This window comes from Mustela erminea, chromosome 16, assembly GCF_009829155.1.
Source record: "Mustela erminea isolate mMusErm1 chromosome 16, mMusErm1.Pri, whole genome shotgun sequence".
Lineage (NCBI taxonomy): Eukaryota > Metazoa > Chordata > Mammalia > Carnivora > Mustelidae > Mustela > Mustela erminea.
The window spans coordinates 50,325,275-50,613,632 of record NC_045629.1 but is presented as its reverse complement, the minus strand read 5'-3'; the positions used below and the strand labels follow the sequence as shown (position 1 = coordinate 50,613,632).

Sequence of the window (288,358 nt, the reverse complement as noted above, 5' to 3'; positions counted from 1 at the left end):
AGAAAGCCTAACACAGTGCTTGAATCCAGGACCCTGAGACCGTGACCTGAGCTGAAAGCAGAGGCTTAACCCACTGAGCCACCCAGGCGCCCCTAGAAACTCTTATTGATGAAGAAGGCAGCGTAAATCTGCACAGCAACCTTATCCTTGCTCTTTGTGCTTTTCCTGGGAAGCGCCCATAACGGACTCCCTGCCCCAACATCTTCCTTTGTGTTTAGCTTGAGATGGTACTTAAGGTCATGGATTCAGTCATTTTGGAGAGTTCCTTCATTTTCCTGGGTCTCTCGCATGTATACGGGAGGTATACATGCTACTAAACTTTTGTTTATTTTCCTCCTGTTTATCCGGTTTATCGCAATTTAATTATTAGGTCAGCCGAAGAGTGTAGTAAGAAAGAAGCGAAAACATTGCAGCCACTACAGTGTCCTGTTTTCCTCAGATGCTAGGATGCTCCTTTCTCCAGCTGTAGGGAGGGCACCTCTCACAGGAGGGTTTTAGGACCGCTCTGGAGAAGGGTAGGGGAAGGTCAAAGTGAACATCCAGCTTCTGCTGTTTTCTCATACACTTCCAGCTTAAAATATCCAATATGCTGTTTTAAAAAGTTTATCTTAAGAATAAAAATACCAGGGCGCCTGGGTGGCTCAGTGGGTTAAAGCCTCTGCCTTCGGTACAAGTTATTTACTAGCAAAAATGAGTTTAGTTGGAAAAAGCAGAGGTCCACAATCCAGGACAAGCAAGCTAAGGCAAAACCATCGAAAACTCCAGAGAACAAAGTTGAGGAATGCTCTTTTATGGAGGAAAGGAGGAACTGGAAAGGCTGATGTAAACAAAAAGTCCGTTTGAGTAAACTGGAAGTTTGAAGTGCAATGGCTTTTTGTTGGGACAGTGTCTCGTTGCCTGGGTTGTTACTGGGGATGAGGAAAGGCTTTCTTCCTCTTGCTGGGAGGGCAAAGGGGTATCCCGGTGCCAGGCCATGGCTTTCTGTTAGGTCTGTGATTGACGGTGTGGAGTGGTAGGGTGTGAGGGCTCCCCCTGCTGGCCTGCTGACTCCATTCTATGACATTTCCTTTTATTAGGTTTCATCCCAACCACCCCCCACAAAAAAATTCAACTGAATTGAATCTGAAGAGCTAATTGACTTTATTCTATGATTTGCAAACTGGGCAGCATCCCACCAAGCAAATAGGAAAGAACTCCAAGAAGCTGTACTAGACAGAAGGTTTTCTTATTTTTGTTTAATTGTTATTATTTTTTATTATGTTATGTTAGTCACCATACAGTACGTCATTGGTTTTTTTTTTTAAGATTTTATTTATTTGACAGAGAGAAATCACAAGTAGACGAAGAGGCAGGCAGAGAGAGAGAGGGAAGCAGGCTCCCTGCTGAGCAGAGAGCCCAATGCGGGACTCGATCCTACGACCCTGAGATCATGACCTGAGCTGAAGGCAGCAGCTTAACCCACTGAGCCACCCAGGCGCCCCGTCATTGGTTTTTGATGTAGTGTTCCAAGATCCATTGTTTGCATATAACACCCGGTGTTCCATGCAATCTGTACCCTCCTTAATACCCATCACTGGGCTAACCCATCCCCCACCCCCTCCCCTCTAAAATCCTTGGTTTGTTTCTCAGAACTCATAGTCTCTCATGGTTCACCTCCCCCTCCGATTTCCCCCCCTTCATTTCTCCCTTCCTTCTCCTGATGTCCTCCATGCTATTCCTTATGTTCCACAAGTGAAACCATGTGATAATTGACTTTCTCTGACTGACTTATTTCACTCAGCATAATCTCCTCCAGTTCCGTCCATGTTGATACAAAATTTGGGTATTCATCCTTTCTGATGGTTGAGTAATATTCCAGACAGAAGGGTTTTTTGTTTTGTTTTGTTTTGTTTTTGTTTGTTTGTTTTTAAAGCAGAGGGGAGGTGGGATAAAGAAGTCGCAAAGGACAGCAAAAGGATTATTTTGGGCGATCCACCTTCCTTTAGCAGAGCAGTACTTGGTGATGGGGGAGGGGAGGTTCTTATCAGGTGGATTGGCTTCAGGTGCTGACCAGGAAATTCCAGACTGACTGGTTAAGATTACATTCCTGGGAAAGGTCGAAACAGCAATTATGTTAGTCATTGAGCTGTGGTTTGGTGGTATGGCCCTCGCACCAGTGACTCCATTTTGAACCTGTGGTTTTCTTCTTAACACTGCCAAGGTGCCATATTTGGGGGTAGCATGTTCTGAACCCCATCACTTCCCACACTAGTTGAGGTGAGATGCATGTCTTCCTTCCCTTCCAGTGATGTGGGTTAGAGGGTGCCCAGCTCAGCACACTGACCTACATCTCTCTTTATGGAAAGTCTCACCACCACCTGCTTCCATGACCAGTGAACCCCCAGCCTTCTTGGAGATGCTTGGGGATGGCAGGGAGGGAGCGCAAGTTATGAGTACAGACAGTGTCACAGTCTCTTAGAAAGTCTTACCTGGGTGTTTGTATTTGTTATCCATTTCTGTGTACCAGATTACCACAAATTTTAGCACTTAAAACAATAGACATTTATTATCTCACAGTTTCTATGTGTTAAGGATTGAGCTGTGTCCCTCCAAAATTCATACATTGAAAGCCTAACCCCCTCCAGTACTTTGGAATGTGACTGGGTTTGGAGATAGTGCTTCTAAAGATGTAGGTAAGATTAAACAAGGTCCTAAGATGGGCTATGATCCAACATGACTGGGATCCTCTTAAGACGTGGGATAGGTAGCTGGGGTTGTTGGCTGAGGAGAGACCATGTGAGGACACAGAGGGAAGGTGGCCATCAACAAGCCCAGGACAGAAGCCTCAGAAGAAACCAAACCTTAGCTGACACTGTGATCTTAGACTTCCAACCTCCAGAACGGTGAGAAAGTAAACATATGCTGTTTAAGCCCCCCAGTCTGTGGAACTTTGTGATGACAGCCCGGGCAAGCTGGTACACTGTGACTCAGCAAAACACAGCTTAGCTGGGTGCTTTCGGCCTAGGCGCTCTCCCAAGGCTGCAATCAAGACGTCTTTCAGGCTGCGGTCCTTTCAAGGCTTGACTGAGGAGGATCCCCTTCCAAGCTCACTTTCCCCGCTGTTGGCAGGCCTTGGGTCCTCGCTGACTGTTGGCCAGACAAGTCAGTTCTTGGCTACGTGGACCTCTTCATAAAGCCACTCACAGCACGGCAGCTGGATTTACTCAGAATGAGCAAGGGAGCCCGACAGAAGCTGCAGGCTTTTAATAACCTAATCTCATAGTGACATCTGTCACTTGTACAGTATTCTATTTATTAGGAGTGAATCACGAGGCCTCACCCACACTCACGAGGAGGCAACTGGAGAAAGGCAGGCATACCAGGGGGGTCATGAGGAGCCATCTTAGAGACTGCCTTCTGCTGTACACTGGTCTCCACTCTAGTAGGACTGAGGAGTACTTAGCGTCTACGGCATTATTTTTTGTCTTTGTCTTCAGTGGAAATGTGGACAACCAGGGAAGGACCCTGTTATATCCCGTTACAGTAGTGACAAGAGAGAAGGCAGAGAATGTGGATTCATATCCCAGTGGATTTGGTGGTAGGAAGATAAGGAAGATCAGAATTGTTCCATTTTCCAGAGAAGTAGGAAGTGTGGTCATTAGCCAGAACTGGGACTGTGGAAGGTGTGACCAGTCTTGGCTACTCGTACGGAAAAGACTCACGCTCCCTCACATTCCCCTTCCAGATTATAGTGTTGCCCAGTTGGGAACTACATATCCCAGACTCCCCTACATCTAGAGAGGACCACATGACTAGTTGCCTGTCTACAATAAGTAGAAGCAGTCTGTGGCATTTCCTGGCTAAGGAAGTTTTGCATTTCTCCATTTTCATTCATACACACACACACACAAGCTGTTGGGTGGGTCTGGAGAACTTTAAGGCTCTAGGAAAGAGGGGCCACAAGATAAAAGGTCCCTGGTTCCTGAGAGCCATCTGCCAACCAGAGAATTCCTGTCCTGGACTTTTCTGTGAGCAAGAGATAAACTCATTTTCCAAGCTACTGAAAATTTGGAATTTGATTGTTGCATTACTCTAGGGAGCATTACTCCAACTAATCCTGGTGTGGTAGGTTTGAGACTCAGGAAGCAGTATGAAATACTGGTGTTGGTGAGTGGGCAGAGAGGGAACAGATGCTCTCGGTGGGACCCACCACATGGCGGACACTGGACCAGTGGTACCCACTCAGACGTCTCCGTAGTCAGAGATGACCTGAGGAGGGGCCGAGCTGCACAACAGAGGCTGTGGACCAAAAGACTTCTCAACCACCTATGCCCCAGACCCTAGTACAACCTAAGAGGAGGGTGCCCTCAAAATGACTGAAATGGACTTCCCACCAGCCACATGAAAAAGGAGTATGAAAGTATAATGACTCGTACTTCATAAATATGGGTCTGCCAGGAACATCACACATTTTTACTTTGAATTAAATTTAGTTTCCAAGCCTCCACCCTGCCAAACTGGGTGGAAGGTCAATTCTAGGCATTATTGGTGCTCCAACCCTGTCCCTAATGCTGCGCGGTAGGTAGGAGGCCAACGTGGTGTTCCAACAAGGCAAGGCCTATCGTCTTTGATTCAGGATGATCAGTGGTGACATTCTTAAAGGGAGCACCCAAGGTCTTCTGCAGCCCTGCTCTATTCTGTGGGAAGTTATAAGAATAGGACCAGTTCTATGAATACTTAGAAAGCCCCCAATCCTGGGAATCTCCCCGTATCTCTTCCTACTCCCCAATATGGTCTTTCCCCCTGCCACCTTTCCCCTGGAGCAACTCTGTTACACGTCTTTGTCCTCTGCCTTCCACGGTCCTTGATCTTGTCATCACAAAAAACAAGCTGAGTGACAGTTTCAGGCAAGCCCCAGAAAAAAAATGTAAATTCTTCCTGTTAGTTACTGTTCTCACTAAATAAGAGATGCCGCCACTCGGTGAATGAGGTCGTTTCCGTTGTCCAAGCATAGACATTAGGCTTAGTTCGCAAACATTTGTGGACAAGACCAAGGAGGCCAGCGGTGGCCACGAGAATGCATCACTCATACCCTCCTGCAGGGAGAGCAACTGACCAGCATCCTCTGAGGCCCAGTTCTGAAACCTTTCACGTGTTCACACCAAGACCACGCCTCCGAAGGTGCTTCCAGCCAGTGAGGGAGCAGGCCCATTGCTAGGGGGCGTGGTCTCCCCTAGGAGGAGCCTGGTTTGGTCTCTCCATCACTTACTGCCTGACCCACATTATGGTCTGAAGCCGGGCTTCCCCACCCTCTTCCAGCTGCCTACCGGTTTTCTCTCACAGATGTTTCTCCTAATAAATTTCTTGCACCTTTTATCATCTCACTTCTGCTTCGGGGAGGACCCAGCTTAACCTGTGCTCTCCACTCGGTACATTCATTGTGCGTTTTGCAAGTAAACCATGTATTTAGATAGCAAATATTAACTCAATGTACTTCCTGTATTTCAACTGTGAAATGCTACATACAAGGATAAACGTTTTAAGTGTAACTGTGAAGACTTCTCCCTGCCTTAAAGAGTTAACTCTCGTTTCAACTGCACTTTAACATTGATTTTTGCTAAATTTGGCAACTGCTACTATTCAGTCTGAGCTTTAAAACCTCAAGTGGCTGTTGGGTTCCCTCATGGCCCTTAACTCTCCCTAGAAGCTCTGAACTACTTAAAAACAAAACAAAACAAAAAAAGTCCATGGCATTAGAAATACATAAAAGCAATGTAATGTCATTCAGAGTAGTGGAGAAGGGGATTTCCCACAATGCCATCATCCTAACACAAGAGCTGCTGTTTTCTGGGTCCATGTCTCCCCCACTAGCTCCCCTTCTCTCTCCAGAGTCTCCTCTCTCTAGAGGCTTGTTCACAGAACTGCCTGTATTCAGCGGGAGCCTCAGGTTCTCAGACGTGGAGGCGCATCAGAATCATTTCTGGAGCTTTTAAAAATGACCATGCCCTGGAGAGCCTGGGTGGCTCAGTTGGTTAAGCTGCTCACTCTTGGTTTTGGCTCAGGTCAGGATTTCATGGGTCGTGGGACTGAGCCAAGTAGTGGGCTCTGGTTCCTCGTAGAGTCTGCTTGGGACTCTCTCTTCCTCTCCCTCTGCCCCTCCCACTGGGGCTTGCGCATGCTCTCTCTCTCTCTCTCCCTCTCTAAAACATGGGAGAGGAAAATAAAATGGAAAATAAAATGACCAAGCCCCAGGCCTAAGCCAGATCTCATTAACCTCAATCTTCTCTTCTCCTGTTTTGGAGCCCAGGTACAGAAGGGAATTGGTCAGACACAGTCACGTGTACCATTTTACCAGCACTGGTTAATTCACAGAGCCTCGCTTTTTATTTCCTTTGACTTCTTGGTCCCTGATCCCTACCCTTACCCTCCCCCCATGGTACCCCAGGGGCTTTATATATGTTCTTAAGTGTGCATATATGCTTATAAATGTGTAATGTTCTTTGGGTCTTTGTGTTCTTAATGTAGAGTCATAAATTTCATTGTTTCTTACCTTTTCCCCTCAATATTATGTTTTAAGGTTCTGTCTTTATTGACCTATGAGTATCTATTCATAGCTTCTCATTTCTGCACACTATCCCTCACACTTTGCTTTCCATCTCCTAGAGATGGACACCTGTGTTGTCTGTAGCTGTCCTCCGGCCCTGGTGGTTCCACAGCAAGCATGCTCATGCCTGTCCCCACCTTGAGCCTGGGTGAGGAACCACCCAACACCCCCCCCCCCAACCCCGCAACCGGGAGGTGTGCTCTAAGTGACCAGATGGGTGTTAGAGCACATACCATCAACATGATTTATCACTTTTGTTATGACCTTGATCACCTGGCTGTGGTTGTGTCTGTCAGATTTCTCCACTACAAAGTTGTTTTCCCCCCACTTTCTATACTGTACTCTTTGGAAAGAAGTCACTATGGTCAGCCCACACCTAAGGAATAGGGAGCTATGCTCCACTCCTTGAGGGTGGAGTCTTCATAAATTATTTGGAATTCTTTTGCATGAGAGATTTGTCTCCTCCCCTCGTTTAATTATTTAATCATTTATATCCATATAGATGCATGGATCTTTCCTTTATACTTTGGGTTTAATCCAATACCACTTTATTTATTTTCATTTTTCATATTGTTCCAGTTTCGACCATTGGAATCTCTTTCATTTGGTTTCCATGTCCCTTTGAAATACCCCCATCAATGTGGTTTTTGGTTTTTTTTGTTTTTATGAGTACTACCTTACACTCTTTTTTTTTTTTTTTAAGATTTTATTTATTTATTTGAGAGAGAGGGAGAGAGCACGGGGACAGGGGCACACAGAGGGACAAGCAGACTCCCACAGAGCTCAGAGCCAGCATGGAGCTGGCGATCATGATCTGAGCCAAAGTCAGACGCCCAACCAACTGAGCCACCCAGGTGCCCGAGTACTTCCTTTGGCGCTACAAGATTCTTCAGGTTCCTCTTGTGTATCCCTGGCCCTTATCCTAGAATCCTACTTCTCCAAGGAGTCTTGGTTTCTTTATTAGAGAATGGTATTAGCAACCAAGGTCAGAGCATAAGATCTGCTCATTGCTAGTTGGGTGTTGCTGCTTCTAGGTCCTCCCAGCTGATAAAGCAAAGAAATACATGTCTGCCATACACACCAGGTTATAGATACATATTTTTTATAGATATGTATGAATCAATAGATATTCATATAGATATCTGTATGAACAGGAGTTCATTTCTATGTCTGCAACTCTAGTCCACAACCTACTCTCTTCTCCTTGCTTATCGGTAAATGACCACTCCGACAGTGAGAAGCCTCACTCCCACCATCCACCAATATTTACACAACTGTTCATTTCCAGCATACGGGTTTATCAGAATTGTTAACCCCATCCCCTCATGGGAAACAACTTCATCAACACGAATATGGTTTTCTGTGAAATTCTTTCTGCTTTTAGTTTTATAATTCCACTCCTTTCTAAAGCTAGTTAGGTCACCACCTTTCCCCCTACCTACTTCAGTAAGATGTTTTAATACATTTATAATAAAGATTACTTTGTGACAGTCTACATTCTAGCCTGGTATCCCTTGACCTCTTACATGATTTTTTTTTAAATTTGTGTATACTGGTTTACCCTTTATGCTTTAAAGTTCTATAGGTTTTGATAAGTGTATAGTGTCCTGTACTTATATTCACAGTATGATACAAAATAATCTCACCACCCTAAAAAGTACCTCTTCATCTATCCAAGCCTCTACCCCCTCCTACCAACCCCCTGGCAATCACTCTTCTTATTGTCTCTCTAGTTGGGCTTTACCAGATCTCATATCACTGGAATCATACCGTATGTCACCTTTTCAAATTGGCTTTTTCATACAGCAATTTGTATTTAAGTTTTATTGTCTTTTTGTAACTTGATACTTTTTTTTTTTTTTAAGTAGGCTCCACACCCAGCCTGGAGCCCAACGTAGGGCTTGAACTCATGACCCTGAGATCAAGACCCAACCTGAGATCAAGAGTTGGATGCTTAACAGGCTGAGCCACCCAGGTATCCCTGTGACTTAAAACTTTTTAAAAAATATATGTATCTATCATAGAATTATATCCTATCCTGCTGCAGTTTTTTTTTTATCCATTTGATATCTGATCGAAGGACATCTTAGCTGCTTCTAGTATGGGGAGATTGTAAATAAAGCTGCTATGAGCATTCTTTTTTGCCCATTTTTGAGTTGCTTGTCTTTTGCTTTTTAAACTCTCTATTAAGGATACATACTTTGTCAAGTTTCAGCTATTTTTTCCCTAGCCTATTATTTTTCTATTGACTTGATGATTTTTGTCTCAATATTTAAAAATGTAATTGAATATATTTGTAGTTTTTGTTATGGCTAATGGATACCCTGTCTTTTTCTTCTTTTCTTGCGGTATTATCTAATTACAATTACATTTTTAAAAAAATAGAAGAACAGTTGACATACATATTAGTCTCAGGTTACAACATAGTGATTTGAGATTTTTATACATCATGAAGTGTACACCATAAGTGTAATCACCATCTGTCACCTTACAAAGTTATTACAATACTACAGACCATATCCCCTATGGGGTACTTTCCATCCCCATGACGTACTTATTTTATAACTGGAAGACTGTAGCTCTCAATCCCCTTCACACATTTTGCCCACTCTTCCCACCCCCACTTCTGGCAACTACTAGTTTGTTCTCTGTATTTATGAGTCTGTTTCTGTCCTGTTTTGTTTGTTCACTTGTTTCTTAGAGTCTTCGTTATAAGCGGAATCATATGGGGTTTGTCTTTGTTTTCCTCTGACTGATTTCACTTAGCAGAATACTCTCCAGGTCCATCCATGCCGTTGCAAATAGCAGGATTTCATTCCTTTTTTGGCTGAACAATATTCCACTGTATATATATATGCCACCTCTCCTTTATCCATTCATCTACCGATGGACGCTTAGGTTGTTCCCATATCTCAGCTATGGTAGGTAATGCTGCAATAAACATAGGGGTGCACATATCTTTTTGAATTAGTGTTTTCATTTTCTTTGTGTAAATACCCAGAAGTGGAATTTCTGGGTCATATTATATTTCAGTTTTTCTTTTCTTTTCTTTTCTTTTTCTTTTCTTTTTAGGTTTATTTATTTGTTTTTAGGAATCTCTACACACAAAGTGGGGCTCAAACCCATGCTCGTTAAGATCAAGAGTGGACACTCCTCCCACTGAGCCAGCTGGCACCCCTGTATTTCAGTTTAATATTTTGAGGACCCTCCATACTGTTTCTCATAGTGGCTGCACCCATTGCATTCCCACCAACAGTGCACAAGGTTTCCCATTTTCTTCATATCCTTGCCAATACCTATTTCTCATCTTTTTGACACTAGCCATCCCAATGGGTGTGAGGTGACAGCTCATTGTGGTTTTAATTTGCATTTCCTTGATGATTAGCAACGGTGAGCATCTTTTCATTGTCTTTTGGGTATCTATATGTTGTCTTTGCAAAAATGTTTATTCAGGTCCTCTGCCCAGTTTTTAATCAGATTTCTCATTTTTTTTTGTTTTGAGTTGTATAAGTTCTTTATATTGGATATTAATTCCTTAGTGGCTATATCATTTGTAAGTATCTTCTCTTGTTCAGTAGGTTGCCTTGTTGATTTGTTGATGGTTTCCTTCTCTGTGCACTGGGAACCCTATCTTGCTCTGTTTGTTTTCCACAATCCCGACGTTAAAAAACATCCTCCTGAATTTCTTTTCTGTTACATACTAAGGAAGAGTGAGTAAGTTTAAGCAAAAGGAGTAGAAATGCTGAAGAATAACAGAGGACTTGGGGGATAGTGACTCTGCAGCCGAGAAGCATTTTGCCTGTGAATTCTGAGTGGTTCATCATATGGGCTTTCTAGGATCTCTAAGTCAAGAGTTTTCATGGGGTGTCTTCAGACACTGTAATTCTAGGAGCAAGGAGCTATGTGGTCAACTTTGGAGAATCAAGATCAGACCCCAGTGTTGTTTCCCTGAGCTCATCCATCTCATTCCTGTATCCCTTTATTTGTATGCTCCATATTTGTCTCCCTCCTAGACTATCAGCTCCATAAAATGAAGAGCCAGGTCTGCCTTGTTGATCCCTCTTTCCTCAAGGCCGGGCATGATGTCCTGTGGGTAAGCAGGTAAGGAGGAAAGAAAAAAGAACAGGGTGTTGGTCATTTTCCATTCATCTTAAAGTTTCCTATTACGGTCTTCTCTGTTTTGTTGTAAGCCCCGGGTGGCTAACCTCATTGGACCACATCCCCAGGCTCCCTCGCCTTCCAGTCTCCCACTGTGGTTGGCCAATGGGAAGAGCTCTCAGGCAACTGGAAATCGGGAGGACAGAGAGGTGAGTTTCTATTTCTCTCACGTCCCACCTGCTGGACAGTCCTTTTGGCAGCAGCTGTGGTCCCCTATCCAGGGCTCCAGATGTCACTGGACATCAATGATCTCTTTCCTTCCCTGCCTCTCAGGTCAGGTTGAGGGCAGCCTCCCTCTGCTGGTAATTACTGTAGGCATCAACATCCCTCATTACTTAGGTCTTGAAAAAAATCCCAGCTGAGGTTCAACTCGGTTTCCTGCCTGGATTCTGACAGTTCCCTGAAGGGCAGGAAATAGGGAAAACAGCAAAAGGAGCTTGGAAGGATAAGGGGCTCCTCAGAAAAATTCACACAAACCCAGTAGGAACAATTCTTAGTCCTCTCATTCATCCAGTGAGGGAAAAAGGACTTCGAAAGGGTTGTGTGAGACCTGCCACTCAGTGGCCCACTTGAGTCACCCCAGCTATCCTACAGCTGGTGGCTCTGTCCTCTGTGTGCCCCTCAGTGGGCTTGGTTCTGTCTCCATAGGAATCCCTGATAAGGTGTAATTATAACTTACCACTGGAATGAAAACTCCTCAAAGATGAAGATTTGGGTGTGGACCATTTCTGCATCCTGGCTTGCTTCTCTTAGGCTGCTGGGCACAGAGCGTGTCCTTGTGTGGGTTCACACAAAGATGGAATGATGGACCCCATGGACCTACTCTTCCAGAACCTACCCTTTCCAAGGAGATGGATCCGCCTTGGAAGCCCCTGGCCAGGCCCTGAAGGCTGAAAATATTTGATCCTGAAAATACCGGAAGGTGACTAAGCTGCTGTCTCAGGAAAACCAACTTCCTCTTCCAAAACAGTTGCTTAATCTGTCATCAAGTTGTTTTGCCCAGACACATGCTGGTCTCAGGCATTCCTACCGCCTTTGAAAGCTTCTTCAAGGGGTGCCAGTTTGGCTCAAATACTTTTTTTTTTTGCTGTTGTGCCCTTTCACTCTGTTGCTGTTACCTGAACGATCTGTCCCAGCCCTTTCACACCTCAGTCAGGAGACTCTGACCACACACAGGCCAGATGCATGGCCCACACCCCTCCTTCCCCAAACCAGGACACAGTCATTTGGAATCTGGGCTGTCCTGGAAAATCTGGAATATATACTCATTGTATTTATAGAAGCAGCACTAAGCCTTGATCCATTTTCGATTCCAATGGTTTTAGTAACCACAAACATATGGGGAAGAAATAGCAAACAAAACTTATTTGTGTTTGACTGTAGTTGTTTTCACAGGCATGGTGACCATATTCCTAGAATTTTCTAATGCAGTATTAATTTCAAATGTTCCATGAGTGGAAATATTTTTAATGCTACATATTATGCTTTAATATTGTTGTATTGCTTTCGATAAGAGCAGTTGTATAATAATGACATTTTCTACACCACTGTAAGATTTTTTTCATCTAAAATCACCAGATGACCAGATGACCAACCCTGGAGTCATCCCAGCTCAGGTACCAGATAGTGAGTGAAGCAGCCTCCAGAAGATTCCAGCCATGACCTGTCTGAGTTTCTAACTTATGAATTCATGAGTGTAAAAACTAGACAAACCAGGGTACCACTCTTTTCAGACCATTTTCCTTGGTTTGTGCAAGTACAGTTATCACTGAAGTTTGAGTTGAAGAGAAGGGCTATCTTTCCCCAGAACCTTCCAGACTGGTAATTCCAGGAACTCCAATGCTTAGTGGTCCCCATTCTACCCAGAGCAGAAGTTATTCCAACCAGGCCAGGTTATGTTCATGCCTCTGGGGGAGCTCTGTATTGTGCAAAAAGAGAAAGACAACCTGGAAGAGGTTCTAACTGCTGGGCCAGTTGCCTCAGGAACAGTGGATGCTGGATTTCAAACACCCTTTTGGCATCCCAGTTCTAGGAGCCTTCCTGCCACAGACATGTTTTCTGAAACACACCCAAGGCCTTGGAATAATGGGCTTCGTCACCTGTCAAAAGCCAGGTTTATGAGCCTTCAAGGCATAGTGCTATATCCACCAAGTATGCTGACCTCTGTGTGACTAATACCGGTACCAGAACTTGACAGTGTTTAGGGAGAAGAGTACTTAGTCTAATTGTCAAATTTGTAGACATTCATCAGGATCCAAAGGCCTAAGCAGTGATATATTTCATTATTGTTTTATAATTTGAGGGACAGGAACCAATACTTATTGTAAAGCTGCAGACTGGAAAGCAGTGCTTCTGGGTCAGCATGGAAAGCATTTGTTCCCTGAGGGTAACTTGTGAGTTGATCTTCCACAAATCCTGTGACTCATCTAAGGTCTGTTGAGAACTTACTATGATGCATGCCAACAACCCTACAAACTTTGCTTAAATTCATCTAGGTCACCCAGCCAGACCATCTCTCCCTCCCTCTGGTTACAAACCCACAGTGTCTTCTGGTTTCGGTATCAACTTTAATTTTGAGCATAAGTTCCTCAGCCAAAAGGCTAAATTGTGCTGTCCCAACCTTTTCCAGTCTGTGACACTCATAGATTTGTAGGGGAGAAAGGCAGATAGAGAAAGAGAAACAGACACAGAGAGACACAGAGACAGAAAAGGACTTTATGTGTAGGGAAGAGAAGTTGAGACATTTAAAACTACTTATTCTGGGTCCCTGGGTGGCTCAGTTGGTTAAGCTTCTGCCTTCAGCTCAGGTCATGATCCTGGAGTCCTGGGATTGAGTCCCACATTGGGCTCCCAGCTCAGTGGGAAGTCTGCTTCTTCCTCTGACCTCCCCTCCCATGCTCTCTCACTCTGTCTGTCTGCTCTCTCTCTCTCTCCCTCTCTCTCGAATAAATAAAATCTTCCAAAAAAAAAAAACCTACTTATTCTAACAGTTCTGGGGATATGAACAATTTGTAAATAAGATTATTTTACGACTGAAGAACAGTCAACTAAGGATCTTTGACGTCATTTTCTAGAACACTATATGAGTTTTAAAAGAAAGCTCTCACAGGGCACCTGGGTAGCTAAGTGGGTTAAAGGCTCTGCCTTCAGCTCAGGTCATGATCCCAGGGTCCTGGGATCAAGCCCCGCATCAGGCTCTCTGCTCAGAGGAGAGCCTGCTTCCTCCTCTCTCTCTGCATGCTTGTGATCTCCGCCTGTCAAATAAGTAAATAAAAAAAAAAAAATCCCTCAAACAGTACATAGTAACCAGTTGGGATGGATTCCCCTCAATCTTGTACCTGAGAAACTTAAGTATGACGCTATTAAGCAGCTCTCTGGCTCCAGAACATACCCTGTTTTCACTAGGAAGTATAACTACCTTCATCTCAACTTTAGTTCTGGAATATTTACCCAGCATGCGTATTAGAAGGCGGCATGTTAATATGTCCTCTCATTGTAACATGGCGGACAGCAAAGCAGCTCAGAGGCTCCCTCATCTTTCTGCTAGCCCTGGGCCAATTTCTCACGTCTGCCCACTCCACAGTCTCCCTGCTGTTCCCATCTCCCCGCTCTGGTGGATGAAGGAGGGTGTTTCAGTCGGCCTCAGAGCCAGAGAGCTGTCTGAGCCCCAGGGCTCCATCTGAGCAGTAAAAGGCAATTTTGAGATGAGCAAATATTACTTCTTCTCCCTCATATCCACTTTCTCCTCCATCTCAGGAACCTAGTTAGTTCATGCAATGAACCCTGCTTTCTGCCTTCCTTCCAGGATGCAGACAAGAGCCCCATCCAAGCCCGGACTCCTCTGGCCTGCGTCTCTCTCCAGCCATCCTCTGTGAATGGTAGGCACTTGCCACCTGCACCATACCATTCAGTTCTTGATTCCGCACTGTCAAGTGTCTTGACAATACACCGCGGGTGTTAGTCTGGCCTCGGCTAGGAGGAAGTCCTAGAGAGGTACCGCTCCTTCATAATGGCCCCTGGCACCGCGCTTTGCTCAGAGCAGCTACTCGGCACATACACATTTGCCTTTACAGCAAGTCTTTCCCTTTGAGGGTGGTGAGCAGACTCTGACAACCAACCCACCACCCACTGCAGGGCAGGCTTTGAGCTGAGGGCTGGCCACTGGCTTCCCCTGAGGCATCGTGCAAGGCCGTGATGTCAACAACGCATTCCATGCAAAGGCCCAGCTCTGGAAGGCCCCTCTGGCCTCTCCTAGCCCTTGTAAGTTCATTGTCTTTGGCAGTCCCTTCTTCCCCAATCCCTCCACGCTCCCCCTCCTTCAGTTTAATTTCAGGCATTTGTGAAAGGGGTATTTTCTTCTCTCCATCCCTGCTGCAGAGCACCGTACTTGGCATTTAAAATCATAAAATCTACGGGGCTCCCCATGCATGAGGGCAGCCGGAGCAGGAGATGCCATGGACCCAGCTGATGCCTCCTTTGCTGGAGCTTGGAACAGACTCACGGCCAGCAACGTGAGTTCAATGGCTAAAGTGACATATCTTGCCCAAGGGGGGCTCATAACCCAATTCAGACTACTCTCCCCTGTCCTCTTAAAAAAAAAAAATCATAAAGACTCACTGGATGAACGAATTACTGGGCTGACAGGAGGGTGTGTGGGTGAGTGGGGAAATGAAGCACTGGACAGGTGCCAGGAGCGGCGTAGAACGACACTTTACAGAGGACAGAGATTTCTGTTTGTCTGAGACCCACGTGGGAATTTGAAAAAATTCCACGGGGTGAAATTTTTTCAAAATCATTTTCCAAAATGTGTAGCTTAGAAACTAGAATATTTATAAATCAAGTTATGGCAAGGCACTTGTAAGTGTAACTGTACAATTTGGTACACACAAACATACTTATTTATATGTATCCTAAATAATAAGTTTTTGAGACGTTTGGTGTTTTTTATTCACGACCCGTATTAGAGGGCCATTACTTCCCTCAATTGAAAGCAAAATATGTCTGCCATCACCATCAATATTCTTTAAGCCTGAACTCGAAGAAAGCTTTTAAAGAAAAAAGGCTGGGAGAGCTTTAAGATCCCAAGCAGAGTTTCTCAACCTTAGCTGCAGGTTTCAATTACCTGGGGAGGCATTTTCAAGTCTCCATGCCCAGCCTGCACCTCAAATCTATTAGATAAGAAACTCTGGAAATGGGAGCCAAGCATGAGTATTTTTTCTTTTCTTAATAAAAGGCATGTTTTTCCTTTTTCTTTTTAATATTTTTTATGCTCTCTTTTCTATTTTTTCCCCCTATGGTTTGGCGTCCATATTTTTAAAGCTACCCCAAGTGATTCCCATGTGCAGTCAAGGCTGAGAATCACTGCTTTAATCCACATGTAGCTGAGACCATTGAAAGAAGCCCTTGCTAACGTGAGGTTTTATGTTCCCGGAAGGACTCAGCTCAGGAACTGGCCCTTGTCTCATTCTGATCCCTCCCAACAGGTCCTTCTTCCTTTTCTCTTATTTCTGTCTTGGCCATCCTGGATGGCTCATGGGTAATGTCCGGGAGGATCCACGTTCAGGCGAAATAGGTGATGATTTGTGATACGCTAGCAGGTTGTGAAAACTGTAGTTTTTCATTCACGAACTTTGAACTGAACTTCTGTGTCTACAAGAAGTTTCAGGGCTTGATAAAAGCAGTTGAAATAAATCACAAGGAGGTTGCAAAGCAGCCTGAACCAGAGCTGGGCATTCCCTCCAAATCACAGAAATGTTGAGAAACGGAAAGCTGTCAAAGGACACTGCACCGTAAGTCCATGAACGTGCATCTCCCCCTCCACGCCTACCTACCCACCCACCCACTCCCGTGCTTTTGCGCTCTGATCCGTTGACCCAGTAAAACACCCCCAGCGCATTTCCCAAGCAGAGCGCGTGCCCCATTGCGCCCCACTGCGGTAGCTTTGCAAAGTGCTTGCCTCCAACCCCACTGGCCTCCACGTCGGCTTTACCAGCTTGGTTTCCGAGCTAGGCCATCTCACCAGATGGCTTGGAGAAACAGCGTCTGGGGATGCCCACCCAGACAGTATCTTTCCTGGAAGTTGGAAGTAGCTGGTACCGGGAGGACACAGAGGGGCCCGACCTCCCGGGCTCGCCTTTGGTTCCCCACGGCCTGTTCCGGGCAACGCCCACTAACCGCGCTGCAATCCCGCAGCGGGTTGCGCCAAAAGACTTTCACACGCCGCGGGTGGGTTGCAGTTATGTATTCAGTTTCCTAGGGACTTGAGTACCACGGGCCGTGGGAAGAGGAAGAGAAACACTGGAAGAGCTGCCTGGCTGGAGTACGGGCTTTCCGCTAAGTTATGGGCTCCTACGCTTTACAAAATCATCTTTCTACAGGAAAATCGGCTCCCGCAGGGATAGCACGGGCTGCAGGGGTCGCAGGGGTTGCAAGGGTTGCAGGGGCTGCAGGGGCTGCAGGGGCTGCAGGGGTTGCAGGGGTTGCAGGGAGACGTGCAGGGGTAGCATGGAGACTCTATCTTGACGCAGCTGCCCAGCCCGTAGGAGTACGTCACGTCCTTCTCGTCCACGCACGGCGGCAGGCTGAACTCTTTGCAGATGTTCATGTAGCTGTACTTCTTGGAGCCGAGGCAGTCGTACCTGTTCTCCCGCTCCGCCGACACGCACACCTTGCCGTCCTTCACCCGGACTTTGACTTGATCGGGCTCAAAGCCGCACACGTTGACTGATCCTAAAATGTTACTGCTACAGCAAGAGGAGGCCAGGATTCTATTTGTCGTTCTTCTTAGTCTGCAGTTGGGAAAAAGGGAGAGGGTCTCAGAAGCAGATCTCAGACACAGCTTGAGAAACAGTATTTTGATCTCTATTTATTATTACTAGTATTTTTTAAGTAAGCCCTCTGTCCCACTTGGGCCTTGAACTCAGGACTCCAGGATCAAGAGTCACGTGCTTTCGCCAGCAAGGCGCCCCATCTCTGTTTTTGTTTTTTAAATAGCAAAATTAAACACTAGTCATTGTGAAAAGTCAAACTTTATAGAATTGTGTAGAGTAAAAAATGAGACCCCTCCCATGTAAATCGCACTCTCCCGCGCATAAACCTCTGAACAACAGATGGCGGCTTGGCCTTCCAGATCGTTCTCTTGCATTTGAGTCCCAGGTCCTTTTCTTATTAATTGTGGAAACTTGCCTCAGTTTCCTCATCTGTAAAATGGAAATAATAACAGCACCCACATCTTAGGGCTTTTGGAAGATTAGATGAAATTGGAAGTTTTGCTTAATGCCGTCTTTGATCCATTATAAATCTTGCTTAATTGTTACTGTGATCTTTATTTCTACTGTTAAATGGAAACTCTTGAGACTTTTTTTAAGGGGATCCAACTAATATACCGTGTGAAATCTGCATGCTAAAGATGGCTGTCAGCCTCAGAACCCAGCCCTGCTACCCACAAGACTGGGGACCCCACTGGGCCATCCCACAGACAGGGCCTGAAGTCTCCCATCAACAAATGACAAGGTGAAAGCGCCCCAGCAAACAGAGGTCCTTGTGGTTCCTATAGCGCTGCTTAGGGGTCCTGAGTGAATCCTTCATAGTAAAAAAAAATAAATAACACAGCAGCTCACGTTGATTGAGCCCTTGTGGTGTATCAGGAAGTAGGAAAGCCAAGTGTCTAAGAGCATAGGTTCTGGAGCCAGGAATTTTAGGTTCAAATGGTGACTTTCCTAGGTGGATAAGTTACTTAGCTTCTTTGTGCCTCAGTCTCCTCATCTGTAAAATTGGAACAATAATAGTAGCCTAAGTAGAGTTGTGAGGTTTAAGTGAATGAATGATAAGTATTTATATGGTGCTTAGCACACAGGTTAGGTTAGACAGCCTGGGGTTAGCCCTACATGGTTTGGCCTTCCTTGGGGTCCTTTTTTTTTTTTTTTTTCTATTTTCTATCCTTCCAAAGACAACCTAATATTCTGAAATGGCCTTATTATTCCTTAACAGGAAAAAAAAATCTGTGTTCTAAGAGACAGTCTTGGCAAATCTTCTTGCATCTCTTAGCCTTACTGTTGGTAGGAATGCAAGTCAGAACAGCTACTTTGGAAAACATAGTGGAGGTTTCTTAAAAAGTTGAAAATAGAGCTATCCTATGACCCAGCAATTGCACTACTGGATATTTACCCCAAAGATACAGACATAGTGAAAAGAGGGGTCATATGCACCCCAATGTTCATAGCACCAATGTCCACAATAGCCAAACCGTGGAAGGAGCTGAGATGAATGGATAAAGAAGATGTGGTCCATATACACAATGGAATATTTATTCAGCCATTAGAAAGGCTGAATACCCAGTATTTGCATCAATGTGAGTGGAAATAGACGGAATTATGCTAAGGGAAATAAGCAGAGAAAGACAATTACATGATTTCACTTATTTGTGGAACATAAGGAATAGCACAGAGGACATTAGGAGAAGGAAGGGGAAAATGAAAGGGAGAGAATCAGAGGGGGAGATGAACCATGAAAGACTGTGGACTCCGAGAAACAAACTGAGGTTTTTAGAGGGGTGCCAGGTGAGGGGATGCATTGGCCCAGTGATGGGTATTAAGGAGGGCATTTATTTGCATGGAGCACTGGGTGTTATACACAAACAATGAATCATAGAACACTACATCAAAAACGAATGATGTACTGTAAGGTGACATAATTAAAAAAAAAGAAAGAAAGAAAGAAAGAAAGGCCTTGGAGTGTACAATCTCTAGAACCTCTTCCAGTTTGACAGATCTAAACTTTGTGATTGGATGATTGGTTTGAGATACCTTTTTAATTCTTTCCTGTTATGCTGAATTTTGTTTATACTCCTCTTTTTGTTATGTAAGTGATATGAGTTCATTGCAGAAAACTTAGAAAATATACAGATAAACAAAAAGATGGAATATTTTGTAAAAAAACAAAAACAAAAACAAAAATAAAACAAAACCCATAATCCTATAGAGCATGTAACATTTTGATGTTAGATTTTCTTCATGTGTGTATTTCTACATACATATGTAGATTCTGGTATGTGTCCTTATGAAATCATGCTATACATACTGCTTTGAATGTATATTTTTCACTTGATGGCCTCTAACATGATTGGTTTAACAAGTGTGGGCCCTTAGACCGAAGGTTACAAATCAAGGCTCTTAAGAGGCTAATTAATTACAAAATGATTAAATGGAATAATCTAAAAGACCAACAGAAACAACCATGCTGAGCACCCAGAGGACTGTGATGGTCAGTCAGCTTCGTTTCCACCTCCAGCTCCAAGGAACGTGGGGTGCACGGGGTGCAGATGTCTCTCGTGCCTGGAGTATGCCAGGATACCCACAGGCCATACTCTGGAGAAAGCAAGAGAACTACACTTAAAAAAAAAAAAAAAAAAAAAAAACCACTTTATCCTGTGGAACAAAACAAACAGGAGAAAACACACTCTATCTTCCATGGATAGACAGAGAATAGCTTCCAAAGATGCCGCGTGTCCTCTCTGGATGGCCCAGGGCCTGGAAGGCTGAACAGACAAAGCCAAGAGCAGAACAGAGAGCAGAACAAGTGCACTTGGGTCTCTCAAGAAGCTCCCGTGGTGTGGACGTGGGCTGAGAATGAGAGTTCTGTTCAGCTCAGACCTTCCCATTGGGGATGAAAGCACCAAACCTTGACATGAAGGAGGCTAGGCCTCACAAAACAGGGCCAAGGAGCCCAATCGGGATTGCTAGGGCCCCTCAAGACTGCCTTACTGATTCCATCAAACGCCTCCTGCCCTTTGCAGAAGATGGATCCGGGAGCCAGTTCTACAAGCCAAAGCCAGCTTCCAGATCCTTCTCCTCCCGTCGGCCATCTAAGTCTCGGAGTGCAATTGCGTGTGTTGTCCTTGTGGTTGTTTTGGCTCGGGTTCCCCCTCTCCCTCCAGCCCCCCCACTCGGGCCCCTCTTCCCCTGCAGCAGCTACGCAAAGGTCTCATCAATGCGAGCCTTCAGGAAATTGCTTTAAAAGTCTTGGCCAAGTTAGGTGTCTTCTTCCTTTCACTTCTCAATCAGGGTTTATCAGCGGGGATGTGTGAGTTTCAGAGAAATTGCAGGAACTGTATTTTACTCATCCGCTCTAACTCTGAACTTGCAACTTGACTCCTGTCTGGCGATGTACCTATCATCCCGCAGAGGGGAATGCCCTTGGCTCTGCAGTGTTCTGGGCAAAGGGAGATCCCCTCCTGTAATTGTGATCATGAGGCTGGAGCTGGACCACGTAAATGCAGGGCAGTCAGCCCCTTGGTTCGTCGCAGAAGCCTGGCAGGGGCGTTGAGGGAGAGTGAGTGGCCGACAGTGTCTGGGTCTTCCACTCTGGGCTGCCAGCTCTCCTCCCTGTGGCAGCTCAAGTTCTCCGGAATGTTTCCTGGAAGTGAAGCACCCTGCCCCCGGCAACAGTGAGCTATATGGTCAGCCTTTTTCACAAAGACATGGATGAAGTCCAGCCTGGTGCTCAATAAAATAATGAAGATGTCAAAAAGGCCTATCTACACCGAGGAGCAGAGGGGAGCCGGTCTTCTTGCAGCAGTCCTGGGAGGACTTTGCCTTTTCTTCTAATGGTAGACCCCTTCCAAAGACCCACGAACTCCATTCTTCCTTTCCAACTCATCTTTCATTTTCTCTTCTTTTTTTCTCCCTCCTCCCCTTTCCTGCCCTGTCTTCCAACTTCTGTTTGATACTGAGCGGTGTCATTCCGGGAGCAGAGGAGCAAACGCAGGTGCATCGGAGCTCCCAGTGGTGCCCTTAGAACACAGCTGGCTGCGTCCCACCCCCCAGAGTTTCCAATTCAGTGGGCAGGGGGAGGAGCCAAAAATGTGCATTTCTAACAAGTTCCAGGAGATGCTGGTCCGGAGCCCACTCTTTGAGAACCACTGACCAGGTGGTTAAGCGCATGGATTCCAGACTCAGGCAAACCTGGCTTCAAGCCCCGGCTCTCTCAGCTCCTCGAGGTCAAGAACATGGCTCCTGAATCTGTTTCAGCATCTCTAGACAGCCAAGATGCTACAAGGATCAAATGAAGATGGAAGGTCACGCCTAATTTTCACTAAATAAAGGCTAAGTCTCTTTATCAGGCTGGACCTGGCGCTGCTGGGGGGACTGGGCTCCCAGACCTGGGGTTAGGAAAGGATTAGGAAAGGAACAGGGGGCCACACTCGCTTCCTCCTCTGCAGGGATGCTGATGGTGAGAGTGTTATGCCCTGCCCTGTGGGTCAGAGCTTGGAGGGAGGGAGAGATTTCCCGAGGGCTTAGACCTGGGCAGGGATTCTTAGAGTCCTCCACTTCACACCCCCGCCAAGGCTGACAGTCATCAGCCACACCAAGCCCAGTGCCAGTGAGTCAGTGAAAACCTTAATCCTAGAGCGTGAAGGAAAACAAGGAAACAAACGAGAGGGCAGATTTTTGAAGTTTGCAGAAGATGGTGTCCCTCCGGTGCGGGGATTTTCAAGGGAATATCATACTGAGATTCAGACCAACCATAGAGGGTGATTGGGGGAGTGAGGGAAGCACAGTCTCAGTCTGAGTTTCCAGGTATTAATTAGTAAAGGGTGTGAGCTTGACCCCAATGCACCCGGACAGCACAGCTGTAATCAAGCATTTGTCTGCAAGGACTAGGGCGCCGGGGCTCAGGGTCAGAAAGGGGCATCCGTTCATTAGACAATCAACTCCTCCCCGCAGGGTGGAGTTGGCTTTCCTTTACACCCTTTTTGTAGGGAGGATCCGGAAGGCTTCCAAGCCTGGTGGTGAATGTGCAAACTTCAGACAGGCTGGTGGCTTTGGCTTCTTACAAAGGAAACCAGACTCCATCCCTCGGTCCCTCCAAATCCAGAAGAGGCAGGAGGAATCAGGGGAACCACTAGTGCTTGAGGCGCAAAGTGTAGTCTGGGGAGGAAAAGAGAATCTCAAAGAAGCTAAAAAACAGAAGTACTTACTTGAGTCCCGACTAAAGAAGTTCCTGCCAAGATATCTTTTGAAACGGCTGCTAGGTACACAGTGGCAATGAATTGGACCTATACCTCATCTAAAAACATACACGTGCATCAGCCAAATAACATAGACTCAGAAATGTTCATGCAACTTAGGGCAGAAATGTCAGCCAAGCCTTCCTACCAGTTATCAAACAGTTTGACTCTCACACAGAAAAACAGTTCTGTGGGAGTGTGGCAGCTACAGACCAGGGAATCTTTCCTGTTGGACGAAGAACCTCAGGATAACACGGACTGGCATCCAAAAGGACTTGTCCTACCTCACCAAGCTGGTAACATCATTTAAAGGGGTCAGAGGTCACATGCATATGATTTCTAAACTCACAAAGCCTTGGGCAAGGTTTCACACCCAAGATTGTTTCCAAAAACTTGAATCAACGTGGTATTTCTGGATCTATTTAGTCATGCTTTGGGGGCTAGGGTTGAGATAAGGAAAAAGAGGCATTTCGTTGGAAGAAAAAAATGTTAACAGTAAGAGTCTTCTGGGATTGGGTCTAGACCAGGTTTTAACATTTTCATCCATGGTCAGGAAAATGGAATATTTAAGTTTGCAGGTGACACTAAGCCCTCCTGGATAGTGAAATGTCAAGCTGTCAGAAAGAGAGCACAGGACGACTTCACAAGGTGGTATGAATGGGAAGAAAGTGGCTGGGAGCTGGGAGGAGACACAGGAGAGTAAGCCCGAGGTCATTTCCAGAATGGACTCAGAGTTATCAGTTCAGAGACGGGGGAATTCATGTAAAGACATCACCAACTTCATACACTGCCTCAGGCAGAGAAAAAAAAATCAGCAAAAATCCATTATGGAGAAAAATCCCACAACCCACAGAAAACAGTATCTCTTGTATAAACCACACTGCTGAGAATTAAGCTTGCGTTTGTGTCCACTGCATGCTGAGAAATAGGGACCAGAGCTGGCGGACAGTGTCCAGAGGGTGAAGAACAGAGAGGCATTCTTCTTGGAGAGTCTGGAGAGGAGGGACAGCCAGGAGACAAAACCTGGCAGGACTTGGATGGAGGGGATTCAAGGATTCAGAGGCACAGGGACAGTGGATACAGGCCTGATCTCAAGTAACCCTTCCGGTAGACCAATTAAAAAAGGAATCCCTGACTCAGCATGCAAAACTTATGTAACTTGATGCTCTGAGGTATAAAAATAAAAACTATTTCAGATTGAGCATAGATGAATTTAGAGGCAATAAGCCCACCCAAACTATGGAGAGGCTCATTCCTGACCTTTGGTGACTGATGACCTGGACAATAGTTGCTCTGTTGCCTTTTCTAGTGTAATATTCCAGTCACTGCTCTCAAGTGTGTGTCTGGTCTCAAACTCTGTATTTTTCCATCCATCCACCCACCTACCTACCTACCTACCTACCTATCTACCCATCTAATCTATTAATCTACCATGGGGATAGGAAGTATGTAATTTAAGGATAGAAACTTGCAATGAGCAGTAAATAAGTCTCGAGATGTAATGCACAGTATAGGGAACCAAGACAATATGGTGTTATGCTCGTCAGAATTGGTTAAGGGACTACAGTGCAATTTTTCCAACCACTAAAAAGAAATGATCTTCATGGAACATGAGAGAGGTGCTAATTATCACTACCATGGCAAACATCATACTATATAAATGTATGAAACACATGATACACCTTAAATTGATACAATCGTATATGTCAAGTATATTTCAATAAAAAAATCTATCATCTGTTTGTGCCTACCTTGTTAAAAGCAGTAGCATATTAAGTAGTTTTTCTTGCCTCTTTCATTCAATGTATCAATGTAAAAAATGCTTCATCATTCTGCTCTATACCTAGTGTCCCAGGGTATGGCTTATTTATTTATTATCATAAATAAATTTAACCAGAGGACAGAGCTTTCAACCATCGTTTTCATCAATTGTACCAGACCAGCTGGCATGCAGTGCAAAGTGAGAGATGGAAGGCTTTCTCCGGCCATCAGAGGAAATGTAATCAAACAAAATTGTAAAAAGTGGTTTTGAAAATTACCCAATTCGATTAAAGCTCTCTCAGCTCTGCTCTGAAAGCTACACCTCTCGGTTCTGCAGTTCTATGCCCAGCCTTTGCTGCCGCTGGAGGGGGAGGCCGACGGAGCGGGCCCTGCTCCAGATGGATTTGAAGGCAGCCCAGAGTCGGGGAATGGGAGGTGGCTTTTCCCACCAAACCCAGGGAACGCCTCTATTGCTCAATTTGCTCCCCTGTTCTTGAAGCCTCTGGCAAACATTAAGGAGCTGATCAATTGTTATTGCTTCTCCCGTAGTCATTTCTGTAAGCCCAAATATACTCAAATCACTTTACTCCTGACCAGAAAAAATGTTTAGTCTGCTCCTTCCAATAGCTTTTTAACGACACCCCCTCTCTCTTCCCCTCATTAGAGCCCCGTCATTCATCACGTTGGCACTCCAGCTAGAAGCCCACAACCATCTCGCCCATCGACATCATTCCACTGTCCTCTGAGACTCTCTCGATTCCCGCCGCGACCCATGGACTCTTCTTTTCTTAAACCTCGGCTGAGACCGGACCCGTTACCCCCAGTCCTTCCCATCTTTCTGTGAGTGGCCACCGCTCTGCCCCCTCCCCACAACCTCCCCTCCAGACTCCTAAGCCTTCATGGGGCGATGCTAAAAGTCGTACTTGGCCAGCTCTCTCTTTTCGTCCTCTATGGCTCTAATGGCTTTCCTCTCCAAACTTCTGAGCGACGGTCGCAGGCAGTAGAGCTTGACATCACACAGGCAGCACGGGTAGAGATCGCAAAGGCCACAGGAGCGCGCCCGCTTGGAGTAGCAGAGGCAGTACGGGTAGGGGTGCAGGTCGCAGCAACAGTAGGGGTGCATGTACAAGTCGCACAGACACCGCGTGCACTCGTCAATGCATCGCAGCTGCCTCAGCTCCCGGTCCACCTTCTTTATGTCCCTTCTAACGCTGTCCAAGAGACAACTCAGTGCAGCCATTACAGTCACACCTTATTGTTTCGTGAGTACCTTTGGAAATGGCACTCAGGGGAAAAAAATTGTTCTAAGCTCTTCTCAGAAGTTTCTTTTAAAAATAAATGAGGCCCACATGGCTCACTTGCTTTAAAGCTGGGGGGTCTGTGACCTCACCACCCGCCGTGTATTATGACATAGTCTTCTGGTTACCACGTGAACCGCACCCAGTCTTGGTCTCCGGAGACCAAGGGGTTACAGAGCTGCACTCAAAACCACACTGGTATTGAGATTTCATTCACCCTGAAGTTGGGTGGGTTCCCTCAAGCAGTCACAGCTTTTGGGATTTATGGCCATGACCTTCAGCGTCCTCGGCTTGTGTATGGCCTCAGCCTGGCTAGGGCTGCAAAGATCACGGGGTGGAGGAAGGAAGGGGCCGCCTGGCTCCTTTCCCTCTGCCCTTCTCGCTCCGGCTTGACTGGACACTTAGTGCCTATACTCCAGGCGTCATTCTGTCTCTTAGTCGATGTGTAGAGAGGCTTCTTTCTTCACAGAGCTTTCCTGTGTTCTTACCGAGTCATTCTCAAGTCAGCCTCCGTCCTTGACCTTCTTAGCCCCAAGTCTCTGAGTCTTGCCCATTCTTTCCTTTCTTTTTTTTTTTTTTTTTCAAGATTTTATTTATTTGAGAGAGAAGGAGAGAGATAGAGACAGAAAGCACAAGCAGGGTGTGGGAGGGGAAGAAGGAGAAGCAGACTCCCTGATGAGTAGGGAGCCTGACACAGGACTCGATCCCAGGACACTGGGGACCATGACTTGAGCCAAAGGCAGATTCTTAACTGACAGAGCCCCCCCCAGGTACCCCATCCTGCCCATTCTTTGATATCTGGCATCTTTGCTTTCCTGGAGCTTCGTTTCTCCAGTGCCCAGGGTCCTGCTCTCAAGCTCCCCATCTCCCAGTGCCCAGGATCCTATCGGTCACCACCTCCCAGCAATTTCACCTCCGGCCTTCCGTCCAAGCCTCTAGGGGCCTTGTTTCCAAGTACCCATCAAATGTTGCTCCTTGATACTCTGACAACCAACTGTCCGAAGTTGCTTAAAGCCAGCTACCTAAAATCCTCATCTGGGCCAGTTTCCTGTGTTCCCAACAGGTTCAGTATGCTGGATCTCGGTCAGCCTCAGCCTTGGCTCAGGTACTTCTACTCCTCTGGGCCAGTCCCTTCAGCCCATTCTCTGCTCTCAAATCCCCTTTTTATGGACTAAGCCATAGGGTACTTGAGGGCAAGCAGTTCAATGTAGCACCAGAAGAAACAAGAGCCAGGTGTGAAGGGACTCGTGGGCCAACTAAGGGGTTTGAATTTTATTTTGAGCACAATGAAGAATCACACATTTTCTTTTCTGTTGAGAGGACTTGAAAGATAAGTCTGATAGACAGCCCCCAGCATTGTAAGGGGACAACAGCAGAAGTAACTTCTGCTGGAAAGAAAGGACAAGCAAAGTCTGGACTAGGGATCATGGCTGCAGGGATGGTAAGAAGGAGCCCAGTGGGATCCTCTTCCCCTCATGTCAACTCAGACTCATCCCATCTACTTTCCACATTGCAGCCAGCATGATTTTCATGTATAAATCGTCACCACCCAACCCCGCCCACCTTCTCCGTCCTCTTAGAAAAAGGGCCCAGTCCTTATAAAGTGCTGAACAACAGGGCCTCTGCCTCCCTCTCCATCTCCCCCATTATTATTCCTGTAATTCATTATGCTTCAGCCACAGCTACCTTTCTCAAGGTCTTACTCATTTCACCTCCTTCAGGACTGGTGTACACACTGTTCCGTCTGTTTAGAAATTGAGCTCCCCATCCCATGCCCTTGATCTAGAAGTAGTTAACTCTGGAGGGATTCTTTAGATCTCCTTTTAAATGTCCCTTCCTCTGAGAAGGCTTCCTGCCCCCCGCCCCTGACCAAGCATTTATAAGCACACATTCATTTCATGACATCATTTGTCTATTTCCCCAGCTAGGCTGTAAGCTCTGTGAAGGAGGGACCTTGTCTATTTTTGCTCACCATTAGATACCTAATGCAATGCCTGGAGTGTAACAGGAGCTTAGAACTTATTCACCGAGTGAACAAATGAGTGAATTAAACTGAACTTAGTGAACAGAATGAGGATGAAGGGAGGGAGGAATCATTAATGACTCCTGGGTTTCTAGCTTGGCAGAATGGTTGCCATTGACTGGGAAGAAGAGTAAGTCTGGGGACTAGGCTAAATATGAGGTGTTACTAACAAGTTTAAGGTGGAAATGTTGAATAGCCTGCAAATAAGTGGATCTAGAACTCACAAGAAAGCTGGGCCAGAGATACAAATTCAGGACCCACCAGTCCACACACAGTCGGAACCCTGGAGCAGACAAGATCCTTCAGGAGAAGGAATAGATTGAGAAAAGAAGGATGCTCAGGTACGATCCCAAGAACAATAACAAGCAGTGGAGAAAGTGAAGGAGCTCCTGATTACTCGTAGAAGGGGTCATCAGAGAGGTGAGAGCCACCAACACAGAAGTCTAGACCAAGCCTAGCATTCCCCAGTGTTCCCCAACCATGACCTAGGGGGCCCCCTTCTGTGCAGATGACATGTCTTAGTAAAGAGAATAAGTTTCCCTGGAGGTATGAGAATGGGAGGCTGGCCCCTGACTCATCTGGGATATGATAAAGCAAAATGAATCATCTTCCTCTATAGACAAATGCTTACATCTCTCAAGAGCGATCCCACCCAACTCTGAAGCATGAACTCTGTTCATAGGAATATGGCCCACTCTTTCCTGAGAGTTCACTGTAGGAATTATACAGATTTCTTTAGCTCCAAGAGATAGACTTCTGAATTTCTATATCATGATGAATTCTATCCCTTAGCAAATGTCAGCAAAGGTTAAAACAAGCAAGCTTTGGTTTTAGATTCTTAAACACACAGGTTCCGGAATTTAAGTATACACATCTGTATATACATGGCACATTACTAAGATGGTTACAGCTTTATTTTAGCTAGGATTCTTCCATGATCCTATCCTCCTAGTGATTTTACTCTTTACCATAAAGCATATTCTTGACATCATTTCAAGTGACTCAACAAAGATAAGATCTCCTTTAAAGATCAGATGGAAATGTGACCTATCCATGTCAGAAGGAGATTGTAGAAATTCACCAGATTTGATAGAAACCCACAGGAAAGATCTACAGTCACAGCTCCCTGAAGTATACACACAAGAAGCTTCCATGGGCTCTAACATGGAGATGGGGGCCCTTCCTTACATAGGACCATGTCTGTGGAGGCTCCCATCCCCCGTGGCTTGTGCCCAGATAGAACCTCCACTGGAATGGAAGGCAGGCCTTGGCAATTTCCCAGGCTGGGAAAAATGGATGCTTGGTCCTCAGTGTTGGTGGAACTATTAGCCAAAGATGGTCTTGCTACCTCTTCCACCAGCTGGACGGCTATAGGTCAAGTCCATTCAATGGGGCTATATTTCAAACATACTCCTTACCATTGAATCCTCTACCATCTCAACTGTGTTAACAAGAATTCATAGAAGGTGAGAGACCCCGTCGGAAATGAACTACAGTTATCTCTGAGTAGTGGAATTATAGATGACTTTTTCAATTCTCTTTCTAGACTTTCCAGGGGATTTTTAGGTGTCCTCAATGAGGATATTGCCAATTTTAGAATGAAACTCTTTGAGAGTGTACTATTCTGTCACACTATCAGCTTTGCCCTGAATTGCTAAGCCCACCGCTGGCCTCTGCCTCTCAAATCCAAGTGGGCTTCAGGACCACCCTTTGAGGTTTGCTGTCCAAGAAGTATTCCTATGATGGACATCCAGTGTTTGGCCTGCCCATTTTCCAGGGTTGCCTCCCCTCCTACCCTGCCCTCTGCCTTTAGGTACTGGTAGTAAAGTTGCCCAGTCAAGGGGGAAGTATGCAACCGAAGATGGCCGATCCAGCGCTCTTCTGGGACTCTAATCTTTCACAGGGAGACTAGTGATGGCTGTGGCTGACAGTAGACCCTGAAGAGATAATACCTTAGTTACCTGCCCTTTTCTGTCGTTTTCAAATTAGTTCTTCAGCTTTGCTTTGAGTCTGTGAGCTCTCCATATTTTTCCAATAATTTCCTGTTTCTCTTACGTTATTCTGTAGGTTTTAGTTACTTATAACTGAAGAACACAGTGCTACAACAACTGTCCCAACCTACCGCCCTTGACCTGTCCAAGGGGGACCACTCCAAGCTGAATCCGTAGGTCAGCTGTTGCTCCAGTGGATATGGTCCCATGCTAGCCCAGCTCCTTCCTCTTAACCCAGAGCTAGCTGTATCAATGTAGCTGCCATTACTGAAATCCCTAAGTAAGCACACAATAGCACTTTAGACCACTGACAAATTAAAACCTGCTACTGCTAAGAAATGTTGCTTCATAAAAAGGAATTCTCCCTCTCTCTCCTCCCTTCTTTGAGAGGGAAAAGGCTAAGGACAGGAGAGAGTGAGCGCAGAAGGCTCCCAGAATCTGCTGTTTGTATGACCCACAATTGGAGCTTGGGGAAGAGATGAGCAAATGGTTTGAATTGTGGTCATTTGAACTAGGGAAATGTCTAGAAACACCTGGGAAGGCCCATCCACGGACACTGGCTCTGGGGCAGGAGAGACGTCACTGAGGTCAGAACCTCAGAACTCAGGCTAATATTTAAAACCAGGATTGCAATAAATCTTGAGCTTTGATAAACTGGAGTCATCCAGACCTGCTTCCTGCTGAGCCAGGAATCACTGCTCCAAGCACCTCAGGCAGATAAGCTTGAAAGAACTGGGGCTTGTATATGGATGGGATGTCCCCTTACTGGTTTAGGGACTCCTATGACCAGCCATAGTGGCTCGTATAATTCTATCCCTCTTTTCCCACCCCCCACCGGTCCTACAAGGTCTTTAACAAATATCTTTCTGCTAAATAAGGTGAGGAGGGATGAGGAGGAAGAGGATGTTGGTCAATAACTTTCCAGCTACACCCAGCAGGAGTGAAATTGGGGAGGGGAGTTTGCTCTTCACTGGCAGAGTCTGAAAAAGCATCTCAGCAGGTAGTTCCTTTTCTTCTTTCAGCCAATGAGATCATGCAGGTGTTACTGGAAAGGAGGCGTGGGAATTTTATAGGCCAAGTATATACATGAGTAAATTTTCTCACTAAGATTTGAGGAGTGGACATGGTGTGTGAGTGATCACCATCTGGCTTTGCCTGGGACCGAATGCTTTCCTGGACATGGGAATTTAATGTCAAAACTGAGGCAGGGGATGCAGCCAAGAGAAGAAGGTGGGAAGCCGAAGTGCCTCTCATGGTCCATGCATAATAAGCCCGGTTAAATGATGGGGCTGGCCTCCGTGGGGAGCAGACCTGTGTTCTTGCTTTAAAGGCTGGTAAGGAGCCTCATTCTGAGTGCTGGGTTCTCCATGACAGCTGCTGGCTCTGACTCCTCTTTTCCCCCACCTTCTCAGATCCCCACAGGTCCCTTCTCCTCCCCCTCCCCTTGAATTCTCCAGGAAAAATCATTAGCTCATTCTGGATTGTTCTTGATGAGGACAGAGACCAAAACCCTTCCTTGAACTTCACACCGGAGTCGTTCACATGTAAGAGCACACTGCCTGGTCCCCCGGCCAGAAACTGAACGGCTTGCTTATACTGTGGACAGTGTCTCAATTAGCTCGCGGGGGTTGAGAAGGTTTATTATTCTCTGACCAGCACCCCATGACCGCCTAAATCCGAACAGATGCTTGTTCAAACCGTAATGATAGTTTACATCTAGCGAGTGCTTAAGCCTGTGTCAGGCTGATCCTCACAACGGCCCTGTGAAGGAGAGATTATTTACCCCCATTTTACAGATGAGACTGAGGCACAGAGTTCACACAGCAAGTGGCAGAGCTTGGGTTCCACCCAGGCAGTCAGCCTCCAGGGTCCTCATCTTCAAAGCTCAGTGGCTGTTAAGATGACATCCGTTGGGCCCCCTGGTGGCTCAGTCTCAGTTGAGTGTCTGCCTTTGGCTCAGGTCATGGTCTCAGGGTTCTGAATCGAGTCCTGCGTTGGGCTCCCTACTCAGTACAGAGTCTGCTTCCCCCTCTATGCCTCCACCCTGCTCTTAAGAGCTCGCTCTGTCTCACTCTCTCATGCTTTTTCTCTCTCAAATAAATACATAAAATCTTTTTTTTTTTTTCTAAGTAGCAACAGGGGGCACCTGAGGGGCTCCGTTGGGCATCTGCTTTTGGCTCAGGTCATGATCTTAGGGTCCTGGGATCAAGCCCCATGTTGGGCTCCCTTCTCAGTGGGGAGTCTGCTTCTCCTCCTCTCTGCTCACGCTCTCTGTCACTATCTCTGTCTCTTTCTCTCAAATAAATAACTAAAATCTTAAAAAAAAAAAAAAAGCAGTAGTAAACCCATTACATATCAACATGGTAACATTTTATTATGGGAACTCTGTTTCCAAAACAGAAAACATGAAATGACAGGACATTATTTTACATTTTTACAAATCTTTCTAATGTCTGGCTTTATAGAGGACAGCTGACATATCTTCTTCTGCCTTCCAATCTGTTGAGATGGGTCATGTTTTGTTAGAGTATGTTTGCTTTAAGTATGAAAGAGAAACGAGTTTTACACAAATGTGTAGTTGAAGAAGGAAGAACATCTCATTCCCATACAGGGGTCTTGGGGATCCCATGCTGTGAACCACAGCTTTACTTATAGTTCTGGAAGTTAGCCAGCACCCTGGCATCTTGAAGGTACTATAAGCTTTTCCTAAAACCTTTAATTCAGCCTCACTTTGGAGAACTTGTTCTAGAGGTTCTGGGGCATCTGCTTACCTGCTGATCCCTTCTCTAATGGTGCATATTGATAAATAAGACCCATATAACTGTTTCCTCCTGAACTGAACCCCACTACCATCCATTGGGGGAACACTGGGAGGGAACTTGGTGATATTCTTCTAAGACCTGACCTGCTTCCCACCCTAGGTATAAATTTCTGCACCAAAGGAGGTCTCCAACCAGAGCTGGTCTGTCAGGCTCTTTCTCCAGGGATTTAGGCATTGGGGAATACGCACTATGGGATTTGAACTCAGAAATCGAGGCCGCCATTGTGGGTCAACCTCCCTAGCTATGGAACCCTTGGTTCTTCATGGCTTCTAGATCCTGTTTCAGATGTCTCCAAGGACGAGGCTCCTGTTTGAACATATTGCTTATTTTTAATCCCACTTAATTGTTCTAGCAAACATCCAACGGTTAACAGCAGCTGTGGCTCTCAAAAGAATGGGAAGAGTTAAAAGTTCAGACTTCAGTTGTGAACGTGTGTGTATGCACAACTGTGGGTATGTAAAAGAGAAGAGAAGTTCATTAGTTATAAGTGAAATTTTAAAAACCTATGTAGCAGGATCTTGGCTTCTGTCAAGTTGTAACCCCTTCAGGGATTTGGTTGGGTCTGATTCATCCCATGGTCTGGATTGGTAGGTCCAGCTAGTGTCCATTTGCTTCTGGACAAGGAACCCCCTCAAGGCAGAGGGAGCATAAAATTCAGATTGGAGGGAATCCTGGACACAGAGCAGTGGGGTGTCCATGCCCCATTCTATTCTCAGCCCTGTGCTATGTCCATCCCCTCCCCTGAACAGATTCACCATGCAAGGTCAAGTACAGGGATATAGCCAAGGCTTACAAGAGAGCTATTCTGTAAGATCGGTGTTCTAAGCAGTAATGATAGCTACCCACCCCAGACAGCATTTGGGGCACTGGTCACGTGTTTGTGCAGTCGGTCCTTGCCGCCAGCCCTTTGAGGTGGCTGCTGCTATTGTCACCACGTCACAGGGGAGGGATCTGCAGTACAGGGCAGAACTGCCCAGCTGACAAGTCCCCCAGGGAAAAGGTGTGCATGGCGACATCCCTGTGGCTCCCAGCATAACCTCCTTGGCTCTGCCCCCGACAACACTTTCAGTGGGGAAGTGGTATTCTTGGAAGCTGGCATAAGGATTTCCCTTAGGGGAAAAACATTATTCAAGAAGGGGAAGTGGAGAGGGGGTCAGGAGAGTGAACTGTGAGAGGTCAGGAACCCCGGGCAGAGAGACAGCTCATTTCCTGTGCCTTAGAAACCAACAAACAGGGGCTCCTGGGTGGCGCAGTCAGTTAGGTGTCTGATTTTGGCTCAGGTCATGATTTCAGGGTCATGAGTTTAAAACCCTGTGTCAGGCTCCATGCTCAGTGGAAAGTCTGCTGGAAATTCTCTCTTCCTCTGTCCCTCCCCTTGGGGGCACATGTGCATGCGCTCTCTCTCTCTCTCAAATAAATAAATCTTTAAAAATATATATGTGTATTTTAAGGAGCGCCTGGGTGGCCCAGTTGGTTAGGCGGCTGCCTTCAGCTCATGTCATAATTCCAGGGCCTGGGATTTAGCCTCACATCGGGCCCCCTGCTCAACAGAGAGCCTGCTTCTCTCTCTCCCTCTGCCTGCCTCTCTGCCTACTTGTGCTCTCTCTCTATCTCTCTGTCAAATAGATAAATAAAATCTTTAAAAAATATATTTTAAGAACAGGACCTGCACGTTCTAAGACAGGAGTGGGAAGGGAAAGAAGAAGGAGGAAGATGAGACACAGGTCAACATGGCCAGTAGAAAATCCCTCGGGGGCAGGAGGACTTTAGTTACCATACATTTTATGGAATAATTTACTCAACCTTTGTCTTGAAAGCAACAAATCATGAGCATCCAGCCTGGTGAATTCTCACACAGCGGACATACCATGTAACCCGTACTTACCTCAGGAGGAAGGACATTCTGAGCCCGCCGGAAGTCCCGGCCAGGACTCCTCCCCCGCATACACCATCTCTCCCCACCAGCTTCCTGGTGCCAAAAACTCATTTTACCTTCCATGTCTCACTTGTCTTAGTCAATGGCCTAGTTGTGTCTCTGTTGGTGCGTGTAGTTGTGCTTCGCCTCCTTTTCCCTGCTCTGTGGTAACCCAACACGCCACAGCCTACTTATGCTTTCTTCGTGGATGAGCATTCCTGGGTGGACATTCAGGCATTCTCCATTTGGGGCTTTTGTTGGGACTGAGGCCATGTGGTCTTTCTCACACACATCTTGGTAACCCATAGCAATCCATAGCATTTTTGTGGAATGGAATTACTGGGTCAGTGTGTGGCGGGGGGGCACGTGTTCCAACTCTACTAGCTACCGCTGACCAGTCTCACAACAACTCTCACTACGACTGATAGTGGGTTCTTTTTAAGACTAAGAGATATCCAATCTCTTTATGAATTTGTCCAGCTGAGATAGAAACTTCCATCCCCTCTTCAACGTTCAGTAATATCTAGCACATCTCACAGATCCCTTATATGAATGGAAGGGTTGTTTTTACATAAATGAAAATCAAAGAACAAGCTGAGGTTCATGGCAGGGCCACACCGGTATAGCATGTGGACACTGGTGAGGGACGTCCAAGCTGGGGGGCGACACCAGAAGCCCGAGCCCGGGGGAGTCTGGGAGAATGCCAGCCTCCTACAGCAATCTTGGAGAGCATCTTGGGCCTGCACAGTGGGGCCAAGCTTCTAAGTAGCCAGGGCCAGTGGGGCCAAGCTTCTAAGTAGCCAGGGCCAGAGGGACACCTTGACTTTTGGGTCACACACACAAGAAGAGGGGAAACAATTCCCCTTATTTTGACCTGTGGCAGAAGATGGCTTTCTTGGTGTCAAAGGCTCCACAGAGCGGAGGTCTGCCGCTTTCCACCCTTCTCTGGCAATGACCGCAGATGAGTCCAGAGCTGACCTAAAGGAGGTCCCAGAAGTGTGAACATTGGCCTCCAGGAGCAGTGCAGTTCCAGGAAATTGCTAGAGGCAGCACCGGTGCTGGGAGTCCCGGATGATGGCACCCTGGCCTAGGATGTCAGAGTCCTCAGGCTACAACTGGCCCAGGAAAGGTGACAAGACATCTGCAGGTGACTTGTAGGCTAAACGACCAGGAACCTCCATAGAGCGAGCGGGATCAGGAGATGAGCAGAGTGGTAGACTCTGAGTGGGGCCAGGGAGGGCCACTTGTGAGCTTCTGGAAACACTTACACAGAGCTCCCAGATTGGACAGTAACTAGGAAATACTCAGCAGAAACCTGGGGGTGCTCAACCATGGGTGGGCGCCACCCAGAGAACTATGGTCTGTTCCTGTTGAAGTTAATCCTCTGGGGGTACCTCTGGGTGGCCAGAGGATCAGGGCAGAGAGTACTAATAATGCCTGAGTTTACGTTTCTCTTTTTTAATTTCACTTACTCCTACTTTTGGAAACAAATGTTTATCTTTTACATAAATAAAGCTGAGTGTCATTTTCCTGATGTTTCTCAAAGGTCTGTCCCCAAACCCCAGCTTTCACTGTGATCCTTGTTACGCTACCCTCCCCCCCACAACAGTGCAGCAGCAGCAGGGAAATGGGAGAGCAGGGTCTGGGGGTTGCAGAAGCCTCCCTTATAACCTCTCCATGCTCTCCCAGGGCCCTGGCGATGGCTTAGAGGGTCCATGGTCCCAGACATGGTCTTCTCATCCGTCAATTCTACCCTCTCTGTCTCCCCCACTAACTCCTGGCATCTCTCTGAGTTTTCAGTGTCCCGACTTGCTGGCCTCCCGTGACCTTCTCCTCACCTCCGGCCCAGCCCCAGCCTGGGTCCCTCCAGCTTTGGTCAACCAGAGTTCTTCACCTCTCTCATCTTCATTCCAGAAGCTCTGCTTTCTGAACACCATTTCTTAGCCTCTAACTTTCTTTTTTTTTTTTTTTTTTTTTTTTTAATAACACACTGAAGGGTTTTGTGGGATTTTTTTGTTTTCGTTTTTATGTATGGAGGACTTCAGTCCCTGAACAATCCAACAGCCGCCCCCTCTCCCCCTCCCTCTCTCTCTCTCCCTGAGAGCCTATGATCTCTCCCTTGCCTCTCACCACCTCCCTACCATGCCGGGACTCAGTGGCTCATCTGAGCTGGGTGTGGGGTGGCAGGGGAAGCCCCCAAAGTGAAGGGGAGCACTGGTGGCAGACAGCAGCCCACACCTCCCTCTTTCTACCCCAGGGCCTTGCTGTGTCCCTCACGCGTCACTCCCCCTGCTTAGCTAACCCTGCTCATGCTTCAGCTCTCAGCTCAAACACCTCTGTCCTCCTGTGCCAGGCTCTGTCTCAAGCACACATCAGGTGTGTCCATGGGCTTACATGTCCAGAGACTCAGCCTGCCTCATGACCTTCTGTGCGCATAGCGCCCAGCACCATGCCTGTTGCACAGCAGACACGGTTGGGTGGTTTGGGGGTGACGGAACTGCCAGAGAACATGTAAGGGGCTGTAGCTGATGGCGGTGAGGCAGAGTCCAGGCAGGGCTATCTGTCAGGGTCAAGAGAAAGACTCGTGCTCCTGGGTCCCCTAGCCAAAGGCACTTCACCCTCCTCTGGGCTCTTCTGCTCCCCTTTGGACACCCTCTGGCCACAGAATGAGATCAGCCTCTCCTGACACTCCTCCCGACTCAGCCAGGGCACATCCTTGTGGGAGATTCTAAGGTCCCCTCATGGCTGGTGCCTTCAAGGGGACAGCTGAAGAGGACTTCCTCTGGCTCTATTGCCATAAGCCCCGTGCCCTAGGAAGTGTCCTGCTCCTCCCACCGTTCCACCCTCTCTTTCACATGCCCAGGGGACCCATTAGTTGGTTGAGATGGGGACAGCAAGTGATTTGGATGCATGTATGATAACGTCACTGAAACACTGAACTGGTCACGCAGGTTGCAGGAACCACCTCCCTCCCCTCTCACACCGAACACTCTTGTGTTATCACAAGAACAATGCCCTAAGAAGGGTATTTTTGCTGGAACAGAAAACACAGTCAAAAGGAAAATGGGACTAGACAATAAAGGGGACTTGTTAACCTCCATGATTAACATGTATAATCTGCCTGTGTGTACAACAGAGCTGCAGGCATGGTTTGATCAAGACGCTAGCTCCATTTCTCTGCACTACTTCCCTCGGTGCCCTCTTTGGGTATTGGCTTCCTACTCGGGCTTGCTACCCTCATGTTCACAGGATGGCTAATAACAATAACCAAGGTTACAGGTTTCCTGAGTTATACCTGGATGAGAAACAGAGTCCACTCTACAGCTCTTGACAGGAGTCCTGGGCTTTGTTCTGATGGCGCCAGCTGATGTCATATGCCTACTCCTTATTGCTGTAGAAAGTCATTACCATTAGGATAGTGCTCAGCGCATCTCGTGTAAATACTTGGATTGGAAATTTCCAAGTCTGGGTTTCCCTGTGATGCCGTCTTTAAGAACAAGGCTGGTAGCCACTGCCCTTTTTCCTCTATTTGATTCCACGAATTGTAAATGATGCAGGATCTGGCGCCCAGGGCTCCGTGGAAGGAGATGATCCTTCTCTCCTGCTATCCCTCAACTCCTTATCTTTTACTCCAAATCTGTTCAATGCATTAACAGAACATAGGAACAGAGCAGAGTTGTCCAAAGTTAACCGGCTTTTTTTTTTTTTTTTCTGGCTTTTGTTCAACCAGTTCTCCTTGAGGGCCAAGAGCGGGAAAGCTATTTCCCACCCAGCTTGGGATCTGTGTTTTTCTTTCTTCACTCGTGCAAAGGAGGTAGTTCCCAGAGACCTCTCTCTGCTTTCCTTCCCCACTATTCACCCAACGCATGTTAGCCTACTTGAGAAAATATGTGCTAATTTTATATCCATCCTGAGTTTCACATCTCTTCCCAGAGCAGTTCTTTAAAGTACTTGAAATTCATAATGGAGCATCATGGTTACTTAGACACAAATTTGAATGATTAATTGGAGATCTTCCATTCCACTTTAATTTAGTGCGTTATACGGAGCTCACCCACCTCTGCCTGTGGCAGCAGCTTGAGGCTGAAGGTACTGCTTATGTGAGTACCAGGGCTGCCGGCAACACCCCCATTTCCCATACTGCGAACTCTCGAGTCTTTACTGAGTGATTACTAGCAGGGTTCCATAAGAGCCCCCTCACCCTGAAATTCTGAGTTCCTGCTGCTGCTGCATGTCCCTACTTCCCTAGAACACAGGGAGCATGTGCCTGGGCATTGGGTATCAGCTCCTAGTCAGGGGGAGGAGGCACCTGCTGGGCTCAGTCCATGTGCCCTCAGTTACCCCAACTGTTCTTGTCCCATGGGGATGCCACTAGAGCACATTTCGGCGATGCTGCTGCAGATACTGCTTGGTTCTTTTCCGGGAAGACCTCCTATGAATTCAGGAAATATCCTGAGATGTGCTGAAGCGGCGTGTGGCAGGGGAAAGACCTGATTGTGTGTGTCTCCTCTCAACTTCATACTCAATGATGTCGCCGTGGTGGCTTGAAATCGGCCAGGGAGGGAGTATTTACTGCAGGGAAACCAGCAAACGTTATAAATCAAGACTAATTCTTTTTTTCCCCCAGAGCACCCACTCCAGCACACCCCTAGAAATACCCTTTTAAAAGAAATCTCTCCGAGGAACCAGGAGCCTGTGCAATGAGAATCTTCTCCATGCCACTCCCCACTTCTCTGGAAGCTAAGTAGGAGCAAAGCAAATGTGCATCACGTGACCTCTTTGGAAGGACCCATTTTCTTTTCTATCCTCCTTGAAGGCCGTTCGCTCATTCGGACATCTGGTAGACTCCACTAACTGCCGAATTACAGGTGCATGGCCAATTGGTATCTCCTTTCTTTTCTTTACACTGATCTCTCCCAGAATTTCTCTCTAATAACATCATGAGCCAACAAACAGCGCTGTCTGTTCCCAAAGTTTCCAGAACTCTAGGGAGGATTGCAGTGAATACAGATCTCAGGGCCCAGCCTCCAGGGCATTCTGTCAGGGGCTCTGGGTTGGGGCCCAGGAATCTGTATTTTCAGTAAGCCACACCCCCCCCACCCCCGCCCCCACCCCAGGTGGCTCTGGTGTAGTCAGCAGAGGTCCAGAACCCTGGGCTGGGCTGACATCTGGAAACCATGGCATGAACATCTACAGGTATGATGGGCTTCTCCTCACAGCTTCTGAGCTGGAAGCCAGCAGGGTTGAGGCTGCAGGACTCCCTTAACCTGTTCTGTTCTCTGGGTTGACAGGCAACATCTGAGAGCTTCTGCCCCATCCTCCTTTAGCCCACAAGACACGGGAAGTCTCAGTGACTTTCCTGATGACCCAGGGACACAAAGGCTGGCTCTGAGGTACCAGGAGGGGGTGAGCTGATTACCGGCCTTGTGAAGCATAATTGCACATCATTTCCTCATTTGTCATTTCCAGAGGAGGCACGGAGGCTACCAGGTGAGCTCAGCTGCACGCATTCAAGCATCAGGCACTTTGCTGCCCTGACTCATGGTTACACCCCAGTCTTGCACTGATGATGAGTGGGCATCCCCCCCCTTCCGGTGACTCCCAAATTTCAAGATGCTAATGAATCACCCAAGGAGCTTGTTAAAAAGCCTGACTCCCAGGCTCCTGCCCAGGCTCCTGTTTCATTTGGTCCAGGCTGGATCGGGGAATCCCCTTGTTCAACAAGCTCACCCGGTGAATTTATTTGATAGAGCTAGTTTTACTGAAAGCAAAAAGTTTTATGTGAAATGTCTAATCTTTAGGGTACTATCCTCCCTTAAGGAATTCCTCTAGAGTAACAATGAATCAGCTTTTTCCATAGCTCTTTTTAAAAATAAATACCGAGTTTCAGAAATCCAACCACGCATTCCAGCAGAGGAAAGCGAGTGCCGTTGGGGGCCATCTGCCCGTTGACACATCCACGCCGAAAAATGGTACATGGTGAGTGACAAGGGAACACCCCCGGGCAGGTGGGCTGTTCCTTCAAGAAAGCCCCGGCTGTAACAGCTGGATGTGATGTTCCCCCACCACGGTTAACTCAAGTGGTTTCTTTTTGTGAGGGTAATCACCAAATTAAATGTTTTAATTACCGAAATTATATATGCATTTCTTCCGAGAAGAGAGCATCATCAGAACACAGTATCCACTCCCCAGAGGGGAAAGCTGCTTTGCTTGCTGGGAAGGGGCTGTCTGGAGGAGTCCATTTTAATTTCATTATAAAACCAGCTTGAGAAATAAAGGCATAGACTGACACGTATTCCTAGCCAGCTGTGACTTAATGAGCACAATTGAAAGCTCGGAACCTGCCAGTCACATCCATATTAATATGTCCGTGAAAACAACAACAACAACAACAACAGAGAAAGTGACAAACAGCTATTTCTAGTGTTTGAAATGAATTTTAAATTACTGTTAAAATGGCTAACGCGGGTGAGCATCACTTTGAGGCAGCCCAGCTGCCTCGCTGCCTGTCAATAAGGCCCCTTGCCGCAGAGGCAGACGGGGTCCCGGAAGGAAGGGACTGTTTTCACACAGATTGGCAAGCCCCGAGTCCTGGGGACAAGTCAGCGGGTTTGGCAGCACAAGTGTGGCTGCTCTGCTCCTGGTTCTGAGCCAGATCCATGCCCCCCGCGCCCTGCACCTCCCCCCCGCCCTGCACCGGGCGCTGGCACCAGGCAGGCCCCCACCTCTGGCAATTTCCTCTTTCGCATTGTTTGCTGCATGGCTGTCCAAGTCATCACGATCATAAATGTCTTTGTGATTCCGATTTCCCTAGTCGTGAGACCAGGAAAATAATAAAAATGTCTTGTTCCAACCTTCTGAGATCCTAAAAATAAAAGGTGCTGGGTAAGCCTGCAGTGTTAATAAGTACAAAGTGAGAGGGTGGGTGGGGGAGACAAAGGAAATGCAGCGTGAAGAGAAACCTCGGTGTGTGCATTTCGACAGTCAATAAGAAATAGCCACCTGCTCCAGCAGAGGAGAGAGGGCCCCTGGGGGAGAGTGAGCCATTCTTATAAGACCCTGTGGGTGGGGGTAAGGCCCCTTCTCATGGTTCTGGAGAGCAGGGCGTGAACATTCTCAAGGTGAAGATATTTGCATCTCCCTGAACTTGAACTCTGCTGAGGGTTGGTTGGTGGTGGTGATGGGGGCGGTGTGTGTGCGCACACATGTGTTGTGTAACTGGGGGGGCAATCATGATTCAGAGCATGAGCCATCAGACCAGACAAATCCTGACTCTTCCACATATGAGAGAGTCAGTCAGACTGTGGGCCTCCATTTTTTCATCTGACAATGGGGCTAGAATACTGATCTCATTGGACATTTTCTGTGAGTTAAGTGAAAAAATATAAGTGCACGCTTAGACTCGGGGCCTGGTCCGGGGTCGTGATTCTTGGTACCATCTCTGACACCGTCCCAGTGGCGTGGAGTTTCCGCTTATTCCTCAATTAAAAAGATTTTCCAGCGGGGCGCCTGGGTGGCTCAGTGGGTTAGGCCGCTGCCTTCAGCTCAGGTCATGATCTCAGGATCCTGGGATCGAGTCCCGCATCGGGCTCTCTGCTCAGCGGGGAGCCTGCTTCCTCCTCTCTCTCTCTGCCTGCTTCTCTGCCTACTTGTGATCTCTCTCTGTCAAATAAATAAATAAAATCTTAAAAAAAAAAAAAAAAGAACAGCTTTAAAAAAAAAAAAAAAAAAAGATTTTCCAGCACATGCTTGGCCACCCAAAGTCAGCATTTCAATTCAGTGCCTTGTCATAAAACTCCAAGTTGCGGCACCTTTGAGAAAAAGAGTAAACCGTTTCACTTCTTCTTTCGTACGCGGCTCATGGTTAAATCCAGATAAAGGATGTGACTCAGTGAGTCCAGTCTAACACAAAGAGAGGGGAGACTGTCCCTGCGATCACTGACTAGATTCTAAAGCCACCTGCAGCCCAGGAATGGCTGTGACAGAGGCACCACCACAGACAGCAAACCCCACTCTCTCTGGTAGACCTCAACGAGAATCCCAAATTGATCAAGGCCTAATCTACAGGCTGCACCAGGCCTCCGTTTCCTCATCTGTAAAATGGTCGTGCTAACACAACACAAGTGGAGTTCCCTGGGGACGTTGGCGGCATGCTTACTCCAGTGCTGTGCACATAGCAACACTCAACTTATTTCCAACTAGGTACGGACTCAAACCCTTCCATGTGCCTGAGGCCTGGTGAGTCCCTCGGGGACACCCGTGGCGCTTAGCAGTCATTCTCCAAAGCTTAGCAGCTTGGACTGTCTTCATTGCCATCTGTTATGGCTTGAATCATGTCTCCCCTAAAAAAAGATACGTGAAGTCCTATCCCCAGTACTTCTGAATGTAACCTTGTTTGCAGATAGGCTCTCTACAGAGGTAAAATCAAGTTAAAATGAGATTAGGGTGGACCATAAGCCAGTCTGACTGGTGACCTTCTAAAAGGGTACTGTGCATCCAGAAGACAACAGTAAGACACACAGGGGAACACTGCATGAAGACCGAGGACTGGAGCGTCGTGTCTACAAACCAAGGAAGAATGGGGATGGCTGGTAAACCTCCAGAAGCTGGGAGAGGCAAGGAAGAACTTCCTCTACAGGTTTCAGAGGCAGCAGGGCCCCGTCAAAACCTTGATTGCACACTTCTACTTTCCAGAACTGTGAAGGAATAAATTTTTGTTGCTTTAAGCCATCCAATTTGTGCCAATTTGTTAGGACAGCCCTAGGAAACTATTACACCATCCTTCTTACAGAGGAAATTTGGTTATGCATAGGATAGAAATGAAGATTTAGGAATTAGGTCAAAGCGGGGTTGTGGGAACGCACCAGAGTGTTCCTCTGGGATAAAGTGAGCAACCGAACTGAAAAGAAGAGGTCATTTTGCTTTGAGATGTACGAACACACACTCATTTTTCACCTCGAACTACTTACTACTTTTCTAGCTCTGTTCCCTGAAATCTTCAGGTTCCTTGGAGAATTTTATAAACAGTTGCTTTCAGGGTACCTGGCTGGTTCAGCCAATAAAGCATGTAACTCTGGATCTCAAGGTTGTAAGTTCAAGCCCCTCTGTTGGATGTAGAGATTTCTTTTAAAAAAATCTTTAAAAAAAAATTTTGCCTTCAATTTCTGTTTCTTTAGTATACTCTAATAATTTTACTGGCTTTAAATGGCATGGTCTTATCAAGTTCTTTACATGAATAGCTCATTTAATCCTTATAATTACCCTATAAAGTGGGTGCTATTGTCCCCCTTAATCTATAGTTGAATGAACTAAGGCATAAAGAAGCTGAGCAATTTTCCCTAGGCCATGGAGCTAGTAAATGGTAGAGCTGGGATTCCAACCTGGGGAATCTGACTCCAAAGCCTTTGTTCATAACTATTTCACTCGAGTGTCTCTAAAAGCTCACACACACACACACACACAAGCATGTACACTCAGACATTCCATATCAGATTGCAACATTGCGGACACTACCCTCGCACAGACTTGTGCTGCCAGACTAACCCTTCTGTAGGGAAAATCTCTTTCATTTATTCATTCCGTGAGCACACATTTACTGACTATGTATTATATGCTTCTGTGATCTTCCTGTAACTACACTGATTAGGAAGATCATAGTTTTATCTTTACTGCTGAAGAATATTCAAATCCATGCAAAACCATTCACTTACAACCGAACCCAACCTCATAGTGAGTTGTGCAATAATTGGTCCTTCAGGTGGTGAACACGCCATATTAATCATCTTAATGTTTATTGTAGTTTTGGATGATATCCGATTGCCTTTTATAATCATAATAAATATTAGCACTTAGAAAAGAATGCTGGTGATTCAGTGTTTGAGACAAAAAGTTTCTACTACTCTTCTTTTAAGCTTTTAGATCAGTGTAATTGGAGAGTATCCCGAGGTTGCAAGGCAGGCAGTTAAAAGCTGTAACACTGGCAAAGAACACAGGTGTGCCGGGGGGTGGCTGGGTCGCTCAGTCATTGGGCATCTGTTTTCGGCTCAGATCATGATCCCAGGGTCCCGGGATTGAGCTCCATGTCTGGATGGCTGCTCAGTGGGACCTTGCTCCTCCCTCTCTCTCTGCTCCTTAGCCCTGCTTGTGTGCATGCGCTCTCTCTGTGTGTCAAATAAAGAAAATCTATTTTAAAAACTGGATTTATATATATTGGAATTCAGTGTAAAGTTTTTTTTGAAAACAGATAAAAGGTTTGCCAGACCACCATTCATCCAGATGGCTTGGGGGCAAATCAGACAGGGTTCATTTTTCATCTCTGTTCAGCTGCCTGGATCCCCTCTGCCCCATGACCATGGATCCAGTCTTGGGATGGTAACTTCCAATCAAATGTGCAATCTGTTCGAGAGCATTCTCAAGTGGCAGAATGTCAGACGCTGTGGCTAGAGGTCACCCCAGAGGCTGCTCATTCTTCCTGTCCCCACAAGGCAGAGTAGGGCTTCGGAAAAGTCTGATTCAACCTTGTGGCAGATGAAAGTGTCCTCCTGGAAATTCTCTGCTCCGAGAGGTTCTGAGCAAAACACAAGGACTTCTCTTCGTGGAAAGTCTTCAGTGTCAAAGCTGTTTTGCGCTCCTAATGAGAAAGAATGAATTCCATGAAAGGGAGCCTTTTTCCCAAGCAAAAATGAACAGAGTACCTCCACCAGTGACACATCCATCAACTTGACTGGAGGAATGGTTTTTCATTATAGAACTGATTTCATAAATAGCTTATTTTCTTTGTTACATAGTTAATACACGTTCATTGCCAATAACATGAGAACATAAAAATAGCAAGAGTAAAAATAAGTTAAGATATTCATAATCTAGATACTCAAGAAAACCCACTGTTAATGTTTTGGTATACGTCCTCTAGATCCAAGCTCAGCAAATTTTTCTTTTAAGGACTGGATAAGAAGTATTGTAGGCTTTATAGGCCAAGAGCTAAAATGGAGGATATTATACAGGTACTTAGACAACAAGAGAGAGTACAAACTTCCATAAAATTGTTACTGACAAAATTCAAAATATAACAAAAACACAATAATGGGGCGCTTGGGTGTCTCAGTTGGTTAGGCATCTGACTCTTGATTTTAGCTCAGGTCATGATCTCAGGGTCATGAGAATGAGCCCTGCCTAGGACTCTGTACTCAGCGGGGTACTCAGCAGGGAGACTGCTTCTCTCTCTCTCTTTTGCCTTTTGCCCCTCCCCCTGATCCTGTGCTCTCTCTCTCTAAAATAAATAAATCTTTAAAAACAACAATAATGGGGTGCCTGGGTGCCTCAGTGGGTTAAAGCCTCTGCCTTTGGCTCAGGTCATGATCCCAGAGTCCTGGGATCGAGCCCCGCATTGGGCTCTCTGCTCGACAGGGGGCCTGCTTCCTCCTCTCTCTCTCTGCCTGCCTCTCTGCCTACTTGTGATCTCTGTCTGTCAAATAAATAAACAAAACCTTTAAAAAAAATTTAAAAAATAAAAATAAAAACAATAACAATGCAAATAATTACCAATAAGAATTACCTAATTTTCAGTAATATAGGTCTACTAATGGTAAGAATGGAATTCTTTTTTTTTTTTTTGAAACTAACATTTTGCTTAATTGGGGTTCAAAGTTAGTGTTCCCACTAGCATTCATCAAAATCTGTTCCAAATGTTCATCTGTTATGACTGATGTATAATGAGATTTCATCTTTGAAAATGTCTTTTCGTCTACGGCCATACCACCCTGAACGCGCCCGATCTCGTCTGAAAATGTCTTTTCGCACAGGTAGGTACTACTAAGTACGACTATCAATCCACAAACATAATGTTAATTGGGTGCATTATTAGAAATCTATTAGACTTCGGCTCAGGTCATGATCTCAGGGTCCTGGGATCGAGCCCCACATCGGGCTCTCTGCTCAGCAGTGAACCTGCTTCTTCCTCTCTCTCTGCCTGCCTCTCTGCCTACTTGTGATCTCTGTCTGTCAAATAAATAAATAAAATCTTTAAAAAAAAAAAAAGAAAGAAAGAAAAATCTATTAGATTCTCTTCTTACTGGCCTGTTTGCATATCATTGCAATGCAATAATCACTTTCAGCTGAAGGTTATGTGGAAGTTCCTCAATTGTGGTCAACTGGATTTTAATATGGAAATTCCCTTTATACTTTCATGGAGGTTCAAAAAATGCCGCTGCTAGTATAGTTTGAGTTCTGAACATATTCATGAGACTGGAGATCCATCTTCTCATTTCAACCTTTGAAAGCACAGAAAGTATAGAAAACAACTTGATTCTATTTGTGATTCAAACAACCTTAGATGTCATCAAATGACTTTATTATAGTATAAAAGTTTGGTACACACACTGTTTGGTCTTTTAATTTTAGATTGAATTCCTTAAGAAGCATTAGCAAGCCTGCAGCGGAAGTCAATTTTCAAAGCCATTCAGTGTTCAATAATAATGATCATTAAATAAATAAATAAATAAATAAATAAATAAATAAATGGGAAATGTTTCTCATTCAGAAAAACGTGAATTTCAGGTCCAAGTTCAAAAATTGCTATAAATCTTTACCAGTGCTAAGTCCCAGAACTGTAGGGTAGTATTGAAAGTTTGGGTATTTAACTTCAATTTATGACCCAAATCCCCAGAACCGACAATGGTGACGTCCACAACAAATGACACTACCAGTTCAATTCCACATGATAGACTGAAATATTTTCTACCAAATACCAGCGGAGCGGACAAACAATACAATGAATAACCATAGGTTCTTAATACCCTTCATTTCTACAAGCTTTGTAAAATTTTCCAACTAATACTTTCTCTTTCTGCTCCACACCTATTTTTTCATCACCATTAGTCGTTAACACATCTTAGCAGATTCCACCTCAGTTTGTACTGAATGAGTTAACTTCTTTGCAAATATCCTCAACTCTAGTTGTTCTATGAGGACTCTTCATAGAGGTTCATTCCTCAACCACTTCAAACTTGGCATTGACTTTTCAAACAACTGACCGATACAGTAACATCTATCTTCTCACTGACGGCACCAGAAAACCACTCAAAATTATTTGCTTTGTTTTTTAATTGACTATTTATGTTGCCCCAAAGTCCTCAATTCTTTAAGCAATTGAAGAAAATCGAAAAAACATGTTTATTTTCTCTGGACCTATTTCTTCAGCTGTTGTGATCAAATGTGATTTCATTAACTCATTCTCAGTAGTTGACTTTCCTTTTTGGGCTGAGAATGGTGAGTTGCTTTGGTTACAGCTTTGTTCTCATTGTTTATGTTTGTGAAGGAATTCTACTATCATGAGATACACCATTTACATTTCCTAACTTTTCTGATTGTTGCTTTCCTGTGAGTTGGGAGCACTGGGATGAGTATTGAATTTAGGACTGCCAGCACATCCTGTCTTCTTTTGACATAGCTACGGTGTGATCATACGCTTTGCCTTTGGATTCAACAGTAACCCGCACTCCACTGTACCCTAAAAAATGTGAGATTCCAAGTCCACTTTTCTCTGTTTTGGTTTATTTTGACGGGACTGGAATACACATATACACACATATTATGTATGTATAAAATAATAAAATACATTTCATGTCACCCCATTGCAGTTTGATTTGACTCTGAACATACTGTTGAGTTGTAACCATGCCACTGCAATTTGTTGTGCCCTGTTGTGATGCAATTCTGGTTCTAACTACCAGGAAGTGGTCAGATTGCACAGGTGAAGGGCACAGTTCTCTCTAAGATTCCTCTCACTTTGTACACCAGTCTCTGGCTCTGGGGTTTCCAGGTCATCCACACTTCTAACCAGCTGGCTATAAATTTAGAAGCCCTCACTGCCCACTCAGGTTCGAGAATGCACTAGAATAACTCACAGAACTCAGGGAAACGCTATACTGTGATGACTGTTGTATTTTAAAGGATACAAACCAGGACCACCCAAATGCAGAGGTGCAGAGGGGGGAGGTGGGAGTGTCCCCAAAGTAAAATTTTCCATGTTCTCAGGATATGTCACTCTCCCACCATGTTGATACATTTCAACAACCAGGGACGCTCATCCAAGGTTTGTGTCTAGTGTTTTAATTGGAGTTTCATTACATAGACATGATTGAATCAAGGGCTAAGCAAAGGAATTCCATCTTGAGTCCACCTTCCTTCCTCAGAGGTCAATCTGAGGTCAAACACATGGCTCAAATGGTTCTAATTACATGGGTTGGTCTTTCTGATGTGGCCTGTCCCCAGTCTGTACCATGACATTAGCATAAACTATCAGAGCCCACCATGAATAACAAAAACACTCTTAACACTTGGGAAATTCCAGGAATTTCCAGTAACTTCCAGGAACCAGGAACAAACACCTGCTCATCTTTAATACACGTAGCCACTGAGCTATGTGTAATTCAGTAAGGGTGTCACTTACTGTCTCTGCTGCATCCAGCATGAGAGCAGCCATGGCTGACATGTAAACAAAAAAGTGTGTTCCATAAAACTTTATTGGTGGATACTGAAATTTGAATCCCCTACAATTTTCATGTGTCACGAAATATTCCTCTTATTCTCTTCACTTACAAAAGTCATCCTTAGCTCACAAGTTACAAAGACAAGACGTGGGCAAGATTTGGCCTGCTGGCCATAGTTGGCTGATTCCTCTCTCACTGAGATAAAGGATTGACCAACTACAGCTTGGGGGCCAGATTCTGCATGCTGCCTCTTTTTGTAAGGAAACTTCCATGCGCACAGCCATGCTCATTCATTTTTGTATCGTCTGTGACTGTGGGCTACAAGATAGAGTTCTGTTGTCCCAACATGGACTATGGTCTACGACGCCTAGAATATTTACAGTTTGGCCCTTTATAAAAAAGTCGGCTGACCCCTGCTAGATCCATAAGGAGGGGGAGTCCAGGTATCGCCTTGAACACATCGATGTCATTGTTTCAAGGTAGGAGATACTATCATCACCTTACAAACAGGTAACTAAAGCTTAGTGAGGTGAAGGAACTTGTCCAAGGTCACATAGCTTGTATGTTGAAGCCAGAAGCAAACTTCCGGCCACTGTTGGCATTTCTTGGCTCATAGCCACATAACTCCATTCTCTGCTCTGTGTCTTGTTGCCTTCTCCTGAGTCAAATGTCCCTCTGCCTCTGTGTTACAAGGATACTTTGTGACTTCATGTAGTACCCACTTGGATCCTTAATCACATCTGCAAAGATCTTTCTTCAGTATACGGTAACGCTTTGAGGAACCAGGAATTTGGACCTGATTGTTGAGAACCATTACAGCTTCCTAAAACTGGTAACGCCCATTATCTATAGAGGTATTATAAAGAAATAGGTGCTCTTTCCCACTGCAATTGGGTGTGAAATCATTAAATCTTTCTTTATGGCGCACTAACCTCAGTATGCCTCTCCAGATCCACTCTTCTACCCTTCTCCATCTTCCTGTGCCTCTGGGGGCTGGCTATCGTGAGCCTGGGCTCTGGCCTCTGGGTGAGCCCTGCTAATGAGAGTCATGGGAAGGACCTGGGAAGCTGGGAAGAGGGTGAGGATACTGTTTGCCTGGCTTCCTCCGCTGCCTAAGTTTGCTGCATCTCCGCACAAAGAGAAGAGCTCTTATCAGATGACCTTTCCCATAAGTTACCCTCTTCAGCTTCCCTGAAATGCTTCCTCTCTGCCCCCTCCAGTCTAGGTGTGGTAATCTCCCTCGGCTCAGTACCCTCCGTACCCTCCCTGGCTGGTCTCATCCCTTTGTATACCATCCTTTTATTAGATGTCCCTCAATCACCCAGTTTTAGTGTGCCACCTGTTTCCTGTCAGGCCCTGACTTGGGCTGGCAGTATGTGTCAAATCAAAGATCTATTTATAAGAAAGTCCATTAGCAGAATTATTTATAATAACAGAAACTCAAAACAGCCCAAATAACCAAAACAGGAAACTGGTTAAGCAAATTATGGTCTCTCCACAAAGAACATAAAAATATATTAACAATCAGGGCACCTGGATGACTCAGTCATCAAGAGTCCTACTCTTGATTTCTGCTCAGGTCAAGATCCTCAGAGTCAGGGGATCAAGCCTTGCATTGAGCCTTATGTCTGGCTCCAGGCTCAGTGGGGAGTTTGCTTCTCCTCCTCTCCTTCTGCCCCATCCCCCTGCTCATGCACACTCTCTAAAATAAATAAATCTGGGGCACCTGGCTCAGTTGGTTAATAAACTGCCTTCGGCTCAGGTCATGATCCTGGAGTCCTGGGATCAAGTCCGACATTGGCCCCCTGCTCAGCAGGGTGTCTGCTTCTCCCTCTGAGCACTCCCCTCTCATGCTCTCTTCCTTCTCACTCTCTCTCAAATAAATAAATAAAAATCTTTTAAAAAATAAAATAAATAAAATAATCTTTAAAAAATAAATATATTAACAATCACATTGTAAAAGATTATTACCTAAAATATATTCCTAAGTAAAAAAACCCACAAGATTGTGTATATAATAATGTCCCATTTTTATGAAGAAAAAATTAATGGGGAAGAGAATTAAAACCATATATAACATCATATTTTAATAAAAAAGTATCAGTATATGTTTCTATATCTTATACATAAAATGTGCATATTTAGTTGTATATGTTATACAACATACTATATGTTATATAATGTAATCATGTTATATTTATATAATATATACTGTATGCTATTTAGATTTATTATATTGTATATGATGTCACTTGTAAAGAATGATCTAGTATCTACTTGTCATATGTGTTATATATAACATAACACATAATATACATGTGACAGGAACCATGCGTGTATATGTAGGTATGAATGTATATCTCTTTCAGTTGTAAGCTGAGGTCATTCAGCTTTCTGGGATTGAAATAGAATAGGTCGTATCCTCTAATCCATGTTTGTGTTAAGTACAATGTACGCTCAAGATTCATCCAAATTCCCAGGGGCTCACAGCTGTGTCCAGAATCTCAGCCCACCCAGGTTCCTCTTCCCCCTTCACTGCCCCAGCGCAGACGTGGGACCAAGCCACGTCTCTGGAACTGGAGAATTTGGGGATTTTTCCAAAACCACCTGCACAAGGCAAATGTGTCAGTGGTGGACTTTTTCTTAAGGTTCAGAGCCCTATGCTACCTTTCTTGCGGTCAGCATCCCAGAGGACCTCGCCTCTCAGGCTCTGCCCACAGTGGGGGCGGGCTTGGCTGTAGGGCTGGTGGGCGTGGGTGGGCGTGTCCGCGGGTGGGCGTGGCTGTGGGAAGCCGTGGGTGGGCGTGACCGCGGACTCAGCCTTAGGCCGGACGCCAGGCCTGGGCAGCGCCCTCCTCTAGGCTCTCCTAGGGCCGGTTTCCCCCACCCCCATCTTTATCTCGTGCTCTCCACCGCAAGATTACAAACCAAGATTCCTCGCTGATTCTGGTGGAGGTCACTCTGGGACAGAAACGACCAACCAGAGGACACCGAACCGTGAGTCCCTCCCCTACGCTAGTCTCTCAAGGGAAGCCGCTTAGCCCTTCCTTCCGGCCTAGACTGGAGCAAATCCAGACCGCCGTGGAATTTGGGGCACAGGCCTTCACGTGCCTCAGTTTCCCTATCTACGAAATGGGGATGGCACTCACAACTAAAGAGGTACATTAAATACAGACAAGTACCTTTGGATTGGATGGTAGACAAACGTTTCTTAAAGTTAATAAATATGGAGTGGTCAGGCCGTTTGGCTCAAAGTAAATACTATTAAATATTAGCTCTTGTATTTCTTTTCTCCACAAATAGGCTTTATGTTTCCATGCAGGAGTGGTAACTGCAGTTTGGTTTTGAATTATATGTATGTAGCTGGAGTTATATCTAAAATATCAGAGAAAAATATTTCAATACGTGGGAGGTGGGATTATGGTGTTTACTTTTTCCTTTGTGCCTTTGAAGTTTCCCGAGTTTTGTACATTGAGCTTTTGTTATTTTTGCAACTATGGAAAAATGCAAATTTTTTTTTTTTTCCTCAAAAGAAAGGCAAGTGAAGTCTCTTGGGATGATGGTGGTGTAGGTTAGAAGAAGTCTTTCCCCTGTGTGTAAGTAGATTAAACCCTCAAGACTAGGCAAGGCTTCTTGGCTCCTTGGGAGATGGGTAGACCTTTAAAATTAATGACTCCCCACTGTTTGGATTTCATAAGAAACCTGTGATTATTTATTGCTTTTCAGACTTGCCATTTCAGCATCTTAAAAAGAAACCAAACAAAAAAATTAAAGTGCAAGACTCAATTGCTTCGTACAACAAATTGTTCTGAAAATTTCCCCTTCGATTCCTAGATTTTAAGAGGCTTAGCTTGCTTCCTGCCCCCTAATGGCTCTATTAATTTAATCTGTTCAAAGTCTCCCTGGAGTCTAAATCTTCGGTCCTCAGGGCTGGTTCGGGCTGGTTCGGGCTGGTCTGGTCTCTTCCGCAGAGCTGTGCTGAGCTGTTTCACACGTTACCCCAAGTTCTATTTTGCTTGCTTTTTCCTTCCAAGAGGGTTTCTCCTGGCCTAATTAAGTGAGCTCTGGTATTTGCACGAAGTTGCACATTAAATGAAATGATGCACACTCATTTTCCTTTTCTCCAGTAGACACCTGGAGCTACGCATTTGTCCTAATTTTCCTGTTTTAGTTCCCGATCATTTCTCTTATGGGCACTCGGTAGCTTAATGTTTATGTAGCATAAATCGGTTCTTGGCATAAAAACAGACCCTCAGCAAGTTCATTCACTTTTGTTTCCTTACCTATAAAGTGGGGATAAAAACATATGTATTGGTTTCCTAGGGCTCCTGTAACAAATGACCACAGACACGGTGGCTTAAAATAACAGAAACTGGTTCTTTTCGTAATTTTAGAGGCAAGAAGTATAGAGTGGAGGTTATCAGCAAGGTCATACCCAGCAACGGCTCTGGAGGAGAGTCCTTCCAGCTCTGGTCTTCCTTGGTTTGAGGCAATGTAACACTCGTTGTCGGCCTCCAGCTCACGTGGCCATTCCTGGGTCTCTCCTGAGTCGCGTCCTCCTCGCTCTCCTAAGGTCACCAAGTCATCCAGTTCCAGGCCTCTTCTAAATCCAGGATGATCTCATCCCTAGGTCCTTAATTTCATTATAACTGCAAAGACCCTGTTTCCAAATAATATCTCATTCACAGGAACTTGGGATTACGATTTGGACATAGTTTTGGGGGACATGCTACGCCACGCCTAGAACCCGTTGACCTTGTTGAGTTGCGTGTGAGCCTTAAAATGATATCATAAAGGGCGCTTGGGTGGTTCAGTGGGTCAAAGCCTCTGCCCTCAGCTTGGGTCATGATCCCAGGTCAGGGTCCTGGGATCGAGCCTCGCATCTGGCTCTCGGCTCAGCGGAGAGCCTGCTTCCTCCTCTCTCTCTGCCTGCCTCTCTGCCTACTTGTGATCTCTGCCTGTCAAAAAAATAAAACCTTTAAAAAATAAATAAAAAATTTAAAAAATGATATGGTAATATATGGAATGTACCCCCCACAGAGCCTGACACACAGTGGGTGCTCAACCGGGGGGGATAATTATTATCACTGAGTGGGACTTACATTGGGCCAGGCCTGACACCGAGCGTGTCTCTGCCTCAACCCACTTACCCCTGACAGCATCTCTTTGAAAGAGGTAGTGTCCCCATTGTACAGATGAGCAGACTGCAGTTTCAGAAGCTTAGAGGGGATGGGAGTAAGCTGTGGCGAGGGCCGGCAGACGGAGGTTTGTATCACTCCAGAGCCTGTGTCCTTCTCCATGGCCTTTGATCAGCTCAGTGTTGCTTGTCTTTCTGCTCTTCTGCTGTGACCCAGCACCTTCCCCTCACCCCCGTGACACTTTGCCCTCTGACCAAGAACTGTTCGATGGGAATCATGAAGCAATGGAGAAAGAAAAGCCAGGAGTTTCTCTGGGTTTCCACACCCACTTGAGGGTCCTGGTGACATGGGAGCTGGCTTGCCCCAGGGTGAGGGACCTGAGAGAAGAAAGTCATAGTGCCATTCATGTGCTCACCTGGGAAGCTGCACACTTCCCTTCTGCCACATGAGTTTGTTGGAAGTGAGTCACGAAATTCAACCCATACGGAAAGGGGAGGCAGGTTTGGTATTTTCCTTTGACCTGTCAGAGGCATGTTTAAAACTTCGAGAGATGTATCTGGGGGTACCTGGGTGGCTCAGTTGGTTGGGTGTCTGCCTTCAGCTTGGGTCGTGATCTTGGGGTCCTGGGATCGAGTCCCATGTCAGGCTCCCTGCTCAGTGGGGAGCCTGCTCCTCCCTCCCCCTCTGCTGCTCCCCCTGCTTGTGCTCGGTCTCCTTCTGTCAAATGAATAAATAAAATCTTTTAAAAAAGTGAAAGAAAGATGTATCTGTGGGCATATTTAAAACTACCACACTCCCTGAGAGGAAGATGGAAGTTCTTCATTGAAGAACTTAATCTGGCTATTTAAGCCAAGTTAGCTATGTAAAGCTTTAGGAGAAGGAGCTAAGGAGACCTAAATTGTTCCACATAAACAAATGGAAAGAATTTGAACATTAAGTCAAAAGAAGGAAAGAAATGAAGTGAGGAGAGGGAGCATGAGCCTGGCAAAGACTTGTAAGAATAGGTCTCGCTAACGTGTTTGATGCTGACCAAACAAATAAACTTTTCTACACACACCCCATCTTTTTTTTTTTTCTAGATTTTATTTATTTATTTATTTGTCAGAGAGATAGAGAGTGAGCACACAAAGGACACAAGCAGGGGGAGCAGCAGGCAGAGGAAGAAGCAGGGTCCCTGCTGAGCAAGGAGCCTAAGGCAGGACTTGATCCCAGGATGCTAGGATCAGGACCTGAGAGCCAAAGGCAGATGTCTAACCAACTGAGCTATCCAGGTGCCCACCCCTCCCACCATCTTGTGTGAGAGGCTTATTATTATTATTACTGGGTTTTTAAAGATTTTATTTATTTATTTGAGAAAGAGATTGAGAAGGGATGGGGGGGGGCAGAGGGAGAAGGAGGGGGAGAGAGACTCTCAAGCAGACTCAGCATGACTCTGAGATCATGACCTGAGCCAAAATCAAGGGTGGGAAGCTTAACCGACTGAGTCACTCAGGGGCCCGTGAGAGGCTTTTAATGATGATTATGGAACCTAAGTAGGGAACACACTTGAGGACAGTAAGCTGATTTGTGAACTTACACTACGTTACAGAAGCAGATGCTAGAGCCAGAAGGCCCCTGGGAATTTTCAGAAATCTTGAAAAGCATTTTCGTGTGCTTGGAAAGGGAAGTGATCTTAAGAAGCAATGGGAGGGCCCTGCTGGGAGTTGTTACTAGGCGTGGTGCACGGAGACATCTTCACCTGGGAGGGGCAGAACCCATCCTCATTTCCAAAAGCAGCCTTCAGGCAAGAGGATGAGTACTAGCTCCTCAGGGGTTAATTTCGCTATTAACTATCTTTGGAGGATCCAGGGTTTCTGACAAAATCTGAAGATGCCATTTTGTAGTTTTTCTTCGTTATTTCAAGTCACCTGCTCCTCTCTTCTATAATGATCGGAGCTGGAGTATTTTGGGGGCTTCAGGCTTAACTAAACCTGACGAATAAATTCAGTGTCACTCCACTTCATGAAGGCATGGCATCGACTTTACTGTACCCATCATTCTGTTTCATGTAGTTACTGGATTTGTACACCTCCTTTCTTCCGTGAAACGTAAAGCCCTATCGAAAAACTTCTTGGGGCACCTGGGTGGCTTAGTAGGTTAAAACCTCTGCTTTCAGCTCGGGTCCTGATCCCAGGGTTCTGGGATAAGCCTGGGATTGAGCCCTGCATTCGGCTCTCTGCTGGGTGGGGAGTCTGCTTACCCCTCTCTCTCTGCCTGCCTCTCTGCCTCTTTATTTGATCTCTGTCAAATAAATAAATAAAATCTTAAAAAAAAAAAATCTCTTGAAGAACATCCCTCATATTTTAATATTTAACAAAAACCCTTTGACAAGGAAAGACACCAAAGGAAAGAGGGTTAATTGGAGGAGAAACCCCATGAAGCTCAAATGTTGAACATTTCTCCTAGACTTTAGTTGGCCAAGTCATTACATGTTTAAAAGTCATGCATGGCTTCTTTCTTGTAAGTCACTGTGACTGTCAAGGGAGGGTCCTGGCTCTCCCTGGAACCCCAGTGCTCAGCATTGGTCTGTGTGCTATAAATATTTGTTGACTTGGGCATTCCTAAGAGATTGCTAACACGGAGAGATTAATTAGGATCTAGTTCCAGAGAATTCCCAAAGGTAAAAAATACTTTGGAATAATGAAGGCCCTTATCAGAAGGTCCTAAATTTCCTTGTTCTTTACCAATGTTGATCAAGATTCAGGAAGACAGAAGGGGCAGTTCCCAGGGTGGGATTCAGGGGAAACGTGGGGTAAGACAGCAGAGGGCTGGTGCATTTGTCCGTGCTATAGACATACATTTAGGTGAGTGCTTTTAGACCTCCTTTGGCCTGTTTCCAAAAACTTCACTACCAAGGGTCATTCAGAATAACTGAACGATGGGTAGACTGAATTAAATTCTGTCTTGTAGTATTCTCCCTTACTTTTGCCCCTACATTTTGAGTCCCGAAATAGATATTGAATTCCATGAGAACAGGGCTGGATCTTCACTATCTCGGGCCCCTACAGCAGACTTCTTTGGCCCTGCCCTCCCTCCATTACTGGCCCTTCTCCAAGTTCACCAATACCTCTAGCCTTCAGGATCAGTACACTTACCCAGTTCCATAAATAATGGATGTGTCAGCTGGAGCCTTCTTATCCCTTGGGACACAGAGAAGATTGTCTCAAGCACACCATTCCATAGACTTTGGAAAGCCTCGTGCCTTCTCTAAGCTTCTGAGTATTCTGGGGACCCTCCATTCTCGGTTACCTCTTGCTCTGACCTGTTCTCGTGAATTAATTCACCTTTGGGCTTGTCTTGCTGTTTTGTATCACCCAAATGTGAGACTCAGCCCTTTCCTTATTTTCTGTAAATTCACATGGACGTATCTTTGTATGTATGGCAGACTTTATTTTTACTAAAAATTCGGGAAGATGGAAAGCTATGTATCACAGAAAGTTAGACAAGTTACTTTGCTCATTCTTTGTAGCCTCCCTGGTCATGTTCTTAAAAACATCCTTCTGGGGGCGCCTGGGTGTCAGTCAGCTGAGCTTCCGACCCTTGATTTCAGCTCAGGTCATGATCTCAGGGTTTTGAGATCATTCCCCACATTGGACTCTGCGCTGGGTATGGAGTCTGCTTGGGATTCTCTCCCTCTCCCTACTCACCCCCCACCCCCACCCCAGCTTGCTCTCTCTCTCTCAAAAAACAAAAACAAAGAAACCCCAAGCAAACAAAAAACCACGTCTTCCTGCCATTTCTTCTGCCTTCTGCCGGGTTACGTAACCTCCTCTCCACCACCTTCTCTCTCCTTTTCCTTTCTCTTAGGAGAAAACAAAACTCCACAACCCACCCCCCACTGCTTTCTGTTTTTTGAGCCTCCCATACATATTCCAGGACCACACTAAAGTTCTAAAATTACAACCCCCAAGGAAAAGCTCTTCTTCTAAAACAAATCGATTCCCATTCGAGTTTTCGTCTAGATATTAATTAGTAGGACAATATGGAGATGGTTAGTTTCCTAGTTATTCTGATTCCCGGTTTCCCTGTCTATTAAATGGATATACTATAGCACTTGCTTCATAGAAGAGATGTGAGAATGAGTAAATCAAGGTGTCAAGTCCTTAGCACAGTGCTTGCTACGTGATCCACCCATCTTATTTGTTCCCGCTCTTCCTGCTTCTTGAGGTTCTGTTCAGTCATCTGGGTCCAGATCAAGTACTGGCGTCCCCATAGAGACCTGTGAGCTCTTCTAGCCAGAACTGATCGGTCCTTCCAGGCCCTCCCTCTTGCATGCATTCTTGCAGCACTGGATTTACACTTCCTCCAGGCAGACTGGAGTGCAGAGATACATAAGGCTGGCCCCTAAATGAATTTATAGTCTAAAAGGAAAGACAAACATGGTCATATAGACAGAGAATGACCCAAGGACACTAGGAATGGGTGGAAGAAGGACAAGCCAAAAGGCACATTCACCGGCTTCAGGGTCTTCAGTTCAAAGTCAGCAGTGGGATCGCATTGCCAGGATTGTCAGCCCTAAATACCATTCCGCAGGCCTTCTCTCGGATTTTCATCTGCTGCAGGCTTTATCACTGTGTAGTTTTAGGGCTTGCCGCTGTTACGCTGTGTTGATTATTTCAACATGTGTGTAGCAGTCAGGGCCTGATCAGGGGAAGCAGAACTATGATGAGTTACGGGATAAGAAATGTATTATATGAAATGGACCTTTCCTAAGACATAGGGAAGAAAAGGTCTGGAAAGAGGAGCTGAAGATTCAGAGAAAAGTCAGTACCCAGACCTGGCTTACAGGGAAATGCGGAAGCCAGGCAAATCCAGCTGCAGGAGTAGGACTGGGAGGGGAAACTGGGCTAGAGATCTACAGGGGATTGTTGGCTCTGTATGATGGTTTCCTCTGCATGTTCCCAGCACAGCATCTGTTGGCACGCCCAGGATTGCTGCTGGCAGAGCAGGCAGACAGGAAGGAGGGCTGGACGCAGAGTGGGGAAAGATGAAGGCAAGCTGGAAAGTGCTAGCATGTCTATCCATCAGGCCAACTCTTACCAATGACCACAGTTAGACTGTAACGTTACCTGCCTCATTTCTTCTTTCTAAACCTCAAACCACTTCACTTTTGGCCAACTCAACCCAGAGTCACACAGAGAAAAGAATTCTAGGAAACAGTTCCCAGTAGAACAATCCAGCAAAACATTCATTATGAATCTCAGTATTCATTGCAAATTGGAAAAATTGCTGGTTGCTAATATCTACTTCTTGGAACAAAGAATAAAGAACAAAGAGGGAAAAGTGATAGAATCTGTGTAAATGGCACAGTCAGAGTTTTAGATCAGACAGTCCATAATCAGATACACACATATACAGATACACAATATATGATAGAGATGGTTCTGTAGAACAGTGGGAGAAAGGACAGCCTTTTAGATAAATGGTGCTGGGCCAATTGGTTGTTCAAATGGAATAAATATTAATCTTGACTTCCTATATCACAGCATATATAAAATCAGTTCTAAGCATATTATAGATCTAAATGTGGAAGATAAAACAGTAAATCTGCTAATGGATAAAATAGGAGACTATTGGGGTACCTGACTGGCTCAGTTGGTAGAGCATGTGACTCTTGGTCCCAGAGTTGTAAGTTTAGCCACATGTTGGGCATGGAGCCTACTTAAAAAAATATAATAGAAACTGAAATATGGGGGTGCCTAGGTGATTCAGTCAGTTAAGTGTCTGCCTTCAGCTCAGGTCGTGATCCCAGGGTCTTGGGATCGAGCCCTGTGTCAAGCTTCATGCTCAGCGGGAAGCCTGCTTCTCCCTCTGCTCCTCCCAATGCTTGTGCTTTCTCTCTGTCTCTCTCTCTTCAGATAGATAGATATAGACATATACATAGGTATCTATGGATCAAATAAATACATAAAATCTTTTTTAAAAAACTAAACGTAAACATTTTTTTTTAAAAAGGAGACTATCTACCATGACAGGTTGGGTAAGATTTCCTAAATAGAACCCGAAAAGCACTAAACCCTTTTGAAGAAAATACAGAATAATTATAAAGTACAGTTGTTGGATGGGGTTATGAATTAATTCAACCAACCACTTTGGAAAGCTGCTTGATGGTGTCTGCTGAAGTTACATATATTCATAGCCTATATTTCAGCAATTTCACTTTTAGATACATACCCAATATAAATATATATGTAGGTTTATCGAAGTGTTTATCTAAGAATATTCATAGCTGCTTTAATAGTAGTCAAAATCAGGAAGCAAGCGAAATGTCCATTAACAAAAGGGCAGATAGGGGTGCCTGGTGGCTTGGTTGGTGACCTTCAGCTCAGATCATGATCCCGGGGTCTTGGGATAGAGCCCCATATCAGGCGCCCTGCTCATCTGGAAGTCTGCTTCTTCCTCTGCCCCTCCCTCCTGCTCATGCTCTCTCTTGCATATGCTCTCTCTCTCTCAAATGAATAAATTTTAAAAATCTTTAAAAATTTCCTTTTTAAAAAGAACAGATAGGGGTACCTGGTGGCTCAGTTGGTTGGGCGACTGCCTTCGGCTAGGGTCGTGATCCTGGAGTCCTGGGATCGGGTCCCGCATCAAGCTCCCTGCTCAGCGGGGAGTCTGCTTCTCCCACTGACCTCTCTTCTCTCATGTTCTCTGTCTCTCTCTCTCTCTTTCAAATAAATAAATAAATAAAAATCTTTTAAAAAAATGAAATAAACAAAAAGAGCAGATAAATAAATGTGGGTATATGTATGGAATACCATACAGCAATGAAAATGAACATCTTTTGTTCTAGGCAAAAAGAGATAAATTTCACAAACATTTTGAGGAAAAGAAGCCATACACAACTGAATATACAGCGTGCGACTCTATGTAAAGCTCAAAATGGGTGAAACTAACCTATCATGCCATAAATCAGGATAGTGGTTTCCTTTAGGTAGTGGGGGTTAATAGCTGAGAGGAGGTATTGGTGGGGGGTTGCTTTGGATGAGCTGAAAATATTTTTTTTTTTTACCTGGAACGTGGTTCCGATCTCTTGATAATTCATTAAGCTATACGTGTATGAATGTATGCTTTCTGTATGTATATTTTACTTCCAACTTTTTTAAAAGCTTATTTTTAGGGCACCTGGGTGGCTCATTTGGTTAAGCTACTGCCTTCAGCTGAGGTCTTGATCCTAGGGTCCCGGGATCAAGTCGCCCATCAGGCTCCCTGCTCATCAGGGAGTCTGCTTCTCCCTCTGACCTTCCCCTTCTCATGCTCTCTCTCTCTCATTCTCTCTATCTCTTTCAAACAAATAAATAAACAAAATCTTTAAAAAAAAATAAAAACAAGAATCTTAGTTTTAGAAAAACTTTAAAAATGTCTTGTATTATCCATCACCAACAGTCATATCTAGTAGTCTTTTTTTTACTTTTCTCTCTTTATCCCTCCTACATTATTTGCTACCCTCTGGCTCTAAAAGTGTGTTTCCTTTCATAATTTTTCTTGCACCTTGGACTTTATTGCTCACCAAATATTTCTGAGTAGCTACAATATGCCAAACATTGAGCCAGGCCTAGAGTTCATGGCGGTGACTAAGCTAGCGAAGGCTTTGACTTCATAGAGCCCCAGTGTCCAATGGAAAGAGGCTTCTAAACAGGTTATTTGCATCATAACTGACTCTTCTTCCCCCCATTTCTGAAAATGTAGGCCTTCCCCAAAGTTCTAGATGAAAGCCAGCTTCTCAAAATCTTCTGTTTGTGCCCACTGATGGCCCCATTCTCCCCAACACATCATCGCTGTGTAAGACCCCAGCGTTAACTGTGACAATTTTCTTCATCCCACATCCCAAATTCTGCCTCATCTTGCACATTTCTACCTCTGAAATGTATACACCCACTCCTGCTTTCCAGCCCTGTTGCTTCCAACCAAGCTGAAGTCCTAACTCCTTCTGTTGCCCCTCCCCCCATTTAGGGTTGATTTATAGAAATAGAAGCCATGCAAGCTGGTATGATCAGAACTCAGGTTTATGTAGCTCACAAATTGTTGAAAAATCCGGAGAAAACATTTGAAACAGAGCTTTCCCCAACCCTTGGAATCCTACTGCCCCTGTCAACAATTGGAAAGTGACTCTTGTCTCTATAGAAGTCCTTGAATTAGGAAACAAATGACCCCAGTACCTTGTTGCCTCTGTATCATCAATGTCCACAAAATGGATCTTTGTCCAGAAGTCCAGCTACAATGAGGGGGGTGAATTATAGTTTCCAGCTTTCCAACGTTAGTGGGTACGGGTTAGAAAGGACGTCGAGCATGCCAGACCTCACTGGCTCCCTCACCTCCTAGCCAGACTTCCGGCTTCCCTGCTCTTGCCCATGATTTCCTTTCTCTTCATTGCTTCTGGCTCTGATTGTTATCACTCCACAGCTCAAAAGCCTCTTATGAGTCATCCTCCCCAATGAATTAGGTTAAAATGCCCTCACCTATCATTCAAGGCCCTGTGTAATAGGATCCCAACTGGTTTTTCTGTTTTATGTCCTACTCCACTCCTTCAATTTCCTTCATGCAGTCTACACTTTCCCACCTGGTGTCTTTGTGTATCCTCTACCCCTTCCTGCCATCATTGCCCAGTAAAATACGTAATTTATTTAGACATTGTGTCTGAAGACAGAGATGTGGGCTGGAATCTTAGCTCTGCCTAGGAAAATGAGATCATCTTGAACACAAAACCTCAATTTCCTGCCCTGTAAAATGGGGATAATAATAGTACCTCGTTTATAGACATGTTGGAAAGACTGGTGGAGATAAGAACCCGAGTTGCAGGTGCACACCCTCGACAGATGGCATCTAAGGTATTGTCGGCCTGATCTTTGCACCCCCTGACTCAGGTGCTCAGGAAATACTTGGGTCATGATTGGACAAGCCATACCAAGCAGCAACTGGGGCCTTGGCTAACCTAAGGTCAAACCAAGGTGATACTTGGTCCCTTCCTGGTCAGGGTCAGGGCCCTGGGTGGGGTCAGTTTATACCAGAAGTATGGGTGGATGAAATTTCCACTTGTTTTATCAAGTCAGGAGAAGTAAAAGCTAAGAATCCTAACAATTAGGCTGGGACACAACCCCATGGTGTAGGCCACAAGAAGTTACCAGTGCCTCATGGATTGAAATTGGGTCAAGATTCCCTTCCCAAGGGGCCTGGGTGGCTCAGTGGGTTAAAGCCTCTGCCTTCAGCTCAGGTCGTGATCTCAAGGTCCTGGGATCAAGCCCCACATCGGGCTCTCCGCTTGGCAGGGAGCCTGCTTCCCCCTGCCCCTGCCTGCCTCTCTGTCTACTTGGGATCGCTGTCTAATTAATTAATTAGTTAATTAATTAATAAAAAGATTCCCTTCCCAGGCCTTTATTTGGAGGGCTGTTACCTCTGTGCTTGGAGAAATCGGTATCTGAACACAGAACGTGGAAGGAGGCAGGAGGTCTCAGATCAGGTTCATTCCCATCTGAGCCCCAGTGGAAAATACTCAGGCAATCTCAGTTGCTGCTGGAGAACTGAAAATTGATGTGCTCCACTTTGGGGATCCATGTGGCAGTATTTATGACATAGGAGGATGCACGTGCCCTGTGGCCCAGCAGTTCTGCTTCTAGGTCTCTGCCCAGGGAAGACACTCTCCCAAGGAGACTCACTCAAGGAGATTTTGTAAGGTCCAGGAGTGAAACCAACCTTGAGTCTCCATCAATGATGAACAAATAAAATGTGCATTGAAACATTACAATACAAAATGGCTAATGGGAAGGCATGAACTAGATTTTTGTACGTCAATATGGATAGATTCCAAAAGTATAATTTTGAGTGAATAAAACAAGTTGGAGAACAATGCATTGAGAATGTTAAATGTATAAGAACGATACAGAGATTGTTTAGGGATACATATCTTACAAGCTTTAAATAGTGGGCTGAAGGCATCCAAGCTGAACTCATCATTGTAGTTACTTCTGGAAGGAGGAATGAGACCAGGAATCAAGAAGACTTAATTTTGTCTATAATATTTTTTCTCTTTTAATTAAAAAACAAAACCTTAAACCCTTGAAGGACAGATATTAACAACTGAATTTAGAATGGTGTTTGGGGTATAAGAACTCTCTTCTAAGTGAGGATATTCCTTTTCCGTCAGAAAACCAGGATATGGCTGTGAGTCTGATTTGGCGTCTGTGTCTGTGTGTTGTGTCATGCTGTGTTGGAGGAGGAGGTCCTAGGGAATAACTTTTGTTGTGATCCTTGAGGAACGTCCACTGGCAGGCGACAGAAATTAATCATCCCTGTGACATTTAAATACCTATGGGCCTTTTTGACTCTGATGAAAGCTGTGTCCTCTTGATTCTAGGGGTAAAAATACTTGTGCACACAATTTGGCATCTCGTGTTGTGCGCTCCGTAGGCCTCAGGTTGGATCCTTACCACTGCAGGCTCTCCAGAGGTTGGCTTCTTTTGACCTCCAGAACAGCTATTAGAAATGCATGGCAAGGAGACCAGAGAGACTTGTTAAAGGAATATATAAATAAAACCGTGTCTTTGCAGAAAGGCAGTTTGAAGTGAGGGAGTGAGAGAGAGAGAGAGAGAGAAAGTGTGTGTGTGTGTGTGTGTGTGTGAGAGAGAGAGAGAGAGAGAAAGCTGCTGAATCCCCTCCCCACCGCCCCCCAAATAAGCACAGCTTCTCAGAAGTTCTTAATTTGCATCCTGAAGTGCAAGGCCAAGGTAAGTGCCAGCATCCCATTGTCCCAGCATCCCAGGCCTTGGAATTTGCTTCTCTAACCCTGGAGCAGGACGATTAGGGAGACTCGTTGGGTCTCAGTGATGTCTGTTCTTCATGTGGGGACCACACAGGGTCCAGCTGGCTGAATGGTCAGCCTCTGTCGCCCCTTGCTGGAAGGCTTCAGGCTTTCACCCAACATCCCTGGTGAGACGGAGCCCCCCCATGAAGGGCACATGCAGCCCCTTTTTGCCCCCTGACCTCAGGCAGGGGGCTAAGTTGGCTTTTGAAACTGAACATTTTTTTTGAAGAATCATTTTGGTATTTGGAGTTTCTGAATTTGACTTCTAACAAAGGAGTTCAAATAGAGGAATGTAATTGAGAAATAATTTGAAATGTTTCCGTCTGCTGCATCTTTTCCAGTTGATAGAAAGGTCTGTGGAGTGGAGGGTGACAAGCTGCCGGGCCCCCCCACGGCAGCTTTCCGACTTTCTCGTTCCCAGGGTTAGCGTTGTGGCCAAAACACTAGAGAATGCATTAGACATTTAGAGGAAATCTAATCTCTTCAAAAGACCCAAAGTCAGATGCAGCCTTAAATATTTTATAGGAAAATATTTGCGAAAAATGTGACTTGGCAATAAATCACAGGATGTACTCATTAAGGTTACTTGCTGACGGAGACAACTGGAATAATGATCCAGACCCAGAATTATTTTGGAGCCATGAAGAATCTATCAAGAGATATACTTAAAATTTTTTTCTTTCATTTTGCCAAGGCGAACTTCTCTTGGGGTTGGGTGAATAAAGCCCAGTGTGCTCCACTCTGAAATCCAGAGAAGCAACGTGACCTGGGACACAGAGCCCTCACTCTGCTTTGGTTGAAACAGAAGAATGGGCCTCCCCACCCCTGTTGCCATGGACTCTCCTTCAGAAATCCCACCTCTGCATGTGGGGGCCGGCTTTAAGGAATTCCTTGTCTGTAGACAAACTCTGCTTCCCCAAGGCCTCCCCTGGAACCTCGTGTAGGAGACTTTTGTTTTGAACCCATCTGGGAAATGCACACAGCACCGGTGCCAGCTCTCTGGGGGAAAATATTTATTCCCAACAAACACGCACCTGAAGTTTCAGAATCCGGATGTCAGTTGTGCACCGCGTGCCTCTGCCCCGGAGAGAATACTTGGAGAGCCCCTGCTGTGCTTGGTGACTTGTTTTTGCTCACAGGCTCCATTCTGCTAACTTGGATGCCAAGGCCAGTGTCAGCAGCTCCTATCAACAGCACAGGTTCTCAGACATGAGCTTCACAATCCCCTGGAGGGTTTATTAGACTGGAGGCTATTAGACCTCCTCCCCAGGGTTTTTGATTCCATAGGTCTGGGATGGGGTCCCCAGACTTGCATTTCTGATAAGTTCCCAGTTGATGTTGATGCTGCTGGTCCCAGGACTGCACTTTGAGAACCACTGGTCTGTTGCTTTTCATCTGAGGTGCCCCTAATTCCTCAGCTTGGGTCTGGTGCCAGAATGTAGCCCTTGACAAACAGCCCTTGACACAAACATCTTGGAAGGAAGGGCAGTGCAGATATAGTGCGCCAGACACAAGAGTCCAAAGTTATGCATAAAACAGCCCTTTCATTTTATGTTCAGCAGAACGTTCTAATCTGTTCTAGAGACCACAAAGGGAGTCTGGAGTGGCTTCTCTGCTCCCCTTCTTGGGGCTCTCTCACTGAAGAGGGGCTCTCTCTCTTTATAAGTCTCGAGCACCCAGGTGGCAGCTCTCTCCCTTTGGAGGAAGAGCCTCTCCTTCTAGACATCCTGTCCTGTCCCCCTTCCCCATGTGGCCCGTCATTTGGTTCATTTCTTCTGCTGGGCTATGAAATTGTTCATTTCCACCTTTATACCACAAGGCTTGGGGAGCTGGCGAATGTAAGGTGGAAGAGGTGAGCAGAGGCCTCCTGTCACCTCTGCCTCGGGATGTGTTGTATTCAAGATCATCAGAATTTTCATGCTGCCTGATTAACAATGCCTTGGCTTTGTCCTGTGGTATTATGGTAAAAGCGTCTGTTATCTTGGACCAAACTGTATCCAATCCTAGTGACAATCCCCGGAAGGGAGAGGGGTGGTCTGTTGTCCCACAATAATGGGTCAGTGTGTGTTACCTCCCTTGTAACTGCTGCCTTAGCCTTCAAAGGGTGGATTTAATGCTGGGGATCCCTACTCTCAGTGGCTGAGATGGTTGTGCACAGAGATTTCTGTTACCCTTAGACCATACTTAGTAGGCATCAGTTACCTCTTGTGTGACATATTCACCCTAATTAATATATAATTCCCTAGTCATGATTCCAACCTGGCTGTTCTCAGAATTACCTAGGAAATGACAATAATATATATTATGAAAAAAATGCCTATAACACAGAAAGTAGGGATATGCTTTCTTAATATAGAAAGAGTTCTTACAAATCAATAAGAAAAACACTAATAACTTGACAGAAAAAAAGGACAAAAGATAGATTAGGAAGATCTCACACACACATATAAAAATTCTTATATGAACATGAAAATACAATTGGTATCACTCATAATAAAAGGAAAAAACATTGAGTTACCATTTTTCACATATCAGATTGGAAAAGACAAAAATGTTTAACAATATTAACGATTTATTGCCAAGAATGTCAAGAAAACACATTCTCATACGTGGTTGGTGGGAGTACACATTACTATAACCTTTTTGGATGGCAGTTTGTCAGTCTAGGAAAGTATGATGGGCATGTACCCTTTGGGCCAGAGTTTCACTGCTACTAGTTCAGTACAGTGATGTCTCAGCACATGAATGAAAGTGTACATACAGGCCGTTCATAGCAGCATTGCTTGTGATGGCAAAATGCGGAGGCAATCTAAATGTTCATCAGGAAACAGTGGGTTAAGTAAAGTATGCCATGGACAGTCACCAAAGCTCTCTGCCAGTATAGAAAAGGATGATGTTGATCCTTAATCACATAACAATCTCCAGGATTTTTTGTTGGCTGAAAACAGCAAGATGTATTAATGTGTTGTAGCATACTGTCATTTCTGTTAAAAAGAAAAATGGGTGGTTTATATGTGTATACATATATGCATATTCAGAAATACATGTAGATCATTTCTGAAAAGATTTATAAGAAACTGGCAATACGTTGCCTTTGGGTAAGAAGACAGACTCTCAGAATAAATGTATATTGACTCACTATATATATATATTATATATATATATATATACACACACATACACATATATACATGTATGTATCTATGTACACATATGTATATATACATATATACACACACACCCTTGTCCTTATTTGAATTTATTTTACTATGAGCATGTTCTGTTTCATTTAATTAAAAAATAAATAAATACTCTTGAGCTCCCTCCCTAGACCAACTGGATTTTAGTTTCTGAGGTTGGAGGCAGGCATTTATATTTTGGGAAAAGGAACGCTAGGGGCACCTGGGTGGCTCTGGTTAAGCATCTGCCTTCAGCTCAGGTCATGATCCTGGGGTCCTGGGATCGAGTCCCTCGTCAGTCTTCTTGTTCAGTGGGGAGTCTGCTTGTCCCTCTCCCTCTGCTGCTCTCCCTGCTTGTGCTTTCTGTGTGTCTGTCAAATAAATAAATAAAATCTTGAAAGAAAAGAAAAGGAACTCTACTGAGAGAAATACCGATTCTAAGAGTTGGGGTAGGGAATACACAAGATGAGCTTGGAACATCTTGTTAAGATGCTCAAAAAAGCCAAAGGGTGGGGTGTGTCAAAGGGACACAGAACTCAGACCGAAAAAGCTTCCAGTGACCAAAGCTGGAAAATTTGAGCATAAAATATATAACATGGGGCGCCTGGGTGGCTCAGTGGGTTAAAGCCTCTGCCTTCGGCTCAGGTCATGATCCCGGGGTTCTGGGATCGAGCCCTGCATTAGGCTCTCTGCTCTGCAGGGAGCCTGCTTCCTCCTCTCTCTCTGCCTGCCTCTCTGCCTACTTGTGATCTCTGTCAAATAAGTAAATAAAATCTTAAAAAAAAAATACATAACATACTATTGGACTATAACCTAGAATGTAAAATAAATATGCATGAGCCCATACTGGTAAACATAAATTATTAAACAAGTAAATGAATAAATAAATATAAATAAATAAATGGGAGAAGAAGAGCTACATCTCCCTGACAAAAGAACTTCAAGAATTCCAAGTAATTTATGTAAATAACTCTCCATTCCAGCAAGTGAAACTGAATTCCCAGTTCCCCCTTGGTTGTGGGTAGTGCTTTGTGACTCCAAAGAGAACAGTGTTGGAGTAGAGGGGTACTTATAGTGTGAAAGCGAGCAACCACTCTTGGCCCAGTGATCAGGGTCAATGTCAACAGTGATTAGTCTGGTTGAGAGTAGTACTTTTGATATGGTTTGATGAGAAGGATTCTTCCTGTCTGGTATTTTTCCCTCAACCCATAACCTGGTAGAACTATAAGAAAAACATAAGACAAATCCAGATTGAGGGGTGTTCTACAAGACACCTGCCCAGTACTCCTCAAAGCTGTCAAGGTCGTGAAAAAACAAGGAAACCCTAAGAATCTATCACAGACCAGAGGAGACTGTAAAACACCATGACTAAATGTAATGTGGTGTCCTGGATACGATCCTGGAACAGGAAAAGGATATTGGTGGAAAAACTAGTGACATCCACCTCAAGTATAGAATGAAGTTAATAATTAAAAACAAAAATAGATCTCCGGGCAGTTCTTCTTCAGCCAGCTTGGCTCCAGGCTGCCGTAAAGCACTTTAGGATCACGTCAGTAGGGTGGAAGTTCTCAGACTTGGGTGTGCAGTAGTATCACCCCGGAACTTATTAGCTCTATAGATCCCATCATAAAAATTCTAAGTGGGCTCATAGTGGGCTTGAGATAGACTTTTTTAAAAATAAGTGTCGATGTTATTCATTCAGTTTTTACATTTGTAGTATTCTTTGTGACATCCTTGAGTCTCTGCTACTTTTGTGCATTTACCACACGATTGCAACAACCACTCTCTTTTTTTTTAATTTTTTTTTTTATAAACATATATTTTTATCCCCAGGGGTACAGGTCTGTGAATCACCAGGTTTACACACTTCACAGCACTCACCAAAGCACATACCCTCCCCAATGTCCATAATCCCACCCCCTTCTCCCAACCCCCCTCCTCCCAGCAACCCTCAGTTTGTTTTGTGAGATTAAGAGTCACTTATGGTTTGTCTCCCTCCCAATTCCATCTTGTTTCATTGATTCTTCTTCTACCCACTTAAGCCCCCATGTTGCATCACCACTTCCTCATATCAGGGAGATCATATGATAGTTGTCTTTCTCTGCTTGACTTATTTCGCTAAGCATGATACGCTCTAGTTCCATCCATGTTGTCGCAAATGGCAAGATTTCATTTCTTTTGATGGCTGCATAGTATTCCATTGTGTATATATACCACATCTTCTTCGTCCATTCATCTTGCAACAACCACTCTTTAGGGTTTCCCCTCTCTGTCAGTTTTACAAAGGCCTGCCCATCCCCCTAGTTTTTTATTGTCATGAGCCTTAATTAGGTTAATTCCTTGTTCACCACAAAGAGCCTCCACCAACTTGACATACGTAGACTCAGCACAGTTGGGTACCAGTACACAAAGATGGGCTCAGTGCATCAATATTGGCAGCTTTGCAAATTTCATGTGCCCGATCATGGTGTGCAAGAGGGCAGTTCTCAGTACCTCTTACAAAGCAATCTGACTGTCCATTACACCTCCAGTAGCAATGTCATGCTGGTGCATTATGGGTAAAGCCAAATCTTGAACAGACCTTAGGCTCTGCCTCAGTTTGTTGATGGCAGGAAAAGAGGGGATAATTATTTTTAAAAAGCACTCTAAAGGCTTCTGAAATGCCACATTTTAGACACACTGCACTGGAAACCAAATCTGATATTCTACTCATAATTACTATGTCCATCAATAAGATGTGAGTTCAATTGGAACAAAAACCTTCTGAAGATAAAAAGATCAGGAACTTCCATTCATTATGTAACATCTCTAGTCTATTTGGGACATTCAATGAGTTTCCTAATAGAATTCTTACCACCATTTGACATGTGATAAGTGTGAAATGAACAAATACTGAAAATAAAGAATTAATAGGAAGCCTCCTGACACATCCTTTCTGATCATCCTGACCTGGTATAGTCAGGAGACTTTATTTCCTATGGCACTTCATTCACATTTAGGTCATACTCGTTTATTTTTCAATACAGACACAATGTCAACCATGAATTTGTTTACAGAATTAGAGCTTGATGAGTACGTGTTCTTTCAAAGATATCCTATGCCCTCTCTCTTCAGCTTCTCCCTGCCCACAGTTCTCTCTCCTGTGACTGTTTCAGCAAACCAATCCATAGCACTCCCCGCCCGCCAAACACACATTCCTGCTCAAGTCTAAGCTTAAAGATCATTTCTTCATCCAGCTTCTCACATTGGTAAGGGCTCCCTGCTCCCCAACATAGTCTCAGGGCATGTAGTCATTCTTGCAATACTACCATTACTTAAAAGAAATCTAGAATTCCTTTCTTTGTGTTTTGTTGTTTTTTTTTAATCTGTTGCTTGTGTTCCAGTACTGTCTAGTAGAACTTGCTATGATAGCAGAAATGTTCTTTATCTGTGCTCAGGTTTCAGTCCAAGAAATCTGTTGCTTGAGCCTGTGCCCCAGACCACCATGGAAAACTGCCTCCCGAGACCAAATAATTAATTACTTCATTTGTAACTTGCCTTTTCTGTTAAGTTATGTGTTTCTTCCTATATTCATTCATTTGCCTGAGGGGGCAGGAAGGATTAGAGGAAACTCTTACAGAAGAGGTTAACATTGGAGAAGGTTGAGAGCAGTGAAGAGGTGTTCCCTTGCAAAACAGAGAAAGGCCCTATGGGCGGATGAAACACCATAGACAAAGGTTCAGGGCTTGAAACAGCAAAACAAAGTACAGGTAGTCTCACAGCCAAAGACACTTAATGTCTAAGGAAGACATGAATGAAATCCAACATAAAAATTTCATATAAGGTAGGGGAAATTTTGATGAGAATTTGATATTGGAAAGTGAAAAGAAAAATTATGAATATAATCAATATTGTTATATATATTTAACAGAAGTTAGGTAATGGCTGTGAGTCTGTCCTAATTTTCAGAATAAACAAAATTAGTTGATTTAGGGCTTGGGAATCTACTTAAAAAAAAAAAAGTCCAATAGCACATTTGATGACTATGTTGAAGTCCTTCATTTTTCTCAGCTGCCTCCCTTGATCTGTGATCTTGAAATGCTTCTCCCCTTTTGATGATCTTATTATGTCCATTTTTTCATCTTTAATTTTAAACTGGTCTAACCCTGCAAGCCTCTTATTTATCAGTGTTTATTTATCAATGTGATTCTAGCTATTTCTCCAACATCACTTCCATCTGTTTCATGAGACCCTGAATTAGGGTTATTCCCATTATGATTTTTTGTGTCCCAAACTAACCAGAGACATTTGGATAATGATTACCAGTCTAGGACTGCCTACGTTTCAGCATAGCTGGGGTATTGGGTGTGAGATAGGGAGCAGTGGTACCTTGACATTTATAAACTGGAGGTATTCAGCAAATAACTGATTTTTGACCTTCAGATTTCTACGTTGAGGAAGCCAATGCAAAGGTTCAAGAAAAACCACAAAAATGGAAGCATATGCCAGGAAGGTGATGGTCCCTCAGCAAACACTCATGTTTTCCCTCCACATTGGATGGATTGATTGATTTGTGCATGATTGGATTTTTAAAATCTTGTTACTCTGTCAAGTAAGCACAAAACCTGATAGATGAATTTGTATGCTGCAAAGGGACAAAGTAAGGAAACATTTGTCAATTTTTAAGACAGGGGTTCCTAAGAAGCTAGTTTCACATTGAATATAGAGAGAAAAGCAGAACAAGAACGCAAGATATGACATATGCTGAGGATGATATCGCTGAGACTAAACAGAGCTGGCATCTGTAAGACATGCAAAGATTTTTTTATTCCAGGGCCAAGGGATTCTGGAATCCAGCCCTTCCTGCACGTCATTCATTCTAGAGAAATAAGTTAATTAGACAGTGAAAGAGGAGGATCAACATGCCTCATTGCAGTATTAAAATTGAATTTATAAATAAAAATAAGAAAATGGAACTCATCCTGGGCTCTTCTGAAGAATTATTGATAAATGTGGGACTCACTGACATCAAATCTGAAATGCAATTTTTCTGTCTATTGTTTTCTAAAATCATGTTTAAATTCATATTTTAATATATTTGTTTTTACAATGTTTTATTTCCCTCAAGAACAAAAGAATTCTTGGAAAAGAATTATATGTGAAAATGAGCTGAGTGGTTTGCAACCATTTACAATGGAAATTTCTGTGCAGTGGTGGTAGACTAGAATGTAACATTTACCTTATCATACAATTCCCATTACTTCAAAGATAGCTGAGAGACTAAATCTCAAGAAGGTTCTGATTTTCTAATGAGAAATTGAAAATAATAATGAGATTTGTTATGAGATTAGAATCATGAAATCATGGACAGAGGAAGGAATAAATTTGAGACTTTAATCTTTGTGTTCTGCGTTCCATCCACATAATAATAGTATCTTGAAAGAAATTTCTTGTAATTTATGTGAGGTGGTATTTGGAGCTATTTTCCTGTGTGAGTTAATTTCTTGGAAATAAGTCCCAAGGATGAATGATCATGTCTAAAGGAAAGAAAATGCTAATAGTCTGTGTCTTAATCATACACATCCTCCTTGGGAAAATTTTAACCAAGAATTGAGCTTGTAAGCATTGAAAGAGTATTTAAAGAAACTATTGATTTGGGAAAAAAAAAACTGTTTTGAAAGAGCAACACCAGATACTAACAACAGGGCACAGTGAAAATCAAGCTTCCCAACACAAATGTTGGAAAAGTTCCACTCATCCTGTTATTTGCAATTTCCAATTTCTCCTTTGAAAACCATTCTTTTAGGTTAATTTTATTAGTATATAAATAAAATTTTCTAAATTAATAAGAGCTCAACAATTCAACAGAGGACACGAACATGCAGTTCACAGAGAAGGAAACAAATGGTTTTTAAATAGGAAATACGCTTTAGGTAGGCAATTTTTTTTTTTAAAGATTTTATTTATTTGTTTGACAGAGAGAAATCACAAGTAGGCAGAGAGGCAGGCAGAGAGAGAGGAAGGGAAGCAGGCTCCCCGCTGAGCAGAGAGCCCAATGTGGGACTCGATCCCAGGACCCTGAGATCATGACCTGAGCCGAAGGCAGCGGCTTAACCCACTGAGCCACCCAGGCGTCCCTAGGTAGGCAATTATTAACTCAAAGAAAAAATAGAACGTTGTAGTAGAAATGCAATCTTCACAAGTTGGCTCAGCAATGGATAATATTTGTATAGAAATAATAACGCAAATGCTGAACTTAAACACCTGTTAAGTAGCTTATTGAGCAAGGTGGACTTGGAAGGCTTCTCTGCCATCTTATTTTTTCAGCCCCATGGATGGAATATTAGACGATTTCTATCACTTCTCTCAGTACTTTTAGGTTATTAATGAATAGTCTCCATTTTTTTTCAGGTTAGCCAAAGTCCAGTGTAATATGATATTAGAACACCAAGCTCTTAGCTAGTTCATACTTCTCTCCACAGCTTGGGCCTGCGCAGCCTTGAAATTTGCAGTGGGCAAGAAGTATGGGTAGGACTGCCAAATAAAACACAAAACGCCCAGCTCAATGTGAATTCCAGAAAGCAACAAATATTTTTAGGAAAATTAGGTCCCAAATATCGCATAGGATGTACTTATACTAAAAAAAGGATTCATTGTTTATCTAAAAGTCAGTTTTAACTGGGCATCCTGTATTTGTATTTGCTAAATCAGGCTACGCTAGGTACAGGGTTGACATGACTTTATTCTGTCTTGCTCACTCTGCTGTCTCTGGCTCCTCTAGGTTTGATATAGATATGGAAGGGGTGGGAAAGGGGTGGGGGAAGAAAAGCTCTTGGCCTACAGGATTGTCATCCATGATGGGTATCCTCCTCGTATGGCTTAAGTCCAAGGCTGACCCATGGGAGCACCTCCATCCCTCTTTTAGCTAGGATGTGCCTCCTTTGGCTGACCACTGACAACCGTCCATTTGGCACCTGGCTTCCGGTTGTCTGCTCTTTGTTCGAGTCCTTTCTTTATCCTTCCCTGTAGTACTATTGGGTGGGAAACTTTTGAAGGCCACCTGTTGGCAGCTGTCCTCCACAGAATCCAGTCTGGCCTGCCCAAAACCACATCCTTGTTCCGCTAATCCTCAGATATGCTGGCCAACCTTGACCCTGTGTCATGCTCTCAGGAAGGCTGCTGCAGTCAGCTTCTGGCCTGCAACTTTTTTTCAAGTGTCAGTCACCAAGTATGTGCCTACCCCATCAAACTGCAGGGAACACCTGTCATTCTCAGGATCCTCTTGAAATCCCCTTTACTAAGTTTAGGATGAATAGGAGGAGTCCTCCCATCCAGCGTTGGAGAAGTGGTGGAAGACAATGCTGCTAACTTTATCCAGAGCAACCTTTAACACAGACCACTTCAACCCCCTAGGTAATTCTTTTTTTTTTTTTTTTTTAAGTAATCTCTACATCTAACATGGGGCTCGAACTTATGACCCCAAGTTCAAGAGTTGCAATCTCTACCAACTGAACCAGCCAGGCGCCCCACCCCTTAGCTGATTCTTGAGACTACAGGGAGTTAGTGGCTAAGACTGGGGCCACCCAATGTGCAAGACTTGCATGGATTGTGTAGAATCTTTATTTAGAATGTGGGGCCTCTTTGTACCTATTGTTCTCATCTTTGGAGTCTCAGTTCGGTCTCAGAGACTTAGAAAATCTATTTTAACAATCTATTACATAACTAAAATGGTTATATCATCAAATTGTGAAGATAACAGGAGGGTATGTATATGTATGTAGGAATAGGTGTTGTCATAAATTAAGATCCTCATTTATCATAACAGGAAGTCCAAAGCGAGAGTCTCACACTGATAAATCAAGAATTAACAGTACAAGCACATTACATAGAAATATGGAGTTAAATACCAGAAGGAAGATCCAAGTGATTAAAAATCTTTGCCTTTGGGGAGTGAGACTGGGGATTTGAAGAAGAGTAAAGAAAGGTACTGTTATTTTTCATTGTAAGCCTTTAAGTACTAATTTTTTTTAACAATACTAGGGGCTTAATAATAAATATTTAAATGATAAATTTTGCCAAAAACACAGGGAAAAATATGCTGTCATTAAAAAGCATGAGGCAGGTCTATACAATAATGACAGCTAACACTTATGTGGTATTTGATGAGTATCAGGTATAGTCGAAATTCTGGGCATCTGTTAATTCATTTAATCTATGTGCGGTTGTTTGCTGTAACAGTACAACAAACTGGGTGGCTGGACCAACAGCAATTTATTTTCTCACAATTCTGCAGGATCAAAGACAGAAATCAAAGTGCCAGCAAGGCCTGCTCCCTCTGAAACCTACAGGGGAGGGTCCTTCCTGTTCTCGTCTCGCTTCTGGTGGCCCCAGACGTCCCTTGACTTGTGAGAGCATCACTATCATCTTCACATGGCTTTCTCTGTGTGTGTCTGTGTCCAAATTTTCCCCTTTATAAGATCATTTTATAATCCCCTTTTAGATGAGGGCCCACCCTCATGACTTCATTTTAACTTGATTACTTCTCAAAATACCCTATTTCCAAACACGGTCGCATTCTGAGGTACAAAGAATGAGGACTTTGACGTATCCTTTTTTGGGGGAGGCACAATTCAACCCACAACACCATGCAGAAACCCAGTGAGGTAGATACCATTATTAGTACCATTTTGTAGAGGAGGAAACGGGAACACAGAGTGATTAGGTAATTTGGTCAAGAACACACAGCTAATTGATGGTGAATTTAATCCCAGGAAATCTGGCTCCCAAATTCTGTACTCTTAGCAGTGGCCACTGCTAAGTGGCCTCACTCTCTATATTAAAGGCACAAAGCAAGGCAAGAGCAGTGTGTAGAGTGTGCTGTCATTTGTGTGAACAAAACAGGATGACTACGGGTGCCTGGGTGGCTCAGTTGGTTAAGCGTCGGCCTTCAGAGTCATGATCCCAGGGTTCTGGGATCGAATCCCACATTGGGCTCCCTGCTTAGTAGGGAGTCTGCTTGTCCCTCTCCATTTGTCCCTCTCTCCTCCCCCTCTCCCCACTTGTGCCCTGTCCTCTCTCTCAAATAAAATTTTTAAAAATTGGACTTGTCTATTACATACATGCTTGCATATGCACAGTACACCTTTGGAAGAGTGCCTAAGAGACTGAGAGAAATATCACCTCTGGGAGAATTTGGGACAGGGAACTGAAACTTTATATATATATATATATATATATATATATATTTAACACTGAAGATTGTTGGAGGTTTTTGTTTACCATATATAGGAATTAATTTGAATATTTTTTATTTTTAAAGTTTTAATTAGTTTAGAAGAGTGCAGGTATGGGGAGTGACAGAAGGTGAGGGAAAGTGAGAGAGAGAGAAAGAAGCAGATTCCCTGCTGAGTGCGGAGCCTGATGCAGGGTTTTATCTGAGAGCAGAGATCACCACCAGAAATCACAGCTTGAGCCAAAATCAAGAGTTGGGTGCTCAACCGATCGAGCCACCCAGGAGCCCCTAATTGAAAATATTTAAATTAAAAATGAAACCAAGGATGCCCTTCCATTAATGCCATCCGCTCAGACTACAGAGCTACTTGCATAATATTTTATGCATGTGTGTAAGGAATCTGGGAAGAAATGATCTTAGTAAGCACTGGTTCCCAGACAACCTCTTTAAGAAAGACCATTGCTTTAAAGGACTGTTTTGGTGGCTGTAGAACTTTGGATGATGGAATACTGTGTAGCCATTATACTTTATATTTATGTATCATTTTTGAAATGATAATGAGAAATACACTCATAAAATATTAAGTGAACTTTAGGGTAGATATTTGTGTCTCTTTAGAAACAAGGCTAAGTAGAAAAAAACAAAACCAAAAGCTAACAAACCAATGCTGAGTAGAAAAAGCTAGAAGGAATAGACCTAAATATTAACCATGGTTGTTTTGGGGGAGGGTGAAAGAACCATGGATGATGTTTATTTTCTTTTTTGCATCTTTTCTTGTTTCCTTTAAGTCTGAAGATAGAATTTAGAGCATTTCGTAAAATGTGCTAGGATGGCTTCTGGTGAGCTGGCGTCGTTCCCATATCGACTGACACCAAACGCCCTGAAGAGATCATAATGACAAGATGAGTGTGTCTGCCTCAAAGGTTTCTCTCCCTCAAAAGTCAGCCTAGAAATCTATTTTCCAGTGTGGGCACGTCCACTCAAATTACCTCTTGCCTAGCTTGACTCCTCAACGAGATTTTTTAAAAGGGGAGCCAGAGGTGTGAGAGTCTTCTGCGGGGCATTAGCCATTACACTTGGAGATCCATTAAGATTAGTCTCTCTCAAAGGGCCACAGGATGTAACTCTGTCCCACGGGCCCCGCCCCAGCTGACCAGCTGTGGAGCTGTCCTTTAAGGCAATAGCGCCATACCACTCAAGCTTTGGTCTACCTAGACTGATGAGAATAGTGTATCCTTACATGGTGCATGGGAGCAGCCCCCATCATAAAATTTATATGGTTTTCTGGAGAGATTCAGACTTCTTCCCTCACTAGCCCATCCCATGTCACTGCACTGCTGAAATAACAGAAGCCATGACAGCCCTGAGCTTAGCTTCACCACCAATGGTACGTGTCTGCCTGGTGGGCTCCATGGTGCCCACTGGCACATGACTCAGATGGCATTACACCATCCTCAGCCCAGAGCCCACCTAATTCTCCCGAGAGAGCTGGGGGACAGGCTCTCAAGTCCGAGTGGCTGGCCAGCAGGACTGCTGGGCTTGCATTCTAGAAAGGGTTTTTGTGGTGTGCTCAAGGATGGCTATGTTAAACGTCAGACTAAAATAAAATCTGCTATGGAGTAAGGCAGGAGTCCTTCAGGGACTGGAAACATTCTGATCTGGAGTCCTCCCATCAGCATTCATCATCCTAATTCCCAGAGGGATGTATAGAACATTGTGAAATCTGTAAGGGGACTGCTGACATCTAGGTCATGTGATAGAACTGAAAGAGTAAAATACAGAAAAAAATATTCTGTGCTTGATCCTATTTATGCTATGATAACCATAAATCAATATGATCCTAAATATATAAATATATGAAGAGATATTTGGAGAAAGTTCCCTTAAATATTATCAGTGGTTGTCTCTGGGTGGTAGAATTTGGTGCTTTTTAAATTAATTAATTAATTGATTGATTGATTGATTGATTTTTACTTTTTAAAAAGTGTAATCCTCAGTCTTCCAAGAACTTTTTAAAGAAAAACCCATAAGCAGGGGTGGGTGGGTGGTAAAGTTGGTTAAGCTCCTGACTCTTGATTTCTGCTCAGGTTGTGATCTCAGGGTTGTGAAATCAAGCCCTGATGTTGAGCTCCTCGCTCAGCATGGGGTCTGCTTCAGATTTTCTCTCCCTCTCCCACTGTCCCTCCTTACTGGTGCTCTCTGTCTCTCTCTCTCTCAAATAAATAAATAAATCTTTTTTTTTTTTTTAACCCACAAGCATGCATCCTTTTTATTTTTTAAGATTTTATTTATTTATTTGACAGAGATCACAAGTAGGCAGAGAGGCAGGCAGAGAGAGAGGGAGAAGCAGGCTCGCTGCTGAGCAGAGAGCCCGATGTGGGGCTCTATCCGAGGACCCTGGGAACACGACCTGAGCCGAAGGCAGAGGCTTTAACCCACTGAGCCACAGAGGTGCCCTGCATGCATCTTTTTTATAGGCTAAAAACAGACACATTATTTTTCTAAAGAACAATGACACGCATCTCTTTTGACATGTGTATAACCTTAGGTAGGTTAGCTAACCTCCCTCTGCCTCAGTTTCCTCCACTATAAAATGGAAATGATAAGTTTCTACTTCGTGATACTGTGAGGATGAAATGTGTTAATATATATAAAGTACCTAGAAAAGTGCTGAGAACACAAGCACTCAATGCTCTTATTATTTTGGTGGTGATGGTGGTTGGCATTAGTTTTATTATTATGATCCTACATTACACAACAATATCCGCAGGACAGGAATTACCTAGAACAGAAAAGCCATGTTTTTCTTGCAAGGCCCTGAGACAGATCGGTGATGGTAGAAAAGAATAGCATAAGTACATGGATAGGTTTCCAATGGAGAGCCAAGCGGCCTGATATATTCATATAACTGATGATTAGTTTGCTAATAAAACTACATGTCAGGGGGTTAAGGAAAAAAAAAAAAAAGCTTCAGTCAGACAAGTTTCTAAGCATAACTTTCCAGGAAAAATAGAGTGATTTTCAGATTGATGCATTTCAAAGAAATGGATGAAGGTCATAAGGAGACAAAAACTTGTATGTGAATGCCTTTGCAACACACTGACTCTGTCTGTTTCATCAACACAGACCCACAAGAATCGGGGAGGGATGGTGGGCCACGGCTGCGTATATTAACTCCTTGGGTCTTTATTTGCAGTGGGGGGGTCTCTGCCAGGTGCGCATATGTTGTGAAAGGCCCAACGAGCTGATGGTATGTTAATGTGCACAGTTCAGGGCCCAAGTTGAGCCCCTGGTACCTAACCCTGAAATGTTTTGAAGCTCTCCCTTATTCAGATGCCTCTGGCCCCAGGTTTCTGGGGTGAGGGCACCTAGACTTGCATCCCTGGTCCAGGTTCTTTTATCTAATGACAGCTGCTGGAGAACTTTGCAGCCAAGGTATGCCATCATTCAAGCTGATGTGAACCAGAGACCCAGATGAAGAAACCAGTGTGTGTCTGTCCCTGCCAATGATAAACTCCTGAACAAAGCCACCCGCCCATTAAGGATGTACAACAACAAAGATCCATTATCATTCCACTTAGAGGAATTCTGTGCTGAAAATTCCAATGTAAATGTAAGCACTTTTCACGAGCTGTGTCGTGGCTGAAAAGAGGAATTCCTGTCAGCAGTGTAAATAGATAATGTTTATGAACCCAGCCACCAGGAGGGCTTCTAGCAGATGAATTGCTTTGTCACCCCGTGTCACCCCATGACAAAAGTAAGATATCCAAACCGCTAGTGAAAAGCAGACAAAGGCAGACTCTTTATGGAGAGGAATAAAAAAAATTTTCATGTATGTAGGTCAGTTCTTATAAAATAAAGACTAGGAATATTTTAAAGTAATATTTATCTTACTGACCTACATGCCATAGGTTCAAAGTTACCTTATTTTGTTTCCTTACACCCTACTGAGGGTGGAAGGGATAACTTAGAAAATTATTTAGAGCCTGGTCTAACGTAGACCAGGGGGAAAAGCCTCAAGCCTCCACTCCCATAGAGATACAGAAATTGTTTTGACCTTGAAGGGTTTTGGGGAAGTTATAGCAATGACCATCTGGGTCAATAAAAGAAAAATCTTTTTTTTTTTTTTTTTTTTTTTTTAAAGATTTTATTATTTATTTATCAGAGAGAGAGAGGGAGAGAGAGCGAGCACAGGCAGACAGAATGGCAGGCAGAGGCAGAGGGAGAAGCAGGCTCCCTGCCGAGCAAGGAGCCCGATGCGGGACTCGATCCCAGGATGCTGGGGTCATGACCTGAGCCGAAGGCAGCTGCTTAACCAACTGAGCCACCCAGGCGTCCCTAAAAGAAAAATCTTTATTGATCTAAGCCACACAACTTCTTGGGGTGGTTTCCAAGACAAACAAGTTGCAAAATATTTGTTTGTCAGTATTTGTCGGCTACTCAGCTGAATCCCAAGAGTCTGGACGAAGATGGTCCTCTGAGAGCTGAACTATAAAATCAGATTACAGCAGATTGAAGTGGAAATCCTCTCGGAAAGAGAATGCTACCCAGGTGGGGACTGGCACGGAAGGAAATACAAGCATTGCCCAACCATGGGGCACTGTGTAGGGAACTAAGAAATCTTAGTCAACAGCTTTTGAATCTTGGCTTTTTGTTTTTGGGGTGTTAATGTTTGTTTGTTTGTTTGCCTGGAAAGGCCATTCCCCAGGTAGGGGTAGAAGCCAGAGATTGTCACCAGGTGGCCACAAATGTTTGGATTCCTAGATAAGAGCCTCCCTAAGGGGGGGGGGGGAGGGCGCGGATCCTGCTGGGTGTGCCTGATACCATTAACATTCAATTAATCCCACTTCTCCTGTTCTCTTTCCCTGTTCATGAGCGGTGTCTTGATTATTCTGGCTTCCCATGTCAGTGGCCCTACAGAGGAATTTTGTATGGAGAACATGGGCACTACGTATTCCCATCATAATGATTATCTTTGATGTGGTCAATGAATTTAATTGTAACTCAGTTTAAGATTTGGCTTCCCATACAACTTGACTACAGAGAGAAAATGGGCTGCTCATGCCCACTTAGGTATTCTTCTTCTGTAGCCTCCATTATGTTTTGATTTTGTAGGCCTGAGTCTCAGGGGCACACCTATTTTCCTGGTTCTTCAAAACATTGATGAAAGCAGGTATGGAACACACCTTTCCATACATCAGTGCACTGGTGTTTGGGTTTTATATCTAATCTCATATGTCTGGTGAAGGTGAGCATAACAAAACTAGGTTTCTAAGCCCATAAGACCAAGGACCACCCAGCAGACCATAGAAAATTACGAAAGGTAACAGGTGTCACCTGAGGCCTCCTGAGAATCAGTCTGACCACCTTCTCTGGAAAAGCACACTGTCTTAATTCTAAGTGGGCAGGTCATGTCCCCCCTTCCTTTTCTACATAAATCTCGGATCATAGATGAGTTTACTGGTCTTATGGGATTATTTGAGACAAACTAGTAAAAAGTTGAAGAGTAGCTGTTCAAAACAAAACAGTGAATTTGGCTTTTGAATCAACTGACCCCAAGCTCTTCTTTTTGTCAATAATTAGCCATTAGGACCAGACACCTGTTAAGACCACCCTTAGATCCATATGAATAGTCTGCATACAAGAGAACGTTTGTGTTTCTATTTTCCGTAGCAGGAAGTTAGGCATCCAGCTGACCCAAAAGTAGTAAAAATATTATTGTGATCCAGAGTAAGTCTAAGGCCAAAGGAGGGGAGGCCAAAACAAATCCAGTTCTATCCCATTACTGATTATTAACTGATCTATCAAGAGACCCTTCCTATTCTGACTCTCAAAATGGTTTATAACGTAGGTTCTTATGAGCACCACTTGTCAGGGGTCATGCAGCTTAGCCCAGATCCATGTGAAGTCCATGAAGTCCCAGCCCAAGGAAAAACCTGCTAGGAACCACCATTGTTATGGACAGATTTCTTTTCAAGGTAGCAAAGAATGTACTAGTGGCTTATTGTGGAACAATTATACCGAGAACCCCTGGCTGGTGTTAAGGATTGGCCTGCAAACCCAGACTCACGTTTTATAACATAAAAATTGGCTGTCTTTTGCCTGGAACATCTATTAAGTTGATAGACATATAATCAGGCAAAGAAAAGAGTTTTCCACTTTTTTTCAATGAAACTTTTTGTTTTGAGACAGCTATAGATTCATATGCAAAGGTAAGAAAATAATAAATAACTAGAGAGATTCTGTGTCCCTTTCCCCAGTTTCCCCTGGTGATAACATGCTGTAAAACTGTAGAACAGGATCACAACCTGGAGTTTGACATTGATACAGTCAAGATATAAAACATTTCCATCACCCCAAGGATTATCATGAAGTCTTTCCATAGCCACACCCACTTCCATAGCCACACCCATATCCATAACCACACCCACTTCACCTCCCACTCCCATCACTCCTTGACCCCTGGCACCCACTAATTTATTCCCCATTTCTGTAATTATGTCATTTTAAGAGTATTATATAAATGGAATCATGGCTTTTTTTCATTCAACATGGTCATCTGGAGATTCATTTAGGTTGTTGCACCTATCAGTGGTTGGTTTCTTTTTATGGCTGAGAAGTTTTCCATGGTACACATGTACCCCAATTTGTTTGACTGTTCATCCATTGAAGGACAAATGGGGTGTTTTCAATGTTTGGCTCTTCAGAATAAAACTGTTACAAATATTTATGTACAGGATTCTGTATGAACTTAAGTTTTCATTTATCTGGGGTAAATATCCAGGAGTGCAGTTGCTGGATCATAAGGTAGTTGCATATTTCATTTTTTTTTGTTTGTTTCGTTTTTTTTTTAATAAACTACCAAAGTGTTTTCTAGAGTGACTGTAGCATTTTGCATTCCCACCAGCAATACGTGAATGACCAAATATCCCCACATCCTTGCTAACATTTGGTATGTTCACTATTTTTTATTAGGCATTTTGATAGATATTAGTGATATGAGTGATATTAGTGATCACTCATAACTGGGTGCCAAGCACAGCGTCTGACAGGGATTGGATCTGTTCACCCTGAGATTGTGATCTTATCTGAACCACAGAGGCTCTCCCTGATGTCCAATTCATTTATTTTTCTTTGTATGGATCTTGGTTTTGGAGCCAGGACTAAGTATTCTTGTCTAGTTTTAGATTCTGAAGATTTTCTCCTGTTTGTATTCTAAGGGTTTTATAGTTTTACATTTTACATTTAAGTCTGTGATTCATTTTGAGTAATTCTTTGTATAAGGTGTGATACTTTTTTAAAAAAATTTGACAGAGAGCTCACAGGTAGGCAGAAAGGCAGGCAGAGAGAGAAGGGGAAGCAGGCTCCCTGCTGAGCGGAGAGCCTGATCCGGGGCTCAATCACAGAACCCTGAGATCATGACCTGAGCCAAAGGCAGAGGCATAATCCTCTGAGCCACCCAGGTGCCCCAAGGTATGATACTTAAATTGAGGGTTTTTTTGTTTTGTTTTGTTTTGTTTTTTGGTTGTGATATCCAGTCATTTTGTTAAAAATGTGTCTTTCTTCCATTGAATTTTTTTCCTCCTTTGTCACAATAAGTTGGACATATTTGTCTGGCTCTATTTTTTTTTTCCAAAGATTTTATTTATTTATATGTGGGAGAGAAAAAGAGCACAAACAGAGGGAGTGGCAGGAAGAAGGAGAAGAGAAGCTGACTCCCAGCTGAGCAAGGAGCCCCATGTGGGACTGGATCCCAGGATCCTAGGATCATGACCTGAGTGGAAGGCAGATGCTTAACCGACTGAGCCACCTAGGCATCCCTGGCTCTATTTTTTGGTTCTCTAGTCTGTTCTTTTGACCTAAGTCTATTCCTCTGTAGTGCCTCACAGTTCTGATTGCTGCTGTTACATATAGTTAAGTCTTGAAAATAAGTAGACTCTTTTCCTACTTTATTCTTCTTTATCAAAATGGTTTTAACTATTTTCATTCCTCTATCTTTCTGTAAAAGTTTAATCATAATCTAGAATGTCTACAGAATCTGTTTGGGATTTTTTATAGGAATTTCATTAAGTCTATGTATTAATTTGCTGAGAATTGATAATGTTAATAGGTTGAGTCTTCCAGTCCATTAATACAATATGTCTCCACTTATTAGATTCTCTTCGATTTTTTTATTAGCATTTTCTTGTTTTCAGCTTTCAAGTTCTATATGTGTTTTTTTAAAATATTTTATTTATTTATTTATTTGAGATAGAGAGCACGCACAAGAGAAAGAGAGAGAATGAACGCGTGAGCTGGTTGAGGAGGGAAGAGGCAGAGGGAGAAGTAAACTTCTCACCAAGCAGGGAGCCCCATGTTGGGGGGCTCCGTCCCAGGAGCCTGGGCTCATGACTGAGCCCAAGGCACATGCTTAACCAACTGAGCCACCCAGGACCCCCTATAGGTGTTTTGTTAGATTGATAACCTAAGAATTTCATTTTTTGAGTGACTTTAAGTGGCATCATATTTTTAAATTTTGATGTTCACAAGTTCATTACTCATAATAGACATACAATTGATTTTTATATATTTATCTTTTATCTGGCAACTTCAGTGAACTCATTATTTCTAGGGGTTTCCTGGGGTGGCAAGGTTAATTTCTTAGGATTGTCAGTATAGACAATCATGTTATCTACAAATAAGGACAGTTTTATTTCTTCTTTTTCAATCTGTATGTCTTTTTTCTTTTCCTGTCTTATTTATTATCCTGGCTAAAACTTCCAGCATTATAGAAGTGGTGAAAGCAGAAGTCTTTGCCTTGTTTTCTATCTTAGGGGAAAAGCACTCCGTCTGTCACTCTTAAATATAATGTTAACTGTAAGTATTTTGTTGATGTTCTTCATCAGTTTGAGAAAGATCCCCTCTATTCCTGTTTTTCTGTTTTTTCCTGAATGCTTTTATCATGGATGGATGTTGAACTTGGTCAAATGCTTTTTTTTTTTTTTCAGGAACAAATATGATCCTGTGGTTTTTCTTCTTCAACCCATTAATATAATAAATTACACTGACTGATTTTTGAATATTGAACCAAACTTGCATTCCTAGTATAACCCCATTTGACCATGCTGTATAATTCTTTTCGTATATAGCTGCATTCTCTTTGTTAATATTTTGTTAAGGACTTTTGTGACTCTGTTTATGAGGAATATCAAACTGTAGGGTTTTTTTTCTTTTTTTGTACTGTCTTTGTCTGGTTTTGTATGTACAGTCCCCAACAGTGGTTCAACTTCTGATTTTTTGGGTTTACAATGGTGCAAAATGATAAACATCCAATAGAAACTGTACTTTGGATTTTACTCTTTTCCTTGGCTAGCAATATATGCTACAATACTCTCTTGGAGTGTTGGGCTGCGGCAGCAAGCCACAGCTCCCAGTCAGCCATGTGGTCATGAGGGTCAACAGCCAATACACTTAAGACCATTCAGTACCCACATAGCCATTCTGTTTTTCACTTTCTGTAGAGTGTTCAATAAATTACATGAGAACTAACTCTTTATCTTTGTATTAAATAATTTTTCCCAACTATAGGCTAATGTTAGTAATTCAGAACACATTTAGGTTAGGCTAAGCTCTGATGTTTGGTAGGTTAGGTATATTAAATACATTTTCCACTTAGGATATTTTCAACTTATAATCGTTTTTTTTCAAGGTTTTATGTGTTTTTTTATTTTTTTAAAAGATTTTATTTATTTATTTGACAGAGAGAGAGAGCACAAGCAGGGGGAGCAGCAGACAGAGGGAGAAGGAGAAACAGACTCCCCACTGAGCAGGGAGCCCAAGGTGGGGCTCCATCCCCGGACCGTGGGTTCATGACCTGAGCTGAAGGCAGATGCTTCACTGACAGAGCCACCCAAGTGACCCTACAATGGGTTTATTGAGACTACAACCCCATGGGAGATGTATCCTATTACATAAATGCATCAAAGATGGCCTCATGTTTGGCCCCTGGGTGGTTTATTTCATCATTGCAGACTGAGACCATAGCTCATTGGCACTCAAATTTTTACGTATCCAACATCCAATTATTTAATAAAAGTATCAACAAGCAAATGTTTAGTCCTTTAGGGATGGCCTGCTCTGCATATCCCATAAAACCTAATTCAGCATCTCCTGGTCTTTGGTAAGATCGAGTCTTATGGGTTATAAGATACCAAGCTGCTGTCTTTCAGAGTTCTCTGACTCAGACTACCTCCCATGCTGCTGAGAGCCATCACCTAGACTTACATTTCTGGGGATATGAAACTCCTCCGGGAGTTACCCTGGCTTTCTCCCCTTCTGGATGGTAGCCCTTTTGCCAGAAGCTTCTGGATAATCTCATCCTGTGAGGGACTTCCCTTCACATACAACACTGTCTAAACACAGGCCAGTAAAGTTTGCATGTTATTTCCTTTGTGGCTATATCTTTTTTTTTTTCCCTTGATCATCCTTGAAATCCTTCAAATCCCCTGTAGATATCAAGGTAATATTAGCTTCATAAAATGAATTGGGAAGTGCTCTATTTTCTGAGAAAGATTATGTAGAATTGATGTTAATTTTGCCTTAAGTGTTTGGTGGGATTCTCCTGTGACAGTCCATTTGGGCCTGGAGGTCTCTTTTTGGGATCTTTTAATTGAAAATTCATTTTCCTTGATAGTTACAAGGCTATTCAAGTGAGCTCTTTCATTCTAGGTCTTCCTCTTCTTCCAGGAATCTAATGATCATTTGTTGTAGTCGCACCGATCCCCCAGGCTCTGTTCTTCTTCTTCTGCCCCTTCTCCTCCTCCTCCCTCTTCTTCCCCTCTCCCTCCTCCTTCTCCCTCTTCTTTTGTTCATCCTTCTTCTTTCCTAGTCTGTTTTCCCTCTGTTCGGATTGGGTAATTTCTATCGCTCGATCTTCGACTTCACTGGTTTCTTCCTCCATCTCCTCTGTTCTGGGACTCTCCGAGTCCCTCCACTGAAATTTTCATTCCTGTATTTTCTTCCTGTATTTCATTACTGTATTTTTCAGTTCTGAAGTTTCTACTTGGTTCTTTCTATCTTCTGTTTCTGTGCTGAGACTGTTCTGTTCTTTGCTGAGTCTGTTTTGTTTTGTTTCAAGCCTGATCTTAATTGTTCATGGAAGCCTTTTTATGATGGCTGCTTTAAAATCTTACTTAGATGATTCTGGTGTCTCTGTCATCTTAATGTTGGCATCTCCTGATTGTCTTTTCCCATTCAGTGTGTGCTCTTTGTGGATTTGGGTAGGATGAATAAGTTTTAATTTAAACCTGAAAATTTGGGTATTATGAGAATTTGGATCTTATTAAAACCTTCTGTTTTAGCTGGCTTTCTCTAACATTGGTCTTTACAGGGAAAGAGGGTGCTGCCTCATTACTGCCAAGTAGGGGTTGAAATCCAGATTTCTTACTCAGCTCGGCAGACACCTAATTTGTGGGGGCGGGCTGGTGGGGAGGGCGTGGCCTGCAGCTTCCCACTAGGGCTGCATTGGTACTTCCTCTGGCTGGGAGAGTTAGGGATGCCTTGTTACTACTCTGCATGTGGCCTAGGCCAGCATCACCGTGTGGGGTGTGGCCTTGTTCCAGCTAAGCTGTGGTAGAAATCCTGACTCCTCATATCACTCCAGTGGGAAGGAGAGGGGGTGCCACATCGCTGTGGGCAGAGGTGGAAGTCCAGCTCCCCGCTGGGGTTTGGTGACTGCCCATTGCTGCTGAAATTCCTGGCCCTCTATTCTACTCCTTCTCACACCACCCTGGCTGTGAGTTTTACATTTTACATTCATAATTGACATAACGGCTTCATGAGGGTGGACATCTAGGCTCCTTTGCTAGCACTGGTGGGGGTGAGCACAGTTTTTTCTATGGTGTTTGGCCCCTGTAAAGCAATTTCCAGTCCAAACTTTTCTGTTCTTGCTAGGCTACCCTTTTTCTGCTCCTTTGGCTGGAGAGAGCAGGCTTTTGTTGGGGCCTTTCTTTCTTTCTTTCTTCCTTTTTTCTGAGTTTGTTGGCATTTCTAGGTTGCTGGCTTCCTTAGCTCCAAATCTGAGCTACACAAGGCAAAAAAAGAACTCAGAGAACTCACAGCTGTGCTGCTCCCCGGGCCTCAGTGTTTCTATCTGGTCTGCCTTCTTCCCTCCACCTCTCAGTCTTCTTATGTTTATTTTATAATGTTCAGGGTTTTGTGTTGTGCTTAGTGGGAAGAAGTATATCTACAACTACCCCATCTTCTCAGCAGCAGAAGCTCCTAGATGGCTATTTTGAAAAACAGACAAAACCCACACTCTGGGTCATACCAGGCAGCGGCAGACCCATGGGATTCAGGAAGATGGCCCGGTTAATAATCACCTGAGCCAGCTGTGCCAGGTTGTCCTCCCAGTAACTCTGGGGGCTGGCCATTTCCTCCAAGCATTCATTCAGCGTGAAGTTTTTGATCAGCTATTTAAATGAGGTACAATGACCAGGTTCTATTCAGAGAAAGAGCTGAGCAGTGACCTTGTTTTGTAAATCAGTGGGTGTCCCCCACATCTCAAGCAGGACCTTTGGCGACACGACCTCAGTCATCAAGTTTATATTTCTGCTAACTCTCCTCAGAATCTGTACTGGTCTCTGTGTCTGACAACCAGGCTCACATCCTCCCACTGGGATTTATAATTTCTATTTTTTTAAGTGGTGAGAAACTTAAAATAAGCTTCAAATCTGGTGATATTTTAGTCACATGTATATCATCGATCTTTGTCAATACAGGTATTGGGAGACTGTTTACTGCATTTACCAGGACGCTCTGCGTGTAGAACTGATGTTTGGTTATCAACGATTTGTTAGTAAGTGGCCTCAAGGACAGAATTTTAAGTGGATCTCTGCCAGTAATAGGTCCCCAGTTGCACCGAAAGGTCTTGGGTCTGATCTCGTGGCGCCGGTAGACTCTGCATTCGAAAGGAAGAGAAAAAGCACTTTCTACCGCATCCACAATAGTCATTCTAACGATAGGAACTTTATCAGGATTCCACTCAGCTGCAAATGACACAAAAATCACAGTGGCAGTGGTTTTAACAGGATAGTAATTTATTTCTCTTTTACATAGAAGTTGGAAAGGACAGTTCAGAGCACTGGGCTGAAGGGACTGCCTCAAATTTCATCTTCTTGCTCAACATACAGCTTGCGGGTCGTGGTTCAGTGAGAAGTAGGACACACCCTTTCCTGTAATAAGACTTCCTTAGAGTCAAGACTGCCCCTTCCCACCGGCCTGATCTGGGTTATAGGCTTCCCGTTAGTGGCAGGGGATGCTTTGTAAGGTTGGGCCTATCCTGAGAACCTAAGTGCCCACATAACCCTCCATTCTATTACTGAGAAGGAAAGGGAGAATGAATATTGGGGGGCCAATAACAATTTCTGTCACTGGGACTGACAACGATCGAGGTCTGTAATGCTAACTGGGGGTGACCAATTGACCCTGGATTTACCTTCACATGCTATCGCTCCTATGTATTTGAGGACTTTTCCATTTGCAACTACATCTGCCTTTAAGTGTAGGGTCCATAAGAGAGCAGCCCTCCTCTTCTCCTGCAGCTCCAAGTGAGAATGATAGGACTCACCAGCAGGTTTAATTTTCACTTTCCAAGAATGATTAATTCTGCCGTGGAGTCTGTGGAATAATACAGAATAAATATTATGACGCAGAGATCAGAAATCCAAGCAAATAGCATGCCCTTGGCAGGGGAAATATAAATGTTAAAAACAAATCACATCCAGTTGGCCAGAGAGCCAGTTCATAATTGTAGGAAGCTCCAGTCTCTCTGAAACCAGCAGAGATTTTAGTGACCAACTCAGCTTTCTCTTAATTCCACCCCACCCCTGCTCCCTGCTCCCCCTAAATGTGTGGAGAGACAAATCCACAAATAGGAGGGGATTCATTCTAAGTCTGGCTCAATTTTAGGCATATGATGTGAAAACCCACCTGTAAAGCCAGTGTGAAAGGTTTATAATTATAGGGTACCAGCTTGTTGTGGTACCCAGGGGCTCTGAACTAAACAACGGTATCTGAAATTTACCAAAATCAAAAATTACCTGCTGATATATCTCTACTTTAAGATGAAATTTTTAAAACTATTTACAACCTCTCACTTCTCTAGAGCTCAGCAGTCTGCAACCTCTCAGGGACATAGCTAAGAAACACATGTCAATGAGAAAATAAAATCGATGTTAGAAGAACTCGTGTTATTTTTTTCCTTAAGGAAGTCAAGACTGTCCACTGGGTCTTGACTCATACTCCATGTAGTCTTGTACTATCTATAATTGTAGTAAGGGTGTTACCTGACTTCCAACTCCAAGCATATTGAAACTATAGAAGCAAGAAGAGGGCTGTGCAAAATGGCATACGAGCAATGGGAAGTGATGCTTATCAACCTGCCAGCAGGAAAGGAGACAGAAATTTATAAAAGACAGAAGGGAACTCCAATAATTCTGGTTTCCATAGACATGTAATGGTTAGGAAAAAGAAACATGCACCTTAGCAAGCACTGGTTAAAGTACCATGTCTTCACTTAGAAACATTCATGGAATACTTACCCTGTTACCCTTGCTTCGGGACACAGGAGTGAATTCTAGCCAATGGATATAGACAAAAGTGCTTGGTGCTGTATGCAGGTATGGTTTTTAAAAATATCTTTGAAGATATTTCAAACTCTCTCTCTTCTGTGTTCCCAAATGCGGAGGATACAGGTATGGAGTCCAAAGCCCTAAATAATATGAGAGCCCCAGATAAAAGGAACCTAGTTCCTGACTGACTGTGTGACCTCTATAGACCCACACCAGACTGTGAAGCCAGCTAGAAATATTTTATTGGGTCAGGCCACTGGGTTATGGGGCTGTTTGTTTGTTACAGTAACCAGAATTTCTCATCCCAGCTAATACAGAAATTAGTACTGAGAAATGCTGTTAAAAACAACAATCCCCTAGGGTGCCTGGGTGGCTCAGTTGGTTGAGTGACTGCCTTCGGCTCAGGTCATGATCCTGGACTTCCAGGATTGAGTCCGCATCCGGCTCCCAGCTCCTTGGGGAGTCTGCTTCTCCCTCTGCCCTTCTCCTCTCTCATTCTCTCTCCCACTCATTCTCTCTCAAATAAATGGATAAAATCTTTAAAAAAACAAAAACACAACAATCCCCAAACTCACCGTAGGCAGCAAGAAAACAGATATTCAGGCTGATGGCTAGAAATCCATGTAATACGGTGGCAAAATTTTGGTAAAATTGTCACCTGTGATATTTTGGATGCAGGCCATGTGCCTATTGAACTTGTAGCTCTATGGGAAGAAATTAGGAAACAACACATTAGTGGTGTATGTTGGTTGTTACTGCTGCTTTTGACAGGCTATTCAAAGAAAGATGAGCAGAGAGAAAAAAAAAAAAGGGCCAATTTGCAAGCAAAAGTGAAAGGAAATAGAGAAAGTCCAGAAAATCAGATTCTCACAGAGTTGGAAAAATCCAACTTTTGTTCAGCTTCGGATTGGAAAATTTAAGAACAAATAGGGTTTTGGGCAACAAAGTCTGAAGAAAAAATTCTCAGTTAAACAGATTGGCGGAGCCTGGCCTCAAGATAAGACTGAGGGTGTGGCTTCCATCCCAGGTCTGATAGTCTGAAGGCAGCCACGATTAAGTTGAAGAGGCCTGGGTGAGGGGGTTGTGTTGGGAATAAAGAATAAGGCAGGCTCAAAAACTACAGGAAACATTCTGGGTGAGGCTACTGGGACGTGGAACTGGTTGGAAGTAAAGGGATGAGAAGCCTGTGAAGATTTTGAAGCCAAGAACCCAGACTAAAACCTTTTGGCTAATCAGTCTTTGAGCCCACACTCTTACTTCCAAGGAAGGCATCCTCCCAAATACACAGGTCAGCTGTAGCCAAAGAAAATCATGCACAACGAAGACCATGCCAGAGGCTGGATCTAGGAGCTATCGAAAACAATGGAAATTTCCTCCCAGAGAATAGAATTAAAGCCTAATCAAGGGTAAGAATGCTTAGAGGATTTCAGATTTTTATTGACTGATGACTATTGTGTGTTTTTCATTTTGTCTTCCAAATGTAAGTGATTTATGTGGCAGTTCTGTGTTCCACCATTTTATATTAATATGTGTGGAAGGTAGGACCAGGACCAGAATGAGGCAAGTGAGTTGCCTACAGTGCAAATTTAAGGTAAGTGTTCATTCTCAGAGGATGCAGGTGCTGACTTTGCACACATAGAACCATATTCAGACCGGATAGAACTGCACATGAACAGACTATCTGCAGATCCTGTTTCTTGTAGTGAATGTAGTGATTGACTGAGATTTTAGATTATTCCTCTTTGAGGATGAATAGGCAGTGTTCTGTGTGTGGAAGAAGGAATGAAACAGACATTTGAAACAGAAGCATGGACATTGACAGAGATTGGCAAGGCATTCTCCAGTACCTGTGCTCTCTTTTCCTTGGCACACTGGTAGGCCACCTAGTATGCAACTTTAGGCTGGACCCTGAAACCTCTGGTGCAATTATTACCTGCCACCCAATGCATACAATGCAGTGAAGGGCTCCCAGGCTCTAAAAGGCAGCAGAACCTCAAGGTAGAAGAAGTCCTAAAATCTCAAGCTCACATGGAACATTCACCAAGAGAGACCATGTTGTGGGCTACAAAACACATCTTAACAAATATAAAACAATAGAAATCATGCAATATCTGCTTTCAAACCACAGTGGAATTAAAAGTAAAAATCAATGACAGGAAGATAACTGGAAAATCTTTAAACATGTGAAGATTAAACAGCACACTGCTAAGTAACCCATGAATCAAACAAGAAACCTTAAAGGAACTTAAAATATATTTTGGAAAAAAAAATGGAAATGAAAACACAGCTTATAAAAATGTATGGGATGCTACAAAAGCAGTGCTTAGAGGGAAATTCGTAGCAGCGGATGCATAGATGGAGAAAAGAAGAAAGATCTAAAACCAATAATCTCAGATACCATCATAGGAAGCTAGAAAAAGAAGAGCAGGTTAAATCCAAAGTAAACAGAAGAAAAGAAATAATGAGAATTAGAGCAGAATTTTGTATCATATTATAGTGATAGATATATGTCATCATTCCTTTGTCCAAATCCATAGACTGTATGGCACCCAGAGTGAACCCTAAGGTAAGCTAAGGACTTTAAGTGATTATGATGCATCCCTGTAGGTTCATTCCTGGTAACAAAGGTGAGTCATGCTGATAATGGGGAGGCTGTGCCTTGTGTGGGAAGAGTATATGGGATATTTCTGTACCTTCCCCTCAATTTTGTTTGGACCATAAACTGCTCTGAAAAAAAAAATGAAATCTTTAGGGGAAAAAAAGTCATTATTCAAAGTGATACATTTGTGAAAGGCAATATTGGAAAAAGTGATTTCTTGGACGAGCTGCTGGAGACAGAACTAAGAAAAAATCTTACCATTGTCACAAATAGTAGTTTCCTTTCCTTTCCTTTCCTTCTCCCCCCTCCGCTCCCCTCTTCTCTCCTCTTCTCTTCTCTCCCCACCCCCCCACACAAGTAGTAGTTTCTAATTTGTTCTCTCAGTTGAGCTGGGCTGTAGTGCTGTGGTCATGGAAGAAATCTTCATGTGGTCTATTTGGTGTTCTGGTCCCAAGCCATGGAGAAATCGTGCCTGTGCCTATCATGGACGGATAGCCATTGGGACATCAGCACTAAAGGGTCTCTCCTACTATTAAAATAATACCTCAAAGCACATAAACTATTGATGTTATGTGGGTAGCTGTGCCTTCCCTTAGGAATGACTATTTTGCATAAGTAAGTTTTTTCAATGAATGGGGATGAATTGAAGTAATTTCTTATTAAGCCTACTCCAATAATATCTAAGTCAGAAATGTTTGGTCATTGTCCAAATAAAAAAATAAATCTTAAGTTACTTTTTTTTTTTAAGATTTTATTTATTTATTTGACAGAGATCACAAGCAGGCAGAGAGGCAGGTAGAGAGGAGGAAGCAAGCTCCCTGTGGAGCAGAGAGCCTGATGCGCATCTCAATCCCAGGACCCTGAGATCATGACCTCCAAGTCAGAGGCTTTAACCCACTGAGCCACTCAGGCGTCCCTTAAGGTACTTTTCCTAAGTACAAAGTTGTAGTCTCTCTGTCCATTGATCCTCAACTAAAAATGCATTAGAAAATGAACAGAGCTGGGCATCGTATATGTATTTTGTTTTTATCTAGAAGTCATCCTTAATGCTACTAACGCTTTAAAAAAAAAGATGAAAGAAACCTGAGATCATCTAAACAAAATGAACCTAAGTTCCCCAACGACTGATAAATCCCAAAAGTATATTAAAATCCAGTTGCTAGGAGGGAAAATGAGTGAGGTTTGAAGTTGGGGAAAGCAAAGATGAATGGGTATATGTGTGTTTCCGCTTAAAGAGTTCAAAAAAGGGATGCCTGAGTGGCTTAGTCGTTAAGCGTCTGCCGTCAACTCAGGTCATGATCCTGGGTCCTGAGATCAAGCCTAGCATCAGGCTCCCTGCTCAGTAGGAAGTGTGCTTCTCCCTCTTCCACTCCCCCTGACTGGGTTCCCTCTCTCACTGTGTCTCTCTCTGTCAAATAAATAAAATCTTTTTTTTAAAAAAAAGTTAAAAAAATTAATCTTGATTTTTACTTAGATTTCAAGAACTGGGATTTCTAGTTATGTATATGGTTTCAAACATTTTTTGAATCATGGACCACTCTGAGAATCTAATGAGATCTATGGACTTCACTCTGAGAAAAATGCAGATATACACATACATAAAACTTTGCATGTAATTAATTATATTACCTTGGAATTTTTTTTCCTTTCCTTAGAGGACTACCAAAATGTTACGGTTTTTTCAAACAAAAACTAATGACCACTTCTTGAAAAAAACTTCAATAAGTAAAACTGCACAAAAAACAAAAATAAGTTAATTCTGCTTTAAAGTTAGTTTAATGAAAAAGATGCTGTTCCTTTGGTTTATTTTATCTATTTTGTTCTTTTTTGGGGTAGGGGCACAAAGCATCTCATTATTTCAGGGTTTTTGTTGGTCAGAAGTTAGAGCACAGTAAAGCTGAGAACCCTGCAGTTGTCTTCTGAAACTTTGGATACCTTTCAAGGCCCATTCAGATTTTTAGCAGAATTCTAATTATAGGGTTGAGATCCCTGTATTCTTGCTAGTTCTTGACGGGACCACTCTCAGCTTCTGCATGCTGCCCTAAATTCCTTGCCATGTGGCCTCCTTGAGCAGTTCCTGGCATGATTGTTTGCTTGTTTCCAGGCCAGCAGGAGCATGTGTCTCTGCCTACCAAAAGTCCCTTTTAAAGACTCACCTGATTAGGTCTGGCCCACCGGATCATCTCCCTTTGTATGAACTCAAAGACAGTTGATTAGAAACCTAATCACAGGAGTGATAGCCTATCATATTCACAGGTTCTGCCTGCATTCAAGGGGAGGAGATAATAAAAACTGTGTATGCCAGGGTGGGAGGGAGTTGGGGGTTGGGGGTGGGTGGCAACTGGGATCGGTGGGGGCCATCTTAGAATTTTGCCTGCCACAGCTACTCCCCCACAGCTGCCTAGAGGGAGGCTCCTTTGGTTTAATACAAAGTCGTGTAGTTTTTTAAAAGGCAAAACAAACATCATTATTACACAATTGGCTTTAACTTTTGCTTTGATGGAGATGGAAATGATGTTGCTGCCTTGACTCCCTAAGATCTGAGTAGCAGATGGAATCAGATGGACTTGGACCTAGAACACCAGTCTCTGTAATTCTTCAAGTTGAATTCATGTTACTTCATTTCTTTTGTTCTCAAGTCAATGAAGTCATCTTTGGCAAGGTTGGCCTCAAGGCTACTATCTGTGTCAACAAGGAAAGGATTACAGATTCACTTTCCACTTGAAGATTGAGCAGAAGGAACATTCAGAAATATCCTGAGGGCTCTCAGGTTGCTATAGTTTGCTGACGGCGGAGAGATCAAGAACACTTCATCGTTACTCTCAGTTCTAGCCTGTGGAAGCGTTTACTTCCGTGGTAGAAACTGTGAAGCTTCATCCCTCCAAGTTATTCTTCAAGTATATAGGTTTGGCTAAAAGAGCTTGTAGTTCTGTTTTATTTTTCTCAACATAACTGCACTGCTGACCCCAGGACCTTGAACTGAAGGATGTACCTTATTCAGCATGACCAAAATGATCTGCGTAATCATCTAGGCTGGGAGCAAACTCCTCCCAGTAGCATTGCTTGGAGAACTGGCTTTCCTATTCTTTTTGTCTTAAGCACCTGCACGAACTTCTGCTTCAAGTTAAATAAGCACTTCATGACCTGCCTTATTCTGTGTGGTTGATGATATTCTGCTACTATTATTTGACGAAATCTCTTTGAAAGGTAGTGATTCAAGGTCCTGGCTTGGAGGAAGATAAAGATATCCAGTGCTCAGACAAGGCTGTCCATAGGATCTTTGGCATCAGTGCCTGCTGGGAAACATTCAGAGAGCTGCTTTCTTCTAGAAGACAGTGTGACCAGGGAGACAGCTGAGTTTCCAAGGGTGCCTCGTAGAACCTGAGCTGGGAATTTTCTTGCCATCAAAGTTTGTTTGGCCAAGCTTCACAGTCGCCTTTTTTTTTTTTTTTTTTTTTTTTAAAGATTATTTATTTTAGTGAGAGAGAGAGAGAAAGTGCAGCAGGGAGGGCCGGAGAGAGAAACTCAAGCAGACTCCGCATTGCATGGAGTCCAATGCAGGGCTCAATCTCATGACTCTGAGATCCTGACCTGAGCTGAAACCACGAGCTTAACGAACTGTGCCACCCAGGAGCCCCCTTTTCACAGTTTTAGAAGAAGTTAGTGGTGTGTATATTTTCAAAAATGGGCTCAGAAAGCTTGGGGTTTTTTTTCTCCAACGGCATTGTCAGTATGCTAATAGCGAACAAAACCCTGAAGGCCACAGAGGAATGTTTATAGTTTCCTTCTTTTCCATGACAAAAAGAAACACTATCACTTTCGATTATTCAAGGATCTGTTTCAAAATACGAGAAAGGAATATCACATATTTTGGACTGGATGGCATCAATGTAATATTCTGCCTCAGCTTCAAGCCTCCAGATAGTCCCAGTTCTAGGTACGCGACTTTGCCTAGGTCTCTCCAATCACTTGGGGATTCTTTGGCTTGACAGTAGGATGAACAATCTTGGGAGATGCTTCAAAATTTGAGATGAATCCATACAATAAGATTCTGGTATTTCCAAAACAGGATTCTTCTTATGAATCCACACTGTCTGACATCAATTTTAGGGTATACAAGTGTTAGGTCTTCCTTCAGCTTTGTTGGTCTCAGGTTTCCACTGGCAGAATCCTACCCCATCCAAGGCACCAAGACTTGGTATCTGATTACGTTCAGCAATGAATGTAGACCAAAAAGCACAAAAGTTTGGTCATGCTATGTTTTCTTTCCTTCAACATTTCCAATTTAAGCTAGACCTAAAAAAAAACAAAGGCAGATATTTGCATTCAAAATGAAAGAGTATATTTTATGTAATTCTCATCAATAGTAAACTTTTAGAAATCCAAAATGGCAGCAGGGACAACAGTGTGTTACCCAACCACACATTTAACTAAGCATGTGATAAACACAATTTCAGCAAGCAGAAAGTCAAATTTGGAAATTTACACCAGCTAACTATTCCACTCACTAATTACCTGTGTAAATCAAGAGCCAATTGCAAAAGCTTTTCGAATCTTCCAAAAATCTCTGGAATTTCCTTACAGTTGATAAGGAACTATGATGTCCAGTTCTGTAGGCTTTAAAAGAATCACATAGCTTCCGGTATGTTATTCTTCCAACTGCATTTATAAATGTTTTTATATTGCCAGTGTGTTCACAGACACCTGAGCAGTAGAAAACAAAGACTTGACAGTCTGGAGAGAACTGTGGTGTTCTTTCCCTTCTCTGCGGACCTCATATGACCAGTGTAGAGGACGAGTGTGATGTAGGCACCTCGGGAAATAGTCTTGGCTTTTCTTATGCTTCACGGAAACTCTGTACTAACCTGCCATTCATGTTAGCAGCACAAAGGTAAACATAATCTTATTTTATTCATATTGACTCTGATTTAAATAACCTTATAACTGTAGACAGCTAGTGTTCACCCTGCCTTTATCATCTGTGAAATTTCCTTTAAGTGTAGAATTTGATGTTTTCTGTGATCATCTTGCATAAATCAATAGTTGTGGTTTTTCTTTGCCCTATCAGTCTTTTGTAAAATAGTATTGAACAGGCTGAGGAATGGGATCCATTTATCACATCCTGCAACTACCCTGTCTATCATTCCAATGACTGTGAATTTGTACATTAATAGAAATCAACTTGTGAATGCTAAAAAATTGCTTTTATATATAGATGAAATAAACTGTTAAAAGTAAGTGGTATTTTCCAAGAAAAACAAAATATTTCCACCTAGAATGTCAGGTATAGTTTACTGTTTCATCTTGTCTTGAATGAGTGAAGGTGTCATTTGTTATCTGTGGTTTTACCACGAAAATCAATATTCACTCTCAAGTTGAGGTATGTTCAAACGTAGAACTTTTTCATGGTCTCTGAAAATTTTCAATGCTTCCTAAAAAGTCACAAAGCTACTTTCCATCAGAGATTCTTAATGACTCACTTTTTAAGTAGGGGAGACCAATAGGTGTAAGTAATAGAATAATGCATTCTTTGTCATACCATATTCCAACCACTGAAACAGTTTTCTTAAAGCAATTTACCCACGATGTTTTGTAATCTTTGGGTAAATTTGTATTACTGCTTCCTAACATGTAATTTCATGAACTTCAAACTGCATGCAGAATCCCAAGGGGAAGCTGAATCACAGTGTCCCTTATAGGTGAACTGTGATCAATGGTGGGTGATGATAAAGCCCTCCATTGCCAGTTACCATCACTGGCATCATTGTTCAATTTACAGTGGAATATTAGCACATTTTGTAAAAGATAACAATAGACTTTCATTCTGACAGTGTTTTAAAATAACTTCAGTTCCAGTAGCAGCCGGGTGGCACAGTTGGTTAAGCACCTGACTCTTGGTTTAGGCTCAAGTCATGATCTCAGAGTCATGAGATTGAGCCCTACGTTGGCTCCGTGCTCTGTGTGGAGTCTGCTGGAGAGTCTCTTTCCCTCTGCCTCTGCTCCCCACCCCGCACAATAAATAGATAAATCTTTTTAAAAAATCAAATAACTACAGTTCTAAAAACAAATAAAATTCACATAGGTATATGCAACTGACCACAATTGAAATGTCACACTTCTAAAGAAGAGCAACAAGGGGACACGTGGGTGGCTCAGTCAGTTAAGCATCTGCCTTCAGCCTTTCAGCTTAGGTCACGATCCCAGGGCCCTGGGATTGAGTCCCGTATCTGGCTCCTTGCTCAGTGGGGAACCTGCTTCTCCCTCTGCCTGCCGCTCCCCCTGCTTGTGCTCCCTCTCTCTGACAAATAAATAAATAAAATCTTAAAAAAAAAAAAAAAAGGCAAAACAAAACCTACATACCAATACTTTCCCTTGCAAAACTGTGCAGCCGTTAAAAAGCCAGAAAAAACACGTCCACATGAGGAGAGAGGCAAAACATGCGTTGCCTAACAATGCCAGGTCTCGCCATCATTTCAGGTGGGATGCTCCTTAGTGTCCTTGGTGAGTTTAGGCTGCTTAACAAAAACACAGACTAGATGGCTTATAAACAACAGAAATTCTGAAGGCTGCAAAGGCCAAGATCAAGGGGCTATTAGATTCAGTGTCTGGTGAGAACACACTTCCAGCTAACATCTTGTCTCTACCAGGCAGAGAGCTGAGAAGGGAAGCGAGCTGTCTCATGACCCTTATGAGGGCACTAACCACATTCATGAGGTCTCCACCCTCATGACCCCATCTAATCTTAACTACCTTCCAAAGCCCCCCACCTCCTAACACCATTGCACTGGGAAGTAGAGTTTCAACTTGTGAATTTTAGGTGCACAAAAATTTTCAGTCCATAACATATCCCTAGTTTGTGTTTTTATTTTTTGTCTCCATGAAAAATTTGGATAATTTTCCATTTTCACAAAGCAAATAAAACCACGACTTCCATTTATCATTTCATGTTCCTTCTGGAATATCGGGTAGGCCCATGCCCACCTTATCCCCATCACCACCCCTCCCTCATCCTAACCCTAACTTGCCATGCTTTTTATCCAGTTCTTCCAGAAACCAAATAATACCTTAGGCATAAGCCTGTTTTTTTAGTATATGAGACTTTTTAAATAAAAGCTTAAGTACTTTATTATTTCATAGTTGAGGAAGGGAGGCTGTGGTATTGTCCTTTGAGGTGATTAATCAGTAAGATTTTATAGTATGCTTTCAAGTGCCTTTGACAGTGATTTCAGAGAAGAAATGACAGGGTTATAAAAGGAGCTAGAAAGAAAGGAAGCAAAGCTTAGTCGCAAAATATCAAGTGTCCTTATTTGCCACAGATCTGCAAATAAGTGGCAAGGATATCACAGGGGTCCAGAGAATGGTTTCACAAGCAATTAAAGTACTCCTTGCAGAGTTAAGAACTTTCAAGGACGACTTTAAGACAGCATGAACTATTTCACAGGCAAATCAAGGGCTCAAAGCCAAGGAAACTGATAGAGCTTTACCCCTCATAGAAAAACTGAGAAATGACGTGACCAGCTTAGTGGGCCACTGCTGTCCACTAATGACACCTGTCTGTAAGTGAGGCCTGGGAACACAGCAGCACCCGCTAGGGCTTCACATCCCAGGTTCAGAGGAAGAGCTCCATGCCAAGTGATAGTCTTCACTTCGTAAAGTCTCAGTGACCCTTTGGGCCTGGGCATCCATTTCTTGCACAAAGGTTGTGTTAAGTTTCACCAATACCTAATGTACACAGTAACCAAAACGAAGAACAGAGATCTCAAATACAGACTGGGAATTCATGTTGGAAAATGTGGGTAAATAAACTATTTTAAAAGTTACAAAATAGGGGGGCACCTGGGTGGCTCAGTGGGTTAAAGCCTCTGCCTTCAGCTCGGGTCATGTTCCCAGGTTCCTGGGATCGAGCCCCACATCGGCCTCTCTGCTCAAAAGGGGGCCTGCTTCCTCCTCTCTCTCTTTGCCTGCCTCTCCATCTACTTGTGATCTCTATCTGTCAAATAAATAAATAAAATTTTAAAAAAAAAGTTACAAAATAGGGGAAACTTGCTGGCCCATTTGGTGGGATGTGCGATCCTTGGTCTCAGGCTTGTGAGTTCGAGTCCCACGTTGGGTGTAGAGATTACTTAAAAATAAAATATTTTTTAAAAAATGCAAAATAGAAAAAGAAGCAAGGTAGTCTGTGAAATATAATTAAAAGCAATAAAAACATAATTAAAGTACAATTTTAAATAAATTTTAAATGTTGATAGTGAAGGTTGGTTTTTTTTTTTATTGCTGTGGCATTCAGAAAAATCACAAACATTCAAAACAAAAAAATTATAAACATTCAAATCATGTTTAGAATTTTCGCACATAAAATTCTTTGCCTTGAAAGTACACCCTGTAAAATCAGAATGGTGATTTCACAGGGTGAAATCCTTATCCTTAAGGATGGCAGTACCGGGACAGGGGAGGAGAGGTCGTCTGGGCTACTGGTAAACAGACTGGTAAAAGTTTGTTGTACCTGGAACTAGCTGCACAGGTGCATTCCATGGTATGCTGGAGTCCCTGCAGACAGGCTATGAGAACTGATTGTTCTAGTTTTGAGGAATTTGTAAGCCAGTGGCTAAACACAGGCATCATTAAAAATTAAATAATGTAGGAGCCCCTGGATGCCTCAGTCACATGAGCAACCAACTCTTGATTTCCACTCAGGTCAGGAGCTCAAGGTCCTGAGCTGGAGCCCCACATCAGGCTCTGCACTCAGCAGGGAGTCAGCTTGAGATTCTCTCTCTCCCTCTGCTCCTCCCCACTTGCTCTCTGTCTCTCTCTCAAATAAATAAATCTTTTTAAAAAATTAAATAATGTAAACTTACAAAGTATACTAGGGACGCCTGGGTGACTCGGTCATTAGGTGTCTGCCTTCGGCTCAGATCATGATCCCAGTGTCTTGGGATCGAGCCCCTTCTCAGCCAGAAGCCTGCTTCTCCCTCTCCCTCTTCCTCTCCCCCTGCTTGTATTCCCTCTCTCGGATAAATAAATAAAATATTAAATAAATAAATAAATAAAGTATACTAAAATGGGTTCTCAAAACTTCCCAAGTATTTTACTACATTTTATTATGACGCACTCTCTTGAGGTTGTTTATGTGCTTTGTATCTGAATGAGGGAAATCTATAAGATATATAGATACTCGTGTTACTGCACATCTCTTCCCGGCTCTGCATTCTATGATGTCAGGTGGCTAGTTTGAAATGGGCCATGGTGGCCAATTTCATTTGAGCGGTAGAAACTGACAAATGCTACAAATCAGGGCTTGAGTTTTGTTGATTTTCTAACTTTAGGGAAGTAATGACAAAAGCTTTAATGATGCAGATTAAACTTAAATGTACATCACATCTGTAGCAATTACATTGTAAAAAAGCACAGAAAAATTAAGAAATATTCTTCCAATATTTGAAAACTATTACCCAGTTCAGTCAAGTTGTTCACATCGTTGATGAGTGAAGTTCAGACATACCTTTTCATTCTTTCACTTTTGTCTTACTCTTAAATGTAAAGAAAAATATTAGCCAAGATTCATGTTGGAATTACACTCATTGTCAGTTGCAAACTTAGATTGTCTCCAGGTACAAGAACTCAGCAAAACTCCATTTTTTCCCCATGATTTCTTTATTTCCACCCCTTTTTTTCTATTCTCTTTTTCTGTAATTCTAATTAATGAGATGTAGACCTAATTACTCGTGTATTCTCCACCTTTCTGTTATTCTTTCTGAGAGTTTTTTAACTTTATCGTACAAATCTTCTATCAAATTTTTAAAATTTGGTGATCATTTTAAATTTCCAAGATTTCTTTCTCATTCTTGAATTCTACTATTTTTATAGCACCCTTTTCTTGTTTTAAAAGTACAATTCGTGTTTCTCAGTTTTTTGGAAAACACCCAAAGGCTTTTTGTTTGTTTGTTTGTTTGTGTGTTATCCACTATGCTCAGAATCTCTTATCGCTTCTTGGATCGGTTTCTGTGTTTAACTTGGTCCTTCTTTTTCTCCTTGCAGCCTTTTCTCCCCAGTCTTGTGATCCTTGGTTTCTCATTCATATTTAAAAATGAAGCAATAGAAAAGCTCATTGCTCAGGAGCTTGGCTTTGTGGATGCGCTCCTTGAATGGCAGGCTTTGTTTTCAGGTGACAGATGCTACAAATCAGGGCTTGAGGACTCCAAAATACCAAAATGCAGAGGTCTTGCACTCTTATCTAGTTGTCTCCAGGCAGATGATACATTTCCTTAGATAAATACCTTTCTGCTTATCTTGAGCTTGGGGGCACCCTGGTATTCTGCGACAGGGACAGGAAAGGTGACTGTTTCATAGACAGGCTCCTGTGTTCTGCCACACTTGACTTCTGCCTTCTGTTGTACCAGTTATTTTTTTTTTTTAAGATTTTATTTATTTATTTGACAGAGATCACAAGTAGACACAGAGGCAGGCAGAGAAAGAAGAAGCAGGCTCCCTGCCAAACAGAGAGCCCGATGCGGGGCTCGATCCCAGGCCCTGAGATCATGACCAGAGCTGAAGGCAGAGGCTTTAACCCACTGAGTCACCCAGGCTCCCTGCACCAGTCATTTTTGAGACTTTGTGTTTTGAACCTGAGTTTCTATAAGCAAATCAGCTTCCCTCTTGGTGACATTAGGTAATCTAAGAAAGTGTCCTGCACCCTTCTTTATTAGTTAACATTCCATTTTCTGCTTTCTGTCTCCAGAACTGTGTGGAAATTCTTGGTAGTTGATGGCTTCCCCCATTAGTTCACCATCTTGAAACAGGAGGGTCAACTCATTTCTGACCCTGTTTGTGACTTATGCTTCATAAACTAGTGTCTTTGCTTGTGAGGAAGAGGGGGGAGGAAGAATTATGGGTATGGGGATGTTATTGTCACTGATTTTTTAAGACCTGAGCTAATATTTCTATAATTACTAGTTCATGCAGTCCCTCCCTCTTGTTTATTTAAAATGTATTCATCCTCTTTTCCTCGCTTCTCTCTCCCCTTCTGCTAGGCAGCCATTTTACTGTGTATAATAAATATCCTTCTACTTGTAGGTACATCAGTACAATGTGTATCAGTATTCCTCATGAACTTAATTTTAATCCATGCAATGGACATTGTGCTAAAGATCTCGTTCTCCTTTTTACTTTTACAGTGAGCTCAAACCTCTTACATTTTCCAGAAATTCCCTCATCTCTATTGTTTTTTATCTGTTTGATCTGTCGGTTAAAAATCTCCACCTATAACTTTTGATTTATCTAAAGTTGTTGTTTATTATATATTTGAGACTGTTTAAGTGGTTATATGGGCATATGGTTATATCATCTCGTATTTATTACTTGGATTTTATTTTGTCGGATATAGAGAGTGTACCTCAGCTTTCTTTTAATTTCTTATTTTTGCCTGGTGTATTTATTTCTGTTCTTGTATTTCTGATTTTTCTTTCTGTTTTAAATGTGTATTTTACATATAACATCTTTCTTTTTTTTCCAACATGGACATCTGTTCTTTAGTCAGTAACTGTGATGGTTAATTTTATGTGTCCAACTTGACTAGGCCACAAAGTGCCCAGATATTTAGTCAGACTTTATTCTGGGTGTGTCTGTGAGGGCATGTTTAGATGAGAGTATATTTGACTCTGTAGACCGAATTACAGATTGTGCTCCCCAATGTGAGTGGGCCTCAACCAGCTGAAGACCTAAACAGAATAAAAAGACTGATCCTCCAGCAAGTGGGAGGGAATTTCTTCCTGTGTGACTGTCTTGTGCTGGGATATTGGTCTTTGCCTGCCGTTGGGCTTGAACTGAAACATTGCTCTTCCTGGGTCTTAAGCCTACCAGCATTTGGACTAAAAATACATCACTGGCATTCCTGGGTCTCCAACTTGCTGACTGCTGATCTTAGTACTTGTCAGCCTCCATAATCACATGGACCAATTTTATATATTTATATGTAATTATATATGTAATTATTTTTAAAAATATTTTTTCACCTATTTCACCCATCCCCCCCACCCACCTCCCCTCTCGTACCAACAAGTTTATTCTCTATATTTGAGTCTCTTCTGTTGTTTGTTTCTTTTTTCCGTTCATTTGTTTAGTTTCTTAAATTCCACATAGGAGGGAAAACAAATTATTTGTCTTTGTCTGACTGAGTTATTTCACTTCGCATTCCAAGGATCCCTTAGATCTATCCCTGTTGTCGCAAATGGCAAGATTTCATTATTCTTATGGCTGAGTAATATTCCATTGTGTGTGTGTGTGTGTGTGTGTGTGTGTGTGTGTGTGTGTATGTACCACATCTTCTTTATCCATTCATCTATGGATGGACCCTTGGGCTGCTTCCATAATTTGGTTATTGTAAATAATGCTTCAGTAAACATAGGAGGGCATATTTCTTTTTGAATTAGTGTTTTTGTATTCTCGGGATAAATTCCCAGTAGTGGAATTCCTGAAGCATATGGTAATTCTACTTTTACTTTTTGAAGAACCTCCATATTGTTTTTCAGAATGGCTGCACCAGTCTGCATTCCCACCAACAGTGCATGAGAGTTCCTTTTTCTCTACATCCTCACCAACACTTGTTTCTTGTGTTTTTGGTTTTAGCTATTCTTACAGGTGTGAAGAGATAACTCATTGTGGTTTTGATTTGCTGTTTCCTGATGATGAGTGAAGTTGAGCATCTTTTTATGTGCATGTCGTCTTTGGAAAAATGCCTATCCCGTTTTTTAAAATTGTATTTTTAATACATTAAAACCCATTATGTTTTATTAATTAAAACATATTACATTTATGCATAGATTAAGTTATGCATTTCAAATCTACTGTCATTCGTGTTCCAAATACAGAATATAGGCATTCAACCAGCATACTTATGCTGATACAATGATCTGGAGTGGTGATTTCCATAATTTTCAGGTTTGTGGATATACAATTATGTGCCCTATTTAGGAAAAGTTAGTTACCCTCTGATATCTGAGAAGATTTCTTCCTTTCATCCACATCAACTATTATTTTCTACTTCTAATTATTGCTATTATGAAGCTATGTCAGTTTTTTACTGGCCTGCCGCCTCTTTTTCTTAAAGACCAATGGGTAAACCATTTTATTTATTCGATTAACGTTCCTCAGTCTTACTGACACAGAATAATGATGCCCCAACACCTATTTCATGGTAACTTACATCAATGTTGTAAGTCAACCACAAACATTATTTCCATTTAGATTTTCTTCATATCTTGTGTATTATATTTTGTATTTAATTAATTTAATTAAAACTATGTTTTAAATATATACTTTAGAAAATACCAGAGAGTGTGTAAAGGAAAGTAACGTGAAGATTAAAAAAAAATAGGAAAATAGTTAAATGAAAATCAAATGTGAATAAATATCACAGAATTCACAGTAGAAAGAAGTAAGTCAGTAACTTTTTCAGGCATTATTTTAATTCAGAGTATTTGTTATAGGGAGTAATCCAATGTTAAACCTTTAGATAAAGTATTTGCTAATATGCTACAAAAGATTAAGGGAATGGATTTTTAAACAGGTGTAATTAATTTCAGCATAGGCTTTTGTATATTGACCCTATTTGAGATTTGTGACCAGCACATATTAATGTATTCTACTCTCAAATCCCTCCATGAAATACCTTTAGTCCTAGTGGGTGTGTGAAATCATGTGGTTAATTATTGCTGCATCAAAGAGATGAGATGTCCTTTTTCATTAGGTAGGATTCATGCATATCTAATTTTTCATGGAAGATTAAGGACAATATAATATACAATATATGAAGAAGAAAAAAATACATATATCGTTGGTTCTGTTTCTCTGGAGAGCCCTAATGTCATAGCTTTACCATATATTTTAATCAATATTTTATTGGGATTTATTTTTTATTTGATATTTCTACTTATATTTTTTATTTTTTCTTCTTTCCTGCTTTCTTCTTTTCATGAAGAAGGTGTATGTATTACAGAATGCCTCTCCAGTCAATGTTTTATCAATAAAATGCTTCTTAATTTTTCATATCCAAATATATATCACAATGTAAGATTTTGGGGGCCTAATGTTAAAAATTTTTTTTGAAGATTTTATTTATTTGTCAGAGAGAGAGAACAAGAGAGCAAGCACAAGCAGGGAGAACAGCAGGCAGAGGCGGAAGCAGACTCCCTGCTAAACAGGGAGCCTGATGTGGGGCTCCATCCCAGGACTCTGGGATCATGACCTGAGCCGACGGTAGACGCTTAACTGACTGAGCCACCGAGGCATCCTGGTGCTGATGTTTATATAGCAAAAACAGTTGTTTACATTCCCCAAGATCAATACAATATTTTTAACAATGTGATGTGAAGGAAGTCTCAAGTTACAGTCACATTCCCAATAAAAGTAGTAAAATGTCCAAATCACTTGTGGACATTTTGAAAAGTGCACTGTGTGCCAAGCAAAGGGACCCATGTTTCAGATGTTGCAGAAACAGAAATAGAGGAAACAAAAATTTTAAAGCTGTAAAGCATATGGCTAAGTGGTAGGACTGAGCGGGGAGGAAAGCCAAAGCCTAGATAATTGAAGCAAGAAACTCAACATGAACCGGCAAAAATCAAGCATTTGGCAACATCAGGTCATTCTGAACACAGGGAAGAGGTACAGTCTGAAAACAGTGGCAGAATAAATTTTTAAAGTCTACATTCTGAACCACTGGCCCTGTTCCCAAGCTCGGCTCTCATAACACTGCAGGTTGGGCTTATTCCTATCACGAGCCCCACCACAGACTGAGTTCTAGAGGATTACCCTCTAGAGAAAGTGATCAGCCAACAAAGAAGAAATCTCAGGCACTTTTCATCTGGGAGGGGTGCCAAAAAGAGGCTGGGACCCCATCCAGTACCCTTTAGAAAATGCCATCAGAACAATCCCCAACCACTCAGAGCTTCCAATCCTCATCTATCAAGGTGATCACATGACTTCTCTCCTTTCATTGGTTTCACTAGAATTCTGTCAACCAACTTGCATTTAACCGATCAATACTCACCACCTCTTGGGAAAATGCACTGACAAATGTTTATGCCGTGTTGCACGCTCACAGCTTATAGGCTACTCTCTAGTATTTTAAATTACACACTTCTGTTCCTCCAAATCAAGTTGTTCAGTTGTCATTTGCGCCCAGATTGCTTTTGCCACTTGTAATTATTATTTTAAATATTTAATTAAATATTTCATAATTTGTGAACTATGAGTATAAAGCAAAAGAGACGATTCTATTTAGCATAGGCAGAATTCTAATTTTACCAAAGATTCCTGTCCCCTGATTTTTCAAGCTCTAGGTGCTGATCTAAAAGGATGGAATTAAGATTATTAATCAACCAACCTTAAAATAAGGAGATTATCCTGGATTTTCTGGGCAAGGTTGAAGGTAATCCTGTAAAAGCAGAAGGGGAGACAGGAGAGATAGGCAGAAGGAAAGATCAGAGAGATGAGAAGTGTGAGGACTGACCCCACTTCTGATGGCTTTGAAGATTGAAAAAGGACACTGAGAGCCAGGGAATTTGGGTAGCCTCCAGAACATGAGAATGACCCCTCGCCAACAGCTCACCAGGCAACAGGGACCTCAGTCCTACAAACTCATAGAACTAAATTCTGCCAACATCCCAAATGATTCTGGAAGCGATTCTCCCCTAAGAGCTTCTAGTAAGGAATGAGATTCTATCAACACCTCTGTTTCAGCCCTGTGGGACCCTAAGCAGAGGACTCTGAACTTCTGACCTACAGACCTAGGAGATAGAAAATAGGTCTTGTTTTGAGCAGCTAAATATGTGGCAGTTTGTTACAGCAGCAATAGGAAAGTAATACCCTCTTGAAAACTAAATTTATTACCTCAGAAAGATTTGATGAGTTGCTAAAAAAGCTGCTTTTGAACTCGATGTGAACACCACAATTGTACAAGATTGGAAAGAAGATTGGAAAGATCTTGCAGAAAAATGCATTCCATTTGCTTCCCAAATGTCCTTAAGATTTTGCTCTGCTTCAATAGGACCCAAACTGGAAATTGAGGGCAATACCTAAGAGTGTGTAGGAAAGACCTATGCAAGAAAGACAACTCGGAGTTCATTGATCCACTGTACAAGAAAGGAACTCCATCTACTTTTAAAGACTGGTGTTTACATGTCTTAAGTTAAAATTAAATATATGAGGTATCTGTTGTCCTTTTTTTTTTTTTTTTTTTTCTTAAAGACTATGCTCTGGGCACCTGCGTGGCTCCTTCGTTGGGTGGGTGTCTGCCTTTGGCTCAGGTTATGATCCCAGGGTCCTGGGATCCAGCCCCACTTTGGTCTCCCTGCTCATCGGGGAGTCTGCTTCTCCCTCTACCCTTGCGCCCCTGCTCGTGCTCTCTCTTTCTCACTTTCTCTCTCAAATAAATAAAATCTTTAAAAAAAAAAAAAAAGAAAAAGACTCTATGCTCCAAGCCAGTTGTTTGATGAACAAACTGTCTATCCTCATTGGCTCCGAAAAAGAACACCTCAACTACTTTCCTGAAGTTCTCCGCCCCTGCCGTGACTGTCTTTACACTATGTCACTGTAAGCTTTCTTCAAAATGGTGGCTGCTGCCCTAGGGAGGCCTCTCCCTTCTGGGCTGAACTGTGGCTTGCCTTGTCCCCCTCACCCCAACCCTGGCCCCACAGCTGCCTGTGTTGTAAATGTGAGAATAGTTTCCTTGGTCATCACGAAAATTTCACAGGAATTTTTGGTTCCAAGTTGGGTAGGACCTGAGGTGGCCTCCCCACTGCACAGAAGTTCTTGGACTGCTGAGGTGACACATTCCTGGCTTCAGCATTTCAGGTTTTTAACTGTCTCAGGGGCTGCAAATTGAAGTGCTTTCAGGGTGAGACGGGAAACCTGGATGAGAAAAGCAGGAGAAAGGGAGTGATGAGAGCTGACCTAAGCAACAGGGAGTGCTTAAGTCCAGAAAAAAGAACACGGTGCCTGACGGTGACCACTGATATTAATTTCATGCCCACTGCCAGCTGCATTTCAGCTCTTTTTTTAACTTTCGCTAAATTTCATTTATTTATTTGAGAGAGAGTGGAAAAAGAGAACAGAGAGAGAGAGAGCACAAAAGGAGAGGGAGAAGCTGACTTCCCACTGAGCAGAGAGCCTGATGTGGGGCTCAAACCTGGGACCCTGGGATTATGACCTGAGCTAAAGGCAGGTGCTTAACCGACTGAGCCACCCAGGTGCCCCTTAACTTTCATTTTTAATGGCCACTTGACTAACCAAAAAAAATGCATGATTTTAGGAATAACTGAAAGTTATATTATTTACAATTAGCTGCCCAAAGTTGTGTATTGTAAGATAGCACATCTCCCCCCATATTTCAATGAATAACTGATACACTATTTTGTTATTGTATTTTATTGTCATATGATGAAAAGAACCAGAAGGTATGGAAGGAACAGTATTCTCTTTGTGGAGAGAAAGTTGAAGAAAGAGATGAAAAGAATGAGCAAAATATGAATTTTGAGAGGCACTAGGTAAAGGCTTTTGAAATTTTTAATCACTTACTTGGAAAATATAGTTTTCTAGATTGTGGGAATATAGGGTGCTCAAAAGTAAGTTCAATTATATACCATGACTTTTTAAATACTGCTTTATACCCTACAGAAGGTCATAAAATATTTCTGTGTGCTTTTGAGGAAATCTTAAGAGGATCTTCTCTATCTTTGGTGAAAAATTAATTTTAAATTACTTCTGAACCCCTTTGAGAAAAAGTTGTATCTATTCTTTCCCACAGCTTAATTGCATTAGCACATTAGCACAGAGATTTTTGGCAGAGCAAAAATCTAAGGTATTTTGACTATTTAAGTGTTAGAAGTTTTAGGGTGAGGTTTCGTTTTTTTCTACAAAGTCTGCCAAACTCTGGCTAAAACAAAGCAAAGAGGCCAGCAGTATCAGTTTTGGTACTAGTTGCATGTCTTTTTTTCATGAAATCCATTGCAAGTAGATAACTGCATAAGAAAATTTGGGGGCGCCTGGATGGCTGGGTCCATTAAGCATCTGCCTTCAGCTAAGGTCTTGATTCCAGGGTCCTGGGATAGAGCCCCACATCCGGCTCCCTGCTCAGTGGGGAGTCTGCTCCTTCTTCTCTCTCTGCCCCTTCCCTGGCTTGTGCTCTGCTCTCGCTCACTCCTTCTCTCAAATAAATAAATAAATAAAATCTTAAAAAAAAATTATGAAGTTGTAGTAGTGAAACGAAATTAAAAACTTTCTGAAATGCTTCAGACCCAAAGGCTCAGAGAGAGCTCTGCTTCTTGGTTCAAGCAAATGATAATCAAAGGGTATAGAAGTTAATTCCCTTATTACATTATATTTTTGAGGAGCTATTGAAGTTGCTGAAGATTAAGGATATTGAAACAATTAGAATTTCAGAGGCTGTCTTGTGATGTTATGTGGTTTGAAGCAGGATGTGATTAGGAGGTAATTTTTCAGTAAAAGGAAATAGGCAGAAATGTCTAGAAAGAAAATTTAGGATAATTGAGAATTGACAACTTGTGTAATTCATGGATTAATTATTAATATTGAGGGTAAAAGTATTTGATAGTGAAACCTGAATAACTAGATGAAAATGACATTTACCCATAGTAGGGGGCTTTTGTTTTTGACATTTTATCTTTTACGTGCACATTAAGTAAGAGTTTTACCGGAAGTATTGAGTTTTTGAGGAGTTATTTTAGGGAGTAAGCCGGGATAGGAATAAAAGGTTAAAGCAGTGTCAAAATCAAATGCCTACATGAGCTGAGCAGGAGACATAGCAATGACGGTGGCCCAGAGTGAGAACAAGGGGAATCGTGCAAATGGGGACCAACTGGGAGGATACATTCCATCTGAAGGGGGCAACTGTTAACATGTGGGAATCTTGGTGAGGCGGCTCTTCAAAAAAAATTTTTTTTAAAGATTATTTATTTACTTATTTGACAGAGAGATAGGACGAGAGAGGGAACACAAGCAGGGGAAGTGGGAGAGGGAGAGGCAGGCTTCTCGCTGAGCAGGGAGCCGGATGTGGAGCTCCATCCCAGGACCCTGGAAGATGACCTGAGCCAAAGGCAGATGCTTAATTTAAGACTGAGACACCCAGCCTTCAAAAAGGCTCTTCAAAAATTTGAAGGCACCCAGCTCTTCAAAAATTTTTAAGTGATTTTGGATATCTGGATTTTATATGACATTTCTTGGTATTTAATTCAGTAAACATTTCAATTTTAAAAAATCCTCTGAGTCAAATAAAAATCATGTACTGTTTGTGGAGCATAAGGAATAACACAGAGGACATTGGGAGAAGGAGAGGAGAAGTGAGTTGGGGGAAATCGGAGGGGGAGACGAACCATGAGAGACTGTGGACTCTGAGAAACAAACAGGGTTTTGGAGGGGAGGGGAGTAGGGGGTTGGGTAAGACTGGTGGTGGGTATTATGGAGGGCACGTATTGCATGGAGCACTGGGTGTGGTGCATAAACAATTTTGGAACACTGAAAAAAAATAAATAAAATTTAAAATAAAAACAAACAAAAAAAATCATGTACTGTTTGGATTCAGCTTGCAGACTTGCAGACTATCCCTAGATTTCTAGAATATGGTCGACATTGATATTAACTGAGCACCTATTTTTTTAAAAAAGGGGGCGCCTGAGTGTCTCAGTGGGTTAAAGCCTCTGCCTTCAGCTCAGTTCATGATCCCAGGGTCCTGGGATCAAGCCCCACATCAGGCTCTCTGCTTGGCAGGGAGCCTGCTTCCCTTCCTCTCTCTGCCTGCCTTTCTGCCTACGTGTGATCTCTATCTGTCAAATAAATGAAATAATAAAAAAATCTTTAAAAAAAAATTGAGCACCTATTTCATGCTAGTTAATAGATATGTTTATTTATAGCTAAAGTAACTCAGTGCATTAGATACAATCATCTCCATAACAAACGAAGAAATTGAAGCTTATAGAGATTAGCGTATCATTTTTTTTAAGATTTTATATATTTATTTGAGAGAGAGAGCATGCATGGGTGCGTGCTCAAAATAGAGAGAGTGCATGAGCAGACAGGAGGGGTAGAGGAAAAGGAAGAAGCAGAATCCTGGTGAGCAGGGAACCCAACTCGGAGCTTGATCCCAGGACCCTGGGATCATGACCGGAGTGGAAGACAGTCGCTTAACAAACTGAGCCACCCAGGTGCCCAAGATTAGCATATTATTGATAATCACTTACCTGGGTAGCAAAATGTTTAATAGGAAACAAACAAATCAAGTGATAAACAGACCACAGAGGACCTAGTGTGGAACAGGTGTTTAACAATGATGGGGAAAATCAAGGATGAAACTGGTATATTTCGCAAAACACACCTATGACTATATGAAGAAGCTAATGTTTTTGTTTAGCCTTCCGTGGGCAATTTAAACTTGGAAAGGGCTAAATAAATAAATAAATAAATAGATGGATGGATGGATGGATGGATGGATAGATAGATAGATAGATAGGGGTACCAGGGCGGCTCAGTCGTTAAGCATCTGCCTTCTGCTCAGGTCATGATCCCGGGGTCCTGGAATCGAACCCTACATTGAGGTCCCTGCTTGGAGGGAAGTCTGCCTCTCCCTCTCCCACTCCCCCTGCTTGTGTTCCCTCTCTGTCTGTCAAATAAATAAATAAAACCTTTTTAAAAAAAATTAAATAAATAAATAAATAAATAAATAAATAAATAAATAAATAAATAAATAAACTCGGTAAGGGCTCTTGACATTCATGGGCTTGATTTCCATGTCAGAATACTCAGTTTTACTGAGGCGGCTCCATGTCTTTTTCTGATTATGATCCTGTTTTCTGCATTTCCACTTACAGTAGAAGAGAGAGGAGTGGAACCCCCGAAATAATGTGTAGCTACAGAGGAATCTCTTGTTTCAGGACATTTGAATCCAAAGTTCCAGAGGAAAAGGTTTTCGGGACCTATGGCTGACTTGGTGTAACAGGAGGAATACAGTAGACATGTTCTAACCATATCATTACATTAAGGACTCAAGTTCCTCCTTGTAATGTCTGAATTAATTTAAAATTTCTTTTCTTTCTCTTGTATGCTCTGAATTTTAAACACGTATTATTTTAAAATCAGAAATAAATGTTATTTTTTCAAGTTTGATCGATACCGAAAAGAGCATACAGCACATAGAATTCAAGCATCAAATATCTAAACATCTGAAACAACTTTCCTGCACAACTGGGTCCCTAAATATTCATTTAGCCCTGCTTTAACCCCTGAGCTCCAATGTCTGCATCTGTATTCAGGCCTTTCAGCCTCCCTGGAATTTTCCATGACCTTCGTCTCTTTGAAGGCCCACTCTGGGTGCATTATTTCTTCTCATCTTGGGCCTAGACTTGTTCGTGATCACTGGCCAGTGTGGGTAGAGGATTCTTTCCAGATCTGTCCAGGTGCAATGGCCTTTCTCCTCTCTGGGAATACTCTGCATTTTGTTCTCTTCTGGTTTAGGAGTCATTCATTCAGTTTCATTTCGTTTCGTTTCTTTACTTTTATTTCTTTATTCTTTCAAGATTTTATTTATTTTAGAGAGAGAGGGGGAGAGCATAAGCTGGGGGAGTGGCAGAAGGAGAGGGAGAAACAGAGAATCCCAAGCAGGCTTTGCATTGAGGGCAGAGACCCACGTGTCCCATGCTTAATCAGCTGAGCCACCCAGGCACCCCCCATTCAATTTCTCTTATTATCCGGGTTACCCTTACATCTTTAGTTAAGCATGTGTAATTTGACAAAGTTTAAGTTAATCTGCATTACCACGTCTCTACCCTCTCTCAAACTAGACGAGGACTGTAGAGTGACCTTGTCCTTCTAAATATACTTTTTTGTCATCCCTTCCATAAGGTCCTCTTGGCGGGGAGCTCTCTCTTATGTCTGAAAATGCCTCTATTTCACTGTTTCTCTACGTAGGTAAGCTAGGTTGGCAGTTTTTTTCTCTCAGCGCTTTGGAAATATTATTCCATTAGTTTCCAGTTTCTCCTGTAGCTTTTGCTGTCAGCCCCAGTGTTGCTCTTATGTGGGGAACCTGTTCTCTCGCTCTCACTCTCTTTGGTGTTGTGATGTTGTGAAATTTACTGCAAGGAGTCAAGGTGTGAATTTAATTGTTACTTATTCTGCTTGGGACTTGGTGGGAATATTGAATTTTCTATTGTAATCTCACCTTCAGGCTTTTACCAGGAGAGCCCCTGTGCAACCTGGGCGGAAGGTGTGCTTTTCAGAGGTGTATGGGGTGGTGGGGGAGAATGTGTGTGTGTGTGTGTGTGTTTGCGTCTGCTGGAGGGCTAGGAGAATCATTGGCTTAGAACCACATTCTCTGTTAATATCTTAGCTTGAAGATTTGCAGATCACAGAAACGGAATACACTGGAGCCCTGAACTCACGTGAGGGTTAAACCATGACAACAAATAATCAGCTCTGTCTCTTTTTTTATCTCCACTGGGATCCTGGACTGAAACAGACATGCTTCCTGTGGTCTCACTAGGACAGTGGGTGGCGAGTTTCTCGTCCTTCCCCTCCTCAAGGACAGAATCCTTCGCTGGGCATAGCTACAGGCCCGGCTCTCAGTTCCAGGTCTCTGCCCACTCTCCTGTCCCCTTGTGGCCAGAAAACTCTGAGTGCCCTGATGTCCTGGGTGGGGGCACACACTGAGGTCCAAACTGCTTGCTGCCTTAGCAACCTACCTGCTGCCCTCTTCTCTCCAGTTTTCATTCCCATCTTTCACTTGGACCTTTGGATTTCGCTTGCTTTCTTAGGAGCTCAGCCACATATCTACAGGGATGTTTGTTGTATTTTATCTTAGCACTTAAAGGAGTTTGAGGGGGTGCCTGGGTGGCTCAGTTGGTTAAGCATTTGCTTTCAGCTTGGGTCATGATCCCCAGGTCCTGGGATCGAGTCCCATGTCAGGGAAGGGTCTGTTTTTCCCTCTTCCCTGACCCCTTCTTGTGGCCTCTCTCTGTCAGTTAAAAAGGAAGGAAGAAAGGAAGGGAGGAAGGGAGGGAAGAAGGGAGGAAGGAAGGAGTTTGTGGAGGGAAGGGTTTTATACTCTGACTCCCTGAAAGTTCTGGAAATGAAAGTCCACGTGGTTCCTCTACATTTCCTTCTTTCTTCTCTCTGTCCATCAGAGCTCTCAGAGCAGATAAAGACCTGTGCATCCAGAATGTGGACAGGAGTTCCAGGCTTGATTTATCATTCTTCTTACACAGTAAATCCCACCCCAGTCTCTGGGAGTAAATATTTTATTGCGGGGTCAGTTCATTAGGAGCACAAGAAGCCCCGAGTAGAGTAGCTTCCAGGGAAAGACCCCAGGTCTTGTCTTTTCTTTTTATTCTATTTTTTGCAGATTCATTGGAAATGGGGAAAAAATTTTTTTTAAATTCAAATGGTGCCCATTAAGGTGCCATCTCATGCCACATCTTTGAGATTCCCAGCAGTTGGGGAGGCAACCCCTTGAATGGGGGCAGGCGTGCTAAAATGAGTGGGAAGGCCTAGTTCACAGTTCACTGAGCCACTCTTTGACAAGCAGCTCTGATTCACTTTCCATTTATTTGGGAATAAAATTCATTGTAACAGGCTGATAGAACTGTTTGTGAGAGAGGGATTTTTTTTGGTTCAGGTTAAGAAACAGTGCCTTAGGGTGTGTTCCTTTCACCTAGCTTGATTGGAATGATGTAGGTGAACAGTAAAGGAATCGGTGGGGGGGTGGGAGGGGAGGGGGAGATTAGGAGCTTTGTTTGTAAAGTGAGGATCCGAGTTAAGGAGGGAAATGCTGGAGACTTTCTGTGAAGGGGGTGGAAAGGAGACAGGTTAGGAGCAAGCTTTCCGATGATATCTAGGTTAGGGGTTTGCCTGAAGTCAGATGACCCTCTCAAAAGAGGCGATTTAATAAAATGTAATGAAGGGACTATGTAGAAAAACCAAGTGTTGATGAAGCACCTGGGGGAGTGCGGCCCCAGATTCTGAGCTCCAGTCAGAAGAGGAAAGGAAAGGGAACAGTGACTGGAACCTGGGGAGAGCTTGGCTGTAGGAGACAACTAAGCCTGTCTGTGGGGAGTGCGCATTCCTCGGAAACCTTGACCTTATAGGGAGGGAGCTGGGGGGCGGGGCATAAATACCGATCATTCTCGATCATTCTCTATCCTCCCAGGCTTTGATCTCCCCTGGTGCCACCACTGACCTAAGACAAATAGAGGCCAGAGGGCCAGGGAGCCCCACTGATGCAGTCAACAGAAGTCAGCCTCTGAGGACCAGGGCACTGTGGAGGATGTGGAGGATCCGGAGAGGCAGGTAGACCAGACAGACCATCCTCACAGGCGGCAGCCCACAGCAGAGGAGGGCGTGGAGGTCAGTGTGGCCACAAGGCAAGCATAGAAAGCAGTATACCACTCTTTGACTACTTTCCTTTCATTTTTTTTTTCTCTAATCTTTTCACTGCTTCTAGCTTCTAATGGCTTTTCATTTTCATTCAGTACCTAAATAATTGTGAAAAGGCACCACTTTGGGAGACCTGTCTTCAAGGGGGTGGAAATGCTGTTCTGTTCCCCACTTGCCCTTCCGAGCTACACTTTTCGGGGAAAGGGGACAAAAATCAAGCCCGTTGATTAAGGAGGGCATGTGATGTGATGAGCTGTGGCTGTTATACATAACTAATGAATCATGGAACACAACGTCAGAAACTAATGATATGTTGGCTAATTGAATTTAAATAATTTTAAAAAAAAATCAAGCTCATCCCTTGGCAGGTTTTCAGCATCTTGTAGTGGTCAGAATAGCACTGAACAACAGCAGTGGTGGTGAGTTACCCTCCTATGGAGGAAAATATCAGGGCAAATCTAGAACTCCACCAACCTTGTTATTTCCCCAGTGGAAATGACAGTCTCCCCTGTCTCCCTGAGCCACCAGGTCTGGTCCACCCTCTCCAAGTTAGCCTCTTGTATCTTCACTGGGTAGCTACAGAAAAAGAGTAAAAAGAGGAGAAGAAAGAAGTGAAGAAAAGATAGCACCTGGCCTTCCTTTCTTCCTTAGTCATTGAAATCATACACTGCCGATTTTCTTTCTTTCTTTTTTTTTTTTTTTTTAGATTTTTATTTATTTATATGACAGAGATCACAAGTAGGCAGAGAGGCACGCAGAGAGAGAGAGAAGGAAGCAGGTTCCCCATGGAGCAGAGAGCCCGACACGGGGCTCGATCCCCGCACCCTGGGATCATGACCTGAACTGTAGGCAGAGGCTTTAACCCACTGAGCCACCCAGGCGCAGGCTCCTTGCTGAGCAGAAAGCCCGATGTGGGACTCGATCTCAGGACCCTGGGATCACGACCTGAGCCAAAAGCAGAGGCTTTAACCCACTGAGCCACCCAGGCGCACCTGCTCCTGATTTTCTTAATGCATGGGACTGTGAGCCCTTGAACCCGTCAAGGCTTTAGAGCCAACCTTGAATCATTTGTTGATTCAATAACCATGGCCTCTAATATTATTCTCAGCATCTGATGACGACATTACTCATAATGATTGCTATCTTTGTGTGCACACAGGGCTTGTAGACCAAGGCTGGGCTCATGTTTCTTTTTAGGCTGCTCATACAAAATCTATTTTCTAGTCTGTGGAAACAGCCACTAATTGAAGCATCTGGTACTATTTGCGAGCCTTCTTTTTTTTTGCCCTATGGCAGGTGACTTCCCTTCTGTAAAACTAGTCACCCCATCCCTGTTGACAAAATACGAGGTTGGTCTTTCTGCCCCTGTCACTTTTCGGCTAATCATAAATCTGATGTCCCAATTCTGGTAACCGTGCAGACCATGTAGGCTCTGCCCATAGTAACCTTACACATAGGTGCTCGAAAACATGTTGAATGAATAAATGAATGTTCTCGAAAGTTACGTTTATGACTCTGAGGTGAAAGGGTGTAATAATAGTACAGCTAGGAATTTCAAAGCAATATTGGGATAATTAATAACAGCGTCTACCTACAGGGGTTGTTGAAGATTAAATGAACTAACATATATGAAAATAAAACTTTAAAGCCCTATACACACATTAATTATTACCATTATATATTGTCAATAACTAGTCTCTCTGGAAAGAACATAAGATTTAGCTCAGTTGGTTAAACGTCTGCCTTTGGCTCAGGTCGTGGTCCCAGGGTCTTAAGATCAAGCACCACGTTGGGTGTCCTGCTCAGCAGGGAGCCTGCTTCTCCCTCTGCCTGCTGTTTCCCCTGCTTGTGCCCCTCCCTCTCTCTGACAAGTAAATAAATAAAATCTTAGAAAAAAAAAGAAAGAAAAGAAACTGTGGGCCACTCAAGGATGGACATTACGGCCTCACTGCCAACTTGGGGTGTTCCAGCCAGCTCGACTGACAGAAATAAATCTGTGGGAAATTTCTCCTCATGGTATCAGGAAGCCACTCTCCCATCCAGCGCTTTCCATGACTTCTAATGGATAACAAAGTGGGAAATTTGCATTCCCTGATGTGTTTAACACTAACGACACCAGACAGAGAATCAGAAGCTGGGTTCAAGACCCAATTGTTGTACTTTCTGGCTGTGTGATCACAGACAAGTCATTTATCATTGCTTAGCTAGAAAAGGAGAATAATGAAATCTATTGCACAGGACAGCTAGGAGGCTAAAATAAGTTTGTGTATGTAATGTCATTCTGTAGACTGCAGAGCACTGAACAAATGGAAGTATTAGTATTCTTCCCAAACACCGAGGGAGATGTTACTGAGCAGTAAAATTTCCTCACACGTAAATAGCAGAAGTGGAGAGGAAGGAAAGCAAAAGGGCTGGATAATTCACAAACTGGAATAACCAGATCCCGAATCCTAGGCTGGGTCCAACAGGGAGCCCTGGTAACAACTTTAGTGGTGGGAACATAGGGCTTATGAGGAAAATCCAAAGGAGTTATTTCCTCAAAAGACAAGCTGGGTGGGAGCGAACCTGATGATTTCCAAGTACAGGGGAAGCAGGCAGCTGGTGCAGCTGGGATGAGGACCTGTTGGGTCAGTAGTTGGGAGTTTTTCTGTATGTGCCATGGAACGATGTAGCAGGCCGAAGCCAGCGCCATAGCGGTCATGACCAGAATGTGTTCTTGGCCAGACTGCCCTTTCCAGACCTGGTTGAGGGGAAGAGACTGTCATGGAGGTTAGTCATGTTCTTGTTTCAAAGATTTTATTTATTTAAGAGGGAGAGAGAGCAGGAGTGGGGTTAAGGGCAGAGGGAGAAGGAGAAGCAGACTCCCTACCAAGCAGGGGGCCCAGTGTGGGGTTGGATCCCAGAACCCTGGGATCACGACCTGAGCCAAAGGCAGCTGCTTACCCGACTGAGCCACCCAGGCACCCCAAGTTGAATCCTGTAGAGCAAAGTTGGGACGATCCCTAAGACTGAAAGGTCAGTCCTTGTGAGGTGGAACCTAAAGGGGCCCAAGGGACAGAAATCTTATTTTGAGCAGGCAGCTCAGCCCCAGATCTAAGCTGTGCTTTAATCCCCACATTGGTTATGTGGACGATTAACTGCAGACTTTCATTACCTTAAATGCAAAACAGAATTTGGAGATAATTGCCATTCATTCACGCACACATGCATTCTTTTTTTTTAACCTATTGAGCCAATACTGGTGACAGTTACTCACGGGCAGAAAACCCAGGTGAACACGATAGAGTTAATTCCACGAGGGAGCGAGATTGCTGCATATAGAAGGGGGTTAAGGGATAGTAGATGGTGGTGGATGGTAGGGGGAGCGGAAGTGTGAAGAATGAACCTTGGAGGTTCAGGGGAGGGAGCAGTCTCACCTCAGAGTGGAGATGACAGATGACAGATGACGTCCCAGAGAAAGTAGCATCTGGGCCAGGGAATGAGGCAAGGTGTTTGTGGCAGTGGCTATCACGTGAATTTTCAGAAGTGAGTTTGGAAGTGAGTATTTGATTTTTTTATTCATGGTTTTTATTGACTGTGTCTCTAATCAAAGGGTAAATAACTTCGTTAAGAATAATGAGGGTGGGATCGAGTCCCACATCGGGCTCCTTGCTTGGAGGGGAGCCTGCTTCTGCCTCTGCCTCTGCTGCCACTCGGCCTGCCTGTGCTCGCTTTCTCTCTCTCTCTCTCTCTCTCTCTCTCTCTCTCTCTCTCTCTGGCAAATAAATAAATAAAATCTTTAAAAAAAAAAAAAAAAAGAATAATGAGGGTGCATCACACTCTTTAAATGACTGTGCTGCTCTATCCAATGTTCCATACATATCCAGAACGAACGTCCCTTCTTTCCACAGTTTCTCCTGAGACTCCTCTAACAAAACCCTTCCCCTAGGCTTTTATCTGTCATTCTTGTGTTCAAATCATATCCATTTTGCGAGACCACCTTCCCCCCTCCCTTTTTTTTTTTCCTGGGGAGAAAGGACTCAGCTGCTTTCTAACGCCTATTTATAAAGCCGAACCACACACAATTGTTGTTTCTGTAGATCAAAAACGGTCCAATACTTACGATTTTATATGGTTCAACCTAATGTGTTCTCTTCCACTGAATTGGCCCTCACTTGGTCCCACTTTATAGTACTTCCCATTACTAGAGATTAAGTGACCTTGTTTCTTTCTTTCTCGGCTCTCCCTGTGTGTCCCATCTCTACTCCCACCAAAGGTAAGTACCATGAGAGTAAGCAAGGTGCTGTCTTCTCTTCGCTGTAGCCATACCTCCCAGCAACTCTAGGTGCTTGAGAGTTGTTCAATGACAAGTAAATGCCCCAGGGTTTGGGCATTAAACAGTTTTTTGTTTTGTTTTTTTTTTTTAAAGATTTTATTTATTTGTCAGAGAGAAAGAGGGAGGGCTAGAGGCAGGCAGAGGGAGATGCAGGCTCCTCACTGAGGAGCTGGACACAGGACTTGATCCCAGGACTCTGGAATCATGACCTAAGCTGAAGGGAGACACCCACTGAGCCACCCAGGTGTTCTGGGCATTAAACAGATTTTCATCTAGCTGTGGTATTGGGTGAGCCCTTCCAGGTTCTCACTGAGCTCTAAAAGCTAAGTTGTAGGGTATATAGGCCAGTGGTTCCCAGAGTGGCCTTCGGAGAATGCTGAAAATACCAATTCTAAGACTCACTCCAGACCAGTGGAACCACAGTAGTGGGGAGGGGCCCAGAAGCTTTAGGTATCTGCCTTCTAAGATGACTCTTACATAGCCACCAAAATAGCTGTCTGTCTGCACTTGGGAACTGCCAGACCCCATGGAGTCACCTAGATCTGTCTTGCTCACTGCTGGATTCCCAGTGCTGCACAATGTCTACCACGTGGCATAGAGCAATGATTGATTGTTGAAGGCATGTTGGAGGGCTTTTCCATTTCTGACGGGCACCTTAAGCTGCCAAGGCCCATTAGGTTATCTGAAAAAGGTCTTACATGGATTGACCTTGAGATTTTTTGAAGGTCTCCTTGGGCTCCCAAATTCAAGATGCTTGCGTATTTGTGAGACTGTGTAACATGCCACATGTCATTGGGTGGTTTCACCTCTCTGAGCCTTTGATTTCTCTGTGAAATAAGGGTATTGGGTTAAAAAAGGACCACTGTGGTCCTGTTGGACTTTACCTTGCTTTCCTTAATGACTTTCCTACTTACTAACTATGTGACTTTGGGCAAGTGACTTCCCTCTTGCTGAAGAGGGAACCCGATGCTCTCAGCCCTCACAGCAGGATTGTAAGCCCCCCGTCCACGCAGAGCAGAGACCTTGCCCACCCACTGCAGCTATCCACAATCCTAAGTGCTTGGCCTGTACTCGTCACTCGGAAAATCATTCTTTGGATGAAAGATAGAAACTTTTTAAAAACTGCAACAAATAAGTAGAAGCTAGCTTCCTTAGTTGGAAATTGTATATATCCCCCTGAACTCATGGCCCTGCTGGTGGAAGCATACGGTCATATAACAACTTTTCTTTCCTTTTTTTGAATGATAAATTTATTAAGATGTCATTAACATATCTTAAAATTAACCCCTTTAAAGTACAAAGTCAGTAGTTTTTAATATTTCACAACCATTAAAATTGCACAACCATCACTGCTCTCTAATTCAAGAACTTTTTCCCCCCACAATAACCCCATATCTGTTAGCTGTCACTTTCCCTTTACTCCCCCAACCCCCCAGGGCAACCATTAATCCACTTTCTGTCTATGGACTTGCCTCTTCTGGATGCGTCATATGAACAGAAACATACTATATTTTTGGCCTTTTGTGTCTGGCTTCTTTCACTTATCATAATGTTTTCAAGGTTCATTGATGCTGTGGCAAGCATCAGAGTTCCAACCCTTTTTATGGTAAATCATATTCTGTTGTATTGATATACCTCATTGAATGTATCCATTTATCAGTTGATAGGCATTAGGGCTGTTTCCACGTTTTCTTGATTAGGAATAATGGTACTATGACCATTTGTGTACAAGTTTTTATGAGGACGTAAGTTTTCAGTTCTCTTGGGTATATATCTAGGAGTCGTCTTGTGACTACTACTATGACTTTTTGAGTAACTGTCAAAACTGTCACAACTGTCAAACTGTTTTCCAAAGTGGTTGTTCCGTTTTGCAGTCCCATCAACAGTGTATGAGGGTTTCAATTTCTCCCCATTTTCTCCAATGTTCCCTGTTGTCTGTCCTTTTTATTTTCACTGTCCCTGTAGATGAGAAGTGTTATCTCTTTGAGGGTTTGATTTGCATTTCTCTAATGACATAAGATGTTGAGCATCTTTTCATGTGCTTATTGGCCATTTTTTATATATTCTTTGGAGAAATGTTACTCAAATCCTTGGCCTATTTTTCTTCCTCAAGATTTTAAAACTTTTATTTGGCAGTGTGGTATATGGTTTATTGGGCTCTGGAGGCTTGACTTTAAGACAACTCAGTGCTCTTGGGTAGTCTTTTTCTCCCAATCTGAGCTTTAATTGTTCACCTTCAAAATCTTTATTTTCCTGTATAGTCCAGACTGAGTTTTTTGATGGAGGAATCCAGAGTAGAACACTCTGCCTTTTATCTGCTGCTTGTTAACATCTCTACATCTTTACAAACCAGTGCTTTCTCCTTTCTTATTCATCATCAGCCTTTTCTGACCCTCTTCACCCATTTCTAAATTGGATTTTTGTCTTTTGATTGTTGAATCATAAGAGTTTTTCAAATAATCTAGATGCTGGTTTTATATCAGATACATGATTTGCAAACAGTGTCTCCCATTCCATGGATTGCCTTCCTACTTTCTTGGCTTGGTGCCCTTTGAAGGGTAAAAGTATTAAATTTTGATGAAGTCTAATTTATCTATTTTTGCTAATTGTTTTGTCCCTAAGAGACAATCACCTTATCTGAAGTTAGGAAGATTCACTCCTATCTTTTCTTCTAAGACTCCTAAGTCTTTATCTCTTACATTTAGGTCTATGATCCATTTTGAATTAGTATATCTACATGGGGGGGGCACCTGGATGGCTCAGTCAGTAGAACGTGCCACTCTTGTTCTCAAGGTCATGAGTTCACTCTTGATCTTGGGGTCCTGAGTTCAAGTCCCACATAGGGCATAGAGCTTACTTAATAAATAAATAAATAAATAAATAAATACATAAGATTTAAAAAAAATTTTAAAATTCTGTATGGTCTAAAGCAGAGTCATCTTCCTTTTTTTCTTCTAATTTTTAAATTTTTATTTTTATTTTTTTGAGAGAGAGAGAGGTAGGAAGGGGCAGAGGCAGAGGGAGAGAAAGAATCTTAGGCAGGGTCCATGCCCAGCGAGGAGCCTGATGTGGGGTTTAATCTGGGGACCCTGAAATCATGACCAGAGCCCAAATCAAGAGTCAGATGCTTATCTGACTGAGCCACCCAGGTGCCCGGAGCCATTTTTCCTTTTATTTATTTATTTATTATTAAAAAAAAAAAATTTTTTAAGATTTTATTTATTTATTTGACAGAATGAAAGAGAGGGAGAATATGAGAGGAGAGAGGGTCAGGGGGAGAAGCAGACTCCCTGCTAAGTAGGGATCCCGATGTGGAACTTGATCCCAGAACTCCAGGATCATGACCTCAGCTGAAGGCAGTCACTTAACCAACTGAGCCACCCAGGCACCCCACCATTTTTCCTTTAAAAAAAATCTTTTTCTATAGTGAGATGTAGCACACACATCCCAGAGTCCTAGAATCCAGCCCCATGTCGGGTTCCCTTCTCAGTGGTGAGTCTGCTTCCCTCTCTCTCTGTCCCTAGCCCTACTCTTGCTCTGTCAAATAAATAAATAAAATCTTCCAAAAAAAAAAAAAAGAGCTGGATCCTTAACTGACTGAGCCATCCAGGCACCCCTATTATTTGCTTGATACATTCAAATCTACATTCTACCTGGATTTTTGCCTATTATGTGGGTAGGGGTTAAGTTTAATTTCCTAAAATAATGATATCCAATTGTCCTGGCATAACTTACTGTAAACACCTTTCTTTCCCAACTACCCTGAAGTGCCTATGGTGTTAAAGTTATATGTTTATTAACCTTCGGTCTATGTCTGAGTTTTTTATAATTTCATTGATCTCTTTGTCTTTCTTATATATTCCCACTGGGGTGGAGAAGTGTCAGAATTCTGATTGAGTTGATGCTAAATCTATAGATTAGGAAGAATTTACAACTTCACCCTATTAGTTATTAGCCCATGAACGGAGGAAATATTCCTCCATTTATTTAGATCATCTTTGACTGCTCTAAAATATTTTTCTGTTTTCTGTGTAGGGGCACCTGGGTGACTCCATCAGTTAAGCATTAGACTCTTGATTTTGGCTCAGGTTAGGATCTTGGGATTGTGAGATTGAGCCCCACATTGGGCTCCACACTCAGTGTGGAGTCTGCTTGGGATTCTCTGTCTTCCTCTGTGCCTCCCCCTGCTTGCTCTCTCTCTAAAAATAAATAAATAAAAATCTTTAAAAAAAATAAAATTTTATAGGTTTTATACATATTTTATTGAATTTTTTCTTAGATACAGATATTTTTAGTTTTTATATTATCTTAAATGATATCTTAACTATTTCATTTTCTAATTCTTCTTAGTTTTTTGGGTATATAAAAACAGTTGATTTTTGGTAGACATTAACCTTATTTCTAGTTATTTTACTAAACTTGCTTACTAATCCCAATTTTTTGTATACTAAAATATGTCCCATGAAAATAATGATGCTTTTATATCTTACTTTCTAAAACCTATACACATCTTTTTTTTTTTCCTTAAAGATTTTATTTCTTTGTCAGAGAGAGAGAGAGCGTGCGAGCACTGAACAAGGAGCCTGATGTGGGACTCAGTCCCAGGACTCTGGGATCCTGACCTGAGCTGAAGGTGAATGCTTAACAGACTGAGCCACCCAGATGTCCCATAAAATCTATCTTTTGAGGGATATCTTTTGAGGGATGAATAGTTTTTATTTGGCTTAGATCAGGGGTCTATGAATCTTGAAGACCTCTATTCATTTGTTGGTTTTCTTGTCCATGTTCTCCTTGGCTTATTAGAGAGACTCCTCCGTGTAGTGAACTTGACCTCATTCTAGTTCTTGTTCTTCAGGGTTGCTGTCAACATCTGGTTCTCATGAGTCAGGTGCTTCAAGTAGACAAACTTATGTGTGGGCTTCAGACACACAAATTTGAGGAGAAATATTACTTGCTCTTTCTTGTTAAACATCTTGAGGTGCTCTGAAGTGGCCTAGCAGTGCTTGATCTTGTGAGGCAGCATGCATCACACATTCTACCTGAGGATGTGCTTGGAGACCCAGAAATGGTAGGGACCATGGGATGAGTTGGTGTCTATGTGCATGTGGAAGAAGTCCAAAGTCTGGTATCTCTACTTAATTCTGTAGAAGTTGCCAGAAATGTTGTTATCCTTATAGTACATGACCACCACTTCCCACTCCAGCTCTACTTGCCTGGACACTCTGGCCTCCAGGTGCCCCTATAGTTGGTGTTAACCATTGATTACCAGGACTGTCCCTCTGCTGACTTTGGCTGCTGCTTTGGAAAATTAATCCCTATACTTTATAATTGTTTTTCTTGTCTTATTGCACTAGCTGGAACCCTCGAAATGTTGAAAAGTTGTGGTGAGAACAGACATTCTTGGTTCCAGGGTTGGGGGAAAGCTGTCAACATTTTATCATTGCCAAAGATTTTTTCCGTAGAGTTTTCAGAAATACACTTGATCAAATTAAAGAAGTCTTGTTCTATTCATAGTTTACTAAAGTTAATAGAATTTTATAACTTTATTTTTCTTATTCCTTTGAAATGATTTATTTCCTTCTTTCTGTTAATATGGTGAATTATATTTGTTGATTTCCACGTCAAATTATCCAGCTTGTTTATGGTCTATTTTTGCTATATCCTGTTGAATTTGTTTTGGTAATAGTTTTTGCTAATAGTTTTAATAAACTTTATTATTTTTTTATTTAAAGATTTTATTTATTTGTCAGAGAGAGAGAGAGAACACAAGCAGGAGGAGGGGTAGAAGGAGAAGCAGGCTCCCCATGGAGTGGGGAGCCCGATGTGGACTTGATCCCAGGACCTTGGGATCCTGACTTGAGCCAAGGCAGACGCTTGATGACTAAGCCACACAAGTGCCCCTAGACTTTATTTTTTAGAGCAGTTTTGGATTCACAACAAAACTGAGAGGATGGTACAGAATTTCCCATATACTCGCTGCCTCCACACATGTATAGTCTTGTCCATTATCAACATCGCTTATCAGAGTAGTCTGTTTGTTAAAACTTTTGAATCTTACATTACCACCTAGGGTTCATAGAGTCCATTAGGATTCACTCTAGGTGTTGTAAATTTTGTGTGTTTAGACAAATTTATAATGAGACATACCCATCATTAGAGCATCATACAGAACAGTTTTAGTACCTTAAAACTTACTTTGGGCTTTACCTATCCATTCCTCTCTCTACTCTGGCCACTACTGATCTTTTCACTCTCTCCACAGTTTTGCCTTTTCCAGAATGTCATATAGTTGGAATCATAGAGTATGCAGTCTTTCAGAGTGGCTTCTTTCATTTAGTAATATGCATTTAATATTTCTCCATATCTTTTCATACTTGACAGCTCATTTCTTTTTAGTGTTGAACAGTAATGCACTCTGCAGATATAGGCATTCACCTACTAAAGGACATCTTGGTTGCTTACAAGTTTTGGCAACTATGAATAAGCTTCTACAAACACCTGTGTGCAGATTTTTATGTGGACATAAATTTTCAAGTCCTTTGGGTAAATATCAGGAAGTGTGATTACTGGATCATATGTTAAGAGTATGTTAGTTTTGTAAGAAACCACCTAACTGTCTTCTAGAGTGGCCATCCCATTTCGCATTCCCATTCTTGTTGTTCTACATTTTGCCAGCATTTGGTGTCAGTGTTTTGGATTTTTAAGCCCTGTTGTTTTACTCAGTCAACTTTTACATACCTACATATTTTCTTCTGTTTTCATTCTTCTTCATACCTTTATGCCTCTTTGAGCTTACACTGGGGGATCATTTTTCTTTTGCTTAAAGAGTACCCTTTAGGGGCACCTGGGTGGCTCGGTGGGTTAAGCCTCTGCCTTCAGCTCAGGTCATGACCTCAGGGTCCTGGGATCGAGCCCCACATCGGGCTCTCTGCTCAGCGGGGAGCCTGCTTCCCCTTCTCTCTCTCTCTGCCTGACTCTCTGCCTACTTGTGATCTCTCTGTCAAATAAATAAATAAAATCTTAAAAAAAAAAGTACCCTTTAAGATGGGTTGACTGTCAAAAATCTCTCACATTTCTTTTTCTTTCTTTCTCTTTCCTTTTTTTGGTAATGTCTTTTCTTTCATTCTTTCGCCTTAAGAGTATGCATTACCCACAAGTGGGGAGTGTGTAAAGTGTCAGGGAACTAACCCAAGAACAGTCCTCAACCACTGAGGGATGGAGTTGATGGATAAATACTTCTAGCTCCCTCCCCTCTCACTGAGATAACTCTGAGGTATGTCCCCCCACAGTCTCTCAGATGGTCCCCATTGGATTGCATTCCAGTTATCCATAGTGTTAAAACATCCATCAGCCCATATTTCATCAAGCTTTTTCCCATTCCTGTCTCATTTCTCCATTCATTTGTTTTCAAAGGGAGAATTAGTCCAAATTTTTAGAAAAGAACCCTCTCCCCCAGTGTTGTTTTCTAGGCTTGTAATATACTTTTGATACTTCAGAAAGGTTCTCCTTAAACCCTGCTGATCTCCATTCTCTATCTGTATTCCTTCCTCCCCTGTCTATGTGATGGGCTTGCAAATCTCCATGCCTTTATTTCTTATTTTTCTCTGCGCAAAGTGTGACCCACCACAGTGTTGGGGATCTAGAAGAGGAAAATTCTCCCTAACAAGCCAGCCTAGGACAAGAAGAAAACATTGCAATTCCAAAATGGTCATCAAAGATCAAATGTGCAGTTTGAATGGGCTGCCTAGAGTGAGAAGACTGGCCTTCAACCAGGACAGAAAGTCTCAGAACTTGGAAAGTAGGAGTGGATAAATCAAGCAAACAGGGTGCAATCACAATGAAAAGGAAGAAAAACAAATTTGGAAGAAAGAAGTAATAGATGGGTATGGTATGGAGTTTGTTCAGAGACAGATATAAATAAGTTTAAGCTAGATATTCTGTTTTCCATGAACATTCTTTAAAGTTCAGCTTAAATGACTTTTCTTAACTGTCTTGGCTTGAATCACTTCCTTTGTTAACTTCTATAGCACTCTTATTGCATTTGTCATATCACATTTTTCCTATGGCTTTGAATAATCTGCCCCTTTTAATTATTAACTAGATGGCAGCTGTGGTGAAGTGGAAAGAGCAACGTAATCAGAGTTAGATGACCTGGGTTTCAGTCTCATCTTCAACACTTACCTAAAGTGCTTGAGCCTCAGTGTTGTCATCTATATAATGGGGATAATATTAATTACCCATAGCATGATTTGAGTATCAGAACACGTAAGTGTATCAAGTGGCACATACTGAGCACCGTTGACACATGAAAGCGTGCATTTGCTGAGTCTACCTAGTGTTATGAACTGCTCCAGGTGCTTGATAAATTTATCTTATTTAGACCTCACCATAACCCTCTGTAGATCTGTAACTATGGCATATTTTACAAAGGAGAAAAAAGACATTATGATAGGCCAAAAAATTTAATCAAGGTCACGTAGTTAAGTAGCAGAAGCAGGACAGAAATCCAGTTCTGTCTGGCTCTAAAACTAGCAGTGTCCATTGGTCTACCCTGCTTCCCTGTGGCTTTGGAGGACTAAAAACCAGCCTTGAAATCACTTTTTAGTCTAAACTAATCTGGGCCAATTTTGGAGCTGGTGACCTACAAAACTGTTCCATTATCTGTCTCAAGGGGGTAACTACTCTATCCTCATTTATAAATAAATGTTCATATATTTCGCTCAAAAGAACTTCCTAAGCAAAAGTGTGTGTGCGCGTATGTGATGCAGTAACAGGAGAAAAGCGATATTTAACATTAAGAATGTTTCCCAGGACCCCTGATTTAACGAATATCCACACAAACTGGAGAAGCAGCTTAGTTTTCACCCTTTGCCTTGAAAGGGGTACTTGATTTTTTGAAGGAGCCATGGAAGCCTTGAGAAGAAAGCTGGGAACTGGTTCCCTAGAAAAAAGGAGTTCTTAGAAAAAGGATCCATTCAAGAATTTGCCGTTTTGATCCAACTGATGATGAGTTGAAGAACGTCTTTGTAGGAGAGATATTATCATCTTTCATTTAGAAGTAGTTTAAAACCCCCATGAATCATTTAAATCAGGAAATTAGTGGAAATTTCCACATTTTGTCTTTGTACGGGTATGTGATGGTGTTGCTGGGGACTCTGGGGAGAGTAGGGTGATTAAAGAAGTTGCTGCAAAGTCAGCTCTCTCTGATCCTACGATAGGACCTTCTGGAAAGGTCCTTACATAACTACCTTACTTCTCCAATAAAAGGCTGTGTTTTCTTGCCCCTTCAGTGATTTTGCACTTCTACTTTAAATCTAACTGCGGGTGAAGGGCGAGAAACAACAACAAAAACCCCCTAAAGATCCGCAGAATAATTAGGGCTGCCCCAGGGAAATCAGAGCGAGAAGCGCAGGAGCCCCTCTTCCTTCCACCTCTCCGGGGACACACACTTAGCCTCCCTCCCAGACTTCTTCCCCGCCCCAGTGAGCTCCCCTCCGCCTCCTCCTTCCCTAACACGTGCTCTCCGGAACACTCACTCGGGAGCTATCCCACCTCCCGGGGGGCTGGGCTCGGGGCCGAACGGACCAATCCGCACGCGCCTTACAGCGCCGTGGCCCGACAACGTTGAGCCGCCCAATCGAAAGGGCCTTACCGCCCGTTTCCCGGAGCCCCGCCCCCTTCGCAGCCGTGCCCCCGCCCGCCGGTCTCCTCCCTCCTTCTCCTCCTCCCGTTCGCCCCTCCCCCGCCGCTCGGGAGCGGAGCCTGCGAGACGGAGAAACTGGGGCAGAAGTGAAGATGGCGGCGGCGGTGCTGGCGGCGGCGGCGGCTTCTCGCCAGTGACGCGCGGTGCGGGCTAATCTCCCTCCCCACCTCCCTAGTCCGGACCCCGTCCGCCGCCGGGACCACACCGTCCCCGCAGCCCGCCCCTCTCCTCCCTCCCCAGTCGCCCCCTCTCCCGACGCCTGGCCGCCGCTGGCGGCGGCGCGCCCCGGGTCCCGGCCGCCGGCCTCGCACTCCTGCGCGCTGTCGCGGGGGGAGCGGGTGGCGTGTTGATCCGCCCCTGCCGGCCCCGCCGGACCGCCGGGCCGCGGACACACGCCCGGCAGGGAGGCGGCGGCGGCCCCTGCGCATTTGCTTCCCTCCATTTGGGGACTGGGAGGCGGCGGCGGCGGCAGTGGGTTTTGGGGAGGGGAAGGGTGTTCGGGGGGGGGTGGGCGAGAGCGGGAGGGGGCAGTCCTCGGGAGGAGGACGAGAAGGAAGCACCATGACGTCCATCCATTTCGTGGTTCACCCGCTGCCGGGCACCGAGGACCAGCTCAATGACAGGTAATAGGGCCGGCGGGCGGGCGGGCGGGGGGAAGGGCGCCTCCCCGCCCTCCCCTCCCCCACGGGGCCGCGCCGGGGCGGGCGCCCGTGTTTACGCGCCGGCCGGCCGGGTGGGGGGGGTCCTCACTGCCCCCGGCTAGGCCCCTTCCGGGGCAAACTTCTGGTCCCGGGGGTCCGGGGCCGCGGGGGGAGCGCGTTGTAGACGGTGCCCGCGATGTAGACGGGGAAGCGCGCTGCAACCTCCTCCTTCCCCCTGCACCCCCCACTCCAGTCTCCCTCCGAGGAGCCGCGCTGAACTCGGTGGAGATGGGGGGGAGATTCGGCTCCGGAGGGGGGGCGGGCTGTAATTACCGCCCGGCCCAGGCCCGAGGAATCCATATTAGTCAAAGTTGAATTGAGACAGACAATGCGGATGGGGGATGGTGGAGGTAAAAAGAGAGGGAAGAGGAGAAGCGGGGCGAGAGGCCCCGGGGTAGACCGGGCTCGCCCGGGCCCCCGGGAGCTGTGTCCGGTGGGGTGGTCTGGACCTGCCAAGCCTGGAGATCCCGGGGGATGGGGAGGCTGATTCCCGGCAGATCGCGTGGGGTGGGGGGAGGAAGCGCCATGATTATTGTTATTATTATTAAATTTGAGCTCCTGCAGTGAGGTTTGTCTGCCCGGGGAGTGGATGAATTCAGGCGGGGGTGGGGAAGTGGATTGGATTCCCTTTGCTCTCCTTCTTCCGAAACGGGGCTAGTGTGCTCCCTCTCCCAGCCCCTATGGTGCGAGCTTTTTTTGTTTCCTTTTTTATTCTAATGATAGTGTTTTCCTGAGTTGTAATTTGACAGCTGAAAACCGTGCGTAGAGTCAAAGGAAAACTCTTAGGTTTGCAGTTCGCAATGCTGCTTTCTTAACAAGCTGTAAATTTCTGGGATGGGTTTGCAGTGGGCGGAGGAGGAATTATGGTGTTGTGTTTTTTGTTTTTGTTTTTGTCGTCTTTAATAAGAAGGCTATTTTAGCTGTGGATTCCTCCCTTTGCCTCCACCGTTCCCTGCCAGTTTAGGGTATTGAATTGCAGGGCCGCATGCTCTCAGGGAACTAAGATAAAGCAGGAAAAGTTCCTTCACTGTTGCAAAACAGGGACTCGGAGAAGGTTGAGGGAGGCCTCCATTAAAGTAAGTCTTAGAATTTAGGACTCTGATCTAATGATGGTCTGAATATTTACGGGGCCAGAAAGTGGGGCATTTTAAGCCTCCTTCTCCCCCAGTGATATAGCTGCTTTCTATTTCTTTTGAGTATGAATGGCCATCTGGACCCAAGATAAGAAGTTAGATATGATTTTTACTAAGTGACCGGGTGACATAAGTTGCATGACGCCGTTTGTCATGCGCTTCCCGGAGGGAGGAAGAGGCCTAACTTGCTAAGATACTGGCCTGTGTCTCCCGAGTATCTAACCGCCTCAGGTGGGGCGAAAGCTGGCGGCTCAGGTTGTGGCACTGGGTTCTGATTTGTCCAATCTTTGCTGTAGCTATAGTGTATTTAACATGTTAGTGTTTGAACATTTTGCAATACTTTCTGAAAGTACTGAAATAAGTTTTGTCATATATTTTAACATTTTGTTATGTGATTTTTACTCTGATTTTTATTTCATTAGAGATGGAGATCTCTGAGACTTTGAAATAAGGTTATTTTTGTAAGTTTTAGAACCAGGCTCTTCTTGAGGATAGCTCTGCTGTCACTCATAGAACCGAGTTAGTAGTGCTTGTCCTGGAACGTGTCTTGTAACTTAGAAAACTGCACCAGGCAGGAGAGAGGTAGGCCACGTTTTCTGTATTAGTCCTATTTTATATATACCAAGAATTCTGACCAGCTTACTCAGTTGACTCTGTCTGCCAAAACCTATTTTGCCAGTTGTCTTGGGCACTCTGATTCATTTTTGAACATTCATTTTACTTCAGCTAGTCTGGGGAATTTACAAGTAATGGATCCTTTTTTAAGCTACCTTTTTTGTCATTCCTGATGTAAAGAAGTAATCAGTTTTGGTTTTGATTCCTGTAGTGTGAGTAGACAATATGAGGACTATTTAAAGCATCTTTGAGTTTTTATGAAACAGAAGTGGATTTGATTCATATTATAAAATGTGCACATCAGGGTGGCAGACATGTGAGAAGATAGAAAGCACTGAGGGTAAGATTTTGGGGACATAGAGTTGAGCGGGTAGAATGGTCTGTGGAGATCTGTGAGGACAGCATTTGAGACACCCATGCACCCTGTTCTGATGTAACTGACTCCCGGTGGAGCTGTTCTGTGTCTGCTCTTCAGAGGGAAAGATCCTCTTTGCAGACCTCCTTGCAGAGTTACCAGATCAAGCTTTTGCTGCAAAAATCTGTTTACAAAACAGACTGGCTTTCTAGAGCCTTTTAACTAGAACAAGAAGCCCAGAACATTTTCATCTTCAGATCAAAAACTTTTTACCAAGATGTAGTAAGTTTTGGTAATCAGAAAGAGTGTGCCACTATAGCTTGACTTTTATATGAAATATGTGTCTACATCAGGAATGAAATGATAAATGATTTTTGGGGGGATAAAAAAGGGTTTAAATAAGTGGACTTTATTCTTGCATGAAAAGCAGTAAGATTGGCCGGGCAGTATGGTACTGCAAATAAATTGGTGAGTCAAAGAAAATGGAGGGGACCCCAAAACATCGATATTTTCTTCTCCAAATAAGTTTTCATTTTGAAATAGCCATATCCTGTAAAAAGTCAGATATTTTGTTCAGTGTAATGATGTGATGTCTCTAATACCTCAAATATACTCAGTAGAGCAAAAGTTTATGTGATTTCTTTTTTCTTTGTGTTTTCAGACTTGCTAATTCTGTTAATAGTCTTTCTGTATTGGGTTAAAATTTTTAATCATTACATTGGGAGACCAAATAATAAATGCAGTTGGTGAATGTAGGTGGGGGTGGCTAGGGCAGAGGAGAGTAGTTCAGAGCCTAGGATGTTGGTTGTGGCTTCCCAGGATGATTACAAGGTCCCTAGTGCCCAGTGGCTGGCCCTATGCAAATATTCACTGTGGTGAATTGAAACCATCCTGCTCAGATACTTTAGTGACATTTTGATTTTCTTTCTAGTGAATTTCTTGAGTTAGTACTATGTTCCTGCTTGAATCATTCATTGTCTCAGAGAAACAGCAAAAGAACATCGAGAAAATGACTCTGAGGGAAGGGCTGGAAGTGCCTGCTAAGGTCTGGAAAGTGCCAAAGAAGTCACATAGACCAGTCTTTTCAGTAATGAGTTGAAAAAAACAGGCCCAGAGCTTTGTGGCATTCATCCAGGGGTACACAGTGAGCTACTGACAGATGAGGTCTACATCCCCCCCGCCCCACCCCTGCCCCCAGTCCAGGTCTCTTTCCACTGTTGCATGTGGCCAGTGTTCAGAGATATGGTCACATTTGAGGCAGCTCAGCCTTAGAGCAGCCACCTGTCTTAGGCTTAGAGTTTGGATTTCTCCTTCCCCTCACCTCCTCCTTCCACTTAGGCCTTTTGTCAGGGGGCTGACCCTCTTAACCGTTTCCTAGAACTGGCCTAGGGAGAGGCATTTTTAAAGTGATGTGGGTATGCCGTGACTTGTCCTTATCCTGAATTCTTTCTCACGATGCAGGTTGGTTAAAATAGGAACCAGTTCTCATTGTTTGTCTATGTGGAATTTTCCTGTGAGCTTTGCTTTTTGGCATTGTTGTGTGTTGTGCAATCAAACAGTCTGGGTTGAGATTGTCATATCAAAAGGGTTTTTCTCTGAGGAGCTTCCCCTTCAGGTACTGTGAGCTACCAGGTAAGATAATAGAGGAGTTAGAAATTTGGAATTCCTAAATCTGGATTTGTCTCAGTCCTGCTGCTTATTAACTATGTGCTGGTTGGCCAGTCATTTAACCACTTCGAGACTTACTCCCTGTTTCTCCTCCTGTCCCTCGTGCCCCCCCCAATCTCTAAGTCAGGCGTAGTACCCATCTCAAGGTTGGTAAGGAACAATTGAGATAGTGGGTAGGAAACACAAATATTGTAATGCGGGTAATGTGGAAAATATGAAGAGGTGGTTACTTTTAACTGCTTTTAAAATCAGAAGGCAAAAAATCAAAGAGATTGCTCTAGAAAATCCTTACCATTGAGTGCAGAATCCAGACTTCGCCTTAAATCAGTGGTTCTCAATTGGGTGCAGTTGTACCCCCCCACCCCCACTCTGGGTATATTTGGCAGTGTTTGGAGATCCTTTTTTTGCTTGTCACAGCTGGAGCCCTGCTGCTGGCCTCTAGTGGGTAAAGGCCTGGGAAGCTGTGGAATGCCCTACAGTGCACGCTATAGCTCCCACACGGAAGGCTTATCCTGTCCAAAATTCTGCTTGTGCTGGGGTTGACCAACTGTCCTAGCTAATCTTGGGTATAAACAGATGTAAAAATAAATGGAAATGACTTTTATGAAGAAAAAGTCCAGCAGTATAAGTTGTTAGTCTCATACTGTGACTACTTAAAATTAAAAAGTCAGTTCCTTGGCAACTCGAGCCACATCGTGAGTGCCCAGTGTAGCCCCAGGTAGTGAGTAGCACACAGGACAGTGTTGTAACTGAAGGTTCTGTTGGACGACAGTGCTGTAGAAAGTGCTTTTTTGCACGGGCCACGGCATTCTGGAAGTGGTTCTGATTTTTATGAGGAACTTTTGGGTTTTAAAGACTCTGGGATATCCTTGCCCTCTCAGTAGGCCCCTGAAAACATGCCAGGGATTGCATGGAGCTGAACAAAGGTTGTGGTGGGTAGATGTTCTAATAGTGGAAAGCTGCCTGAAATTTCAGTATGACACACCAAGCGCACACGTGTTGGTCTGTGTGGGATAGAGCATCACCTCAGCAGACCAGAGGGCAGTGGGGCAGATTACTGTGGTGGTTTTCCAGGCACAGTGCTGCTGCACTGTGGAAGGTACAGGCAAGTTTAACTGAAATGATTCAGTGAAGCTGATTGAGGAAAGCAAGCTTAAAGACAGGGTATGAAATAGCCAAATGAAAAATGAACATCAGAACACACAGGGACAGATCAAATCAAGAAATCGGGGACTACATTGTAGCTTTACGAGTAAATAGACACTTGTGAAAGAAATTACACAGTACACGGAAGTGCAGCTAGGAGTAAGGGGCTGAATTTTAAGGCAGAGAAGGATTTTTCCCTAGCAATTAGGAAGTGGTCTGTAAAGGCAAGTGGCATCACCGAAGGCGGCGTCAGATTGCACTGCGGTAGGGGCTCAGGGCCGGCTCAGTTGGTGGAGCGGGCGGCAGTTGATCTCTGGGTTAGAAGTTTGAGCCTCACGTTGGGTGTAGAGAGTACTTAAAAAAATAAAATCCTTAGGAAATAAGTGCACTTCAGGAGCTCCTGTGGGGTGTATTGAAGGAAGCCGTTTTATGTTGGGGGAGAATGTACTTACGTCTTCTTTCCTCCATTTTTATCGTATCACTTCTAATTAAAACAGACTTGGCTTGTGGTCTCTTTTTCTGTCATTTTGCTACCTTGGCATTCTGAGCCAATGAAAACAGCCTCTCCTGGCTCACGGTGATGATGAATTGTTGATTTATTATTATAGTTGATTTTTAGGTTTTACTCTGAGAATTGTTTTTAAACTTTTAATTATGGAGAGTTTCAAGCGTACACAGATGTGGAGTCAGTAGGGTGCTGAACACACAGGTACAACAATCGTCGCTTAATTGCAGCAGTCATCACATCGATGGCCAGTCTGGTTTCAACACTTTCCCTATCAGATAATTTAATCAATATATCTTCAGTATGCATCTCAATGATGAAGACTTAAAAAAAACCCAACCCACCTAAAATGGTTCCTTAATATCAAATTCAGTCTGTTTAGATTTTCCTGTTGTCAGATAAATGCTTATTTTTCATCAACAGTTTTACATGATAGAACTGATTGGGTTGTGACATGTTACAGAATTTGACTTTTTAGAGTAAGACAAAATTTGTTTGGATTGTAGCCTTAGAAGGAGGAATAGCATCACACTGGGATCTGAAAGCTCCTTGCATCTTGATGCTGTCCCTTGTTAACCTCCCGTGAGAGCATTGTGTTAGGAGTCCCTTGTAATGAGAGTAAGAAGGGATTCTTGAAACTGCAGGGTTTTCTGTAGGGCATGTTGAGGAATAGTAAGTCCTGTGAAAAGTTTGCACGATTCTTCTAATTTAGTGTACAGAAGTGAGACTATTAGTAAATTGAACTTGGCTATGAGACATTATTCTCTAATGAGATCATATTTCGTATTACTTTCTTGATAGAATCAGTGTTGTGGTCATAAATCTCTTGAAAATGAGAGATACGGTAAGTTCATTGGTAACTGTTTTGTGACATTCTCATTTTTGTCAGGATATTAAAGTTAAAATTTAATGTTATTCCATGTGTAAATAAGGCACAATTTTCTTATCTTTGTAGCAGGAGTAATGTTATTTGGTTTCTGATGGTATCATGTACCTTAATAAAATGTTTTCAACTTCTTTATTTTGTAAATCAGCTTTATTGAAGTATATTTGACAGTATAACTCACCAAAAATGTACAGTTTGAATTTTGACAAATGTATACAGCTGTGTATCCACCCCAGTCAAGAACATAGAACATTTCCATCACCCCAAAAACTTCACTGGTGCCCCTTTGCACTCTCAGTCCCTCTCTTGTCCCCGTCCCTGAAAACCACTGTTTTTTTTTGTCTCAGTAATTTTACCTTTAGAATTTTGTAGAAATGGAATCATGTTTCTGGTGTCTTCTACTTAGCTTATGTAGCATGTAGTAGTTTTTTTCTTTTTGTGTTAGTGATGGTATTTCATTGTCTGGATATGCCACAATTTCAGATCTGTTTTTTTGCCAATTTAAATTTGGGTTGCTTTCAGTTTCTGGATATTCCCTAGTTTTTACTTACTTGTTCTTAAAAATTGCTTGTTTTAAGAAACGTTCTTAAAAAAGATCTAGAAAATACAGAAGATCAATTTAAAAAGTTTAGTAGTGCTACCACTGTTAACATTTTGGTGGTTTTCTAGTCTATTTTTCTGTCCCTGGATAGTTTTGTTTGTTTTTATAATAGTTGTGATCATCCTGGGTATAATTTTATATCCTTGAAATTTTTCTTGACTTTAATATATTACAGTATTTTTCATACGAAAAGCTACTTTTAAGATATCTACATTTTCCTAACAGCAAATTTTTGTGTTAATTAAAAAAAATTGTATAGATAAAGCAATGTTATTTTAGAATCCATTAGTATTGATGGTAGTCTAGATTGCGTAGACAGGTAAGACTGCGTTCAGTGTAGGAAGCAGTGTGGACTGAATGACTGGATAGATTTTTATTTCCTTTTCCCATCAGTTCAGACTCCATTTTTTTGTGATTCAGAAGAAAAAGTGTTGTGAACCTACCATTTCAAGAAATTAGCTCCGCTCCAGCATGGATCTGCTATTTCAGAATTAGGTGACAAGGTGTTCCAGATATTTCTGTGAACTCCGATACTAGGTCTTCCTCGTGGCTGATCTGAAGGTCCAGAGATGGCCTTTCTGTGAGTGGTTTCCTTACCCTCTTAGGGGCAAATTCATAAGAGATTTTCTGTGACTGTCTGCTTGCTATGATGTGAGAAGTGGAAGGTGGCGGATGTCTTAAGCTTTAAGAAAAGGCCAGATTTGAGATTAGGGAGTTAATGTGAAGAAGAGACAGGGACACCTGGGTGGTTCAGATGTATCTGCCTTTGGCTCAGGTCAAGATCCCAGAGTCTGGGGATTGAGCCCCATATCCTGCTTCTTCCTTTGCCTCTCCCTCCTGCTTGTTGCACGTGTGCATACTCTCTTTCTTCTCTCTCTCTCTGACAAATGAATAAAATTTTTGAAAAAAAAAGAGCAATGTAGGGTTATTTTAATGTCTAAATGATGAAAGGGAAGGGGTATCAGGTTTTTGCAGTTCCACATCTATTTTCTTATATTGTAGGAATGACTTTGTTTCTTGTCCAGAAGTAATTTGAATTAGTCCGTTTATTGCTCTGTGTCATCATCTGCATATAGATGCTTTAAAAGAATCGCCAGTAAAATGATTTTTCTTAAATTGTGTGCATGTTTAGTTTAAACGTTCAATACTTTCAGCATCCTTTTCTCTCTAGTGGTGTTTAGCCATGGTCTTCCTCTCCTCTCAGAAATCCCTGGTTGTTTTCCCCGAGTGTGTTTTTCTTCTTGTCAGGTGTTCTGATGATTGTACGCAGGTGGAGAATAATTGAGGGAGAGTGAGTACTTTGCTTCTGTGTTCAGTGTGCTCTTTCCTTTTCTGGGGGGAGGTATATGAACTACTTTTTCTTTGCCTCTTGGAGTCCCAAGGAAGGGATAAACCCAAATTACTGTCACAGGTTCCTCCTCATTCACTCTGGTTTCTGTCACTTCAGAAGGGCTGCAGAACCAGGACCAGGTGTGTCTTCCATCGGGCAGCTTGGCAGCCCGTGGTCTGTAGGTCAGAGATGACCCGTGGGCTGATTTTGCCGGCGGCAGCTGCTCACCTTTCTGCCACTTGGGAGAGCTGGAAGCTTCTGAAGAAGGTGCACAACACCTGGATCCAGAGACAGGAGTCATAGGTGGTTAGCAGCCACCCCATGTCATTCCGGAATGTTTCTGTTTTCACAAAACTTTTGAGGGGAAGGGCATTTGGTCTTTTCTCTTTTCTCCTGACCATGGCCTTTTGATTCCTCAGAAGACTTTTGGAAATGGAAAAAGCTTTTTCAGCTTTCATGGGGATTTGATCATTCTTTGGTGAATTCTAGAACATTCTTGAGGGGTGATAGCATTGGGTTTTGGGCGTGGTATGTTTAAACCATTTTTTTTTTCTTTGAAATGGAGTTTCTCTGACAACACTGAAGTTTTATAAAGAGTAACAGAACCTCATCAAATTGTAGTAAAAACATTTTTTGTGGCTTTTCTGAGTAAGAGTTTCATTGATTTAAAGTAGTACTCATAGTGTCTAAATGGACCACCATCATCAGGAGCACAAAAGCTTAAGGGTTACTGGATAAAAGGCCCTTGTTCACATTTCTTTGTATTACAGTTAAAATAATTACCGACAGCAGATAGAGCTGTGCTTGTTAGGGCCTCACTACCCCTGGCCTTCCTCTCCCCATTAGACTAAGGGTTCTCTTGCTGTTGCTTGAGAATAGGATATTTTCCTGCTCCTTGAGGCTAATTTTTGTTTTTTCTACAAATGAAACTTTAAAAGTCTGAGTAAAGTTGCATAAATATGAGGTCCTTCCTAGAACTCTAAGACACCGAGAAAGGGTAGCTTTTTAACAACGCACGTCAGTACTCACAGGGTTCGGGTCCAGATGGGGGAGTGAAGCTCATTCCGACCACTAGCAGACTTTGAAATACTGGTGCAAGAGGTAGTCAAGTTTAGCCTGTGCAAATATTTGCCATGTGTTCCTAGCATAGAGTTGGAGAACTGTGTTAGATTAGTTTTCCTTATTCAGTAAATGTTTGTATGCTTTTCACCCTCAAACATTATGCTAACCCAGGAGTGGGTTTCACTTGTTGCACCAACTGATTCGCTTGTTACACCAACTTTTTTGGAACTTTGGGTTGAGAGGCAGTTGGAACATTTTCTGCCTCATTCATTGGTCAAGTTTGGAGAATAGGGATGTGAAAGAGTATTGGGCCCAGGGAGCGGCATCAGGTGGGTATGCCAGGTATTTTTTTTTCCCCCAACTGTTTACTTTGAAATAATTACAGATTCAGGTAGTTGTAAAAATAGTGCAGAGGGCGAGTGTCCCCAGAACCTGGCTCTTCTTGATTGTACCAAGTATTTTTGACATCCTTGCAGAGTGCTAGAGATTTAAAGGAGCATGTTCCCCCATATGTATTTTTGAAAATTGGTTATTTCTCTGCTAAGATAGCATAGATTAGAAGACACAAATTTAGAGAAAACTTGGTATTCTTAGACAAGTTTGAATTGTTGAGATATATTCTAGATAATGTTTAAGTTTTTAGTCATTTGGTCTTTGATGTGTTGGTGAGTGGATTATAAATTTGAGGAAGTCAGTGGTCAGGGATTTTTTTTTCCCCCTGACACTAATTGGCTATGTGACCATGAGTCAGTGATACAACTGTTACTTGTAAGTGAGTGAATTGGGCCAGATCGAGTAGGTTTTCTTTGCTCAGTTTCTGTGTTCTTAGGATATGCTAGGGAAACGGTTTTCTTATTGTAGAATAGTTCAGAGGGAGAAGGAACTGTGTCTACGGTTGTCTATGATTTCTTTCACTTTGAATGGAAAATGAACAAAGAAAGTGGGAGAACAAATTTTTACTCTTTCACTCAGTAAAAGTAACTATTCAGTAACTATTTTGCCAACTAAAGTATATACATTGGGATACAAAGATGATGGCCTCTGCCCTCACGGAGCATTCATTTTACAGGCAAGGCAAACATGTAATAGGGAGTTAAGTATAAGTACTAAGTGCTACTAGATAGTATAAATGACAGGGAAGATGGACCTGATGATGACACCTGGTGCTTACGAAGGGCTTTGAAGACAGGGTTGTAGGGTGTGGAGACTGGTTCATCCTCTTCCCTCTGTTCTCTTGGGCCTAATGACTTTTTTCTTGTAGGGGCATGGAAGGTACTGTCTGCAATCAGGGCTTCAGAACCAGGGGGTGATTTGGATAATCAGAGTTTTAACAGTAGTCTAGAACTCTTGTGCTGTGTGAGAGCAGTTTACATATGGACAGTGGTTTTTGTTTTTTGTTTGTTCCTTTGCTTTTTGTTTGCAAAAGATACTGCCCAGGGATGAGACAAGAATATAGGACTCCGCAAGGTGTGAAAACAGGTTGCTTCGTCCTGATGCTTAGACTGCCTTATTGTTGGGAGTTGGCAAGGAGGGGAGAAGGGGATACTTGAGCTTATATGGAGAGTCTGTGCTCCTTTCTGCTCACTCATGCTGCACAGGCTGGCATGAGTGACGGTGACTGACCTGAATACTACCAGGAGAGAGACCCTTAAGTGTGAGACTGTGTGTCCTCTGATTCCTTCACTGTTACTATTTTCATTTAAAATACTAATTTGAGGGGCACCTGGGTGGCTCAGTCGGTTACGCATCCTACTCTGGATTTTGGATCAGGACCTGGGGATTGTGAGATTGAGCTCTGCTCTGCATCTAGCTCTGCACTAGGCGTGGAGCCTCCTTGAGATTCTCTCTTTTCCGCTGCTCCTCCCTCCCCCCTTAAATAACATAAAATACTTAATTTTATATAGTACTCTGCCAGAAATATTTCAAGATTATGTTTATAGACATTTATGAGGTAGGACTGTTACAATGGATATAAAATTTCATATCAGATTTAAGACCCCAAGGTGAGATGACATAATCAGAAATGTTGGGGGGGGGGCAGCGACTGGCAGGCTCAGTCCATAGAACATCCAACTCTTGAGCATCCAGCTTTTGATCTCGGAGTCAAGAGTTCGAGCCCCAGGTTGGGTGTAGAGAGAGATTACTTAAATACATTTCTGAATTTAGGTGTATCTGCTTAATCCTTTAAGTTTTGTATTAAGTTTTTATCTGTCTTTGGGTTTGTTTTATGATACTGATGTTCATTATCAAGTATTAAAATTCCTACAGAATTTCAGTGTGTTACTGTGGATCTGTTAAGATTTTATGTACCATGGCTGGGTCCTGATTTTGAAGAGCCGTGTGAACTGAAAAGCCACTGGACTCCTTATCAGGAGGCTTGGTTCTTTTGCTAACTAGTGTAGTCTTGGCCAAGTCATTTCCCTGCAGTGAGTCTTGGTTTACTCATTTATAAGATGGGTAGTTGTGTTTGATGTCTGAAAGTTCATTTCAGCTTGGAATCTGTGTGACTGTAGGGCTGTATGTATTGTTTTATGAGCTGTAGTTGATGTATGTTTCTCAGCTTTGCCCCTAAGATTTAATATTTATTTCCTGCGTTAGACATGCTCTTCTTCCTTTTAGTACTCATTCTAATAGGTGTGTAAAAGCAGTGGACATTCTAAATTCTTCACCACCTTGTTGGGTTAAGTGGAGGGGAGCTCCTTTTTTTTAAGATTTTTTATTTATTTATTTGACCGACACAGATCACAAGTAGGCAAAGAGGCAGGCAGAGAGAGAGAGAGAGAGAGAGAGAGAGAGAGAGGAGGAAGCAGGCTCCCCGCTTAAGCAGAGAGCCCGATGCGGGACTCGATCCCAGGACCCTGAGATCGTGACCTGAGCTGAAGGCGGAGGCCCCAACCCACTGAGCCACCCAGGCGCCCTGGAGGGGAGCTCTTAAAAGCCATCCCAACTCTTCTGTATCTTTTTAAAATATTTTAAACTTTGAGAGATGATGTATTTAACTTGACATGAATGAATTCAGTGCAGTTATATTATCTCTTAATTATATTTTCTTTATAAACTTAATGGTGAAGTTTCCGTGTAGCAAAAGCTCATTTGAAGTAAGGTGTGATAAAGCAAAAGCACATTGACAGTGTGACACCTCTTGGGACTGGGAATGTTTGTTCCCTTTGATTTCCAATGAGTTGAGACCACTGTTCTTTTTGAAAGGCTATTTAGTAGGTCCCAGTAGTGTCAGGTGCTCAACAGGACTTTGTTCAGTTTTCTAGGATATCTGTTATTATTCCGGATTTTAGTTTGTACTAGCTGACGTTAGTTTTTAACTTGAGTAGCCTGCATGTCTACTTGACATTGACTGCAGAGTCATTTTTGAGATGTTCAAAGTTTTACACCAAGGAAGATTTTAGGGCTTTCATATTTTACAGCTGAGGAAATTGAGGGCAAGAGGGCCCAAGTGATTAGTAAAGTGGCAAAGACTAGACTCTACACTAACTCAGTTTTTTAAAAAAGTTTATTTATTTGAGAGAGAGAGCGAGAGAGAACGAGCGTGCACACAAGGAGGAGGGAGCTGTGGAGGGATAAGCAGACTCCTGGCTGAGCAGGGAGCCTGTCACGGGGTTTGATCCCAGGACCCTGGTGTATCATGACCTGAGCCGAAGGCAGACACTTAACTGACTGAGCCAACTAGGCACTCCTGCACTAACTTGGCTTTTTTTTCTTTTCCTTTTCTTTTTGGAATGGGCATGGGAAGTTACTTGTTTTTTTGTTACATATTTATTATTATATATAAATACAATTAAATAATGATACACACACTTTGTGTACACACCTGCCATTAAAACAGCAAATTTGGAGGGGGCTTCTGCTACACATCAGTTCTAGTCTTGGGTGTGTGGTGGTGGAGCTTAGTTGGGGAAGACAGGCCAGTAAGGGGGTGGTGAAAGAAGTTGGGGATTCTTCACCAGAGGCCCATAGCCTGGTCTTGTGAGGAAGGAAAGCTTCCCAGAACGGTCAAAAGGAGGATTGGGATTTTGAGTAGAAGGTAGGCTGAGAGGACCATGCCAGAGGTGGGGTGCAGGGAAGGACGTTGAAGACGGGAAGAGATTTTTATAGGCAGAAGGAACTGCATGTGTAAAGACGCGAAGGTGGGAGGGGGCAGTACAGATGAGGAACTATTTAAGAAGCCCAGAATGCTTAGAGCAGTGAGCACATAGGGTTTCAGATCAGTTGAATAGTCTTGTAGAAAGGAATACAGTGTTAACTGTCTTCAAAAATGGGCTTGGTATTATCATGAAAAATAAAGCTGATGTGCTAGGTTATGTATTTTGGCTATAACTGATTAATTTACTAGGTTAGACTTAGCAACTGCACCAGTGCAGTAAAGGGTGTGAATTCCCTCCCAGTTTAGGACAGTTGCTTGATTTCATGGCTACAAATGGCATCCTTTACTTCCATCCAGCCTCGTTGTTGGAATTTCCTATTGTTAATGAAGATGAACCAGCATGGATGGGTGGTTCAGTTCAGATGCTTCACTGCTGTTGGGAAGACACTACAGATTCTACAGAGGAGCCACTAATGTCACTGAGATGAATAATAATGTATTTGTCTAAGAGAGAAAATAGTCTACGATCTTAACCATGTTAAGGACAAAAGTTTCATAAGAAGTGCTTGAGGAAAATGCACTTGTCTCTGGGTTATGGGTGAATTACTTTTGATGTCTCAATGTGTTTTCGCATTTTATATGCTTCTGTTTGAGTATGGATGTGTTTTTTTAAATAATAGATACAATAAATCCGTAACAAAGTGTTTTAGTTTAGCTAGCCCTTCACATGTACTGTTCACATATATACTAACTACTATACCTCAGGTACTGGGAATGCAGAGACCACACACAATAAGCCTGTCTTCAAAGAGGGCACCTCTCAGCATTCCCATGAAACATGAAAAGCATTGAATAAAGAACATTTAATATCATTAAAATTTTTTTCCCTAGAAACCTTTTTTATGAAATATTCTTTGTGTAAGACTGAGGGGTGGTTCTATAAATACATTTATTATTTCAAAAAATTTATTTTGAGCTTTGATGTTGAACAAAGTCCTAAATTAGGATTAGATATTTGGGCATAATTTTTGATTTGAGCTTATGGAAATTGGTTCACAGCCTGCCCCCAAAGGAATGGTGTGTAATGAAAGCCTGTTGGATTTCGGGCAAGAACTAATTTCCATTTTACATTCATAGTTCACCCAGAGAGAAGACAGATTGTAACAAACATTGGGGTAAAATTTAAGGGCTATTTTTTCTAGTACACTGACAGAATTTTTGTCATAACTTAAATATAAATGAACACTACAAATAAGCATTTAAAAAAAAAAGCATAAAAAAAATGCGACCTGAAGTTTGTTTGATTGACTGATTCATTTATTGTCAATCAACAAATATTTATTGAGGGCTTGTTTTGGGCCACTCTTGGGCTGCGGCAGTGAACAAAGGAGGCAAAAATTCCTGCCTTTGTGGAACTTACATTGTAGTGACATGCTTTTTGTGTGCTAGTAATTAGGAAACACTTCTTTTAAATGTGAGGTGTTTAATTTCTATGTTACATCTGTTTGAAATGTATTCTTATTAAAAATTGTATTCAGTTAGAAATGATGGGAAAGCCCAGTGAATTTAACTGTTCTTTGTAATATCCCTAAGTGGTTTATTAAACATTTTCATCACTGTGCAGGAGCATTCTTTAAACTTGCTTTTTCTTTACTTTGAGACTGCGAGTGCCATCTGGGAATGCTGAGAGTGGCCTGTTTGAGGACAGCCTTATTGTGCCTGGTCTTTGCATTTGTAGTACCTGAGGTATTGTAGTTAGTACACACTTTTATTTTTATTTATTTATTTATTTATTTATTTTTAAAGATGTTTTATTTTATTTATATGTCATAGAGAGAGAAGAGGGAGCAAGCACAGGCAGACAGAGTGGCAGGCAGAGGCAGAGGGAGAAGCAGGCTCCCCGCCAAGCAAGGAGCCCGATGTGGGACTCGATCCCAGGACGCTGGGATCATGACCTGAGCCGAAGGCAGCCGCTCAACCAACTGAGCCACCCAGGCGTCCCAGTACACACTTTTATTAAATTAATTTGAACTTCAAAAAATAGTATTTTAATAAAAATTGATTCTTGCAACTGTACTTTGATCTTTAGAATAAGGAATGAATTAAGTGTATGGATTTTTTTTTGTATATATTACTCTGATAATATTGAAAGATACCACAGTGTAACTTCATTGCTCCCTCCCATATTTCATGTAGGAGGTCTTCCTTAAATGGTGATCCTTGAGACTGTGTGTGTGTGTGTGTGTGTGTGTGTGTGTGTGTATTTTTGGTTAGGTCAATCCCTACCCCAACATTTTGTTATAAACATTTTCAAACACACAGAAAAAATTGAAAGAATAAACAATAAATTACCTGGTTATACATCTAGATTCAGTAATTGTTACATTTTGCCAAATTTGCATTGTGTGTGTGTGTGTGTATGTGTGTGTGTGTGTGTATAAAAGATACATATAAAAACTTAGGACTATTTGGAAGTTGCACATGATGCTTTGTCTTTTAAATATATGTCCTTGCATTTCCTAAAAATCTGCAGTTTCCTCTGTACAACCATCTTACCATTATCACACCTTAGAAAAGAATTCCTTGGGCACCTTCGTGGCTCAGTTGGTTAAGTGTCTGCCTTTGGCTCAGGTCATGGTCCCAGGGTCCTGGCATCAAGTCCCACATCAGCCTCCCTGCTCAGCGGGGAGTCTGCTTCTCCCTTTCCTCCTGCTTCTCCCCTCCACTGATGCTCTTGCTCGCTCGCTCTCAAATGAATAAATAAAATCTAAAAAAAGGAAAAGAAAATCCCTAATACTGTCCAATAGCTGGTGTATATTCAGTTTTCCCAACTTGTCTTTAAAATAGCTGTATATAATAGTTGGGTTTTTCAAATCAGAATTCAGTCAAGGTTCATACATTGCATTTGGCTTCATTTGAATTTTGTCATGGAGTTATTTTTACAAAAAATAACAAGGGTCGACCTCAGTGATTGAAATGTGGAAATCCTTCTGTTTGAAAGTGCAGTCATTGTTTTTAATTTCACGAACTTTTAATTGGTCTGTTTATACAATTTGTCAGTGGTGTATGGATATTTTGGTGAATTTTCTAGTATTGCTTTTCCTGGACTTCATGAAATCTTGCATCTTTTGCAAGATTTGCAATTTCACTTTGCAATTATTTTGCACTGAATTACATTGTATTGTCAGATAACATCCCATGATCAGTAACAGCTTGACTCCAAAAGATGTGGAACTGATAGCCAGGTTGTGCAGGGATGTCTGAGACCATTTTAATAAGAGATAAGTGGTGGGTGAAGGTTTTGGCCTTGTCGGTTTTTGTTTCCTTATGCAGGGTCCTGACTGGGGGGGGATGAGGGAATGAGAACAATCTATCAGTGTATATTTCCTGGTGTGATTGACAGGAGAGTGGGCTTGTTAGTGTTCTGTTAGTTACTAGGGAATATAGAAGTGAGAGGTTTTGTTTACGTTACATAAAAATGGTTTTTATTTTGAGAAAAGATTTACTCTCCAGATAATTCAATGGTTAAAACAGATTTGTTAAATAAGCTTGAAGTACATGCTTAAGGGAGTTCACAGGAGTAGGTAATACAAAGTTTTGTTTTGTTTTTAAACTTAGCACAGTTAGGGATGCCTGGGTGGCTCAGTTGGTTAAGCAGCTGCCTTCGGCTCAGGTCATGATCCCAGCGTCCTGGGATCGAGTCCCACATCGGGCTCCTTGCTTGGCGGGGAGCCTGCTTCTCCCTCTGCCTCTGCCTGCCATTCTGTCTGCCTGTGCTCGCTCTCTCCCCCTCTCTCTCTCTGATAAAAAAAAAAAAAAATCTTTAAACTTAGCACAGTTAAAGGAAACTGGTAAGAAAGATATAAAAGATGAAGTATAAATGAGGCTTTATTCATACACCAGTGGAACTAGTACCAAAAAAAGTGGTGAGGTTTTTTTTTTTTTTAAAGATTTTATTTATTCATTTGACACAGAGAGATCACAAGTAGGCAGAGAGGCAGGCAGAGAGAGAGAGAGGAGGAAGCAGGCTCCCCGCGGAGCAGAGAACCCGATGCGGGACTCGATCCCAGGACCCTGAGATCATGACCCGAGCCGAAGGCAGCGGCTTAACCCACTGAGCCACCCAGGCGCCCTTTTTTTTTTTTTTTTTTTTTTTTTTTTTTGATCTTCATTCTGGTTTTTTATTACTGTGTAAGAAACCACTCCAAATGAATGGTATAGAGCTACAGTCATTTATTATTTCTAGAGTTTGACAGCGCTTGGCTAGGGGGTTCTTACTTGAGGTTTCTTATGCAGTTGCAGTCAAATGGTAGCTGGAAGACTCAGCTGGGACCTGGAACTGGGGCGGTTCCTTGGGCATCTCCACCTTGGGTGGTCTCTCTGTGTGGTCTCTGCAGCGTGGAGGCTTCGAGCTTGCTAGACTTCTTAGGTTGGCAGCTCAAAGTTTCAAAAGCATGTGTCCCTGTCCCAAGAGAGAGAGTGCCAAGCTGGACTGCCTTTTTATGCCATGGCTTTAGAAGTCCTGCAGAGTCACTGCTGCCTCATGTCCTTCTCAAGAAGCAAGTTAAAAGGCCTGTATTAAAGGGGAAGATAATGAGAGTCCACCTTTTGGTGGAGGAGTGTCAAAAGGATTTATAGATTTTTTTTTTCCCAGCTACCTTGACCATTAAAGATGATAAACAGGCACCCGGGTAGCTCAGTCAGTTAAACATTTGCCTTAGGCTCAGGTTTTGATCTGGGGTTCCTGGGATCAAGTCCTGCATCGGGTTCCCTGCTCAGCTTGGAGTCCACTTCTGCCTCTCCCTTTGCTCCTCCCCGCCCTCCCGCTTGTACTTGCACTCTCTCTCTCAGATAAATAAAATCATTTAAAAAGGGTGGTAAATTAATACTTATCAGAAGGAGATTTGGATGCAATCAAACTTTTAGAAAAGATTGATACCATGTATTTGAAAGTAGAAACAATGTAGACTTGAAATTTATAGCACTGGACATAAAACATTTTGTGGTAGTAGTAACTACTAATGAACATTATTTCCAGACAGAAGTACTGAACTTGACAGTTAAACAGTTTAACATCACAGAGTGCCTTCCCCCTGCCCCCTGCAGCATCTAGATCAGTTCTCAAGGGAGTCAGTATAATGTGTTCTTTTGACTGTTATCACTCATATAGTCAGGTGTTTGATTGGGTGCATTATTTAGGAAATAATGAAACATTTGTTATGTTCTGAGACTTAAAAGATTGCTACGATGGCAAGCGGTTATTAATTCTTTACTATAACTGTGCTTGGATGCAAGATGTATTTCTTCTGGACCAGAATTTTCTTTGGACAAGAGCATTTCTGCTTCATCATCTATTTGGTAAGTCAGCTTTTAGGATGGGATATTTCCTGTTTGCAGAGACCCATATGCCCTCAAGTGACTAGGTTTTGGTGCTGAGTCTATTTAGTGTAATACTCATTTGCATGCCTACTGTGTGCCAGGCATTGTACTGGCTTCAGCCGTGCAGTAGCATTCAAAAGAAGCCTTATAGCCAGTTCCAAAAGGAGAGTTGGAAGCATTTTTGGGGCAGGGTCATTATGATTGAAATAAAGGTGTTGCTGAACAGTATGATTAATAGGAAGATGACATCTATTCGCAAGTAAAGTTTGTTAGAAGTAGGCCTTAGTATTACTTCATAGCTTTGCCTGAGGTGGTGTTTTGATATTATTTGTGGTCAGTCTTAAAGGGATGTTTGTCATGAGTTTTTTTTTGGGGGGGGGTGTTTTTGCAGTTTTTGTTAAGAGTATGTGATGAAATTGCAACATCTTTTGTGTCAGTGTGAAAAAGAAGGACTCTATTTATTCTGTACATTCAGTACCTTCTGTCATTTTGTCTCTTTCTAATGACAAGAGGCCTTATTGTTGTCATTAAAAAATGAGGACGTGGGACCGGACAGTTGATAAGAGCCTTCCCAGGTCTAACACTCAGAGCTGGGAAAGCGTGTGGGTAGCAGTTCTAGTTGGGAAAGGTAGTAGGTGGGGTCGGCAAAGTGTCAGCTTAAGTTGATTCATATTTTAGACTTTCTAGAAGCTGAGACAAAAAAAAGCAATGGCTGAAAAAAGTGTTGCTTGTTATGTTATAAGAGAAACTTGGGGCGCCTGGGTGGCTCAGTGGGTTAAGCCGCTGCCTTCGGCTCAGGTCATGATCTCAGGGTCCTGGGATCGAGTCCCACATCGGGCTCTCTGCTTAGCAGGGAGCCTGCTTCCTCCTCTCTCTCTCTCTCTGCCTGCCTCTCTGCCTACTTGTGATCTCTCTCTGTCAAATAAATAAAATCTTTAAAAAAAAAAAAAAAAGAAAAGAGAAACTTTTTCTTAATCATGCTCTGAGAAATTCCTAGAGAATCTTTTTTACATTTAGAGACATTAAAAAGTCCAGTGGACAGAGAGTTTTAAAATCAACACATAAGGTTTCTTTATGTGATTATATTAATTAAGCACTGCTAAAAACTGAAGTTACTATAAGTTGTTGTTTTGTTGAGGCCCTTTAGGGATTGAAGACTGTAACTTTCCTGGTTAAAATTCAGATGTTTAGAGGCATCATGAGGTTTGCTTATTTATTCTGTTTTATTTTATTTTTAAAGATTTTATTTATTTATTTGACAGAGATCACAAGCAGGCAGAGAGGCAGGCAGAGAGAGAGGGGGGTGGGGAAGCAGGCTCCCTGCTGAGCAGAGAGCCCGACTTGGGGCTCCATCCCAGGACCCTGGGATCATGACCTGAGCTGAAGGCAGGGTCTTCACTCACTGAGCCACCCAGGCGCCCCTATTTTATTTTAAGATTTTAATTTATTTGAGAGAGTGAGTGAGCCAGGGAGGAGGGGCAGAGGGAGAGAAGCAGATGCCCCGCTGCACCCCAGGGCTCATGACCCGAACCGAAGGCAAGCCATCCAGGTGTCCTTGAGGTTTGCTCATTTTAAACATTTTTTGTGTTGTTATTTCTTACTATGTGCAGAGCACTATGGTTTCGGAACGTCTTGTTTCTCACCTGGCAGCATTGTAAAGGAAGCTGAGTTGCAGGGGTTTGGGCCTGCCCCCCGCCCCTGCAAGCCCCCCGGGCACAGCAGGGGAGTGCTAGGTGGGTCTGCAGGCCCAGGCCCTTAGTTACTAAGTTGCGTCAACAGGCTCTGCGGCTGAGGCTTATGGGTAGTTTTATGTGAACTGAAGTTTTAAACATTCATAGATAAAAAACAAAATGTCATAGTAAAGGCCTGGGCTGTAGCCTTTAAAAGCAGTACAGTTATCAGTTATCTTGTGCCTACAGGAATACATTTTTTTTTTGCTTTAGAATTTTATCTGTTTGCGGAGGACAGGACGGGGTCACCATTCATTGTATGTCTTTTCTTCCTCTTGCCTGGGGTTTGTTGGAGGAGAGGGGGCTGCCAAGTGAAGGGACCGTATGGTCTCCATGTTCACTGATCGTTGAAACTAGCATGGTGTTTCATTTCTGAAGCTGGGGGCCACTGCCTACTCTTCAAGCTCTTGCTGCACTAGCATGGAAGACAGCGGCCTGGGCCCTGCATGCTCGTCATTGCCCAATGACACTGAATTGTTCTATCCATTTAGGTGGTGTTTGGGTGAGACAGCTTGTGAACAGTTGGGTCTCTGGTTTTGTATAATAATTCAGTATTTCTAATTTATGCAGTACCTACAGTGTACTAAATACACAGATGTGCAGAAAGGTAAGTCATAGGTCCTATCCTTGAGGAGTTTACTTCTAAAGTTGGGAAAATAAAATAGATCGGGGAAAAGTAGAATAGCAGTATCAGAGAGAACAGTTTAAAGCAGTAAATAACTAATTGCAAAATCGAATAGAATTGATGAGATGTTCAGGAGGCGGTCAAAAGAGGAAGTGCATACTGGGCTGTAGTATCTTAATTATACTTTCTTTTTTAAAGATTTTATTTATTTGTCAGAGAGAGAACGGGTGTAGGGGCAGAGGAAGAAGCAGACTCCTTGCAGGACTCTGGGATCATGACCTGAGACACCCAGGCGCCTTTAATTATACTTTTTGTAGATATTTTATGTGTAACTTGGGTAGAGGTAATTCCAAATATAATTTGGAGAAGTTGAGATAACCAGGATTTTAATAGATGCCATAGCATCACATTTTTATAGTACATATGAACTGAGAAGTCCAGTTTGCTCCATGAGTTTGTTTTATCTTGTTGGTATTCTTAATATGTCAGTTAGGAGATCTACTTTGGATGTCTCTCAGTTCTTATTTTTTTTTTTTTTAAGATTTTATTTGTTTATTTGACAGACAGAGACCACAAGTAGGCGGAGAGGCAGGTGGAGGGATGGGAAGCAGGCTCCCTGCTGAGCAGAGAGCCCCCATGCAGGGCTCGATCTGGGGACTGAGATCATGCCCTGAGCTGAAGCCAGAGGCTTAACCCATGGAGCCACCCAGGTGCCCTCTCAGTCCTTATTTTTTAAAAGGGTATGACGGTAGATACCTGGAGTTGCTCTTTCCTGTCTTCATCCATAGTGGTATATGCTCATCAGTTACACAGTTCTCCCCAAATTCCTTTTTTAACCAGTTCTCATTTAGCAGGTTTTTTTTTTTCTCTTTTATTCTGTCAGAAGTGGTAATGACCATAATAGCAGGAGCAGCTAACATTTTGTACCTGGCTGTGTACTGAGCATATTGTGTGCTACAATACCCTGTTGGTTCAAATGTGTAAGTAAAATTTGCCAGGCTGGGAATAAATTTGTGGTCTAAATTATTTCTTGGATGTGTTGAGGAACTCACAAACCCTTTGTGGATATTTCAGATCAAAATGCTTGATTAAAGGTCAGGCTTTTAAGTGCTCTGTTTGTTGTGGTTAGAGTTTTTCTGGCTTGTCTGCTTTACAGACTCTGGTCAAGCCAATAACTCACTAGTAAGAGAGTTTAAAAATAAAGAAGTAGGGGTCAGGGTGTTCTAGACTTGCTAATTTCAGGGAACATTCACAAGGAACTCCTCTAATTTTTTAAAGAGACCTCAGTCACTAGGGTTTGTTTTGTCTGTTTGGCTCTGTTCCTTACTCTTGTCCTTCTCCAGGCGCTTGGGTTTGCTGATACTCAGTTATCTTGAACATGTGTAAGGCTGTCGAAAGTTGTACATACACATTCAAACACAAACAGTACCTTTACTTCTCTATCACTTTTATAGATGAGACCACAATCACTGCTGTGAGGTTGGTTGGACAAGTGAATCTTAATTTCTGTGTCCAAAAAGGGAGGAGGATGGAGGGTTTTTAAAATTTGTTTCTTACTTAGATAACTGTCCAAGATATCTCACTTAGATAACTTTGTCATCCAAAGTTTTGGTGACATTTTAAGGAATTTTGGATCTAGTTTTGATAGATTGTTTTAAAGAGGTTTTGTTTGTTTTAAATCCCGTGCCTGTTCTTTCAGTGTGCCATTTTGTTACTTTATTTAGATGAAAACAAACTTAAGTTTTGTCTGTACACTGTTCTTGGCTAAGTATATGATTTCTGGTGGGGAATAATTTTTCCTTGAAGACATTCCATCGTCACATAGCGTACAGTATTTCTTTTGAGGAGTTCAGTGCCATTTTGGCTCCTGATCCTTTCTTCTTGACCTATACCCCCAAAGCTTTTAGGGTCTTCCTTTGATCTCTTTTGCTGAGAAGTTTCATGCTTGATGCAGTTCTTTTCCCCATTCACTGTATTTTGGGCCTCAAACACTTGGTAGGTCTTTTTATTCTGGAAGCTCGTATCTGAACTTGAGTTCCTGGAAATTTTATTATATTATTTCTTAATACTTTTTTTCTCTCATCCATTTTTGTCCATTTTGGGGGGGCCAGGGGGAGAGGGAGAACTCCTAGTATTTGACACCTCCACTGCTACTCTGATTTACTTATCTTTTCTCCCCTGTTTTCCATTGTTTTGATTTCTTTCTTCCTTTTTTTTTTTTTTTTTTTTGCTTTACATTATTTTGAAGCTTTTTTTCTTCTGTTGGGCAAGTTTCCTCAGAGAGAGATCCTGGAAAGTAAGATGGCTGTAAGCACATCTGGGATGGGGGCTGGCTTACTCCTCATTTCAGTAAATAGCTTTCACTTTTTCCAGTGTGCCCATACCTGCCCAGCTAGATATCCCCAGGCTGTTTTTCTAGGGAAGACAGTAGTTGGGACAGTCTCCTCATAGGGTGAGGGTCTTAATTGCTCCTTATGCAAACTCACTACAGTCTTCTGTTTGAGTACCCCCAGACTCCACAAGTTCTTGGTGCCTCCAATTAAAATTGTGAATAGTTAGTCTGTTTGTTTTGGCTACCCCCACCCCCCGCAGGCTTTATTTAGGTTTCTGAGTTTTTTGTGTGTGTGTGCTTTAAGATTTTATTTATTTGTCAGAGAGAGAGAGTGTGTGCACAAGCAGGGGGATCAGCAGGCAGAGGGAGAACCCTCTGAGCAAGGAGCCCGATGGTGGACTTGATCCCAGGACCCTGGGATCATGACCTGAGCTGAAGGCAGAGGTGTCCCCTTTCAGTTTTCTATTATCTGCTGGCTCTTTTGCCCCTTCCCAGAGTTTTATTGATATCTCTTGGTTGAACGCACTAGCCTTCTCTTTTCTTTGTCCTTGTAACTTTAAAATCCATTAGTTGTCTTTTAAAATTCATTTGTTGCCCTTTTAGAGGATTGCAGGAAGTAGTGGAGAGAAACAAGTTTAATTAGAAGTTCTATACAAGAAAATGATTCCTCTTTACTCTAAGTACACTAGTTCTCCATACCCTGTGTCTTAGTCTGCTATGCTTCTGTAACACAATACCCTAAACTGGGGGCCTTAACAACATTGATTTCTCATGGTTTTGGAGGCCGGAAGTGTGAGATCTGGGTATGGTGTCATAATGGTCCAGTTTTGGTCAAGGCATGCTTCTTGGCTTGTCCATGACTGTCTTTGCATTGTATCCACACATGGTCAAGCGCACCTAGCACAGAGCCAGCTCTCTCTGGTCTTCTTATAAGGGCACTAATCCTATCATGAGGATCCATCCTCATGACCCAATTACTACTCAAAGGCTCTGTCTCCAAATGCCATTACATTGGGCATTAGAGTTCTACTGTATGAATTCGGGGCGGGCGTGGGGATGGGACACAGACAGTCCCTCCATAACAGCCAGTGTGATTTTTTTTTTTTTTTTTTAAGATTTTACTTATTTATTTGACAGAGAGAGACCACAAGTAGGTAGAGAGGCAGGTGGGGGTGGGTGTGAGAGGGTGGAAGCAGATTCAGTGCTGAACAGAGAACCCAATGCGGGGCTTGATCCCAGGACCCTGAGATCAATGACCTGAGCCAAAGGCAGAGGCTTAACCCACGGAGCCACCCAGGTGCCCCAGCAGCCAGTGCAATTTTTTAAGGTGATTCTCTCTTTAGCTTGTACGCATTTCCTGTAATCCCTGCTTATATATCTGTCGTTCTTGGCCATGGCCATTTGCTCTCAGGAGTGGCTTGAAGTATTGGCTTCCCCTGACCCATTGTTTATGTCCTGAAAATGAATATCCCAGGATGTGCAGGCTTTATTTTTCAAAATATACTGAAGCCTGACTCAAAATCCAATTTTGGGAGGTTTCTGTTGGTCTTTGCAAATGGAAAAAGGTCCTTCAAAATTTATTATAATCAGGGCTTGTTTTTCTTTTACTCCCTTTTTTGGAAATGTAATGTTTTCTTTATCTGGTGAGGAGCAGGAAGAACGATTTTCTTTTACTCTGTCTTCTTATTAAGGTTCGCTTCAGAGCACTCAGGTTGTTCTGTGTTGCTTCATTTTGTAGGATTCTGTATCCGTGACAGTGCCCACATCTGTGATGTACTTTTCATCTTTCTTATTTGTGTTTCCATCCTGTCAGCTGCCTTTAAGTAGTCTATTTTGATATTTATTCAGTTTTATTCAGAGGGAGATTTTGATTCCTGTGAGAGTAATTATTTGAACACAGGAAGGGAATATATACTTTGCCTTTGTTATTTATTCTTGTAGTTGTATGTTAACTAGCAGACTGCTCTAGAACTAGCCACTGTTTAGATAACTTGTAAGAAAAATGAAATAATTCAGATCTTAGAATTATCTTCTTGGCTTCCTGAAGCGTTTTGGAGAACTTTAATTTTTTTAAGTTGTGTAAGAGCCAAGCATTTTGTTGTTGTTGTTTAATAGAGAAATCATAATAAAGGTTTTCACTTGATGATGTCCCTTTTGTGATGAATGCCAGCATCCCTTATGGCCTCTTTTAAAACTCTGATGCTCCTTCACGAAATCTCTCCTCCCCTTTATAAACTAATCTCTACACCCAACATGGGGCTTAAACTCACCCCCCCAGATCAAGAGTCATGTGCACTACTGACTAAGCCAGGCTGGAGTCCCCCTCACAAAATCTAACCCCAAATCAATTCTGTCTTCTTTTAGTATTTCATGCTCAAGGGGACTCCTCTCAGCACCTGGTCACTGTTTTATTTTTTTGTCTTTCTGTGTATATAGTCTGTTTTTACAAGTAGATCATAAACTACTTAAGGTGTGTGTGGATTCAATCAGTGGGTTGTCAGTGTTCCTTTTTCCTCAGGCTTCCCCAGAGATAGATCACACTGTCTTCTGTGGCTGTCGCTCATGGTTAGGGGCAGTATCCCCAGGCGTGTGGAAAACTCCCTCAGGTGGTTCGGTTTGGCTCCTGTCCCTCCCCAGGGTATTTTATAGTGCAGTTTATTTCCTGTAATACTCAACAGCAGGCCTTAGACTCTGCGTGTTCAGGAAATATTGTTGATTGAACAAGACCCTTGGCAGATGTGGTATGATGGCAAGAATAGAGGCCTGGAGAGGTTTTGTCTGACACTCTCCTTTCTCTAAATTGATAATTACAGGTAAATCAGATCTCTGTAGTCTGCTGTTTATTCAAATGGAAAAAATAAGGACACTGTCACATGACGGACCTGATAATAAATATAAAAATCTGTATGTGTTTATATTCCTGAAATCAAATTAAAGTACACATAAGTACAGTTCTTTGCTGGTGCAGTTTCTAAGAAAATTTTCAGAGTCCATAGCATTTTAACCAGTCCATGGTTAGAAAAAAAATACGTAGATTGTTTTTACTACTTCTTAAAATTTTTTTTTTTGTTAAGATTTATTTATTTATTTGATAGAGATCACAAGTAGGCAGAGAAGCAGGCAGAGAGGAGGAAGCAGCCTCCCTGTGGAGCAGAGAGCCCGATGCGGGGCTTAATCCCAGGACCCTGGGATCATGACTTGAGCCTAAGGCAGAGGCTGCAACCCACTGAGTCACCCAGGCACCCCACTACTTCTTACATTTTAAAGGAATCTTTTTATGAAGTATTGGTAATAGTGGCTTTCCCCCTAAATCTTAATTTGGCAAAGTGTAAAGTTGGCAACCTTACCTTTGTCTTTATAATTTGAAGAAAATATTATTTATATGTTAAATCCAGAAATCAGAAATAAATCTTTATACGTTAAAAAGAAAATCTGTGACGCCCCTTTGGGGACAGTTTTCTGTATATTTATTTGTTAGCTCAAACTTGTTAATGTATCTTTTCAAAGTTCCTAGCTTTACTAATATTTAATCTGCTTGATCTATCAGTTTCTGATAGAGGTATATTAAATTTCTCATTGCAGTTGACCATTTCTCAGACGCTCAGTTTTTACTGGGGATATTTTTGAGGTTATGGTATTAGGAGCATTCAAATTTATGAATGTTAAATGTTCTTGGTGGATTATTCCATTGATTGTTATATATAGTCTGTCTCTTTATTTCTGTTAATTCTTTCCTTTACTCTGATAATTTTTGACTTTTAATTGTGAGATAAACAGTTTGGATGAGTAGATTTATTTCTCCTGTCTGCCTGAATTTCAGATCTTCTGATCCTTTTTTCTGCTGCTTTTTTCCCCTTCTGTTGGTGTCCTAGTTTTCTGCATTCCCTTCCTTTTTTCCTCCCTTTTGGTTTGGAAGCCATAGATTATATTTCTGTTCTTTTAGTGATTACCATTAAAATTTTCAGCTGCAACATTTTCAGACAAAACAGGCAGCCCAACTCCAGCTTCCCACAAGGAACCTGGCTCTGGTACCTGGTCTCTCACTGGGGAGTGATTTTTAGCTTTTTTTCCTTCCGAGAAGATGTTGATCTTGTGTGTGGTCTCCGCTTAGTCTTCGGTTTTCTCTTGTCTACAGTTGTGTTTCATGGCTGTGTATTGAGAGGAGGGGAGGTTTTCCAGCAGTGAACTCACTACCAGCTCGGCTCCACCCATTTTCCTCCCCTCAGGTCTGCAGACCTGCACATCAGAGTCACTAGATACTTGTTATACATTGTGTTCCTTCTGTTTGTTTGAGTTTTAGCCATTTACTTTTTTCGACTTCCGATGGAAAGGAGAGAAGGAATGGGACCACCCAAACCTGTGGAAGGCCCTTTCAGGGACTGTCTCCCTCAGGCTGAGTGGAGTGCTCAGAGTGAAGGGGGAGGGAGGTGGAGAGAACTTAGTCCAGGACAGAGTACCTGTAAGGTCCTAGTGTGAAATGCTCATCTTTCCTGGTCGTATTGTCATTGTAGGCCGGCTCCATTTGGTTCGGTTTGGTGGTGGTTTTGGTCTGTCCACCCTCAAGGACTACTATAAAGATGCCACTTGTTTTTGTGGGAAACAGGAAGGTCGCACTACATGTTGTAGCTGTGATGATGGCGACCGAGTTTTGAAAGCTCTCCTGTTCCAGCCCAGTGCTTGCTAGGACAGGTCTGCAGCAGGACAGGGGTGACTCTGAGGAGTGCCAGGCTGGAGGAGGGTTTTGTGTTTGGATGTACCGCACTCATTACTCCACCATCTCCTTTCCCGGAGTTGACGCTTGTTATGCAGAGAGGAGGTGGCTCATTAAACCGGTCAGCCTGCCAGGACCTGGTGCTGCAAAATTGAGAATTTCGTTCTCTGGCTAGGAAGTAGTTTTCAGGCATTAAACAGAAGCGTGGAGAAAGAATTCAGCAGTTTGGGGATGAATTTACAGTTTGCGGATGATAATTAGGGCTTGGCAGGGAGGAGGCTGATGGCCATCATAATCTTCCACAGGGTTAGCCCTTTTAAAATATCATTATTCACACACTGGAAAAGCACTCTGTGTGTGTGTGTGTGTGTGTGTGTGTGTGTGTGTGTGTGAAGTGGTTGAGAGATGAACTGAGTGGGGACTGAGATGGGATGCAGACCTCTCTGTCAGTGATGTCAGCCTGGAAATTGGAGACTGCCTGTTGAGTCAACTTACATTAGGTTGAGTGTTTATTGTAAGACAAAGAATGGGAAGCATTTACTGGTGGATTTATGAAGCCTGAACTTGGAGCCAGGCCTTTGCGGTGGAGGCTGTGTTGCCAGAGAGAACTTTGTATTCATTTGTGCTCCATAGTGATAAAACAAAAGGAATCTGGTCGAGCTCTTAAATTTCACCCTGCTGTTTTTGTAGTTTTGACATTTGTTTGACTCCTTCGGTTTAGCTCTCCGAATTATACCTAAAGGAAGGCTTTCTGGATTTGAGAACCAGAGTTAAGAACCCTTAGTAGGTGCTGATTTCAAAGCAGCCATTTGATACAGCTTTCAGACCCCCCTCTGGGTGCACTGATGAACATGCTCTTGCTAATAAGTGGGGTTGTTGGGCAGTTTGATTGTAAAGCTTACGTGATTAGTCTGGCTTCCCGAGAATAAAGATGCCCAGCAGTGTCTGCTTGTATTGCAAAGGGAAAATGATACTGAAATCTGTTGCTGTCTCTTAAAAATAGATGATTTCGAATCATAGTTAAACATCTTTTATTTTTCCACTTTAAGGAATAAAAATGCCTATTGCCATATTATTTGGATTTAAAAATGATCTGCTGTGGGTGCCTGGGTGGCTCAGCCAGTGAAGCATCTGCCTTCAGCTTAGGTCATGATCCCAGGGTCCTGGGATGGAACTCCATGTCAGGGTTCCTGCTCCCCAGGGAGTCTGCTTCTCCCTCTCCCTCTGCTACTCGCTCCCTTTCTCCATCTCTCTGTCTGTCAAATAAGTAAGTAAAATCTTTTAAAAAAGCAAAAAATTGTCTGCTGTAGGTAGTTGCATTTTTTTTAAACAGTATAATTTTAGGCAGAGTAGGATTGTTTATGCTATTGATTTATTTTTTAATGCTTGAAGCTGATTAAACAGTAAGAAAATTGGGACATAGTTTTGGGTTTGGTCAAGAGAAAAGATGGTAAAGACAGCCTGTCACTGTTGAGCTCTGTGCTTTGGGGAGGCTTTCTGTGTGCTAGGCACTCTGGAGGATTCTGGGATAGAGAGACTGTCTCTGCCTCAGGGAGCTTGGATCTTAAACCAGTGTCTTCTGATTCCCCGAGATCTTACTAGAAAAAAATGACCTGAACAGGGTTTCATGTTCAGTTTCAGTTTGGGAAGCATAAGATTAAGCATAGTTAAATGGATTTCTTTATTATAGGACTCATAAAAGTCCAATAGAGGTATGTGAATTGTGAATTTCTGAGAGGGAGCTATCCTAAGCAACATTTCTAAAACTTGAAATAGCCGGGTTATTAATGCTTCCCTAAAGGGACTTCTAATCTAATGACTATCTTAAACAAGCCTTACGTGTATTTGTGATATTTAAGAGTGGTGATTTCCAAGGTTAGGTTAATCACCAGAATCATTTTGGTTACTTAGAAATTAAAACAAAACAAAACAAAACTGTTGGGTCGATAACACGTTTATGTGGTTCAAAATTCAAAAGTGTACATTGGCACATAGTAAAAAGTCTCCCTCCCTGCTCTGTTCCCTAGCTGCTTACTTCCTTTTCTCATAGGTGACTAATATTACGCCTTCCAGAACTAATTCATGCGTGTGCCATAACTTATTTAGCCAGAATATCACCAAGCCTTGTATTTGGAGATCTCTGATTTAGTAGTTTTAAGTGAGGACTGGGAATGTCTTTTTTAATGTTCCCTAGAGGTTGTGATGATCAGCTAGATTTATACACTGTTACTTAAGATGGTACATACTACTTTTACATGTGGCTCATTATCCAGTTCTTAAGACAGCTCTGGAACAGATACTGTGATGACCATTTTTGGCAGAGGTGGAAACATGAGAGCAAATGTTAAGTGACCTCAAGGTTGTGCTTGCCTTTTAATGGTGGAGCTGAGACTCTAAACCTAGGGCCGTTTGCTGGAATCTAGGCAGGACGGGCCTGGCACGCACTCTGCCTTCATGGTGGCCATGTTGGCGATCGGCTAAATAACCACAACAACAAAACCAGACAAAAAAATGAATATGGGCATTTATATATGATTTTTCTATTTTGATACCACCATTACATGTTAGAATCTTTTATTGGATTCCTTGTCGGTAGATGTCCAGTGACCAGAGTTTCTCTAGTTTGCATTTTAAGGCACTTAGCCTGTTAGACTCAAGTTACCAGCTTCAGGCACCTACACAGGAGGCTGCACACAGACTTTTATCTGTAATGTTGCTTCCTGATGGGCTCTCTTTCTCTCTTCCCCTTTGCTTCCAACTTCTTTGGGCTCCTTCAGCCCCTTTCCCTAATACCAATTCAGATTAAATCACAGAGGAGGGAAGGAGTCAAAAAGGAGACCCTCCTCTAGGCGGAGGGTGCTGAGAGAGTGTCCCAGGCTGTGAAAACTTCGTGGTGTTCCTCACTGTTGGGTAAAAAGGTTTCTGTAGATGAATCTTGCAGAAGGAGTTGCACGAGTTTCTGATGGTACTGCTGGGGCATTTGAATTAGGGCAGGGCCGCCCAGGGTTTGTTTCATAGGACAACATTCCTTTGGTATATTTAAAAAAAACTAGTCTCATAATATTGGTCACATAAGAGAACACATAAAAATCTTTAAAAATAACTATGAGTTTATCATTTTGAGGCAGTGTAGGACTCAGAGCCGAGACATAAGAATGCCCATTCATTTGTTCAGCTGCCCTTCGATGGGCGCATGGTTAGGAAGGATTTACTATGTGCCAGGTTGTAGGGATTTAGAAGTTAATAAAACATGTTTCTTGCCTTAGAATTTGTCTGGTGGTGAAAGAGACAAATATTTCATCCAGTGAGTAGTTACATCATAGGAAGTGCTCTGAGGGAAGTTTGCTGCAGGTCTAAAGCTGGATTGGGAGAAATGCCTAAGGTCAGCCTGGAGTGAACTGTGAACTCAGGTTTCCCACAGGTTGTTTCAGGGTAGCCTTGAGGGCCTAGTAGCTAGGTGTGTAGAAGGCAGTGGGGTATAGTTACTGTAGGCTAAGGGAATAGATGTGTTCAAAAAAATAAGACAGTAGTATATGAGTATAATCTAGTTATGGAAGTGTGAGACTGTAGTGATGTTTGGAGTGTAGAATGCTCTGGAAGAGTAAAGAGTTGAGAGGGGTAGTAGGGGCAAGAAGAGGAACCTCTTATGCTTCGTGAGCTAAGACCCCTTCCTTGCAGAGGAGACAGAGGAATTCTTGTGCATATACAGACTTCTAATACCAGGAGTTCCTGGATGTAGCTCTCATTCCCTGGATCCCATTCCCTGGATCTTCAGGTTCCTACCCTTGATCTCTGGATTTAAATTGGCCCCTGTTTAGTTTGGCAGTCAGTTAAGCCAGAACTTGGGGGATTTGAGCTGCAAAATATAGCAAGCTGTCCAAGGATGAAGAATATGAACATACATAGTTAAGTGATGTTAATGACTGTCATTTATTGAGCATTTAGGTCCTTGGCTCTTTCCAAGGCACATCACAGAATTACCTTTAATCCTTACAGCAGCACTACCAGACAAGTGGTTTTATGCTCAAGTTAGCAGACCGGAAGCCCTCCCAAGTTCTGGGAGGTTTGAGTAAGTTTGCCCAAGGTTCTAGAGCCAGTTAATGGCAGGTCTGAACTCAGACCCGGGTTGGCTTGTCTGACTTCACAGCTCATTCTTTCCCAGCCCTGTGCCCCTCAAAGACCGCAGCTCTGGTTCCTAGGGTGGGCGGAATGTAAAATGGCCATTTCAAAAGCAGTAAAACTACAGTTTCATCTTTGATGTTAATTTTATCAAGATTCCTTGGTTAGGAATATATGCTTGTTACATTCCTTGTCTTGTTTCTCTGGGAAAGTCAGATTTCATTACAGGTGTTTTACTTCAGTTTACAGTTCCATCTCAGGGACTGTGTAACTTGCCAAACGGCAGTAGTTGTACTAGGACAAGTATCAGTTACCTCATGACACGTTCAGTTTGTATGGAGAGTTGAAATTGGGATTATAATGATTTGAATACATTATCTGCATCTGGCAGATACTTTAATGAATGATGTTGCAGATACTCAGAATGTAGGTATGGCCTAAGGGTGAAGAAAAACCAAGAATTTTCTCTTGAATTTTTGGCTGGATGCTAGAAACACTTTTTGAAGATAGCTCAAAAGAAGACTTCTCTTTCTGTTAGCATACTTTGATTCTTATATGCGTGTATAGTCTTACTCTTACCAAGATAGAATTAGACAGAAGGACTCAAGAAATTGTCAAGAACAATTAATGTATAAAGGCCATATCTTGTATCTTTTTCTACCAAATTTCTTGTCCATTTGGCATGTGTATTTCCCTTTTCCTGTTTTGAATGGAGCTGAAAATAACGTGGTATTTTGGCTTTTAAAGGAAAATGATTCATTTTGTTGTGTTCGGCATTTAGTTTCTCAGAGAGGTGTTTGGCTTTTCAAATGGCACAGGAGTTTGAGATTTTGGTCTCCTTTTCATTTTGTTAGGAAAATGTTATTTACAATACTGTATAGGAGTTTGTAAGCAGGATATTTCCCAGGTTAGGGGAAGAAATTATTTATGAGTGGGATGCCTTTTTATTGTTGTTGTTCTGTGCTAGTTTACAGGGCATTTCTGTAAAATGAATTTTCTTATCTTTATTTTATAGAACTCTTAACAGTTTTAACTGAAAACCATTTTAGGGGAAATAATTTGAAAAATTTCCTGTTTAAAAAAATTTGTATCATTTTGTGAATTTATAGTATTTATTTAGAAACTTCTATTCTTTTTGGTGTTGAATGCATCTTGAAGATGAATGTCCTGTATCATTTACTTAAAGTGGACACATTATGTAAACTAGCATTTGTCATCTCCATAAGCATGAAGTATGTGTATAAGCCCTACCTATAATTGTCATTCAGGAAGCTGACAGATGGATTTTCCCTCTGTAAAAGCCGTCATTTGTGTGATTTGGGGTCTTTTAATAGTAAAGTCAGATGTTTGCTGCTAGGCTTAGTTCTCTTTGGGTGGGCAAAAAGTGAGAAAAGTCATACCACTATTTTAGAAATTGTGAAGTCAATTTAAAGAAATAAAATGTGCTTATGACTTATGGCTGAGCAAAGATATATTAGGGATCACTGTGCATGCTGCAATTTGAATTATAAACCGGAGCAGATTCCTCTTCACCAAACAAATACCTTTTTCAGGGGTTGGGAAGAGTAATCCTTCCCTATTACTGGCCTCAAACCCAGATTCCTACAGGTGCTAGGTACCTCTAGGTAAGGGTACCTCTAGGCACCATGGGGAAGATAAATGCAGTTGCTCGATCTCATTTTTCAAAAGAATCTAAAAACCTGAATTCTCTGTAAAATTCTCCCAAGTTTAAATGTTGGCCAAGAATCTTTAAAAATCTTTAAAAAATTTAAAATGCCATGTGGTTCAATATCGTGTGTACATCTGTAGGCTAGCAGCGTGTGACATCTTGAGGCTTCCCCTGCACCCTATTGGTAATTCACTGTAGCTTTTAAATACAAATCTTCAATAGGCTCTTCTGTATCCTTGCCTCTACTGCCTTCTTCTGTTGAAAACCACTGGTAAGAGGGGCGCCTGGGTTAATCAGTCTGTTAAACGTCAGCCTTGGGCTTAGGTCATGATCCCAGGGTCCTGGAATCCAGCCAAGCCCTGCATTGGGAAATCCCTGCTCAGCAGGGGGCTGGGTCTCTCCACCCCATAATTATACCCCCCCCCTTGCGTTCTCTCACAAGTAAGTAAATAGAAAACCACTGGTAAGTCAGTTATATTCACTTAATGTCTTTCATGAGATTTTAATATTATTAGGGAGGTACCATTAAAAATATTAAATATGCTTTATGCTACTTCATGCACTTTACAGTGCCATTTTACTTTATTTTTAAAATTTATTATTATTATTTTTAATTTTATTCATTCACTTGACAGCACAAGCAGGGGGAGTGGCAGAATGAGAGGGAGAAGCAGACTTCCTGCCGAGCAGGGAGCAGGATGCTAGGCTTGATTCCAGTTCCCGGGATCATGACCTGAGCCGAAGCCAGATCCAGACACCCCTTATTTTATTTTTTAAAAGTGTTCTATTTATTTATTTGTCAGAGAGTGTGTGCACATGAGCACAAGTGGGGGGAGCAGCAGGCAGAATGGGCAGAGGGAGAATCAGCCTCCCCGCTGAGCAAGGAGCCTGTTGGGGGACCGGATCCCTGAGCCGAAGGCAGCCGCTTAACTGATTGAGCTATCCAGGCATCCCTATGGTGCCATTTTCTATCTAAACAGAAGCATACATGGGTAAATGATTTATTCAGAGTATAAGACAGACCAGTGGGTTTTCCTGTAACACTATGGAAAGTTCTTTGATAGGGTTTCAGATTCCACATTGCAACCAGCCTTTAAGAAACTATCACTTGCTGAGTTTTGGTGTAGTATCAAAGAATATCCATAATTTTTGGGCACCTGGGTGGCTCAGTTGGTTAAGTGACTGCCTTCGGCTCAGGTCATGATCCCGGAGTCCTGGGATGGAGCCCCACATCAGGCTTCCAGCTCCATGGGGAGTCTGCTTCTCCCTCTGACCTCCCCTCTCATGCTCTCTCACTCTGTCTCTCTTTCTCTCACATAAATAAATAAAAAATCTTAAAAAAAAAAAAAAGAATATCCATAATTTAAAAACTATTTTAAAAGTGTGTAATTATTTTGTTTGATGTAGTGGCTGTGTTACTAAGATGAATGAACAATTACTTATTTTTTCTGACACTGATTTAGTATTGGCTCCTTTAATGGCACCGTGAATTTATTTTATTACTTTTATCTGCCACCCTCCCTGCCCAGCTCTCATTCTCAGAGTGTGGTCTGCAGACTCTGGGTCTCCAAGACCTTCTCATGGGCTCTGAGGTCAACATTATCTTCATAATAGGGTCCCCTGGGTGACTCAGGTTAGCATCCGCCTTCAGCTCTGGCCATGATCCCAGGGTCCTGGGATGGAGCCCCACTTTGGCTCCCTGCTCATTGGGGAGTCTTTCTCTCCCTCTACCCCTCCCCCTGCTCCTGCATTCTCTGTCTCACTCTTTCTGGTAAATAAATAAAATCTTTTTTTTTTTAAAAAAACCATCTTCATAATAATACTGCGACTTTGTCTTTTTCACTGTTTTGAAATTTGTGTTATTGTTCAAAAGCAATGGCAGGAAAATACTGGCTTCTTAGTACAAATCAAAGTAGTGGCACCAGACTGTATTGAAAATTACTGTATTCTTCACTTTTTTGCACTTGCAGGAAAAGCCAGTTTTTACTCAGGGGTGTCTTTGATGAAATGGTAAAAATTGCTAATTTTATTTAAGATTTTATTTATTTATTTGACAGATAGAGATCACAGGTATGCAGAGAGGCAGGCAGAGAGAGAGGGGGAAGCAGGCTCCCTGCTGAGCAGAGAGCCCGATGCAGGACCCTGAGATCATGACCCGAGCTGAAGGCAGAGTCTTTGACCCACTGAGCCATGTAGGCGCCCTCAAATTGCTAATTTTATTAAATCTTAACCTTTGAGTATCTGTCACTTTTATATGCAGTGTGACAAAATGAACATTGGTCATGTGGAAGAAAAACACTTCTGCAGTTGTTTCTGATGCAAGCTGAACTAGCTGCTTTCTTCAGGAACACTTACCTTACTTAAAATAAGCCTTGGGTATTTGACAGACATTTTTTCCAAAATGACCATAGTGAGCCTGTCATTTCAAGGAAAACAACTGAAGCTATTTGTTGCCAGTGATAAAATTAAGCTTTCAAGCAAAAATTAGAATTTCGGAAAGTTTGCATCCATCATTGTGAGGTTAACAAACATGATTTTGAAGATCTGCGTAAGTCAGCACACCATTATTTTCCTTATGACCAGCATATGCGGTTAGAGACTTGCACATGGGCAAAAGATTTGGTAGGTTTCAGAAGGTTTTACGTTGCTCCCAGCCTTTAAAGAACGATCACTTGTCCAGTTTTGGTGTAATATCAAAGAATATTTACAGTGATGTGTAAGGGGTAGTAAAATGTCACTTGTTTTTCCAACAGCTGATTTATATAAGGCCAGATCTTCTTCCCATACTTCAGCCCAAACAATGTACTGTGACATACAGAATGCAGAAGCAGATCTGAGAATGTAGCTCTCTGATACTAAGACCAATAATAAAGAGGTCTGCAAAAATGTAAAACAGTCCCCCATCACAAATTGTTTTGGGAAAATAGTTACTTTTCATAAGGTAATTTTTGTCTGTGTAATGAGTTTATTATTGTAATAAATATTTAAAATTTTCTTGGTACTTAATATTATAAATATCAGTGTTTGTGACCCCCATAAACAAAAGTATTCTTGGGGGTCCTCAATTTTTTTTTAAGATTTTATTTATTAGAGAGAGAGTACAGTTGGGGGGACAGAGGGAGAGAGAGAGAGAAACATAGTCCCCATGAGCAGGGAGCCCTATGTCAGGACCTCAGGATCATGACCTGAGCGGAAGGCAGATGCTTAAGTGACTGAGCCACCCAGGTACCACTGGAGTCCTCAATTTTGAAGAGTGTAAAGTGGTTCTAAGATAAAATTTAAAATTTTGAAGTACATTATGAGGGGTTGACAAGAAAGGCTGTTGGGAAGACTTTAAGGAATATTTGGGGAGGTGAAAAATACGCATCCAGAGATTCTATTTACTTTTAGAGAAAACCATTTTATAGGAGATACAAAGAAATAAACTTAATAGTCTCTGTTCTTGAAGACTAAAATCTTTTGTTTCTGATTAATTTTTAGTCTGTCTTTGGCCTTTACCATAATCTTATTCCTTGGTTACTTAGTGTTAAACTTTGAAGTTTTCTGTGGTCAGCAGAGACATGAGAAAAATTAAGGACAAAATAGTTTTTATTATAGCTAAATTTTTTTTGGTTTATATTTAATCTAAGATTATGGTCTCCTTACATTTTTGCTGTGAAAATGAGGTATAGTGATACTTTAAAATTTATTTATTTATTTATTTATTTAATGTGTGTGTTGTCTAAATAGCTACCTTGCTTCTCTCATTATTTATCCAACCCCACTCCGATTTACTGTTCTGGAAATCCTGAAGCTGGCGAACCCATGGTCAGATAGAGGCAGTACATAATGGATTTCAAAGAATGGATCTGAAAGTTGAATGTTTTGAAGTCAAATTTCAGACCCACTGTATGTGGGGTCTTCCATAATCACAAAGATGAAGAGAATTAGCAAGTTGGTGCTTCTTGCTTGCCAAGACAGCCCTAATCTTTCAGGTTCTTCCCAGCCATCCTCAGTCCTATGGATCAAGGGAGCTCTTAATATTTAAGTCATAACGTGGAGTTGGATGGGTAGCAAGAAAGGTTTAGCCCCTTCATAGTAAAGCAGATCCCCAGTGTAGCACTGGCACTCAGTTGGCCCCTTCTGTTTTATACCCAAGACCTCCTGAAGAGGATTCCCTGTCAGCATACCTTTACTGGTTTGCTGTTGGCTTGCTGCAGGACGCTGTGGAAAGGGATTTTTGGTTTGATGATCTCTGGACTGGATTGAGTAAGGCAGCCCCAGATTTTCATTTATCTGGTACTGCTGGGAATGTGCCTGCTAGCTGCTGGCACAAGTAAGTGACTGTTTCAAAATACTCTCTGTAGCTCTGTCCAAGGCAGAGCCTCTTCTCCCAGTGCCAGCGGCAGGTGGGACCACCACGTGATAGCTCGAGTTTATTAATGTCAAGGATAATGTTGAACAGCTGACATGCGAAGAGACAGTTCAGAGGCGGCAGCATATATATGTATATATATATATATATATATACGGTACGGCATGACATTTGTATAAAAGAACAATGTGAAAGTTAAGGACTGAGTGCCTGTGCTTAGGAAAGTGTGGGGTGACAGAGCAGAAAAGACTGTAAAAGCTTGTCTTCTCTATCTTTGCCATCTATCAAGCAACAGAGTTGCTCCAAAAAAAAAAAATAATAATAATTTCATTGCTTTTTGAATTTTAGGCTCTAAGATTTAAAGTTTTTTTGGGGGGGCAATGCCCTACAAGAAAATAATCTGGGCACAGATTTTTAATGTATAATTTAGTGTTGTAGGTAATCTTTTACTGTTGGCTGTTTCCTTATATGGATTATTAAACCCTTTACACCAAAATAAAATGATACTCATACGTACAAGTTTTATTCCATGGATGGGTGGGTAGAGGTTGGAGTGAGGTCACTTTAAAGCCAGGTTGCTGATATGATTATTGGGTAAGTGTTCAGTTACTAAATGTTTTCTTTATGTTAACTGGTTTGCTTACAAGAGCTAATATGGGTAATTGTCTTAAAAGAAGCCTGTATATTCATTCTTTTCTTGCCTATTGTAAACTTTAGTCTGAGTTGGAAGACTTGGAGAGTTGATTTTATTGAGATAAGATCAGGAACCTTGTCTTCCTCTGAAATGGATTGTACGCAAGTAGTATTGTACATTTTTCACTGTTGGAACTGTATCTAAAGAAGTGGGAGAGTGGGGAAAGACTTGGTTTTCTCCTGTCTTTACTGTCTCTGAAGCCAGTTCAGGCGGAAACAAATGAGTGCAAAGTAGACACAAAGGTCCTCTAGGAGGGAGAAACTGTCAATTTCTGTAGGAAGAAAAGTAGGGCTATCAGGACAAATTCATGAAGGAGGTAACATTTGAGCTGGGCCTGAAATAAGTAGGAAAGAGCCTGGAAGAAATGTACTGCTGGCAGATTTTGTCACTTTTTCACTGTTAATGGTGATTGCTACTAAACATGAAACATGGGTAGGTGTACCTGGTCTTAAACTTCCAGGTATATGAAGACCATCATCTTGTAGAAGGTGGGGTCTCAGGAATATCTTTCTGCTCTGGAGAATTGAAGCCTTTTCAGGATCTAAATATACCTACGTGTTTTTCGTTTTAGAAATACAGCTAGCAGTCTGTCAGGTTGCTTTCAGTTCAGGGGTATGTGTGTCTGAACATGCAGGTGTGGGATGTGACAGGGGAGATAATGAATTCTAAAACTGACGGACCTGCACTGATGCTATTCCCAATCGAGGATCGGTGAGAAGATGAATTATCTTTGAAATTATAATGTTAAATTTGGGGAAAAGGAGCCTGAACTTCTAAGGGATTTTTAGGGCAGCAGTGAAATACATTAGATTTTAGCAGATTATACTTGGACTTCTTGTCTCTTTAATTTTTTTAAAAAAATATTTATTTATTTATTTGACACAGAGAAAGAGAGAGAGAGAGCGAGTGTGAGCGAGCACAACCAGGCGGAGGGAGAGGGAGAAGTAGGCTCCCCGCTGAGCAAGGAGCCCGATGTGGGGCTTGATCCCAGGACCCCAGGATCATGACCTGAGCCGAAGGCGGTCACCCAACCCACTGAAGTCACCCAGGCTCCCCTCTTGTCTCTCTTTATTTTATATATTTATCTATTTATTCCCCCCCCCCCATTTGAATTATTTATCTGACAGAGAGAGATCACAAGTAGGTAGAGAGGCAGGCAGAGAGAGTGGGGGAAGCAGGCTCCCTGCTGAGCAGAGAGCCCGATGCGGAGCTCGATCACAGGACTCCGGGATCATGACCTGAGCGGAAGGCAGAGGCTTAACCCACTGAGCCACCCAGGCGCCCTCTTGTCTCTTTTTAAAACATCAGTTTGCTGTTACCCTACCTTGGTGCTTTAAGGGGAAAAAAAAAAAAAATCCAGCCTCTGGATCTGTAAAATGCCTATAAATTTAAAGGAATGAAATGGGTTATTGAATTGGAACATAGACTAAATCTTTGGTGTAGGAGTACTAAGGATTGTCAGAAGCTTAGTGCTAACCTACCAACTGGGTGTTAGAGCCTTATCACAAAGGCTTCCTGACCTATACCCCTGAGTTTGGTTAAATGCTGAGTTGTGAGATTATTTTGTAATGTTATGCTGTACTCTTAAAATTGTTTCCCATCACAACCATATGTAAAGATTTATTCTGAAATGGAGCTTGGTGAGTTCTAGGGTGGTTTGCCTTTTATTTTAAAAACAAGGGAAACTTTTGTTCATGTTGCTACCAGAGGAAATACAGTTCATTACTTTAAGCGTTGTACGCTTTCGGGGAAAGATCCTTTAAAGTAGATGAGTGCCTAATAATTATGTAGAGACATTCAGTAACTTAGTAATTGAATGTGATCTTTGGTCTGCAGTGATTCTATGGTTTTCTTGTCTCCTGAGGACTCTAATGTTAAAGGGGGAACTAAATACTCTTTACTTTATAGTTTCTGGTTTGTAGGTTTTTTGTTGATACCATCTGAGATTTATGCTTAGGGGGCCAATTTAGTCCTGCTGTTTTGAGGTTTGCAAGCATGATATATTTTTGTGCAAATTTTGGTAATTGAATTTAAGAAATTTTAAAAATTTGGTATTCGGGGAAACATCCTAAAGAGTACATGTAAAATCGGTTTCTATATGAAAGTTTCAGATGGGTTAGATGAAACTGAATATGACAGTAAGTGCTAGTCCCATATAAACATTATTTATGTATCCCCACTGATCTGTTTGCTTTTCAGACATTCAAAAGAATTCTAGGGCTGAAAAGAATCACAGGTGATTTTTAGTCTTCCCCTACATAGAGAACCTGAGATTTAATGGGCTCAAATGAGCTCAGTTAGTAGATGATCTGGGAGTAAGATTTCTTGTTACCCAGTGGACATTGTTTCTAGTACAGATGGGTATACATTTAAGATGCTGTTAGGAGTCCACCATGATTTTTGAGATTAGAAAATGGAATTGATGGCAGTGACCATCATTTCCCTAGTGGCCTGAGATTTGCTGGTGAGCTCTCGACTTCATACTCGTAGCATTTTGATGTTTTGAGAGCTTCTTTTAGCGTTACAAGTATGGTGTACATGGAATGGTATTTGAAGCCATGAAAGCAACATTTGATTTTTAATCAGTGTTATTGCCCAGTTTTGAAAAGGCTTTGACAAATTTTATCTGCCCCCAGCTCCTTCCTCTCCCTCCAGCTGTAGACTTTGTGAAAGCTCTCAAGACCTTGTTGGGCGAAGAGGAAGGAATGGGAATGAACGGGTTTAGTTGTCTGCAGGAAAAAATGTATCTTCTCGGAGTACTACTGTGGTTTTGGGGACGTAAACCTTTCTTAGGCTTTTCCCTCCAGCTCTGCTCTTGCCTCTGCTCCAGGATTCTGAAGGTCATTGTTTGGAGCCTCCCAGTTTATTTTATCCCCATTTTCTAGTTGGCCTTCCCAGAGCTCATGAATCCCACAAAGTGCATTACTCTTACAGTATTTCATCTTCTCTTGGAATCCAGAAATGTGCTTTGTAAATGAGCAAACTGGGATTTGGGAAAAGACTTGACTTTACAGGACAAGGAAAATACATCATTGTTAATGAAAGTAAATGCAACACTAGGCAGCAAAAATGAAAATTATTTTGTTGGGGGCCAGTTCACACATGGTCAGGTGCTGTTCTTTGGGAGTGAGAATAAAGTCACCAGTGAGGGGGAGAGAAATTAAGTATGGCATCATTTGAAAGTTATTTTTGCTTAGGAGTAAGTTTCAGAATTGGCAAGTAACTGTATATATGTTAGTGTTTGAAAGGTGCTCCTCAGCATTAAACAGGGGATAGAATTTATAGGATAAAATAAACTTGAGACAGTTGGGTCCTATTAGAATCTCCTACTGAAATAATTAGGTTATTTGCCCATATATATAATAAATGATTTAGGGCAGCTTTGAATCCTAAACTCGCTTTAAGCTGTGACTTATTTTGGGGGTGTGTATACCCCTTTGATCTGTTAGTACAAGTGATTGAAATTTGATTTTGTCCATTTTTGTCATTTTTCAGAAAGCAAAATTCATGGAATTTCCTATTTAAAAAAATTTTTTTAAAGATTTTATTACAGAGAGCACATGTGCACACACACAAACAGGGAGCGCTGCAGGCAGAGGGAAAGGGAGAAGCAGACTCCCTGCTGAGCGGAGGGAGGCTTCTCTGGGGCTCTGTCGCACAATCCCGGAGACCTGAGCTGAAGGTAGACGCTTAACTGACTGAGGCACCCAGGCACCCGCATGGAATTTCCTATTGATTTAATGTCTTAATTGTTTTCTATTGCTTTCTAAAATTCTGTTTTTAAGAGAATTATTTATGAAAAAATTTTGAAAGACCAAGCACTTGTTTTGGTAGCTTGATAGACTGAAACTCTTATAATCTCTGCATTTGATTACATCTTTACATTTAAAATGAGTTCCTTAAATTGATCAAAATGTCTGGTTTAAATGAGCATTACAGTATTTTGTATTAATTCAAGATGGTTTTCTTGAGATAAGCAGCACAGTCATAATAGATAATATGGGTTAATATCTCTTAGTTATGCAGCCCTTTGAGATTTTTTGAAGCATAATTTTCTTTTAGAAATGGGAAAGGTTGGGCGCCTGGGTGGCTCAGTGGGTTAAAGCCTCTGCCTTCAGCTCAGGTCATGATCCCAGGGTCCTGGGATCGAGCCCCACATTGGGCTCTCTGCTCAGCGGAGAGCCTGCTTCCTCCTCTCTCTCTCTGCCTGCCTCTCTGCCTACTTGTGATCTCTGTCTGTCAATAAATAAATAAAATCTTTAAAAAAAAAAAAAAAAGAAAAAGAAATGGGAAAGGTGTTATCCTTGTTCTATAGATACAGACACAAGAGGTCTTAATTTGTAGTTTTGTGTCAGAAGGCCCTTCAGGAATTTGAGACTGTGTCTTAAGTCAATTAGGCTTCCAGGCTTTTTCTTCCCCATATTAAATTCTTAATAGATTTATGCTACCCCAGTATCTTCATTTTATGATTTACATATACATTTAAGGATCTCTTTTGGCATATATAGCACAGTGTTTAAAAAGTGGCTTCCATTAGTGTTGGTTCAAGTACCAGCTTTGTTGCCACTTTGTGTATTATAACTACTAGGAGCCTCAGTTTCCTCATCTGTAAAATGGGATTAATATTATCAGAGTTGCTGATGGGGTGGTGAGGGAGGGGAATTATAGGGTTGACTCAGGAATATTTTTTGGGACAAAAATCAAAGATAATATAAAAAACATCCTTACCACAGCAGATTTTTTGTATACTACCATTAGAAATCACCAAATAATGATATAAGTATACCTATCAGAACTATTTTGTTTTGCCTGGTGGTGGGTATTAAGGAAGTCACATATTGCATGGAGCACTGGATGTGGTGCATAAACAATGAATCTTGGAACACTGGGGGGAAAAAAGCTATTTTGTTTAAAAGGAATTTGTACATACAGCTTATTCATATTTCATTTTGTTTTTAAAGGTTACGGGAAGTTTCAGAAAAACTGAATAAATACAATTTAAACAGGTAAGAGTTTTAAGATATTTTAAATTTTCTGAAAACAGCATTTTTTTCTTTTGTAGGAAAAATAACTCAGGCAGAAGTTACCAGGAGTATTTAAATCTATCAACTTTTTATAAGTTGGGTTCATTTGAATAATAGGTTCTATTCATACTGGTTTTTAAAAATCTGGCATGGCCAAGGACCTAAAATAACTATCAGGATATCATAGTTATTATTTTTCAATTATTGCTTATTATAATATGTAAATATTAACTTTTTAAAAAACAGGTTTTGCCAGCTATTTTATTTCCCCTCGGTTAATCAGATAAAAACAAACATACCAACCCTAGAATGTATTTGCCATTTAAAAAAATAACTTTGTTTGACTTTTTTTATTCCATAGCCACCCCCCCTTTGACTGTATTGGAACAGGCTGCCATCAAACAGTGTGTGGTAGGGACCAAATCATGCTGCCTTTCTTCTTGAGGTAAATTCTTTATGTAAGGTATAGAAATGAAAAGGAACTTAAATTAAAATACAGTTGTGCATTATCATGTATCTTCCTTTTTAACCAGGGCAAATAGAAGTTTCTTGCCAGAGTTGTTTCAGAGATTCACCCAGTTCCATTTCCCTTATTGTGTACATTCTGTGGCTCAGAGAAAGCTTAAGTGATTTACTACAGCTTGAAACCATATTAGTGGAGAAGTTCCTGATACCCAGGTCACTTCCTTACTCTGAATTCGTGTTCAGAGATACTTCAACTTATTTTTCCTGGTGTCCTGATAATAAAACAACTTCCCCAGGTCAGGTGTGAGGTGCCTTCTCAAAAGGAACTTATTTGTCGTCTTCTGAATTCATAGTGATGGAGACGTAATCTGTTTATTGAATAAATTCATATTTTAATACACATTGTTACTTTGGTGATTTCTTCTATTTTCTTGGCTTTTAGGATGGTAGAGTTTGCAGGATCGGTTTCTCAGTACAACCAGACAGATTGGAATTGGGCAAACCTGATAATAACGATGGGTAAGACCTTAATGCCCTTTCTATTTTGTAAGTATTTAGCTCTTCCAAGGTATTATATTAAACCTGTGTTTTGATTATGATGGCCTTCAAATTTAAAGAAAAGCTTTGTAGAAGATGAGGCACTTAAAATAGTGAAATAGTTATCTTGTAGTTTTAATTTTTCTGCAAGCAGTGATTTATAGCATTAGTATTGAAAATAGCAGAGAAGTCAGTCACTTTACAGGAGTTGGTTATCAGAGAATGATTTATGTATGTGGTAGGTCTCAAGTCAGATCTGTTCTTTGACTGAAATGATTTTTTAGATCTTTTTTTTCCCCCCAAGATTTTATTTTTAAGTAATCTTTATACCCAGTGTGGGGCTTGAACTCACACCCTGAGACTGAGTCTCGGGCTCTACCAACTGAGCCAGCACGGCCCCCTTCCCCGCCCTTTTTAAAGTAATATCTATACCTAGCATGTGTCTCGAACTCACTGCCTCCCCAGACTGAGTCACGTGCTCTTCTGACTGAGCCAGCCGGGCACCTCATGTTTTTTCCTTTTTAGTATTTCCAGTTCAGGTAATGCAGTTTGAAATTGAACAAGGGTCTTCAAAATTGTGGTCTTTATAAATGATACATACAAAAACCATTGCTAGATAATGTATGATGAATTCCAGTTGCGTGCCTCTAAGGAAAGCATGATTACTTGAAAAAATGTAAAGAATTACTCATTTGCAGTTAAACCGTGCAGTCACTTTGAACCGGGAGCGAGGGCTGGATTGCTAGGAGGCTATAAGTTGTTAGGCTTGCTCTTTGACGGGAAGGACACATTCCTGAGCGGTCGGGGAAGAGTGAGGCTGGTGTTTCACTACTATCACTCCCAGAGCAGTGAGGCTGGGAGTCCCAGGCTTGTGCCTAGTGAGTTTGGGACTGTTCTGTGACTCTTGTTCCTCCTGTTTTCTCCCCAGGTCAAAGTTGAACAGCAACTCGGGGGCAGGGAGGACATCGAGGCCTGGGAGGACAAGTGACTCCCCATGGTTTCTCTCGGGTTCTGAGACTCTGGGCAGGTTGGCAGGCAACACCCTGGGGTAAGTTGTGGCCAGGTGATGGCCTCCACTCGTCTGGGGCGGCGCTCTGTGAGTGCTGTCATTCCGAGACAGTGCCTCCTACGGTACCCAGTGGTGCCATGAGGAAAAGCCCTGAACGCGGGGCAGAGGCTCTTGTTGCTCATGGCACAGCAGCACCCAGGCTCTTGACCTAACATTTCTAAGTTCCAAATCTGGTATTTCTTTCTGAATTAATTTAGTGAGGTTTGAAAATCATGTAACTAAACCTGACAGCCTTTAATTAAGTTTTTTTTTATTTTTAAAGATTTATTTCTAGACAAGGTGGGGGGCAGAGAAAGGGGGAGAAAGGTAGATTCCCTCCCCTGAGATGGGGGATTTGGGGCCTGATCCTAGGACTCTGAGATTATGATCTGAGCCAAAACCACGAGTCCGACGCTGAACCAACTGAAACATCCAGTGCCCCAAATTCTTTTTATTTTTTTTATCAAGATACAGTTGACATATAACATTCTATTAGTTTCAGATGTACAATGTAATCATTTGATATTTATGCTTTGTGAAATAATCACCACAGTAAGTCTAGTTAACATCTATCCTCATACATTGTTTGTTTGTTTGTTTGTTAAGATTTTTATTTATTTGACAGAGCACAAGTAGGCAGAGCGGTAGGCAGAAGGAGAGGGAGAAGCAGGCTCTCTGCTGAGCAGGGAGCCTGATTTAGGACTCGATTCCAGGACCCTGAGGTCATGACCCAAGCTGAAGGCAGCTGCTTAACCGACTGAGCCGCCCAGGCACCCTTCCTCACTGTACATACTTAAAATATAATTTTTGTTTCTTGTGTATGAGGATTTTTAAGATCTGCTCTAGCGAAATATAGTATTAACTATAGTCACCATGTTGTACATTATTATATCCTCATGACTGACTGACTTTATAACTGGAAGTTTATACTTTTTAAAAAAATTATTTATGGCACGTATACTTCTAAAACTAGATAATCAACTCTTTTCATTTTATCTGAAGTTGAGAAGCTGTTTAAGAAATCATACACAAATTCTAAGCCAGATGATTTTACTCATTTTATACCTTGATTCTTGAATACCTGGATTTCTGATACTACCTGATGAATGATTAGATAATGCCAAATCAGTCAAGTCAGCAGATGTGTTCAAAGGCTGCTCAGAGAAATGTAACTAGAAGCAGTTTAAATTGTTTCAAAATATGGTAAGAGGAGGAGGAAGGTTTTTAAACATTTTTAAATGATTAAAAATATTTGACACTGTGAATTTCTAGGTATAGTTAGATTTTTAAAAATTGAGAGCCCCAAATGTTTATTGTTTCTTTGCCTTTTTGTTTTTATGCTGAACTAAAGTTTATTTTGAGGTCAGAGGAAGGTCATTTGGTGGAGTACATCCTTTATTGAGCTCATTCTGCACTCGCACTGTTAATAGGAAACATAGCTCTGGTCTTTAGTAAAATATTAAGTATCTCCTTTTAATGGTCCTATGTACACAACTAATAACAGCAATACATGATAAAGAATTCTGAAAATGATATGTAATAACAAATGAAAGGAATAACTATTATGTGTTATACCATGTCAGACTTTATCTTCTTTAAGAAATTTGTTTAATTCACGAGAGACTTTTTTTTTTTTTTTTTAAGATTTTATTTATTTATTTGACAGAGAGAAATCACAAGTAGACGGAGAGGCAGGCAGAGAGAGAGAGAGGGAAGCAGGCCCCCTGCTGAGCAGAGAGCCCGATGCGGGACTCGATCCCAGGACCCTGAGATCATGACCTGAGCCGAAGGCAGCGGCTTAACCCACTGAGCCACCCAGGCGCCCAATTCACGAGAGACTCTTAATCTCACAAAACAAGCTGAGGATTGCTGGGGTTGAGGGTTAAGGATAGGGTCGCTGGGTTATGGACATTGGGGAGGGTATGTGCTATGGTGAGTGCTGGAAGTGTGTAAGCATGACGATTCACAGACCTGTACCCCTGGGGCTAATAATACATTATATGTTAATTTTAAAAACTTAAAAAAATAAGAAATTTGTTTAATTGCAGGGTCAGCAAACTACAATCTATGGACTAAATCCTCTTGATTTTATTAAAACAGGCATGCTTGATACTTTTACTGTCTGTGGCTGCTTTGTGCTAAGACGGCAAAGAGGAGTCGACTCCACAAAGACTTTAGCTCACAAACCCTAAATAAACTATTTACTTGTCTGCGTTTTACAGAGAAAGTTTGCTGATCTGTTTTATTTTATCTGTTTATGCAGTGCCATTTGTTAACTAATTTGTGTTCTGTATTTATTTTCAAATTAAAATTTCTATTTTGAAATAATTTGATTTCCTTTTGTTGTTCTTAAAGTACATTATTGAAGTAATTTGACTTTTAAAAAGTTGTCCCCAGGGGCGCCTGGGTGGCTCAGTGGGTTAAAGCCTCTGCCTTCGACTCAGATCATGATCTCAGGCTCCTGGGATCGAGCCCTACTTCGGGCTCTCTGCTCAGCGGGGAGCCTGCTTCCCCCCTTTCCCTGCCTGCCTCTCTGCCTACTTATGATCTCTGTCTGTCAAATAAATAAATAAATAAAATCTTAAAAAAAAAAAATTCCCCGAATGTTAACATTTGTACATGTTAACTATAGTACAGTGATCAAAATCAGGAAATTAACAGTGATCAGTGCTTAATCTACAGTTTATTCACATTCCACTAACTGTCCCACTAACACCCTTTCCTCTGGTTCAGGACTCAATCCAGGATCCCAAATTGCACGTGCTTGTCGTGCTTCGGTAGTTTCCTCTAATCTGGGCCAGTTTCTCAATCTCCTTACTTTCTGGACCTTGATGTGTTTGAAAAATGTCCGATTATTTTGTAGCATGTTTGAATTTATCTATTTCCTCATGATTATACCCAGGTGACACATTTCCTTTTTCTTTCTTTTTTAAGTTGTCTTTATTTAGAGTGGTTATCAGGTTCACAGCAAAAACGGGAGAAAGATACAGAGATTCCCTGTATACTCCCTGTTTCTACCCTGTATAGTCTCTTATTATCAACATCTCCTGCCTGAGCAGTCCATTTGTTAAAGCTGATGAAATACACTGATCCATCAGTCTCACCCAGAGTCCATGGTTCCCATTCGGGGTCACCCTGGATGTTGCACATTCTGTATACAAACGTATGATGACATGTATCCTCCATCATAGTACTGGACAGAGGAGTTTCAGTTCCTTGAAAATCACCTGCACTCTGCCTATTCACCCCTCCCTCCCCTCTAACCCCTGGCAATGACTGGTGGTGTTACTGTCTCCATAGTTTGGTCTTTTCCGGAATGTTGTGTAGTTGGAATCCTGTGTCTGGATGTACTACAGGTTACTTATGCGTTCACCTACTGAAGGACATCTTGGTTGCTTCCAAGTTTTGGCAGTTATGAATAAAAATTGTGTGCAGGTTTTTTTGTGGATGTAAGTTTTCAACTCTAATACTGCAGAGCACAATTCCTGGAACATATGTTAGGAGTATGTTTCATTTTGTGAGAAACTGGCTGCTGTTTTCCAAAGTGGCCGTACCATTTTGTTTTCCCACCAGCAGTGAGTGAGAGTTCTTACTGTTCCACATGCTCACAAACAAAGTTGGTGTTGTTAGTGTTCTGGATCTTGGCCATTCTAATAGGCATGTAGCGGTATCTCTTTGTTTTAGGTTCCATTTCCCTAGTGATGTATGATTTGGAACGTCTTTCTATATGCTACTTGGTATCTGTATTCACCAGAGAAGATACACAGATAGGTGTCTATTAAGGTGTCTGTTAGGGAGGGTCTCTGGCTCATTTTTTGATCAGTTGTTTTTTTTTCTTTTTAAGATTTTAATTTATTTGATAGAGAAAGAGTGCATGCACACACAAGCAGGGGAATCTGCAGGCAGAGAGAGGGGGAAGCAGGCTCCCCGCTGAGCAGGGAACCCAATGTGGGGTTCCAGGACTCTGGGATCATGACTTGAGCGGAAGGCAGACATTTAACTGACTGAGCCACCCAGGCGCCTCTCTATATAAGCTTTAGGCTCAGTTGTTGGTATACACAAAATAATATACTAGGATTTTAAGTGGGATTGCAGGTGAGGCATTTTTGTCAAGAATACGGCAGGAGTGGTGATGTTCCCTTCTCAGTGCGTCGTGTTAGGTGGCCCACACTTGGTGCGTCTCTCCTCGTGGTGAGATTACCCCTGATTAGTTAGATAAGGTGGTGGTTGCCAGATTTCTCAACTATAAAGTTACTATTTTCCCCTTTGTAATTAATATGTATTATGTGGGGAGATTCTTGGACTAAGTATTTTATTTTTGTGCTTAGTTTTAACATCCATTGATGATTTTTTGCCTTAAGTATTTCTGTGGTGTTGGCCAGATAGTTATTTTTAAAAATTTCTGTCATTCCTTTTACACTTACTAACTGGAATTCAAGCGTAAGGAAGAATTTTTCCTCTTTGTCCATTTATTTCTTGTTTATTCTATTTCCCTTCAGTTCTTTATATCATATGATCTCATGGATATTTTATTCCATAATTCATTACTATTTATTATGTTGCTCAGATTGTCTTAGATTTTAAGTTCTCTTTATAAATAGAACTTGATATAACCAATTATAATAGAATGACAAATATGGCAGTGGAATTTTATTATTTTGCTAGTGAAATATGTAACATATAATAATAAACTGTAGTACATTTGATCTTGAATAAAACCTCTGTAGATCTACTCCAGAGAAGATTAGGGTTAATCTTAAGACTTAAAATGCAGAGAGAGGGGCGCCTGGGTGACTCAGTCGGTTGAGCGTCTGCCTTTGGCTCAGGTCATGATCTCAGGGTCCTGGGATCGAGTTTTGCATCGGGCTCCCTGCTCGCCAGGGAGTCTGCTTCTCCCTCTGCCTTCTGCTCCCCCTGCTTGTGATCTCTCTCTCTCAAATAAATCAATAAAATCTTAAAAAAAAAAATAAAATGCAGAGAGAAGCAATTTTTGATTCCCCCTGCACATCCTTGCCCACACTGCCTTTGTGCCCACTTTTTTCCTGTCCCTCACTCTCTTATCCACAGCATGAGCTTTCTTTGGCATTTGATTGATGAGTTGCAGTATTGAGAAATGTCACAAATGTCACAGGGTCCACTAAGTCATTGCCAGTCGTTTGTTTACCTTTATTTGGCCTTGCAGATGTGTGCAAAGCGTAAGCAGTCGAAGGCTGATTGTTTCTCTTGGCCTCCATGAAAATTCTCAGTTTGTTGATAGTGAAATTATGACCAAGTTATTTTGTAAATTAAGAAATTTTGCAGAGTCAAAATTATTTTTCTTTATGATACATTTTCCCCCCATGAGTTGCATAGTTGATGTTTATTCCTCTTTCTCTGTTGATTACACTTAACTTTAAAGAAGTTTGCAATTTATAGCATGTAATAGAGAATCTAGGACAGGAAGATCTTGAGACCCTAGAGGGGATTCTCATCCACAAATTTACCAGATGCAACAAAAAATGAAAAAGGCCATCCCCATGGACCATGGTCCCCTACCCCTTCCTTCAAAGTCCAGGCTTGCTCCCTCTGAGTTGTGAGAGGGGATTCTCATCCACAAAATTTACCAGATGCAACAAAAAATGAAAAAGGCCATCCCCATGGACCATGGTCCCCTACCCCTTCCTTCAAAGTCCAGGCTTGCTCCCTCTGAGTTGTGAATCAGGGAGTGAATTGTCTCTGTATTTGAGAGTTGAAATTGAAAGATTTGGGGGTAATTGGTTTTTCTTTCCCATCAGCATTAGATAATTGATATTTGGTCATTTATTTTAACTGATCTTTTTTTTTTTAAGATCTTATTTATTTGACACAGAGAGAGAGGTCATAAGTAGGCAGAGAGAGAGAGGAAGGGAAGCAGGCTCCCTGCCAAGCAGAGAGCCCGATGCGGGGCTTGATCCCAGGACTCTGAGATCAGGACCTGAGCCAGAAGCAGAGGCTTAAACCACTGAGCCACCCAGGCGCCCCTTTAACTGATCATTCTTAGAAATGCATAGCAGACAAAATTTATGGGACCTGTAGTATTTTTCTCTTTGGCCTTTTCACTGTCAGCAGGTATTTTTGCTAAAGATTTCTAGTTGCTCCTGGTTCTTCCCTTTCATAGTTACTTAGATTTATCCTGGAAGATATTTCAAAAATCTTGTAGCTATTTTTGTTAAACTCATCTCAGACCAGGTTAAGGATAAGGATACCAGATTTACTTGGAAGAGAGTCAGTTATACTCAGTAGTAGGTTTAAAATGGGGATATTAGTATCTAAAGTCTCTTTATTCTGTTTGTTGTCACTGGATATAATAGCTGATGGGGTAAGCTGCTTTTCATTCATTTGAGCTACCATGTTTCCTTTGGCGTCTCATCTGAGCTAATAATTAGCACTGGATTTGGAGTGTAAAAGCCAAGCAGGTCACTGTAATTGTAAATAGTTGAAGCTGTCTAGGTGGGTAAGGTTGTAGGTAGTAGAGCTGTGACAAAGTAAGTGGCAGCTCTTTAAACGAGGCAGCTCATGAATTGATTATTACCAGAGGAAAATACAGAGCTATTGCTGCTAAATGCAGACTTCTGTGCCTCACCTCCACCCCCCCCTTTTTTTTTTTAAATAAGCTCTATGCCCAGTGTGGGTGCTTGAACTGACGACCCTGAAATCGAGGGTCACATGCTCTACTGACTGAACCAGCCATGTGGCCCTCAATCCACCCCTTCTTTTGGTCCCTCAAAAGCTGTAATTCTGGATCTTTAAGTGAATATCCTGACTTAAATGTTGGAACTAATTAATATTTTCACGGAAATAAGTATATACACTGGGCCACACACCAATCATATATATAGTGTGTGTACATGTCTGTGTGTATATGTTCTTTTAAAGAAACCTTTTATTTTAAAACAGTTTCAGACTGACAGAAAAATTACGAAGATAGTACTGAGAGTTTTCATATATTCTGCACCCAGTTTCTACCGTTATTAATATCTAACATTGGTATGGTGAATTTTTTATAGTTAATGTATATTGATACATTATTATAATCCAAAGGCTAATAGTTATTGCTGTTTCCTTAGTTTTCTCCTGTTTTTCTCCTGTCCCAGGATCCCATCCAGGATATCACATTACATTTAGTCATCTCTTCAGGCTTCTCCTGATTGTGATAGTTTCTCAGATTTGCCCTTACTCTTGATGATAATGATGATGATGATGGTGGTGGTGGGGTTCTGTGTGTGTGTGTGTTTGTGTGTTTTAAACCAACCATCTGGGTTTATGGACAAGACTTGGTCCATGGGCTTTTAAGTTTGCAAGCTGGGGACTAATTCCTATTGTGTGATTTCCTCAGTTGATTTTGAATCATTCTGTTACTTTGAGTACTGTGTAATAGGATCAGAATTGTAGGATTAATTCGATGAGCAGAGTTCAGGTAATAGAAACTGGTTTTCCCAGTACTTTTGAGTTTAATATTAAAAATTACATAGTTCACTAAAATTATAGATGGAATTATAGATGAATTATATACTGTATTTTTTGACCACTGCTAAATTTCTGTTAGTGTGTGCTTGGTTCACTATCTTATTCTCTCTAGATAGTGAGTTGATTAGGGGAAGGAATGTTGAGGAGCTATGAAGTAGGAAGACTGGTAGGTTGTTTGGATTGTGATAGAAGAAACACTCTGCACAGTGGGTATAAGTGGGAAAATGTGGTATACTTCTTGGTAACAGTCAAGTTAATGGGCAAATCAGAGATACTTTGACATAAGTCTTTCAGCTGACCTCTGTTGAGGGTTTGTATAGCAGAGAGTGCAAATTGGCAGCCATTGGTGTTTTGATGAAAGAATCCAGCAGCAAATTTGGGTATTTTAGGTTGGCTGATATGCTCCGCTCCTCCCTGTTATCTTAACATCACTTGCTTATGAGCCTCTTACGGAGATTTGAGTTTATGATACCTGTAAGCTGTTATTATATCTGATCAGGTTTCTAGCATTATTTTCTTGGGGGAGAAATGGTATGCATTCCTTGGTGGAAATAAGCCACAAACTAGGACATTTTGGAGTGAAATTAATAGTTAGGCTCAGATAGTATGTTTAAACAGGCAATATCTCAAGCAAACCAGGGCATATTGTCACCCTAAATATATATTGTTAAGACTTTTAGAATATGGTTCTCTGTGTTTTCAAGTTAAAATAATATATTATTTGATATAATATATATATATATAAAATAATATATTTAGCTTTGAATGTTAAAAAATTTCAAAAGTTGATCAAGAGACTTTGATACCTTAATAGGAAACCATGAAGTAGAACTGCTGCTTTCATATTTGATTTGAATAACCTATTTATGTTTCATTGATCCTTTATTATTTCTATTGCATAATTACAATTCATATAACTTGAAAATATGTTCTTTCTAGAATATTGCTTTCTTTTGATAACACATGGCTTAATTTTTTAAATCACATAACAAAATTTACGTCTTAGCCATTTTAAAGTGTACAGTTCAGTAATACTAAGTATATTCATGTTGTTGTGGAACAGATCTCCAGAATTTTTCATTTCGCAAAACTGAAAGTTCATACCCATTTTAGCCCATTGATCTCCTCTCCTTAGCCTCTGGTCACTGCCTTTCTACTTTCTGTGTCTGTGAATTTGACTGCTAGGATACCTCATATAACTTGAATCATACGGGTTTTGTCTGTTTGTGACTGGCTTCTTTCATTAGCATAATAGGTTCGTGCATGTTGTAGGCTGTGACAGGATTTTTTTCTTAAGGCTGAATAATATTCCAGTGTATGTATCTGCCACATTGTCTTTATCCATTCATCCTTTGATGGACATTTGATTGCTTCTACCTCTTGGCTGCTGTGAATAATGTTGCTGTGAATGTGGGTATGTGTATTCACATCCTTTACCCAGTTTTTAACGAGTTATTTTTTGTGTTAAATGTAGGAGCTCTTTATATGTTCTGGATATTAGTCCATTATCAGATATATGATTTGCAGATATTTTCTCCCATTTTGTAGGTTGCCATTTCACTCTTGATTATGTCCTTTGAGGCACAAAGTTTATAGGTTTGGTATAGTTCATTTTATCTGTTTTTGCTTTTAGTGCTTGTCCTTTTGGTGTCGTATCTTAAGATTCCTGCCAGATCTAACATGAAGCTCTTCCCCTATGTTTTCTTCTAGGAATTTTGTTGCATGTGATATATGATATATGTGATATAACATAAGGGACCAGTTTTATTTTTTTGCATAGAGATAACTAATTTTCCCAACATTTGTTGAAGACACTGCCCTTTCCCCATTGAGTGGTTTTGGCACCCTTGTCAAAACAAAGATCATTTGACGGTGCACACAAGATTTTATTTCTGGGCTCTCTATTCTGTTCCATTTGTTTATTTGTCTTTATGCCAGTAGTTCTGTAATAATGTTTCAAAATCACAAAGTATGAGTTCTCTAGAATTTTGTTTCTCTTCTTTTTCAAAATTGTTAGCTCCTGAAGTCTCTCCAGACTTCACATGAAATTTAGAATGAATTTTTCTATTTTTGTAAAAAAATAACCATTGGGATTTTGATAGTGATTGGAATAAATCTGTTGCTTTGAGCAATAAGGACATCTTAACAATATTAAGTCTTCCAGTTCATGAACATGAGGTTTGTTTCTTTTTATTTGTGCCTTCTTTAAATTTTCTTAGCCATGTTTGAAAGCTTTCAGTATACAAGTTTCACCTCCCTGGTTAGGTTTATCCTTAAGGTTTTTTTTTTCCCTTTTCTTTCTGATGCTATTGTAAATGGAATTGTTTTCTTAATTTCCTTTTTGTTAATGGAATATACTTCTAATGCTCCTTTGTTTATCTTTTGGTCTGTGAATGGTCATTACCATTACATTTATGAAATCTGGTACACAGCTGAGATGAAATAATGGATCATACTGTAGCCCTGAGAATGCAAAATACTGTTTTTCTCTAGAATTATCTTGGGTGGTTCTCAGGCTGTAGTTACAGATACACAGAAGCAATAGAGTACATCAGCGAGGGTAGAAAGCCATTAATAAATAAGGGTGACACGCGCCAGGTTTTCTGGATATTTTTTTTCCATTTTACTGTGGAAACTTTTTAAAAAGTTTTGTGTTTTTTGTTGTTTCTTTGTTTTTGTTTAGACAGAAATTGGGCTTTCCAGTTAAGTGATAAGAGATTGAGTAGTTGTATATTAATTTGAGAATTGTTACGGTGTATATAGTCAAACATTTTTAAGGGAAAAAGAGACTTGGAAAATCAAATTTAAACTAATTCTATTTGCAGTGGGAGGTTGAAGGTCTCAGTCTTAGGTGAGTACAGTGAAGAGTAGTTAATAAAGTAGCTTTCTCTAGATCGAATGATCTCTTAAGTATTAGATTGATTTTAAAGAGACATCAACTATACTCAATTTTTTTTTTTTTTTTTTTTTTTTTTGGTATAAGAGACTGGCACTCTCATAATTTCTAAGGCTAATGTGGTTTGGGGGAATGTTTTCTTTAAGATCCGATTGAATGCAGAAAAGCAGTTGTTTATGGTTCTCTAGCTTAGTTGATTTGAAGATCCTTAATGCTTATGTTGGGGGCAGAAAGTGAAGATGGAAAAGGATGCCCTTTCTAAGTTTTCGCATACGTAAGAAAAAATTGCTAATTATTTTAAATAGTAGGTTCTTTTTGGTCAAGGTAGTTAATAGTGCTAAATATTAATGGATAGATACCTTTGCTAAATGATTGTTACATTCCATGCAAAGCAGTTTGAGTCCTAAACTCTGAATTACACTTTTTGTGTAACACATTGTTGATAGTTAACGTCTGATGAGTGTTTCATGAAGAGGCAGGGTATGTCCTATAACCCATTCTAGGAGTGACTAGGAATACTTGGTATGTGGAGCTTCAAAACATGATTTCGAAAGATGCAAAAGTGTGATATATACCTTCCTAAAGAGTAGATTTACATGTAAGCATTTAAAAAATTGAATCAGTTTTATTATCAGGCTCAGTTATATTACCTTGTTTTATTAAAGTACTGTAAAATGTATGTCAGACAAATAGCTTGTCTTCACTTACAGAAATGAATGTGAGACACAAGGTGATCTTTTCTGAGTGATTGTTTAAAATGCTAATTTGCTAAATTTTTTATTATTTAGAAGTCGATGGAGTTCTGGAGTAGGTGGAAGTGGAGGAGGATCCTCTGGTAGGTCGTCAGCTGGAGCTCGAGATTCCCGCCGACAGACCCGGGTCATTCGGACTGGACGGGATCGAGGATCTGGGCTTCTGGGCAGTCAGCCCCAGCCGGTTATTCCTGCGTCCGTCATTCCAGAGGAGCTGATTTCACAGGTAGAGGTCTTGAAGAACACTTCACATAACACAACAAAATAGGAGGAGATTTAACCAAATATCTTGGGCTGTCGTCCTGGCTCACAGCCATGGATTGTGAAATACTGCTTTTCCGTTATTGTGCCTAGAAAGCTGATTTTGATAAAAGTGTAAGCAAAAGAGAATTAGCATAGCAGTCTTCTTTATTTTTTATTTCAGGCCCAAGTTGTCTTACAAGGCAAATCCAGAAGTGTCATTATTCGGGAACTTCAACGAACAAATCTTGATGTAAACCTTGCTGTAAATAATTTACTTAGCCGGGATGATGAAGATGGAGATGATGGGGATGATACAGCCAGTGAATCTTATTTGCCTGGAGGTTGGTGGATCACCATCGTAGTTTTCTCTTCTCTGAAGGAAGAGACTTTTTTGACTAGGGAATGGAATTTTAAAGTACAGTGGATTTTCTGATGGTTTTTCCCAAAGTGGTAGATATTTCTCATTGGAGTGTTTAATTTGATCATAAAATACTTTTAAGGGAAAATGAGAAATGTTTTTGCTCAGTAGACTTGTGTTTGGTTCCAGTAGAGACGTGGATGTATGTGTCTGTCTTTATCACTGGCTGACAGATGACTCTGGAATGTTGTTTTTTGATGTCCTTATTACTGAATATGTAAAAACTCTATTTAGATTTTAACTGCATTCGTTATCTTTGTGCTGTTACAAGTATATTAAATAGTTTTTTTTTTCTTATGATTACTTAGTAGTTAGCCCAAGTGGCAATGCAGTCATGCATTTCATGCTCTTTAAAATCTTTGTCTATAACGTTAACTTTATTTCCTAGGTAGTTATTACCTTTTTTCCTCAGGGTATATCAATAGTTAGCATCTCATTTTTATCTTATTTAATTTTCAGAGACCTTTCAGTGGTCTACAGATAATTTCCGTATCTGCTTTATTTATATTTGTTTCTGTTTATAGAGGATCTTATGTCTCTGCTTGATGCTGACATTCATTCTGCCCACCCAAGTGTCATTATTGATGCCGATGCCATGTTTTCTGAGGACATTAGCTATTTTGGTTACCCTTCTTTTCGTCGTTCATCACTTTCCAGGCTAGGCTCATCTCGAGGTAATTTTGCATTATTTCTTTGTGATCATTGGCTGGCTGTACAGAGAGATAGTGATAGAATTCACTGTGTTTGAACCTCTAATATTATAGTAATTATATAATAATAAATTACTACTTATTAGTGTTTTGAGTGCTTTGGTATTATTTTTGTTATTTAGTTATTTTTGATTTTGAAGAGCCACAGATAGTATTTTACTTTAGAGATGATCTTAACAACATTGTGGAATACTTATCAAGGGTTATGACTTACCTACCTATATTTTTAATTAGGCATATGGATTCTGAACTAAAAGCAGAATTCTACTTTACAGTGACATGCAGCATTCAGAAAACAAGTCTCTTTAGTTTATTTGATTAAAATACAGTGATTATTCTGTTCATTTTAAATCTTGGTTAGCTGGAAGAGTGAAATATGAAAAAATTTAATAGAATGGGATTGGTCAGTAATAAATATGTGAAAATGATTATCTTATTAAAATAGTATTTTCAAAAGTTTGAAATCCTTCAAAGGTATAGTACGTAGTAGAGGTTAGAAGATTTTGAAATCATACAAATCTAAGACTTTCTGTTTGTCTGTTGGTATAGATTTAGCTTGTATTTTAACCTTATTAAGTCAGTATTTTTACTTGCCAGAATATAAAACTGCTTGATTGAAATAACATACAAGAAGTGGTTATATATTACTTACTGATCATTAGTAAACTGGAAAAGATGCCATGTTATATTAAGACCTTGCTGCAAATATCTAGTACTTAAAAGCAAAGTTTAAAAAATAACAAATCTCTGATGATCTTTTAATATATTGAACTTATAATGTAATAGCTTTAAATATTTTTAAATAAACCCACACTTGATTGCCTTAAATATATCAAGTATTGCATTTTCAAATATTCAATATTGAGCTCAAATAACTCCTTTAAATTTCTTCTCCCTTTTGCTTTTCTGTAGGTCATTCTGTGTAGGCATTATTTTTTATCCGAACCATATGAAATTGCTGATACTTGACCATATTTGACCTGTACGGATGGCAATTTCATATGGTTCAATTTAATAATACTGTTTCTAGTCCTTATCCAAGTCCTGGAAAATATATTTTGATTACCTACTTAAAATAAATAATGTATGAGCAAACAAAAAGAACAGAACCAAAACAAACCGAAAACAAAGCTGGTTTCAGAGAGTTTGTAGGCTAATTGCAGGGGAAGCAATCTTTGTAAGGAAATCTTTCTGTAAAGATTATTAAAAGAAAAAAAGAAGCTTGTCTGGTTCTCAGAAATGTGTAAATGAGACTGGTCATGAAGATCTGCCTCTAAAATTAAACAAGGGCTTGAATTATAAAAATTTTTATACTTAACGTTAATGGATTTGTATTTTAGCCTTTTCACATTTTTCCCCTGTATGTGTAGGGTTTTGTTTCTATTTTTGTTTTTTGTTTTTTGTTTTCTGATAACTGAAGACACTCTTAACAAATACTCTTTTTTGGCTTACATATGTAACTAACATGTTGAAATTCTAATTTATGCATATTTTCTAATAAAGTTATGGTAAGCATTTTTAATGGAAGCCAAAAATTTTGAACTCCATTTAAAAAATCCAGTTTAAAATAAAGTAATTCTGCTCTAAAAACATGTAGTTGGAATTCAGAATATGCTTCTACATATAGTGCTTAAAAATACTAGTTTATAATCTTCATAGCTTCACTTGAAAGAGTTAATGTTTTGAATGTTGCATGTCAGGCTTACTAGATATACATTTACATTAAATTTTTGTGAGTAGATAAACTGCTGTTAGTTGCATCCTGAAGGGTCTTTACTAGAGAGTGGCTTACTTTTATCCCACTGGTGTGACCCAATTGCATACCAGTTCTCCTTCTTCCCTTAGAGAGAGACTCTGAGCTGTTGCGTGAACGTGAATCCGTTTTACGTTTACGTGAACGAAGGTGGCTTGATGGAGCCTCATTTGATAATGAAAGGGGCTCCACCAGTAAAGAAGGAGAGCCCAACCTGGATAAGAAGAACACACCGGTTCAAAGTCCAGTATCTCTAGGAGAAGATTTGCAGTGGTGGCCTGACAAGGTATTTGGAAAAATTCCCACCCTTTCCATTTAAATGGATTCCTGGCAAGCCCCACCCCCTCAAAAAGGTCTCTGTTTTACTTCAGATTTTTGTATTACCATTATTTAAACACACACAGACGTAAAATGGTATTTTTGTTTTGTTTTAAAATAGACATAGAACATCTTTATTTGGCATTGTATGAGTCATAGTGAGATATGCTCGGTGGTGCTATTATTTAGGTTTTTTGTTTTATTTTTTGTTTTTCCTGCTTGATGAAGTAAATCAGAGAAATCGGACTTGGAGTTCCAGATAACATATCAGCATTCTGTTTCAGGACTTGTTTTCTGGTGATAATTTTGCCAATAATTGATGGCCCTTTGTAGAAATTTGTTTTGTAAAGTCAGTGAACCCCAGTTACTATGGGGCAAGTTCATGGTCATTGATAAAAGGATGTATGTCAGGGCAAGATTAGGGATCTGTGTTTCTTTGATTAGTTAGCTGTCCTGTTTCATGGCAATGAATTCCAACAGACCCTTTGCTCTAAATGCCATGGGAGACAAAGCTGTCTGAACAGGAATGGACTAGGGGACTAGTTCTGGTCTGCATCCTGAGGAGAAATACGATGATGGTTTCTAGAAAGCATCCAGGATTTGTTAAGTTGATTTGAATCTTTAAAAATACATTACTGCCGTGTCTGAAGCAAAGTATCTATATCCTGTTAATGCCATGGAGGTTTCATGTCGGAGGTGCTTGGTAATGGCTCCTGTAGGAAGCCATGTTTTCTGTCACTCTTTTCATGCGCCTTTTTCTTATTTCCAGAGCCAGTGGGTAGGAAATTTTCTTAAGTAGAAGTAAAGTAAAAGAACGTAAGAACTTTGAGGTTAATTTCTAGCAGATACAGAGATTCTGATAGGGATTTCTTTTCTTTCTTTGAAGTTGAATTTGAATTCGGAGTATTAAAGGAAAATATTGTTTAGCTTTCTGAATTTGTTTATCTTTTATAGTAATTGTGAATCTTGATGTAGTTCATTTATTTTCCTCTGTATTCAGCTCATGTGGAAAGCTTGAATGCAAGAAGGAACATGAATTTTAATCAGTCTCTTTGTAAGCAAAAGGTTATTCTGTTTTCTTTGGCAGCTGACAAACTTTCCCTGAATTGGCATTCTCTTATTTCCATAAAACTAGACATGTCCTAAGTTCTGCTTTCATTCCATATGGTAGAAGGTGATTTAAACCTAGGCCTCTCCCCTCGCGTCCCTCCCCAACCCCCTGCCTTTTCCCCACCTCTTTTTTCCGTACATTGTTTTATGTTTCCTATTTCTCTTGCCTGGATCATATTAGGTTGGCTCTCCTCTGTGTTGGCAGGAAGTAATAGAGGACTCAAGAATTTTGTTTTAATAATGCCATCACATATATATTAGTCTGGGCTTCTTTATCATGTATTATTTTTGATGAATGAAAGTATTTTGAACAGTACAAGTTTAATAAGCTGCTTTCCTGGCCAGTGTATGCTCTCATAGATTTAGCCAGTCTTTGTTGGTCTTTACCGATGGGCATGTTTTTAAAAAGTACAGCTTATTTTCAGAGACAGTTAATAAGTACATCATGAAACACACTAGTGTGTTATTTCCTTCATGTTTAGCTATTGAATGAATAGGAGTGTGTCAAACAAAGTATAATCCTACCTATAGCGTTTTTTTCTATAAAATACCTTATTTTAAAATACTGTCACTGAAACAGAGGATCATGGGGGGTGAGAGGAAAAATAAAACAAGATGACAACCAGAGACGGAGACAAACCATAAGAGACTCTTCATCGTAGGAAAACAGGTGAGGGTTGCTGGAGGGGAGAGGGGCGGACGATGGAGTAACTGGTGATGGACATTAAGGAGGGCATGTGATGTTATGAGCACTGGGTATATTTTACTAAGATTGATGAATCACCGAACTCTACCTCTGAAAACTAATAATGTATTACATGTTCATTAATTGAATTTAAATAAGAAAAAATGTCACTGGAAAAGATCACTTTTTTATTAGCTTATGATTGGAATTTAGACATCAAAAATAACAGTTTAGGGAAGAAAAATAGCTTAACTTTTAAGTTAAGCTATTATATATCAAACTTTTTACGTTTATTATATATCAAACTTTCAAGCATTGTCACAGTTATCAGCAAGTACCAATCAGTGATATGAGGGCTACTGCTACCCTCAGAGAATGCAGAGAGCTATTAAAGGGAAAAGACCTGGCCTACAGCTGACTTTCAGACAACATGTGGAACTATCTTGAAGGGGGCATAAGATCAATACTACATGCAGAAATAGGTAATATGTGGGACCGTATTGGTTCTGCCTGAATTGGAGGTGGTGATTAGAAGTACAAGGGTTTTTGGGGGACAGCTTGATAGGTGATCTAGGGTCAGGTGGAGAGTGCAGGGAGATAAAGCGTTGTCAGCACACACTACTTAAAGTAGTGTCTTTCTCTTTTTTCTTTTTTGAGGGGAGAGAGGGGTGAAAGAATGCCTCCCAATGTAATTTCAGAAATGACCTAATCCAGTATTTTTAAATTGTAAGTTTGGGTAGTAAGCATAGTATTTTCACTCTGTGTTTTATAAGGGTTCATGAGAAATTCCATTGGTAAATTTTATGTGGATTAGTACTGACTTTCCTAACACCTCTGTAGAGAAACAGCACCTTCTTCCAAAATCCTCACCATTTTGTAGGCTAATAAATTAGTTCCTTTAATAGTGGAGTGAGTGCTCTCTTTTCATTTCTTTAAAACCTTTTACAGTATAATCTTGAACTGAAAATATTTTAGGTAACCTTAGATTTAAATATTTCCACAAGTTATTCTTTGAGCTAAATGTCAAAGCTAGTATATGTAAGAACATACTTGGGAATGCTTATGACTGGTGGTGGGACTGTAAATTGGTGCAGACACTATGGAAAACAGTAGGGGGGTCCTCAAAAAATTAAAAATAGTACTACCATATTATCCAGCAGTTCTACTTCTGGATGTTTATACAAAGAAAATGAAAACACCCTAAAAGATACACGTACCTTTGTGTTCATGCAACATTATGTAGAATAGCCAAGATAGATGGCAATAACCTTAAGTAGCCATCATTGGGTTGTGGGTCAAGAAGATGTAATACATATATATACTCACACATATACTTGAATATTATTTCTCCATAAAAAAGAAGGAAGTCTTGCCGTTTATGACAACATAGATGGTACCTCCAGGGCATTACGCTATGTGAAATAATTCAGAGAAAGACATACTGTATGGTCACTCTTATATCTAGAAACATCAAATCAAAACAAAACACCAGCCTCATAGATACAGAGAACAGATCCGTGGATACTGGAAGCAGGGTATCGAAAAGTAAAATGATCCCAGGGTCCTGGGATCGATCCCTGCATCGGTCTTTTCGCTCAACGGGAAGCCTGCTTCCCCCCTCTCTGCCTGCCTCTCTGCCCACTTGTGATCTCGGTCTGTCAAATAAAGAAATAAAATCTTTTAAAAAAAATTGTTTTTTTAAACAAAAATAGGCATAAAAGTTTTTCCCATACTCATTTTTCAGCATCTTAAAAAATATGATGTTGAAAGCTCCATGAAGACAGAGGTGAGGGTCATTCAATCAGTGTTAATTTAATAACCTTGATTCAATGCGTATTTCCTGTTAGGCGTTTTGCTTAGGTGTTAGGGTAAGAGTTTTGTAGAAAGCAGAACAATGATGTTAATGCTCTGGAGTAAGTACAATTGTAGAATTAGGTACAAGAGGCTCTGGGGAACCACAGGAGGCCAAAGCAGTTGCTAAGAGTGTGGACTCTAGATCCAGACTCCTGAAGTGTTCATATCCAGGCCCTGCCAGTTACTAGCTGTGTAGCCCTGGTCAAGCCCTTTAACCTCCCTGGGCCTTTGTTTCTCATCTGTAAGATTGGGATAGTAATGGTTTTTTACATTGTGAGATTGTTAGAAGAGGTAAGTGACTCAGTATATGTAAAGTGTAAAGAGGAAGGAGAAGCAGGGTCCTGTTCTACAGACTGAACAGGTAGTTTCTGTAGGTCATAGAAAGGTAGGAGCCCAGTGGGTATTCCAAGTGGGACCGTGTGGCAGTTGTATGTTGTGTGCCAGATTCTCTGCTGGTACAGAGTTGGGCACAAGCTGAAAGAGATATAGACCGTGTCCTTGGTCTCACTGGACTATAAAATGCAAGAGATGAAAACATTTCATTACGGTAGTAATATAGCATACTAGGAAATTAATGGGTAGTCTAGTCCATAATCTACCTAAGGGAGAAATGGAGGGAAGGCCTTTAAGTCCAAGATCCAGGTCACAGTTGAAGTAGCTAAGTTTATACTAGTTTTTGAGTCATTTTACTCAAGAATGTCAACATTCTTAATTAGGCTTCCCTGTCTCTTCATCCATCATTCCTCCCTCCCTTCCCAACACTCTGCTGTCCCCCATTTCTCTCCCTCTTGCTGTTTGCTTTTCATACTTTGTATTTCTGGAAGTAGCTGTTGATAATTCAGTTACGTTGGTAAGAAGATGCAGTCTTGCCACTAGGTGGTTATCTCACATGGCTTCATGTCACTTTTCAGTCGTTTTGAAATGTACTTTTCTCAGACTAGAAATTTAGTTTTATGTTGATGAATGTCTACGTGCAAAATGTAACTATATATATATTTATGCCAGCTTACTTCCAACAAGAATCTGAGGTGACTTATAAGGGAAAAAAAGATGCGCTCCCGTCACGAAAGACTTAACCAAGAGAATCCCCAGATTAGAGTGAAGAGACGTGGGAGGGAGAGGAAGGAGTAAAGTTACACAGAAATCTGTGCTGAGTAAATCTGCTGAAGCTGAACATAAAAATAAAAACGTCGCTTTGTGCCCCATTAACAGACAGACGCTTTCAGTTGAAAGCACGCACAGATCCTTTATTTTCAGCAAATTGTGAGAGAAGCGTGTGGTGAGAGTCCTGTGGTGGGAGACGAAGGAAACAACGGGTGGGGCAGGCCAGTGCTGTTAATTTGCAGCCCCGTTCCTTACCGTTGTGGACTCGTTTTCATATGGTCTGAGTGAAGGATGGCAATTAGTTTCGCACCGAGCTACTCTACTGAGCTGTAGAGTTGCGTGTGAGTCTCTGTTTCCGTGAGTGGTGGTATGAGCAAATAGCCTCAGGACGCTTGGCTCCTTGCTTTAGCTGCTAGAGCAGCCGGTGGATCAGACTTGTTTGATCTTACTGCTTTACCTGCCTGGTGCCAGAAGGGCAGGTTGAGAGGGGAGAGGTCTTTGTTGTTGTTGTTGTTTTATTGACACTTGGAAGCGTCCAGGTAGTAGTACCTATTAAGAATTAGCTAATGTGTCACAGATGCAATTTAATAATGAAATAAGAGCAGAAGCAGAAAGGGTCATAAAGAGGGAAAGAAGGCAGGCATAAGGAGACTAGGGAAGGAAAAATGAAGTGTGAGGAAACACAGTTGACCAGATTCCATGGAGTGACCTTTAGTTGTAACTCCATCCACTTCAAGCATAATACATGGTACGTTCTTGTTGGTGCTGGTACTTACTGGGAAAACTAGTGTTGGCTGGTAGTAGGCAAGTTAAAAGAAAAAGAAGAAGGTAAAATCCAGGTTTTCTGGGAGAGGCTTAGGAATAGAAAGACCAACTTTTTCAAAATTGATGTCACAAAATGTAGATGTGGTCAGCGGTGTTCATGCTGCTGGACTATGTGCTTTGCAAGTTTTGACCTGTAGGTAATTCCTGTCTTATATTTGACAGTTTCTGTCTCCTTTTGGGGAGGGATTTCTAGTTTTACTGATTACCTCAGTTCAGTTACTTAGTGTCCTTTAGACAATTGGAAATTTATTGAGTACTTCAACCACTAGTGACTTGATTTTTGTTTAAAAAAAAAAAAAAAAAGAGGGCTACAAACTACTAATCTTTAAGGAAACATGCATATCTACTTTTTCCTGTTGGGTAGAAGCAGGCCCCAACTTGCTCAGAGGCAGCCATTATTACTTCATTAAAATAATAAAAACAATGTTTTCTATGGCATTATGAAATGAGTGAGCTAAAATACTGTTCTTTTGTGTTGTGCTTGATTTTTTTTAAATTTCTTCACATAATGAATCTTAATAAGGGCAGAAGCAATAGGTGATTATTCCATCATCCTCCTATGGTTGGACACAAAAATTTTCCACATTGTCTATAATGGATTTTCAGGGTCTTTGGAGTTCAGTTAGCTCATTCAGGACTTAACCTGGGGAACGCTGGCCTATCTTGGGAGGATATAGATAAGTCACTTCTGAGGGCCCTTGTGCACCATACTCTTGCTGTAAGGATGATTTGTTTAGGATTATACTGCTCTGGCAAGGCCTTTTAACTTGGAGAAGTTGGAGTTAAAATTCATTTGTTCATTCAGTTATCCGGGTGCTCCTGCTGTGTGCCATGCACCAAGCTGACCTTTGGGAGTGCAGGGGTGACTACAGTGCAGACCCTCCCACAGGGGATTCAGTGGGGGAAGACAGACATTCGCATGCAGTATCCCGTGTTCACGGTGTGTGATCAGTGGTAGACTGATGGCATGTGCACAGTGCTTGGGGTTCATGGTGGCGAATGACTAATACCACCTGAGGGATTTGGCAGAGACTTCACAGAGGAGATGATATCCGAGCAGCATTTTTAAGGTTAAGTAGCCACTGACCAAGATGCAGAGGCATTCCAAACATATCAGGCATGGGGCCCGAGTCATGAAAGGGCATGGTGTATTTGTGGAACAATGAGAAATTCAGACTTGCTGCATGTAGTAGGGAGTAGGAGAAGAGCAAGATGGAGCAGGACTGCGAGTGCCCCAGGCAACCCGCCACAGGGTTAAGATGTTCCCTAGTCACTAGGAAGCAGACAGAGTTCTTAGAGAAGTGACATGATGAAAATTGTGGGTTTCTGTTTATTTATTTTTTACGAGGTGAGCATTGTTGGTACTGTGGGAGAAGGATAGGAATAGGACACAAATCAGGAGTCTCTTTGGAGACTGGTAGAACTGTGGAAAGGAATTGTGAGCATTTCAAGCAAAGCAGTGGCAGCAGGGACCAAGGAAGGGAAGAATCTGAGGAATCCTAGGCAAAGACAGCTCTGGTTCGCTCGTCACTGTGTTGTTGAGAGAGAAGAGGAGGAGGTGACATAGTGCCCAAGTTTTCATGTCTCTCTCCTGTTACAGGGTGGGTGATGGATGTCATTCATGGAGAGGGCCTGCAAGGGGTGTGCAGCTTTGAAGGATCTGATACATTCATTTTATAGATGTTCAGGTGCTTTCAGACATCCAGGTAGATAACTCCTGCGGGATTAGTGTGGTGATGAGAGATTTGGCGCCCCAGTGGCTGCTGTCCATTAGGCTGAGAGCGGAGCATAATTTGTATAAAGGGGCAAGAACAGAATCTCGGGCAGGGAGTGCATGATGGTAGGAGGGAGATGGAGACAGTAGCCATGAAAATGGGAAGAAGACCACTAAGGGGTAGTGTGACCTGTGAATAAGGGACAGGAGAGGTTCCAGAACAGATGAACAGGGTCAAATGGTTGGAAGAGCTTAAAGAGAAGATGGGTTAATTAAACTCGTGAGGCTTATACGGTACGGTTCTAGCTCTGAGTGAAAGCTGGTAAAGTGAAGCATATGCCAAGCAATTCACTTTACGATGAGTAGGACTGGAAGAAAGATTAGTTTGAATGGTTGTTGGCGTTACGGGAGAGACTTACAGCCCATGTGTGCAGGTTACCTTTAGATACGAAAGAAGGATGCTGCTTTTCTGAGATGAAGGTGGGGAGCAGAGGAGAATGGTGTTTTTTGTTTAACAACTCAAGAAGAACAGGCATATTCAGCAAGCTTGTGCTTTTCTGGGTGAGTAGGAGGTAAAGTTGGGGGCCGTGGAACCACAGTTGAATTTGAGCACTTACTCGTGCTGCGCTCTGTGCTTTTGTACCTTATGGATGTTAGCGGTCTTTGGTTTTTTATCCTCTCCCCCTTAGAGGTAAAGAAAGAGGGTTCAGGGAAATTATAAAACCTACCCAAAGTCACATGTTTGATAAGTGTTGGATCCCGGTTAGGGGCTTACAGGATCAGATTCTGTTATCCTTTAAGCAAAGAAGGCTAAGGAAGTGAGGCAGAGATGTTAGGATTTGATTTAGCAAGCGGCCTTGGAGAGAGTTGATGACGCTTTTCAGACCCCTGTGGCAAAGGGAGGAGAGGAATTGCTAACTTGTAGAACTTCATATTTGATCTCCCATCCCTCTGTGGAATGACTTGAAAATAGGGCTGATGTTGTTAAAATAGAAGATTAAAATGCATGTTCTTTCAGTACACCGCTGGGGCATAACCTGTAGTTACATTATAAATTGTGGCTGACTTCATAGGCTTCAGCTGAGCACTTCACCCATCTGACCAGATAAGATTGGAGTTTGACAGAAAAGCAGAATGACAACATTGGTTCAGCATACTTCAGAGCCAGAATTCCGAAGAGAAGCGGTGTATAGACCAGTAGCAAAAGTATAACCAAAAGTCTCTTACCTGGCAAGTTTCGCTCTGTGATTTCTGGGTAGCGTCACGACTCAGATTGTATTAACATATTAATGTGAAAAAATTATTATTGATACTCATTTACATTTATTGTCTTAGATTTTTAGAATTTATTTGCACTGAACTCCTGGAGTGAAGCTGGTCCGAGTGTTGGGGGTTATTAAGCTGAACTCCTGGCATGTGCTTTACCTTAAAACATTAAATGAACTTCTGCCTTTAAATATATATATATATACATATATATATATATATATGAAAAAAAAAACCCAAAACAAACAAAAAAACAACATGTAGACCTTTGTTTCATCAGCTTGGAAGAGCCTAGAGGGAAGCAGTCTTCTGTCTTGACATTTGACTCTCCCAGCTGCAGCTTCTTAAGCTTCTTACTGTTGTTTCTTCATTTGGCAATTTATTGAGTGTGCCTACTCTGTGCACTGTTCTCTGAAGCGGGGCTATGGGGGTGGACCAGACAAAGCTTATATTCAAGTGAATAAACTATCAATGAGTAATACAGTATGTTAAGTTGAGAAAGGTCATCACCTGAAAAGAAAGTAGAGTAAGGAGACGGAATATGAGAGTGGTGATTTTGTAGGTGGTGTGGTCAGATGTTTCATTTGACCAGGCTTGATGAAGGAAAGGGGTTGAGTCACCTAAGAAACAAGGCAAGAGAATACCAGGGACTTGGCAGGTCCTGCAGGTGTGGTCCAGGAGCCGAAAGGAGGCGCATGTGCCGGGAGTACAGGGAGTGAGTTCAGGAAGCAACCAGGGCCGGGGTCTTGCAGGCTGTGCTGAAGACTTACTTGGCATAGGTGTGATTTACACGCTCACAGAATGAATCCAGGTTTGATGAAGTGATTAAAGCCATTTTAGGTTTGGCGATTATTACATCTATCCTCTTGTACAATTTTTCACTTTATAGGATGGAACAAAATTTATCTGTATTGGGGCTCTGTATTCTGAGCTTTTGGCTGTCAGCGGTAAAGGAGAACTTTATCAGTGGAAGTGGAGTGAATCTGAGCCTTACAGAAATGCACAGGTATGTTATCATATTAAAGCTGCATTGAATGGCGCTACATATTGACACATAAAATGGTAATTGTGTTTCTTATACTTTTAAAGAATCCTTCACTACATCATCCACGAGCAACATTTTTGGGGCTAACCAATGAAAAAATAGTCCTGCTGTCTGCAAATAGCATAAGAGCGACTGTAGCTACAGAAAATAACAAGGTACAGAACACTGGGCATTGCTTGAGAAACATTTCACGCTTAAATTCTTAGTTTTCTTCCTCTCCCTGCCCCTTCTCCATCTTTTCATTTTCTTTCTAACTAGATCCACAAACACAAAGCATCTCAAACCTAAGAGAGTAATCTAACGTATAATCTTTTGTTGCTGGTTTGTCCCTATATTATATTATCCCTTTTGGGGGAAGCTTTGTCCTTTAAGGGAAGGAAACAATATTCAAGATAGGGCTGACAAAAGAGGAGCTACTGAAAAGCCGAAGAGATGGACTGGGAAAGTATGGGGTATTATACCTCGGGTTATCAGTTTGGCTTTCGAGTTACTAAATTCTTTTGAAAATTGTTGAGGCAGATGTTTAGTTTTGATTAATTTCTTAGAGATGGCTTCAAACATTCAATAACTGCTACTTTGATTTATGTGTATGAAGAAAATATTTTAGGCTCTAGTCTTAATTAAGAATCTTTTCTGAATTCCTTATTTTTCTGGCATTTAAAAGAGAATTTTAGAATTCCAGTCCATAGAGTATGTCTGTCTTTTCCTAGTTTTGACCACATCCTTTTCAACAGATTATTTGTATTTTATTTATTTAAGCCCTTATTATTTTACTCTTTAGGTTGCTACATGGGTGGATGAAACTTTAAGTTCTGTGGCTTCTAAATTAGAGCACACTGCACAGACTTACTCAGAACTTCAAGGTGAACGGATTGTGTCTTTACATTGCTGTGCCCTTTACACCTGCGCCCAGCTAGAAAACAATTTATATTGGTGGTAAGTATCACAGGGAGAGGGAATTCCTTATCAGTGAATGCTTTTAGGTGCATAGATAGGTGCTTTGAGTAGTGGAAGGTTGGTCAAAAGATAATGAATGCTTCATGGGGAGGGAAATTTCACTACGGAGCAAAGTAATATTAAAAAACCCTTAAAATGTTTTACAAGTAACGCATACTTTAGTGACTATCATTATGGAATTTTACGAAAGTATAAAGTAAAAACTGAACATCACCTACTGTCCTACAACCTAAAGATAACTACTGTTAGAATTCAGGAGTATTTAATCTTATTTTCCTGTACGTAAATATGTACTTTGCTTTACATAATTGGAAGCATAGTCTTTAGGGTATTTTTTTCATGCTTTTTTTCCATTCAATAGTATTGCTTAAAATACAGTTTTAAAGGTTATTGAAGTATTTCATTGGATGAATATTCTATGCCTTCCTTAATTATTCTTTTACTGTTAGGGATTTTAAATGTGTTTTCTGTTGTGTTTTAAGGAGTTAGTAGTAAATTTGCATTGGCAGAAATATTATATAGGGGAATCTACTAATGAGATATAGTTGTTTGGAAGAAAATTTTGGGTGATGAGTTTTCTGTAAATTTTAATCCCTGAAGGCTTAATAAAAAGGAACCAGTTATGTGTTAAACCTGTGATCAAGTTATTAAGAATAAGTTGTACATGCTAATACTATTCTGAAACAAAAATACTGTAATATATGTAATTTCAAATTTATTTAATAGGCTTCTTTGCTGCTTGTTTGACCAGTTTATACTTTTTCTTTTCAGGGGTGTAGTCCCTTTTAGTCAAAGGAAAAAAATGTTAGAGAAAGCTAGAGCAAAAAATAAAAAGCCCAAATCTAGTGCTGGTATTTCTTCAATGCCGAACATTACTGTTGGTACCCAGGTAAGTGATTAGAATGAAATGTGTCTTAAGGGACAATGTTTCTCTTCAAAATCACTTTCTTCCCCTGTAAGCAGTTTTACAAATGAATATCATTCAAAGTACCAGATTACAGTAGCATGTATGTGCTCTTTATTCAGTAGCTGATTAACAGAGATTTCTGCCCCAGTGTCAGTAGGTTTCCCTATGAGGCAGGGTTCCCAGATTTGCCTAATTTTAAGAACCACTTGGATCTCTTTACCTGAAACGTTCCTTCAGTTTGTTGGAGGGTATGGCCTGAACATCAGCAGGCGATAAACCGCGGGGCAGTTTGAACGATACTGCTCTCAGGGATGTTGTCAGCGTAAGGCAGGAGGCTTCGTCAGATCTCTGTTTTGGCCAGTTTCTGTTGTTTGAGTCTGAGATGGTCTTACGTGCCTGTCTTATAGATGGGTAATTTTTTCAGTACCTCTGTGGAGCAGAGTGTGTTCCAAGGACTTCTGCTGGCTTCGCCATTCTTTCAGGGAATCTGCAGAGTCCTGTCTCCTCTGTTTACATATCTGTGTGAAGCTGAATTGTCTTCATACACTTGAGTCTTAAGTGCTGTATCATAACAGATGGGATGCAGAAGCAGACATGGGAATGTCTTCTGTTAAATCAGATATTAAGAGATTTGCAGAAATGTAAATAATGCCACTTTCCCTGCTATTCTTTTTGAGAATGTAGTTATAGTTCATAAAATTGTTTCTATTAACTTGGGGTTTATTATTGTTAAATATTTAAAAGTTTCTCAGTTTTAATAATACATTAAGTACCAACTAGATAGGACCCAAATAAAAGATTTTTGAGTCCTCAGTAATATTTAATAGGGAGAAAGGGTTCTGATACCAAAAGAGTTTGAGAACTGTTGTTATACTTCTCATTCATTAGATTCTCTAGTAATTTTATCTTCAGGATAAAACTTGATACATATATTCATTATAGCAAATGCTGAAATAAATATTTTAAGGGCTTTAAAATCCCTGTCACTTAGACAGTTTTTTTATTTCTTTTACTTACACAGGGTGGTGCTAATTTTGTCATCTTGCACTTCCCTTCAATTGTTATTTTCTCATTACAAGGTGGTATTACTTATAATCCCTATGTCTTAAAAAATTGTCACCATTTTTAGCTGTACTTTTCAGCAAAGCCCAGCTTAAATGTACCCATTTTTGTTTGTGTCTCTTTTGTTGTTGAGGGGGGTCATATTTGCAGCTGTCTTGTTCTGACTCCTTTCTTGGCCTCCCAGCTAGGAAGTTTTCAGTGATTATCCACTATTTTGAAATTTTTGTCCAGCCTTCATTATTTCTTTCAGTTGCTTTGGACAGATCTTTCTCTTTAAGAAGCTCCCCTTTTCCTGTTTAGTCCATGTTCTGATTTTTGATGTTCTCCAGTTCCTTGTTCACTGGACTCACATAATAGCAGGATATCCTAGCATTTGCCTTATTAGCTTGTAAGATGACGTTACTATAGACAAGGAGAGTAGAAAAAATAATTTAAAGATGTACTGAAAAAAAGTTTTAAAATAGCATCGCACTAAATTGCTGAGAGGTAGTGGTGTATTAAGTATTTTGGTGGTAGAGCTAAGATTTTGTTTTAAAGCTTTAGAAAACTAGAGATTAAAGACAGTCACAGCCACAGAACAGGGAGGGCACTGATCATTTAGAGTGTCCATAATTGAGAGGTATGTATGTAGCAGCGGTTCCTTGGGATATCTTGTTATATGTGGGACCCTGAATACAAACCTTCTTGTCTTGAAGGTGCATTTATTTTTTTATAGGAGGACATTAATAAACAACCTATCTTCTAATATAATGTCTTAATCACATTTCTCTTTCAAATATAGGCTTTTTTAGAAAAAGATTTTATTTGACAGTGAGCATGAGCACACGCAGAGGGAGCAGCAGAGGGAGAGGGAGAGGTAGACTCCCCATTGAGCAGGGAGCACGATGTGGGGTTCGGTTCCAGGACCCTGGGATTCATAACCTGAGCCGAAGGCATAGGCTTAACTGACTGAGCTACCCAGGCGCCCCCCAAATACAGACTTTGTTATTAAAGATTTTTATTTATTTGAGAGAGTGAGCGACAGAGAGAACACGTGAACGTGAGTGGGGAGGAGGGGCAGAGGGAGAGGGAGAAGCAGACCCCCGCTGAGGAGCGGGAGCCCAATATGGGGCTCGATCCCAGTACCCTGGGATCATGACCTGAGCCAAGGCAGACACTTACCCAGTTGAACCACGCAGCTCCCCTGTTTCACCTTCTTCTGTGTCACGGTTAATTAAAAACCACCAAACACATGATCTTCACATATGCCAGTGTCAAGCACAACATAATCATTAGTTACTGGATGACTGAACAGAATGTCAGTAAGATTGAGCTGTTAGAGAAATGAGAGATTTCCCGGAATGATGTGTATCTTTAATTTGGAACTATTGTTGGTGCGTGTGACGGGGCCACCCTGCAGGTATTGGTTTTGGAGTGTGACCTGAGGGTGCTCCTCGGAGGTGAGAAGTTTTAGTTTATTCAGTCCTGAACTCAGTTAACTTCTAACACTGATGTTAACAATTTTTTTTTTTTATGTAAGAAAAAAACCTATAATATCCAGTGAAACTTCTGGTTTGTAGAAAACTATAGTCTTCTGGGGGAAAGAAATACCCATAGAGATGAAATTAAGAGAGCCTGAATACTGTAGAGCATCACAAATTAGGAAAGTAATTTCAAATTATAAGAAGACAACAAAAAGTGTAATTGTTTTGTTCACATTTTTTTTTTTTTAATGCCAGCCTTTAAAAAAAGTTTCTTCTCTGTTTCTCTTCTATTTCCTTATAGCAGAATGGTCAGGATATTTGGTGCATGAAATTAATTTGTTGTATAAGGTGTTATTTTCTTAGCAAATGTGCTGGAATTATTATTGCTCCTTAATTTTGGGAACAAATTATCCACACACACACCCCCTCCCCGGGATTTCATTTTTTTGTGAGAGAGAGAGCACAAACAAGCAGGGGAAGCGGCAGGCAGAGGGAGAAGCAGGCTCCCTGCTGAGCAAGGAGTGGGATGTGGGAATCCCTGAGCAGAAGGCAGACGCCTAACCAACTGAGCCACCCAGTTGTCCCTGGGAACAAATTCTTGATAGAGACCTTTTTTGTTTTGGGGTTTTTGTGTTTTTTGCTTTGTTTTGTTTTGTTTTGATAGAGATCTTTAAGACAATGCTTTATCAGCATTATTGTTGGTGTTAAGACTGTTTTTGGAAAACCTACGAAATAATACTTTCATATATTGTATTTTTATACATTTGAAGCAATTCTTCTAGTTTTAAAATTATGTCATTTTGATGGTGATTCTTTTGTATGCTAGGTATGCTTAAGAAATAATCCTCTTTATCATGCTGGAGCAGTTGCTTTTTCAATTAGTGCTGGCATTCCTAAAGTCGGTGTCTTGATGGAGTCGGTGTGGAATATGAATGATAGCTGCAGATTCCAACTCCGCTCTCCCGAGAGCTTGAAAAGCATGGACAAAGCTAGCAAAACTACTGAAGCTAAGTAAGTACTCTAACTAATCATGGTTTTATACCAGTTTCTAGTTTGTTCTATATGTGAGGGAGCTAGTCAAGGCTGACTTACAGGTGCACAGTGACAGAAGAGGGCTCCCGTGGTGTGTCTCATGAGGATGCCTAAGAGTTTTGAAAGGAGTCGGTCAAATTTACTGTTTGCAGCTTGATTAATATTTGTATATTTTAGTTCTTGATGTTCAGCTGGAGTGACCATGTAGAGATCTCTTTTGGTGTCTTTGTTTTTTCATTAGAGTGTGTCCTTTGCCATGGGGTTGTGGCAGTAATAATGTGTTGGGCCTTACCCGTATCAAGCCAACTTTGCCCTTCTCTCTCCCTGTATAATTATCTTAATTTTTACCTAATGTCTCATCTGTGTCTTAATCCTTGGAAGGGTTTTACAAGTTAATTTGCTGGGGAGGGAAATTCTATAAAGGATTTGTAAATTTTTGGGTTGGAGGGATATGCGAACAGAAATACCACATAATTGTGTGGAACCCACACACAGAATCTTATTGTTGGGGAGCTAGATACATAGATCTTAGTTAACTCTTGTACTTTTAGGAGCATCTACTTGTCTCTAAAAATATTGGTATATAGTGTAATTTGGTTGTTTGTTATATGAACTTAAAAAATGTTAATGAAGTCTATAACCTTTATTCTTAATCTTATAAAAATATGTGCCTTACAGAAACATGGATGACTAATGTTATCATATTTCAGAAATAACATTTTAAATATTTGTATGTATATCCTTTTTAAAAAATGTATACAGGTGTTGAAAAGAGATAATGGGGATTGACTATACATAGAGATTTTTAAAGTACTGAAATTTTTTCATTTGCTCAAGTAAATGTAAACTTGCTGTCTTTATCGCTACTATTTTAATGTTAAAAATGAAAATTGAAGTTTAGAAAACACAGGGATTACTGTTAAATAAGTTAAAATAAACCAAAGCTGTTATAACTTATGCCAAATTAAGGCTTCCTGCTTTGTTGTAGTGTGCTCTAAATCTCTCTCCCTCCACTTTCTCCCTTTGTCTTGTTTTACAAAAGAGATTTATAGACTTCCTCTCTAATTACAGTGATTTTTATCCTAAAAATAAAAGTAGCAAAACACATTTTCATTATTTATGAAACTTCGTAAAGAATGGTTGAAATATTTTTGACATGCCACAAATGAGTTTAAATTAGAATATGCTATTGAGATTATGTAATTTATGAAGTTTTTCATGTCTTCCTTGAAATTTTCCATCTTTATTAATAAATTTAGTAAAAGAGCTTAGTGAAATTAAATGTTAAGAACATAGTCATTTTCATGTGAACACTCTTCTTTACTAAGTCGTTGATGCATTCACTTTAAAGGCATGCTAGTGATTAGTCAGTATCGGCCTTTTTCCACCGTCACAAGATTTGCAAAGCAGCCGTGAACGAGTGTTCGCGTGTGCTTGTACGGAGTGCTTTGCCAAGATGCTGGTGAAAATAATACTGGTTTTCTGTGGACTTTTTCTAAACTCAGGTGACATTCCTGGTGGAGGTGATAAGAGATGAGGGGGTTAAGATGATGGCCCTGATTATAAAATATACCAGAATGATCTATATATAACAAATTTCTTAGTATAGGTGACTATTTTTCTGACTAAAAAATTGACTTCTGCCTTTTGATGACTGAAAGTATTTATGTTTTTACTATCTGTAGAGTATCATGTAGTTGTTGACTGTAGTTGTCCTCTTAGGTAGAGTTAATGGAATAACTCAGTGCAGAGGGATAGTTTATAGTTTATTAATTCTGTGGTTTCTCATTTCGGTTGTAGCAGATGATGGTTCATCACCAGATGGTTCAAGAATAAATTTTTGTAAGCCGTTGTGAGTAGAGTTCCTTCTTTGAACTCTAAGGAATTAATGATCTAGTTGGCATTTTATTTATTTTCCTTTACCATTTTCTCAGTTAAATTGCTATGTCCAAATCAGGGTTCAGTGAAGTGTGAAACATGTTTGCTCAAGAGGCTTAGGCTAAATTGAGTGTAGTTTTTGTTGTTATTCCTAGATAAGGCTTATCTGAGTCATTGTTCCATGTTGTTGATAGCTTTATATGGTGTATTTTTCTTTCCTTTTGAAACATTACTAAGAATTTGAAGTATGCACTGTGTACCTTTTTCAGTATCTTGAGTCCTAGAAATAGACCACTTTGTACAAGTTTTTAATATTCCATTCCCTTACAAGAATAAGCTTGAGTCTTAAAAATCATCTGACAAGTCCCTGATACTTTATTTCCCTAATGAGGAGATCTTATTTCTAATCTCAGGCCTGAAAGTAAGCAGGAACCAGTGAAAACGGAAATGGGTCCCCCGCCATCTCCGGCATCCACGTGCAGTGATGCGTCCTCCATTGCCAGCAGTGCATCAATGCCATATAGTAAGTTTTATGTGTGGCGTGTACTTGCTGGTCCAAATCAGGTCCCAGGCAGACAGCTGTGTTCACTCAGTCTGTGATTTGAGGCAACTCTATAAATACCATTTTTCATACCTTATCATATTAATTGTATTTCTGCCAGTTTGATTTTGTGTGTGTGTGTGTGTGTGTGTGTGTGTGCGCGCGTGCGCGCACAGCTTCGTTAAAATGAAAAAAAAATGGCGTTTACACTGTTAATTTCTGTTGTTTTTGAGAGTTATGGTGTTTTTTAATTTGTAAAATGCTTTACCGTAAGAGTAGGAAGTAATGCCACTAATTAGAATATCTGCCCACCTTTGCTGAGACTGTTTTTGTTGTAAATTGGTTATGGCTGGGTCACCATTCTTGCTCAGACTTTGTAGAATTTATGAACCTAGACTCACTATTGCACCTTGGATTTAAAGAGTATTTTGAAAGATCCTCAAAATAAATTTATTTTGTAATGTATTTACTTTGTACCTGACAAAACTGAACGTTAGACTTCAGTAGTTAGTTACGTGATAGTTTTAAGAATAGCCTAACAGGTCTATTTTTTAAACCTTGGTCAGATAACTCTAATTTTAAGGGTTCAAAGTAGGTTTTTAAATTTCTTCTTTGTGATGTTTGCAGTAGTGTTAATATCATTAGACATTGACAGATGATATGAAGTCATTTGAATTGAAAGTTGGTCATAAAACATAAAGCAGTATTTCACAGAATTGTTACTTAGATAGCTCAGTTATGTGTCCCTTTACAGATGATCTTTTGTCATATATTTAGATGAAATCTATAAAGTCTCTTTTACATTTTCTTTTTGGTACTTACCATTTTGTTGTTGTCTAAGAACGACGACGGTCCACCCCTGCCCCGAAAGAGGAGGAAAAGGTGAACGAAGAGCAGTGGTCTCTTCGGGAAGTCGTTTTTGTGGAAGATGTTAAGAATGTTCCTGTTGGCAAGGTTTGTTCAAAATACGTAAGAATTATTTACCGCCAGAATTAGAACAGTATTGGTTATCCAAGAACTTACGGTTGGTGAGTGTTCATCCCTGTCCTCAAAGCTGCTTCGTTTATCACTTTCAGTGAGCCCTTAGCCTGTTGCGGGTATCTTCTCTGTCCCTGAAGATGAATAGATGACTCTAAGTCCTCTTCTTCAACATTTATGGTGATATGTTGCTCTCTTTAAAAAAAAAAGTGTTAATTTGAAATAAATTCATATTTGCCGAAAAGTTGCAAAGAGATTATATGTATGTATTTTAAGATTGTTACTACTTTTTGATACACTCCATTCTTTGGAAATGTTAGTTCTGAAGGAGAGATCATCTTCTATAACATTTAAAAACTCCCTTAACATTTAAAACTCTTTACTGTTTTCAAGTCACCTTCTAGTTTCTTTCCCCTTCTTTCTGGAGAGGGTCTTGCTTTCTAAGAAAACAAGTGGGTAGAGTCCATCAGCTGGAATGCCACTGATTTCACGTTTCCCTCCACACATACTGGAAAACGAAATGGATCTGTAGCTGCAGAATACCTGCAGAGTAAAGGTTTTCCTGATCGCTCATGTGTTTCTGAAGTTGGTGGTCTTCCATTTGTACTCAAGGGGAGGAGGAGGTATGCCATCCCCTATAGTTTACAGAGGCTGTTTTCACACCGTCTTCCATGTGACTGTCAAAGCAGAACTGTCGTTTGTGGGCAGGTGTTTCCTCTGAGAAGATTACACGGGCTCAAAATCGGAAACCGAGTAGCTGAGATAGGACTCAAATATTCTGGTTGCAAGTCCTGTGCTTTTCTTTCTGTACCCAGCTCACTCTCTATCTGTGTTGCCCAGGATGGTAGCCACTAAGTATATATGTGGCTAGTAAAGTTTATTAAACTTAAATAACATAAAACCTCAGCTCTTTAGTCCCATTAGCTCCATTTTCGGTGTTCAGGAGCCACTTCTGGCTAATACCTACCATCTCAGGCAGTGCAGATACAGCACATTACGATCTTCACGGAAGTGCTTTCACACAGCAGGGCTCTTAACTAGTACAGAGGGAGGATGGGAGAATCTCAAGGGTTAGACTTCATTTTTGTAGCTGATGGCTAAACATCTCCTGTAAGCGCTGGCTGTGTGGGTCAGTTGCTCTCTGGTAAGCCTCGAATACAGATGTCAACAACAAAACTTTGGTGAGTCTGTTGAGGTTCATTTTCTTTTCCAGGTTCAGGTTAGTTTTATAACTTGTTCATCAGTAAAGAAATAGAAGAAATTAAATGCCTTTGATGTTAAGTAAGTTCAGTGGATCTCATTTGCATATTGATTTCATAGAAGTTGGTTAATACTCAGTATATTGGGCTGTGCTTCCAGGTGCTAAAAGTGGATGGTGCCTATGTGGCCGTAAAGTTCCCAGGAACGTCCAGTAATACAAACTGTCAGAGCAGCTCTGGCTCGGATGCTGACCCTTCCTCTCTCCTTCAGGACTGTAGGCTACTAAGAATTGATGAACTGCAGGTAGGTGTAGAAGGATCCTTCAGCGGGTGGGTGTGGGGCCTGATGGCTTGATTGCACTCCAGAGTTTGAGCGCAAGTTTCCTTTTGTGTCATGTAGGTTGTCAAAACTGGCGGAACACCGAAAGTTCCTGACTGTTTCCAAAGGACTCCTAAAAAGCTTTGTATACCTGAAAAAACGGAAATATTAGCAGTGAATGTGGATTCCAAAGGTAAAGCTTTTTGTAACTTTTTCAGTTGGCATATGTTATATTCTTTTAATACTTGTGTAGTAAATGGGTGGAGGATAAAGTGATGTGAGGTGTTATGGCAGTTTTTGTCCCTTGTGTATAATGTTATATAGCGAAATGAATCTACATTTCAAACGTGACCACAGATGTTAAGATTTGATGGGCACTTTATTAGAGATTACTAAAGATGTATAACATTGTTTTTTACGTTTATGTTTTCTAAAGGTGTGCATGCTGTTTTGAAGACTGGAAATTGGGTACGGTACTGTATCTTTGATCTTGCTACAGGAAAAGCAGAACAAGAGAATAATTTCCCTACAAGCAGCATTGCTTTCCTTGGTCAGAATGAGAGGAATGTAGCCATTTTCACTGCTGGACAGGTAATAGAGGCTTATTTTTGCTTTTGAAATTTGGTAGGACAACATTGACATTTTTGTAGAGCCTAGGGTTAGGCTATAATTTGCTTGTTACTAAACTGTTGAAGAATTTAGAATATCAGGCACGATTAATACTGGGTTTCTTATTTGGCCGCTATAAACTGATCTTATTTGAAAATAAATATACCTGTTGTAAAAATCAAAGATGCATTTTTGATTGGGAACCAAATTTTATTATTTCCCCTCTTTTGTAGGAGTCTCCTATTATTCTTCGAGATGGAAATGGTACTATCTACCCAATGGCCAAAGATTGCATGGGAGGAATAAGGGATCCTGATTGGCTTGATCTTCCACCTATTAGTAGTCTTGGAATGGGTGTACATTCTTTAATAAATCTTCCTGCCAACTCAACAATCAAAAAGAAAGCTGCTATTATCATCATGGCTGTAGAGGTAACTTGACTACTGAAACTATGTGGAGTTTTAATTCACAAGATGCTGCTAGAATCTAGGGAAAACAATCCTGAACAGATGATTTGTTAACCCTCTCTGTAGGTGGTGATGAGAGATGAGTAGACCAATGATGACAGTGTAAGTGCTTAAGGCATGCACAGCGTTGCAGGAGCACAAAGGGGAGGGATATAAATCAGACTGTGACTGGAGAGAAGTCTTCTCTGAGGAGTTGATGCCTGAACACAGCTTTGAATAGTCAGATAGGAGTTTCCTAGACAACAGCTGAGGGTGGGAAGTGTTATCCCTAGCACCAAGAACAGCCTTTAATGAATCTCAGTACATTGGGAGACTGTGTAAGTTCTATTGATAAAACCAGAAGGTAGGGCTCCTATGGGTCAGTGAGTAACAAGTGCAAAGTCTGGAGAAAGGCACTGGGGTGCCTTGTGTGCCAACCTAAGGGGCGTATGAGCTTTCCCCTGAAAGCTAGGAGGAGAAGGATTTTAAACTGGCTTTTTAAAAGAAGTGTAGGGAAAAAAATAATAAAAGAAGTGTAGAGACCAGATAAAAAGGTGCATGAAGTTATCCAGGTTAGAACAAAGTAAGCTTGAGCCCTTGGATATGAGGAAGAGGGGATGGATTCAAGAGATCTTAAGGAAGTAGAAACTCTGAAGCTTGGTGCTGGTCATCAGTAAATGATAGGAAGGAGATCAAAGCTTCTGATTTCAGTGTGGTTGGTGGGGAGAGGGAAAAATAGGAGGAGGAGCAAATGGGATGAGGGAAGAGGCTGAGTTTAGTTTTGAACATGTTATAGATGAGGTGTGTGTTACATGAAGAGACAGGACTTACTGGAGCAATCTGAACAGAGTTTGACCTGATTTACATATATTTTCAAAGGATCACCATTGTGCTGCTGAGAATACCAGGGGGCAGTTTAGAAGTAGGGAGGCCCGTGAGGGGGCTGTTCAGATGGTCCAGGTGAGAGGGAATGGTGTCTTGGCCCAAGAGGTAGAGGTATGAGGAAGAAGGGATTTGATTCCATGTATACTAGATACGGTTGATGGTAGAGCCAACAGGATTTACGTATGGCTCAATACAGGTGTCGAACAGAGGAAGCAAGAGGGCCAAAGGAAGGAGGAATGAAGTTGGCATTTATAGAGGTAGAGACTAGGGATTGAGCAGGTTCAGGAGGGAGAGGTGGACAGCAGGAGTTTGGTTTTAGACATGCAGAGTTTAAGGTGCCTATCAGATATCCAAGGGGAGCCAATAAATAGAAAGTTAGATCTGTTAAGCCTGAGGATCCAGAGCAGGATGGACTTAGGAGCTGACAGTACATCTATGATAGTAGAGGAATTACACTGAATGAGATTATCAAGGTCATGGAGAAGAAAGGAGGCCTAGGGACTGAGCTATGAGAATAGTATCAGCATTTAAATGTCCTGGGAGATAAAGAAAAACCTGTGTATGAGACTGAGAAGGAGCAGTGTCCACAGGGGTTGGAGGGAAACTAGAATGAGTGTTGTCTTAGAAGCCAGGTGACAAGTATGTGTCAAGTAGGACGCAGTGATCAACCATGTACAGTGATGCTGTTGGCCGGGCAAGGCAAGTGCTGAACGTGCCTGGGGATTTGGCTCCCATCTGGGTCATTCTTGACAGCAGGGATGAAAGCCTGATTAAAGAGTGGGCCAAGGAGAAAATAGACAACCGTGAGGAGATTTCCTATGAAGAATGGAAATAGAACTTGGTATGGGGGCTTACTGACCCTCCATTAGGTTGGAGGTGAAAGCAAACTACTTAGAATTGCATCTAGAATAGTCTGAATCCAGGTACTCCTGAGAGCTGCCAGTAAGCTTGTTGTCTGGAGACACAGTGCTCATTCTGGTTTAGTTTTGTTTGTAACATGTTAGACTAGAGGTTCCAAACTGATAGGGCTGTGGTTAAGGAGGTGGCTATGGCCTGAACTTGGCCCCTAGAAGTAACCTCCGTCTCATTTTAAAATTCTTGGTCGGTTGCCAGCATTTAAAAACCACAGGAATTTTCTTTAAAGTCCACAGATTTTCAGTTGTTCTTAAAAAATAGGAAGATCTGGGAACACTGGGCCATCATAAAGCCATTAGCTGCCCCCTTTAGAGGCTGTATGTGGTGTCTCCAGTTCATTGCAGTTCCCTATACTTAATTGCTCTGAATGTTGCCATTTATTTATGATCCAGTTTGTGTTATCTCTTTACCCCTGGCCTCCTCCGTTCATTTGTATTATTACTTCAGATGCTTTTGTAGTTACTTGATTCTGTGACCCCTGCACTCTTGTCAGCATCTCAGGGGTAAAGATGAAATGTGTCGTCATCCCCTGGATAGCGATAAAGTGCGCCATCATTTATCTTGTACCTCAGTGAGTTGGGCTTTGTGCACAGTAGACCTGTGAGAAATGTTGCACTGAATTCACTCTGCCTTTTGCTACAAGAATAAGTGATGAATACAGCATAGAGTGATGCAGACTAAACTCTTTTGCATGTAACACAGTAAGTGTGGTATTGGTGAGTCTCAGAGTGAGAGCCCATGTGGAGCAAGTTGGAGATGAGAGTTCCTGTAGCTGCTTCCAACCCGATGACTTGCTGATTGCTTGGAAACCTTTTACGTCACAGAGTATGCAGCAGAGTATTCTGACTTCAGTTACTTTAAATAGTAGTGCGCCTTTTAGTATTCGGAGAGCCTTTGACATATTCTCTCAACATATTAATTGTTCCATATATGTCACTGGACTTTGGAAAGTTTAATCTTACGTATGTGTTCTACCTCATACCCTTGAACTGGAGCTTACAGTGTATGGGATCACCTCACTCCAGAGTCTTAGTGCCACATTCAAAATGGCCTGTCTCACCTGTGGCAGGTACTGAAAATAGTTTAACTATTTTTTGTTCTTCCTCCCCTTCCTATTTTTGTTTTACCTTTCCTCCTCTCCATCAGATTGGGGTTTGGAGGAGAGGTGGTAAGTGGTTCAAATATAGCTTTCTTCTTCCCTTTGTATTCCACACACTCTTTTCCCAGTTCTTAATTCTAGTTAAAAAAGAAACATTTACTTGTTTTCCAAAACTGATGCTTTATAGTTAGTCCGTTAAAATCCCTTAATTACAGTTTTACATTCTGAAAGAAGTACATTTGAACTCCTTGATTTATTCATGCCATGTCTTAGTGTGTTCAGATTGCTATCAGACTGGCTTACAACCAAGTGAAATTTCTTACAGTTCTGGAGGCTGGAAGTCAAAGGTCAAGGTGTGGGCAGATTTGGTGCCTAATGGGGGCAACCTTTTGTTTCATAGACAGCCATGTATTCTCATATGGTGGGAGGGGAGAACTCTCATCTCTTCCGGTTCCTTTTAAGGGCCTAATCCCACCCTCAAAGGCCCCACCTTTGTGACTTAGTTACTTCTCAAAGGTCCCACCTCCAAATACCATTGCATTGGAGATTAGCTTTCAGCATATGAATTTTGGGGGCCAGAGATACTCAGTCAATGGCATGCTGTTTCTTAGGTAGGTAGTGGAATGTTCTGTAAATTAACTAATATTACCAGGTATTTGACAATGCAGTGCATTAGTTGTCACCTCTGAGAGACTGCATCTGTCGTGATTTTAGGGAAGTTGAAGGTTTTGGTTTTCTCCTGTACCACATGTGATGTAACCTTCATGAGCATAAGAGGGTATGAGTAAGCCTATATAAAATACAGAGAATGTATACCCTTTGTTTAATTGATTAACAGTACTAGTAGGATTCTAATTCGGTAGTTCCATAAGAACTAATATAAACCGGGAGTTGGCAGACTTAACGGCAGATCAGATCCAGTCACTGTCATTTGTGTGTGTGTTGTATATGGTGACTTTCTTGCCACAGCCAGAGTTGAGTTAGTTGCAAAAGCTGAAAATACTTAGTGGTCCTTTACAGATAGTTTACACCCTTTTCTGTTCTGGCAGTCGTATACTGTGCTTAAAGGGGGCCCTTAATTTTACCTCCTTTGGTAGGCTACCTTGTGTCTACTTACTTTGAGAGCCAATTATGTTATTGTGTGAAATTATAAAATGAGGAATTTTTGACTTGTGTAATGTGCTATTCAAATTCATTGGAGTTTTTTCCCTGATTTATCTGAGCACAGAAACAAACCTTAATGCAGCACATTCTGCGTTGTGACTATGAGGCCTGTCGACAATACCTCATGAATCTTGAGCAAGCGGTTGTTTTAGAGCAGAATCTACAGATGCTGCAGACGTTCATCGGCCACAGATGTGATGGAAACAGAAATATTTTGCATGCGTGTGTATCAGTTTGTTTTCCAACCAGCAATAAGGAAACTAAAGAAGAAGAGGGTGAGAATAAGAACTATAACAAGGTCTTTAAAAGGAATTTTAGGCGGTTTTGAAAATGAAACAGCTATTACAGGGAAGGAAAGGAAATGACTGTGAAGAATGTGTGTACTTTTTCTTTGTTTTGTGAAACCTAGGAGTTTTGCCATTCTTAAACAGTAAAGATGTCTGTCCTCTTAGGATGATCATGTAACATAAGCAGATAACTTCTTATCAGTATGCTTTGTTGTCTTGAGTTCCGTTATCTGATTATGTACAAACTTTATGTGTAATACTTAACATTTTATAATAGCAGATGACTTTTATTACCATGAGAATTATTTAGCTAGTTAAAGCAAGTTATACTGAAGCAACTTTTATCCCAGTTTTCAGAATGTACAAGGAAAAACAACCTAGTGAGTTATGAGATTTTTCTGGGAAAATAAACTTTTTTGCCCTCAGGGTTTTAATTGGTTAAACAAAAGGGAAATCTGCAAGCCTAGAAGTGCGGTTGTGTGTTTTTCCTGATTCTAAATTCCACTGGTGCTACTCTGGTAGCTACATTTTTTAAAAAATATTTTATTTATTTATTTGACAGACAGAGAGCACAAGTAGGCAGAGAGAAGGGGGGAGGCAGGCTTCCTGCTGAGCAGAGAGCTCGATGCGGGGCTCGATCCCAGGACCCTGAGACCACAACCTGAGCCGAAGGCAGAGGCTTTAATCCACTGAGCCACCCAGGCACCCCTGGTAGATACATTTTTGAGTAGTAGTTTTGCAAGTTTTGTTTTTCTTTTCTTCTCGTTTTTTTGTTTTTGTTTTTGTTTTTGTTTTTGTTTTTTTGTAGGTTTCTAACCTTTATTTCCATATCATTAATGGAGGATGAGTAGTATATAAGCCTTGGCTGAGGTACTGAATTGTGGGTCTTTTTTGTACTTTGTAGTGAAAGCTGGATTTCAGTCTACTTATGAGTAATCTTATTTTTTAACCTTTGGGGGTTGAAAAGTAAGGCAGAATAAGGAAATAAGTCACATATTAAAGGTCATAGTTAAATCTGTCATAAGTGTCTGTTGCTCCAAGGAGGAAAAAATTAAGCTACTCATTATCTCTAGCATGTGATTTAAAGTACTAAAATACATAGCAGTTAGCATTTAATGGCCAGTACATACTTAATCTTAGTTATTTTTGAAGTTTAAATTGATCCTGATTTCTTCTCTTATGTTTCAGAAGCAGAGCGCTCTGAAAGAAATACATTTGCAGAAAGGCTTTCTGCTGTTGAGGCCATTGCAAATGCAATATCAGTTGTTTCAAGTAATGGCCCAGGTAATCGGGCTGGATCATCAAGTAGTCGAAGGTAATGTGATTTTTACCAGGAAAGTTTATTTGGCGGAAACAGAATCCAAGTACAGAAAAATGTATCTCATACCTATCGTATGCATGAATTGGTGGGTCCTTTTGTTTTTGTTCCTTTCAGTATCACCCCAGGAAAAAGATCTGGTAATATCTAATTAGATTTTAAGTGTAGAAGAGTAGGATCTAGGATGCTTCAAAAATTTGAGATAATTTAGACAAGTAGTTCAACCTTGATTCTTCAATGTGTTTTAAGTTTATCATTCTTGTTTCCTAGGAGGTTCCTTTTTTTAGTTGGAGAACAAATAATAATAATTGAAAGAATGGCAATCTTTTATTTTCTGATTATTATTTAGGTCAATTTCTCAGATGTATTAATGATCTGGGAAGAAATGAAAGGCTGGTGTGTATTGTGAATGTTGCTATTTTAAGATTTCAGGCTCTCTGGGTTGTGGGATGGACAGACCTTAATAACATGTAGAAAATTACTAGGTGTTTGAATAGACGAAGAGTATAAAGAATTCAGGATATAGTTGTTTTCGTTTTTTGGGTTTTTTTTGTTGTTGTTGTTGTTGTTGTTTTGTTTTTTGTTTTTTTCCTGAAGGAAAAAGCATGTTTATATTAGACACGAGAGCCAGAGTTCTTGGACACTTGACAGATCATTGACGGAAGCACTGCTCACTGTGCTCATGTGATAGGTTGTAAAGTCTGCTTAAAATGAAGACTCTCTTTGCCTATTTTCTGTTCCATATCCAACTTTCCCTTTAAAAATGATTCTTCTAAAATTGATAGCTTCCCAGGTTCAAAAATGTCCTGAAGTGAGATTTGTCACAAACTATTTATGGGTGACCAAATTATAATTTAAAACAGTACAAAGACCTTATGTAGACTATACAAAATGGAAATTATCACCAGCTTATCTGTTTAGGACTACACTAGGCAGACGAAGTGTTTGGTCTAAAATGGAAAGCAACTTAAATTCTTCATGAAGAAATTAGTTTCTGAATTATTTCAGGTATTTCGTTTCCTCAGGGAAAATACAGGTGCAGATCAAGTTGGACTCTGATATGGTTGGTCCAATGCCAGTGCTGCCATCTTTTTTTCATGTAAGGATTATTTTGAAGGCAAAGACTAAAAGGAGCTTCAAGAGTGGGTGATGTGTTGCTCACAGAAATAATTTGCAGAGTAAGCTCCTTTGAGGCATTTGCCGAAGATTTCACTGCAGTGCTCTTAACCAGTTCAAACTCAGGGCTGCCGGTTGAACAGATGAAAGCACAGGAGTCTTATTATCCACGCCGGGCAGTAGGAAGTCCACAGACTCTGCTTCATTGAAGTGAAACCCTCCTCTAGTCTACAATGGATTTTCTAGGCGATGCCCCTTGATGAGTTTGCAGGCTGGGATTCATGAGCTGTAAGCTCAAAGCTGATGCAATTTCAATATTGAATGGAGTACTGTTAAATGTCTTCAGATGATGATTTGACTCAGAAGTTTTGTTATGTGACTCATAGTTCCTGAGTACAAAGGGCAGATTTAGTGGAAAGCTTGATTGATGCATCTGATTGCAGGTGTATGTACTCTAGAGATTATTAATCTGGAAGACACATGACCTTCGCTTTTTTGTCACAGTGGTATGTTTGAACATGACTGGATTCTAAGGCTTCTGTAGCATGGATATAACGTGCTTACAAAGAGGAACTTACATCATCCTTGAATTCTTCCATATTGTCAGAAAATACGATGACTCCAGGCAAGCCTATACGAAGAAATGTCAAAACTCTGAATCTTAGCAGCCAAGGTGGTATCTCCTCAGTATTGTCCTCAGCCACTGAGGATACAGGTGAATCTTCATGAATTGTGTACAGCATCTTGAAGAATAATTTTCTTTTTTTTGTTTTTTGTTTTTTGTTTTTAAAGAATCTATATGAGGAGCTGGGCGTTGTACTTAAAAATGTTCCCAAGACCTAATGAAGAAAAGTGGTTAAGGACAATTTTTTAAAATCACAAAGGAATGACCCCCTCATTTAATATTGAATTGACTACATCACAACAACAGAGTTGGGAGTTTGCAAGTTCAAGATGAGACTATGGTCTCAATTTATCTTCATTTTATTCTTAGTCTACTCTCAGCTAGAGGTTGGAGAATAGCCCACATATGTTTTCTTTGGCCTGTGCACTGTTACAGTTTTTTGTTTTTTTTTTCTTTAAAATTTGAATGCCTTTAGATAAGCGCATGTATGCCTCTAGTTTGCCATCACTCCCTACTTCTTAGACCTGACTGCCCTTTCCTTAATCGATACTGTCTTCCTGGCCCAGTAGGCATTGAGTTTGTGACCCTGATGTAAGCATTCTTCTTAATAGGCCCCAAACATGCATTTATTTTCAGGTTATTTGCAGTGCCTCCCACTTAATTGCTGATTCTTTCTCTCTCTCTCTCTGTCTCTCTCTCTCTTTCTCTGTTTTGAGTTAAGATACACTAGGATACCAAGTGTCTGTGTTGAGCTTAATTAAGATTATTTAGGAACATCACAGTGTGAACAGTCACCCTGGTGTGTGCTGTTACCTGGTAAGGAGCCCGTCTTTCTCTCTGGGTGAGGTCTTTGGACAGAGAAGTGACCTCGACTGAAAGAATCCCTGTGCCCTGCTCCCCTCCATATTCTAAAAACTCTTAAACTCAGACTTGTAAATTGGGAGAGGGAAGACATCAAAGATACCATAAAATTTAACTGTAGGTACTTTTTGATAATGAATACTATAGTAACTAATAATTATTTGAGACTGTAAAATTTACTTTGCAGAATCTTCCAAAGAATGCTTCTGTTCCCAAGGGTATCATCATATATATATATATATAAGCTTTTTAAAATAGACGTGTTCCTGAAAGTAGCCTCTAAAAGAAATTTTTGTAAAAACTTAAAAAAAAAAATTCCTCATAAAATGGAAAGTGTATCGATATGGAAAACCACATTTATCCTCGGATTACACGACAATTATAATTAGAAGATTCAAACATTAATAAAAATCTTTCTAAACTACTTATTTGTAGACATATAATGCTCACCTGGTAAGGTCTTTCACATCAGAGAAATATCATGTCTTTGGGATTAAATCTGCATGGGAGAATGAAGTCCCTTATGTGTTACCTGGCCCTTACAATTGAATTTTTAGTCTTTATTCATTTGGAGACTCTAAAATTGTGACTGATGGAAGGGAATTTGCCTTATGTGCTCTTTCTTAATTGCTGTTAGTTTGTAACGTTAATTTTGTGGGCTTTGTAAGCTTTTATTCAGAGGTATAGATTTTTATACAGGTAGTTACCAGTTCCCCTAACAAGATCTGTGTTTGTGATTATTTCCTTTTCTTTTTAGTGATGTGCACACCTTTGCAGTGTTTTTTTTCCCTTGTATAGCAGGAGGAAAAAAAAAATCATGCCCAGACATTAATCTAACAGCACATTTTACAAGCTCCAGTTTCATTAATTTCTTTGGGATGCAAGTTGTACTGTTAAAAAAAGACTTTTTTTTTGTATAAAAAATAAATCTAAATTGGTCTTTGTTTTAAGACTACTCACTGTGTGGACATTAGTTTAATTGCTTTTGAGATCACAGCAAAGGGATTTATTTAAGTGAGCTAACAGTATTGGTTTTGTGCTAATCAGTATGTCTGCTGATGTCTATTATTAAACTTAATTCTTACTGATTATAAACAGGGGACAGAAAATTTTTTTTGTCTTAATGTTCAGCTGTTTATTTACCTTAATTGTATGAAAGATTATTTTCTAATCTTCACTGCAAGTTTTGTTCCCTGTGCTTAAGTTTGTGTGGGAGCTTAATATAGTGGTTTTAGTGCTGAACTGGGTGCCCCCAGTTTCATTTCTATCCCTCACTGACTTACTCTGTGATTCCAGAATTGGCATTTGTACTTCACTTCCCTTGCCTGGAGTATTTGCTTATAGAACAAACTTTGATCTCAGATGAGAAGTTCTGTGCACCTTTTCATTACATTTAGCCATGGTAGTGAGCTCCAATTTTGTCCATGTTCTTCTAGTTTGAGATTACGGGAAATGATGAGACGTTCGCTGAGAGCGGCTGGTTTGGGTAGACATGAAGCTGGAGCTTCATCCAGTGACCACCAGGATCCAGTTTCGCCCCCCATAGCTCCCCCTAGTTGGGTTCCTGACCCTCCTGCGATGGATCCTGGTAAGATCTGTTATTTTATTTAGTACTTGACAAAAAACCACGGTCCTGAAAGAAAGGAAATTGACCACTTTAGTGGGTTATTTTGAAATCTGAACTATTTAGAAATAGCATAACGAGTAAACCGTAACTAAATTAGTTGTTGAGATTCGGTTTGGGAGGGGTTATAACTTAAAAAATAAAATTCTAGAAGCTCTTTCATTGAAATATATATTTCCATACTGGCAAGAAACTAATTAGTCATCTGTCACAATAAGTCAATAATTGGCCTAGTGGATTCCTTCTCTTATAGTTTGGAAAACAAGTTTCTACTTAAATCTGTGTTGGATTTGACCTTTGGCTTGCAGAGAAAAGCCTTAAGGCCAGTTAAGAGAACATGTTAGGGATATGTTGCCTATAATGATGTACATCCTGCTGTTCTGTTTACTGAAAGATGGTGACATTGATTTTATCCTGGCCCCTGCTGTGGGATCTCTTACCACAGCAGCGACTGGCACCGGTCAAGGACCAAGCACCTCCACCATTCCAGGTGAGAATCTGTACTATTTTACCTGCCTAGGCATTTGGGTTTCTGCAGATCTGCCCTTAGCCTCAGGGAGACTTCTTTGGCTTGAAAAATATCTAATTCGCTGAGTTACATCTCCCATATGTCAATGAAATTGTGTGTGTGAACATACATTTCATCAGTCGGGAGTTGTAAATGTGTTAATGTGTTTAAATTCTCTATACTGAAGTTACTAATTTATTACTGATAGTAGAATATTTTTCTGGTGGCTTATTTAATAGATACTTGGTATGTTATTCCAGAATATTCTTTTACTCTGTCTTGTTTACTCTTGTTTTGTTATCAAATAAATCTCCTTAATTACAGGTCCTTCCACAGAGCCATCTGTAGTAGAATCCAAGGATCGAAAGGCCAATGCTCATTTTATATTAAAATTGTTATGCGACAGTGTTGTACTGCAGCCGTATTTACGAGAACTCCTCTCTGCCAAGTAAGAAGTTTAATACACTTTTGCTATTGAGATTTAGCTTAGCTCCTTTTACTATTTAAGTTGATCTGGGGATGTATGGACAACAGTTACCTACTGTGAATTTAAAATAATTAATCAAAATCTAGCATTGTATTCCCTCTGTGATTAACGAAGCGCTCTTCAATGAAAGGCCTTTCTTAGTATAATTTAGTATACACTAATTGAACACAAATAACTTTTATGGAGCTTGATGTGGAGGTGTATACGTGTGTGTGTGTGTGTGTGTGTGTGTGTGAGAAAAAGATCACAGTATAGTTATTCTCAGTGTGAATTCATAAATTCTATCACTGTCAGCTTAAGAACTTTAAAAATGACAGATTCTTCCCCAAACTTGCACTAGAAGTATGACTGTGTAGTTCTGGGATGGGGCCTGGAATCTGTATTCTAAAACTCTGTGGATGATTCTGATGGTTTCTTTGGACATTTTTTTGGCTTACAAAATCCTAAATGAGATTATGCTGAGTTTTTGATAAGTATTGTGTGGCAAATGCTCATTCACTATTGGTAGATTATAGCTCCGCTTTTAGCCTGATTGTTTATATTCCTTCACAAACTCAGTAATAGGCATTTTTATAAAAGTTAGCTCTTATCTGTGCCAAACTATACTTGTATTAACTCTTCTAACAATAGTATTGTGGAGTAGGTAATATTATTTACATTTTATATTTGAAGTAATGGTCTTAGAGGCTAATTAACCTGCCCAGGGTCATGAAACTAGTGAGTCACACAACTGGAATTCAACTGTGGTCTGTTTCTTGATTCCAGAATTGAGACTCCCAGCCATCATCCTTATGCTACCTCCTCATATTTAAGAACAAGGAGGTGTTTTGAGTTATCATTGAGGGCAAGAGTTTTGTTTAAGGCTTATTGGCCTTAGGCCATAATGACCGAACATGTGAACTTCTGATTACTTTAATGAAGGCTGCCCCACTAGTAAAATAAGTCACTGAATTGGAAATAAGCTATTACTCCAGAAGCAGCTTACTAATTTATTAGTGGTTGGAAGCATAGGTAAGAATGGTATGTAAACAAATACAGTTTTTTCTATTTTTATTTTCTCACCAGTTTTAATTTCTATTTATGGTATTTTTAAAGGTACTATTTTGTATCATTTCCTCCATCATTTGGTGTTACCTAAAAATTTATAGTGTGTTCTTATTCCCTTTCTCTTAATTTTTTTTTTTTTTTTAATATTTTCATAGATGTCTGGGTGGCTCAGTTGGTTAAGCGTCTGCCTTTGGGTCAGGTCATCATCACAGGGTCCTGGGATCAAGCCCCAAATGGCGCTTCCTGCTCAGTGGGGAGCCTGCTTCTTTCTCTCCCTCTGCCCCCCACCCTTCATGTGTTCGCTCTCTGATGAATAAATAAAGTCTTTAAAAAAAATTTTAAATTTTTTTTTTATTAGAGTGAGCATGAGTGTGCACGAGTTGTGGGTGGGGGGGCACAGAGGTAGAAGAGGGACAGGGAGGCTCTCCCCACTGAGCACAGAGCCCTACACGGCACTTGATTCCAGGTCTCCTGAGATCATGACCTGAGCTAAAGTCAGATGCTTAAAGTGAGTCACCCAGGCACCCCCCGCTTTCTCCTCTTAGCCCATTTTGCATTTCCACAGTGCATTTCTAGTTCACCAGTCCTTTATTTTAGTGTCAGTAGCAGTTGCTCTACCCCAACCCCTTATCTGAGAAAATACATAACTTACCTGGAAAACAGTCAAAATGCCATTCTGTTAATAAGCTTGTATTATTGATGACAGCTTTGAAACAGATTAGAGGAAAGGCAAGGTTCTTTTGCCTTTTAGGTGATAAGCCTAGGAATACTCAAATTGGTCCTTTTTATATTTTTATATTTTTATATTTTAAATATAAGACAATTAATTCATTACTTCCAATTTAACGTTTCCCCCTTCCCCTACCCACTGACCTCCCTCCAGTCCCAGGTGTGGGTGGTTGGGTTTTGCTTTTATAATACAAGCTAAAGAAAGTGAATTTTGGTAAAATTATCCTGGTTAGTAAAGGTGCAGAGGATTTTATTCTCAACCAGCTCATTCTTAACCTGAGCAGAGGTGGTATGAAGCTTGGGAAATAGGTAGGGAGAAGAGTGAACAAAAACACAGAAAAGGAGAGGTATGAATGTTTTAGGGACCAGTGATGCACCTGATCAATAGAGGAGGATGAGAAGAGGAGAGCAGTAGCCAGTGGATCTGCAAAACTGGGTTAAAGCCACCGCTTTGTTCTCTAGTCCTTGGGCTTGAACCCTCCGAATAATGGCTTTGGCTAGACTAATACTATCAGTGTGGGTTTATAAGAATAATAATGTGATGGTTGGGTAAAAAAGGATTAAATAGGCAAGAGTAGAGACTGGAGTTGATCAAGGGTTTGGTTTTTATGCCTGCCCGTCATCTTTAGTATGTGTGTTACAATAAACTGAACTGGAACACAGAAAAGGAGGATTAAATGCAGGAGCAAAAAAGTTGATTTAGAAGGGAAGACTTCAGGAAGAATCCAGATTTTTTTATCTTAATTTCTAGTAGCAGTGCTACTGTTGGCTGACTAAGTCAGGTAGAGAGCAGGTTTGGGTAGACAGGTGATTTTAGTTGTTAGACATGTTGAATGTGAGGTATCATTGGGAATCCTAAGTAGAGTTACCAAGTAAGCAAGTGCAGATGGTGGTACTGTGTTATCGTTACAGAAGGAGTTCTTGCTTTGGTGGATCAGAGAGGAATGCACAGGTGGTTGAGGACTAAATTTTGGGAAATGTAAAGGATCCAGGAGGGAATAGAAATTCAGGGAAGAATACTGAAGGTACATTTTTAAGAGAAAATAGATAATAATAAGTAACATTTATTGAATACATTTTATTTGCTAGGCATTGTGTTAAAAGGTTTTTAAGTAATAATTGAGTATTACTTAGTACAACTAAGTAATAGTTGTATGAGATAGAGGCAGTTACTACCCCCACATCTAGAGAATACTAGTTTGACTCTAGAGCCCTTGGTGATTCTATTCTTTAGTGTCACTACGGCCATGGAAGGAGAGCATGCTTGAGAGAGACAAGGATTCTTAGAGAGGAGGCTTGCTTTCTTAAATGGGATAGTAGAAAGTAGAAAATACCACCAGTGATTTTCTTTCACTCTTAGGACATTATTATTTAATACAGCAGAACTACTTTTTTGTTTCATCATGGACACCCATTTCTTTTACAATCAAGGAGGAAAATAATGATTAATTTTTTAAAGGCTTTATTTATTTGAGAGAGAGTGATTGAGAGAGAGCTCACAGGCAGTGGGGAGGGCAGAGGGAGAGTCATACTCCCCACTGAGCAGGGAGCCCAATCCCAGGACTCTGGGATCATGACCTGAGCTGAAGGCAGACGCTTAACCAATTGAGCCACCCAGGCGCCCCTGATTACTAATATTTTTATGTATAATTTTTCTCATTTTAGGGATGCAAGAGGCATGACCCCGTTTATGTCAGCTGTAAGTGGCCGAGCTTATCCTGCTGCAATTACCATTTTAGAAACAGCCCAGAAAATTGCAAAAGGTAATTTATTTCAGGTCCTTTTTTAAAAGAGTGGCTTATTTTTTAATTTGAATAGATTCTCCTCTACATACATAACATTCAGAGCTAATTTCTGTGTCTTGAAATGATATAATTGTGTAAAAACTATCAGTTTATTCTTTCGTGTGCATTTGTGTGTGTGTAAAATTCATGTTTGCACTTTTTCCAGTTATTTTGTCTTCTAACTTTCCACCAAAAAAGCTGGTGTAATTTTTAAAATTAAAAAAATTTTGCATAGTGGGTAATGCAGTGACTAATATTTTGAAAATAAAGATGGATTGCTGATAGAACCTGTCAGTGGTTAATTGGTGGTAGTGATACAATTTTATAGAAATAATAGGCCAGGTGTCTTATTGGTCTTCCTTCTGACTTGGAATTCCTGCTTAATAGAATGCAGTAAGGAATATCGTCAGTTCCTGCTATCCAGCCTTAAAAAGACAAACAGAGTTTAAAATACTGGCTATAAAACTTATGTGATTTTCTATAATTTGTTAAATGGAGCTAGAACTTTAATCTTAACTGCATAACGCAGAGCTGTCGTTACATGGTTATAATTACACTTTGCTTTTACTTTGTACCAGAATTGACTGAATTTCTTGCACACTGACTTGTATATTAATATTTGAAATTAATATGTAGTTGTTTTTGATTTATAGTATGTAAATGTTAGAGCTTTGGCATTTGAGTAAAGTAGTAGATGGCTATAATTAAGGCCTTTGGTGATACCTGAACTACTGTGTTCTTAATCTTTTTAGCTGAAGTATCCTCAAGTGAAAAAGAGGAAGATGTATTTATGGGAATGGTTTGCCCATCAGGTACCAACCCTGATGACTCACCCTTATATGTGTTATGTTGTAACGATACCTGCAGTTTCACATGGACGGGAGCAGAGCACATTAACCAGGTAAGCTGTTTTTTATTTCCCTGTATAAATGCTGTCTTCAGGTCCCTTTTTCCTTTTTTCCCTTTCACCGTCACGACATTATAGTTCTTAGCTCTGGAATTCTAACTCTAGTATTTCCTTTTATTCTAAGTTACAAAATTCTCTAAAGGAAATTAATTTTTATTTAATTCCTAAATAAGTGAAGCAGAGGAGTTGATCGTTACGTTAATTATAAGATACCTTGAGAATTAAGAAATCTTCACTCTAAGTTGATCCACAGTTCTTGATACAGATTTTATAACAGTAATGCCTTTTGGGGGGTATGATATGAGTTAGTTTTGCCCTACCGGTAATCTTTGACTTCCACTTGTATAATACTATAAAATGTGTTTCGCTGTACCCATTTATTACTCTTTGTTTGCAGAGCACATTAGTTTTGTTCTGCTTTCGTTGTGATTGATTTGTTCCAGAAAATACCAGAATTAATTACAATGGTGAAATGTACATATATTCTCCTTTAAAAAAATAAATGCTTCAAATTTTAGGATATTTTTGAGTGTCGAACCTGTGGCTTGCTGGAGTCACTCTGTTGTTGTACAGAATGTGCAAGGGTTTGTCATAAAGGTCATGATTGCAAGTGAGTACAATTCTTGTCTTCTTCCATATTAGAAATTGCTTAGATTCATATTGCTGTAATCTTCAACAAGATAATGTTCTGCTAATTAAGGGAGCATGAGGTTTGTCACATTGTTCTCCTTAAGCTACTTTATGTATTAAAATACGGTTGCTGATTCAGAATGTACTTTGAAATATTTTTCATTTGCTTTTGCTTTTTTGACTTTGCCAGCCAAAGTCTCAGGCCCCTGTAGTAGGGTCTGCTAGCAGGAGATCACTGCTGGTATTAAGTGAATCATGGTGTATGTTTATTTACTCCTTAAAGTGAATTAATAACCTTTCATCCAGCAGTAGAGTTACCATGGCTAGTTTGTTAATTTTCCCTGATTTAAGAAGCAATAAAATACTCGAGTATGAGCGTTTGCAGTGCCTCAGCATCTCAGCAGGGACTTCAGCTGTAACTGTGCTACAGATGTGTAGATGTTAATGGTTAACAGAGAATTGGTTTGTAAAAAACCATCTTTTTTGCTTTAAAATATGTAGGACAAGTAGAAAATGTTTATAGATGTTGCATTGGTATTTATGATTTTTATTAAAAGAGCTTTGGTTCCTATGTTTGTTTTTCTTATTTTAAACATCTAAAAGTGATACTGTATTTATTCATTGATTGCTTACTAAGTGCTTTGACACACTAGATGCTCGGATGGTGGTGGATAAGAGAATCCTTGTCCTAACAGGGTTTACAGCCCTTTGAGAGGACACAAGCAAGAAACATCTGCCCCTAAGGGTTTTAGGGTTTATTAGATGCCCATCGAAGGACCACCTACACTGGATGGGGGCTGTGGGGAATGAAGACATTCCAGAGGAGGTGACTATACCCAAGTCATTACAAGGTCCCTCTTCTCATGAGAGTAACTTTATAGACTTCATGCCTCTAAGTACTCTTCCTAATTTAAGTATGCTTTAAGAATTACACTTTGCATTTAAAAACTAAGGGTTCTTTCTGGTGTCAGTAAGTCATACCTCCCTAATTTCAGTAGAGATCTTTGTGTCTTTCTTTTTAAATTTCAGTTTTTGTACTTGTATATGAATTCTTTCTAGACTCAAAAGGACATCACCAACAGCCTATTGTGATTGTTGGGAAAAATGCAAATGTAAAACTCTAATTGCTGGACAGAAATCTGCTCGTCTTGATCTACTTTACCGCCTGCTCACTGCTACTAATCTGGTCACTCTGCCAAACAGCAGGCAAGTGGGATTTTTTTAAGGACGTAAATTGAAATATGCACATTGCATCTAAATAGCCTTCCCCCTCTCCCTGCTCATGACAGTGTTCTATTTTGCAGGGGAGAGCACCTCCTGCTGTTTTTAGTGCAGACAGTTGCAAGGCAAACAGTAGAGCACTGTCAGTACAGACCTCCTCGCATCAGGGAGGATCGTAACCGAAAAACGGCCAATCCTGAAGGTGGGTGAGTCTGACAGTTACGACACCTGTGAAAAGCATTCTATTTATTTCTTACTCCCTATTTCTTTTTCTTTTTAGATTCAGATATGCCTGATCATGATTTAGAGCCCCCAAGGTTTGCCCAGCTTGCGTTGGAACGTGTTCTACAGGACTGGAATGCTTTAAAATCTATGATTATGTTTGGGTCACAGGAGAATAAAGACCCGTATGTATTCATTAAAAACGTTTTAAATTTATGTATTTCCCATGTTAATATAGGTGACCACAGTGCATTATCTTATCTTCCCCCTCAAGTCTCAGTGCTAGCAGTAGAATAGGCCATCTTTTGCCAGAAGAGCAAGTTTACCTCAATCAGCAAAGTGGCACCATTCGGCTGGACTGTTTCACTCATTGCCTTATAGTCAAGTGTACAGCAGATATTTTGGTAAGTTCTTTGGATGTTTATATACAGGTATATGAAAACAATGTTTTCTGACTTAGCTTCCCATGATTTTATTTGAGCCAAACTCCTAAGTACTGATGAGCTTAAATTAGTACACTAAGGGGAATGGAATTTTGGGGTTGATTTAAATGTTTCCATTAACAACAGAAGCTCCTTTCATTCTAAGCAAAAATTCTAAAATGTGTTAATAAGGCAACAGTGTAAAAATGTATGGAACAATGTTCAAAATTAATAGTAACAGTGCAAATTTTTGTTAAGTACTCCTTTTTGCTGTGAAACTAGAAAAGAATAAAACTATAAAACCTAGTGTTGATGAATTTATGGTAAAAAGAAAACTTAAGGCACTGCTGGGGGTGGCATTGCATTTGGTATTCTTTTAGAAAACAACATGGCAATAAAATCATGAGCCATAAAAAATCAGTGTCCCCAGAACTTATGGTATAAGAAAGAAAAAAATCATGTCACAGAATAATAAAAGATGAAATACTTGGTGGATCCACTGATAGTGGATTATTGAATCAAATTATAGCCCAGCCACTTGTTAAAATGTAATGTAGCAATTTAGAAATAAAGTTTATTTTAAGTAACATTTAAAAAAAAACCCAAATAATGTGAAATGGGATGTTCTCTGTAATTAATATGTATATGATAGACCATGCATAGAAATGAGAAAGTAAGAATAATGACTGAGTGGGAAGGATGGGATTATGAGCTTATTAATATAAAGTATTTGAATATGTTTTGTTTTTTCAATATGTACCCTATAGTGAGTGAAATATGTTCTTTCTTTGATTTGATTTTTCTTCTAAATATTGATACACAAAGAACTATAAGACTAAAAGGGGAAAACAGACATTTGAGACCCACTATAGGTCAAAGACATGGTAAGCATGTGGCATAAATTAAACACTGACATTAGAAATGTTTTGGTTAAATAGTAAATTTAAAGTAATTGAGGTTCTTATTATGAGATGTTAATCTTCAGAAAGTGTTAGAACTTTTTACTTTATAAATCTTTTGTCTCAACATTAATAGAGTGATTACAATTTTTTAAAGCTTTTAGATACTCTACTAGGTACACTAGTGAAAGAACTCCAAAACAAATACACTCCGGGACGTAGGGAAGAAGCTATTGCTGTGACGATGAGGTTTTTACGTTCAGTGGCAAGAGTTTTTGTCATTCTTAGTGTGGAAATGGCTTCGTCCAAAAAGAAAAAGTAAGACCTCCTTCTTGATTTTGGCTTTTGTTTGCTTCTACACACATTTTTTGTGATAATGACAACATTGTGTATATGAAAAGAATCATAAAAGATTCCTGGATTTTTCTTTTTGCTCTAGCAACTTTATCCCACAGCCAATTGGAAAATGCAAGCGTGTGTTCCAAGCACTACTACCTTACGCTGTAGAAGAATTGTGCAATGTAGCAGAGTCGCTGATCGTTCCTGTCAGAATGGGGATCGCTCGCCCTACTGCACCTTTTACTCTGGCTAGTACTAGCATAGATGCCATGCAGGGCAGTGAAGAATTGTTTTCAGTGGAACCCCTGCCACCACGACCATCATCTGATCAGTCTAGCAGGTAAATTCCTACTTGATAACAGATTCTCATTAATTCTTTCTCTGGAAATACAGTGGGTTACTAAACCTCTGCGTAAGAACTCAGGTGGTGTCCGTGATCATTTATGTAACAAGTGATAGAGATTTTATTTTGTTTGGAACCTGTGAGGAGCACTTCAAAAATTATACATTGTGTCCGCACATTTAAAGTAATAGACACATAGTTGTGGGTTTTATTTTTGTTTTGGAAAAGTTCTATTTTCATTATGCCAGTAAAGTACTCTGGTAAGAAAGTTCAGACTTCCGTAGGCATCATTACTTCCTGTGTTTTCTTCCTTTAAGTAAAGCCTCCTGTAAGGTCAGCTTGAGGAATGAAAGACTTAAAACTTTATGTGTCCAAAGGATTGGGCTAGGGGGCAGCTTGTTATGTGTAATATAAATAACCGGAATGCTGGAATTTAAAAATATTCTCTGCAACAACCGTATTATCTAAGATAGGCTAAAATAATTCAGTAACTAAATGGTTCTAGTTACAAGATTAATTCTTAAATCTCATTCATCTTTTCTGTTTGTAACTAGACAATAAGCTTGTTGAGTCAGAATGTTTAGAAAGTAAAATGTTCTGGTGTCTTTTAGCACAGTGCTTCTCAAAATTAAATATGCATGCACATCACTTGGGGTCTTATTGAAATGCAGAGGCTGATTTTGAAGGTCTGGGTGGGCCCTGAGATTCTGATTCCTTATAAACTCTGAGGTTGTGCCAGTGGTCCTGGTTCAGGGGCCACACTTGATGCAGGGCTCTAGTGAGCTAGAGCCCTGCAAATTTAGAAATACAAATTATAAAGAAATAAAATTAAATACAAATTAAGAAATGAAAATTAAGAAATATTTTTGGTTTTCTCAAGTCTCATTTTGTCACTGTGTGTATGTATAATGATGTTTAATAAAGATCTTTGGGACCTAAAGACTCTTCTTTTCTGGAAAAATCACTGTGTTGAATAAGGAAGGCCTGCATTAGTATTTGACACAGTTCCCAAAACTTCATCTCTGGGTTGATGCATTGAGTATCTGCTCTCTCACTGTTCTCCCCTTATTCCATCTGCCAGTATGTGTCCCAACTTTCCCCTTAGTGTTAGGTCTCCTAGGATACCTTGGAATCTAAATCCAGGTTTGTCTGTCAAAGCTTTCCCACAGTAGCCTTGTCACTGGTAAGACTTCCAGGATTTGCTGAAAATGGTTACAGATCAAACTGTGTATTTTCAGACTCACTAAAATACTTCATTATCCAGTGATTCTGTTAGCAAAATCTGCTTGGGCGCCATCTGATGCTTTTGATCCTGATACCCTGTGAGGAGCCCTCTAGTTACTTAAGTGGAATTACTTGGTGAATTCTTTGTACCCTCTCCTTGGTTTTGTTCCAGAACATAAATGTTTTTTTTTTAATCTGTTGAACAGACTTTGGAGTGATCTCATCTTTAAACAGTGCCAGTGAGCCTGTTCTTACTAAGTTATCAAGACTTTGTGTCCCCTTGCCAACTGCTTCTTAGGCTCTTTATTTAAAGTACTGTGCACTCTTCAGTTCTCTCCTTCACTCCATTACCCTTGATTGATTCTTGAGTAAATCTCTCAAGTCTTCCCAGAAGGAGATCTCATTTGATAATCAAGAGAGATAATAGTGTAATGTTTTCAACAGCTGTTGATACAATGTGGAAATCCTTCATTATAATACAGTATAATCACTCCTTCTCGTAAGGGCGTGTTTTGATCAGTGTTCCAAGCATGTCTTAAATAAGAAGTACACACTTACTAGTCTCTCTGATTTCCCTTGTGTTGATGGTAGATGGTATATATCACTCCACTGAGCACAAAGGTCTGAGTTTAGTATTTTTGCTTTTTCTGTTGCTTCCCTTCACCTCTTTAAAACTCTTAAAATGTCCTTATTACTTAGCCTGTTCCTCTATCTCCATGCCTCATACAAAAACTGTTAGCTGAAATTTTATTATGAACTAGGAACTTTTAAGCATGGTAAATGCATTACCTGTCTTAATGTTCCAAATAACTCACAACCACTGTCATTCTGATTTTAAAAATGAGAACTCGGAGGTTCAGAGAGGTTAGGTAACTTGTCCAACGTTGAATAACTATTAAAGTTTAAAGATATTTAGAGATAATTCTAGACAGATTTTTTTCCTTTTTCATATATTCTAGAATATTACATGGCAGAGTAGGGGGAAATAACTGCTTTTTGGTGCTCGTTCTTTCTCTTTTTTTAGATTTTACTTATTTATTTGAGAGAGAGAAAGAATGAGCGAGAGCACAAGCAGGGGGAGGGCCAGAGGGAGAAGCAGACTGCCCACTGAGCAGGGAGCTTCCCTCTGGGCTACATCCCAGGACCCTGGGATGGATCATGACCTAAGCTAAAGGCAAATGCTTAACCGACTGAGCTGCTTAGGCACCACTGTTTGGTGCTCATTGAGAGTGTTGAGGCATTCATTGGATGACTCCTCACTGAAGCCCACCCTACCTCACAGCAAAGATTGTAGCCCTAAACTCTCACGAGTGCAGGTTTGTAATCCGAAGTTCTCTGGAGAGACACTTCTACCCATCCAGGCATGGCTGATGGTCTCTTGAAATCGGTTGCCCTTTCCTGGTTTATGTTTGGCTTTATTTATGTGAGGGGGACAGAAGAGGGAGTTTCTGTGATAGAACTTCCCATTTTGCTTATATCCTAGACTGTCTCCTGTGAAACCTGTGGCTCTTTGAAACCCTTCTAGCCTGAGACAGGAGCACATGCCTTTGGTGTAAATGGTGGCACCACTGCTCTCAAGCTTAATGACATAGGATTGTTTCCCCTTATCACCAGGATAGTTGTGCTTTGTTTTTTTAACATTTTATCTAGCATATTTAGGTAATCTACACCAAGAGGGATTTCTCTGCAGTTTGGCAAATTCCTGGAACTAGAAGTTCCCACAACTTAGAAGTATTTTTACAGCTCCTATTAGACTGGGTTTCAGGACTGTAGTTGTGCCATGAAGTCTCTAGTGGGAAACAAGATGAATCACAGTATGAAGAAAACTGAAGCTCTGAATGGGGAGTTATTAATATATTTTGGGACTTAGTACACATATACATAGTGCATAACTCCTTCGAGGGGATGATAGACCTTGTGGATATTCCAGGATATTTTCTTTTTAATACTAGGGACGCCTGGGAGCCTTGGTCATTAAGTGTCTGCCTTCGGCTCAGGTCATGGTTAGGGTCCTGGGATTGAGCTCCACATCCGGCTTTCTGCTCCGCAGGAAGCCTGCTTCTCCCTCTCCCATTCCCCCTGCTTGTGTTCCCTCTCTCACTGTCACTCTGTCAAATAAGTAAATAAAATCTTTAAAAAAAGAAAAAGAAATACTAATTACTGTGGCTTCACAGATGTTGACTCTTATTTTTTAATATTGGAAATGTTGAAATCTTGGGTTGGAAATACCCTTTCCATCTTTCCAGATTTTCTTTTAGCCTTCTCATATGCTTTGTAACTCACTATCTCTGAAGAACCAGTTACTTAAATTTCTAGTATGAAACACCATATTTGAGGCTGCTTGTGTGTTTGAAGGCAGAGTGTGTCAGTTGACTCTTCATGTGTCACTGGTTTCTCATTTCTAAGAGCAGCTGAGGTGAGGAAAGAACACTATTCAGGTAAACTCCTTTAAAGGTCCTTTAACCTCTCTTAGACTGTGTTTCTTAATTTGTAAATAAAGGATAATAGTAGGTCACATAGCCATCTTCTGATCTCTGACCTGCATTTTATGCTGCATTTTCTCATTCTCTCCTTCCCTTTATAATGGAGGCATCTGTCCTTTCTTGGCTGTTTCCAAGGCCTAGTTTTAGGGAAGTGGAACTATTTGGCCATCCACATTTTATGATTCTCTTTTCAAATTCATACTTTTGAACTGGTATTCCTCCTCTACACACAAGTCTGTGGTTAATATACAAAGTAGGCAAGGTCAGGTCTCTTAAAAAGAGTGGATCACTTGTAGGAAGCACACTTATTACCATACTTCGTTAATGGGGGAATGCTGCAGTTGGAACCTTGGAAAGTTGAGGACTGCTGGCGTTGAAAGCAGTGGAGAAGGAAAAAAATTTCCTGTAAAGCGTCTCAATGGGAAGGACTCCTAAAAGGATGTGCATTAACACATTTGAAATGACTTACCAAAAAGTAAAAACAGTTCTGAGATTTCTAAGTTAAATCTCATTGGTAAAATTAATTTCTTTGGGCTTCATCTTTTCTGATATGCTATAGATTAATTATTGTTGGTTTCCAAGAATGTTTAAGTCAGATTTAAAACAGCATCCTGGCAAGTGGGTCACACTGAGTGTCACTGAGAAACATAAAAAGTGTGCTGTGTGGCAGAGGGGTGGCAGCAGCACCCTCATAAGCTCCCATTTCTCTGCAGCTCCAGTCAATCTCAGTCTTCCTATATCATCCGGAACCCCCAGCAGAGGCGCATCAGCCAGTCGCAGCCCGTTCGGGGCAGAGACGAAGAACAGGATGACATTGTTTCCGCGGATGTGGAAGAGGTGGTTGTAATTGTCTTCATTGTGGTAGATGAGAGGCTTTTCTATGGGAGGGAAGAAGTAATTCTTAATAGTAGCTTACTACCATTTTATGTATTTGCTTCCAGGTTTTAGACTTTCGTTACATGTTCTCATCTATGGTTATAATTTTAAAAAGACTTTAATAATCCTTGATTTAGTGGATAATACAGAATTGAAACATAAGCTTATTTTTACTTAGAAAAGATATCCTCAGTGTTTAAGAAAAAAGGTTTTAGGTGCAGTGCATATGAAGGTATAGAGGATATGCATCTTCATTAGGTAAATTTTATAACTGTGGAAGTTTAAAAAACTTAGTCTGTACATAATTGTTATACTTCCAGTTTTAAGGTTCTGCATATGGATAATGATTACAAACCTTAGGATATATTGATAATGATTTTGATAGCAAGTTATCACTAGCTAATGATTTTTCAAACTCCTTAGTGTTAAAATTCTCTGTAGTTAGGGATCTTCGTATTATAGTTATTAATTGTTGTGGAGGAATACTGGTAGAGATGTGGGTTTATTATGTGCTTTGATTGTCTACAAATAAGATTCTGGATTTAGGTTGAGGTGGTGGAGGGTGTGGCTGGAGAAGAGGATCATCATGATGAACAGGAAGAACATGGGGAAGAAAATGCTGAGGCAGAGGGACAACACGATGAGCATGATGAAGACGGTATGCAGGTTATTTGAGAAATTATTCAGTATGAATAAATCAGGTACCTTTAAGGATATTAATATAGAGAAAAGCCCCATTTGACGTATAATGACAGTAAAGTTCAGCATGTTTTCAACCTAGCATCTGTTTGAAAATTTTAGGAAGCAGCTGTACACACATACACGTATAAATTTATGCATATATGCCTATGTATATATTTATAAATATAAAATAATTTTATCTTCTTCCTCCTTTACCTTTTGGTTTTGACTTAAAAGTTTTGACTTTTTCTTAAAAGCCTTTCTAGAAGTTAAAATAATCATAACTACATTAGGCAACATTTGCCAATTAGAGAAAAGAAAAAAAATGACCCATAAACCCACCCAGATGCTAATAGTTTGTATTTTTACTTTCAGTCCTCCCCAGTGCTGCCCCATTCCCATGCATGTCTTCTTAAATATTACATGTGTAATTTTTGTGCCTTTCTTTTTTCATTAACAATAATCGTTTTGGCATTTTTTGCTACTAGTCATTATAACTGTTCTTACTAGTAGCCATCAGATAGACTTTTTGGGGATCTGCTTTATTGAGGTATAATTGACATACAACAAATTGCACATATTTAAAATTTATAATTTTACATGTTTTGACATGTATATATTGTGAAATTCTAGATAGATCTTTTTTAGCTTTCTTTCCCTTTTGGAATCCCTGTATGTAAAACAGATGAAAATAGAGCAGCGGACCTAGCCCAGGGCTCTGCCTCTGATGGAGGTTCTCTTGCCCAACCCTTTTTTACCTTAGGCAATGCAGAACAGATTTTGAATTGGAGTGTAATAGTCTACTGAGTACCATCATTTGCCTAGTCATTTTTCTCCTACTAAGCGGGCAGTTATGCTTGTTGTCGTAGTAATCCCTCCTCTCTGCCCTTCCACCCTTCTGTTACCATATGATATTCTGGTTTATTGGACCTTGTCTTGTTCCACAATGAGTTTGTACTTTTTCCCCCCTTCTTATTTAAATATATTTTCTAGGGAGTGACATGGAGCTGGACTTGCTAGCAGCAGCTGAAACAGAAAGTGACAGTGAAAGTAACCATAGCAACCAAGATAATGCTAGTGGGCGTAGAAGTGTTGTTACTGCAGCAACTGCGGGCTCAGAAGCAGGTACGTTCCCTTATTTATATCCAGCTTTCTTGCTTATACTAAGGCTATGTGTATACTCAGCATGAATTGGTTAAACTATACTCCTTATGATTTGCACAAGAGTGGGTCTTTTTTGTGACTTAATCCTTTTTCCCTGTGGATATTAGTGAGGAAGATATTTTAATAACTTTTTTTTCTTTTCTCATTTTTAAGAATTGATTAGTTTTAAGGTTCATTTAGAACAGTTGTTTTGTAATTAAACTATCTTAATGAGTTTTGTAGACTATTAAAACTATAGCCTGGTGTTCTGTTTAATATATGTTTATTTTCCTGAATAAGGGAGTACTCTGTAGTTTTAAATATTAACAAACTGACAACGGTTTCGGTTTTAAAAATAAAAAATTTAGGTGCGAGCAGTGTTCCTGCCTTCTTTTCTGAAGATGATTCACAATCAAATGACTCAAGTGATTCTGATAGCAGCAGTAGTCAGAGTGACGACATAGAACAGGAGACCTTTATGCTTGATGAGCCATTAGAGAGAACCACAAATAGCTCCCACGCCAATGGTGCTGCTCAAGCTCCCCGGTCCATGCAGTGGGCTGTCCGTAACACCCAACATCAGCGGGCAGCCAGCACAGCCCCTTCCAGCACATCCACACCAGCAGGCAAGTTGGAAGACTTCATATTCTTGAAAGACTTAAATAGGTTTTTAAAATTACGTATGTTTATCTAGCCCAGTTAAGTAGTTTCATAATAGTTCTTCATTGTTTTGCTGGGTTCAAGTACAAAAAGTATTTACATATGCTTATATCAAGATTTCTCAGTGTCCGTACCATTGCTACTTTGGGCTGAATAATCCTTTATTTGTGATTGCGCATTGTAGTATGTTTAGCAGTATCGTTGACCTCTATGCACCAGATGCCAGTAGCAACACCACCCCCTACGCCCCCTTGTGACAACCAAAAATGCCTGTAGATGTCAAATGTCCCCTGTTTGGGGGCAGCAGGGAATAGCAGAATTGTCTCTGGTTGAGAACATTATAGTAATTCTTGTCCCCCTCATCATCGCCCTCCCTAATTTAGTGTGGTTTAAGAAAAAGTTTTTTGTTCAGTTGCCACATTTGCCAGTGCAGTTGATCTTTTAGCTTATTTAAATGTATACAGTGCTAGAGAAACACAATTAGCATCTGACAACTTGTTGTGGTTGTCCTTTTTTTCTTTATAGCAAGTTCAGCGGGTTTGATTTATATTGATCCTTCAAATTTACGCCGGAGTGGTACCATCAGCACGAGTGCTGCAGCTGCGGCAGCTGCTTTGGAAGCTAGCAATGCCAGCAGCTACTTAACATCTGCAAGCAGTTTAGCCAGGGCTTACAGCATTGTTATAAGACAAATCTCGGACTTGATGGGCCTTATTCCTAAGTATAATCACCTAGTGTACTCTCAGATTCCAGCAGCTGTGAAATTGACTTACCAAGATGCAGTAAACTTACAGGTATGAAAACATTGAAAAGTTACTCATTCAAATACATATTTTGGCTGATCATTTATAAGAATTCCAGTATAATGGGAATTAATGTTACAAATATTCAAGTGTTTACATAATACTAGTGTATCAAATTTAACTTTATTTGGATAGTTTTAACTATTTTAGTTTGGTCTTCATAGAACTATGTAGAAGAAAAGCTTATTCCCACTTGGAACTGGATGGTCAGTATTATGGATTCTACTGAAGCTCAATTACGTTATGGTTCTGCATTAGCATCTGCTGGTGATCCGGGGCATCCAAATCATCCTCTTCACGCTTCTCAGAATTCAGCTCGAAGAGAGAGGATGACTGCACGAGAAGAGGCTAGTTTACGAACCCTGGAAGGCAGACGGTATGAAATGCTTCATATATGCTTGTATGTTTAGACAGAACCCTTACGTATGTCCTAGAAAGCTAGAGCTTTTAGATTGCTGTTACATAAGACTTCAGTCTGTTTTGTTTGAAGGAGGGAGATACCTTGTGTTAGTTGTTTTTAAATTGTTGTGTAGTTGAAGCAAAATAAGTTAGTTCTAATCCAAGCTAATTTTAAAAAATTCATTGGGATTGTAGAAATCTGATGCTGAATACTTCTCATTTTGAAGTAGTTGATCTACATCCTTGTATCCTTTGACCATGGTGGAATATGAATGTACGTTGTACTTGGGAAGAGGAGAGAGTATGCAGTTACCAAAGCTGCTCTTTGATTCCTTCAAATGTCTTTTTCTACATCTGCCAGTTTGTTGAAGTGTATTTAAGTATATTTGTGTATTTGGTATTTTTTTAAGGTTTTACTTATTTATTTTAGATAGGGTGAGCACATGCAAGAGAGTTGAGTGGGGGCAGAGGGAGAGAATCTTGAAGCAGACCCCTTCTGAGCACAGAGTCTGGTACAGGGCTTGATCTCATGACCTTGAGATCATGACCTGAGCCAAAATCAGGAGTCAGACGTTTAACCAGTTGAGCCACCCAGGTGCTCCTGTATTTGTTTTCTGTTTAGTTATAAAATGAACTTTTTCAGGACTAGGAATTAGCCCAAAATTGAATACTAGAGTCATGAGGCAGTGCCCTATAGTGAAAGTACCCCATACCCAAAGTCACCATCCTAGGATTTGGTTCTATTTTTGGCTTAGGCAAAACAACCTTGCTATTTATATTTAGGGAGGAAGACAAGGGGCTTAGGAGACTGCTTAGGAACCTTAACAAGATATGGTTGGAGTCTACAGTTGAAAAGTAACAGTTATTTAGGATAAGTGAAGGCCAGGAAGGTAGAGAGAGAGAGAAGCACTGAAATCATACAGAATTACAGCCTTGTTGAAGGGTGGAGCAGGAGGAGGCAAAATTTACACGTAGACTTTGATTCTGAATAAACTAATAGGAAATTTAAGAGAAAAATCTAGAGGAGTATAGAATGGACATACTTGATTTACTGAGAACTGGGAGAGGATTTGGTGGAAACATCTAGAGTACAAAACTGAATGCTTGGCAGAGAGATCTGGACTACTTGGGAGGCCTCTGCTTTCTTGTCCTGGGAAGGCTGCTCCACAAAAAGATACAAACATTGTCTTTGTTAGGCAAGTTCCTCCCTGAAGAATAGAGTTCTGATAATAGATCTTGATTGGGAACAGGGGTCTCCCTTTATTTTACTGTAGCTCTCATTCTAATAGAATACCCTTATTGAGAAAGAATTCACATACTGCACAGTTCACCCATTTAAGTGTACAGTTCCATACTTGTGAGTATAGTCAGAGCTATGCAGCCATCATCACAATTAATTTTGGGATATTTTTTATCATCTCCACGAGAATACTGGTAGTCACCTTCAATTTTCCTCTACCTTCCCACCCTAAGCAACCACCGATCTACACTCTTCCTCTGTAGCGTTGCCTATTCGGGACATTTCATATAGGGAATCATACAGTATGGTATTCTGTGCCTGGCTTCTTTTACCTAGCATGATGGTTTTAAGGTTCGTCCAGGTTTAGCATTATCAGTCAATACATTACTTCCTAGTAATATTTCATTGTATGGATGTGCCACATTTTTTTTTATCCATAAGTTGGGTTTTTCAACCCTTTTGGCTCTTGTGAATAAAGCAGCTGTGAATATTTGTTTACAGGTTTTTGTATAGACATGTTTTCAGTTACCTTGGGTAAATACCTAACGGTGGAATTGTTAGATCATACGGTAATTCTGTCAACCATTTGAGGAGCTGCCAGAGTTTCCTAGAGTGGTTGCGCTATTTTACATTCCCAATAGCAGTGTATGAGGTTTCTAATTTCTCTGTCTCGTGGCTAACTCTTGTTACTAACTTTTTTCTTGTAGCCATCCTAGTGGTTATGAAGTGGTAGGTCATTGTGGTTTTGATTTGCGTTTCCGTAATGGCTAAATAAATGATGAACATTGTTTCATGGTCTTATTGGTCATTCGTATATCTTTTTTGGGGAGACATCTGTTTAGATTCTTTGCCCTTTTTTTAATTGGCTTGTCTTTTTTTTTTTTTTACTGAGTTGTATGAGTTGCTTATATTTTCTGAATATAAGTTCCTTATCAGATTCATGACTTTCAGAAATTTTGTCCCATCCTATGTGTGTTTTCATTTTTTTGATGGTGTCCTTTGAACATAAGTTTTTAATTTTGATAAAGTCTCAACGCTGTGTGTGTTTTCTTGTTGCTTGTGTCTTAGTGTCATGTTAGGCAGTAGTTCTCAGCATGTAATTCCCCAGAATAGCAACATCAGCATCACCTAGGAGCTTGTTAGAAATAACAAAATTTGGGGGCCCTGCTCCAAATCTACTAAATTTTCTGAAGATGGGGCCACAGTCTGTCTCAACAAGTCCTCCAGGAAATTTTGATAAGATCCTGAAGTTCAAGAACCATTGTCTTTAGGGAAGAAACTCCTTTCCCTTCCAAAGGAAATGAGAAATCCTTTCCTGAATAAAAGCGCAGGATAGTGGGACATCTGATTGGCTCAGTCAGTTAAGTGTTTGACTCTTAATTTTAGCTCAGGTCTTGATCTCGGGGTCCTGAGAGTCCTGTGTTGGGCTCTGAGCTTAGCAGGGAGTCTGCTTGGCTTCTTTCTCTCCCTCTGCTCACCACCCCCTACCGTCCCCCCTCTAAAATAAATAAATCTTAAAAAAACAAAACAACAACCAAAAAAGAGGACCACGTATGGTTAATGAGTTTTGATTTATGGATACCCTTAGTTCCTAATTTTGAATATTTATGATGGTGGTAAGTTTCACATTTGTTTCTTTTTAAAAAAGATTTTAATTTCTTTATCCTCCTACAGACGTGCCACATTGCTTAGCGCCCGTCAAGGAATGATGTCTGCCCGAGGGGACTTCCTAAATTACGCTCTGTCTTTAATGCGGTCTCATAATGATGAGCATTCTGATGTTCTTCCAGTTTTGGATGTTTGCTCACTGAAGCATGTGGCATATGTTTTTCAAGCCCTTATATATTGGATTAAAGCAATGAATCAGCAAACAACATTGGATACGCCTCAACTGGAACGCAAAAGGTACCCATACTTGCCATGAGGTTGGTTTAGGAAATACTTAATTGCTAAAAATGGTCTCTATCAGTTTTGTTCGATTTTTGGAGTGAGGAGAACAGTGTTGCAAAAGATAAATAGTACAGGAACATTTCATGTGGGAAAGAGGGCTGAGTATCCATAGCTGCTACTCATTTAAAACAGGAAACCTGAGAATCCACTTAAGCTTTATGTTTGATGTAGTTTGTCATGTTTTCTATTAGGGTTTGTGTAAGTACTCACTATTTCTGACTGTGATTATCCTTTTTCTTTGGAACCTACTTTGTAATTGCTGTACCTTTGGCTGGTCAGTCTACCATTCCCAGAGTCTGAAACTTGATCACAATGTTTGAAATTGACTAGATACTTAACTGACTTCTTCAGTGTTTTTTGCTTATAGTTCCCATCACCTTTGCTCCATACTTCATTTAAAAACTTGTCTTTTTAAAGGACGCGAGAACTCTTGGAACTGGGTATTGATAATGAAGATTCAGAACATGAAAATGATGATGACACCAATCAAAGTTAGTGTACAGAAAATCTGCTAATCTACTTCAAGAAATGGCTGCCTCAGTATTTCCCCTTCAAGCTTTTTAACTTCATTATTTTCTGTCTGGGTGGGAATTTCTCTTTTCTTCTCTATGTCCCATTTCTTGCATTTTCTGTCCATTATCCCTTATATATCCTTGAGTTCTTTGCTTCATAACTAAGGATGAATTAAAGAAATGTTATGAACTTTTTAACAGTCAATATTTTTTCTATTTTATCTTTGTATCCTTTGTGTTTTAGTCTTATGTTTACCTTTATTTTTAAGTGTGTAAGTACAACATTTTTTAAAAATCTTAAGAGAACCTTTATTAATGCTGATGCAAAATAGGTTTAGTCAAGACAATGAGAAATCCCATTATAACTCTCGAACATCAAAACTCGTAATTACGAGTTAATGCAATAAAAAAATATTCCAAACTGAAGAAATTTTGGGATCTTCTGCAGTCTCTTTGTAGTTTTTAGCTATTATTTCACGTGGAATTTAAAAATTTTTTGAAGTGGGGTCAAATAGCCTGTCTTCTTCCCTATTTCTTTTTAACAGTTAGAACTCTTATTCAGCCCAGGGAAAGACAACTGATCTAACTGCTGCTGTTTGAAAACCCAGCCATAGCTCAATATTTTCATAGCATACTGTACACTGTCCAGTTTTACTCCATTAAGGGGAGAAGGTGGTGTTCTGCTGACTTACTGTTGAGATGAATGAGGCATCCAGGCATTTTTGTCTTGTAGAGAAAGAATTTTTGTAAGCACATGCTCAAATCTCTGCTCCAGACCATCTCTTCCTTTTAGAGTCATTAGTGAGCCATGTCCTGAATAGGCTTAGGAAGCTAGCTCTATTCAGATTTGACTCCCTTGAGAGAGAAAGATTTGGGAAATGTTTGTCCAGTACAGAAATGGAACACTATTTGTTACTGTTAATACTTTAAGGTTTTTTTTGTCATGTTAAAGTACACATAATAGAATTTACCATTGTAACCACTTTAAATTGGTAGTATTTTAAATTTTCACCTAAAAATATTATCAGAATTTTGGACAATTATTTTTGGGTTTTGGGTGACATTAAAATTTCATGAAGAGGTTACAGGAATTTTGGATTGAACAGATTGAGATTCTTTTACCCTTCCCTGGTAATTAATACTTTCTAAAAAACAAACACTTTATCTCTTTACGTTTAGGTGCTACTTTGAATGATAAGGATGATGACTCTCTTCCTGCAGAAACTGGTCAAAACCACCCATTTTTCCGACGCTCAGACTCCATGACGTTCCTTGGATGTATACCGCCAAATCCATTTGAAGTGCCTCTGGCTGAAGCCATCCCCTTGGCTGATCAGCCACATCTGTTGCAGGTGATTTAGATAAACTAGTCTTACAAGGTTTCTTTTTAAGTGACTCTATTTTTTTTAAGTGTTCAGTGTAACTAGAATATTTCTGTTAAAATTCCAGCCAAACGCTAGAAAGGAGGATCTTTTTGGCCGTCCAAGTCAGGGTCTTTATTCTTCATCTGCCAGTAGTGGGAAATGCTTAATGGAGGTTACAGTGGATAGAAACTGCCTTGAGGTAAGATAGTAAAAATCTTCACAATACAATATTTGTGATTGAGAACTTGTCCCAGTATCTCGAGTTTTGGAAATGCATTATTCCAGAATATTGTATTGCCTCAAATAATGGAAATATCAGAAATTCCTGCCTTATGACATAATTCCATATTATTTCATAACTCCGTCAGTGTTAACATCCTGCTTTGAGAACTAACTTGTTTTAGGTCAGTGACTTCATCTGTGAAATGGCAGTTTCATTATGTGTTTTGCCTATTTCACAGAGTTGAATGCTGTAATGCTGCTGGAAATTAAATCTTCATATGTGTAATGTATATGTATATATATCGTATATATGAATATCTGTCGTATTGGCTTCAGAGTTTTTTTTTTGGCTGTAGAATATGAATAAATAAAGTAGAATTATTCAACAGGTCATTATTAATATCTACTAGGTGCGGTCTCAATCTTTATAACCATGTTGGATAGAAAGCATTTTTATCCTGATTTTATGGGTAAAAAATTGAGGCTTGCAGAGATGACATTTCTTGTCATTTCTTGTGGGAATGTCTGTTGTTATACAACTAGTTAGATAGTAGATCTAGTTTATAGATAAAAGCCTTATTTGAGAGCCTGAAATTATACAGTCTGTACTATTTCTCAAATAAAAACATAACAAACATTTTTAAGAGCAGAATTTTCTTTATTATCTGAGTGACAAAAGAATGCAATCCTGCAAATACTGAAAATACATGGGACATTAAAGTAACCACTGGTATTATAGAGAATCCTTTAAAAGTTCTCAGGCTGCTGTGGTAAATGCACAGTGGTGCAGTTTCATTGGTGGTCAGCAAGAGGAATCAGAGAAAAGAAACAGGCTGCATCTTTGTTATTGAAGCACTAGAAAGGAATTACTTAACTTCCATGTAATTTCTGTGGAGTTTTAGTAAGTTCTTGAAAAGGAAATCTAGTCAGTGGTTTTTTTTTTAATGCCTAACTTTTATATGTAAAAATTCATAGGTTCTCCCAACTAAAATGTCTTACGCTGCCAATTTGAAAAATGTAATGAACATGCAAAATCGACAAAAAAAGGAAGGGGAAGAACAGAATGTGGTGCCAGAAGAAGCTGAAAGTTCAAAACCAGGGCCATCTGCTCATGATCTTGCAGCACAATTGAAAAGCAGTTTACTAGCAGAAATAGGACTGACTGAAAGTGAAGGCCCACCTCTTACATCTTTCAGGTATTTGCTAAGTGGAGATAGTTTTTCTGTTACATTACTTTATGGGTATTATAATTCTTGGAAGAATTTTTATTTAGGGATTTTATAATTTATATCATTTGTATGTAAATAATAGAATTAAATGTTATCTGATTTCTGTGTGTTCCTGATTTATAATCAGATATTTAAATATTTGCGCTGTCTGGATTTTGGGGGTGACTGTATAGTCATTGATTGATTCTAATTTTCTCTTCACATTACTGAGGAAATTCTAAGGCTCTGCAGTACTGAGTTAAGTATGTCCATGTCAAATTGCCAGTGAACAGTTGTGTTACCAGCAGCTCAACAAAGGAAAACCCTGTGAATGACTATAGAGTTTTGTAGATTCGTGACTCTCACACTTGCTTGGGCTCCTATGCCAGGTTCACAGTTGGTTCTTATTTTGTAAGAAAGAGGTGGGTTCTTTGATTTCCCAATAAAAATTGCTAGTGTACACTGTGGCTCGGTATGACTAATCTCAAATAATTTGTTGAGTACAAATGGTTTATAGAATATCAAACAATTATTTTTGCTTAGGAAACGATATACTATTTTATATACACAGTCCAACAACCATAAAAGGCAAGGAAGAAATGTGGACTAGGGGTGGGGGGCAAGCTTTTTGGAGACAATATGGCCTGAGCTGAGATGGTCAGACCATGTAGAAGCAAACCACTGAAGGAGAGAAGAATTGGAGGTAAGGAGATAAAGTAGAAAGCTGTTACTCTAGCTCAGGCTAGTGGTAAAGGGGCTGAAAAAGAATATTGCCTTTGGGTATGGATAGGAAATTTTGGAAAGAGAAGCTTATGAAGGACTTAATCACTCTGGAGGAACAGGGGAAAGACACATTAAAATTTGTTTCAAGTTTGTGCCATAGGGAAATAGGTGGTACTACTGAAAAAAAGCATGAGGCAGTGTCATTGAAGCGAAGAGGCCATATTCTGTTTTCCTGTGTTGAGTTGGACATGTATGTCATTGACATGGATATATTTAACACAGTGGAAATTTTGGTCTGTTATGAAAATCTGAACTGGAGAGGGATCTGGGAGGCACCCAGATGGAGAAGCATGATGGACTTTAGGGAGAAGAGGTAAAATTGAAGATGAAGGTAGGCAGCTGGGAGATGTATCCTTATATAAAGGACAGAAGGAATAATGGAATAAAAATGAGAAGTTCTGTGAGGAATGAGAGTTACAGAAAAACTGTGTTAGGATGTGGTTTGAAAAGATCAAGAAAATTACTGTCATTGACCAAAAATCAAGGAATCTTTATAGTTGGCTTAATTACTTCCCACTCTCCCCTTAAACCTCTTGCAGGCCACAGTGTAGCTTCATGGGAATGGTTATTTCCCACGATATGCTGTTAGGACGTTGGCGCCTTTCTTTGGAACTATTTGGCAGGGTTTTCATGGAAGATGTTGGAGCAGAACCTGGATCAGTATGTATTTTGAGCACTTTTAATTCTGTTCTGCTTCATAAGAACTTATGTCAGAGAATAATTTTGTCATGCCTTTCTTTTTTTTTTTAAAGATCCTAACTGAATTGGGTGGTTTTGAGGTAAAAGAATCAAAATTCCGTAGAGAAATGGAAAAACTGAGGAACCAACAGTCAAGAGATTTATCACTAGAGGTAAAGGTATTTAGATTTTCTTATACTATACATATAGTGTGCCATTTATTTGAAGTTTCAAAACAAAAAATCTTGTTTAGGGATATGTTTATTATAATTAAAAATTTAATAAATGGTAATCACCATATTTAGAGTAGTGGTTATCTCTGGCAGTTGGTTTCCTAACATCATCTCTTGATCAATGAGTATTTTTAGTTTTTGTTTTTGTTTTTTAAACATTTTTGATGTCCTTTATTCCATTAAGGTTATTATATTCCATTGATGCTCAGATTGTTTCTTTGGCTAGTGGGAGTCCTGAGTCCTCTTTGGCTCCTTGGTCCTTTTGACAGGACTCCAACACTCTCTGATAACTTCTTTACTTTTGGGTATGTCTCATCTTGTGTATTTCCTGTCACAGATCTTAAATCAACCATTTCTTCAAGAACCCTTGGTTTCTTTTAGTAGGAATATTTTGAGATTATAATCTGGACTTGAGGGTTGCTCATTGCCTACTAAGTCGGTCATGGTTTCTAGGTCTTTTCAATGGATAGAGCTAGGAAATTTTCCTTTAAGAAAAAGAGAAGTGATACACTAAGTACATACTTGATATTTCCAATTCAAATTTAAGATTTAGGATCACCTAATTGTTTTATTTCCACCTCTTAGTCTTTACCTCCCTTCTTCCAAACCATACATCCAACTTTTCCAACAACACTAAGAAAGTTACTCATTTGCTTTTACTCATAGCATATACACAGCAGTCTTAGAATCACAACATCAACATTACCACCCCAAAATGATTATTGAAAATAGCTTAAGATTTATTTGCATTATTTGGCTTTCCAATTAGAGATATAGTCACATTGCCTCACGTCACTTGAAACAATTTTAATGTGGTTTTGCTACTAATCTGCATACAATCAGGGCCTTTTGTTTAATTTTGCTTTTAACTTTTAGGGATTGCTTTCTCACCTTTTCTTGGTTTGGTTTTGTCATTAGTGTAAAACATCTACAATAATGCAAGGCCAACCCTACAGAAGAAGTTATATTTAGGGAAATCTGGTTTCTTGTCATTAATGTAAAATATCTACAGTAGTGCAAGGACAACTCTACAGAAGAAGTTACATTTAGGGAAATCTGGTTTCTATTTCTGTCTCTTACCATGCGCCTACCTTTCCCCTTCAGGTTTTCTTTTTTCTTTTCTTTTCATTGTCTTCCTTTTTAAAAAAACTGTAATCATGCATGTGTGTGTATGTATTCATTACCCATCTCTCTCCCCTATTCCTGACCCCGAGTGTGCTCTACATTTTACTCCATCTTGCTTTTCCCAGTTAACAGTATATCCCAGAGGTAAAGCCATTGCTGTGTAGAGCAGTGTTCGCCTTCCTTTTACAGCTGCTTTGTCTTAGTAATGCATTTTATGGTTGTATCACAGGTTTTTTGGTGGTGGTGTTGTGGGTTTTTGTTTTTGTTTTTTTTGGTTAAAGATTTTATTTATTTGAGAGAGACCGAGATTGCGACAGAGGGCACAGGGTGGGGAGGAGAGGGAGAAGCAGGCTCCCTGCTAAGCAGGATACCCAGTGTGGTGCTTACTCCTAGGACCCTGGGATCATGACCTGAGCGGGATGCAAACACTTAACCAAGTGAGCCACCCAGGCACCCCACCAATCTCCTACTGATAGACATTTGGGTTTATTTCTAATCTTTTGCAGTTATGAATAGTGGTGTGTGTTTTTCTTTTTGGCTAGTATGTGTGTCTTTGAGATAGATTCTTAGACATAGAAAGGCATATGTATATATAATTTTGGCAAATACTTCTGCATGGTGGTTCTGTACTTTTGCACTTGCAACATTAATATGCGATGCCTCTATAGTTGTGCCAGCAGTTTGTCAAATGTTTAGATTTTTGCCAATCTGTTAGGTAAGAAATCGCGTTCCGTGTAGTTTGAATTTGCATTTCTTATATTATGAGCAAAGTTAAAGATTGTTTCATATATTTATTACTTTTCTATGAACTGTTATATCTTGCCCATTTTCTTCTGTTGTTTTTTTCCTCAATTTTTTAAGGTTCTTTAGAAGCACATTATCTTACAGTGCTATATGAAGATACAGCTTTGTAACAGAAGACACTCACCATTTTCCCAGCTCGTCATTTTTCTTTTACTTGTCGTTTTCTGTCACGAAAGAAATATATCTGTGTTTTCTAGTATATGCTGGGTTTTTTTGTGTTTGATTTTAAAACACACTTTTTATTTACTTGGAATTATCTTGGTATATTACAAAACTGAACAAATGGCTGTTTTCCAACAGACTTACTAAGAAAATGTTAGATTGAGTTACATTCCATTATACAGATTTAATGCAAGACATTTTTAAATGCTTTAGAATGTTTTTTATTTGGGGCTGGGGGTGGCTCAGTCTATTAAGCGTCCAAATCGTGATTTTGGCACAGGTCATGATCTCAGGTTCATGAGATTTGAGCCCTGTGCGATACTGAGCCCAGTGCAGAGCCTGCTTAAGATGGTCTGTCTCCATCTGCACCCGCCCACGCCCCCATGTTCACTTTCCTTCTCTCTCTCTCTCTCTCTCTCAAAAAAAAAAAAAGTTTTAAATTTGGAATATAAGCTCCCAAGAACCCAGATTATTTTGTAGTTAAACTCTCAACAAGAAACTAAAATTACAGTTTCATATTTTATACAGAAAAATTTCAAGGCAGTTTCTAATACTGACTTTACTACTTTTTTGGTGCATTTTAATAGGTTGATCGGGATCGAGATCTTCTCATTCAGCAGACCATGAGGCAGCTAAACAATCACTTTGGTCGAAGATGTGCTACCACACCAATGGCTGTACACAGAGTAAAAGTCACATTTAAGGATGAGCCAGGAGAGGGCAGTGGTGTAGCACGAAGTTTTTATACAGCCATTGCACAAGCATTTTTGTCAAATGAAAAACTACCAAATTTAGATTGTATCCAAAATGCTAACAAAGGCACTCATACAAGTAAGTGTATCTACAGATAACAAGCATCATAAAAATTATTTCAATGGATGAAATTGGTAAAGGGGATTGAGAGGAGAAAACAGATTCTTCTTTCATTAAAACAACTATAATCACAGTTGTATATTTATAATGGGAGAATTTTAGTGTCAATACACATTTTTATACAATTTTTTTCTAGATTAATGATTTACTCTTGTTTAAACTACTCTAATGAACAGTTCATCACTGCTCTTTTACTGCCCCACTTATTTTCATAAATGTGACTGCAGTAGTGAGTTTCTCATCTCAGTTGTTACATGTTTGGAGAGTGGGAAGCTGTAAGTTCTACAGTAATAGAAAAAAATCAGTGAGCACATTACAGATTTCCACCACCCTGTATTTAATTAGCATAGATTGTTAAGAAAATACTGTTCTCTAGAGCAGTGCTATTCAGAGTACAATTTGCAGAGTTGCTACCAGTCCCCAATGAAATAAGGAGCTCGTAAGCAAATGTAGATTGGTTGACTGTATTACTAATTTTACTGTATAATTTAGCAAGACTTTGGGTTTTTTTGGTAATAAGATTTTCTTTTTAACATCCTGGCTCAAGTTGTACCTCCTTGAGGACCAGTACTTAGGGATTAGGATTATTAGCTAATTTTCAAATTAAAATAAAAAAATCTGTGAAAATTACAAATGCCTTTAAGTAGGTTATAATTGGGGATTCATGTAAAGTGAGGGCAGGAATTGTCATCGTGTAGGTGGATAATTCAGGCAGAGGGAATTACTAAGGAAATCCTTTATTTTACCTAGGCTTTAGTGATACTGTATTGAGGTTCTGTAAACTGCCATCATAGAGGCTGAATGAGCTCCAAGAAAGATTGAGGATAAAAAAAAAGAAAAGAAAAGAAAGAAAGATTGAGGATGAAAAGATGTGTGGAGTACTCCAGCCTTTCATCATTAGTTTTACCATTTGACTTTCTTATAATAAAAAGAAATTGGCAGATGTGAATGAGGGAACCTGGGAAGTTGTAACATTTCAGAATAAACTTTTCTGCATTCTCTTTAGGAAACCATACTTTGGTTTCCTTTGGCTTATTATGCTCAACGTTTTGAAAATAGTAATAGCTAATGTTTTAGGTGTCTATAAATGCTCAATGCCCAAAACTAAGAATAAAGAAAAGAGATAGGACTCTAAATCACCTAAGAAGTCTCATCATTACTTATGGTGAAACTGACAGCCCCAGTTGCTACATATTATTTCACAATTGTGACATAATTCATGACTGAGTGAATACTTACTATGCCGGGTACATTCTATACAGTTAACCCCCAACCTTCAAACCAGAGAATCAGAGAAAGGCACTAACAAAAATGCTAAGAGAGATAACCTTCACCTGTTAAGTTCTTATATTTCTCTTATGTCCTCCCATTGACTTTCAAAGTTAAAGTAGTTGCATTTACATGTATCTAAATAAAGTGTGTTTCACATTTTCTTCCAGGTTTAATGCAGAGATTAAGGAACAGAGGAGAGAGGGATCGGGAAAGGGAGAGAGAAAGGGAAATGAGAAGGAGTAGTGGCTTGCGAGCAGGTTCTCGGAGAGATCGAGATAGGTGAGATCATTTTGTATCTTTTACTAAATACCACCTACCACCATTTTGAATGAAATTGGAGCTGGCCTGTAATAGGAGGGTCTCAATTATGTACTATTTTTTAAAAAAAGTTTTAACATTTGGGTAAATAAACTGTACTATTATTAAAATATTTTGCTTTTAAAACCCTGAAAATCATTCTTTCCCCAATTTGTCTTAAAATTTTATTTGTGGAAATTGTGTTATATTTAAACCTCTTAATTTTTCTCCTGTTAGGGTGGGTGGCATTTTACTTTGGACTAAAATTTCTAGGAAGTGTGGGTGAATTTTTGATTTCTGGTATTTTATGGGCTTGCTCCCTTAGAATCTTAGGATCAAATTGAACTATGCATTGCAAAGTTACAGATTTTGAAGTAACAATATCTAGAAAATCTTTATTTTCCAACCATCATCCATTAGGCATTCCACCACCTTAATCCCATAGGGAACTACCTATATGTTCTGGTTTTTCATCTTTGTTACCAGTGGTGCTGATGTTTTTTGCAGACAAGGGAAATAAGATATAATAGCTTTGTTGTTCTTACAGAGACTTCAGAAGGCAGCTTTCCATTGATACTAGGCCCTTCCGACCAGCCTCTGAAGGGAATCCTAGTGATGATCCTGATCCTCTGCCGGCACATCGTCAGGCGCTTGGAGAGAGACTTTATCCTCGTGTACAAGCAATGCAGCCAGTATGTATGGTGCACTGGGCTTCCTCATAACTGACTCTGCCATTTTTGTTTTTTTAATTAAAGTTGGCATTGTAAAAATGTTAGCTACTTTCAAGTCATGTGGTTGAGGACTATAGTTAAAAGAAAGCTTAAGAGGGAAAGCAGCAAAATTTGCTGGAGGGTAGCTTGAAGATTTGTTTTTTCTACCTGTGCTAAGTTGGCATTCTACCTAATAAGTTCCTTGTGTGCATAAGTAATTACCTGTGCATTTAATTTGTACCTTTATTTGTACAAATTGTTATTTTGAAACAGACTTTTTAATCTGTTAAATTGTAGCTAGGACATACTGCAAATAATCTACATTATTGCTGTTAAGTATTGCCAGATTTTTATATTGAATGTTCTGTCAAAGGTTTTTTTCCTATATTATGAAACAAACTAGTTGTGTTTGTTTTCCTTTATACATGACTTACATGTATGTTACAGCAAGAGAAAACAGAAAACCAGCTATAGTTCTTTCAGTAAATCCTTAGCCTTAATTATAGTCTTCTTTCTTCTTCCTCTTTCACTTCTTCCCTCCCATTCTTTTCTTCTACCCTACATGAAAGAAAGGTTTCTGGCTCTCTGAGGGGGATAAATGGAAACTGAGTATTTGTATGTTTATTCATAGATAGCAGAAATCTTAAAAGGCTTGTCATACAAATTTTAAACTAGCTTTAACAAGACTTTGAAAGTTCTCTGTAATTAAGCTTCCAGTTTAATAAAATACCTTAGCTAGTTCAGAAGTTTTTTTCGTTTCCCAAGTGTCTTACATTTTCTTCTTCTTTTGGGGGTGGGGGCGGCTAAAAGATTGTTGATTTAGACAAGAGGTTTCAGAGTAAGGGCAACTAACTTTGTTTGTTGTTTACAGGCATTTGCAAGTAAAATCACTGGCATGCTGTTGGAATTATCCCCAGCTCAGCTGCTTCTCCTTCTAGCAAGTGAAGATTCTCTGAGGGCAAGAGTGGATGAAGCCATGGAACTCATTATAGCACACGGACGGTAATGTATATAATTGGGAAGGCATTTCAGTTTAAATATCAACTACTTTATTTTTAGGATGTAGGTGCTACCATATCTTAAAATGTATACTATAAAGTACACAACTTCAAATGGTTTTATAAGAGATGGGCTTAAAATCCGTGAGTGAGACGATTGAGTTTTGCATGTATTAGAAAGTTAGAATTTTAGCATTCTGACTTAGGTTCTAAAAATCTTTTATATACCTGATATTTAGAAATAACTTGTAAAAAGTACATCCCAAATTCTCTACCAGAATACCCCTAACGGCAGAGGCCAGAGATCTCAACGAACTGGGGTGTAGTTCCTGAGTTCTTGCCATAAGCGTGAAGTTTCTTTTAGAGCTCCTGACTTATCTTAAAAATTCACGCAAATTTTTGCTTTCTGTTGTGTAGTATATTTGTTTTAATATAAAACTTAAAAATATCTAATAGTTAAATTTCTCTTTTTCCAAGGTGACAAAGTAAAAGTGACATCAGGAAGATAGGCCAGACTTATCTGTGCCTTCTATCCTGAGACTACTCTTATATGCAGTTTGAGGCTTTTTAGATGCAAATTTCTGTCTTCCCAGTCATGATCTTGCACAGGAACTTAGATTGGATATAGTCGTAGAAATGGATAAATGGGTAGGCTAAGCACTGAAATGTAACAGCCACTTACCTATTTCATAGCCTTTGAACATCCAAGTCAAAAGACTATTGCTAGAGGTTTATTTTCTTTATTGGTAATTACTGTTTTTCTTCTCTGGGCTTTTATGTACTATTTCTTCATTCCTTTCCCCTGTCTCTGGATGTAATCAACACCGATAGAGCTCAACCCACTATAGAAAAGGTTACAAGGAATGTCCATTTGGGAAAAAACCTTTATATGTGAGGATTGCCAATTTAGTACTTTCTGTTGAATGCAAATAATGTGTAATTTTGATTCCTTTCAGCTGGCTGTGTAAAGTGTACTGTGAATTTGTATTGTAGAATAATTAAACACACTAAAAAATTTGATTCCTGTTGCAGTTGCTTTCTGAACATTTTCTGTTCTTTTATAATGCTACCTGTGAGCTTAAGCTTCAGTACCCCTATGAAGCTGCATTATTTTGTTGTAAATCAGATAGCCCTTAGCTCATTATCTTGAATCACACATATAGTACCTAATTTTTTTGTTACATAGTATTGACTTTTCTGTTCCTATAATTGCACTGACTGGTATGTGTCTTGGATATTTTTTAAAGCCTTTAATAAATGTATTTATAAATCTTTATAAATTCAAATGCATGTTTCTCTACACTAAATTCTAGAAGCCTCAATTATCTGGGATGTAAAAGGTTTTTGATTTGTTTTTAGGGAAAATGGAGCTGATAGTATCCTGGATCTTGGATTATTAGACTCCTCAGAAAAGGTACAGGTAAGAGATGTTCTGTACATGAGCTAATAAACAGCACTTGGAACTCCCAATTTAGCACAGCCTGAATTAAGCTTTAATTTTAGAGATGTCATGAATTTCTTAGTGCTTAACTCAAGGAAGAAGTGAGTGCAAAGATGCAGAGAAAATGAGACCTGTGGAGAGGCAGTAAGGAAGGCTTTTTTAGTTCCCCAAACACTTCAGTGCCAGTCATGGTAGAGCAGACCCAATACAATCTTACCTCTTTTACTAATTACAACTAAAAACTGAACAAAATGTGAAAGGAACTGCCTGAGTATTCCGAAAAGTAGATAGTAGCACACAGACCATAGAAGGCAGTCAAATTGATTAACAGGTAGCATGGCATTGTTTTAGGGTAGAGAGGAAGGCTGATCTCGTTAACTCCGGTCTTAGTTGGAAAATAGAGAAGGCTTTGAGAACTGAGCTGTAGTATTGTCCAGGTCCCACACTATCTATGGTGCAAATGCAGGGCAGACCCAAAAAATAAAAGGCTTTGAAAATCTGTTTTTGGAACCATTGTGCACAGATGGTGACACTTCCAATCTGAATCTAACCAGAGTGATTGCCTGCTAAACCCCAAAACATCAGCATTCTCCCTATCATTTTAACAAGACCCAGAGTTCACAGCTTAATATTCAAAAGGCCAGGATACACTCCAAAATTACTCAATATACAAAGAACCAGACAAGACCCACTAGTTCTCCTGGGAAAAGAACCAGTAGATGCTAACTTTAAGATGACCTACTTGTTGGAATTATCAAAGACTTTATCTCATATTCTAGGAGATGGGGGTATCTTTATCTGATAGAATAGGAGATAAAGTTAAGCACTAGTGAACTGAATGAAAGAGGTTCATAGCAGAGAAATAGAAACTGTAAAAGAGAACCAAGGGAAAAGCTTAGAATTAGAAGTACAACGTCTAGGGATGCCTGGGTGGCTAAGCTTTTGGCTTAGGTCATGGTCCCAGAGCCCTGGGATCAACTCCTGCACTGGGCTCCCTGCTCAGCGAGGAGCCTGCTTCCCCTGCTGCATGCTCTCTCTCTCCCTCAAATAAATAAATAAAATCTTTAAGAAAAATGTTACAAAAGTACAACTTTTCTAAAAGAAAAAAATTCAGTAGATAGGTCAGTAGCTCAATGAAGAGGATAGGAAAGTGTCAGTTTGAAGACAGAAATTATCTAAAGAACAGAGAGAAGATTTTGAACAAAGGAACTTCAGGAATCTGTGGGACCATAATGAAAGATCAGACATCCGTGTCATTGAAAGCGCTTGGAAGAAGAGGAAAGACTAGTACAGGAGAATATTTGAAGAAATAGCAGCCAAGAACTTCCCACATTTGGTACCAAGATTTATAGATTCAAGGTGGTCAATGAACCCTAAATAGGAAAACTATGTCTATATGTATTATAATTGAGTTGCTGTAAAACTAAGCAAAGAACAGTGCTTTACATATAGAGAAACTGTGATTTGAAAGACAGTGGATTTCTCATCAGAAAGGTATGAGCCAGAAGACAGTGGTTCATCATTCTTATATCCAGCAAAAGTATCTTTAAGGAATTAGGGTGAAAGAAGCTACCAGTTTCATTAGTGATTTTAAATGGACAGAGAATTTAAAGATTTAATAGGTATGAGCTTTATATAAGTATCACAGTTCTGAAAAGATGAATTAAAAAATTTACATTTAAATATAAACATTGCTTTACCTACCTGACTTCCCTTTGAGTGATTTTAGACAACTGGTTCATATGTTTTGTTTTTAAAATCAGTCTTGGTGGGACGCCTGGGTGGCTCAGTTGGTTGGGCGGCTGCCTTCGGCTCAGGTCATGATCCCAGCGTCCTGGGATCGAGTCCCACATCGGGCTCCTTGCTCGGCAGGGAGCCTGCTTCTCCCTCTGCCTCTAGCCTGCCACTCTGTCTGCCTGTGCTTGCGCTCTGTATCTCTCTCTCTCTAACAAATAAATAAAAATCTTAAAAAAAAAAAATAATCAGTCTTGGGGTGTGCCTGAGTGACTCAGTTGGTAAAGTGTCCAACTCTTGATTTTTGCTCAGGTCATGGTCTCAGGTCCTGAGATTGAGCCCTGCATCAGGCTTCACACACAGTGCAAACTCTGCTTGTCCCTCTCTCTCCCTACCCCCCTTGTATGCATGTGTGCTCTCTCTCAAATAAATAAAAGCTTAAAAAAAAAACAAAAAAACAAAACTTGGGACTTAACCTGATACTTTATTATTAGGAAAACCGAAAGCGTCATGGCTCTAGTCGAAGTGTTGTAGATATGGATTTAGACGATACAGACGATGGTGACGATAATGCCCCTTTGTTTTACCAACCTGGAAAAAGAGGATTTTATACTCCAAGGCCTGGCAAAAACACAGAAGCAAGGTTGAATTGTTTCAGAAACATTGGCAGGTAAAATAACGCTAATCTTAAATTTTTTAACAATTTCAGTTTGAGATTTTCTAAAACAATCGTTTTTAAAATGTGTATATGTTCTTCATACTGATTAGAAATGAGGCTGTAGAATTCTCAAAATACTGTGTGTATATTATGTATGTATGTGTGGGGTTATATGTGTTTTAGAATTACTTTCAAATTTAAATATATTTCCCTGTTTTTATTTTTAGGATTCTTGGACTATGTCTGTTACAGAATGAACTATGTCCTATTACATTGAATAGACATGTAATTAAAGTGTTGCTTGGTAGGAAAGTAAGTGATTTTAATGAACCTAACTGCTTTTACAATTGCAAAATTTTCCTTTTATAGCCATTATAAAGCATTTTCAAACATTTAATGACATGGGAAAAAATAATCTCAATACATGCAGGAATGGGTGACACTGGTGGGTTTGGGGGTGTCTGACAGACCTGGATCTTGATGCAGACAAATCCCCTCACACCTATGGCATATTTTCCCATTTGCAAAATGGTAAAACTGTAGTGCCTGGTAAGTGCTTAATAGATTTTAACTATTACTATTTGTTCAAACAGGTGGTAGAAGTAGAAGTAGTATTTTATTGAAAAGAGTGTTGTTGGCTTCAAAAATATATGTAAGATGTGCAGGAGGGAGAGGGGACAAAAGAATGTGAGAAAATACAGCACAGCATGCTTAATATTTCTCTCTGAGTGGTAGAATTAGCATAATTTCTTTATTGCTTTGAAGTCTGCCTACACATTCTTTTTATATGGGGAGGGGGAGACCACATCCTTTAAAATCTATGTGTAATACTAATTATGCAACTTCTGATTTAAAACACAACTGCCAGTGTTCCTAAAGGTATTAAAAAGAAATTACTTGACACAAAACAATGAAATATTGTAGTCTTTTCCAGCAATTTATATCATGCAAATGATATGAATTCACATTGTTCAAACCCACAGATGAATAGTTTTCTATTCATATCATATAAATGTGTGTGTACATTTGTATGCATGTACACATGTAATGATGTAAACTCTGACTCTATTGAATTCTTAAAGTATTCCAGCAAAAATGTTCTTGTGCAAAGAAGAACTGGATTTAAAGCTCAGCCACAGCTCAGAAATGTTGATGCATTGAGCCTTTTTAACACGGTTTGGGGAGAAGATGGAATCAAATAGACTCAAGTTTAACCCAATGATATGACCTTCAATAAGTTACTGAATTCCCTTGAGCATCAGATTCGTCATCTAGAATAATCTATATTTTTTTATTATAATCAAGACTAAATAGGATGTATATACTAAGGACCCGCTGCTCAGCATAATCACTGTTTAATAATAAGTGCAGGTTTTTGCAAATTGTTTTGGAACTTAATTCCTCCACTATTGGCTTTAAATTATTTTCAAAATATATCTTACTGTATTTTGAAAGTTAATTATCAGAGTCAAAGATTAACATTTTACCTCTTCAAATCAATTATATTTAGTGGAATATTCTTTATATCTTCAAATTAAATAAAATTCAGTAAAGATATTTCATAATTGTTTCATATGATTACTTTCTTAGGTCAATTGGCATGATTTTGCTTTTTTTGATCCTGTGATGTATGAGAGTTTACGGCAACTTATCCTCGCTTCTCAGAGTTCAGATGCTGATGCTGTTTTCTCTGCAATGGATTTGGCATTTGCAATTGACTTGTGTAAAGAAGAGGGTGGAGGACAGGTAAAGCAAACATATAATTTTCTGATTCTGGCAAGATAATTTGGTTAGTTTGTTTTGCTTCTATAGAAACAATTTAGATGGGGACAGAACAAGAGACACACAAAAACATACAGAGAAAAACCACAGTACATATCTGGACAGGTACCCAGAGATGGAGAGTTAATGAGACAGACCGAAAGGTAGAAGATTTTTTGTACCTTTTTTTTTTTTTCATCTCTTAGATACTTGTCAGATACAGAATTATCTTCCTTTTTTAAACTTTTTTTTTTTTTTTTTTTAAGTTTTAGAGACAGTAGAGGGTAGGCAGAGGGAAAGAGAAACTCTTAAATAGACTCTGCGCACTAAGTGCAGAGCCAGACACAGGGCTCGATCTGACTACCCTGAGATCACTTTTAAATACCTATGTTAAATTTTTTTACAGGTTGAACTTATTCCTAATGGTGTAAATATACCAGTGACTCCCCAGAATGTGTATGAGTATGTGCGGAAATATGCAGAACATAGAATGTTGGTAGTTGCAGAACAGCCGTTACACGTGAGTACTTTCTAGAAAGTGTTGTTTGATCTGATGAGGCTCTTTGTGTCTTCATGTGTGGTAAACTAGTTCAGAGTATATTCAGCTTGCCTACCAAAGGTTAAAACTTTTAAACCGAATTAATTTATGCACAATGTAAATTATACCTGGCTCCAGACCAAGCACTCTTTTTTCAGTAAAACTATTTGGAAAAACCATGTAATCATCCGAAAGTCAATTTGGTGAGTAAAGTTCAGAAAGGATTCTTGTGGAACTGAAATGACTACTGCTTTAGGGTCCTTTGACCGCCCATGTCTAGGTGACCAACTAGAAGGATTCCAAGGAAATTATAGTCATGGCTTATTATAGCAAAAGGACTCAGCAAAGGAAAAAGTACATGAGACCAAGTCTGGAGGAATGTAGGTGTGCAGCCTTCTGAAGTTCTCTCAGGCTGTGGGGCTGTCACAGAGAACATACTTCTTTCCTTCAGCAGTGAATTATAGAAACACATGTACAGTGTTTGTGCTTAGAGAAGCCTGCTTAAGAGTTGCAACCTAGGTTTTTCGTCGTTGTCGTCTTCTTTTTTTTTTTTTTTTCTGGAGGCCAGTCCTGTAAGCATTTTCTCCCTATGCATCCAGCCATGAATACTGAAATTCATACTCTTAGAGGAAATTCATCATAAATCACACTGTTCGCACAAGTAGTCTAGGCAGCTAATGCAGCAGGTTCACTGCTCCAGGCATTCAGAATAGCTGTATCAGTAAAGCCAAGTTTCCAGATGCCAGCCAAGGATCCCAGTGAGGGCTTCTAAAGGGCAGCATCAGGCCTGCTGTGTTTGTCAAAAAGATTTTGTTTGCTAAAAAGATAGAGCATGCAGAGGGCGAAGCAGGCTCCCCACTGAGCAAGAAGCCCATTGGCGCAACTCCAACCCAGGACCCTGGGATCATGACCTAAGCCAAAGGCAAATACTCAACCGACTGAGCCACCCAGGTGTCCCTTGTCAAGTGTTCTAATTCCTGTGCTGCAAATAATCGTGCAGGTTCTGAAGTCATACTGTCAGGATTCAAGTCATGGCTATAACACTCTTTAATATTATATGACATTAGCAAACTACTTAAGTGCTTTGTGCCTTGGCTCCCTTCTTTGCAAAATAAGGATAAAATTAAATGCATTAATAATGTAAGGTGCATAGAACAGTTCTTGGCACATTGTAATTGCTCAGTAAGGTTCTGGATTTCAGATTTGTGTTTATCATTATGATACCTTTCATAGGATGTGACAGGATAGCATGTCTGACACATTGAAGATATTTTTACTTAAAGACTAGCTTTTTATTAACATAATTAAATTATGGTCAGTTAAATCCTGTAAAACAATACTATTTCACTTTCGAACCTGTAGCCTGTTCATGCTGCCTTTTTTTCCCCCTCTGCCTCTTTTGAATCTATTTCAAAATACAGAATTTAATTTTTCTTTCTGGCTTAAAATGAGATCTAGTATTCTTAGTCTGAAATTAGATATTGGGCTTTAACAGTAATGCTACATGGAAAATACAGTACCGAGACTAATAAAAAGGTAATTTTTAAAATATTCTATAGGCAATGAGGAAAGGTCTACTGGATGTGCTTCCAAAAAATTCATTAGAGGATTTAACAGCAGAAGATTTTAGGCTTTTGGTAAATGGCTGTGGTGAAGTTAATGTGCAGATGTTGATCAGTTTCACCTCTTTCAATGATGAATCAGGTATGAAATTTTTGAATGTTTTAAGGAATAAAATAGATGTATTTATGGGGCTTAGAAATGCTATGTTACTCAGATGTTTAAAAGTTTTTTGCCTACATTTTTAAGATAAACTTGGACTAGCCTTAGCATTAGGTTATTCTTAATTCTTCTACTTTTTCTAGGTTTTAAAGAATATATGGTTTAGTATAAATACAAGTAAAAATTCTTTGTGGTGAGCAGCTACATAAAAGAAGTTTTATGTAGTAAGAAAAAATAATCCATGTGACAATTCTATTGGCGTTTCCCAATTAATTTCTCTTAGACTTTCTAATTAAAGAATTTGTATGGTGTTTGCTTTGTAGAACCGGCCCCAAAGCTCACTTACAAAGATGTAACAACACACAAACACACGGAGAATCTAGAGAGAATAACAACAGGTAGTGATAATCCTCCTAGAATAACATTTATCTTCAGGGCCTGATTTGTTGCATCTCTGTTTTCAAAGTCCTAAGAATAGAATTTTAGCTGTGACTATACAATAAAACACTGGAAGCTCCAAGAAAGTCCTTATGAGAGGATTCCAGGTATAGGTCATAATTACTGTGTACATGAAGGTACCAGTTTTTCCCCTTTTACATTTTGCAGAGTTATTTGGATAAATTCTCTTTTTTTTTCCTTTGTGCTCGGCAACGTATAGATTCATTGTATAATAGTTTTTGTGCTACCTTTTTTTTTTTTTTGAAGATTTTATTTATTTATTTATTTGATAGAGATCACAAGTAGGCAGAGAGAGAGAGAGAGAGGAGGAAGCAGGCTCCCTGCTGAGCAGAGAGCCTGATGTGGGGCTCGATCCCAGGACCCTAGGATCATGACCTGAGCCAAAGGCAGAGGCTGTAACCCAATGAGCCACCCAGACGCCCCTGTGCTACTTTTTAATACAGTTTTCAGTACTTGTAAGATAAGAATTTGTCTCATTTACAAACCAAAAACCTAAGAGGGGAAAATAAATATCTAAAGCCCCTCCAAATTTAATCCTCAGATAAGCAGCATCAGCATCATCTAGAAGATTTTTAGGAATGCAGAATCTCCATTCCTTTCCTTTCTCCCCGTAGACCTAGTAGATGAGAATCTGCATTTTAGAAAGATCCCCCAAGTGATTTGTAAACTCATTAAAATTTTGAAGTCCTGATTTTAGTTCATGAGAAGAATCATGAATTACAGATGGGATTAAAGCTATATGATTATCATTTTTGAGGCTGGTAGTCCATTTTTCTTGGTCATCTTAAGTCAGGATTGACTAATGAATAGGTTTTACATTATGCAAATGGTCCTAATTCTATTAGGAATTAGACCTCTGATCCTAGATAACATTTCAGTTTTAAGCTATTTTTATAAGAGGCAGTATTTTAAAATAACAATGGATACAGTATACTGACTGGATTTATACTCTTCATTCTTAGGAGAAAATGCTGAGAAGCTCTTGCAATTCAAGCGTTGGTTCTGGTCAATAGTAGAGAAGATGAGCATGACTGAACGACAAGATCTTGTAAGTCAAAAATTTCACGAAGTTTGTAGAAGAAATGAAATTCTATAATGCTGTGTATGGTAGCCTTTTAAGTTTGCAAACAGTGGTTGATCATTTTAATTTTGGCTAAGGAAATCAGAAATATAAGGCAGTTTTAGTTTTTCTACTCTAGAACTGAAAATCTGAAGTATTAATAAAGCCTGTAAACAGAGTAAAACGCATTTAGCTATTGCTATACTGTTTTTAGTCCCGGAAGATAATACCAGTTAATTGTTGAGACAGGTTTCATTTTCCCTATAGTGCTTATATATGCTGGCTACACCTTTCATATACCTTAATCCTTTTGACCAGTGGCAAGTCTTCGCAAAATTTTTGAATAATATCTTGATTGCTTTGTGTGTACTTGGAATAACATAGCTTGTGGTATGTGGGTATTACATCTATGATTTCAATCTTATCTACTAATTAGAATCATAAACTAGATAATATAAACTTTAGTCACTGTGAAAAGTTTACCAGGTCAATGGAATCTATATCCACCCTTTAGTATAAAACCAAATCAACCTGTCCATTAGTCTTGAAAGGCATTCTTAACCTGGAAAATCCTAGATATCCTTTCTACTCCTATTCCTTAATGGTTCCCTGAAAAATTTTTCCTGTCAAAGCAGCCTTAGTTCTCAGTAACTAAAACCAGACTACTTGTGGAATATATAAAAATGATCCAATTTCTAGAAATATCCTCCAGTTTTATTTGAGAGGGAAAATAGTTCTGTGGGAAAACATGAAACTTGGGGAGTTTCCCCTTTACTTTTAACTGAGTTACTAACTTATTTTTGGGGGGGGGGTGGTTCTGCATTTAGGACTCTCTAATTTTTACATGATCCCAGGAGCCTTCCAGTATTTCTGTTCTGTAGGGAGACAGTTCTATTGCTAATCCTGTCTGTTGGTTCTATTCTTGGTTTTAGCTACTGTGGTAATAATTTCCACTGAGGTCGTTCCATAGGTAGATTCCATATACTTGGTTCCGTGCAGCTTTCCCTGTCTTTTGGATCCTGAAGTCTCTGCCAGTGCTAATACTGTATCTATCCTTTTTTGTTTCATTGTTAGGGTTCTACCACCTGTGGTCAGTTTTTGATTCAGGTCCTTGTTTCTTTAAGAAAGGGGCCATATCGGTTCTGTAAGATGTACCAAAAACAAATGATTGGCTATAAATTCGAAGGTTTTAATGGACTATTTTTTAATCCCCTAGTTGTAATGTTCTGTTTTTAAACGAGTAAATTCTCAGTTCTATCAATCAAGTTAAATTTCACTGCAGTTTCTTCCTTCTACTGGAAGATAAATTTGCTATTCAGTTTTTGAAATGAAAGAAAGAAGATCTCCCTTTGGAAAGGGCCTCAGAATTTTCTATGGACAGCTTTAATTTGTGAAAGTCACTTCTCTATTTGTAGGGCTTAAGTAGTATATCAGGGGGTCTTTTCCCTCTTCTCTTTTGGGAAGAGTGCTTCACAGTTGTTGGTTTTATCCTGATGTGTCTGAGGATAAGAACGGGAAGGACATAAGAGACTATTCAGAGCATACTGAAAATTATAGGGTATTTGGGGCTTTTGGGTAAGACTACATAAGTTTATTCCCCTCCTAGTTACAGTTTACTAGTAAAAGTTCTGAAAAGTCTTCTACTATATTTCTCTTCTTCCAACTTTTGGGATGTCCAGCAGTGGTAGTTCTATCTACCCTGGCTAATCATACTCCTCTTTGGAGAAACACTTTGTTTGTTCTTTATGTGTAAAATGAGTGGATTGGACCAGCTTTATCTTTAGAGCATCTTTTATAAAATTCTTTGAAGAGACACTTAGCAGGGATTCTTTTTCTGCCTCCTCCTATGGAAGTTCGAGATTTCACGTAAAACAATTTTTCAGGAAAGCGGAATACAGTCGACCCTTGAATGATGTGAGGGTTAAGGGCACCAGCTTACTATGTAGTTGAAAATCTGAGTATGACTTTTGACTCCCCCCAAAACTTGACTAATAGCCTGCTATTGATCAGAAGCCTACCAGTAACAAGAGTCCATTACACATATTTTATATATGTATTATTTCTAACTGTATTCTTAAAGTACACTAAAAAAAAACTGTTAAGAAAACCATAAGGAAAATATATTTATAGTCCTATATGTGGTGATTTGTTAAAAAAATTTTGCATGTGGGGTACCTGTATGCAACTCCTGATCTTGGGATTGTGACTTTGATCCCCACATTGGGTGTAGAGATTACTTTAAAAAAAAAAAATCCACATGTGAGTGGACTCATGTAGTTCAAACCCATGTTGTTCAAGGGTCAACTGTACTTCATTTAGGTTTTCTAGTCACTTTGGGATATTGGCTATATTTGTATTTTTAGTTGTGCATTTTGGAATGCATTAGATTTAAAAAGCCTTACCTTTAAGTAATAGGAACTGGGCAATGTAAGAATGTAATGTGTGTATGTATGTATAGATCAGTGAGGAATGATAAAAAGTACAGAAGTTAACATTTATCTTATTTACACAATGTCACACAAAATAGATGTGTAGTAAAACTCATTGTTAATAGGCTTATTGCATGGATTTTATGTACAGTAGATACTCCCCAACACTTTAATAAAATTATTTCTGAATCATAATATAGCACTGAAAATATGCTGGTAGATAAAATGCAAAACAACTTTTTTGATAATCTGTGTGAATTTTATTTTTTTTAATTTTTAAAAAGATTTTTATTTATTAGAGAAATCACAAGTAGGCAGAGAGGCAGGCGGGGCGGGGGGGGAAGCAGGCTCCCCGCTGAGCAGAGAGTCAGATGTGGGGCTTGATCCCAGGACCCTGAAACCATGACCTGAGCCAAAAGCAGAGGCTTAACCCACTGAGCCACCCAGGTGGCCCAATAATCTGTGTGAATTTTAAAACTTTTTTGGAGATCTTGTGCCCTGTTTCCCCTAAAAGATATTTTAAAAGCCACTGGAAAGGCCCAAGATAAATTGAGGCCCTTGAAACAGTCAGTTTTCTATATACCTGACACTTTTTACTTTTCTGACCCTGAACCTTTTCAGTATAAGAAATAAATTTAAAACCCAGTACAAAATAATATCCCTCTTTAGGTTTTAACATAAGAACGGGGCTCTCTGTATATATTGCCAGAATTAATGTTAATCTGTTAAAAGCCAAAATTGTAATTATTATATTCCTGTTTAGGTTTACTTTTGGACCTCTAGCCCATCATTACCAGCCAGTGAAGAAGGATTCCAGCCTATGCCCTCAATCACAATAAGACCACCAGATGACCAACATCTTCCTACTGCAAACACTTGTATTTCTCGACTTTACGTCCCACTCTATTCCTCTAAACAGATTCTCAAACAGAAGTTGCTACTCGCCATTAAGACCAAGAATTTTGGTTTTGTGTAGAGTATAAAAAGTGTGTATTGCTGTGTAATATTACTAGCTAATTTTGTAGATTTTTTTCCATTTGTCTATAAAAGTTTATGGAAGTTAATGCTGTCACACCCCCCTGGTGGTACCTTAAAGAGATTAAATGCAAACATTCCTTGCTGAGTTTGTAGCTTAAAAGGCCTGAGGAGCACTAGCAACATTTGACTGATGGTTTGCTAGTCGACAACTTCTGGGTCTAACCCCAGCCAAAGATGACAGCAGAACAACATAATTTACACTGTGATTTATCTTTTTGCTGAGGGGAAAAATGTAAAATGTTCTGAAAATTCACTGCTGCCTTTGTGGAAAGTGTTTCAGCAAAGGTTCTTGTATAGAGGGAATAGGGAATTTCAAAAATAAAAAATTAAGTATGTTCTGTGTTTTCATTTTAACTTTTTTTATGGTGTTTAATTTGTGGTTGGCTGCAATTGTGTATCATGTATATGGAACTTGTAAAAAGTTCTGGACATTCAGATCTTAGAGATGAAATCACTTTTACCTATGAAAACCACTTATTGCGGTTTATTTTAGCTGCATTGAGCTCTAGGATATTAAATGATATCACTAATATTTTGCATGTAATTTGTTCATTTGAGTAAGGGCACTTTTTTGTACATATGATGGGGCCAATGCACAGTACTTTATCACAATCAGTTTTTTTTTCTTTGTATCCCTATTTCAATGAGCAGTCAGTCAGGAGGTTACTGCACTTCAGTTCTAATTAGACATTTGTACTAAGGTATTTCAGTTATGTAAACTCAGCCTGGGCACTTTCTGATAACTGTAAAATGTTTTATAAGATCATGATTATTGAAGATACATTTTGGAAAATTTTAAATGTTCGTGAGCAGCTTAACTACTTTTGTATCTAGCCTTTTTTAAGTATCTTGTTACATTTACTTTTTTAAATAAAGAAATTACAGAAGAAATGTCAAGTAATATTGAAGAAACAATAGTTTTTATTTATGTAGTTGTACATTTTTAAACTAAGGGTAATACACCAACATGGTTATGTGCATAAGAATTTTTGATTTAAAGAACTGAAAAGTTTATATACACATGGACTATAAGAAAGAGAAGAAAATCAGTCCACATTTTACAGTTAGCAGAGAATCCTGAATGGCACTGGCCAGGCCACCTTTTCTTTTTACAAATAAGGGACATGAAGTGTGACCCTTACTTGGCATAGGAAGTTAATTCACTTATACTTAGTAACTAAGTGACAGGTTCTTTTTTGATGACCCATTAATTATGTAGCCTAGGACCAATATCTAAATTTTGTGGTTTTAGTAGCTTTATTCAATGGCATAAGGAACACGGTTTTCTCACTAAGTCTTCAAAAAGTGACAGACTAGTCACTTTACATATTGAAAATGAGAAAAATTCTCTGAAATCTCTACCTTTCAATTCCTTTAAGAGGACTCCTGGCCTTTGGGATGTTTTCATATTCAAAGGCGCTATGCTTTTATTATATAACTTCCTGCAGAAGACTGAACCATGTGATATTCTCAGCCCTGCTGACACAATAAATATTAAAACTAAAATGATAGTAGTGAAACTCATTGTATTACTTAAAAGTTACACAACATGCTGTATTAGATTTGTGTAAATTAACCAAAGGTTATTTTACAAAGTAAGACATTGGTTTTTAGGTCTAAATGCTATTTCTGAATAAATGAAATAGTAATTAGATTAAGAGCTAATTATCATCAATGTGTCTGAAAGAAAATTTATATATCACCTTAACTTCTGTATGCACATGATGGGATTGATAAAATATTAAATGAAAACAAACTAGATATGATTAGGACATTTGAAACCCTAATTGTGAACTTATTTTTAATAGTTATTGAAAGAATGAAAATATTTAAAATAATGCACAATGTCTTAAGTCTTCCTAAATCAAGATTTTGGTTAAAATGCTTTTAGGACTATTAAAAGCAGAGTGAGTTTTTTTTTTTTTTTTTAAAGTAAAGCATAAAATGGTTCTAAATGGAAAATAAAGTCATGTAAAATAAAGTTCTCTTTTGGTCTTGTTTAGTGATTAAATCTAATAGAATTGAAAACAAATTTAGGAAGAGAAGACCAAGAATGAACTTTACCAAGGGGTTTTCAAAGTTTTACTACTTTTACCCTTTCCCCCCACCTAAACCTTCTGAGTATCTTGACTATATAGTATTATAGCTTACTGAGACAGACTTGAGGTTTTTAATAGTATGATATCATCATTTAATATTTGCCCCTGAACATTTCTCTTCTAAAGATGATTGTTTCTGCCTGTTTAAAGGTAGCCAGTGATTTCCAGGTCTGAACCCAAAACAGATCTTTCCCTGAGGTAGTTGTTCTCATTGCTACTCTATGCATAAGATTCCCTTGTAGAGCTTTTTAGTACAGATTTCCTAATCTTTGCCCATTCTTCCAATCACATTCTGATTCAGTAAGTCTTCAGTGGAGTACAGAAATCTTTATTCCTAAAACAGCATCCTAGGTGATTCTGAAACAATGCCCAAAGAACGTTCTTTTTCACTAATGGAAATCCCTTTGTTGTCCTTAGAGCCAAGATTTCCTACTCATAGCTTATGGAAAAATATTCCTGTCAGTCATTTCATCCGGGATTAGGTTCTTCTCCTAATAAAGGACTTGCTAGAAGTATCTTTAATATACTGAATGAAAATATTTTCAGTGTTTACATTAATCTAAGCAGGTAGGCATGGACAGAGATTAATTCTTCCCTAAACATCATTTGGTTAATGGAGAGATGTATTTAAAATGTGTTGTTTATTCAACTCAAGATACTCTATAAGCAAATTATCTTGTTACCTCTCTTCAAATTAAAAAAATTACTGCATTGCCATGACTCTGCAACATGAAGTTTCTATTTTATTCAGTACTTACTGTGTGCCAGGCACTTTGTCAAGTGCTTTACATATAGTATCTCCTTTTATCCTATGAGATGGGGGCCTTGCCATCCTCAGGAAACTAGACACAGTTTAAACGACTTGCCCTAGTTCACACAGTTAATAAGTGCTTAAGTGAGATAGGATACTAGGTATTCTGGAGCTTGCATCCCTAAACATTCCCTATTTTGTGGAAGGTATGATTATTAAGCAAAGCAAGTGAGTTGGTCAGTAAGGGTTCTGATACCCAATGTGTGTGTGTGTGCGTGTGTGTACGGGATTTCATCCATACCACCAGGCATTGGGCTATTTTGTGGAAGGTATGCTTAGGAGTAAGTTGATATTAACGGTTCTGATACCCAGTGTGTGTGTAAGGGATTTCCTCCATTCCATCAAGCATTGCACCAGTACTAACACAATTTAACTCATTCTGACACTACCTGGAATAGCATCCGATTCTACAGGTCAAGGGCTTAGTACCACAAGACTGCCCTTCACTTAAGATGTGGATTGCAAGCCCAGGTTGTTAACTAGTATTTCTAACTGACCAGCTGTAAACCTCTCCTTGGGTTTGAATGATTTGCTAGAGTGGCTCACCAAATTCAGAGGAACATTTTGCTTACTAGTTCACTGGTTTATTATAAAAGGATATAACTCAGGAACAATCAGATCGAAGATAAGCATAGGATAAAACATTAGAGTGTGGAGCTCCCATGCCCTCTAAGCATGCAACTTTTCCTGCATTTCTATATGTTCACTAATCTGGAAGCTCTCTGAATCCTGTCCTTTCTGTTTTTACGGAGCCTTCATTACAAAGATTAAATCATTAGCTGTTGATTGATTCAACCTCCCACCACCCTTCCCCTTTCTGGAAGCATGTGTGTGCACATGCATGGTGCATGTGGACCTGAAAGTTCAAACCCTGTAATTACATGGGGTTCCCCCGGCAACCAGCTTCCATGTTTAGGTATGGTCCAGAAGTTACCTCATTAATATAACAAAAGATAACTTTACCACTCTCATCACTTAAATTCCAAGGGTTTTAGGAATTACTTGCCAGAAAGAAGAACAAAGACCAAATACATATTTCTTACTATAAATCACAATACCACAGTTTGACTCCTGGGTCTTCAAACATGGATACTTTTATAGCAAATCAATCAAAAAGTTCAGAAGATAACCAGCATATTACTAGAGTCCCAGTCATTAATAACTCCAGTCCATCATCCTATCATATGAAAAATGTATCCCAGGGCAAGACCATTCAGGTTTGCATGCTTCCATTGTATCTTGTCAGGTTCCAAAAGTAGAAGTGGTGTCAAATATATGCCTTCACCATTTCATGCAGCTGGCATCATCAAGCTAAGATGCAATATGATCTCTTATTCTGAGCTGCTTTCTAGATGTGAATGTAATACTAGATTTCCCTCATTATATAACTCATTTATTCATTCTTTTACTCATACCTACTGTTTTTCCTTCTCTCCATTTATAACCAAACCTTTCCACCTTTGGAAGGGACATTAGGTTTGGCCACTGTGCTTCTCTAGATTGCAGGCATCAGTACTAGTCTAGCAAGTCCCTCCCCCTCAAGTCCACTTCTGTTCAGACAAGGTAAGGTTACACAGGTGTAAAACTGACGGACTGTTTTTATAATTTTTACAGTTTCTTGCTTAAGAATCACCCCTGCTTCCAGCCCTTGTAGTTGCGATAGCCCGATCAATGACCAATGCATCAAAGTAGGAGGAAAAAACAAAAATGGAAGTGATATGGGGAAGAAAGAATACTCACACCTTTCCCTGGCCTCTCTCCTTCAGACTCAATAAAAAATAACAGAAATCTACCTAGTAGGGAACTTACTTACCCCCACTCATGCTTAAAGAAGAATTTTTAAAAATCATGGAAACAAAATGAAAACACAACTGTTCAAAATCTTTGGTACACAGCAAGGTGGGACCCACCTTTTATTACTTTGGGAAAGGACCTAAAGTAAAATCATGAATGAAAGAGGAGAGATCACAACCAACACCAAAGAAATACAAACAATTATAAGAACATATTATTAGCAACTATTCAATCTGAAAGAAATGGATGCGTTCCTGGAGACATATAAACTACCAAAACCGAACCAGGAAGAAATAGAAAACCCGAACAGACCCATAACCAGTAAGGAGATTGAAAAAGTCATCAAAAATCTCCCAACCACCAAGACCCCCGGGCCAGAAGGCTTCCAAGGGAAATACCAAGTCTTTCTCACTACCTAGATGACAATAAACCTTCAGGCACTTGAACCCTGGATACACATCTCATCTGGATATCCGGTCCTTTACAAAAGCTGGAGACCTCCAAATCAAGTTGACTAGGAAGAGAAGTAGCTGACAGGGAGGTAGACTGCTTCCTCCTATGACACCAGATGAAGACTTCATACTTTTTTTTTTTTTTATCAAGAGTTGGATGCTTAAGCAACTGAGCTACCCAGACACTCCAAGACTTCATACTTCAACTAAACATATGTTCCTTCCTTTACTCTGGTACTGACCTGAAAAGATAACACCATCATCTATATCTCCCAGGCCATTGCTAAGGGGAGTAACCTCTGGAATTCAGAACTTTTTTTTTTTTTTTTAAGATTTATTTATTTGTCAGAGAGAGCAAGTGCTCACACAGGCAGCAGAAGTGGCAGGCTGAGGGAGAAGTAGGCTCCCTGCTGAGCAAGGAGCCTGATGCAGAACTCACCCCAGGATCACAAACTGAGCTGAAGGCAGATGCTTTACCCACTGAGCAACACAGGCATCCCTAGAACAACTTTTTATTTCAAGTTAGGAGAAAACCTAACTGATCCCTGGTTTGAATGGGCAAATGTAACAATCCTTGTGAAAGAATCCATTAACCGTGCCACCTTAGTGGAAGTGGCTTGCCCAACAAGATTTATCTTTGTAGTGGTTATTGTTCTCCTTGGGTCTATGAATGTCTTGATGGCTGTTGCATAACAAGGCAATGCCTCTTAAGTTATTCAATTATGCCCTGAACTGTTACACCTCATTTGTCAACTCCCCTGAATTTACACCTTCAAATTAGAAAGGAACTACCAGGTTAGCTGGGAAGATGGCAGAATAGGAATATATAAGCTTACCTCCTCCCACAGATAGAACTAGGTAACACCCATATCAGCAAAGTAACCCAGGAAACAATGCAAAAATTGGCAGAACAAACTCCACAACTAAAAGGCAGGGAAGAGGCCATATTGAAGAAGATAGGAAGGGTGAAGATGCAGTCTGGGAACAAAGTGGATCATGGCTATCTACAGCAGGGAGGGGGCTGGTGGCACAGAGAAGGGCAGAAAACAGACTTCAACACTGGGGAGCCCACAGAGGGGAAGGATGACTCTCTGTAATATTTACCTTTGAAAGTGAGTTTCATGCTTTTTCAAAAATGAGTGGGACTTAAAGCCTGGAGTTTTAAAAATCAGCAGGCTCAGCTCTGGGAGAGCCTGGAAGGCATTAGGAAGCCAATTCCTTCCCTTACAAATAGCCCATGCAGATACAAAGTAGATCCAGCAGTGTAAAAAACACCAGGGGCAGATGGGAGGGAGAATGATTTGCTCATTTCAGAGTATGGCCAGAGAGAGATCATGGAGAACCCCTCCAGGAAGAAAAAAGTTGGCAAGTTGGCAGGTGCCATTTCCCTTCCCCATCACCCAGCATAAACATCCAGGCAGAAACCAGTGCAGTGCCAACACTGGTTACCTAACTTGCTTGTACCAAGCCCTATCTTCCTGTGCTTCCTTGGAATCACCCTTCCCAGTCACATTTGCCTGAGTCCCAGCACTGTGGACTCCTCTTCAGAAGACCAGTGCAAACCCTGCCAGCACCACATCTGCAACCTGACAAATTTGAGGGACCTTACTTCCAGCAATGGTGGGGACAGGTCTCATTTTGCAAGCAGACCACCACACACCTTGCTGCATTCAATAGGCAAAGAAAACCTCTGTAGATAACTAAAGAAAAAAAGATGCCAAGACTCTACAGCGGAGTGCCTACAACACATTAAGAGACACCCACTAAAGTGCCAGGCCCTGGGGAACAAGGGCTGGTGCACTGAAGGGCACTACAGGACCCCTTCATTATAAAGCTATTATTGTTAAGAGCAAGAGAAGAAGCTGACTTTCCTAACACACAGAAAGAGATGCAGAAAGCCAGGCAAAATGAGACAAAGAAACATCTCTCAAATGAAAGAATAGGATCAAATCACAGTAAGAGACCAAAGTGAAATAGATATAATATCCCAGATAGAGAATTTAAAGTAATAATCATAAAGATACTCACTGGACTGTACAAAAGAGTGGAGGAAATCAATGCAACCCTTAACTTGATCAGAGATCAAGAATACAATAAATGAAATTAAAAATACACTTGATGGAATGAAATGCAGGACAGAAGAAGCAAAGAAACAAACTAATGACATGGAAAATAGAGTAATGGAAAGTAAAGAAACAGAACAAAGGAGAGGAAAGAAAATTATGCAAATTGAGAATAGTCTTAGGGAATCCAGAGACTCCATCAAGCAAAGTAACATTTGCATTGCAGGGATCTCAACAGAGGAAGACAGGAATAAAGGGGCAGAAAATTTTATTTGAAAAAATAATAGCCAAAACCTTCCCTAATCTGGGGAAGGAAAGAGATCCAGATCCAGGAGGCAAAGAAATCCCCCCAAAGGTGCTCCAAACCAAGACAAAGAGTAATTAAAATAGCAAAAAGTAGCAACAAAAAGTTTTCAAAGCACCAAGAAACAGACGACAGTTACCTACCAGGGAAACCCCACTTGACCATCAGCAAAAACTATACGCCAGAAGGGGTGGCATGATATACTGAGAGTGTTGAAAGGGAAAAACCTGCAGCCAAGAAAAATTTCTTTCAGAATAGAGAAATGAGTTTCTCAGACAAAAACTAAAGGAGTTCATGACCACTAAACCAGCCCTGCAAGAAATATTAAAGGGGACTCTGAGTAGAATGGAAAGACCATAAATGAAAATATGAAATGCAGAAAACATAAAAGCAGTAAAAGTGAATATTTCTGTGAAAAAAATCAGTAAAGGAACTCGGAAAATAAAAGGATGTAAAATATGATAACATATACCCAAAACATGGGAGGGTAAAGAGTAAAGAATGGATTCAAACTTAAGTGACCACTAAGTTAATATGGACTGCTATATGCAGCAGTGTTATATACAAACCTAATGGTAACCACAAATCAAAAACCAGTAATAGTCACACAAAGAATAAAGTGAAGGGGATCCAAGTGTATCACTAACAAAAGCCAACAAACCAATAAAAGTGAGCAAGAAAGAACAGGGAAAAAAAATCTATAGAAATAACCACAAAACAAGTAATAAAATGGCAATAAATACAGATCAATCAATAAATACTTTGAATGTTCCAACCAAAAGACAGGGTGACAACATGGATTTAAAAAAAAAAAAAGAAAGAAAAGAAAAGACCCATCTATATGCTGCTTGCAAGAGACTCATGAGACTCATTTTATTTTTAGAAAGAGAGATGGGGGAGTCAGAGGGGGAGAGGGAGAGAGAGAATCTGAGGCAAGCTTTATACCCAGAGTGGAGCCCGATGCAGGGCTTGATCTCACAATACTGAGATTATGAGCTGAGCTGAAATAAAGAGCTGAATGCTTAACCAACTCCGCAAACCAGGCACTTGTTTTAGACTGAAAGACACCCATGGAAAATGAGGGAATGAAGAAACATTTATCATGCAAATAGGTGCCAAAAGAAAGTCAAGGTAGCAATACTTATTTTAGACAAAACAAACTTTAAAACAAAGACTGTAACAAGAGAAAAAGAAGTACATTATATAATAATAAAGGGGACAGAGAAAGAAGATGGTGGCTGCAAGGAGGACCCTAGGTTCACCTCACCCCATGAATATAACTAGATCACTATCAAATCATCCTAAATACCCCAGAAATCAATCTGAAAACTGGCAGAACAAACTCCACAACTAAAGGTAGAGAAGGGACCACATCAAAGAAGGTAGAAGTGTGGAGATGTGGTCTGGGAAAGAAAAAGACTATGGCTGCTGCAGTGGGGAGAGAACCACAGTCAGAAAAGGGAGAGAGACAGACTCACACACAGGGAAGCACATGGGGAAAAATGAGCCCCCATTGCAACCGGCTTGGAAAATGAGAGGGCCTGAATTTTGTGGGTTCCTGCAACCAGCAAGGCTTAAAGCCTAGAGTTTTAAAGGTCAGCATGCTTTAAAGGTCTGGAAGAGCTTGGAGGACACTGGGGCTGCTCTTGGAGAAAAGGCCGGGAAAAGAGCCTGTAGACTTACAGCATGGAAATGGCAATCTGAAGAGCGCTTGGGGCAAAAAGCAGGGAGGTTATCTGCGGATTTCAGAGCATGTCCCAAAGAACCAGCATTCATGGAGCGACCCATCTTAGAACAAAGGAACTGGCAGATTCCACTTCCCTCCCCCACCCCCCAGCATAAACACAGAGCCACCTGTGGAAACAGCACAGTATGGACACTTGTCAACTAACCTGCTTGCACCAAGCCCCTCTCCCCATCCCCAGGCTGTAGTGGAGCAGCCCTTCTTAGTCATGTTTGCCTCGGTCCCAGCTCGGCACGCCTCCTACCGAGAAGACCAACCCAAACCCCTACCAATACTGGGTCTCTCAATTTGGGAGTTTCCTAAGGCCTTGGTTCTGGCGGCAGTTACAGGTCTCATTTCACAAGCAGACCAGAACACATCTAGTTAAAATGTACCACATTCAGGCCAGACACCCAAATGTCCACAACAGGCAAACAGAGCCTCTGCAGGTGAGTGGCCTGAAGGATAAAGCAGCTAAGACACAACAACAGAGCACATGTAGCACATACTGGCGACACTCCAGGAAGTACCAGGCCCTGGAAAACAGGGGACACTACACTGCGGGGCACTATAGGACCTCTTCTTCATAAAGCTATTATCCTCAAGAAATGGAGACATAACTCTTCTAACACAGAGACTCGGACAAAATGAGAAGACAGAGTAATTTGTCCCAAACGAAAGAATAAGACAAGGCCACAGCCAGAGATCTAAGTGAAACAGATATAAGTAACATGCCTATTGGAGAATTTATTTTTTTTACTAATTTTTTAAAAGACTTACTCATTTGAGAGAGAGAGAAAAAACACAGAAGTGTGTAAGGATGCATGTGAGGAAGGGGCAGCGGGAGAGGGACTCCCCACTGACATGGGGCTCAGTCTCATGACACCAAGATTATGACCTGAGCCGAAACCAAGAGTTGGATGCTCAACTGACTGAGCCACCTACGTGCTCCTTCTAATGGAGAATTCAAGGCAATGATCATAAGACTAGTTAATGACTTGAGAAAAGAGTGAAAGACATTAGTGAGACCATTACATGGAGATAAGGAATAACATAGCAGAGATAAAGGGCTCAATAAACAAAATGAGAAACATGCTTGATGAAATGAACAGCAGGCTGGAAGAAGAAGAGAAATGAATTAATGACCTAGAAGAAAGGGTAATGGAAAATATTAAAGCTGAACAAAGGACAGAAAAAGAATTATGCACAAGAATAAACTCAGGGAGCCCAGCGACTTCATCAAACATAAGAACATTTGTATTATAGGAGTCCCAGAAGAGAGAGAAAAGGATGCAGAGAATTTATTTGAAGAAATAATAGGTTAAATCTTCTCTAATCTGGGAAAGGAAACAGATATCCAGATACAGGAGGCACTGAGAACCCCCAACAAAAGCAGATCCACACCAAGACATATTGTAATTAATTTTAATGACAAAATATAGTGATAAAGAAAAACTATTAGAAGCATCAAGACAGACACTTAACTATAGAGAACAAATTGAGGGTTCCTGGAGGGAAGGTGGGCAGAGAGGATGGCCTAAATGAGGGATGGGTATTAAGGAGGACACTTATTATGAGGAGCACTCGGTGTTATTTAGTGATGAATCTCTAAATTCAACCCATGAAACTAATATTACACTATATGTTAACTAACTAGAATTTAAATAAAAATTGAAACAAACAGACAAAAAGCAGTAAGACAAAAGAAGACAGTTACATACAAAGGAAATATCACAAGGCTAACAGATTTTTCAGCAGAAACTTTCCAAGCCAGAAAGAAGTGGCATAATATATAAATGCTGAAAGGGAAAAATGTGCAGCCAAAAATACTCTATCTAGCAAGGCTTTCATTCAGAATAGAATAAGAGGTAAACAGTTTTTCAGACAAACAAAAACTAAAGGAGTTCATGTTGCAAGAAACATTAAAGGGGACTGTTTGAGTGGAACAGATAGACCAAAAAAGAAAAAAAATTATAGTATGAAGGTAGGAAAAACAAAAGCAGTAAAAATAAATATTTCTATAAAAACAGTCAAGGAACTCATAAAATAAAAGGATATGAAATTTGACACCATATACCTAAAATATGTGGAAGAGAAGAGTAAAGAACAGGTTTAAACTTAAATACCATCTATGTAATATAGACTGCTGCATGCAGATGTTATACACAAACCTAATGGTAACCACAAATCAAAAACCACTAATAAATATGCAAGGAATAAATAGAAAGAAATCCAAATATATCACTAAAGAAAACCAGCAAACCATGAAAGAGTGAAAGACAATAAAAGATCAGACGAAGTCTTCAGAAACAACAAAACAAGCAATAAAATAACAGTAAATACATATCTGTTAATAATTTGAATGCAATATACTAATTATTCCACTCAAAAGACATAGGATGATAGAATGGATTAAAAAAAAAAAAAAGACCCATCTATATGTTGCTTATAAGAGACTCATTTTAGACTGAAAGACACCTGCAGATTGAAAGTAAAGGGATGAAGAAACATTATGGAAATGGATGTCAAAAGAAAGCCAAAGTAGCTATACTTATATCCAACAAAATAGACTAAAACAAAGACTAAAGTGGGTGGTAGGGTGGCTGAGTAGGTTAAGTGTCTGACTCTTGATTTCAGCTCAGGTCATGATCTCAGGGTTGTGGGATTGAGCCCTGTGTGCTGGGCATAGAGCCTGCTTAAGCTCTCTTCCTCTCCTGTTCTCTCTAAAAACAAAACAAAACAAAACAAAACAAAAAAACCAGAAACAAAACAAGACACACACACAAAAATAAAACAAAACCCAAAGACTGTAACAAGAGACAAAGGACACTATATAATAAAGGGGACAATCCAACAAGAAGATATAACAATTGTAAATATTTATACACCCCACATGGGAGCACCCAAATACATAAAAACAGTGAATAAGAAACATAAAGGAACTAACTGATAATAATACAATTGAGGTAGGGGACTTCAGATCTCACTTACATCAATGGACAAATCATCTAAGCAGAAGATCAACTAGGAAATAATGGTTTTGAGTTAGACACTGGACCAGATGGATTTAACAGATATATTCAGAACATTTCATCCTACAACAGCAGAATATACATTCTTTACAAGTGCACATGAAATACTGCCCAGAACAGATTACATACCAAGCCACAAATGAAGCCTCAAAATATTCAAGAAGATCAAAGTCATATTATGCATCTTTTCTGACCATAGCACTATGAAACTCGAAGTCAGCCATAAGAAAAAAAATCTGGGAAGACCATAAATACATGGAGGTTAAACAACATGCTACTAAACAATGAATGGGTCAACTGAAAAATAAAAGAAAAAAAATACATGGGAATGAATGAAAATGAAAACAATGGTTCAAAACCTTTGGGACACGGTGAAAGTGGTTCTAAAAGGGAAGTTTATAGCAACACAGGCCTACCTCAAGAAGCAAAAAAATTTCAAACAACCTAACTATACACCTAAAGGAGCTACAAAAAGAACAAACAAAATGCAAACCAAGAAAAAGGAAGGAACTACTAAAGATTAGAGCAAAAATTAAAAAAAAAAAATAGAACTCTGATCAATGAAACCAAGAGCTGGTTCTTTGAAAAGGCCAATAAAATTGATAAACCTATAGCAAGACTCATTAAGAAAAAAAAGGACCCAAATAAAATTACTAATGAAAGAAGAGAAGTAACAATCAACACCACAGAAATACAAGTATAAGAGAATATTATGAAAACCTATATGCCAACAAACTGGACAACTGAGAAGAAATGGATAAATTCCTAGAAACATACTACCTACGAAAACTAAAGCAGGAAGAAATAGAAAATTTGAATAGGCCGATCACCAATCACTGAAACTGGATCAGTAAACAAAAAACTCCCCCAAACCAAAAGTCCAGGATCAGAAGTCTTCACAGGCAAATTCTACCAAACATTTAAAAAAGAACACTGGGGTGCCTGGGTGGCTCAGTGGGTTAAAGCCTCTGCCTTCAGCTCAGGTCATGATCCCAGAGTCCTGGGATGGAATCCCGCATTGGGCTCTCTGTTCCTCCGGGAGCCTGCTTTCTCCTCTCTCTCTGCCTGCCTCTCTGCCTACTTATGATCTCTGACTGTCAAATAAATAAATAAAATCTTAAAAAAATAAAAATTAAAATTAAAAAGAACACTGGTGTGCATATGGCCCTTCTCTTCCCTACCTCTGTATGTTTGGGGTAAATACCCAGCAGTGCAATTACTGAGTCCTAGGGTAGCTCTATTTTTAAGTTTTTGAGGAACTTCCACACTGTTTTTCCCAAGTGGCTGCACCAATCTGCATTCCTACCAACAGTGTAAGAGGGTTCCCCTTTCTCCACATTCTCTCCAACATTTGTTTTTTATTGCCTGATGTAGATTACTAGAACATGAATGCATAAAAATAAAGACACTTGCTATACTTTTCAAGAAAAAAAATTTTTTTAAAGACTTTATATCCATTCTTCTCAAACTACTCGAAAAAATATGAAAGGAAGGAAAACTTCCAAATTCATTGTACGAGGCCAGTATCACCCTGATATAAAAACCTGATAAAGATACCACAAAAAAGGAGAACTACAGGCCAATATCTTTCATAAGTGAATGCAAAACTCCTTAACAAAATATTAGCAAACCAAATCCAACAAAATAATTTAAAAATTGAGGGCAGGGGCCCCTGGGTGGCTCAGTTGGTCAAGCGTCTACTTTTGGCTTGGGTCATGATGCCGGGTCCTGGGATCAAGCCCCAGAGTTGGGTTCCTTGCACAGCAGGGAGCCTGCTTCTCCCTCTCTCCACTCCCCCAGCCCCGCTCACTTGCGCATGCTCTCTCTCAAGTAAATAAATAAAATCTTTATAAAAAGAAAAAAATAAAGCTTTAAAAAAAATTGGGGTGCCTCAGTGGCTCAGTTGGTTAACTGTCTGCCTTTGGCTCAGGTCATGATCCCATTATCCCAGGATTGAGACCTCCATTGGGATCCCAGCTCACTGGGGAATCTGTTTGTCCCTCCTGATGTTCTTGCAAGAGGGTGAAATTAGGAAAGCAATCCCCGGGGCACCTGGGTGGCTCAGTGGGTTAAGCCTCTGCCTTCAGCTCAGGTCAAGATCTCAGGGTCCAGGGCTTGAGCCCCGCATCAGGCTCTCTGCTCAGCAGGGAACCTGCTTCCTCCTCTCTCTCTGCCTGCCTCTCTGCCTACTGGTGATATCTCTGTCAAATAAATAAATAAATAATCTTAAAAAAAAAAAAAGAAAGAAAGAAAGCAATCCCCCCACCAAAAAAGAAAACAATCCCATTTACAACTGCACACACACAAAAAATCTAGTAATAAACTTAACCAAAGGGGTGAAACACCTGTACTCTAAAAACTATAAAGCATGGATGAAAGAAATTCCAAAGAAAAGGTTAGACATTCCATGCTCATGGAGTGTAAGAACAAATATTGTTTAAACATCTACTGCTCAAAGCAATCTACACGTTTAATGCAATCCCTAACAAAATACCAAAGCATTTTTCACAGAACTAAAACAATCCCAAAATTTGTATGAAACCACAAAACACCCTGAATAACTAAAGCAATCTTGAAAAAGAAAACAAAACTAGAGGTATCACAATTCCAGAATTCAAGTTATTTTACAAACCAGTAGTTATTCAAGCAGTATATTACTGGCATAAAAATAGAAACATAGATCCATAGAACAGAACAGACATTAACTCACAATTATATGGTTAATCTTTGACAAAGCAGGAAAGAACATCCAAAAGGAAAAAGTCGGTCTCTTCAACAAACAGTGCTGGGAAAACTGAACAGCCACGTGCAAAAGACTGAAGCTGGACCACTTTCACCATACACAAAAATAAACTCAAAACGGATTAAAGAGCTAAATGTAAGACCTGAAACCATAAATATCCTTGAAGAAAGCACAGGCAGCAATCTCTGACACTGGCCATAGCAACTTTTTTCTACATATGCTCCTAAGGCAAGGGAAATAAAAGCAAAAGTAACTCCTTGGACCACATCAAACTAAAAAGCTTCTGCACAGCAAAGGAAACCAATCAACCTAAAAGGCAACCTGTGGAATGGGAGGAGATATTTCCAAGTGACATATCTGATAAAGGATTAGTATCCAAAATATATAAAGAACTCATACAATGAGGGACCTGGGTGGCTCAGCTGGTTAAGCGGCTGCCTTTGGCTCAGGTCATAGATCCCAGGGTTGTGGGATGGAGTCCATGTCAGGCTCTCTGCTCAGTGAGGAGCCTGCTTCTCCCTCTCCTTCTGCCTGCTACCCTGCCCTGCTTGTGCTCGCTCATAAATATATCAAACCTTTAAAAAAAAAAAAAGATATACAACTCAATATCCAAAAACAACTTAAAAATGGGCAGAAGATATGAAGAGACATTTTTCCAAAGAAGACAGATGGCTAATAGACACATGAAAAGATGCTCAACATCACTTATTACCAAAGAAATGCAAAAAAACCCACAAAAACAAAACCATAATGAGATACTATCTTATACCCATTAAAGTGGCTAAAATAAAAAACACAGAAAGAACAAGTGTTGGCAAAGATGTGGAGAAAGGGGGATACCTCTTACACAGTTGGTAAGAATGCAAATTGGTTCAGCCATTAGGGAAAACAGCATGGATATTGCTCAGAAAGTTTAAAGTAGAACTACCCTATGATCCAGTAAACACACTACTGGGTCTTTATCCCTCCAAATATGAAAACACTATTTCAAAGGGAGACATGCACCCCTCTGTTTATTGCAGCATTATTTACAATAGCCAAACTATGGAAGCAGCCCAGATGTCCAACAATAAATGAATGGATAAAGATGTGAGATACACACACACACACACACACACACACACACACGCACGCACACCCCGTGGAATATTATTTAGCCATAAAAGGAGGAAATCTTGCCTTTTCCAACAACGTGGATATAGCTAGAGAGTATAATGTGAAGTGAAATAAGTCAGAGAAAAACAAATATCATATGATGTTACCCATATGAAACGAGCAAAGGAAAAAGAGATAAATCAAGAAACAAACTCTTAACTATAGAAAACAAACTGATGGTTAGTTACTAGAGGGAGGTGGGAGGATGGTGGGAGGATGAGGATTCAACAGTACACTTATGAAGATAAAACAAAACCAAATGATAAAAAAATAAAAACAAAAAACAAAATAAGAAAAGAAAGGAATTACCAGGGGCTTTCGTGATTCAGAATTCACTTTCTTTAGCAAGGCCCTACTTCCATGGTTAGAAGTAAATGAGCCTATGAATAGAAATCTCTCTTTAACTCTTTTAAGGTATTATGGAATCCATTGACAAGACAGGAGCTACCCAACAAAGGTCTTTGGACTCTCTGGCCAAAAAAGTTTTCTTGGAGATAGGATAGTCTTAATATCTTTTAGTTGAACAAAGTGTCTGTTCTGTGGCCAACATCACTTGCTGCACCTGCATTAACACTTCTGGGGAAGGTGAAACTCAGTTACAGAAGATCACAGAGCAAAGCACTAGGCTGACTCCTTCATCAAGGTCTTTCTTTTTTTGATTGGTTTGGGTCTTGGGTACTATGTTCTAAAATGCACTCCAAACACTGGTAATTAGCCTCCTGCTTATTATAATTAAAATAACTCCCTTGTGCATTATATGCTGTCAGAGTGTTAAATGCATGTTTACAGGTGCTAACCAAGAAAACAATCTCCCTAATACTGGGATATGAGAAAAGGGATGAAGAGAATGACCAGTTTAAAAGCTGTCAATTTAAAGCCATGACCTATGCATCTCACAGAGATTAAGCAAAAATGCCATGACCTACGGACACCACACAAAGAATGAAGAAAAGCTGCAAGCAATAGCTAAGAGCAATAGCTGTAAGCAATGGCTAATAATTTAATGCCTTAAATTATTAAGTTATCAAATTATGAGCCTTAAATTTTGATCACATCTCTCAGTTAAACTGAGTTTTATCAAAAGGGGAAAACTGTTAAAAAGAAACAAGAAGCCCAAAAAGGAGTCACTTGTACTAAGCCCACTTTGTATAGCCAAGGCTTAAATGTCTAACCTAAATGCAGTTTCAACTTTCTCCAGGAATGTAATCTTAACTACCAGTCTGGAATTTTTTGGTCAGCAACAATGAGGTAATCGGCCACATCCTTTTCCTGCTTATAAAAGCCTTTCACCTGGTACAGAATCTCAGAGCTCCTTTCTATTTGCTAGAAATGGAATTCATGAGGTACTGAATAACACCAATTAGATCTTCGCATTTACTCAGTTGGACTTCTGTTATTCCAATGTGAGTCTGGTTACACTTTCATGAAAAAACAGTGATTCATATATTTTTTGTAAAAGATTTTTTAAAGATTTTATTTGTTTATGTATTTATTTGAGAGAGATGGTGCGAGTGAGAGAGTGCGCAAGCAGGGGGTAGGAGTAGAGAGAGTGGGAGAAGCAGGGACCCTGCTCAGCAGGGATTCCACGGCAAGGCTTGATCCTATGACATAAGCCCAAGGCAGATGCTCAATCGACTGAGTCACCCAGGTGCCCCTGCTAAAGATTTCTAAAAAATATATTTGTCATTCAGTAACTTTTCCTAAGGATAATCAGGATTCTGGAGATTGAGAATTTTCTAAAATCAACCTTGGCACCAACTTTAAAGTCTAAGTGTCTTTTAAAAAACAA

General features: G+C 40.7%; 2 protein-coding genes and 3 long non-coding RNA genes across 6 annotated transcripts; 2 read left to right on the top strand and 3 right to left on the bottom strand.

Moving 5' to 3' along the window:
- Positions 1-16,971: 16,971 nt before the first annotated feature.
- On the bottom strand, positions 16,972-25,893 carry ODF1 (outer dense fiber of sperm tails 1). The gene is made up of 2 exons (XM_032316564.1): positions 25,433-25,893; positions 16,972-17,529 (listed from the first exon to the last, which is right to left on the bottom strand). Exons 1-2 carry the CDS (start codon positions 25,747-25,749, stop codon positions 17,097-17,099), a joined length of 750 nt encoding a protein of 249 aa, XP_032172455.1. The 5' UTR covers positions 25,750-25,893; the 3' UTR covers positions 16,972-17,096.
- Positions 25,894-111,137: 85,244 nt separating this feature from the next.
- On the bottom strand, positions 111,138-124,256 carry LOC116575232. Of its 2 annotated transcripts, none has more exons than XR_004279663.1 (4): positions 124,060-124,256; positions 121,612-121,786; positions 119,521-119,622; positions 111,138-111,519 (listed from the first exon to the last, which is right to left on the bottom strand). It is a non-coding gene; the product is annotated as an uncharacterized LOC116575232 (long non-coding RNA). The 2 variants fall into 2 exon arrangements; XR_004279664.1 differs by lacking the exon at positions 111,138-111,519 and adding an exon at positions 117,926-118,002.
- A 9,271-nt stretch (positions 124,257-133,527) lies between these two features.
- UBR5 (ubiquitin protein ligase E3 component n-recognin 5) lies at positions 133,528-270,747 on the top strand. The gene is given in 60 exon segments (XM_032316474.1): positions 133,528-133,687; positions 177,740-177,784; positions 178,165-178,216; positions 178,218-178,247; positions 178,710-178,786; positions 179,733-179,852; positions 191,022-191,211; positions 191,410-191,569; positions 192,171-192,320; positions 194,184-194,395; positions 203,875-203,991; positions 204,075-204,185; positions 204,812-204,966; positions 205,759-205,876; positions 209,246-209,430; positions 211,743-211,852; positions 212,712-212,824; positions 214,208-214,351; positions 214,448-214,559; positions 214,803-214,957; positions 215,209-215,406; positions 219,549-219,759; positions 220,960-221,086; positions 225,128-225,279; positions 225,710-225,805; positions 226,148-226,271; positions 229,752-229,849; positions 230,623-230,771; positions 231,296-231,387; positions 232,467-232,613; positions 232,712-232,830; positions 232,909-233,035; positions 233,125-233,254; positions 234,329-234,489; positions 234,611-234,850; positions 239,274-239,397; positions 239,983-240,094; positions 241,111-241,242; positions 241,629-241,886; positions 242,446-242,714; positions 242,888-243,099; positions 246,037-246,267; positions 246,730-246,803; positions 248,004-248,176; positions 248,274-248,387; positions 249,386-249,606; positions 250,941-251,061; positions 251,154-251,252; positions 253,991-254,234; positions 255,716-255,827; positions 256,393-256,537; positions 257,427-257,557; positions 258,913-258,973; positions 261,223-261,398; positions 261,614-261,698; positions 262,977-263,132; positions 263,554-263,667; positions 265,245-265,389; positions 266,829-266,914; positions 270,119-270,747. Coding segments are annotated over 60 exon segments (8,397 nt in total). The 5' UTR covers positions 133,528-133,625; the 3' UTR covers positions 270,332-270,747.
- On the bottom strand, positions 225,239-241,142 carry LOC116575213. Its single transcript, XR_004279651.1, has 3 exons — positions 240,876-241,142; positions 238,873-239,438; positions 225,239-225,324 (listed from the first exon to the last, which is right to left on the bottom strand). It is a non-coding gene; the product is annotated as an uncharacterized LOC116575213 (long non-coding RNA).
- A 7,597-nt stretch (positions 270,748-278,344) lies between the features above and the next one.
- LOC116575214 lies at positions 278,345-281,901 on the top strand. The gene is made up of 3 exons (XR_004279652.1): positions 278,345-278,535; positions 280,163-280,165; positions 281,864-281,901. It is a non-coding gene; the product is annotated as an uncharacterized LOC116575214 (long non-coding RNA).
- Positions 281,902-288,358: the final 6,457 nt, after the last annotated feature.

What these genes read in the sequence shown, in the direction of transcription:
- ODF1 (XM_032316564.1), bottom strand. Translation starts at nt 25,749, where the DNA reads ATGGCTGCACTGAGTTGTCTCTTGGACAGCGTTAGAAGGGACATAAAG. An exon ending in GAAAAGAGAGAGCTGGCCAA is followed by an intron (nt 17,530 to 25,432) that starts GTACGACTTTTA and finishes TCCCAACTGCAG; the next exon opens with ACTAAGAAGAACGACAAATA.